At 41.3% G+C, this 223,838-nt stretch overlaps 11 protein-coding genes, 1 non-coding gene and 1 pseudogene across 20 annotated transcripts; 9 read left to right on the top strand and 4 right to left on the bottom strand.

The window, feature by feature from the left end:
- Positions 1-10,478: 10,478 nt before the first annotated feature.
- hpda (4-hydroxyphenylpyruvate dioxygenase a) lies at positions 10,479-16,193 on the bottom strand. The gene is made up of 14 exons (XM_086309740.1): positions 16,104-16,193; positions 15,854-15,880; positions 15,574-15,636; positions 15,157-15,261; positions 15,025-15,067; positions 14,842-14,924; positions 13,562-13,651; positions 13,360-13,466; positions 13,007-13,084; positions 12,573-12,735; positions 12,400-12,471; positions 12,167-12,289; positions 11,959-12,075; positions 10,479-10,808 (listed from the first exon to the last, which is right to left on the bottom strand). Exons 1-14 carry the CDS (start codon positions 16,104-16,106, stop codon positions 10,695-10,697), a joined length of 1,188 nt encoding a protein of 395 aa, XP_086165866.1. The 5' UTR covers positions 16,107-16,193; the 3' UTR covers positions 10,479-10,694.
- Positions 16,194-17,747: 1,554 nt separating this feature from the next.
- On the top strand, positions 17,748-60,777 carry mtmr4 (myotubularin related protein 4). Of its 6 annotated transcripts, none has more exons than XM_086309738.1 (20): positions 17,748-17,858; positions 25,166-25,266; positions 42,669-42,758; positions 46,574-46,690; positions 47,682-47,711; positions 48,266-48,348; positions 48,955-49,121; positions 49,218-49,314; positions 50,706-50,819; positions 50,916-51,106; positions 52,298-52,426; positions 53,172-53,283; positions 53,709-53,904; positions 54,046-54,231; positions 54,475-54,645; positions 55,701-55,855; positions 56,008-57,421; positions 57,561-57,671; positions 57,793-57,881; positions 59,067-60,777. In XM_086309738.1, the coding sequence occupies exons 2-20, from the start codon at positions 25,264-25,266 to the stop codon at positions 59,242-59,244; spliced, it is 3,633 nt and encodes a 1,210-aa protein (XP_086165864.1). In that variant the 5' UTR covers positions 17,748-17,858; positions 25,166-25,263; the 3' UTR covers positions 59,245-60,777. The 6 variants fall into 6 exon arrangements, with proteins under 6 accessions (XP_086165864.1, XP_086165865.1, XP_086165862.1 ...); XM_086309739.1 differs by lacking the exon at positions 17,748-17,858 and adding an exon at positions 23,483-23,630; XM_086309736.1 differs by lacking the exons at positions 17,748-17,858; positions 25,166-25,266 and adding an exon at positions 33,303-33,475.
- A 5,164-nt stretch (positions 60,778-65,941) lies between these two features.
- Positions 65,942-72,782, top strand: ca4a (carbonic anhydrase 4a). The gene is made up of 8 exons (XM_086309733.1): positions 65,942-66,224; positions 69,082-69,126; positions 69,729-69,893; positions 69,982-70,127; positions 70,244-70,336; positions 70,433-70,499; positions 70,600-70,763; positions 71,099-72,782. The coding sequence occupies exons 1-8, from the start codon at positions 66,161-66,163 to the stop codon at positions 71,276-71,278; spliced, it is 924 nt and encodes a 307-aa protein (XP_086165859.1). The 5' UTR covers positions 65,942-66,160; the 3' UTR covers positions 71,279-72,782.
- A 34,584-nt stretch (positions 72,783-107,366) lies between these two features.
- trnan-guu (transfer RNA asparagine (anticodon GUU)) lies at positions 107,367-107,440 on the top strand. Its single transcript has one exon. It is a non-coding gene; the product is annotated as a tRNA-Asn (tRNA).
- An 847-nt stretch (positions 107,441-108,287) lies between these two features.
- On the top strand, positions 108,288-135,342 carry gusb (glucuronidase, beta). Of its 2 annotated transcripts, XM_086309732.1 has the most exons (14): positions 108,288-108,720; positions 109,502-109,687; positions 110,145-110,326; positions 110,711-110,853; positions 114,593-114,780; positions 114,909-115,061; positions 115,157-115,335; positions 119,585-119,731; positions 120,764-120,848; positions 122,525-122,701; positions 122,787-122,922; positions 123,095-123,179; positions 123,896-123,990; positions 135,030-135,342. In XM_086309732.1, exons 1-13 carry the CDS (start codon positions 108,505-108,507, stop codon positions 123,897-123,899), a joined length of 1,881 nt encoding a protein of 626 aa, XP_086165858.1. In that variant the 5' UTR covers positions 108,288-108,504; the 3' UTR covers positions 123,900-123,990; positions 135,030-135,342. The 2 variants fall into 2 exon arrangements, with proteins under 2 accessions (XP_086165858.1, XP_086165857.1); XM_086309731.1 differs by having other exon boundaries at positions 123,095-123,990.
- A 14,313-nt stretch (positions 135,343-149,655) lies between these two features.
- Positions 149,656-161,331, bottom strand: vkorc1l1 (vitamin K epoxide reductase complex, subunit 1L1). Its single transcript, XM_086309759.1, has 3 exons — positions 161,006-161,331; positions 157,622-157,731; positions 149,656-154,188 (listed from the first exon to the last, which is right to left on the bottom strand). The coding sequence occupies exons 1-3, from the start codon at positions 161,194-161,196 to the stop codon at positions 153,962-153,964; spliced, it is 528 nt and encodes a 175-aa protein (XP_086165885.1). The 5' UTR covers positions 161,197-161,331; the 3' UTR covers positions 149,656-153,961.
- Positions 161,332-162,554: 1,223 nt separating this feature from the next.
- LOC147321326 (nuclear protein 1 pseudogene) lies at positions 162,555-163,780 on the top strand (annotated as a pseudogene). The gene is made up of 2 exons (XR_015131345.1): positions 162,555-162,906; positions 163,477-163,780. The product of XR_015131345.1 is annotated as a nuclear protein 1 pseudogene (transcript).
- A 469-nt stretch (positions 163,781-164,249) lies between these two features.
- Positions 164,250-167,916, top strand: znhit3 (zinc finger, HIT-type containing 3). Its single transcript, XM_086309760.1, has 5 exons — positions 164,250-164,896; positions 165,555-165,586; positions 165,703-165,768; positions 166,224-166,301; positions 166,420-167,916. The coding sequence occupies exons 1-5, from the start codon at positions 164,829-164,831 to the stop codon at positions 166,611-166,613; spliced, it is 438 nt and encodes a 145-aa protein (XP_086165886.1). The 5' UTR covers positions 164,250-164,828; the 3' UTR covers positions 166,614-167,916.
- Positions 167,917-169,043: 1,127 nt separating this feature from the next.
- myo19 (myosin XIX) lies at positions 169,044-182,213 on the bottom strand. Of its 2 annotated transcripts, none has more exons than XM_086309745.1 (24): positions 181,957-182,213; positions 180,629-180,740; positions 179,987-180,135; positions 179,608-179,721; positions 176,876-177,005; positions 176,720-176,789; positions 176,524-176,626; positions 176,321-176,417; positions 176,100-176,176; positions 175,407-175,497; positions 175,092-175,257; positions 174,793-174,866; positions 174,586-174,707; positions 173,945-174,058; positions 173,026-173,202; positions 172,784-172,921; positions 172,564-172,671; positions 172,380-172,450; positions 172,223-172,296; positions 170,869-171,011; positions 170,550-170,679; positions 170,174-170,259; positions 169,737-170,060; positions 169,044-169,659 (listed from the first exon to the last, which is right to left on the bottom strand). In XM_086309745.1, exons 1-24 carry the CDS (start codon positions 182,014-182,016, stop codon positions 169,546-169,548), a joined length of 2,844 nt encoding a protein of 947 aa, XP_086165871.1. In that variant the 5' UTR covers positions 182,017-182,213; the 3' UTR covers positions 169,044-169,545. The 2 variants fall into 2 exon arrangements, with proteins under 2 accessions (XP_086165871.1, XP_086165872.1); XM_086309746.1 differs by lacking the exon at positions 181,957-182,213 and adding an exon at positions 181,330-181,927.
- A 417-nt stretch (positions 182,214-182,630) lies between these two features.
- pigw (phosphatidylinositol glycan anchor biosynthesis, class W) lies at positions 182,631-184,817 on the top strand. Its single transcript, XM_086309729.1, has 2 exons — positions 182,631-182,775; positions 183,158-184,817. The coding sequence occupies exon 2, from the start codon at positions 183,161-183,163 to the stop codon at positions 184,625-184,627; it is 1,467 nt and encodes a 488-aa protein (XP_086165855.1). The 5' UTR covers positions 182,631-182,775; positions 183,158-183,160; the 3' UTR covers positions 184,628-184,817.
- A 1,452-nt stretch (positions 184,818-186,269) lies between these two features.
- Positions 186,270-195,595, top strand: ggnbp2 (gametogenetin binding protein 2). The gene is made up of 14 exons (XM_086309727.1): positions 186,270-186,419; positions 187,239-187,346; positions 187,555-187,635; positions 187,764-188,017; positions 188,250-188,348; positions 191,664-191,777; positions 191,905-192,114; positions 192,209-192,383; positions 192,470-192,658; positions 192,743-192,875; positions 192,988-193,113; positions 193,191-193,336; positions 193,438-193,650; positions 194,827-195,595. Exons 2-14 carry the CDS (start codon positions 187,254-187,256, stop codon positions 195,028-195,030), a joined length of 2,037 nt encoding a protein of 678 aa, XP_086165853.1. The 5' UTR covers positions 186,270-186,419; positions 187,239-187,253; the 3' UTR covers positions 195,031-195,595.
- A 228-nt stretch (positions 195,596-195,823) lies between these two features.
- On the top strand, positions 195,824-212,552 carry dhrs11a (dehydrogenase/reductase 11a). The gene is made up of 7 exons (XM_086309730.1): positions 195,824-196,230; positions 208,667-208,876; positions 209,644-209,738; positions 210,237-210,366; positions 211,260-211,352; positions 211,441-211,506; positions 211,588-212,552. Exons 1-7 carry the CDS (start codon positions 196,099-196,101, stop codon positions 211,627-211,629), a joined length of 768 nt encoding a protein of 255 aa, XP_086165856.1. The 5' UTR covers positions 195,824-196,098; the 3' UTR covers positions 211,630-212,552.
- On the bottom strand, positions 212,139-220,359 carry LOC147321320 (sodium- and chloride-dependent GABA transporter ine). Its single transcript, XM_086309728.1, has 13 exons — positions 220,125-220,359; positions 219,604-219,738; positions 219,316-219,520; positions 216,978-217,110; positions 216,740-216,874; positions 216,510-216,613; positions 216,306-216,430; positions 215,258-215,370; positions 215,031-215,171; positions 214,828-214,927; positions 214,515-214,615; positions 214,242-214,409; positions 212,139-213,252 (listed from the first exon to the last, which is right to left on the bottom strand). The coding sequence occupies exons 1-13, from the start codon at positions 220,357-220,359 to the stop codon at positions 213,100-213,102; spliced, it is 1,848 nt and encodes a 615-aa protein (XP_086165854.1). The 3' UTR covers positions 212,139-213,099.
- Between the last annotated feature and the right edge of the window lie 3,479 nt (positions 220,360-223,838).

Here is a 223,838-nt window from a genome sequence, read left to right as displayed (position 1 = left end):
TAAAATAAGCCCCCAAAACTAACATTAACAAACCTATACATTTCATCCAGCTAGGGTTACAGAAACGCAGTTAGCATAAAAGCTAACTTATTTTGAAATGGCTCAGCAGTGATCGCACAGTGTTTCTGCTAGCTACAGTCTCACTCAGAAAAGTTGTAATGGAAGAAATGCATGGAAATATTTTGCAGCAGCAAAGTTGGTGGTAGTGATGTAACTTCCAGGAGAAAAGGCATTTAAAACTTTATTTGTGAGTAACTTTTAAATAATCTTTTTATCAGATTTGACCAGACACTCAGTTTAGGCAGTTTTTTTTTGTGTTAAGTTACAAGATAATGCTCCATAGTGTCCAGATGTGTTTCAGTTTGGTTTCAAATTGGAGTTGCTTGGGGAGTTGAACAGGAGGGGATTAAAAAAATGTTCACACTGAATTTAAATTAATTTAAATATGATGCACACAGCAATGCATTAAGCCAGTACTCTGGCTTTTTTGGACCCTGGCTGCTTTTAAATGCATTTTCAGTCCATCCATTGGACATGACTATTTTCACTGACTCACAGTATGAATCATTTAATTATTAAAAAGGCGCTTTATCCAAAAAATTAACCAGTGTTTTATCCACACATTTCAAACTGTAATTTTAGTAGCTTTATTAGGAGCCTGTTGCAAAAACACATCATTTGTTCTTATGTCTTTAGTTGAGTTTATGAAAACTGCCAAAGGTAACACAGTTTGGCAAACATAAAATAGTACTTTTGCACCAACATGGTGATTCCCAAAGAGATATTAGCTGAAAACTTGTTGTGTAGATTTACCTTATAAAAACTGAGGAAACTGAGCAAGTGGAGGATGAAATAAGAATTAGCAATCTACAGCAGATGGAAGAGGTATCTGAAAGTCATGTCCTTAAGAAATCGGGGGAGAACCCAATAAAAGACCTGACACAGAACATGATACACCTGGGCCTTTAGTTGATCCATCTGCTATTCACTGCTTCATCATTAAAAATCTCCATGGAAGCGTGGCTGTTGAGAAGCCATTTATGACAAAGAGAAACAGGCTGAGGTAAACTGCTAAATTAAAAAAGAACTGTACTGAAAATCAGTGGCAACAGGTCTGATGGAGTGATGAAATTTGAAATGTTTTAGTTCAAATCAGAGTCCTTCAAGATGCATGAATGACATTCCAACTATTCCTGAAGACTATGCCAAGAAATGACAAGAAAGCTTCCCTAGGAGAGTTCAGGTTGTGCTGAAGAACAAAGTTGCTTATTGACTTTCAAGCGTTTTAGACTTGTACAAACTCTGTTTTTGCCTTATTAACTGTGTTTCCTTTTATGTTTGCAAGTTTCAACAAATCACTACAATAGTTTCCCATTTTTCCTATCAAAATATTCAATTTTATTTATATAGTGCCAAATCACAACAACAGTCGCCTCAAGGCGCTTTATATTGCACTGTAGATCGTACAATAATAGATACAGAGAAAAACCCAACAATCATATGACCCCCTATGAGCAAGCACTTTGGCGACAGTGGGAAGGAAAAACTCCCTTTTAACAGGAAGAAACCTCCGGCAGAACCAGGCTCAGGGAGGGGTGGCCATCTGCTGCGACCGGTTGGGGTGAGAGAAGGAAGACAGGATAAAGACATGCTGTGGAAGAGAGACAGAGATTAATAACAGGTATGATTCAATGCAGAGAGGTCTATTAACACATAGTGAGTGAGAAAGGTGACCGGAAAGGAAAAACTCAATGCATCATGGGAATCCCCCGGCAGCCTACGTTTATTGCAGCACAACTAAGGGAGGATTCAGGGTCACCTGGTCCAGCCCTAACTATATGCTTTAGCAAAAATGAAAGTTTTAAGCCTAATCTTAAAAGTAGAGATAGTGTCTGTCTCCCGAATCCAAACTGGAAGCTGGTTCCACAGAAGAGGGGCCTGAAAACTGAAGGCTCTCCCTCCCATTCTACTTTTAAATACTCTAGGAACAACAAGTAGACCTGCAGAGCGAGAGCGAAGTGCTCTAATAGGGTGATATGGTACTACAAGGTCATTAAGATAAGATGGGGCCTGATTATTTAAGACCTTGTATGTGAGGAGCAGGATTTTGAATTCAATTCTGGATTTAACAGGAAGCCAATAAAGAGAAGCCAGTACAGGAGAAATATGCTCTCTCTTTCTAGTCCCTGTCAGTACTCTTGCTGCAGCATTTTGGATTAGCTGAAGGCTTTTCAGCGAGTTTTTAGGACATCCTGATAATAATGAATTACAGTAGTCCAGCCTGGAAGTAATAAATGCATGAACTAGTTTTTCAGCATCACTCTGAGACAGGATATTTCTAATTTTAGAGATGTTGCGCAAATGGGAGAAAGCAGTCTTACATATTTGTTTAATATGAGCATTAAAGTACATGTCTTGGTCAAAAATGACTCCAAGGTTCTTCACAGCGTTACTGGAGGCCAAGGTAATGCCATCCAGAGTAAGAATCTGGTTAAATACCATATTTCTAAGCTTTTCAGGGCCGAGTACAATAACCTCAGTTTTATCTGAATTAAGAAGCAGAAAGTTAGCGGCCATCCAGGTCTTTATGTCTTTAAGACATTCCTGCAGTTTAACTAATTGGTGTGTGTTATCTGGCTTCATGGACAGATAGAGGTGGGTGTCATCAGCATAGCAGTGAAAATGTAAAAATACTATGTCTTCTAATGATGCTGCCTAAGGGAAGCATGTATAATGTAAACAGAATTGGTCCTAGCACTGATCCCTGTGGAACACCATATTTGACCTTAGTGGGTGAAGAGGACTCTCCATTTACATGCACAAATTGGAGTCTATTAGATAGATATGATACAAACCACTGCAGCACAGTACCTACAATACCTACAGCATGTTCTAATCGCTCTAATAGGATATTATGGTCAACAGTATCGAACACTGCACTAAGGTCTAGCAGGACAAGCACAGAGAGGAGTCCACTGTCAGAGGCCATAAGAAGATCATTTGTAACCTTCACTAAAGCTGTTTCTGTGCTGTGATGAGCTCTGTATTTTTATCTGTATTTACTGTACAGCACTTTGGTCAGCCTTGGTTGTTTTTAAATGTGCTCTATAAATAAACTTGACTTGACTTGACTTGAAACCTGACTGAAACTCTTCAAATAAACCATTCCTCTGCAGATGACCTGTTAGCTGTTTGACAACTACTCTTTCAGGGATTTTTGATATGAAAGGAAGGTTGGAGATTGGCCTATAATTAGCTAAGACTGCTGGGTCTAGAGATGGCTTTTTGAGTAAAGGTTTAACTACTGCCAGCTTGAAGGCCTGTGGTACATAGCCGATTATTAGAGATAGGTTGATCATATTTAAGATTGAAGCATTAATTAATGGCAGGACTTCTTTGAGCAGTTTTGTAGGAATGGGGTCTAAAAGACATGTTGATTGTTTGGAGGAAGTAATTATTGAAGTTAACTCAGAAAGATCAATTGGAGAAAAGAGTCTAAATGAATATCAATGGTACTGAAAGTAGCTGTAGATAATATTACATCTGTGGGATGATTATTAGTAATTTTTTCTCTAATGATTAAAATTTTATTTGTGAAGAAGTTCATGAAGTCATTACTAGTTAACGCTAAAGGGATAGTTGGCTCAACGGTACTCTGACTTTTTGTCAGCCTGGCTACTGTGTTGAAGAGAAACCTAGGGTTTGTCATGGTCCTGAGTCTGACTCAGTGGTTTTGGTTTTGATTATTATCTTATGTTTTAGGTTCATTCTTGTTGGGAATTTCTCATTCTCAGGTTTTGTTTCTGTTTTGTATTTCAAGCTCCTTTTGTTCTGTGTCTCTGTGCCTGCTCTGGGGTCCGTTCTTCGTACCTCGCTAAGTAAGTTAGCTGGATTTGATTGTTGACGATTTCGCGTGATCCTGGATCGTTCGGTTCTCCGAAGCTCATCCGGGACTTGCTGTCATAGCAACAGATCCGTAAGCGTAAACCTGCTCGGGAGCAGGCTTACTTTATGTAAACAGGATTAGATCGCGGCCACTCAGGTATGTCTGCTTCATTTATACGAAAGCAACAGCGATATTTTACCACTGTTTTTCCATAAATAAATATTATCAATGTAACTAAAGATAATGCAGTATTTGATCCTTTTATTGATTCCATACAGATACATACAGGTCATTTCCCAAAAAAAGGGAAATGTACTATTAATCATTCTATTTCATGTATTTGATTATTTCAGATGTAATTCATATTTTAGAGTAGTAATAGTAAATTACTTCGTGTAATCAAGATGAGAGACCACGGCTATAAAAGCGAAGGTGGATTTGGGAAGTCTGTCGCAGCCATGTCCTGTCCGTATACGCGAGCAGCCCATTGCAGAAGGTGCAAGATTGATAAGGAGAGTTTTCAGAATTCAGCGTATATTGCGGGATAGACAGGATCCTTTAGCTCAGCGCGACAGTGTGCTCATAGAGAGATATCGATTTTCCCGTGAGTATTATTTACTTAACCAACTTGTTGACGAGGGGGTGCAGGACCACCACCTGTCTTTTTTTGCTCTGCCCTTTTCTTGGTTGCTGTTATAAACAAACAAACAGATTATTTCAGGCTCTCTTTTCAAGAGACTAAAAGCAATATAAGTGATAAATATTACCATTCTGTAGAATATTCTTATATTTCACTTTTACTTGTTCCCATGTTCTAGTGGGTCCTGTTGTGGCTCTAATGTGAAAGAGGATATAATGTAATATAATATAATATAATATAATACAGTTACCCTACCGCCTACTGGTGATGGCCAGAGGGGCCGATGGCGCGATATGGCAGCCTCGCTTCTGTCAGTCTGCCCCAGGGCAGCTGTGGCTACAACCATAGCTGCCTCCACCAGTGTGTGAATGTGAGAGTGAATGAATAGTGGCATTGTAAAGCGCTTTGGGTGCCTTGAAAAGCGCTATATAAATCCAATCCATTATTATTATTATTATTATTTATTATTATTATTATTATTATTATTATTATTATTAAATTACTTACGAGTTTAATTTGTCAGCAACTTTCTGCCAGCCCTCTCTCCTTGCTTTTGCAGCCTTTGCAGTGTTCCCTTGCGTTTTAATTAAACTCTGAAACTCCTGAAATCCCTCAATCAAGAGTTCTTGCTCTGCTGCCGAATAATACCAAGCGCGCTCCTTCGACATTTTCGCCGACCAATCAAAGGGTTGCCGATCAATGTTTCTACTATCGATGCGTAGCCCCTGTTAAGCCACCCAGTGATCTCACATTACTTCATTCAGCTATACTAATCGTCAACAACAGGTGTGTTCGGAGAACCGGAATAGCGAGCTCAAAGTTAGCGCGATGATTTGATCTTGGATGTAGTAAGCGAGGTACGAAGAACGGACCACTGGGCCCTATTTCAGGAAGCCAGTTTAGAAAACTCAGAGTGAAAAACGATACACGGGGTTGAGTAACCCCGAACTGTCCAACTCGGAATATTCGGTTTCAGAAAGGCTGATAACAATTAGTTCAGTCAACGCGGAGTTGCTTTAACCCCAAGTTAAGCGCGCGCACGAGGATACATAAACAATTAGTGGAGCACAGATTAAGCGAGTCACCATGGAGACGGAGGGAAAGAAGGCGCGGTCAATGTATCTTACAGCGCTTGAGGCCGAAATTCTGATGGCAGCATATGCCGATAACATGCAAATTTTGCGGAAAAAACGTAACACAGCCTCAGCTACAAAAGAAAGGGAGCATGCATGGCAAAACATAGCCGACAGAGTCAATGCGTGAGTGTTAATTTAAACATTGATCTAGGGATTTCCACCCATATAACACGTTATTTTATTATATATTATTTTATTTTGTATTTTATACATTTTATTTTGTGATGTGATTTGAGCGCAGGTGCAACCCAACAGGCCCCAAACGTTCCTGGCAGCAAGTAAAAATGAAATATAAAAATATAGTCCAAACAGGTAAGGTGTAATTGTATTATGAGCCATAGTGCTTGGTCTGTTTGTCCTATGTAAATCGATTGCAGTTCGAGGCTACATTAATTTCCCCTCTGTAAGCACTTATTGAAATTATCTGAGCACATTACAAGTACATATTTGCTTACTCTGTATGCTCAAATGTGACCCGTTATAGCCAACAGAAAAAAAAGCGGAGGCCCGAAAAACAGGTGGGGGTCCTCCACCACCACCACTCACAGAGGCTGAGCAGGTGGCTTCCACATTTGTGATAATGTTGGCAGCATCACATATGATCTTCACAGTGCAGAGAACACAAATTAGCATCCATTACTATAATGAAATAATTTGTTAGTTTGAAATGCTACAGGGAACTATGTACCTGTACATTAATGCTGTGGAAAGACTTCCTGTTCACATAGTCTCCTTCATTTACTGAAGGAGCAATGATTGGAATGTGAGTGCCATCTATACAGCCAATCACGCCTGGGAACCGTGAGAATAAATGTAAAATTTAAGTAGTAGTTAAAATATCACCACATCATGAATTAAGTTTCGTTCATCCTGATACCTGCAATTTTGTGGAATCCCTCTTTGATAAATCTTGTGGGTCTATGACCGGGGAACACCACAAACGAGTACAGGAGACGTTTCAGTGCAACTGTAACATTCCTGACTGCCCGACAGACGGTAGCCTTGGAAACGTGCTCAGCGTCACCAATATTATACAGAAAGCTCCCGTTTGCAAAAAACCGAAGTGCAATACAAATAATATGTACAGAACTGAGAGAATGTCCACGATGTGTCACATGAGCAATATTAGGCCTGAGGATGTTATTCAAATGAATTATAGATTGTGCTGAAAAATGGTAACGTTCACACAGGAAATCATCAGGAAATGATAAAATGTCCAAACGCGCTCTAATCACTCTCTCCTGGCGGAGAGCTCTGCGGAGAATTTGGGCTTCAACATCTACTGGCTCTTCAAGGAAGGGACACGCCATGTCTGACACTTCCTACAGTCAGGTTTCCGACACAGAGGCGGAGAAGGTCAGGGTTAGTTGAAGTAAACCTGCTAGGGAGCAGGTTAGCTTCACGGTAGAGCTGGGCGATAGAACGATAACGATATGTATCGCGATATAACTTTTACTCGATAGAGAAATTAAGCTATCGCGATAGACCTCACCGCTCTTGTCCTCTTAAAATAAAATAAAAAAAATAATACAATTAAAAAAAGGTCAGCCAATCCAAATTAAGTAGCGCAGAGCCGAACCAATCACAGCCACAGCGTCACGTCGCGTGACTTGTTATGTACAGCACAAGTGCCAAGCCGCAAGTGTGTTTGTTTGGGAAGCAGCCAGCAGGTAATGGAGGAAATGAGTGTGCCGACTAGAAAAATCAACCGAGCGTGACCGAAGAGAAAACAGATGATGGTTCCAATGCCGGAGAGATTGTCGAACGGAAGAGCCATAGAAGTTCTGTAGTGTGAAGGTATTTCGGCTATTTCAAGTCTGACAAAAAACAGAGTAGCGTGCACTGTAAATTGTGCCGAAAGCAAGTCTGGAAATACAATAAACTGGTGCATGCGTCACACTGTGCGCCACGTTATTGTTTCGGTGAAATGAATTTCTACAATACTGTTACTGTTAATTCTACTCTCTGCAGTGTTTAAATGCTTACATATACACACAGTTACTGTCCGTCCACACATACGACTCGGTTCTGCTTCTATGCCGCAGCTTTGTTTACTTTTTCCCACCGAGGCTTCTAGACTTCTGATTGGCCAACATTTCTGCACGGTTAGGAATCTAGCGCCACCTGCTGCTTTGGCATGTTCATAGCAGCGTTTTCCTTCATTTCTGCCTTTATGTGTGGACGGGATTATTTTTTAAAACGAAAACGGAAAATCTCCGTTTTCAAAAATACCCGTGTACGTGTGGACGTAGCCTCAGTCTCTGACTGGAAGCGCTAATTCGTCATTTGGCTTTTGTCAGACTAAAGTAACTGTTAAAACTGTTTGAAAAGCTAAGCTATACAACAAGGAGAGATCGAGAATTTCCTTTTAGTTCTCAGTTTATTTGATATTGACAAAAGTTAGTCAGTTTTGTCTGTTCTTCTGTAAAACAAACTAAGATTTATTTTTAGAATTAATATTTTGTTTCTAAGTGGAATTGACAATTTAGTCTGTTTTGTTTGTTCTATTTTGAAACTTAAACGCTTTAGCGGCTGCCTTTTGTGTAGTTTGCAATATTTGCCTTTATTTATCTGAAAAAGTCTCATGTTCCTTAAGTACATCTACCCTGTTGAACTTATTATGGGAAATAAATATTTAAATAAAAACAAGCTGCTGATTATTTCACATTTTACTTGTGAGCAACGGCACATTTAAATCTTACAAATATAGTTATTTGGCTTATATCGTGATAGATATCGTTATCGCCTGAAATGAAAAAAAAAAACATATCGTGATATGAAAAAAATCTCATATCGCCCAGCTCTACTTCACGGAGTGTGTCGTCATAGTAACTCACTCAGAATTAATCTAAACTCGCTTTGTGAAACCGAAAACCCAGAGTTTTCGTTAACTCAGGGTATACTTACTCAGAGTTTGCACTAAACCGGCTTCCTGAAATAGGGCCCCGGTCCCACATCTTTGTGTTCCCTTCCCTGTTGCCATGTCTTGTGTTAAGTTCGTGTCTGTGCATACCTGTTGTACTTCCTGTTTTTATTCTGAAGGTTTCTGTCTCATGAGAGTGTTCTCAGCTTTACGTCTGTGTCTCGTCAGCCCTGATTTCTCCCAGGTTTGTTCCCCTCCTGTCTCCCATCCTACGATTAGACCTGTGAATATTTAAGCCCTGTGTGTTCTCCTGCTTGTTGCTGGTTCATCTATCCAGAGTCGTACGTAGTGAGGAGGTAAAATTATTAACAAGCTGATCGACCTCTGTTGGAGTAGCGTTCAGGTAGCTGCTCTGCTCTGTGTTGGTACAGGGCATTGAAGATGATAACAGTGGCTGGATTATATTCTTAAATTTAGTTACAGCGCTTTCAGAAAGACATCTACTGTGATGAAGTCTACTCCCCACTGCTGTGTAATCATTATCGTAAATGTAAATGTTATCAGGAAATGATCTGACAGGAGAGGGTTTTCAGGAAACACTGTTAAATGTTCAGTTTCTATGCCATATTTTAAAAAAAGATCTAGAGTGTGGTTAAAGTGGTGGGTGGGTTATTTTACATTTTAAGAGAAGCCAATTGAGTCTAATAACAGATTAAATGCCATGTTGAGGCTGTCACTTTTTTGCATCTACATGAGTGTTAAAATCATGACAATAATTATTTTATCTGAGCTGAGCACTAAATCAGATAAAAAGTCTGAGAAATCAGACAGAAACTCTGTGTAAGGCCCAGGTGAACGATAGATGTTAACAAGTAAGACTGGTTTCTGAGTTTTACAGCTGGGGTGGACAAGGCTAAGCATCAGGCTTTCAAATGAACTAAAAGTATTGGTCTTTCGTTGATTAATAGGCTGGTGTGAAAAATTGCTGCCACACCGTCCCCTCTGCCTATGCCTCGAGATTTCTGGTAGTTAGAATGAGTCGGGGGTGTTGATTCATTTAAACTAACATAATCATCCAGCTGCAACCAGTTTTCTGTAAGGCAAAGTAAATTGATTTGTTGATCAATTATTAAGTCATGTACTAACAGAGACTTGGAGGAGAGAGACCTAATATTTAATAATCCACATTTCACTGTTTTACTCTTTGGTTCAGATGTGGATACTGTATTGTTCTTTCTTTGTGATCTTTTTTTTTATGTTTAAGTTGTTTGTTGCTGGTTTTTAGTTTGTTTTTTTGTCTGTTTGGGAACTGACACAGTCTCTATGGACATGGGGTTTGGGGGGGGGGGGGGTGTAACAGGAGGAGAGAAGCTGCAGAGAGGCGTGTAAGACTGCAGCTAGTAGTACTGTTGTGTCACCTTGAAAAGCAATCTGCATAAAGCCTAAAGTGTAAGAAGGACATATGATCAATCCTGGATAATGCTTTTAGTTTTTAGAGGGATTGCATGCTACTACACGCTCAGCTGGCTCTTTGGCCTCTTTTCCACTCTTTGTGCAAAGAAGATATGAAATGAAAAATTCATATCCCACATATTATAGTATAAATAATGTGTGCAATTGTTCCTTTGGTACTGTTGTCTGGTTATTTCTCTCTGCCTCACTATACTAAATCACACTTTTAGTTTATTTGGAGCAAAACAGAGAATTTTTTTTTTTAATTTATGTACATATCACGGTGATGTTTGATTATATTTCTTTTGAATTTCTGTAGTAATAGTGGTGTGTCATACAACCATAGTACCTACACACATAACTGTCTCCTGGCTGTGGTTCAGCATGAAGATGTGAGCATGTCAGTCTTCACAGCTAACCCTCCACAATAAAGCATAGCAGTGTCAGACTATTCCTTTAATATTTGAACCTCTATTTACAAACCACATATGCCAGCCCACATGAACATTTGTTTCTTTATTTAGCCAAACACCGTGCAATCTCCTGACAGCTAAAAGCATATCTGATAACACTCTCAGCTTGTCACACTCAGATATTCAACACTGCGTAAGTGTTTGCCGTGCTGCAGTCGTGGTGGGTGTTGTCGACCGCCTCTGAAACGTACAGCCGAGTAGATAAGAGTCCCAGTGTGGCTTGGCAGCATCAGACGTCAGCGGATCAGTAGAAGGCTTCAGCCTGCCCTTTGGGTGTCAGCACAGTGAGGTTGCCCCTGGCGTCTTGGTCCTTCTCAATAGCCTCAAAGAGAGACTTGAAGTTTCCTGCCCCAAAGCCCTGGTGAAAGAACAGACACACACAGATGGCTAATTACCCAAAGATCTACCTTCTTCTGTGTCATTTGTTATGGCTCTAGGGATCTTCTCTCAGACAACGTTCAGGGTGTTTAACGCTTTGATGTTGGATCACTAATGGTACATAAATATCCTCCCAAGGTTCAAACATCTCCTCTGTGACAGCAAGCTGCGCTCACCGGGCGCTCGCAAATTAATCATGTAAATATTTTCACAGGTAACCCAAAAAACAAAGATCAAGTGTTGGTGGTTCCTCTGAGAAATTCTTTGCTGTGGTTCAGATGCAGTTTCTCACTTTCATGCATTGTATCCACATCTGTAGACACCGGAGAGTGACAAGATGAGCGTGTTCTGACAAGCAGAACGGGCGCCGAGTGTTATGAATTGAGTGCCACAGGGTGCAACCCAATCCAGAGATCCCCCTCGCTGTGAAGCAGTGAGCCTTTTAATCTGCATCTGTGACAGATTTACTGAGCTTTTACAAGTACACTGCTCTTGTAGCATTCATGCTGGGTGGGAGCTGTAAACAGGTGTTCTTCCTCAGGTTCTTGAAGGTGGCAGAGGCGTGAAACAGAGCCCTAGGCCTGTAAATCCCACCAGTAAAGGCTAGATTACCTACGCATACTGGGCACAGTGGGCAACTGTCCCAAAGGTCTGGTCCCTTCAAAAGCCATATTTCTATTCAGTAAAAACTTTATCAGAAGTTTGCAGCATTCAAAAACTGCATCACCTGAGAGAGAATTGTCAACATGTGGTTTCAGTGGTTTTAAATGTGTTTTATGTGTTATAATCACATCACTTCCATCTTTTGATATAATTACCACGCAATAACTCTTTGAAAATAGATTATTTACATCATAAAATGTCCCAAAAATAGTCTAAAGGACTATTTTTTAAATATTCAAAAAGTCAATAACCAAAAAGTGCCATAATGAAGCAAAACTTTTTGAAGTAAACCGTGAATTCGGTCCAAAAATACGTATTAGTCAGGGTTAAGTTGTGCCCAACTAAAATATTTGCCCTCCATACTGATGGGGTTAATACAGGTGTGATATGAGAGGCCTTAGATATAGCAAAGCCCTACTCTCTGTTTATACAAGTTATACCAGTAGACTGCCTAACTGGTCACTTACAAAGTGGTTATGTCTCTGAATGACCTCCAGGAAAAGTGTTGGTCTGTCCTGCACAGGCTTGGTAAAGATTTGAAGGAGGTAGCCCTTGTCATCAAAATCCACTAAGATTTTTAATTCCTTAAAAAGAAAAACAAAAGATCTTTTAGATTTAAAGACACAAAGAAAAAAGAACAAAAAAAAAATCAGCCATGCCAAAAGCAGTCCTCACCTGTAAACGGTCGAGGTCTTCAATTACTTTGATTTTGGCAGTTTTGAGATTCTTCCTCAGGGTGTCGTAATATGTGTCAGGTGCTGAGAGGAACTCCATCCCTCGGGCGCGCAGGTTCACTATCTATTTAGTGACAAGAACAGAGGGAGAAAAAAAGACGAATCTAAAACAGGCCCTGCAAGCATGAAGCTTCAAAATAGCCTGGAGTTTTCCTGCTAATTACACAGACTCACAGATTCAATAATGTTCGATGTGTTGAGGGCGATGTGCTGAACACCTGGCCCCCCGTTGTAGTCCACGTATTCCTGTGAGGACACAACACAGGACATCACACACACACATTTTTGTATCAGACCCCTCGGGCTGCTGGGATCCATGTCACAGAGCAAACCTCTGAAAGCCTCACCTGGATCTGCGACTTCTTTTTCCCCGTGGCAGGTTCGTTGATTGGCATCTTAATGGTCTCTTCGTAGTTTGTGACAACTATAGACCTCAGCGCGCTGTACTGTGTGTGGATCTGCTTGTCATCGATTGACCAGAACCGGTGAAACATCAGACATTTCTGGTACCTAGAAATTCAGGAATACGAGCTAAGCAATACTAATCATTGGAGTTAAAAAGGAACTACATTTCCTCTTGTTCCTTCTTTCTTGGAGCAATCTTTGAATTTTGTGAAGAAGTCATTTTGTATGAGGGCTTGCTGTTTTGAATAAATGCACCAACATTTTCCAGCAACAGCGGTGGAGCGACTGCTTGTGGTGTTTGTTTACTTTGTCCTTTTGCCCTGTGTGTCTGCTGCACCCGCAGCGAGTGTACGTGCACTGGAGACAGGAGACCTACCAGTCTGAAATTGGCACCATTTGGTCATCTGGCTGGTTTCCCACAATGTGATCGATGAAGTTCAGACCTGTTGGTGGACTTTGAAAGAAAAGAAGAATAAGCAGTCAGGCTGCTTAATGATATACAGATGTGATCAAAATACACATAATCATGTTTTGTTGTGATTTTATGATAATCTTTTAGTCTATAATTCCACAGAAAAGGGAAAATATGTACTAAAATGTTATCAGGGACTGACAGTGGTGAAATCTAGATTCATCTTACTTCTTCCATGTGTATGCACAAAAAACACCAGAGGGAAAAAAAGGCACACAGGTTGTAGCAGATGAGGTGGTGTTGTGGGAGAGACTCACAGATTAGCTAACAGGGGATCTCTAAACAGAGGCTCTTTGTAGCTCGGCAGGAAAAGGCCCTTGTAGGGACTTAGGTACTCGATGAGTGTGTGTGTGGTATCTCCATACTGAGGACAAAACATTTGCACAGCATTATTATTGGCTTTCAGTTTCTTCAATGTATTTACACAGGGCTTTCTAATGTGAGTCACCCTTTATGTACCGTCTGAATCACTGCAAACTTGACCCTCCCATGGCTGTCCTGCTCCACCCAGGGCTCCTTGACGACCACAGCTCCTCGCTCCTTGGCCGTCTGTCATTGGAGAGATGTCAGGATGGGTGTAAGATAACGGGAGTTTGCAACAACTGTGTGTCTGTGGCTCCTGGAAGCCCTCCAGTGGCCAAAGGGAAAATATCTTCCTAAGAAGCTACAAAATGGTGGTTCAGAGAGCAAAGGCTGTTGATCCCTGCAGTAAGTAAATGGCCTGCATTTGTATAGCGCTTTTCTAGTCCCTAAGGACCCCAAAGCTTCACACTACATTCAGTCATTCACCCATTCACACACTGGCGATGGCAAGCTACATTGTAGCCACAGCTGCCCTGGGGCGCACTGACAGAGGCGAGGCTGCCGGACACTGGCGCCACCGGGCCCTCTGACCACCACCAGCAGGCAAACACGGGGTTAGTATCTTGCCCAAGGATACTTGGCGTGCAGCCAGGAGGCAGCCTGGGATCGAACCACAGACCTTCTGATTAGTGGCTGACCTGCTCTGCCACCTAAGCTACAGCCACCCTAAGTGCGCATTGATTCGGTATCTTTGCAGCCACCTGATAGTCCACACGGCAGTTTATGGCTTGCCTGACCTTGTCTGAGGTAAAGAGAGTTCACAGGAGCAGCTAAACCTCAAGGCTGCAGTAGGAGTTGTCACAACACTGGCCTGTTTACCCCAATTTCAACACACTCCTCACCCCATGTCAGTATATATAGTATGAGGTAAGAGGATTAAATCTCAGTCACAGAAGTGAGCTAATGTGAGCACAGTGGAGCTCTAATTATTTACTATCTCCTAGTATTATTAATATGAACCTCAGACAAACAGTGGATCAGTGCAGCTACTCTATATTACCCAACTTTTGTCAGGAATTTCCCAACTTTTGGCACAAGCATGTAAGTTTTTATCTTATCTTAGTCTGGATAAGCAGAGACTGAAACTAACAGATAAAAAAATGAAACAAATCACTGTCTCTTTATGGCTAATGTTGGTTTACCGTGTAGAATTATCCACAATCGTGCACCACAACCAGTTGCACAGTTCAAGGGACACAGAAAAACACGGAAATTTAGAGTGTTGTGCGAAATTTCTGTGTTCTTCAGTTAAGCCAACTGGGACAGGGACTTTTTTAACCCCACAGTATCAAGAAGTTGTTTTTTTTTTTTAAATTTTATTTTATTCTCACGCTAGAAAGATTTAAAGTTTACCTGAAAACAATCTGTCATCTTACCTTGAATAAGAAGTCACAGTCCTCCACTTGGAAGGCAATGTCTTTAACTCCGTCTCCATGTTTAACTAAGTGTTCTCCCATCTCTGGGGGGGCCAGAATATAAATGATTTATAAAGCAGAATATAAATCATACCGTCATGTCACCTTTTTTATAATCTTAAGTGATCTGATGAGAAAACCTGCCTTCATTTCCAGGATTCAGAGCAGATTCAAATGCAAATATAATCTGTGAGGAGAGCAGAGGAGTAGTTATGTTTTTGCACTGAGGGTGAGATCTTCTGCCAGGTTGAACACTGTGAACGTTACTGTTCGTACCTTATTCTGTCTGATGACATGTGACACCACCTCTCTGCTGCCAGTCTCCAAACCCTTGTAGGCCAGGGGCTCGAAGCCCAACTTATCACAGTAGAATGAGGCTGCCTGTGAAGTAACCACACTGTTACTCTGATGAAATCTAACGATGCGAGACGTACTGAAGCTAGGACATGCCACAGTGTGATGTGTAGTCTCACCTGTATGCTGAACAATAATCCACAATAAAACTGTTTTTACTGATTATTCTGTTTATTTATTTAATTAATTTGACATTTTATTTTTTTCGGTGCAACCAGCTCTCTGACCTGTATATGAGTCTGTACAGGCTCAAAGTCAGCTCACAGATGGATGATACGGTAAAGATTTGAATAACTAACAGTGAGCTTCTGGTCATGTGTAGAGGGTTTGGATACTGACCTGTTTGGCGTTGCCGACCCAGAAGGTGATATGATGGAACCTGATAAACCTTCCCCTTGCAGGCTAGCAAGTAAAAGCAGAACTCAAGATTGACATTGGAATGTGTGCAAATTCTTCAGGTGACAAGTAACACAGTAACCAGTTATAATGGGTAGTTGAAAAATAATTCTGGGATGGTTTATTTTTTCCTGCACCAATTAACCATCTGTGACTATTACGCAAAAACACAGTAGCACACATAACAAAACATCAGACACCACAGAGAAAATATTAATCTCACCTTCTCTCCTTTGTCTGTGTAGCTTGTCTAAGAAGAAGGAAAAGAGGAAAATCATAATAGCTTCATTAACACGCGGTCAGCAAAAACCTGCAGTCAACTGATCTCGTATTTCTAATGTGACTTAATTGGTTCTTATCTGCTGAAGAGGCCATTATCTCCACAATTACTCAGCTGTGGGAAGGCCCAGAGTCCCACAACTGACAGCATCTGCTCATTATAATTGGCTTTGATTATAGTCGAGTCTCCTTACCATACTGCGATTTCAGATGGGGCTTGGCTCGAGAAGAGAAAGATTGGAAATCAGGGCCAAGCCAAAAATGAGCAGATAAGTACTGACCTGATGACCAACTGTGATTGGTCCTTTGGGGTCTACACCCACCTGTCCACCTCCTCGCTTCCTGAAACTTCGGCAGCAGTGACCCAGGTTTTGGTGCCTCTCCTGTCATTTTTGTGTCTAATCAGTGTCCAGTCCTTAGTCGTGCAGTCGTCATAGAAACATAGACATAATAAACAAAGCCAGGGAAAACATTACAGACACAGATCTTTTTCTTGAAACTAAACTTACCACTTGCCACTGAAATAAACAAACAAACTTTTAAAAATGTATTATTTAACTGAGGCTGATGAAAAGCTAAAAAACAATCATAATGCATCCACAGTGTGCAGAACTGAACTGGGAGTTCTGCACTAAGCAAAGATGCGGTGTTGTTAAAGGTGAGGATAAAAAATATTCTGAATTTCTGAAAGCCCTCTGTGGTTTCTGACTTCCACCGCCAGAGGGAGCAATATTGCCGGACAAAATAAGCACTTACTGTAAGATTAGTGTGTGCCAGCTTGGATGTGATGTGATTTGAATTACTGTCTCCATACATTGTGCTAAGAGTCATACATTTACATGTTATACATTTACTGAAAACAGATTTTCACTCAGTTTTTTTATTTTTGCATTAAGGTATGTGGCAAATAAACCATCCCTTTAAACAAGCATATACTGTAGTGTTTATTTATCGATCTATTTATGTATTTATATATTTAGGGTGCTTGTAGTGTCTTGGGTGCTTCAGGATAACTGTGCAACTAACTAGTTGCATTGGTCGCATGATTAAAGGTTTTAAGTGTAAATTTAAAGGGTTGGTTGTTCACGCTACAAATTAATCAATACTTTCTAATTATTCTATTTATTGAATTAACCATATTTAATATCTGATATCAAATATATTCCAATATAACTCACATCTTACAGCTATTTATTAGATTTATAGTGTACATGCTTGCACTATAAGCAAGAGAGTAATGCATTGCGCAATCTCAGTCTTACTGTTCACTCTACTTTAACGTAATTGCATTTTTATTCTCTGTGTTTTGTTTTTTTTTTTTTAATTATTCTCACCCTATTAGGCCTTGACTATGCGCCTGTGGCACGTATGTTTGACTATTTTGTTTATTTATTGTAGACTATACTGTTTTTATTCTTTATCCTGCTGCTGTAATACAACAAGTTCCCTCGTGTAATCAAAAGTTCCCTCGTGTAATCAATAAAGTATCAGTCTATTTATTTAAATAGCTATATTACAAATAAATTATTTCGTTTGATTTCTTATTTTAAAGATAAATCATCGATAGTTCAGTTAAACAATCAGCTCAAGCGTACATCTCGCGTGTTCCGCTAATGTGAAAACCCTGCTATGTTCCAGCTGGTGTGTGTCTGTGTGCCGAGCTCACGTACTGCACGTTGTTTGTGTGCCTCCAGTTGGTGCCGCGCTGTGATTTTCTATTGGTGCGCTTCAGGAGTGTAGTGGCACCTGATTGGCTCCGCTGTGGGCGTGTTTGACCCGCTGGCTTGTCTGCTCTCAATTCTCATTGGTTGGTGAGAATTCTGCAGCGTCGTTGGTCTCCTAGTGCTCGGTTACCTACTCGATTATTGGTTGCGGCTTTTGTCATCGGGCGAGAATGCGGAAGTCGTGCAGTCTACTGAGTCACCGTTGTGACAGCTGATTGTTTCTGAGTGAGTAACTCGATTTAATTTTTTAAAATGAAGTAACTTCTAAATGATATATTGTATGTGACATGTTCTCAGGCCGTCAGACTTGTCTCGAACTTGTGGACCTTGAGCGGTTTTGTCGTTTTTGTGGGCAAATGAGCGAATTTTAGTCACTAGCCTGTATCAGTGTTGCTATCCGGTAGCTAGCACAGTGCTAACATTTACGCGCACACACGCACACTTTCGGTTCACCAACTAATCGGCTCCTAGTATAGTGCCAGGCTGTGCTGGGGCTGTGGTCCACTTTCACTTTCACCATACGTTTTTTTTTTTTTGTTTGTTTTTTTTTTTTAACTTCAGCCTCCTCGTCATCGGTTCACACCTGTTGTGTTGTCACCAGTCAAACCGGTCACCTGACATTTAAATGGAGCTCACAGTCAAGAAAGCTGGAAATTTCTAGACCGTTTATGATCAGAGGAAAAACACCCCGGAATCCCCTACTGTACTTGGAAATTATTTTTATACGGAAAGTAAAACCGGCTCCCCAAAACAAATGGCTCTTATTGTTGTCACTTCCTGATTTTTATTTTTATTTTTAAATTTCCCCTCAGTTTACATCAGGGCACTTTTTTTTTAAAATTAGCAGCCTATGGAGAAGTGAAGAAACTAGTACCTAGCTTTTCTTCAAAATGTACTTCTGTAGCTCGCACTGCTGCATCACAGTGCTGCTTTTGTTTCGCTAGCAGTCCACAACCTAAAGGTATTAATTTTGCTGTCACACGAGTCAAAGACAAGATGCTCACAATGCTGTTTTTGGTTACTAGATGTTTGTCCTTTTTGCTTGATGTAAAGTGGACATACAAAAGCTCCATATTTTTATTCTTGGCCTGCAGTAGAGTAGCTTTACGGGATTCCATTTAAAATGATTCTTATTTATAATACTGGCCCTTGGAATAAACTGAGGGACTGCCCCGTCTTGAACAAGCTGCTTTAGCTCCCCTGCCTTTAAGCTAACTCTATTCTCATTGGTGGATCATGCAAAGAAAGAGTTCAGTGTTTGAGTTAACCATATTATGGTTATCTCATTGCTATGACATAATACGGGGCCAAGAGCAAAAAAAAAACCCCTGAAACAGAGTGTTTAGAGGGAGAGTGTTAAACATGAGGTCCAGGGACCAGAATTGGCCAACAAAAACTCCAATCTGGCCTACTGGACAGCTTTGGGTAAAATGAAGGACGGCATAAACTTTGGCCTTTCAGCTGTAACTTGGACAGGTTTTCCTGTTGATAAATACCTCCCACATGACCATTCATACTACACTAAAGTAATTAAGTAATAAGAAGTTAGTAGTAGAGCTGGGCGATAGAACGATAACGATATGTATCGCGATATAACTTTTACTCGATAGAGAAATTAAGCTATCGCGATAGACCTCGCCGCTCTTGTCCTCTTAAAATAAAAAAAATAATAAAAAATAAAAAAGGTCAGCCAATCCAAACTAAGTAGCGCAGAGCCGAACCAATCACAGCCGCAGCGTCACGTCGCGTGACTTGTTACGTACAGCACAAGTGCCAAGCCGCACGTGTGTTTGTTTTGGAAGCAGCCAGCGGGTAATGGAGGCAGCGCGTAATGGAGGAAATGAGTGTGCCGACTAGAAAAATCAACCGAGCGTGACCGAAGAGAAAACAGATGACGGTTCCAATGCCGGAGAGATTGTCGAACGGAAGAGCCATAGAAGTTCCGTAGTGTGAAGGTATTTCGGCTATTTCAAGTCTGACAAAAAACAGAGTAGCGTGCACTGTAAATTGTGCCGAAAGCAAGTCTGGAAATACAATAAACTGGTGCATGCGTCACACTGTGCGCCACGTTATTGTTTCGGTGAAATGAATTTCTACAATACTGTTACTGTTAATTCTACTCTCTGCAGTGTTTAAATGCTTACATATACACACAGTTACTGTCCGTCCACACATACGACTCGGTTCTGCTTCTATGCCCCAGCTTTGTTTACTTTTTCCCACCGAGGCTTCTAGACTTCTGATTGGCCAACATTTCTGCACGGTTAGGAATCTAGCTCCACCTGCTGCTTTGGCATGTTCATAGCAGCGTTTTCCTTCATTTCTGCCTTTATGTGTGGACGGGATTATTTTTTAAAACGAAAACGGAAAATCTCCGTTTTCAAAAATATCCGTGTACGTGTGGACGTAGCCTCAGTGTCTGACTGGAAGCGCTAATTCGTCATTCGGCTTTTGTCAGACTAAAGTAACTGTTAAAACTGTTTGAAAAGCTCAGCTATACAACAAGGAGAGATTGAGAATTTCCTTTTAGTTCTCAGTTTATTTGATATTGACAAAAGTTAGTCAGTTTTGTCTGTTCTTCTGTAAAACAAACTAAGATTTATTTTTAGAATTAATATTTTGTTTCTAAGTGGAATTGACAATTTAGTCTGTTTTGTTTGTTCTATTTTGAAACTTAAACGCTTTAGTGGCTGCCTTTTGTGTAGTTTGCAATATTTGCCTTTATTTATCTGAAAAAGTCTCATGTTCCTTAAGTACATCTACCCTGTTGAACTTATTATGGGAAATAAATATTTAAATAAAAACAAGCTGCTGATTATTTCACATTTTACTTGTGAGCAACGGCACATTTAAATCTTACAAATATAATTATTTGGCTTATATCGTGATAGATATCGTTATCGCCTGAAATGAAAAAAACATATCGTGATATGAAAAAATCTCATATCGCCCAGCTCTAGTTAGTAGTATGTGAGTAAGGTTAACAGTGAAATAATCTACTGTTTTCGTTTTGTTTTTTATTGGGTTTTTTTAAAACAAACAAATAAACAAAACAATGGTTCCACAGTTAAAATAAATAAATAAAATGGGACATTCTCTGTGACGAGAAGCCTACTTAGAATTAAAGTGGGCTGCGTTTGGCCCATCATGTGAAATGAGTTTGGCCTTTCCGAATCAGAGGAATGTGAAGCCTAAGCTTCTGGCTCATAGGGATTATCTATGTAAAACTTTGCTCATGTTTAATCCACATCTTTAACGGTAAATATTGACAGAAAATAAGGGAGAGCGTTACTTAAATTTGTTTTGTCAAAATTATTATCAGGTTGTCTCTTCTTGAGTAGCTTGTAGACATATTTGTGATTCTTGCATGGAGGTTTTTTTGTTGTTTGGTCAGTTTAGTTTTGATTTGGTCTTTAGTTTGGAAATGGGTTTTGGCTTGATTTTGAGTAATTCCAACTGTAATGATCAATTGTGAAATAGGGCTGCAAAACTGGACTATTTTCATCACTGGCTGAGCTGCAGATTAGTATAAATTTTGTTGCGTTGTGGAACATGGCAACATAAAAATTTCATAATTTTGAAATTCCAATCCTTTAAATTATCTTGTTCATTTGACAAACAGTCAGTAATCCAGAAGATAATTTGTTTTCAACACCCAATAATCTTCTCAGTTTTGAGAAGAAAACAATTGTGTCAAAAGGACTGACTCGTTTTTGTTTGACCACCTTATTGATTAATGAATGCATTTCTGCTTGGTTGCTGTCATTGCTTGTTCCAAATATGAAGGACAAGAATTAATCAGACTTATGTGTTCAACAGTATACTGCAGTATACTTCAGTGCTTCCTTAAATGTGTCCATAGCGCAGAGGACTCAAAGTAACAAATGATGGCCTTGAATGATACATACTTCTGTTTCCCCATTTCACAACACAGTTCCTGATTTCATCCTTTATTGAGATCTTGTTACATAATCTGTTTTTGTTAACCAGAAAAATTCAAACCATACCACCCCTTTAACTAATATCAACTACATACTATATAGTTCTTTGACTGTTTTTAACTGAGTAGTGTCTCAAAACGGCATTCGACATGCATAATCATGCACATTTCTGACAATAGGTGTGGTTTGTACCTGGAATTAATTGTGACATCACCTCCTTATCTTTAATATCAAAATAAACACTACCGTTTGTGGAATTTCAGTTTTGATTTCCGGATCAGTCATGTCAAACGTCTCTCACCGTCAGCACTACATTACCTGAGCTCAGATGCTACCTTCAGGGTAGGGCTGGGCGATATATCGAGTTTTAAAAAAAATATCGATATACTCCTTCACTGAATACAACTCCCCCTCCCCCATAGCTTCACCTACAGGCAGCGACCAGATGGACACGGCAAATCTCCGTTAGCGAGTTGTGGGGCTGGACGGCGTCAACGAGCTAACCACGCTAACGACATGCAGCCCACAGGGGCTGCACGGCCTAAAATCCTTTCATTTTCTCAAAAGTTGACAGCGCGCCTTATGTATGAATTTTGGTTGTGCTTACTGACCGCGAACCGATTTTAGGTGGTACACGGCGCTCAGCAATCTGTCAAAAAATGTTTTACGACTTTGGTAAGCTATGGAACTGCAGCGCTTGATGGATTGTCGGAGCATTACGGCTACCGTAGTCTGGAGCCTCGCGGAGTGATACGTACTGTGCTTCGACGTAATATTACCATATTGTGTGTGTATAAGGACCATAAATGGCACCTGTTAAGAGACATGGTTACGAAGCGGATTTCAAACTCAAGGCTGTCAGTCACGCTGTAGAAGTTGGGAACAGAGCAGCTGTGAAATCTGTCTTTGTTATTATGCTCAGCGTCTGTTAGTTTACATTTTGACTGCACAATTATGAGCTTTTTGTTATGCACAAAAACAACATTGTTTTCTTTTATTTATGGAGCATGATTATTTAATAAATGCTGATAATTTATTTTTGAGTAATTTCTTCATGCAAATCTATGCTGTATGTAAATAAAAATGCCTGTGTGAAATCTGGGACACAGTGTGACTAAGAACTCTCTTTTTGTTCTTAACTTATGGCTTTAAAAAAATATATCGCCACCCAGCTAAAAAATATCGAGATATGAATTTTGGGTCATATCGCCCAGCCCTACTTCAGGGTAATATTTGTTGTCACAAGCATTTCCCATACACTGGTGTCAGTGTGAGTGAGAAGGTATTTCATCACAAATGTAGTCGGTGTTTAGATTTACAGCCTGCTTGCTTTCAGTTTCACAACCGGGATGGTACATGCTAACATTGCTGCTCTCAGATTAACTGTAACTGACATTTATATTTAACCCTCAATCTGCTTTGAACTACTTCTGTCATATCGTGGCTCAAATATAAGTTTATTTAATATATAGTTTTATTTTTTTAAAATTAATAGCTTTATTTAATAGTTTTTCTTCTAAATGTGTCTTTTGTTTTTTGTTTGCTTGTTTTGTTTTGGGTTTTTTTGTTTCTTTCTTTTTTCTTTTTTTTTAAAGCTTCAACCAATTCAAATCAGATTTCAGTTTTTGTTTAATTAAATCTCATGGGGCTATTTATGCTGAGTCAATAGATGACTCACATTACCTGAAGAGCAATATTGGACCCTTTTCCTCTCCTGAAAATGGTTGCCTGCATGTGATTTCTGTATTTATTACTGATTAGCAACAAAAGCAGTCCCTTCTGATCATGAGTCACGAGTTTGTTGTAGGTGGGTGAATTGTTAAGAGTGTTTGCCCTGTAGTATGGCTTCTTTCACTTTGAGCAGAGTGGGAGGGAGAAAGAGTAAGCAATAGAGACAGAGCGTGAAAGGGAGGGAGGCATGCCATGCACTGGACTACAACCAGTTTGTATTTGGGAGACGGAGACTGCTGCTACTCTGCAAAACTCTTGAGCTTTAATCAACCCCAAAAGCTAGACAGAAGCTTAAAGCAAAAGTTTGATTCGATACTTTGAACAGGTAAGAGAAGTCTGCTTTGAGACAATTTTGAGAGTTGAGTAGTTTTTTGGTGTTTGGTTTTTGTTCTTTGAGCTTTGAGCTGTGTGCAAAAGGGGGTGTGTCGGGTTAAAAAAAAAAAGCAGTGTAGGGAAGTGAGATGAAGGCACTGCACAGTGAGAATCTAGTTCAAAGCTGGGTCCTTGCATGCAATCAATGTGTTGTTAAAGTCTGATTGTTTACCCAAGGAAGTGAAGGCTCTATGTTTTGTCTCACTGCCTGTGTGCCACTCTTTTCATAGTAAACTTCCACTGAACATAGTCGCTCCCTCCTGACTTGGCTCGTATATACACAGGAAGTAAGAGTGCAGTATCAGTGTCACTTTTCATGCAGTCATTAAGTGTTTGTTTTCAGGGTAGTGCTTTTTTTATTGTGTACAGCTGCTGGATCATTGCCTGTCGCTGTTCCAATATGGCACACTGTCCAATCCAGGAGCAGCAGATTCAGCCCGCTTATGTTTCTGCAGTGTTGAGATGTAAATGAGTTGTAGGTCACCTGTGTTTCTGTGACAAATGCACATCAATACACAGTCACTGTAGAACATACAAACCTACAAAGTGCAGATTTGTGCTTACAGACGGTGTTTACAGTGTCCTGTCTGTGAGGTGGTTTAGAAGCTATTAGAGGATACGGACATTCACCTCAGCACCTTTTTTTGTTTTTAATGATTTTGGTGGAAAGAAAAGTCGCAGAGTTTGTTCACATCTTCTGTCTAGCTCCCGTGTTGTTATCTGTTCTGCTGCTGATAATCTGCAGAGGAATGTTGAGTTTGCATTTCCTGTAAATCAGAGTTTCTCCCCTCTGGCCACGTCAGATCTGCACCAAAGTCTCTTTCACGTTGTCAGATCGCACACATGTGCCTGCGTGCTTGTGTGCCGTGTTGTTACACTGACTTGACCACAACTGGAGAGGGAACTTCTTGGCCCAGGCAACCAGTTAAACTTGCATACCTGACATTTTGTGAAGAACTCTTGGGCCACGAGGTTTTGTGTTGAGTCATTTCTGTAAAATAAAAGTATATCCATACTCAACTTCCTCAACAGGTTTATTGTTTTAGTGCCAGCTCCTTATTCTGTACTTTGGTCCAAGACTGTTTGAAATCCAGCCCTTCACACCATGGCACACATTCCCTAACCCATCAGGGCGACTGTGGCTCGGGGGGTTGGGAAGCGCATCTGTAACCGGAAGGTCGCCAGTTCGTTCCCTGGGCTCTCTGTCCTGGTCATTGTGTCCTTAGGCAAGACACCCTACCGCCCTACCCCACCTACTGGTGTTGGCCAGAGGGGCCGATGGCACGATATGGCAGCCTTGCCCCAGGGCAGCTGTGGCTACAACTGTAGCTTGCCTCCACCAGTGTATGAATGTGAGAGTGAATGAATAGTGGAATTGTAAAGCGCTTTGGGTGCCTTGAAAAACGCTATATAAATGCAATCCATTATTATTATAACCACCCACACACAAGTCTGAAGGTTGTTGTTGTTGTTTTTTTATGTTGGCAGGAGGCATCGCTGTCCCGACAGAGCCCAGTAGGCAAGAGGAGAGGGAGGGATCTGAATAGGAACACCCAGACTCACTGTCTACAGCACTGGCTGACAGCATGGTGAGCCAATCACACTCCTGACTCCTCACTATTGTATATGTTTATATGTACTCTGCTGTAGATGCCTGACTGCTTTTAAAACAGGTGCCAAACTCCCTACATGATTTTCTTCATGGTAAACTGGCAAGCTGGGACTTTACACTCACACAGGAAATGGCAGAATGCGGTTGCAAGCCGAAAACAAAGCACAGACTGTTGCAACACATATAACAATACACAACGCTAAAGCAGTTTTGTAAATGCCAGTTTCTTAAAAAAAAAAAGTCTTGACATTTCCCTTTATACTGTATCAGTTTGCATTTCTGACCACTTTCAATCAGAAATACAAAATTGTTAGGATTTACTTGCAAACTAAAATATAGCAATGAAGCAGTAAAACTGAAATGATTTTGCTGCAAACAACAGATTTCTAAGCTCAGCATGTTTTACGTGCAGGAAGCCAGTGCATTAGTGACTCCAGCTGGTTCTTAAAGGTGCCCGTGGAGAGATATGGCGTCAAATCCCTTCCCAGTCTTAAACAGGGACTTGTGGAACACTATTTAGAGTAGGTAGGTGAAAGTAGATCGTCTTCTTACAGAGTCTCCTCGCCCAGACACTAGTTTTCTCATCAGGGATCCAGCTTCATTGGCCTGTTGTTTAGTCCTACGTGTTTCTGCTTTCATGAAAGTGCTATGTAGCACCTAACAGATGTTACAAGTCTTTGATGTAGCTTGTTGCCACGTGGCCCTCGTACAACTGTGTTTTGGAGTACACTAAAACCTGTTGGCGTCCTATTTACATGAAGGAGCTCAGCGCATTACATGTGGCATTTCAGAATATGAGAAGCACAAGTCCTGAACAAGGCAATGAGCATTTAGTTCTCTAAGAGCTGAATGCTCACTCTCAATGTAGATTAAAATGCTCTTAGTGTAGCCAAGTGGTGAAGGTGTCTACTTCAGTAAATGCTGATTATCTTCTGTGTGCCCTCTAGTGGATACTATTGGCTACTCATTTCTGTGGTTTAACTGAGACTAAATGGTTTCTTTGTGTTATGTAAGGTCACAACAGTAATTGGTATAAAAAAGATGGAGGTGGAATTGTGCTGCTTCAAGTTTCTACATGCATTTTTGTTTTGAATTTGTTTTTGCTGATTCTCACATTTTGCGGTTCTTTGTCTAATCGCACTGCAGATGTTGGCCTGAGGGTTTTAATTCTATTGGAGTACAGAAAATTTAACACAGATCTGAGACTATTTGTGGATAACAGGTCTACATGTATTTGAAATGAGCCATGCGACTGTGTATTTTAGTCCTAATTTAACCTGATTAGTGAGTACAGCATATTATTTTCAGATGTTAAGACATGCAGAGCTTTTCAATTTAAGGAGATCCATAACTTTTAGGAGTTTAAGTATCCAGTATACAAAATGCATTTGTAATTTTCTTTTTTTTTCTTAATTTTAATTAATTGCTCCATCATAGAGAGTAATTTAGGACACCCTTAGTCACCTGATGGGCCGTCTGCTTGTACCTTGTCGGGCAGTGAATGGGCTTCAGAGTAAATGGTGCTTTAAAAGAGCGGAAGCAGCAACCAAATGAGTGACAAATTCCTCTTGAAACTAATGGGAACCACTTTTATGGGACAGACATAGGAAGTGTAACAGGAGGATACATATCCCAAGGTTCTGGTCAAATGGGTCCACAGAATGTCACTGTGGCTGGATGCCCAACTCCCAGCCTTTTTATGGGAGCCCTGGGCTTAATTGATGGCATAGCTGATGAACAAACAATGTGCCCACAGGAGCATAAAATGAGGATGCAGAGCTTCGCTGTCTAGGGTTGAAGAGTGTTTATGCATTTATAGGAAAGCTAACCTCTTCTTGGTTTGGGTGTGGTCAGAGGTATGCGCTGCATGAGTAATCAAAGGCTCAAACTTATCAGGTGGCATGATCACACCCTAGAATGTTTCAGATCAGCCTAAGCAGTATTTGAAGTACAACTGTGATTTAGAGATGTGTACATGATGGTAGTGTTCGATCAAATATGAAATTGTAATCGTTACTGTGCATGTTACATTAATAGGACCTTTTTAAGTTGCCCAGTGGCCACAGTTAGGATGACAGATGGGAGTATCATTACCTTTTTGAGCTAAGGGTTATATTCTCAGGTGGGATTGTGAGACGGTTGTTCCTCAGGTAATATGATCGTTTTTAATCCTCTATGTGAAGCAGTGCTTAATTGCTTCCCAGCCTTGAGCTTGCTTTTTTTCCATCCACTGAAACAAAATGGGAAATATTGAGCTCATGTTGTTGTCCACTCATGCTATTGCATTGTTAGCAAGATAATGGGAGCACGGAAACGGGTATAGCAGGATTGTTTTTACTCTGCCTACACTGCGTGCATCGTAGTGCTACTATATAAGGTTTGTGCACAATTGGAAGGCAAAGTTAATGTGGCAGCACTATGGAAAGCCACATGATGCTCTCACTTAGGGTTGTAGTTAAAGCGAGGGCTGTTAATGATTTGAGTGCAGCCCTACTTAAAGGCACCTTTGCCTCAAACCTAATCTTGGTTGGGTTAAATCATTCTGGCTGGCTGTCTCCGGTTCCTCATTCCTACTTTTCATTCCATTCAGATAATTGTTAACTTTATTTTTTGTTCAAAGCTTTGCGTGTGTGTGTGTGTCCGCAACACTTCCCGTCAGAGCCTGCTTAGCTCAATCTTATTTAAGATGTTGCCTGGCAGCCAGTCAGACGTTACTCTAGTGACAAATGTCAGTGAAATGTATGGCCTACATTTATATGCCTGATGAATTATTTTAATGTTTGTAATGGATCATATTAAGCTAAATACTTGTCCAGACTGAAGTCACACTTCCAAACACTAACTGTACACCAAACCCCCATACCTTCTTGTTACTGCTTCACTACTTAAAAATTACTTGTTACTTAAATTTCAAGTACTTTGGTTACATCTATGAAAGGCATCCAAACACATACATGTATTTACAGAAATACTCAATTTCTGAAAATTTAGCTTCATTTGGCCCTCCTTCCCAATGCTTCGTGTCTTTTTCATATCCTGCTTCTATACCTGTGTGTCAACATGTAGGCTGACACCCTGCATTGGTTACTGGCTGACCTCCTTTCCTAAAATACAACCTGAAACAGAGGAGCCCAAATCTTGTGCTCACTTCTACGGCTGGTTCAGCCAGTACTGGACAAGCAGAGGGAGAGAATTTATAGCTCAGTATTTGGACTCTGGACCAGTTAATGATACATTTGTCAGTAGTGATCCTAAATACATTTATTTTTTTAATGGCCATAAATGAACTAAAAAGAGCTTCACAACCTGCTCAGTGAACTGATGATTCAAAACTCTTGGTTGTATATGCTTTTTTTTTTTTTCCATTTAGATATTGCCAGTCAAAAAATAACCAGGTTTTAAATAAATACATTTTCAAAGATGTACATGCTACAGTTCTAATATAAGATTTAATGATGAGTCAGAGTAGCTGGAGATCTTTAAAGTTCAGCTAAGCTCATAAAGGAAAAGCCCCCTACACTCTCTCAGGGGTAATGAGGTATCAAACTTATTTGGGACTTGAGTAGGGATGGGTATCGAAACCGGGTTCTTGTTGAGAACCGGTTCCCGCTGTTTCAATTCTTTGGAATTGTTTGCCATTTTTGCAAACGATTCCCCTATCGACTCCAGTCGCCCGAATGACGTCACCACGTTACGGAGCGTCATTTACCTGGCAAGAAAGATGGTACCTAAGCGGCTTGTAGGCAGGGACATTACTGGATATTCTTGTGTAATTGCTACAGAATAATTTATGTTATACTTTGTTATTGCTACAGAAGAATATTTATTTTATTATTTTACATTTACATTTTTTTTTTCCCGGGGACCCTGTGACACCCCATTGAAGAGCCGTAGCCTGTGGATCTCACTGTTGGGTTTGTAAGGCCATGTTACTCCTAAATTTCTATCTTGTTCAAGTGTCAAGTGTTCTCCTTTTTTAAAAAAAAAAAAAGAAAAAAGAATCGATAAGAGAATCGATAAAGAATCGAATTGTTAAACAGAATCGAAAACTGAATCGGAATCGTGAAAATCTTATCAATACCCATCCCTAGACTTGAGAAGTCTTAATTATTGGGATTTTGCCAAAGGAAAGAAATCGCTTTAGACTGAGTTGCTAAGCAGACATCAGAAAACTTGGTGTAGCTCCTAGAGTGTACCACCTTCTTCTCCAAAGCCATGAATGTGTGATAAAGCTACAGTGAGAGGTGCACCTGTTTGGGCTTAGCTGTAATGTTGTATTTCACTTCTTCATTCCACTGGTGGAAAATAAATGTAATGGGCCACAGTTTCAAACCGTGACATGCAAATAGTTCTCGGTAAGGTTTTGTTTAATTTATGGAGGTGGATCTTATAGCAGCAGATGCATGCTCCCATTAACGTGATGAAATGGAAACCATTCTGCACACAAGTAGATTGCATCCCTTCTTCTCTGCTTCCTTTCTCATGGTCTCTACAGACTGTATACATTACATTAGATAAATCTTATAGACCTATATAGAACAGAATAACCTAGAATAATCTACTGCATTGATCGATTTAATATGTAACCTTGGGCAGCTTGTCTATTGTTGCATAAACAGTGTCGTGGACATTGAGATCTTCTTCCTATAAAAGACTTGCAGAAGAAGCCAAACTGTTTGATGTGCAGGGGGAAATATGATTGAAATCCAAGTGGGAATGTCTTGTTTCTACATTGTCAAAGTCTGTGAAATCACCTTAGGCATTAATTCCAATATCATGTTGGACCTCTCCCCCTTGGCTCTTGACGGAAGCGGTCGCACTTTCTCCTTCTCCCTTATCTTTCCTGCTTGGCTTCTCATGTCTTTTGTATAGTCTCACTTATTCTCTAACCCTAAGAGAGTCTCCCAGACTTGTTCTCTAGAAACATAAAGAAGAATTATGGATTTGATCAACTGGTCCCTTAACGGAATTGACACCCTCCTGGGCTTGGGAGAGCCCGATTGTCCTACGGAGACATTTGCTGCCAGATACTCGATGGTCGGTTGCGTCGTGCGTCTGGCAACACTCTTGATGGAGGACTTTGAACGACATCTACCAATTCTGAACTACGGTAACAGAGTTCTGGCTGATTGGAGCTGGCTCAGACCTGGCTTATCAAAGAATAAGAAGTGGCTACAGCTGTTCAAAATCCCACAAGGCTGCCTGACATGATAGACGATGGGCAGGGCTGTGAGTGCTCAGACTGTTGTTGGTTTTTTTTTTTGTTGTTTTTTTTTTTTTTAACGCAATATGGATAACATCTTGAAGAAGAACAACGGGAATTGAGAGACCTGGTGACCAGTGACGGACATTAGACCAAATTGGAAGCAGTTTGTTCGCACTAACCAAAACAACTACCATCTTCATCTCATGTCACCCCCCTGGATGCTCAAGGCAAAAGCTGATGGGAATAAAAATTCTCCCTAGATAATAAGACTGTTTGTTATGACTCTCTCCCTCCTCATTCAAGGTCACCCGCGTCTACCGAAGATTGTTGACTTTTGCTTAACCGGGTGAAGGGACACTTTCTCTCGGTTGAACACGGAACACACACACGCACATATACGCATGTACACTGACACAGACCTACACTCACTCCCTGTTGGAATGCAGTCTGGGGGGAGTTCTTCTTTTCTCCTCGACTTTCCTCATGTTGTGCATTTTCCATTGTTGTTAGGTTCCAGGCCGCTGCTCGTGCGGCTGACCGGCCAGTTACCTAGCCTGACCTGTCTCCCCAATGTGATGTTTGTGTATTGTATGCACGATCGGGAAGGTCAGTCTCTTAATTGCCCCTTGGGGATAAATAAAGTCTTCTGAATCCTGAATGAATCCTGAATGTTCATCAGCTTAAGTCCATGTCAGTCATTATATTCCTGAAATATGTATTCATGCCTCATAAACAGCTGAGTTCTGTCTGCTGGAAGGAGACGCAAGCATCCTTAGGAGAAGCTTCTCCTCAGTGTTCACATTTGGATAAAAGGATTCCAAATGGTAACGCTTAGAACAATTCAAAACTTAGCAGGTGTCAGCATGGCAGTTGTAAGCCCTACTTCTGCCTCTGAGGTTCAAGTTCTCGCCACTAACCGTTGCAGACAGCATACTTTACTCTCTGCTTTCAAAAGCCTAGAACTATGTTGTTCTCTTGGTAGAGAGATAATCAAAATCTAACATTAAGTGGTGCTTAAGCACGAGAAATGTTGACCATGCAATGACCCAGAGCCAAGGACATTAACACCAATTACTGGGCTTCACATGTATTTGCTGCAGATGCATTTCAGGCTGCATTCTCTCACTGATATTAGGACGCAATCCACTGTTATCAAAATTATGTTCTCAAGGCAGAAAGTAAACAAATTTAAAGTACATATTCTATATATGTACACACAGTGTATACAGGATTGCATCTATATTTTTATGAAGCTGCCTGTGAAAATGGCCTTCTGTGTTTATAAATGGGTTAGAACTGCATGGGTGCAAATGTAACAATATTAGGGATACCTCCCTGTTAAAATACAGACTTCCTGATCATATTGTAGCTACTAGCACACTGCATTACAACCGGCTTCCTAGTTTCAGTTATATCCATCCAATATCCAGGCATATGTAAATGTGTGGACCCCATGATCCACGGTTTCAGCATTGATTTAACTTCCTTTGTAAAGCCAGTGAATAAGACTTATGTCTCTGCACCAGCTGTACACTGTCAGCTGAAGCAGTTCACTTAATACACTTGTGTTGATGGTTTCTTTACACAAATTGCACTTAAGGGCAATAAACATTTACCCGCATGTGGAAATTCATCCTGTTAAAATGAGGCAACACCTTTTGCTGGTGAAATTAATCCTATTTAATAGTGCTGTGTTTAGCTTATGCTGCATGTACTGCGTTACGTAATGTGGGGTCATACAGCTGTAGGTGAGTGGCTGTCACGACTCTAACAGGAAGGAGGTTGGGGTAAGAGGGAGGAAGAGCTATGTCTCGCCTAGAAGTATATGTGCAATCAGTGTCCTTCCTTGATATGATACAGTGACGTGCAGGATTTATAGTATCTAAAATTGTTTCAGGATAATGTGACAATGACACTCGGAAGTGGGGAAGAATGTCTGTAAAATGCTGTGTCACCAGCAATCTCTGCATCCACCGTCTCTTCTTGTTGCCCTCCCTCCCTCTGTTCTCTGCCACGTATTTGCCTTCTGCGCTACATCAGTAGCTGCTAGTGTGACCGTTTTGTGGTGGGATACTGTCCCAACAGTGGGATGCGTTCTGTCTCTCTGTTGGCTTCAGGTTGTGCATTCCTTTTTTGGGGGCATTTTTTGCGCATACAGCTATCAGTAAACTGTGTGTGTTTGAGCCACAGCGTACTGCAGTCAGTGGCAATCGGAGCATCTTCTGGTGGTCAGCGATGCACTCGAGGCTTTACCACCTTGTTGCTGAGGGAGAAGCATATTTCTGAAGGGATGTCGGTGAAGGGTGAACAAGGAGGAGGTGGGGGGAGGAGGAAGAGATGAGAAGGAGATGGGGAGAAATGCAAGCATGCGAATGTGAGAGAGGGAGGGAGGGAGGTAGATGCGCATGCAGAGGGTGGAGCTTAGCATCAGGCAGTTCCCTCCGTCTTCCTTTCTCTCCTGTTTTCTCTTCTCACAGTTTCCCCTCATCCACATCGCTGGGCACATCTGCAGTCATTTCCACTCTTCTGCTTTTGTCTCACTTGTAACTCAGCTGATCCACTGGACTGCTGCGCCTCTCTGTACAGTTTTTCCAATTTTTTTTATGGACTATCATCCTTTTTGCCAGCAGTGCAACAGGGGCTGTCTTCAGACACGAGCGTGCACCCCTTTCTGGGAGTGGTGGGGGGGTGGGGTGGGGTGGGATCCTGACTTAGAGCCAGGGCTGCTGTGTTGTCCCACAAAACCTCGAGATAAGGGGCAAACCTGCAAAAGCTGCGGGGGGGTGGGAAGCGGGGTGGCAGGCAGAGGGGGTCGACGCAAACGAAGGGTGGAGAGGCTCAGGAGAAGAATGGTTATGCCGGCTCCTCGTGCTCTGGTCGTGCTGCTCCTCCGTAGGCTGCGTGTCATTCAGGCACAGTCCTGCCTTTCCTCGACATGAGCCTCGCAGTAAGGGTGTCCTGCTCCATGCTCAACTGCTTTGTAAGTGTTTCATTTGTTTCCGATGGGTGTGTTTTAGGGCCCTCCTCTCTCTATCTCATCCGCCTGTGTGTTTCTGCCTCCTTTCCAGGTAGTGGAGGGTGGGGGTGCTGCTCGACACACGAGCGCTGCAGTTATTAAGTAACAGCAGTAACTTGATATAAATAATTGAATTATCTCAGAATGTTCTAGAGTACGAGGCGATGAAAAGGTGCTTCTGTTGCTGTCATCATTCACCTCTGTCGGATGGACAGCTTTGAGCTACTGGTATGTTGACTGACGGGGAGGAGAGGGGGGTGGGGAGCTGCCGGGACTAGGATGGGTAAGATGTTTTCATGCATTCACTGTTGCAGTCCCGGAGCACCAAAGTGTTCACTGCAGTGAAGGTCCTGCTTCTGAGTTAGGATGTACATGGGCTATGAGGAAGAGGCATGTAGAACAGGTGTTTGTTTTTGTTTATGCCTTGAGATGGTAAAGAAAAGGTTGACAACCAAGGATGTTGACCTCTGACCCCTTCAAGGTTAGCAGGTAATGAGCACAGGCAGTACAATGTGGCCATTAACTACTAACCTTCAGGAGGTCAGCTTTTCAACTACGCATTAAATCAAATCACACTTTCCTGCCAAGAGTCCCATGTTAGTAGCCACCTAAAGTTCATTTTTTGAGGCTGATATAAACAATGTCTGGTAAGATACCTAGTAAATTTAAAAAAAAAACAACATCTTCATACACAAATGCCAGTAATTTGAGATATACATTGTTTAAAAAATGACACTTACCTTTGAAGCCAGCAGACTTTCCATAGCCAGACTTTCTTTGTGTTAGCTATTTTGTCACTAGTATGAGGACAGTAGTTATCAACTTTCTTTGTTAACTCAGACTTTCTGTTTCATGCTCACATAAAAGGGGGTGTTTGGATTTTACTTTCTTCCCATACAAAATTGGCAGATCAAGAGCCAGCTGCTTTGGCCAGAGACATTATCAGAGGAACAGGTGATGAAACTTTTTTAAAGGATATTTAAAAGAAAACAGCAAAGGAAATACAGGTGGTGAAAATAATCATTAATCTTGTGAATTCATAGGTGAACGTGTTTATTTTCACCACTCGGTGAAACTTAATTACTCGCAAATTATAAAGCTAGCATTCTTTCAGCTATCACGCTTTGAGTATGTGGTCGATAAAAGAATCAGTGAAATTTTAGCCCTTCCACGTTTTATAATATAATATAAAAAAATGTTACTTAGCACCAAGAAAGCATCAGTAGTTTTGCAGGTATATAACACATCTAGAGGGAAAGATGTATTTCAAAAACTTTCATGGAAATGACAAGTTGAACAAAATATTTTTCTTCAAAAACTACAAATGTGAACCTTTTGAAAGTTTTGGGAACTATGAAATATGAAAATGAGACATTTCTAGCCTCTGGGACACATGCCAAGTCTGTACTAGTATTTCATAGTGATCCATAGTGTTTCAGATGGTTCAGCCACAGTAGAGGACTGGCATGCTGAGATCCTTTCAGGATTATCACATATATTTCACCTAGAGATTTATCAAGCTATTCCTCGGTTTCTTTATACAATACAGATTCCAAAAAAGATTTTAATAATACTGGCGAAAATTATATTGTCACAGTTTTTCTTAAAGAAAGCTTTGTTTGAAAAGCTGTCAGGTAGGATGAGTGCAGCTGCTCCTTCTCCCTCTCCTTTCTCTGTGAACAGATGTAGCCAGGCGTTCCGCAATTTATGATCTCTCTCCAATATGTCTGTGACGCAGCTGAGTCGGCACTTCTCCTGCGTCAGTGTCTGTATAATTTAGTATCCCCATCCTTTGTTGCTTAAGTGGATCAGAGCAGTCTTCTCCTGTGGAAGGAGGCTCCATCATTTTCATCATGGCCACCATTGTTGTGATCCCACAGTTGCGGGGGCATCTTCAGTTACTATTCTAATGTGCAATGTTGTCTGCAGTAAATGGAACTATAAACATATATAATTGAATTGGATAAGATTTTTCCATGACTCAGATTCTATTATTCCCACTAGTTAAATAAATCAGCAGTGTAAGTATAGCCAAAAGCTTATTGGGGGATGTGCCTTTAGGCTGTATCAGGCTGAATGCTAACTCTCTGCCTAATACCAATGTGGAAATAAACGGTAAACAGACTTTGTGTTATGACCCCCGAGGAAGACAACACAACAGAGATGAGGGACTGGGGAAAAAAAGCAAAGTGTGTAGCAAGTTATTGAAAGGAAAGGTACTTAATTTGTATTTGTTGTCTCAGTATAGCCATACCAAACCAAAGTCTGTACTAACCTATGTGAACGTTTATGCAAACCTTTTTTGGGATAATGCCAGCCAGTTTATTATATTGCTTCGTGTTTCACCAATATAGACAACCACCTCTGTACCCTAAATAATGAGTTTTGACACTCCAGTATGTATGAATAAAGACGTGGTTTGATGATCGTTAGAATATTTTCCAGGCGTTTCCTAGGGTAGCTGCATAGGCGGAAAACAACTCATTTCTGATGCCAGAAATAAAACAGAATGACACCCAGTCATTCTGTTTTAAAGACAGGCCTGAAATATGGCAGAAACCACTCAGTTCAAAACAGACCTTCAAGGGTTACTCCTGGAAGACTTTCAAGGGGTAAAGAGTTAAAGGGAAAACTAACACAAAGGTGTCTCAGTAAGGGCTTTTGCCACCATAACCCTTTTCCTCATTTGGTGTTTTGAAAGTCAAACCATTCAGTGATGCCTCATGTCCTGTGGATATGGGCATTGTCTTCCTGGAAGAGGATAGAAATGTTTAAGGGGCGTCCATACAGATAGTGACAAGAGACTGTGGAATGTCGATCAACTGCACCATCTTCAAGAGGCAACAGGCAAAGTGACAGTTAAATGTGAAAGTTAAATTTTCAACTTGAAGGCAGTCAGTCGACTTGTCTACCAGTTTGAGTGACAGATACCACTGGTTGATAAGTAGGGCAAATACCACAAAGTAAAGTGCAACAAACAAATCACTTAATATGTTAATGGTCCACACAGGAGGACTTTTTATAGATTAGCAGTGACTTGTCCTGTAAGTGTGTCTAAACCAGAACACCAACATGTCCCTCGCAAGACATCAGAGCCATCAGACGCCTAGACTGTCAGGGCCATCGGTTCATGCTTTTGCTTTAACTCGCTGTTCGCTTGATCGATTTGTTCTTACTTTGCTACAAAGTGTTACTCCAACTTTGTGCATTTTGGATGAATTCTATTCACGTAAAGAAAACCCTGCCCAGTTTATTTTTTTCAGTACTTGGAGTACTGCCCAGTTATAACACAAAAATGGGATTGATTGTTTAGAACACAGTGATCGATTGAACATTAATGTAGGCGGCAACAGGACAAGGAGAAAGAAATGTATTTAGAGAGATTTGTCATAGTCTGTCATCTTTGATCTGGACTTTTTTACTTAGAATCTGCTCCCTAGCTCTACTCAGAAAAATATCTTTGGCCTGGTTATTTTTAATGTTTATATAAAATGTTTTTCATTCTGCCCTGTCTATGCACCCTCTGCCTGCAGTCATTTTCGTCCTTTTTCCCCTCGCTTTTTTATTTAGAATCATCGTTTAATATATTTATCATGTCCAACACGGCAAATGACCGAACAGTTAAAAGCAGAGATGTAAGTGCGTGTTGTCCACATATTCAGTAGGTCACCTCGGCATCCTGTAGTGCTTCTCTAATCTGAAAAACTCTGGGACAAAGCACCAGTCAGATTAAGTAAATAATCTGGTGAGTAAGGACAGCAAATTGTTAGAAAAAGCTTTTGGGTGAAAGGGCCTCTAAAAAGAGGCTGTCGTATCCATGGAAACCAGACATTTATTCATGAACACTGTGCCAATGTCTCTTTCACTTTGTCTACCTATTCTGTCCTGTTTCCATTTGCATACATGCAGGACCATTTTCACACATGCTTTCCCCAGAGAAGTAAAACTTGGAAAAAGCAACTGTGCATTATTCCCTCCACATGCACGCTGCTAATCTGCCTTGCCACGGCTGTCTCGTTGGCTGCTACAGTAGCTGATATCATAGCTGATACTGTTTTGGTTATTATTGTTATCTTGATGTTTCATGTGCTATCAACTCTGACATTTATATTTGGTAAATGCACGGAGGCGTATGCGCGCATGCCTGTCAGCTCCAGCTTTTTGAGCTGGTTGGACAAAGGTGGGGGAGGGTGCGCAGGCTCGCAGCAGTGACGAAGCAAAAACGTGTCGGGCACAGGACAAGCTGTGCTCCATCTTTGAGAGCTGTTTAGAAGTGAGAGCATCCCTGTTTTCCTTTAATCTTCTGTAAGCTGATTGTCTGCTTGTGGAAACAAAAATCACAATATGGACAAAATAAACTCCCTCCAAAAAAAGTGTCCAAATGTAATGACGGTTTTTAAAGCTAGGTCTTTAAGCATCATCTTTGTGCAAAGAATCTATGAAGCTGAAATGTGCATATATCCATGTTTCCATGTAGTTCAATGAGTCTGTTCCTGTGGTATTTTTTTAAAATCTATTGCTGTTAATATAACAGCAATAGATTTTAGCTCATCGGGTAGTGTCTTGTGCTTCTAGGGCAACACAAAGTACATCGTGTACTTGTGGGAATCAGAGAAATGCTGTGTCAGAGCTCTGCAAGAGAAAAGTATAAATGTGGCCAAGAGTCTACCAGGTAATGCTGCCTGGGGTATTTGGAAACCAAACCAGATTAGATGGATTGTTGATGGGAGATGAAAGTGTGTGGCTGTGGTCCAAGTGTGTTTGCTTTTTTTTTTTTTGTAAGATATTATGATGTAAATTGACACATTTTTACAGGAAAAACTGATTTGGAGGTTGGTTTTGGTTAACTTTAGAGTAATTGATTGTAATTGAATTTCTCAGAGGGACTATAATACTAGTGGCTGAAGTAATTTGATGTGGTGGTCGATCAGCCTGTGATAGGACCCCTCTAGAATGTGTTTCTTCTTAGAGAGGCACCACAAGTTGGTGTTTTTAAACTGAGGATTTTAACATTTGATTTGGTGGAAAACGCCATTCGTGTGATACTATATAATCTTAATTACATGCAGTCAACTGGAGTGAAAACATTTATGCTAACTCTCCAAAAAGTTGATTCTGTTCATCTGGACGTAGCGTTTTGTGGGAGAAACGTTTCGTCACTCATCCAAGTGACTTCTTCAGTCTCAGCTGACTGCAGGTTTCCCCAATCTTATAAACAGTACATTTGCATAATGACTGAAACCAGCCCACTGAATGAACAATGGGCTGGGAGGTCAGTTCCTTAATCTGCACCTTAAACCTACACATACGGATCAGTATTTAAGGTTTGACTCTCATCATCCACTGGAGCACAAACTGGGTGTCATTAGGACGCTACAACACAGAGCAAACACCATCCCCACTGACACAGCGGCCAGGGAGGCAGAAGAACGGCACATCAAGAAGGCCCTGAGTAAATGTGGTTATCCCAGCTGGACTTTTGTCAAAGCTGGAAAGACGCTTAAAGAAAGCTCCAGCCGATCCAAGAGGGAAGGACAACTGCTGCCCAAGCGAAAACCTGTAGTGATCCCATATGTGTCAGGAGTATCGGAGCAGTTGAGACGCATTTTTTCTAAACACCGGGTCTCTGTGGCTTTTAAACCCCAAAACACGCTGCGCCAAAAACTGGTCCACCCCAAGGATCGGGTCCCCCGACACAAACAGAGTAACATAGTGTACGCTGTTAAGTGCCAGGAGGATTGCCAGGATTTATACATCGGGGAAACCAAACAACCTCTGGCGAAGCGGATGGCACAACACAGAAGAGCTACCTCGTCAGGCCAGGACTCTGCAGTCTATTCACACCTACAGGCCAGTGGACACTCTTTCAAGGATGAGGATGTACACATCTTGGACAGGGAGGAACGCTGGTTTGAGCGCGGAGTCAAGGAGGCCATTTACGTGAAAAGGGAAAGACCATCTCTGAATCGAGGAGGGGGCCTAAGGGTACATCTTTCGCCATCTTACACTGCTGTGATTGCAGCCATTCCCCACCTCTCTGTGAATGGTACTCATGGTCATTGATCAGTGGGTTTTGGTCAGTGGTTGTTGATCAATGGTCATGAGAATTTGCATAATTAAGATTAAGAAACTGACCTCCCAGCCCATTGTTCCTTCAGTGGGCTGGTTTCAGTCATTATGCAAATGTACTGTTTATAAGATTGGGGAAACCTGCAGTCAGCTGAGACTGAAGAAGTCACTCGGATGAGTGACGAAACGTTTCTCCCACAAAACGCTACGTCCAGATGAACAGAATCAACTATTTGGAGATTTACTTTCCTGGATGATTGAGAATGCATCAAGACATTCATGCTAACATTCAAGTTGTGATACCGATTCAGAGCTACTGAGAACAACAAATGAGTGTCATCATGGTGGCTTTGCTAGAATTTACATGAAAACTAAAAGGAGTTTCAACCCATTTTCTATCAGATTTCTGTTTGTTAACAAACAACAACGCACTCATTAAAGCATATTTATCTGGTCTAAATATAGATGATAATCACTGAACAGGAGTTTTTTCCTCTTCCTCACACACAGCACACTTTACTTGATCGTTGCATTACAAAACCACCACTCTCCCCTCATTCTGAGTGTGCATTTATATGAAGATGGAAACGCAGCATTACCGTGAACGTAAAGGCAACATTTGGAGGAAACGGAGCCTGCAGTAATAGATAGCACTTACCACTGGAGCAACTCATTAGGGGGTTTAAATGCCTCACATGGACACATTCACCATGACACCCACCTCTGTGCCAATCATCACCACCACTGTTTATTGCAAATTATACTATAATAAAGTAACAGATGACTTTCAGTTGGGATTTATCACTTTTCTCTCCCATTGTCAGACTTCTACCCCCGTGCCTACCTCAAAAGGCCCTTTTTGAGAGAGGGAACGCCCTGGTAGCTGGATATTCTCCCTTCCAAGGGTTGCCAAGAATTTGACACCTGTGCTGTTTTGTCCATGCAATACCTAAATCTAGAGCTGCATCCAGCCATCCTCTCCTGCACTGCTTAGCCACCTTGGGGTGCCAACTGTTTTCATCATCCATGACAGCACCTGTGCTATCACAGATGTATGTTTTTAGCTCACTGTAATTATTACCTACTGATGGAGCTATGTCACATAAGCTGAAAAATACTGCCTTTTCATTTGTCATTATTACTTGTGATGTGATGCTTTTAGGAAAATGTTGGTGATTGGTGACTTGTAGGTGAGGGGTTGTCACTGTAGGGACACTATGTCCATCTGTTACCAGCCCAATGGGTGGTATGCTTATCGTGTGGTTTAATTACCAGTTTGAGCCTCCGGATTACAGATGTAACCACTGTAAACACAGCAGGAGTTCTCTGTGGTCAGACATCAGTTGGTTTCTGATATAATTCCTGAAATTTCAGCATGTCCTCCTCTTGGGATGCAGTGTTAAAGGTTTTTCATTTTCAGGTTAATTTCACTTTGTTCTTACTGTCTTGTATTCGAATCCGTATTTTAAAATTAAACAACATTTTCAAACGCAATACTGTAATTGATCTCGACGCCTCCTCATGCCATTTTTTTTGGGGGGGGGTTAATATGCATGGGATCTTTTTTCATTTTGCTTTTTAAAATTGAATAATTTCACCTAACTGATACTTTGCTGTTGTGTGGTTTATTTGTTTTTTTGTTTTTTTAAATATACTATAGCTATCTTGGTGGGATGCTAGAAGACTCAGTGGATATGATTCACAGAAATAAACCACCCAGTTAGGCCTCTATTTCTGATTTTATTATAAAACCAAAATGACACAGGGTCGTACTCAAATGGAAAAGTGAAAATCCAGCAGAGCAGTAAAGTGGCAGAAATGACACAGCACCTGAACGAGAAGGATTGGAACTTATTCGTGTTATAGCACAAAGCTAGAAAATTGTTGGACATGTACCGCACTAATGTACCATACTATATACACTATAGAGTATAGAATGGTATATTGGGGAAGATGTTAATTTGCTTAATGTGCTTACTTTTGAATTATGAAGTTTAAAAAAAAAAAGATTATAATAAATTATTTGCAAAACATTGGTGTTTTTAGAATAGGGATTAAAGAGAATAAAAGCCAAGGGCATGTCCTTCAGTTTCATCATGTGATTGCTTTTCACCTCTTTAAGTCCAGTGATTGAAGTATGACCTGATGAACATATTTGCTCAGCCCGAGTTGGACACAGGGCCCTAAGCTTCAAGGACAGACTCGACTGCCATCATTGTTCCTCTCGTTCTCATCTCCGCCACTCCTTAAAGTGTTGCAGTCTAATTTTAGCCGACCATCTATTAGAAGAGAAGTGAACTTGAAAAGACTGCAGCTGTTTTTTGTTTTTTGTTTGTTTGTAATTTCTAAGAAACTGAGAAATATTTGCTATCATATTTGCAATCAAAATAGTTACATTTATTATCTGTATGTATTTTTTTATGCCCCAAGGAACTTTTTAAACTATAGTGAAGCATGACTCATGAAAAACCTTTTTTTTAAAAAGGTAAAATCCTCAAGTTAATCACAGTATCTTTGTTTGCACTACACCCAGTCACATAGTGCACTGGTTTGTGATAGGCAGCACTGGGTATCTTTTACACTTGCAGTAACCACCTGCACTGCAGTGCCAAAGCAAACACACTGCAAACATCAAAAGTTGCATTTCTTTTTCAGCATTAGTATTCATCAGGCAGGAAAACTGTCAGTCATAAGCAAGTAATAAACATTTTAAATGGTTTGGCACATTGACCTAACACAAGCTTGTGTACTACTTCTTTTCCTTCTTCAAATGTATAATTTTAGGGCCCTCGCAGTAAATTTTTAATCTCCTATGTGATGTCTGACCTGGCTGCAGGAGATTGCAAAACTCTACCTGGCACGTATGAACCATGAACTACCAGAGCCAAAGGACCTGATAAAAGCAGTGAGAATATTAACTCTGGGTTTGGTTGTATTGATTGTTTCATGTCTCTTCACATGCTTCAGTATTGCTATCAACAAACTATATGGACTTTGTGTGTTGCTTCAGTTTCTCATATGTAGTCTCACATGAATCACGACAGAAGTATTTATCTTTCTATCGCTGGATTGTGTTTGTGTCTGACAGGGTGAAGAGGGGCCTCCCAGTCTGGAGTACATCAAGGCCAAGGATTTGTTCCCCCAGAAGGAGCTGGTGAAGGAGGATGAAAGCCTTCAGGTGAGGTGACAACCACTTCTACAGCACGGTCCCATCTGCTCTCACGCCCAGCAACATGACTTAATATTAGAAAACCGGGAACAAGTGTGGCACTTCTAGGTTGTGATGTTAAATCTTGGTGGCTAATAAAATCAATGTTCCTCTGAAACACCCTCACCTTGACGCCTGGTCATCTCATGATTTCCGAGATATTACTGCACAAGTCTCAACTCGACAGGCTTGAGGTCAAACATGGAAGAAGTGATGGTGATGGGGACCCAGAGGAATGCTTTTGTTTTTTTCACTGTCATGTAGCTCAACTTTTTCCTGTGCTAAACACTGACGAAATTAATTAGCTATTAGAATAACAAGTATTTCCATTTGAATGCAGCAATTGCCCACACTCTCTACAGATAAAGTATCATAGAGTTCTAATAAGAAAACAAATTCTCTTCAGTAAACTTTTTTTTAAAACTGGTTCTGAATTAAGCCAGCATGTAAAGAAAAGGGATATTTTTATGCAAAGCTTTAATAAGGAGAGCAGGAAGTTGTTTTGCACGTACATATGAAAGGACTGAATTGTGGCTGAGGCCTTTCTTTAAGTGCATTGGTTGTAAAGGAGCACTTGTGCTTGACCTACTTTAAAGCATTTATTTTATGAATATAAATGTAAATGTTCATATTATTAACATAAAAAGGCTAAATACATATATGTAGTTGGCCTGTTGAAGATCAACTTCTAAATACAGTAGAAATTTTACTTGAGAGGTTTGTATATGTGAGCCATACTGCAGAATAGACTACCCCAAGCTGTTCCAAAAATGTTTTACATAAATATATTAGAAGCCGCTGCAGAGGATAAAAAGGTTCAGAAACATTTAGGTCAGTTTAAGTGAGAAGGATTTCAAAGTCTGTTCCAAGTGAGGATACAAGTAGCAGAACTGTGATGGCTAACTTGCGCTTGACCCTCTGGTGTTAAGCTGGCGCTCTGTGGCTGTCTGCTGGTTAATGGAGCTTAGCATCATGTGTCTGGAGCACTGGACAAAGGAAAAATGGAGGGAGGAGGGGCCTGGGGTCACTATCTGTTGTTTCTTTTTTGTGGCTTTCAATTGAAGCCACTTGAACTGCAGGGAGTATCAACCTGTTCAAATGTTTTATTATTAAAGTGCTATGCTTTAAAGGGCTCTGTGTCAAAGGTATTTTGTATATTTTTTCCAACTGAGCAGTGTGCAAAGGAAGCATGGCTGTATCGTAGTCTGCTAGCAAAGTTTATGAGAGCGTCTTTTAATCTGCTGAATTCTTATGGCAGAATCTTTCTGTTTCTGCACTCTTACGCTTGCTTCCCTTCCCCTTGCATTCACACATGGAGTCACACATTGTATCTGTGCTTTTGTGTGACTTTTTGTGCATGTGTAGGCTCTCCCATGATGGTTTCACTGACAGCTGATGTCTCTTACTGCGGACAAATTGCAGGCATTTCCCCACCCCACTGTATTTATTACCCTACTGCCTTCCCTCCTGCGTGCGTGCAAGTCATGGAGCATGCTTTCAGTTGCGCGTACATTTGCTCACGTGCATGTCCTAACAGGCAGGCTGCTTAAACCGGAAGTCACGACTCACAAGTCAGTGTTTTCTTTTTTTTCCTCTTTAAATGGGGCTTTCTACTCACCCTCCCTCCCCCTCTCTCTCGTCATATTTATGCTGCTGAAGGCTTCGTAGAGGAAACGTGACACAGTATCTTATGCTGCACTTGCTTGCTGCCAGTGACTCATGCACCTACTTTTGGAGCACAGCTTGTTTAATGCAGCTTGCAGTCTGTACAGCATGTTAACTATGGCACTTCTAGCAACACACTTCAAGTCTTTTCCACAGCAGATAAATGTGTACACTCTCTACCTGAATTTGTTTATTTCTACTGCCACTGAGCCAGTATTTAATGAAATCATATACCTTTCCTTTGCTTTTGTGGCGTTTTCCTTTTATATATTGTAAAACAGTATCCTCGGTCCTTTTCCTCAGTCAGTAGCTACATGGTTTTTAAGCTTAACCTAGGTGTCAGCGCCATTTGTCCTCCTGTCACTTTCAAGGACAGGAGGACAGTTGAAAAACTGAAATATTTTAATCCCAAAGATATTTCAAAGTCCCGCTCTATTGTGCCGAGAAGGAGGGGGCTGCTGCTGCCTATATTTGGCTCTGCTGATGTCTGAGCGCAGAGTACTATGTGCTCCATTTCCCAGTTTAAGCTACACTTTTTTTTCCCCCTCGTCATGCTTCCTGTCTCGATTCATGTGGAAGTTTTCAGTTATTGATGAGCAGCAGGTGCAGTGATAAATAGCAGGGCTTTTTTTAAAAAAAACAACAACAAACAAACATTTTTATGGATCAGCCATCATCAACATCTTTTGACCTCTTACCACTCGATGGGATTTCTACATAATAGTCCTGCTTTATTTTAGAGTTTTATGCAATTTGGCATGAGAGTAAATAGTCTGTTGGACTGGATGGAGTGATGGGAATATCGGTCACATTTAGCTTTTTGTGCTGTGGAGCTCTTCTTTCAGCAGTGTTAGCTGTTTCAAGTGGGCCTGCTATAGCCTTGCATTTGCTCTGCTGCATGTTGTCTTTTTTTAACATGCACTAGTGGGTCCTCTTCAGCATGACTCAGCAGTGCATGCTAATACAGAATGAGGTAATGTTGTCTCTAAGCAACACTTTCCTCACTACTTAGCAACTCAACAACAAGACCGGTGTCGCACTTTTCATTAGTTTGAAGCAGCCATAGCACAATAACTGTGCTCGTGCCAATCGCATCCAAGTGACAACTAAGGAAAAAAAGTGTGTTTTAGTCAAGACGGAATGGGCCTAACACAGTCCCCCAGTTCATCACAAAGCCGAGAGTGTTTCACAAAGTTATTTTATAATCTAACACTTGTGCTCCTGGTCAACACCATTTATTCAAGATCTTTTGTTTCAGTGCATCTTTTTTTAATTATATTGAAAAAGCCGTAAAGTAAACAGAATAACAACAAGAGCAGCTGGTCTGAAACTGATTAAAAGCTTCCGGTTTTAGATAAATGAAAAGATGTTTTGGGAGTTGGCACGTGCAACCATGTGTCTCTTCCACTCTGTCGACTTTTAAGATAATACCCTGCCTCAGAATGAAATGAAAAATGTTCTGTTAACCTCTGTTGGGAAGCAATTACCTTAATGTAGGGGTCTCGTTGCGGCTGAAGCCAGGGCTTGGCTGCGACTAATCAAATGGCCATGGAATGTTAATGGACAGTTTGGGATCCCTCTCCCTCTACACCGGAGCAGACAGTCTCCCTCCTACCAACAAGCCCCTCTGTGCTAACAAAGGCTCTTCTGTAAAACTCATATGCCCTAATTGGACAGCTACACATGCACGCTTTTTCTCATGTCCCTCTTTTTCTTTTATCTTCAATATTACTCTGACAGGATGATCACAAGCTGTCAGCTATGCTGGGTATTGCTTATAAAAATGAAATGCCGTGCCAATATGATATTTGAGTTTAAGTACCTCTAAAAGTATGACAAGGAGCTTAACAGATCATGTCACATATCTTGCTGTTTTGCTCTGAGATTACTTTTTTTCTTTTTTTGACCAAGTTAAATTTAATTTGTCATTGTCCAAAAATGACATTCCCACAATCAATATTTAGAATGAGTTGCACCAAAACTGAGGACGCAGCATTAACATAATATGTTCTGTCAGGATTAGACTTCCAGTAGATTGAATAAAGCTGTTAAATGCGTGCTGGTGTAATGTTTCATGCACATGAGACTTAAACAGTTCCATTGTTTTTGGGTCTTTGCAGGTGCCGTTCCCAGTTCTTCAGGGGGAAGGTGTGGAATATCTTGGCCGTGCTGATGAAGCCATCATTGCCATTTCTAACTACAGACTTCACATCAAGTTCAAGGACTCAGTCATCAATGTGAGTGCATGTCTCTGACAACAAACCTAACAAAGAATCACAGAACTGTCACTTCTGCCAGAGCCCTATGCCACCAGCAGAGGAGAGGGAAGGATGTTTAGTTTGGATGCAATTAGACTTTTTCCCTTCCCCCATATAAGTTTTCATTAAGAAATAACTGTGGCAACAAGGCAAATAAACTTTCAATGGGGTACCCATTGAGCACTTTTAGCTTACTTGGCATGTAGTTGTTTGTACCAAGGTGAAATCACAGGAGCACTAGACCCTCTAATCCTGAAACCACAAAGGTTTAATGTGACATCCAGGCTGGCAGTGCTCTCCACCAGCTCGCTCCTGCTGACGTCAGGCCTTGCTCAAATACAAATAGGCTGGTTGTTTGCATTCACTGGCAATGAAAATCCTTCTTCCCAAATCCATGTCATCTTTTCCAGAAGGATTCAGCTTCTGGAAAAGATGACAGTTTTAAAAACGAAGGAGGTGGCGAGGGCCAATCACCGAGGCACGTCCTCACCTTAACTTTAAGCAGAGGAGAGTGAGATTACCACACAAAGTTCAAATGTCACAGACTAACAGTCCTTATCAAACTGATTTCCTACTTAGACAGACTCCTGCCTTGACCCCAGAAGCACACATGAACTGTATGAATGCCAGCAAACAACCTTTCACCCACACCTCCCCTTCACAACTCTTTACAGCCCCTTACTTTTAAGCTGTTTTCTTGCCCTTTACTCCCGCCTGTGTTTGTCTTTCTCGTCATGATTTCCATTTGACTTGGCCATGTGCTACAAATAGTGCACAGCGTGATGTGCTCGGTTGTCTTTTCATCTCGCAGCCTCTTTGGTGTTTACTTTCCTTTTAACTCTTCATTTCCCAATGCCTCCTTTTTGGGTTTAATAGTTTGTTGTTTTGTTTTTTTCCATTTCCTCCTGTCTTATTTCTTCCCTCCCTCCTTCTCTCCTTGTCTGTGCTCCATGGTGTCACTGTGTTTTAGACCTACCCAGGTGTGGACATTGACATATCTGTGAGTACTATATGATAAAACATCACCCTCTGCCATAGTCTAGACAGCTGTCATTAAGCTCCTCTTCACTTTACATGATTGGGATGCACTGAGGCCAAACTGTAATTTACATTCAGCAGAGTGGTAGATGGATTAATCATTTTGTGAAATGACTGTGTCGCCAGCACTCTTTCTCTTGAATTAAACTGGCCATTATTTGTAAAAAAGTGCGCATACATAGTCCTTATGCTCAAAGGTTTGTCCATAAGGGATTTTTTAAACCTCGTCGGGGGTTCATTAACATCGTACTCTAAAGTACCACTTACCTGCTTGAAAAGCATAAGGGACGGCAGGTTTGTAGCTGTCACATGGTATCATAACAGTTCTAGAGGCAAAGTTGGAACACCAGTGTGGCCTTTTGTTCCTCTGCAGTCAGGTTAAAGGTTTACTTAGTGTGTCTAACCTGGATACAGTCTGTACTAGACCAGAGGGTGGTAATTTCTCTGCCAGTGTGCTGTCTGCTCACACAGTGGACCATCAGGCTAAATGCACGTGCTCTCTGTCTCCCTCTGCAGGTGCCTCTCAGGCTGATAGAAAGTGTAGAGAGCAGAGATATGTTCCAGTTGCACATCATTTGCAAAGACTCTAAAGTTGTCAGGTAAGAAGAGCCCTCACTCTTACACTCTCTTACAGCACAGTACTCTGATACACATTTGAATTAGTAATACTATGGGTTCATTTAGGAAACTGTACACATTACCAATTGTAAATTGTACACATAACAACAGACTGACCGAATTTGGAGTTCAGTTTGACTTACTTGAGATCAAATTAAGCAATAATGTAAAAGGACTTGACATGGAGAAAAAGTCAAATTATGTGTTTTTGCAGAACTGTACTTGTGACTAAAATCATCAATGACTACAACTTGTGACGCACTGTCATTCACCCACCTTAGATAGGAAATGTAAAATAATATGTAGGTAATACTTTTTTGAAACTAAGGTTTCAAAGGTAATAAAGGGTGTTGGTAAATTCTCATCTTTGTGTTCATGAACAGTTTAAAACCAGTGGAACTGTCGCATACTCGGTAGCAGATGTGCCCAGCAGCATTTTGGTTCCACATTATTAAGCAACCACATTACTACTCTGGTTTAAAGGCTGGAAAATCACAGAACAGCTGATTTGTTTTGTTTTGTTTTTCTCCTAGTCCCCAGTGCATGAAGGGTTTGTTGGATCTCACTAATCTTTCTAATCTCCACAGATGCCACTTTGCAACGTTCAAGCAGTGCCAGGAGTGGGTCAAACGTCTGAACCGGGCCATAGCACACCCATCACGGCTGGAGGACCTGTTCGCCCTGGCCTATCACGCGTGGTGTCTAGGAGGCAGCGCTGACGATGAAGATCAGCACCTTCATCTTTGTCGCCCAGGTTCACACACATTCGTTCACAGTTTTAGAACAAGTAAATGTTTGAGAGGGCATTTTTCATTTATACCCTCGCACCATGTTCTATGTGTGTTTGTAGGTGATCATGTACGTCAGAGAATGGAAATGGAGGTCAAGAGGATGGGCTTCGATACTCAAAACATCTGGAGAGTGTCTGATATCAACTGCAACTACAAGTATGTCACTGATGCTTAACCATGAGAAGCACAGCAGGTATATCCTGATGACTGCATCTAGTTTTAGTAGTATAGAATGGTGTCATGATAAAGAGTAATGATTGGATAGTTGACGGTGAATGGCAGAATTTTAGAGTTAGTTACTTTTTGATGAGATCCAAGGTTTTTCAGAATGAGAGTGTCACCAGGGATGGGAGGGAAGAAAAGGGTACCTCAAAGTGAAAGGCAACACCTAGAAGCAAATTCCACATCTTTTAGATATATGACTTTGATGTTTTCATCATCATCCACTGTGACTAGAAGTCTTAATTGATTAATGGATGTCCAATAGGTACACTTTAAACAAGACAAGCTAATGGCTAATCTAGGATGTCTTTAAAGCTGCAATTTTCCCTGTCATTGAAACAAACAGCGCGCTGAGGCTACCAGGTTGGGTAGTTCAGCCTAAGATAAACTGTATTAAGGCAGTCACCTAAGTAGAAACAATAGACTGAATGGGTGTATGAGTGTGTGCACCTGTACATCGGGGTCTCCTTTGCAGTCTGGGTAAATAAATGCTACAAAAAAAAAGGTCAGTCTGTTTGGAGGGCCCAGGAGAACACACCCCACTGAGACAGACACACACACACACACATAGGACAACTGGCTAATTAAACAAGTCACAGCCTGCTGAGGCCCATGACTCAGCACTGTATTTTATACACACACACACACACACACACACACACACACACACACACACACACACACACACACACACACACACACACACACACACACACAGTCTCTCTCCCTCCTGCTATTAGACTCTGAGCAAGTGAATATAATTTGAAGAAAGTATCCTGGGAGAGAAAGAGGAGAAAGCAGAGACAGATGGAGGTTTCTGATTTGTTTTCTGGTCTAGCTGAGATATTGATGCTGCAGTGACCCTGAAAACCAGAACATTTTAGGGAATGTCCTTTTGCAGCCAGTTTCATCTTGGTTTTCCTCATCAAAAGATAATGCAGCATTATAAACTGTTTTAAAACTTCCTTTAGAACAGGGGTGTCAAACTCAAATACACAGTGGGCCAAAATTCAAAACTGGAACAAAGTCGCGGGCTAACATTAATATTTATTGAAAAAAAAATCTTCCTCCAGATATAAGAATGAATCTTTTCTTATGGACTCAAACAAGTTTTGCTGAAAAACTGAATATGGAACAAGCAAAGCTTAATACTAAACAATATATACCGGTATATATTAGCTGTATAATACCAGTAAGCCAGCTCTAATAGTAATTTGGTATGGCTTCGTGGGCCAAATGTAATTTGGCTGCGGGCCAAATGTGGCCCGCGGGCCAGAGTTTGACACCTATGCTTTAGAACCTCTAACTACCTGTTCATCCTGTAGGCTGTGCTCCAGCTACCCACAGAAGCTTCTGATTCCAATCTGGATCACTGACAAGGAGCTGGAGAGTGTGGCTTCTTTTAGATCCTGGAAGAGGATCCCAGTGGTGGTCTACAGGTAACTTTGTGTGCATGTTTTCTCCAGCTTATATGGGTGCAAGCTGAAGAAAATCCATCATTTTAGGTTAATTAACTCTGTAACCTTCGTTTCCAGGCACCAGAAGAATGGGGCAGTGATCGCCCGCTGTAGCCAGCCTGAGATTAGCTGGTGGGGCTGGAGGAACACAGATGATGAGTATCTAGTTACGTCCATCGCTAAGGCCTGTCAGATGGACAGCGGAACCAAGGGTGCACAAACAAATCGACAACGCGGGGAAGCTACTGACTCTTCCGATGGTGATTTTGGTAATCTTGCTGTTTGATTTTCTTTGCACGTCCATACTTGCACTCCTCATCCATTTGCACATCTCTGCATTACACGATGACCCTGTTTGTCAAATTAAACCATCCAGGGTCTAAATTCACTCGTTTTCTTAAAGTCACAGCTAGTGATCGCATCATATTGCAGTCTACTCAGGCAGCCCACACACCTATACCAAACAGAGTGCTTCCAGTAGTGAGAGTCTGAAACAGACTCTCTCTCTCTGCAGTCATCCAGACACATAACAGCAGATCACGCTGTGCAAACCTGGCCAAACACTCTCTAACTCTAGACTTCTTTCACAAACTTTGACCAGAGAGAAAGAGATGCATTTATCTGTTGTTTAATTATCAACTTTTACTTCCAAGAGAACCAACACATAATAAATTGTAATGTAACTGCATTTTCAATGATACCTGCAAATACATAAATACATCATCACCAATTTAAAGTATAAAGGTAGCTGATTAACATGAATCGCTTTTATTGTGCACACCATAAATTTAATTAGCTTCTTTTTAATCAGCACTTTGAACTTTGAGAGGAGATCACTAAATTTCCAGGTTGTAAACAGCCTCTAATAGCTGGGACTCTGGTGTTTTCAGAGCTTTGCAAGCATTCACAGGGCTGGGAATGTGTTTTGTTTTTGTTTTTTTCCATTGCTGATGTTCTCCTTTTTAACAGAAAGTACATGCATCAGTGTTGCTGCATTGTAATTATTGTGAGTTACAGAAAGTAGGACAGCTGTCAGCACAGCTTTCACAGTTCAGAAAAACAACTCTTTGTATCTTTTTCAGTGGTTTTGCTTTCCTTTTCCCCCCTCCATATTAACTTATAAGGAACACACAGATATGTCAAATTACAGAAAGTGATAAAAGAGCTTTTAACACAATTAGAGAAGGGTGCAGAGAGAAGTATTTCAGTTCCAGTCGTCTTTCTCTGCAGAAGCTGTGGGAAGGAGGCTTCTTGACTTACCAGGTAACACAGTGGTGTTCATCATGAGGAGATATTGATTTTCAGTAGGTTACAAATAGAGTCAGTTTCTCTTAATCATGTTCCCTTCCCTTCTTGACACCGTCCTCCTCCTTTCACACTTTCTCTTTCTTCCTTTCCCTGGCAGGTCGATTCGCATTACACTGTCTGCTCATAATGATCAGAATCTTCTCTTTCCCCAGACTCATCTCTGACGGGCGGCTCCAGCTGCAATGACAACACTGTGACACAGAAGCTGCTGATTCTGGATGCTCGCTCATACACTGCTGCAGTGGCTAACCGAGCTAAGGGCGGAGGCTGCGAATGTGAAGGTTGGCATAATCCCAAAACATTTTGCACCATCTTCAAAAAGTCAAATTAAACTAGAAACATTGTCATCTGTGAACCTTATCTGGAGTGTGTGTGTATCATTTGGCGTCTGATTCTACTGAGTCAAGCAGACAGGAAACTCGGTGAGAAGTAAAACAGTGTTTTTACTCAGTACTCTAAAATTGCCTGCTTGTGGTGACTTAACATAATTTTAATATCCAACTTTATAATTCCTCTCAGCTCTATGGAGCTTAATTATTTTTTAATTACTTATGTAACAATCAGAAACAATTTGAATAATACTAAAGCCAGCTGGACAAGTATATGGGTAATTATATCATAATTCAACTTTTTCCTTGATCAGCTTGAATATTTAAAACTAATGGCTTTCAGATAGGCTCTGCTATGATGGCAGTTTAGAGGATATTGGTTGTGATTTGTAGCTTTTGCACACACTTTAATTCTTGTCAGTGCTCATGTTGTTAGACCTGTCTTATAGAAATCATCCTTTACAGAGCAAGTTTAAAATGTTCTTCGTGTAGTTTTTGATCACACATCTGTTTAACAAAGTGCTGTTTTTCCATTCTGGAAACAATTCCCCTCTCTCTACAGTGACTTGCTAACACATTTAGTGCAGTCCAGTTTGACTAAATGGACAATGTTATTGCTACCAGTGACTACACACAGTCACTGTTAGATGACTATGAATGTTGCACTGAAAGCAAATTGTTGTTTGTTTGTATTCAGAGTACTACCCCAGCTGTGAGGTCATGTTCATGGGAATGGCCAACATCCATGCTATCCGGAACAGTTTCCAGGCTCTCAGGGCTGTCTGCAGTCAGATCCCCGATCCAGGAAAGTAAGTTGATCTATGTGACCTTTCTCTCTGAGCGGCTCTGGCCTCATTTGCACCTCCCTCCACCTTCTCTGTTTTAGTGGGTTCACCACACAGTAAGGCAACACCACACAGGCACAGGAACACAGTCCTGTTCCTGCTGGGCTTGCCAGCTGTCTGTCTGTACACGTCAACCAACAGCACATGTGTGTTATGGCTGTCCATTTGTTCCCATGTTTACATGCGTTTTCAATACGTCAGCTGTGTGTATTTTACATCGAATGTGTGAAGTGAAGCAGAAAGGCCTCCAGAGAGGTGCCTCCCTGCTCTGTCATAGCTAACCCAAATAACCCAATCTATGCTGTATCCTGCTGTATCAGATTACCTCAGTTATGACATATTCCATATAGGTTAGTTGTTGCCTAATCAACCCCCTCTCGTGTTTCCAGCTGGCTTTCAGCACTGGAGAGCACCCGTTGGCTGCAGCACCTGTCGGTCATGCTGAAGGCTGCCACTCTGGTATGTTCAGCAGTCGAGCGGGACGGTCGTCCTGTCCTGGTACACTGCTCAGACGGGTGGGACCGCACGCCTCAGATTGTAGCCCTCGCCAAGGTCCTGCTGGACCCCTACTACAGGACATTAGAGGTGAGCATCTGCACAGTTCAGTATTAATCTAATGTATTTGATTTTTAAATGACATGCAGGCATATTCTCATAGATATGGTAAGCACTTATTTTGCTGGATTCTCTTGTTGCTTTTGGTACTGACTTCTGTGCTATCCACAGGGTTTCCAGGTGCTCGTAGAGACGGAATGGCTGGACTTTGGTCATAAGTTTGGGGACCGCTGTGGCCACCAGGAGAACTCAGACGATGTGAGCGAGCAGTGTCCCGTCTTCCTGCAGTGGCTGGATTGTGTTCACCAGCTGCTCAAACAGTTCCCCTGCCTGTTTGAGTTCAACGAGGCCTTCCTGGTGGGTGGTTGGACAGCACTCTATACTAGTCTGTCTTACGCATTAATCTCTACATGTTCTTTAAACTTCAAAAAGTGGCCAGGATTACATGAAACCATACATTTGGCCTAATGAATAAAGTCTTGGGTCACATGGTCATGTTTCACATCAGTCAGCTGTCTCACACACACCGACAATGAGAGTTAAAGTTAATCAGTGCTGTAATTAAAGGCCTGACTTGATGCATCTTCTTCACATGTCCAGGTCAAGTTGGTGCAGCACACATACTCGTGTCTTTACGGCACGTTTCTGTGCAACAACGCTCGTGAAAGGGAGGCAAAGAATATCTACAAACGCACCTGCTCTGTGTGGTCTCTGCTTCGCACAGCAAACAAGAACTTCCAGAACTTCCTCTACATCCCTTCTCATGACATGGTACCTGCCGGTTTTCACAGCTTTTGTACAGGGTGGGCCATTTATATGGATACACCGTAATAAAATGGGAATGGTTGGTGATATTAAAGTCCTATTTGTGGCACATTAGTATATGTGAGGGGGCAAACTCCTCAAGATGGGTGGTGACCATGGTGGCCATTTAGATGAACAGTTTCCTGGAAAGTGGATTGGTTGTCGTGGGCCAGTTGAATGGCCCCCAAGGTCTCCCGATCTGACCCCCTTAGACTTTTATCTTTGGGGTCATCTGAAGGCAATTGTCCATGGTGTGAAGATACGAGATGTGCAGCACCTGAAACTACGGATACTGGATTCCTGTGCTGGCATTTCTCCTGCGGTGTTGCTATCAGTGTGTGAAGAGTGGGAGAAGAGGGTTGCATTGACAATCCAACACAATGGGCAGCGCATTGAACACATTTTATAAGTGGTCAGAAACTTGTAAATAACTCATGAAAGAATAAAGTTACGTTGAAACCAAGCACACCATTGTTTTTCTTGTGACATTACCAATAAGTTTGATGTGTCACATGGCCCTCTTCCTATTGAAAAAACAAAAGTTGTATCCAAGATGGCTGACTTCTAAATGGCCACCATGGTCACCACCCATCTTGAGGAGTTTGCCCCCTCACATATACTAATGTGCCACAAACAGGACTTTAATATCACCAACCATTCCCATTTTATTACGGTGTATCCATATAAATGGCCCACCCTGTAGTTTAGTATAGTTGCAGCTGGAAGTTGCTTCCTGAGTGTTTCCTTTTAAAGCCACTGTGCTTTTCAGAAAGTGTTCAGTGAGGGGACTTGCTGAAGGAAACAGTTGATCATAGTAATGATCATAATCTTCAGTCACGATCTCAGTGAGCACAATAAGTGTTTTGATTAATGGATAATGTGACTCCAATTTTGAACTTCAGTATGATTAAAGATTAAATCTATCCTACTTTCCCTGCCATCCTTTCTGATGCACGTTCAAAGAGTTTGGATCTTAGACGCCATTACTATGTACTTATCCTCCCGGTGCATTTGTCTGCCAGGTGCTGCAGCCAGTCTGCCATACTCGGGCACTACAGTTGTGGACAGCCGTCTACCTGCCCACCTCCTCCCCCTGCACTGCTGTGGATGATTCTGTGGATCTCTACCTCCCGCCCTCCATCACAGGAGATGAGCTTACCTCCCGTTCCCTGGACAGGTCTGTTTGTCTGAACAATACTATTGCCGCAGTCTGACTAGTAATGTTATGGCAAACAGTCAGACTGCCCTCTAGAGTTCAAAATGGAGAACTGTATTACTGCATTTTATACACATTAAAAAATAAGATCTGTATGTACTGGTGATTTACAGACTTCCTAAGACCCGCTCCATGGATGACCTTCTGTCAGCTTTTGAGAATGGGATGCCCCTGACACGAACGTCGAGCGACCCCAATCTCAACAAGCACTGCCAGGAGGGTCGCTCTGCACTGGAGCCCTCACCTGCTGTGGAAGAACCCGCTGTAGAAGGCTCCAACGAGCTCATACCTGACACTGCGGTGGACAGTGGAGAGGGGCAATCTGTGCATCCGACTCCAGAAGCTGTCCCAGGTGTAGTGGGTGCTGAAGAGGCTGTGGATGGACCCTGTTTCACTACGCAGCCCCTGCCTTCCCTGCCCCTCTCACCTGTCCCCCTCAGTGAGGATGTCACACTTGCTCACACTGCCTTTTCCACTCCTGCCCTCATGCAAGCTTTGCATCAGATCACAGATACTCCACTCCAACAAGCTCCAATGGAGGCTGAGAGCCCTTGTAGGACTGCTGAGAGTATACCATCTCCCACTCATAAATCAGAGCCCTGCTTACCTCTGCCCTGCAAAAGCACTCAACCTGCAGCCAACACACCAACCTCTGTATTTCAAGGACAAATTGATAGTCAGTCAAAGAGCCTGCTGGCTGTAAAGCAGCTAACACCACTCCTTCCCATGGGGGACTCCACTGAGACTCTTACAGGTGAGAATGATCATCCCCCCAACTCGCCCTCCGCAGTGACCCAGGAATTTACGCAGAATACTTTGAATGATGAGGAGCAGCCTGAGTTTCAGCCACAAGCTCAACCCCAGAAGGAGGAGGAGGACACGAGGACAAATGGGGCGAGTGGAAGAGAGCGCGTGTTAGCGGCAGCTCCTGTAGACTGCATCCAGGTCACTGCTCGCCCTCTGATCTCCCAGAGCCAGCTCTCGGACCTGTGCTTGCTCAGCTCCCACTGGGAGAGTGTCCAGGGTCTGGTCCAGTCTGCCTCTGGTGCCAGCCGGGGCCAGCACCCCAACATCCACCAGAGCCGCCGGCTTGCCAGTAAATTCCTCCGCGCCCAGGGCTTTGCCATTGCCAATGGCTCGCAGTGCTGCCGCAGGGAGGCGCTCTGTTGTCCGAGCAGTGCGCTGCAGATTGGATGGCCTACCAGGAGTGCAGGCTACACTGGACTGTGTGGGCCTGCTGCCCTCACCAGCTACTCACTGGCAGCCCATCAGCTCCTGCCAGCCTCTTATTCCTCACCCTCAGCTTCCAGCTCGCCACCACCTCCCCAGGCCCTGGCTTACCTGGATGACGATGGGCTGCCTGTGCCGATGGATGCCGTGCAGCAGAGATTGCGTCAGATCGAGGCGGGTTACAAGCAGGAGGTTGAGGTGCTGCGACAGCAGGTGCGACAGCTGCAGATGAGGCTTGAGAGTCAACAGTATGGCACCCCTCCCTCAGAGCCATACGTCGAGTACGAGGATGACATTGTGAGTGACTTTTTAAGCACAGACTTTACTGAAAGAGCTAAAAGCATTTCTCTTTGTCTTCAGAGTATTTACTCTCAATTATTTTCAGAAGAGTTCTTATTTGTATCCATCCTCTGATCTCATTCTGTTCTCTCCTTAGACATGTCTGCGTGAGTCAGACAACAGCAATGAGGAAGATTCTCTGTCTACCCACAGCGAGGACCGTCTGTCCGAGGGCAGCTGGGATCGAGTGGAGCCCAGGGACACTGAGGTGAGTGTCCTACAGAGCTTCTGTCTTCACGCTTCCTTTCTTGTTCCCACTCACTTCTCACTTGCATGTCCAGGAGCAGAGCTATGTCTCACACTTTTCTGATACCTATCTCTGTGTGTAGGTTACGAGGTGGGTGCCCGACCACATGGCCTCCCATTGTTTCAACTGTGACTGTGAGTTCTGGATAGCCAAGAGACGTCACCACTGCAGGTAGAGACTTCATTGTGTTTCTTTTTTGTTGTTAATTTTTCCAACAAGTGCTCAAACTTGGAGGAAAAAATAGATAAATGCCAAGATTAGACTAGATTAATATTAGTGTGGAAATATTTGTGTTTACGTATTTGCTCAGATTAAGAAAGTAAATGTGAAGCTTCAGCCATAAGCCTGTTAGCTCAGGTTAACTAATGCTAGCTTTGCTAGCTGTCAGCAGTGTGAAAGCATCTTGTTGCTGTGTTACTGGGCAATTATGTGCTCAGCTATTCCTTTTATTCTGGCGCAGTTTTGAAGGCAAATTTGGTTGCTGTTTGAATAAAACCAGACAAACTGTTCAGCCGGTTTTCAGTCTTTGTGCTAAGCTAATCTGACCAGCTGCTGGTTAACATCAAGTACAAGATTAGTCTCATCGTCTCACTCTGAACAAGAAAGAATAAGTACATTTTCCAAATGCTGTGCAAATTCTTTTTAACATTTAAGCCTTAATATTTTTTTGCATTTGAAGTGAAGCTGATTCACGATTAGCACTTGCCTAAGAGATCTGAGTGTTTCCTTTTAAAAGCTGGCTGTGTTTGTATATTTTGTATGCCTGTTTCTCTCTGCACTCTTTAGTTGCACAGTGACTCTGCCAAAGCAGTAGCATGCCTTTAAAAGACAATTTGCTGTGCATTTTCCAAGCTTTGGTTTCAGCATCAAAGGCTCTTGACTCACTGGGGAATTAATTATATGCTCCACTGAGACATTTTAGGCAGGGGGGAAAATTCATATTCACAGGCAGAGCAGCACTCTGAGCAGGGCATGTGTTCAACTGTTAGATCCATTTTTTATGTAACTTAAACACAGCAAGTTTTCCAACATGTAATAAATAGAATCAGCTGATTTATAATGTATGTAAACAATGACTTGTGTTTCCGTTCCCAAATGCAATAGAGACGGATGGAATGCAGTAAAGTTGCCATGTGTGAAAAGACCTTTAAATGTGCTTCAGGAAGAAGCGGAAAGCTGTTTGTGCTGCTCATCAATCCATAATCTGCATTTAGCCTTTTCATTTTTGCCCTCTCTGGGTCCTGAGGATCTTTTATTTTGAAATCTTATACGTTTGGTATCTAAAATGTCTTAGAAACCTTCACATCAAATATTATTTGTCCTATTAATAACGTTACATGTGTTCTCCATTTTCAGGAACTGTGGTAATGTGTTCTGTAAAGACTGTTGTCACCTGAAGCTTCCCATCCCAGACCAGCAGCTTTACGACCCCGTGTTGGTGTGCAACACCTGCCACGACCTGCTCCTCGAGTCCCGCACCCGCGAGATCCGTAGCCAGCAGCTTAAGAAGGCCATCGCTACAGCCTCCAGCTGAGAGAAACCTCTGAAGCATTGTCGCCTCGGCTTTGTCCTGCTCGTATGGGACTGATGAGCTGTGCGCTGTTTTTACCGCCAATCAGCTGTAGTTTGGCTGCAGGGGCGGGAATGAGGAGCAGTTGTTACTCTTTGGGACGCTGGGCTTTAAAAACGGAGATGTACGTATAGACTGTAATAGAAGGGATTGCTAAGGCATGCTAGCAGGTGGAGGAGGGGGTTGGTCAAAGACATTTTTAGGCCTAAGCGCCGCAGCGTCCTGCTGCCTCCACACGGCTCAGTCCTCTAGTGGTGCCCCCGCCTGAGACACATCTCCAACCTGTCCACACACCTTTTAGTACCAAACACCTGCACCCTCCTGACGGACACCGTCTCGCAGTTCAGAGGACAATCGCTCACCCTTCCACGTGTCGGGGGACTCCAAAGCCTGTACCTGTACTACTGGAGGCTTTCAACTTTAAAAGAAAAGAAATGCTGCTACAGTATTTAAAAGTCTAATTTTGTATTCTTATTTTGTGCACTACTAGCTGTCATGTAATGGAGGGCACTTGTGACCAAACTTGAGCAAAAGGGAGAAATCTGCTGTTTACTTTGCCATTGCATCTTTTTTGCTGTTGTTGTTTTTTTTTGTCCTCTCGGAGCCTGAATGTAACATGTGATGGATAACTGGACTGGGTTTATGTTAACGTGCATTTGGTAGGTCGTGTACATGTTCTTTGCTGCAGTGTGTTCTGTATGTGCACAGTCGATGTGGTTGTGTGTTTTATCTATGCTTTTCTCTGGTATAGTCGCGGTGCAACGCTCTGAGGGATGTGTGGCGCACACTGATGTGGTTTTGCGGGGACAGAATGAGGGTGGGAGGCAGCAGGTTTCTGTGAAGTCTTCTTCAGATGAGTCATTTGAAGGTGCTTGGAAGATGTGACTGAAGGGTTGTGCTGATGTTCCTCTAGTCGAATGGCTTGGTGTCCACATAAAGCTCTATGTCCATCTGACTGACTCCTCCACATGCTGAGGACTGAACAGAGCTCTTAGTTTTTTGTTTTTAAGGGTAGTTTGGCAACAGTCCCCTTAAAAATGTTTGTCTACTGGTTGTTGAGACAATGGTGCCATATTTTGTTTTGTCTCTCTCTCTCTTTTTTTCTTTTCTTTTCAAAGGATATTTCTTTGTTATGGATGGCAGCAGGTTTCTAATCGGCCACCTCTCTGTATGTTTAATGGTACAGATAGCTAGCTGCTTAATAACACTGAAACGACTAAAGATTAACTGAGAGTTTGATAACAAGAGGCTAACAATGTCAGTGGATAATCAGATATCGCTGGATTCGTTACCTTTGTAGTTATCATCGTCTAATATTTGGAATCTTTTGCACGGTGTTTATGAAGCTGAAATCTTTGAGGAGCTCAGAAATGTAACATACATAGTTATCTGATCCGTAGTGGTGGCTAAAACCTGTCACTTAATGATTTATTGTTGTAAAGAAATGCACTGTAAAAATGAAATCCCATGGGTTAAAATAAAGGATTATATCATGGATCTGGTTTCCTGTATTTTGTTTTTTCTTTTACAGTATGCATCTCATTTTCTTTTGTCTATAAGTATTTAAATCACCTCTATAGTGTTGTGAAAAATTATTTGCCCCCTTCTTGATTTCTTTTCTTTTCTTTTTTGCTTTTTTTTTTTTTTTTTGGTTTGGGTTTTTTTTTTTGGTTTGGGTTTTTTTTTTTGTTTTTTTTTTTTTTTGCAATTTTAATATTAAATAAAGATGACCTGAGTAAATACAAAATGCAGTTTGTTTGCTTTTGTTGTTGTTGTTTTTTTTAATGGGACCTGTCTGACAAAGTGAAGAGCTCAAAAAGCAGCACATCATGGTATGATCTAAAGACTACTGCCACAGAAACAAAGTCACTGACATCTGTCGCTCTGGAAAGAGTTATACTTTTTAAGCCTTTGAGACTCCAGTGAGCCATTATTCACAAGTGGAGAAAACTTGGAACAGTGGTGAACCTACCAAGGAGTAGGCGGCCTACCAAAATTACTCCAAGAACACATCAACGACTCATCCAGGAGGTCACAAAAGAACCTCTAAACATCTAAAGATACTGCAGTCCTCACTTTCCTCAGTTAAGCTCAGAGGTCATGATTTAACAATAAGGAGGAGGCTGGGAACTCCGTGGCCTGTCTCTGATGTCCTCATTGCACGGAATTTGACCTTGAATTCGAGATGGTAGTAGGGCTAGTAGTTATACTATGAAATGAGTCCTATCAAGATCAGTCAAAAAGGCATGTGCTCCCAGGGGGCCTATCACAGAGTGTCTGTTTTGGTGAGCAGAGTGTACTTTTTTGTGATCTGCTTGGGGAGTGTCACTGGAGTTGGTGACACCAGACTGATCAGGAAGGCTTGCTCTGTGATTGGCTGAAAAATGGACACATCCATACATATGCAATAATACTAAGTGCAATAATCCTTTCTGTCATCGTTGTATTTTTACTCAGTTGTATATAGTATTTGTATTTGTATTCTATTTTTATCTTATTGTATATTTATTTTATTTTATTCTACTGTATATAGTATTTTATTCTATTCTGTACAGTTGTGTACTGTATTTATTCTTATTGTATTCTAATTTTTGCCTCATAACTTTTGCACTGTCCACTTCCTGCTGTGACAAAACAAATTTCCCACGTGTGGGACTAATAAAGGTTATCTTATCTTATCTTATCTTATCTTATCTTTTGAAGCTGTGGCGAAAAGGTTACCAAACAATGGTTATGTATCACTGATGTATCTCTGCTGCCACAAGGACACCACACAAAGTTTTGATCCACCACTCTTTTCTTTACATTTTGTTTCTTTATATTAGCAGCCAGACTTTTTTATAATGTTTAAACTGCTGTTGTTGAATAGTTCTTCAGTCTTTCTGAAGGTCTTCCAGAGGTTTTCTCTGGACATGGGCTGTTTTGTCACTTATTTTTAGTCCAGTCCTGATCATCGGTACCTGAACATTTCCAGAGAAATGTTTGTTTGTTTAAGCCAATTAGCACTAACCCAGGAATCATTCACACACTAAAAAGGCCTTAAAGGATGAATCAGTGTTCTGTCAACACAAAATACCCAACTTGGCAAAGAACTTATTTCATATAGCACCGTTGAGTGCTTTGATACTGATGGCCTGTTGCAAAAACACATTCCTGTTAGTTCCCATTTCTTTAGCTGAATCTACAGGAAAAAAGCCAGTTTCAGGTTGCAATACATTTTTTTTTTTTTTTTTTTTTGAAAAACTGAATAAGTGAATTAATAAAAGTAGTGGTGGCCTTAAAAAATCTAAAGGAGTATACTACTAATAATGATAACAAGAAATATAATGCACACTTTGCAGGGTGTCATTCAGCAAAAGCTTTCGAAGTAAAGAAGATTAATGGATTTGAATGGATCTTCTTTCAGTGCTGAAAGCGCTTTTTTGCATTTGTCCACTAGATGGCGTTTTTTCTCCGCGAAAAACAGAGTTGTGTCTGTTTTCAGCAGCAACTTTGACCCAATTAAGAGAGAGGCTCATTGCACAATTTCACTGTTAAAGATTTACTCACTTTCCCCACTTTCAAGAGTTACTAAAATTCATCTTTATCACATGAAACAGTCATTTCTTTTGTAGAAGCAGGCTTCATTGTTTGCTACTTATTATGTTTTGTGTCTTCACACCACAAAGATGTGTATGAAGCAGGTCCTTCATACACCATACCAAAGCACTGTTTTCAGATGAGCTGCTGGTGTCAACGTTTCTAAGAAACATCAATTCAGGTTCTTTGACGCTTTTTAGCAGGGACTCTTGGCAATGTCCTTCAGTGTACCTGCTCAGCATGATGAATAATGCAGGCTCAGGTTATTCTAGGGTCCAACTTAGTGAATGTAAATTAAGTTGACAGCTCAATCTATTCTGTGAGAAAGCAGAAAAGAAATTTGGGCTTTTTTCCTCACAAAACTTTGAACTAACTGTTGTGAACTGCACCAAGAACAAATGTATTGAAGTTTCCACTTTAACATGTTCAAGCTTTTATTCATACCAATAATCACACAGTTTTGAATAATATAGTCAAACATGTCATGCTGAACCTACTTTACAGAGAAAATGTGGTGGTAGAAAGTACAATAGCCTGCTGTAATTGATGGAACCATGAATTCTGCACTATATCAGAAAATCCTAAAGGAGAATGTCCGGCCATCAGCTCATGCCCTGAAGCTCAAGTGCCTTTAAGTTATCCAGCAAGAAATGAAACACAGCAGCAAGTCCACATCCAAACAAACAAGCAAAGAGTCCAGACTTAACTCAGATTTTGATGCTTTGGCATTCAACAGGCTGTTAGAGAAGAAAGAAAAAGAAATCAAAAAAGGCACATTAAAGGTCAATTTTAACTGTCTATTTGTCTCAACTAGATCTTCCATAGATTTTGCGGGCGATTCCCTTCTATACATTGTACTTGTTGTGTCATATTTCTCCGTTTCATTACCTTTAGGTGTTATTTGTTATTTGTGTTATTTGCTTTAAAGCTGTTATTCTTAAAATTCTGAATAAATAAATAAATGTCAGTATGTCCCTCCTTTAAATACAGATTTTTAAAACACCTCTTCTGTAAAATTTATGTAGGCACTTTGGTCTGTTTTTCCTATAGTTTCTCCATCATTGAGAATTTAAGCTCTTACCATTATTAGAAATAGTTTTTAGTGTACATTTATTTTCCAAGCAAAATCCCTCCAAAGGAAGAACCCGGCAAGCGTCATGAAATTTCATAGAAAATGCATTTTAAACCCTCATCAGTTATTTTGTTCCCAACTTTTTATCTTTGTTCTGCCTGATGTTGTTTCTTCTTCCCCCTGTAAAAATCCATTCTGCCTTGTTTGTGTTAACAAATTTTAAGAGGATGAATGTTCTCCATACCTCTCTTCTGTTTGCTGTTTAACATTGTTGCAAGTTTTCGTAAAACATTTTTTAATTTCATATGTTTAGAAATACTCTGAGAGGAATCCATTTCAATTTTAGTGACCAGCGCCCATGAATGAAGCACATATTCTTGGTATCTCTGAGAGTAGAAATGACAGCAGCTGGGTTTCTTAGAGACGTTTCACCTTTCATCCAACAAACCTGTTGAGGTTTGATGGCTGCTGGGCACGCCCAAGTTTCGAAGCTTTTGTGAGCTTATTAACTTCTCAGTCTATAAAGTTACAAGTGAGTTACTTACCCTCCCAGCCATGAAGTGAATGGTTAGGGTCACGTGCACCAAGTTGAGTAGATACTAATCTGTACTGGTAAATGTGTCAGGGCTGCATTGTAATGGGCTGATAGTGGTTTCATAAACCACGTCTTTTTTTCCCCTCCGCCTCTTTCAAACATTTACTCTTCTCCATCCCTGTGTTTCCTTCAGAAGAGCATCCCTTCAGCTGTTATGCGCATTGAACTGCATGCAAGACATTGCTCTGCTTTTAAGCCTGGGTAGGGTCCATGAGCTTCTGCCCCAGCAGTGCACAGAGAAATGTATTTACTGAAGATCCTTCCAAGCTTTCAACAACTATTGCAGTGTAATGATTAAAATGTGTTTCCATTCTGCTTCTTTTCTGCTTTCTGTTGGTGTGTGGTTTTGCTGGGTTCCCACCATCTTACATGTCCACTGCATGGTCCAAGAAGGTCGCACTTCTCCACTCACGACCTCCTGACTGACCCCAGTGTTGCTCTTCACATGATTTGTGTGTTCAGTGTGTTTTTATTTTGATCCAGCTTTCATCCGTGTACCAGGTAGCAGCTCCTGCAAAGTAGATCAGGGCTCCACACTATTTATAGAGTTTACACAGACTGGCCACTGTTGGAGACAGCAGTGAGCTCACACCTCAGCTGTGCCTCTGTGTATAGGAGCTCCTTTTATTGGCAATGAGTGGAGGTCAGGCAGAGGTTGAACGGGGCACGTGCAGTCTTTGGTCTGGGGTGAGATTAATTCTGTAGGATAAAGTGTCCTGTTGTGTTATTCCTCACACACATTTTCAAAGTAAATTAGCCTGGGAGATATGATATTTTATAACCCATGCATGGGTGTGCATGCACATCATATTTCTTGCATACATTGCTGTGTAATCCTTAATGAATGCGAAACAATGATCTGAGCAGAAAACAGCCCGCATGTGTGAGAAAAATAGCTTTAAAAGCTGATTTTTGATACTGAAACCCAAACAGGACACATAATTTTAAGCTGTAATTACTGAGGGATCAAAAAGTTTCAGTGGGATCAGCCTAATGCGCTGAAAAATTTGAATATAAATATAATAAATACAGACTTATTATAGCTCAGGTTGAAACCTCAAACTGTGTAAAATACACAGCCCTTTCTAAGTTTTCTGCCACATGCATTCACTCAGGCAAAGGGTTTAAATACTGCACTGTCATGAGTGTAAGTGTCCTACAGCTTCTGTCAGGAGCTGCATTAACCTGATACACAATGTGTGTAACTGCATGGGGATTTGTCTAACCTTATATGTAAAAGGGACAAGGAGAAATGAGAGTTCAGTGTACTTTTAAGAACCTCCCACCATTATTTAATCACCCGAAGGCCACCTTGAGCTACCTGTGGAGCAGTCAGTAAAAAACAATGTTGATTAACTCTAGCTGATTTCCCCTATTTCCACAGAAACCTCAGTCCAGGAGCGTGATATTAATGTAAACAACAACGTGTTGCAGTGATACTGGCCCTTTCTCATCATACCTTCTTTCGGTGCTTTATCAGAGGCGATGCCCGAAGGGGGAGGGGCCACACTTTCTTCCCTGTCGTGGTTTGGTGATAGATAAGTACAAAACCCCCTCAAGAATGCCATCACATTGGGGGGGAAAAAAACCAAGTCGCTGCGTTGCCTTCTGTGTCGAGTCGGAGACGCTCCAAAATGCAGCAGCTCATCCTGCCGGTTCTCCTGGCATCCTTTTGGACAGTCTGCACAGGATCAGGAGGTAAGTCTGCTTCCATTCACAGCTCGAGATCATTTGAAGCAACTGCCTGTCTTTATTTTTAGTTCTTACACTAAAAAAAAATCCTGCCACTCTTCCAGTCCTTAAAAAATTATACATATATATATATATATATATATATATATATATATATATATATATATATATATATATAAAGATTGGCGATTTATTTATTTTTCCGTTATTGTATGGCCGTTTTTGTCTTTCAGTCGTTCTAATTACAAATGAACTCTCCTTTTTAATTTGTCATGCCAGACACGATGTTCAGTTAAATAAGTTTATATATACTGGCTAAAAATGTAAATAAATAAATAAATAAATAAATAAATAAAAATAAATAAATAAAAAGCGAACATTTCCGCAGTACCAAATGCCCCTCTACGTGAAGCGCTCCACCTGTCCTGTCCATCACGCCTCGGTAGCAGCGGCAGTGTTGGTGTGTGTGTGTCAGGCTCATCCAATCCGCACCTTGATATTTACACCGCTGAACTGAATGTTGAAGGGCAGGGAAGGATACAGAGATCCTGCATCAGCTGAGTCTGAGTCAAAAACAGGCAGAGCCCACATTCCCTCTGGGGCTCTGTGTTTCGGACACCTCTCTCTTGCGCTCTCTCTCTCGTGCACCTGCTCGGAACCAGGCCGAGCCAGTGATAGACGTTTGCGTCCCAGTTGCCGCAGAGAAGCGCGCCACGAGCAGCACCAGTGTCTCCAAATTCACAGCAGTGGATAACGAGGCGCGGATTACCGCTGAGAGCCGGCTCACACGTGTTTAAAACCCAAACATTTTTATGTTTATTTAAAAAAAGAAAAGAAAAAAGGATGAAATGTGTCTTCAGATCCAGTGTTTGGATACTAAAGGGACATCTGCGATTCTTAAAATAAGCAGCAGACAGACGCATGTGAACTGATATGAATGATCGCTTATAAATGCGCCTCTATAATCAGAACCTGTCGGTGAGAAATCTCTTTGTGTCCGTGCATTTATTCCATGTTGCATGGAGCAGCTCTGAAAGCTGCAGGGTCTTATTTGTGATAGCTGTCCACGTCAGTGTCCCATAGACCGGCGCGCTGGAAGCCTGGACCACATTTCTTTTCTGTATCCAATAATAAGAGACAAAAAAAACCCCCTTCTAAATCTTGAGCCGTTTTGGCACGAGTGGGTAAAATCTGAAATGCGTTATAAGTGTATTTGTCTGTTTGTCTCTATGACACGCTTACATATAGCACAGTGTCATAAAAGCTCGTCTCCGTCTGCCTGTGTTCACATGTCACTGTGAGACGACTAATTAGTTTATCATTTCACTGCCTTTTGTTTTCTATTTGACGGTTTCCTCAGTTTTCCCTCTTGGCACAGCTTTCGGGCTTTTAGAAAATCATTCATATTGTTTACTCTCTCTGTCTCCGCGTCACACGAAGATCAAAGCCGAACGCCGATTGGTGGAGAATTGTGCGGACCGAAATCTGATTGGCCAAAATATGAAGGAGCGAGAGCCGGCCATAAAATTAGATATTCCGTTAATGGAGGAAGTTTCTTGGTTTCGCCAGTAGGCCTATTTGGTCAAGCAAAACGACAAATAGCGATCTGTAAAATTACAACTTGAAAATATTACGTAAAAGTGACATTTAAAAAAGTAATACAAATGTACTTGGAGTGGTTTAAATAACATTACCCTTTAATGGTCCATTCAATCTATATATATAATGGTGATGGGGGGGAGGGATTTGAAATTCAATTCTGGATTTAACAGAATTCAGTGAAAAGAAACTAGTACGTTCTCTGCATCTCACAGCTACAGGAAGCAGTTGGTTCAGCTTGTCTCTGTGGGACTCATACAGCTGCAGCATCCGCATTCAGGCCAGCAACACTCAGTCAAGGCTTACAATTAATCATAATCTTTTATTATGTTCAGCATCAAAGACACTAAGCTTAATTAGAAATTTCTGCACTATTATATGTCTCCCCCCCCCCCCCCCCCCCCCCCCCACACACACACACACACACACACACACACACTCACATGCAAATTCTGCTACAAGAGAAAATAATAATTACAATTTTTACAAAAAAATCAAACAAACAAGACTTGGACATGTATGTATGTACTAGAGGCAGTGTAGTGGTTGATTGTACCCCCTCAAATGCTTTCCCCCTGCCTTGTCTATTTCCAGTAGCCATTATCACGATGGAGCAGAAGGAAAAGGCTTGCCAACATAGCAAAGTTGCCAAGCTTTGACTTCCTTCACACACACACTGAGAAGAACCGATACAGTTCAAATATAGATCAGGAGACCCTTCCCATAATTTTCAATGGCATATGTGTTTTTCATATTTTTTCTTTTATATTTTTATAAATGTTTGATATTTTGGGTAGCTGCAGATATTTGTTTTAGAGTAAGCGGTGGAAACATACAAACCGATTGTGAAATTTTAATAAATATTCAGACAAACAAGTCAGAATGGGAGCTTGTTGATACAAGAAATTGGCTCCAAGTTTATTCCAATAGCACAGAAAGATAAAGCACGAACACTGACTGTTTTTTTTTCTTTTGGTAAATAAGAAGACAATTCCAGACTATTAGGGGGTTTTGTGTGGCCATGGATAAAAGCTATCTTAATCCAATAGGAGAACAATCCACTATTTGCTTTTAGAGAAAAATTAACTATTGATAAATCAATGAGGCTTTCTACAATACATGGCAAGAGGAAACATCCTAGTCTGCTCTCGCAACAGAATGTGTCAACTAGGGTTAATGCTTCTGTCACACTGTCACAAGCATCAAACCTGTGCCTTTTAGCATGCAAATGCATTTTATCAGTAAAGCTTTTACTTTTTTTCAGACTGGTGCTATCAGTCCCAGTTTACCTGTGGTCATCAGTGCAATGGTAAGCATTTCTGATGGTAAGAATTTCTGATGGAATCATTGACGCAGTCATCCCTAGATGGGGTAGCTAGTGAGGAATGCAGTGCAGTGCAGTGCTATATATGGCCTACTAAAATATTAAAATGTACACAAGCCAATGAGAATGCTACAGTTGTTGTTATATGTAGTGCTGTTGTAGTTTTATGGATAGATTGACAAGTTAGCTTTCTAATAACCTATTGAAATGCTGCAATTAGTGAAAAGCAGTTTTTAAGACCTGCACGAGGAAACATGCTGTTACAACACACTGCTGAAACTAAAAGAGAAATAGCAAAACACAACCTGATATCATGCTGCTGAAATATTTAGTCTGAAGGCAGCATGTAGATGGAAAACTCTAAAGGACCAAGCATTGAGCCTTGTGGTACTCCATGCATGTGTTTAATTTAATCAATGACTCCTTTTAGTAAACTAGATATTTGGCCACTTTCTACTTTCTTCTTGAACAGGAAGATTATTAAGTATATTAGTGACTAGAAAAAAGTGGAGTTTCAAGTGCTACAAACTCCTCCAGACTGAAAATAATCATTCAAAAATGGTTGTTTGGTGTTTTTTGTGATTTAGTACCAGAGAAGTGGACCCATGTAAACTCAGCATGTGGAGGACAAAAACAGTCGCCCATTAACATTGTCACCAGAAAGACTTTCAAAGATGATCGCCTGACTCCTCTTAAGTTTCAGAATTACCAGGAGATCTTCACAAGCACAATCATAAACAATGGCCACTCCGGTGAGCTTATTTTCCATTAAAATTTAACTCGGCAACGTTTTGAAGCTGTTGTGTACGCTCTTCATGCTTGTTGTGTTGTCTGTTCCAGCTCAGGTCCAGATTCCTACTGTATCTACTATATCACATGGAGACCTGCCTGATGAGTATATGGCTGTGCAGTTCCACCTGCACTGGGGAGCCAATGGAGGGCCTGGCTCCGAACACACTATTGACGGGGAACAGTATCCCATGGAGGTATTTAAACTTGGTCCAACAGCCTGAACTGTTACTGTTCTGAACTACAGAAGTACTCAGAAGTACTCATGGTGACTTATCATTATTGAATGACAGCACAAATATTTTGTCTACAGCTGCACATTGTTCACATGAAGAAAGCTTACTCTGATTTGACAACAGCACTGAGTGATACAGAGGGAGTTGCAGTTCTTGGATTTTTCTATGAGGTCCCCTTTTTAAATTTTTCACCTCAGATGCAAAAACTATTCCAGACCTAAGTATGAAAAGTAAATGTACTAAAATGCGGCTATTTCAATTTTCAGCTGTCTAGTAGCAGTAACCGGAAGTATGAACGCATCATCAGTACTCTGCAAAACATCCAAGCAACAAGTAGGTACTAGTTTATGTTCAAACAATCAGACTCATGGCTGTGTAGCTTTGGCTATCTGTTTCCACTGTGGAGTTTTGCTTTGTTTTGTTTTGTTTTCAGATAGCAATACGTCTCTGTCTTCAATCTCCCTGGCACAGCTGATCCCGTCTGAGAAAAATCTAACGGCTTACTACCGTTATAAAGGCTCTCTGACCACCCCGGGGTGTACAGAGTCTGTGATTTGGACTCTGTTTGAGAACCCCATTCCTTTGAGCATAGAACAGGTCAAGAATGCACCTCAATTTAAATATATATTTCAGCCTTAAGCCTTAATTTTTAATGTTACATGGTTAAACTTTAGTGTTTTCATATAGTAGTTTTCAATATAACTTCTGAATCTGCAAACTTGCTGGTAATGATAAGTGTGAGCTACACAGGTACACACACAGGTACACATCTCTCAGAACTGCAGGAGTAAACATAAAAAGGCTCTGCTAGAGTACAAATACTTTCCAACCTTTTTTTTGCATGTTCAGAAACATTACTGTAATTGCACTCCTTTATGATCTTTTTCCACAACCTGGAGCCTAACACTCATGTTAATATTCTGCTCCCCCAGCTCCAAGCTTTCTCTAAACTCCAGTTTAAGGATGGCAAGCAGATGACTGGGAATTTCAGACCTGTTCAGCCCCTCAATGGCCGGAAGGTGTACCGCTCAGGAAGTGCAGTGATCCTCGCCAACTCTGCCATCCTCCTCGCCACCATTGCCATAGCCTTGGGACTGTCCGAACCCAATTAGAGGTATCCCATGCTGCACTGCAACATCCATAAACACAAAAAGTTCCACACCAATCAATCAGTCAAACCCGAATTTGTAACCTCTTCATCACATGTTTGCAAAGATGACGGATCATATCGTAGTGCAGGCATGACTCACCTGGTGTTCCCCCCCTTATGACACAAATGACAAAGGCGTTTTAGTAATGCCTTATGAAAGGTGCTGTAAGGGTTTATTAAAGCACTCATGCATGTGTAGTGAAGCAGTAGGTGTTATTTCAGCATTATGAATGTGTCATAAGAACTGGTTTCAGAGCACACGTTTAGGCATTCACTAAGATTCCAAATCATCCTCCTAAACATACACTTTATAATTCATTACACTTTGTCAAGTGTCAGGCAAATTTTGTTTTTCCTAATGTCAGAGTGAGTCCCAGAGAGTTTACACTCTGAGTGCCATTGTCAGCCTGTAAACTGGCACGTGGTGTGCTATTCTTAGTGGAGCATAAAGTTATAAATAGCAGAACTGAGTCATTAAACTAAGCTGCATTTCCAAGGCGATGGTCAAAGGAGTCAGCAGCTTGGTCATTCTTTCATGGTCCAGGCGCACACCGCAGGGCTGTCAGGTGACTCACTCGCAGCCACTCAGCTAGCAGGTGGTATGGTAAAGGGTGGGAGGGTTTAAGGTCAAGCCTTTTTCCCGCCAGAATCCAGCGTTGAAAACATTTACGAGGGACAACTACAGCCTGACCTTAGAGCAGCTGCAAACCTTCTCCTCCCACCCCATGGCAACTTACACCAGAGGGAAAGATGAAGGTGCAGCGATACTAATTGCAGGTCACAAAATGGCTGAGAGTGTCTGTAGCTCAAGGACACAGTTATACTTTGGAGAACAGACCAGCATATCTTGTCAAACCAGCATTATTAATTTTTTGCATTTCAAACACGATTAGCATGAATCTGCATGTTTATTACGAGATACATGCACAAAACAGAGCTTGCCAAATTTACATGCAAACACCTCAGTCAATCTGTTTGTTTTTGTTTGTTGGTTTTTTTTTTCCAGTTTTTGACACATAAAGTTCAGTAAGCTACGTAATCATGACAACATAGAACTGTGTTCATGGCTTGTAGTACGGGCTCTGGAAGGCACTGAATGTTATCGACTGTGAATTACACCCCACTGATTTGTTTGGGAGGGCTTATTATGTATTCTGTGCAATTTTCCAGGAAGATTTATTGTGATGACCTAGGAAAAGGAATCTGTATATTTTCCATTGTTTCACAAGGCTTCACGTTATATTTCTATGCTGTACACTGATGTATTTATATATGTAATGAATGTGTATAATGATATGAGACTGCAATTGATATTTATGTATTCCAAGAATAGTGCTGAATGCAAAGCATCAACCTGTTCATGACTTATAGAGTTTACTTGTGATGTTCAAGTGTATGAGACTGTCAGGTTGTAGTTCTTCAAATGATATGGAGAATGTGTTCCAGCTGAACAATAAAATACCTAAATGCCTTTTTAATGACTGTGTCTTCTGCTTGCATGGGCACAATTCAAGCTATTTGACCCACTGATCAAAATTAGTGTCTGTTCTGGGTCTGGCTGCGCTGTGAAAGCTGATATGAGAATACACTTTTTTGGCTTTGTTGTTTGTCTGCTGGCTCAGACACACAGACGGGCTTCTCGGTTTGCTGACTGATAACCCTTCGGTCTGTCCAGAGAGTCTCAGACTCTCTGGAAGAGAAGAGTTTCTCATCTCTTAATCCTTTTCTAATTGACTCGTTCTTGTTCTTCAAGAAGTTCGAATAAGAGGTTGTTTTATCTTACACAGCTCACTATCAAAGGTATAGCAGAGGTACACAAACACATTAAAATCTACTAAAAATTTTTTTTAAATTGATCTCTGAGACAGTTTGCAGACACTAGTTGCAAGTTATTTAACACCCCACCCACCTCCTCCAATCCCTTGTCATTAAAGAATCAAAAGACTTCTTGTTAAAGACCTTGGAAGACCTCTCACTGAGGCATGCACAGAGGCTGTGCGAGAGTATACACAAAAGCTTGAATGAAAGAGGTGCCTTCATTCTCCTCCACAGGCATCCAATAGGTTTTTCAGTTGAGGAGGAGGAGGAGGAGTTGGAGAGCTTGTGGATCAAGGGAACAAGGGGTGGATGCTTAATATCTGGGACCTTGCTGTTTTCTAGTCAACAGGACAGCACCGATATAACCACACCATCTCCTTAATCTCACCTTAAATCCCCCAAGTCTCTGGGGTTTCAGTGACAAAGGGCACTGTTTTCTCAGGAAGAAACCAGAGGCATCCTCATTTTGAATCTTACCAGATAGCCAGCTGCAATTAAAGGTCACTGGGCTGGTCTTTGTGCATGAGGTCAGGAAAACAACACACTGCTTGACCTATACTGCCACTCCTCTTCCTTCCTCCTGGATCTCACTGTTGAAAATCAATCCCACAAATCAGTACTTCACATACTTCTATGTGAAGTAACACCCAATTAACTTTATTCTAATTCCGCCTGATAAATTTGTTATTGTGTTGTCAATGATATAGCTCAGAGGTGATATCTAATAGGCTATCACTAAGCAATCACTTGGTGTTGGCTTTCTCTGTGGTAGAGTATCGCTTCCTGTTCCTGTTACAGTGCACAGTGGTGTTTATGTGTAGCTTATCTCAGTAGCCAATTTGATTTAAAAACTTATAAAAATCGTCTTATTTCACACTGTAATCTTAACGTACTTTATCCAAAGCACACTCTCTCTTGATTTACCCTTTAATTATATTCACAATATTCACTTACTGTGTCTTTAGGGATTCACTAGCTTAGCTTAGCTTGTAGCCAATTCGCTAGCAGCATGGCCTCTTCACCTGTCCTTCCTGCACTTTCCTGCTCATTGTGTCAGATGTTTACTCCTCGGCCTCCAATTTGTTTCTGTAACACACATTAAGGTAAATTATGGAGTACCACAGGGTTCCGTGTTAGGACCAGTTGTGTTTACATAATACATACTTCCCAAAGTCAGTATCATTAGAAGGCATAACATACATTTTCACTACTATGCAGATGACACCCAAATTAATCTATCCATGAAGCCATATAACACACCCTTAATATTACTGGGATAGAAATTTGGAATAAGCAATGAAAGAGAAGCAAACATTCAATTCTTTTTAAATTAAAATAAGAGTAGAAGGGCCGAATGAAGTTTTGTACCCAGAGTATGCAAAATGGCTTTCATTCTTGTGAAAGGACAAAAACACAGCAAGGGAAGATTAACAGCTAATTTCTTTTAGGAGCCTCCTTTTCACTGTGCAGATATTGATACCACCATTAGCATAAAATCTCCATCAATGGGGACAATATGCTGCCATTTAAATGCAGGGGTTAACACCAGTTTACATGCATTCCTGTCACTGGTGATAAGACTGAATGTGAAGAATTTAAAAGCCTTTTGATCTCAGTGTAATGCAATCATTCTCTGTTTCAGTGAGGCTTGCTCTTCAGTGGGTCAGAGGTCGTTGTGGTCTAACTTTACACAATACAAGGAGTTTGAATGTCTTAATCGTATGCCTTGTGTGCACATGTGGCTGAGCTCTGAGGTGCTTGAATGTGCCATCTTGTTAGGAGGCAGTGAAATCAGCTGCTACAGTCAGTCTGAGTCGGTAAAGCAGACAGACCTGAGGCTGCTCGTCAGTAGACTTGCGCTAAAGCAGTAAGTGAACCACTGTAATCCTTTTTAGAAGCAGCAGCTTTAGGCAAGTGATCTGGGCTAGTTTGGCCAACAATGCACAACACTTCATTGAGCGATAAGAGAGGGGAGCACACTAGTATTAGAACCTCGATCCAAAAAATATTCCTCTTCGTTGGACCTCATTTGAATTTGAATAGTGTTAAGATGTCTGCATGTAAACTGAAAGAGTTACTATGACTAAAATTCAGCTGAGTTGGGCTGTGAGTAATATATTGTTGCAGTTGCATGATTGTCATCAGTGTTTTCCAGGAACAGCCCAAAAATCTCAGCATCCCACAAATGGCATCAGTTTTAAAGGTCAGATGACTGCAAGAACTGATGGTCATCACTTGATGCATTCCCCTCTAAACGTAGTTATTATTTGCCTAAGTGGTTTTGCTGATTGATTTGGCTCATTATTATGCATGCAGGAATGTAAGTATAAGCCTTGAAAAAACGATGTGAATGTACCCTTTAATATAATATGAACTTGAATGTGCTTTCAACAAAACTGCCTGAAGGAAAACATTTAAAGGTGCAGTATTAATATGAATCTTGTTTCTTTGAAAAAGCTTCCATCACATATTTGCTACAGATTAAGTAACAATAAGTGACAATAGTGGCATGGCAGTACAGATTCCCCTGCAGTTTCTAGTTCCAGGATATCTGTGTATACTGATTAAATATTATTACACAATATGAACCAGATGTAATTCATTCTTGGTGCCTAAAAGTCTCAGAGTGTACAGGATTGAAAGAAAGAATTTTACCCTGCTTTTCCTTCTTTTTGTATTGCAAACCATTTACTAAGAAGGTAACATGCTGTCCACAGGCCTATGACATAAGGGTAGACTTTGCCTGGAAGAAAAAGTTATGTTAAGTTTAGTCAAACAAACATTATCAGTGTAAATTTACTCACAAAACCAACACTAGACTGTCCACGTGAGAAACGGAAGGGACAGAAATCAAATTATATGCACTAGGTTATCGTCAGAAAGACACTTTTGTTGGCACTTTTGTCGTAAAAAGGCACTTCATGGTGACCTGAAAGTACACTTTGACTAAGTTGATGTCAATCAACAGGAAGATATCTCAGGCAGGGAGAATACACCCCACTATCAGAAACAAAGGTACCTTGAGTACCAGCATTCACAAAGAGCCGGAGGCAAACATGGAGAAGTTGTTCTGTTTCTGCCAACAATGCTATTTGACTGCATTGTTCTCAGAGCACAGACCAGTCACAGGGTGAGGGGGCTTTTGGAAGTACATGAGAAGATTCAAGATGACCCCGCATTCCTTGAACAACTTGATTTTTAAAAGGATGGGAAAAAATTGAATAATGTATATATTTTGACCATATAGTATCATAATATTTTGACCATGTAGTATCATATAGTATATGTATTGTTTTAAGGTTTTCTCTCTCTCTGTGGCTTGGAGAGTAATTTGAGGGAAATAATGTGCAAAAATGTGCCAAAGGACACAGAATTCCTTCCAAAGGTGGGACTGCAGGACACAGTGCACACTCACACATCCTGAACAAAGACTACTCTTACTAATATTCACCAATTCCATATCCTCAGTTGAGGATGTGATAACACCCATGGTCTGTTATGTATTGTACCTATATTTGAGTAAACGCAATCCATCCTCCTATCTTCTGGTGGTGTAGTGGTGCCACATTTATTTATTTATTTATTTATTGTCTGGCTGGTGGCACTCCCTGTTCATGTGAGTATTAGATGTGAGTAAATTACATGAGTCATTCTGACCAGTCACAATGAAAGTTAAAAGGGTGATGCCTGCTGCTATATCAGAATTAGCCAGAAACGCCCTTGGCTTTTTGTTGTGAAGAGCTCTGTTTAGTTGTCACTATAATGTAACGTGAATATGCATGACTTTAGGTGTTACATAATAACCAATGGTATGCATGTGTATATGTGATGATGTCACACAGGGAGACAGAGCCAGCTGATAATATATGTGTTGCTGCTTTTTTATTGTTGCCTTGCTGTATAATGAAAATTGATGCATGCTAAAGAGTGTGATTTCTCTGATTTATTCCTACCTTTCCACTACGCGGCACACGTGAAATGTAACACTGAGGTCAAGGAGAGAAGTGAATTAGTTATTAATTGGACAGCACTTGCTCATGAAGTTAGAGTTAGCTCTATTAGAGTTACAGTGGGGCAAAAAAGTATTTAGTCAGCCACCGATTGTGCAAGTTCCCCCACTTAAAATGATGACAGAGGTCAGTAATTTGCACCAGAGGTACACTTCAACTATGAGAGACAGAATGTGAAAAAAAAATCCATGAATCCACATGGTAGGATTTGTAAAGAATTTATTCGTAAATTAGGGTGGAAAATAAGTATTTGGTCACCTCAAACAAGGAAAATCTCTGGCTCTCACAGACCTGTAACGTCTCCTGTAAGAAGCTTTTCTGTCCCCCACTCGTTACCTGTATGAATGGCACCTGTTTGAACTCATCATCTGTATAAAAGACACCTGTCCACAGCCTCAAACAGTCAGACTCCAAACTCTGCCATGGCCAAGACCATAGAGCTTTCGGAGGACACCAGGAAAAGTATTGTAGACCTGCACCAGACTGGGAAGAGTGAATCTACAATAGGCAAGCAGCTTGGTGTGAAAAAATCAACTGTGGGAGCAATCATCAGAAAATGGAAGACATACAAGACCACTGATAATCTCCCACAATCTGGGGCTCCACGCAAGATCTCATCCCGTGGGGTCAAAATGATCATGAGAACGGTGAGCAAAGATCCCAGAACCACACGGGGGGACCTGGTGAATGACCTGCAGAGAGCTGGGACCAAAGTAACAAAGGTCACCATCAGTAACACACTACAACGGCAGGGAATCAAATCCCGCAGTGCCAGACGTGTTCCGCTGCTGAAGCCAGTGCATGTCCAGGCCCGTCTGAAGTTTGCCAGAGAGCACATGGATGATACAGCAGAGGATTGGGAGAATGTCATGTGGTCAGATGAAACCAAAGTAGAACTTTTTGGTATAAACTCAACTCGTCGTGTTTGGAGGAAGAAGAATACTGAGTTGCATCCCAAGAACACCATACCTACTATGAAGCATGGGGGTGGAAACATCATGCTATGGGGCTGTTTTTCTGCCAAGGGGACAGGACGACTGATCCGTGTTAAGGACAGAATGAATGGGGCCATGTATCGTGAGATTTTGAGCCAAAACCTCCTTCCATCAGTGAGAACTTTGAAGATGAAACGAGGCTGGGTCTTCCAACATGACAATGATCCAAAACACACCGCCCGGGCAACAAAGGAGTGGCTCCGTAAGAAGCATTTGAAAGTACTGGAGTGGCCTAGCCAGTCTCCAGACCTCAACCCCATAGAAAATCTGTGGCGGGAGTTGAAAGTCCGTGTTGCTCGGCGACAGCCCCAAAACATCACTGCTCTCGAGAAGATCTGCATGGAGGAATGGGCCAAAATACCAGCTACTGTGTGTGCAAACCTGGTAAAGACCTATAGTAAACGTTTGACCTCTGTTATTGCCAACAAAGGTTATGTTACAAAGTATTGACTTGTATTTTTGTTATTGACCAAATACTTATTTTCCACCCTGATTTACGAATAAATTCTTTACAAATCCTACCATGTGGATTCATGGATTTTTTTTTCACATTCTGTCTCTCACAGTTGAAGTGTACCTCTGGTGCAAATTACTGACCTCTGTCATCATTTTAGGTGGGGGAACTTGCACAATCGGTGGCTGACTAAATACTTTTTTGCCCCACTGTATGTGACAAAGAAAGTTTTTCGCAGTACACTGCACTTCTGTGAAATACTAATTTCACCATGATTCAAGAACTTGTAGAACTGCCTTTAGCAGCAATAACTTGAAGTAATCATTTTCTGTAGGACTTGTTTTTGGCTCACTCGTTCTTTACAGCGTTGCTTTAGTTCATTGAGGTTTGCGTTCATGTGTTTATGCACAGCTCTCTTAAAGTCCCACCACAGCATTTCATTTGGGTTGAGGTCTTGGGACATTGACTTCTTCTTTTTTTCAGTCTTTCTGATTTAAAATTTTCTTTAGATTTTTTTTGCTGTTCTTTAGATCATTGTTCTGTTTCATGAGCCAATTTGGGCCAAGCATTAGCTGCCGGACAGATGTCCTGACATCTGAATCCTGAATACTTTGGTATACAGCGTTCCTGATCAACTCAATGACTGCAAGATACCCAAGTGCTGTGTGTGTAAAACAAAGATAAATCATCCTCCTTCTACCACCATCATGGTTTAGTGTAGGTGTTTGTGCTGACACACTGTGTTTGGTTTGCTCCAAACCTGGCACTGTGCATTATAGCCTAACAATCTCAACTTTGGACTCATCTGTCCACAGGGCATGAATCCAGAAGTCTTGTGGTTTGTTTATATACAACTTTGCAAAGCTAAGCTGTGTACTGTCCTTAATTTTAACATTTAGCATGCTAACAGAGGCCTTTAGTGTCTGCTTTTCTTGGAGCATTACACAATCTGACTTTCGCATTAATTTGCTGGGATGTCCATTTATTGGAAGATTGTGGCATATTGTTAACTCCCCTAAATGCTTCAGACCATCAAACTGTCAAAGCTTCTGCTTTTATAGAAGTGCTCACACTTACTGATAAGCAGTTAAAGAAGTTCCTCAGATTTTGACAGATAGGCCTAATTCAGATTGACTGGCACAGGAAGACCATGTAAGAGTCGTTTTTTTAAAGGATGTCAGTATCATTGAAATTGCAAGTGACATGTTGCCTCACTTCCCTTTTGTTTTTGTCACTGCATTGTGACATCACATTGCTAAAGTGTGTCTCATGTAGCAATGTGGTGTGCTACACTATGTTACAACTAGAAAAAAAAACACAGTTTTTTAATTTGCTGTGCCAGGTATTGTAATGCCACCTGGAACAGCCAACATTGTATATCCAGATCATTTCCAAATCATTTCGTAAATACATTTATTATTTGTGTCCTCATGTGCTTGGCACAAAATGGGACATACTGTGAATGTAGGGAATAGCCTGCAAAACTGTGCTACTGGCTCTAAAAGGCTACTCCTTTAGAGCCACCAGTGGTGATGGTCCTCAGTTGAAAGGTCAGGAGATCAAGTTGTTATGTTTCATCTTCTAAGGACCACGGATGTGTGCAGCAGTTGTACAGATTAAAAACATCAGCCCATGGATATCTGAAGCAATTAACAGCTTTAATTAATAAGTGGTTACAGGTCAAATGAAGCAATTCTGTCCAAGTGCTTCATTTGACCTGTCCAGAAGCTGATGAAATAGCTTTCATATATTGTTACAACCACTTCACCCGCTTTCGTTAGCTGTAGTGTTTGCCAAAACAGCACATTAGGCAGACTGTGCAAACCCTCACCTCCAACAACTTTAAAACAGAGGAAAGATCAAAGATTTCCCTCTCTTTTCTTTCCTGTTCAGTTACTTCAGAAGATCATCATTAGTGCTGCTGTAAACTATTAAAATAAGAGACTGTTTCCTCATCAGGCATTAAATTCATAGCTGAATGAGGTTTGGGGGTGTCTGCAGCCCTTCAATTTTACGCTGAATTAGACAAGCGCTCTGGTTTCAAAGAGAATGCATTGGCAGGATTTAGAAAGCAGCATTAGTGAGAGGTTTCTGTGGCCAAGTCCACACACACATACGTACAAGGGCACACCATGGCTGTGCATACGAGAAGCCAGCCAGGATGGCCTTCGTGGGGTTTCAGACACAGTCAAGTGAATCATTGAAGGAATAAATATTAAAAGACTTTTTGAATATTTAAACAGTTTGCATAATATTGTTGTGTTGTAACATATCAAATGACTTGACATTGTATGTTAATCACACACACTTTTTCCTCCTGCCAGTCCAATAGCCTCTTGGCAGCTGATTCCTCAGCTGTGCAGTTTGGGACACTGCGAGCTTCTCAGATGTCTGCTTTAGTCCATTCAGCCTTTTCCCCGCTGGCCTGAAGGGGACTGGGGATTCTCTTTCCCTCGCTTCTGCTGACTTTGTGCTGATTTGGAAGGAGAAGTGAAGAACTTTTCAGGGGTGTCTGAGTGCGAATCCTGCAGGGGGACTGCCCCTCTGACACACCCCACATACACCCCAAGCCGCATTTGTTTATTTGTTTGCCTGTGTGATCAGCTGCAAAGTGGGTGTCCTCATTCTGCCCCAAATGATGTTGTGCAGATGACAACTTTCGTCAGCATCAGATAGCTGCGTGGCTGTTGATCGGGGGATTTCACCACTCACATAAACCCAATAAGACACCAAAGCCTCCAGCATCAGTTTCTGTTAAAACAAAACAACAACAACAACAACAAAAACACTGTATGATACATCTGTGCTGGTGGAAGAAAAACTGCTCTTTCTGGGAGACTTAAAAGCAATGATTTTACAGGAGACCTGCTCTCAAAAGAGAGAGCAGCTTTTCTTGGCTTGACAAGTGTTCCCTCCTGATGTACCAGGATCAATCTGCAGTTTCTATCTTTATTCTCAAACAGATTACACAGACAAAAAAAAAAAAGGAAAACAGGATACAGATGGGTTATTTTTATATTTTCCATGATTTATTCAGATGACAGACATTTCTATAAAAAAAAAAACCCCAGCAACAACAAAAAATAGATACTCTGTGCTATATTCCCTCGTAAGTGAAGCTTCTTGTTGCAATTCCTACAATTTACAATCACAGATGAGAACAGTGCACATACAAGACGTGTGTAATAAGGAATAACAGTACTGAAAAACAAGTGCAAGTATATTTGAATGTTACATGTATGGCGCAGTTATTAAAAACTGTCTATGCTCATGTTAAGACCGTTTCGTGACCAACTGAAGTCAGAAATGATGTTTACACATACAAAGTTTTCCTGAATCTGTCATATCCAGCCTTTTCCCACAGTCGTGCCGACAACCACTGCAGCGTGTTTGGGTTTTTCTGGTCTTGAGTTTTTGCCCAGATGAGCGGCTCTCAAAACACCGGCCCCCTGGATTATTAATATTTATCATTCACACATCCTGCACTGAATTATTGTCAAGAATGGGATGAGATTTTGTCACTAGCTGGAAAAATGAGATTTTGTTTATTTATAAAAACGGGTGCGCCTCTGTGGGGGACATTATTTGTGTCTCACACGCCCTCGCCATGACCCTCAATCCCAAAGATGATGTCATGGATCCTATAGTAAGCAAACGGGAATCGTTGTCACTTTGGTGGGGCTGGGAGTTGTGCAACTGATGAAATGGAGAAATAACTTTGCTAACAGCGATGCAAAGCAGGTCACGTAGACAGACCTGAGGCATCTTAAGCATCTCATTAAAATTTTATTTTCACTAAAGATGAAAGTCTTAATTAGGTGAGCTGTGAGACAACGAACATTTATACTTACCCGCTTTCCTCCTCTAGCCTGGATCTATTCCCACTGCAGCAAGTGTGTCAACCTGCCCTGCAGTTTCTGGTACCCCGTTTAATTTTATCAGGAGCCACATTGGAGCAAGGTTGAAGAATTCAATCACATGATCATTCGGTGTTCAGGAATAGTCTGCGACAAACAGTAACCGAGAGCATCTGGGTGTACTTTCAGACACAATTTAGTGAACCATTGAAAAAAGCAGTTTTCTATAATAATTTACAGCATTTCACATTTCTTTAATGTTACACCCAGGTACTGTAAATGGTAAATGGCCTGTATTTATATAGCGCTTTACTAGTCCCTAAGGACCCCAAAGCGCTTTACATATCCAGTCATCCACCCATTCACACACACATTCACACAGTCATGTAGCAATAATTTATGCAAGCCAGCTTTAGTCATGGTTAATGTCAGTGAGGCTACCGTGGAAATATTTCTCAACAGCTCTTTTGTGCAGATCTTGAATTCCTTTGAAATTGTTGCACATTCAGTTCAGATAAACTGAGGATAGAAATGATTTTGAAAACCTGACATTTCCGACAGTCATAGGTTGACACTTCATGACCTCATCAAAATCATTTGCTATTATTAAAATTCTTAATTAATTAATTGATTTAATTAATTATAAAAATTCTAAATTATCAAATAATTTCATGTCATGATGTTCTCATAACTTTTTGTCGAGTGCTTTGTAAGCTAACTTGTATGCTAAAATTGACTTGCTCCTGCATGTTAGTTTAGATCAAAGCCCAGCTAAGGAGAGGCCTCAGATTGGTTGCTGTACATTCAGGTCCATTCTGCAGCATTTGTGAGAAACTGACATCTGACAGGCAGTCTTATACAATTTGTGTCACTGTATGTCTGTTTTTGTGTTTTTTGGACTGATTTTTTTTTCTGATGAGATTCAGGGTCAACCAATAATCAACTAAACGTATAGTCTAAAATGTCTCTGATGTTACAGACATTGTTTATTGTGGGTGGGTTCCTGCATAGGTTTGAACTTTTTTCCCTCTTCCCACCAGTTTCACTACATATTTAGTCATAAGTCATAAGTGTTATGTGTGGCTGTGTGCAGACAGGAATAGGACCCAAGGTGCAGACTCCGGAGACAGTCGTGAACTCAAAACAGCTTTAATGTAAAACTCAAAATATAACATAACTGGGGAAAAAAATCAAAATAAACTTAAACCAGAGGACTGCCAGAACACACAGCTAGGTAAACAGTAGATCGCAACACAGACACAGAGAAACACAGGGCTTAAATACACAGAGGGAGCAATCAGGGAATGGGTAACAGGAGGGAAACACAGATGGGGCAAATCAGGCCTAACGAGACAAGGGGAAGCGAAACCAGATACATTAACATCAGACATGGACTTTCAAAGTAAAACAGGAAACACATAACACAGACTGAACCAAAGACACACACTCACATGCAGGCACTACAACAGAGGGAACAGAGACGTGGGACCAGGGCAGACACAGACACTGACTGGACACGGGGATATAGCGGACAGGGGAGACAGCAACTAAGGATTACACAGAGACAACCCATAAGACATAACTCTAACAAAGAAACCAAAGCATAGAAATGATAAATAATATAAAAACTCCAAACCCTGGGTCAACGACCCAGGTATCCTAACAATAAGTACAGATATAGAATATGAAACCCAAGACTGGGTTTGTGCTCAGGTTTAAAGTGGCTGTTTTACAGTATTAAATGGTAGTTTTAGATAGGATAACTGAACACAGGGTACTATTCATACTGGATTTTTATGTGTGTATGTCAGAGGTATGCCAAATGGCACTAAGGACTATGGTTTCACTGGTGATGTGAATGAATTTGATTGACTAGTTTGGACTTCTGCTGGTTTTTCTCTTGATGGTGTCTGAGTTGACTGGAATGAAGAAATTATTATACTCTAAGTAATTTCAAGCCGTGTGTAACTTCTGGGTAATTTAGCAGAAAACAAACAAACTTGCCTCCATTTCACACTCTAAATTTGCTGTACTGTTAGAAGTGTACTTGCTTAACCTTGCCTTTTTACATGTTTATTATGCATTATATTAGTGTGTATCATAAATGTTTCAGTTGTCCTTTTATATTACACTGCCCTCCCTTTGCTGCTTCTGAGAAGCAGTAAACATCCAACACACATTGCATGCCATAGGTTCATGTGCTCTTACAATGATCAAACCAAGTCAAACACCAATAAAATAAAAATGTAAAAGGGTAAGGTTAAGCTACTACACAATATAAGTCATACCACTAAAAGTGTAACATATTTACAGAGTAAGACGGGGAACTTTTGTTTGTTTTTCTACTAAATTACCCAGAAGCCATGCACTACTCAAAATTACTTGCATACTACGTAAAGTTACTATGTGTATAATTATTTCTTCTTTCCTATAAAGTATCTAAAGTCACAAACTGGCTGAAATGACTAAAAGTTGGTGTAGCAGTATAGCAGCATTATAGCGCTATAGTTTTAGATAAGATGCATTGAAATTTTATTTTATTCTAGGGGAAATAAGTCATGACCCATAATATAAAGCGCTAACCATGATGATAAAATGACATGTATAAAAAAGAATAAAACAAAATCAAACGCAGACAGCAGACAAGCTTATCACAACATCAAGCTTAACACCACATTACTTTTTCTCTTTTATTTGGCTTTTATTTATTTATTTTATTAGTTCCAATGTACAAAACTTTGCATCAGCTGTGGTTGTTTTAAAGTGCTTTATAAGTAAAGATTACAATGATGATGATATCCAAGACAGATTTTAAGAGCAGGAGCCATTACCTGGGGAAAAAAGTACAATAATTAATTAGTTAGTTAATAACTAATTTAATTACAAGAGAAATCATGTCTCACTGCCAAAAGCCAAGGATAAAAATGGGTTTTAAGACCTGTTTTAAAAGTGGACAGTGAAGGGGATCTCTCTAACATGCAAGGGCAAGTTATTCCATAATTTAGGAGCCACAATAGAAAAGGCCCTGTCCCCTCTGAGCTTCCTCTTGGATCCCTGTACTTTCAGGAGCAGCTGGTCAGCTGACCTAGAGATCAACAGGGTGTGTAGTGATGAAGAAGCTCAGAGATGTAAGGCGGGGCAAGATTGTGAAAGCATTTAAAAACAAAGATAAGAATTTTAAATTGTTATACATAAAGTGACACTCCTAACAATCTTGATTTGATTAGATTTTCATAGACTCAGTATTTTATCACATACAGTGATCACAAGTCATCACCTTTAATGGTGATTTCGATCATTGTCACTGAATACACAATGTATTGTTTAAAACGAATTATGGCTGAATGTCAGTAGCTTATTACACATGTAAATTGAAATATAATATATATTTTTTATCCAAATTCGCCTTACACAAGCATGTTTCGTGCAACTCCCCGCAGGACTGCATGGGACTTCTGCCAACTTTGTCCAAACTTTTTTAATGGAGCTGACTTTACTGAGGTGCTGAGTTGGCACAGAGACATTTTTTCTGAAAACATCACTTTAGCTTCTCTTCTAATATCCATCAAGAGGTGCCAAAGAGTTGGAAACCTGGACACATCATCACACATTCCCCTGGTGCAAACCTAAGCACAATGGGAAACTCTCCTTGTCACTTCACTTTCCTAGAGTGATTTTAGATGGCACGTGCGTTGAATTGGCAGCTACGTGCTCCACATTCTATGTTGAGACCTGATCTGAGGGCTGTGGGTTGCCTACTCGAAAAACACAGGACACAGCCTTAGAAAGTTCCCAGAGGGAAAAAGGTAGAGACACCTTGTCCACCCTGGGACAATAGACAACAAAACTGTGTCACGTCATGGCACATAACAGGCATGAAGTCAGTGGGTTTGTCTGTGACACGTTGCCCTGCTGTACATGACTTTTGCAACTCAGCTTAAACTAACTGGTGTCCCTGCAGTGTACTGGCCCTAACATCTAAAGACCAACCCCTCTGTGTTGACGCGATTAAAGCTGTTGTTGTGAGCACAAGAAAAGAGCAGGAAAATAGTTTTTGCTATTGATAGAACAGAAACAAACCCGTGGGCTGTGGTACATGAAGACAGAAAATGATACCACTGTGAGACTGGGTTACTAAGTGACATGTATGGGAACCCAGTGTCACATGTTTTGTTTTGTTTTAAAAATGTATAGAATAAAAAGAAGCGAAAGTGTTTATTAAAATTATCAATAAAAACTTGAAAGTGTAAAAGGACATATATATATATATATATATATATATATATATACACCCAGCACGCCCCTGCGGGCGGTTTATCCTTCAAGCCTGGGAGCTTGAGGGTCCTGCGCAGTATCTTAGCTGTTCCCAGGACTGCGCTGTTCTGGACAGAGATCTCCGATGTTGTTCCCGGGATCTGCTGGAGCCACTCGCCTAGCTTGGGAGTCACCGCACCTAGTGCTCCGATTACCACGGGGACCACCGTTACCTTCACCCTCCACATCCTCTCGAGCTCTTCTCTGAGCCCTTGGTATTTCTCCAGCTTCTCGTGTTCCTTCTTCCTGATATTGCTGTCATTCGGAACCGCTACATCGATCACTACGGCCGTCTTCTTCTGTTTATCTACCACCACTATGTCCGGTTGGTTAGCCACCACCATTTTGTCTGTCTGTATCTGGAAGTCCCACAGGATCTTAGCTCGGTCATTCTCCATCACCCTTGGGGGCATCTGCCATTTTGACCTTGGGACTTCCAGGTTATACTCGGCACAGATGTTTCTGTACACTATGCCGGCCACTTGGTTATGGCGTTCCATGTATGCCTTGCCTGCTAGCATCTTGCACCCTGCTGTTATGTGCTGGATTGTCTCTGGGGCATCTTTACACAGCCTGCACCTGGGGTCTTGCCTGGTGTGATAGACCCCAGCCTCTATGGATCTTGTACTCAGAGTTTGTTCTTGTGCTGCCATGATTAGTGCCTCTGTGCTGTCTTTCAGTCCAGCTTTGTCCAGCCACTGGTAGGATTTCTGGATATCAGCCACCCCCTCTATCTGCCGGTGGTACATACCGTGCAGGGGCCTGTCCTTCCATGATGGTTCCTCGTCTCCCTCCTCTTTCTTGGGTTTCTGCTGCCTGAGGTATTCACTGAGCACTCAGTCAGTTGGGGCCATCTTCCCAATGTATTCTTGGATGTTCGTTGTCTCATCCTGGACTGTGGTGCTGACACTCACCAGTCCCCGGCCCCCTTCCTTCCACTTAGCGTACAGCCTCAGGGTGCTGGACTTGGGGTGAAACCCTCCATGCATGGTAAGGAGCTTTCTTGTCTTTATGTCAGTGGCTTCTATCTCCTCCTTTGGCCAGCCTATTACCCCAGCAGGGTACCTGATCACGGGCAGGGCGTAGGTGTTGATGGCCCGGATCTTGTTCTTACCGTTCAGCTGACTCCTCAGGACTTGCCTGACCCTCTGCAGGTACTTGGTGGTTGCAGCCTTTCTAGCGGCCTCTTCATGGTTCCCATTCGCCTGCGGGATCCCCAGGTACTTGTAACTGTCCTCTATGTCTGCAATGTTGCCTTCTGGTAATTCAATCCCCTCAGTTCTGACTACCTTCCCTCTCTTTGTTACCATTCGACTACACTTCTCCAGTCCGAACGACATTCCAATGTCATTGCTGTATAGCCTGGTAGTGTGGATCAGTGAATCGATGTCTCGTTCACTCTTGGCATACAGCTTGATGTCATCCATGTACAGGAGGTGGCTGACAACTGCTCCGTTCCGTAGTCAGTATCCGTAACCAGTCTTGTTAATGATCTCACTGAGGGGGTTCAGGCCTATGCAGAACAGCAGTGGGGACAGAGCATCCCCTTGGTAGATCCCGCACTTGATGGTGACTTGTGCTATGGGCTTGGAGTTGGCCTCTAGTGTTGTACGCCACATCCCCATTGAGTTCCCGATGAAGGCTCTTAGGGTCCCATTGATCTTGTACAATTCTAGGCATTCCAGTATCCAGCTGTGGGGCATTGAGTCATAGGCCTCCTTGTAATCAATCCAGGCAGTGCACAGGTTGGTCAGTCTGGTCTTGCAGTCTCGGCTGACTGTTCTGTCTACCAGTAGCTGGTGTTTTGCGCCTCTGGTATTCTTGCCAATCCCTTTCTGTGCCCCACTCATGTATTGACCCATGTGCCTGTTCATCTTAGCCGATACAATGCCTGACAGGAGCTTCCATGTAGTACTGAGGCAGGTTATTGGTCGGTAGGTTGGATGGGACCGGTCCCTTCTTGGGGTCCTTGGGGATCAGGACCGTCCGACCTTTGGTTAGCCATTCCAGGTGTCTCTCGTTAACTAGCAGCTGGTTCATTTGTGCTGCCAGACGCTCGTGGAGTGCAGTCAGCTTCTTCAGCCAGTAGGCGTGAACCATGTCGGGCCCTGGTGCTGTCCAACTCTTCATACTGGAGACCCTTTCTTGGATATCTGCCACTGTGATGGTTACTGGACCCTGTTCAGGGAGGTCGCTATGGTCTGCCCTCAGATCCACTAGCCACTGAGCATTGCCGTTATGGGTTGCGTCCTTCTCCCATATGCTCTTCCAGTATTGCTCCGTCTCCAGCCTTGGTGGTGCTGTTCTCTTATTGTTCCCTTGCCACTGAGAGTACACCTTTGCTGGTTCTGTGGAGAACAGCTGGTTTATTCTCCTGCCTTCTGCTTGCTCTCTAGCCTCCTTCTCCATGGAGGGTACTGCCCCTTGTGGCTGTTCAACTTGTAGCCAAGCATCTCACTGATCACTGCTGCCGTATTGTAGATCAGTTTGTTAGTGTCGGTAATCATGGTTGTAGGTATCGTCCGCATTAACATCATCTAGCAGACCTTCTGAGGGTACTTCACGTAATCTTGGTAACCGGCTACGGGGGATCCAGGTTTCAAACTTGGCCTATTTTTCAGGTCAGTTCCTCTCGCACTCAACGATCCTTCTCCTATTGCACTTGGGGCTATGTACCCAATCTCGGGTACAACAGCGGGGAGCACGAGCACGAGCACAGATGTCGGAGGGAAGCACGCACACGGGGTTCGAGGGAGCAACGGGGAGTTATTGTGTTTACAGCTTTTCACTGTAAATAAAGAGCACTGTTTGCATCGCAGAGTCTGCGTTTTGGGTCCTCCTTTCCCCACATCCCCACGGTCTGCCAGCCAGACCGTGACATGTAATTTTTTTTTCATCAACTTAATGTAATAATACCATATCCCCTTCTATTTTTTCTGTCTTTCTACCATGTATAGTTGTTGACTTTCCTTCCCTTAATATTGCTGCTGTAATAATACTAATTTCCCAGCACAACTGTTCTGCTATCTTATCTCAGATTTACCAAGACTGAAACTCTGTTGAGACAAGCTCTTTGATACAAGGTCTGCTTCCCTCAAAAGCCTTTTTTCCAGGCTCCCACAAGCCTGTATGTGTTTCTCACCCCATCATATCTCAAATAGTGGCATTCTTTGCTCTCCATGATTGAAATTCATTGGTCTTTTGAAGTATCCTGTTGTCTGTAGAATTATACAGTGTGTAATCACCGTATGAGCCTGCGGCCAGGCTAGCAGCTCAGAGAGGCTGAAATTATGTTACGTTAGAGAGAGAAAAATTCTAATGTTGTCATACTAACATGCTGGAGTTACCATCTTATGTTACAATAAAACATTATTAATTCATAAACAAAGCCAGGAAGGTGCCAGGAAGATCATTTCATTTGTATAGTAATAGGGAAAGTAAAATTTGGATTTCAGTGGAGATGCCAAGTCGACAGTCAGACAAGCTTATAGCAATTAATTGTAAATCAATTAAGATGTATCCTTTGGGAACAATATACACCTGCACCAAAAGTAGTTCTTATCATATTTATAACTGTTGAAATATTTCAGTCTTGACCAAAACAATGGACCATCCATTTCATATGATCCCCTCAATACAGAGAGCTCCAGTTTATGACACATATTTTTTCCATGCAGTGGAGCGTGTGTTTGTGTATGTGTGCTTTTACAAGACATACTTCCACTCCTCCACCCCAGACATCCTCTGTGTCTGTCTCTCTGTGTACGGTCTCCAACAGAGTATGCCTCTTATTCAGTCTCCTCTGAAGCAGGAAAAGGAAGTTGATTGTTTGATTGTGTGTTGGGACCAAACAGTGATCAGACCTCTCCCCAGATTACCACTCCCCTAATAACAAATTAAGTCACGAGCATAGAAATATGTGACAAATGGCACAACAGTGCTATTCACCTAGGAGCTGTACTTTTCCATCAGGTCATTTTAAAGACTGTCACCAGAGCTATGCTGGACAGCTTTGAAGCCAGGCAGAGAGAGATCATTGATTTATTTTCTCAGCTGAAGACCCCAGGGTGCTAGTCCACACCAAGCAACACTGGCCCACGCCGGGAATAAGGTTGTCTACTCTGTATAGAGAGAGCAAATATAAACAGCCTGCACTCTTAATGGAAAATAACCCCAACTGGGGCTTTTAGCTATGACCTTAAAGCTGCACTTATCAATATTTTCACATGAATACTTCATCAGCTGACCACCTGCACTGATGAATCCACAAAGAATTGAGACTTCCCAGGTCTCCACACTAACATGTTATTCATTTCAAGATTATGTCCACGGAGACATGCATTTTAGCAGAGTTTCAGTAGTAGCGCACCTATTCTCACATATCAAATGACAGTTCATGTACTGTGGGGATGTGTGTCCAGACGTAAACAGAAAGGAAAGAAGAATAAAAGTGCATTACAGCTTGGAGAAAATCCTCTGGATGAGGAGGTAAAGCAATGGCAAAAATACAAACTCAGCATGTACTGAAGAAAAACTACTAACGTCCACATTTTTGACACATACTCTAAATGTAAAGAGGTAGTTGAAAATACCACTTCATTACTGGGTTAGAATAAAATATCGTTTAATGCTTCCAGTGCAATAGCTCATAGTTTAGAGTTCGTTGTGGCTCTTTGTGGCCACTTTCAATCACAAGGTCAACTGGCGGGAGGCAGCCTGTCTCTGAACAATTGCAGTCCAACTCAGACTGATTGGAGAAGGTTTGCAAATAATGGCTGATTGATGACCACTGACAGATTGCCAGAACATTGCAATCATCATCAGCCTGACCTGTGAGTGCATGTGTTTGCAATCACCAATGTAAGAGTTGCCTGGTGGTTGTAATCTGATTATGTTTATATGTAAAAGTAAAGCTGCCTCCTGCCTATGACATTCTGCTGTTAAATCGCCATCGTGCAACAACCATGTCACTATTTCAATAAGAAGAGATCACTTGGAATTGAACATGAATTACTGATATATAAAAATTCATGTATTTAGACTCTGATGAGCCATCATGGCAGAAAGGAATCATAGCGATGATAGGATTTAGGGCAGGACCCCCCAAAGTCCAGAGGCTGGTGGTGGTGAGGATGAAGGCTGAGGCTTGGACGGAGCTCTGACTGAGGTGTCTGTGAGGTGGAGATGGGCTACATGAATAAAAGTCTGAAAAGGAGAATGATGGAGAGCACAGACTTAAACCATGCAAAGCGGAGGGTGATTGGTGTAAAGAAGGTGGCCAAGAAGATGATTGGACAAGAGTACTGATGTCAGTATTGACATTGACAGCGTGGGAAAGTGGTATTGATGTAAAGAACAGGAAGCAGCCTAACACTCAGGAAAGCAGGCAGATGAGTGATTACAGATCTTCTTTATTGAACTTCCACATAAGATTGATTTGTTTACAAATTTCTGAATTATCTTTCAGAACTATGAGGTTATAACTGGAACTGAACGTAAAAAGTTAATGTGAATTTCTGTGTATGCAGACGGAAGAAGATTTGTCATGTTACCACAAACAGATCGCACCAATTCAACCCCATTCAACTGCAAACTGATAGCAGACTGTCTTTTTGGTATCCTCACAAATGAAAGCCCTTTGGAAATGGCAACTGACCTACACGTGTTCGAAACAACCAATTCAAAGTCACTGCAAGCTTACACATGCACATGTTGCAATGATATTGGCCCAACCACTGTTTTGTCCAGTCTAACCACAGCATGTGGAAACTTTTTAAGATTTTGCTTCTAAATTGTCGGACTTTCTTTTTACTTCTCTTTTAACTATTTAAAGCAGGCTTCAGCAACAGTTCTCCAGGTTTGCTGAAGCTATTTCAAAGGCTTTCTTTGGACATTGGCTGTTTTTTCACTCATTCCTTGGACCTGAGCCTTTTCAGAGGGATGTTTTCTATGTTTGTTAAGCCCCTAAACACTGACCTCATGTGAGAGAAAGCACCAAACAAAAAAATTAACCAGTGCTGTGTCTACAATTTATTTTTGTTGTATCTTTAGGCAATATTAGCAGCCAGCTTAAATTAACCTTTAAAGCACACCAAGTACTTAAATGCACTCTAGAAATATGGATTGTTCCATTATTTAATGCAGGGATGTTTTTGTCATTACACCCCCCCCCCCCCCCCCCCCCCCCGCCCCGTAATTTGTTATTATCCGATGGATGTACACCTGTGGAAAAGTACTTTTGAGCAAATTAAACTCTCTTCTGACAAAGCCCTTCAATCTTCTGAGCCCAGTGATTGGCTAACCTTACTAAGAAAAAGATCCAATCCTTGTGTAAATCAAACAGCTGTTTCCTAGTGCGGCAAGGATATCTTGAAGTTCCATTTTTATATACTGCAGTTATTTTTGTTCCACTTCTATTCATCCTGAGACGTGGTAGATTAACTGCTCAGCCTTTTTTGCAGGGCTGACAGCCTTTATACCAACATCGTTTCCATTATGTTTGTTGTCAGTATAAATTATTCCTGAAGCACCTGCTCAATGGACACCCAGCTGCTTTTTGTCATTTAGAAGGGGAAATCCTGAGTGCTGCATTGAAATAAGCACAGATATTTCACCTCGCTGCTCAACATTCGCCTTCCTTTTTGTCATAATACATGCTTCTGTAACGATCACTTACAAGCGAATTGCACATATCACACACCAGCCTCCACCTCCTCAACCAGCCTTTCAGGTTTTAACCTTCAGCGCACATGTACGTCCCTCCTACATCTCTTTATTAAGTAAAAGTGCAGCGTGTATTGATTGTTTTGCCAGCAGCTGTCTTTTTTCTTCTCATACATACAAAGTTAGAATGCATGTGTGTAACATTGGGTCTTTTGGGGTGGATGAGAGGAGCTCATCATCACTGTAACCAATAACGCATGTTCCGCATAAGCAGCCACACATGCATCACTTTTCAGATGGTGTCATTGCAGAGGCTCAGCCTTACAAAGACTCATTTACATCCTCATACATACAAAAGAGAGCATGTGGGAGAAAAACCCCACATCCATCCCCTCCCTTCTAAGGAAACCCCAGCATTCTGGCATGTCTGCGTGATGCTGCAGTGATGTTTTATTAATCTTCCTAAAACATGGATTCTCCTTTTCACTCCGTTTACACAGTTTTATTCAATCAGAGGGAAAAAATGCATCAAGCAGAGAATGTGGGTAGCTGGTATTTTATGTTGTGCAATGCAGGCTGTATCTGCAATTTTCAGGAACATTTTTTTTTTGTTCTTTGTGTATCGGTGAAGCAGGTGAAAGATCACTCAGCGGGGGAAGCCCTTAACTCTCGCTCTCTCTAGCTTATCAGCATGCATCCTTTAATTACTCACACATATTCATTATTTGCCTCCCACAGGCTATGAATTATGCAACACTTATTTCCACATGAGAACAGTGAGAAGACACAAGGATTGCCTGTTTCCTGTCCTTTGTCTGTCTGTCTCTCTCTCCTCTTCCTCCTCTCCCCCTGCCTCTTTAGCTCAGTACCCCTCTCCCATGCGGTGCTGTCATTCTGGCACATTAGGGACAATGAGAAGAAAGATGAAGGTATTCATCGCAGACTACCACATTTGTGAAAAAAGCTATTTTACTCATGATCTGATATGGTTCTTAAGGTTATTTTCAGTGACATGTCTGATAATTTCATTCATTTCTAAATAGGGCACAAAACGGTGTGCACAGTCTCTGCAGTCAGTTGAAAATACAAGAAATACGAGGAGCTGAGACTCTCACATCTCACACTTTATGGTGTTTATTTTTTATTTTATTTTTTTTTACTGCTTCCATTGGGAACAGGTTTCACCAACCAGCCTCTATGCCATGTGTATATTTATTCTTATTATTCTTATTCACAATAGAGGACATAAATCTTGGGTTCCATTAAAACTACCACACCTGACATATTTCAGTATTTCAACCCTGTGTACAAGCTGAAAGTCTGTTGTAGACAGCTGCAGCAGAAATAACCAGAATGTTACCTCAAACTCAGGAAAAACAGCAGTAACGAAGCGTGGGAGATAGAGCGGATCTCTGCTGAGGTGGTGGTGGATCTGTAGGCTCCCAGTCACAGCTAGGGCTTTGGCAAAATAAAGCCGTGGCACAGAGGGAGTAGGATTTAAGAGATGACTTCCTACTCTGTCATCCGTGCGCCCACACAGCCAATCTGCTACTACTGCTATCTGAGTGAGCCTCCCTGGACCCTCAGGACAGCTACACCCTTATTTGAGCTTCCTCTATCTGCCCAACATTTGTACCTCAAGGGAAAACGGTGCTGCATGGGATCATTTAAAAAAATCAATTAATAGAATAACTGAAAGGTAACTGAACTGTATGTATGTACAGTACTGTGTAAAAGTCTTCTGTCAACACTAATTTCTTTATGTTTTACCAAGAAAATGTTAAAAATTTACAGTGATTTAATGAAATACATGGAAATACAAGGTTTGTACATTTCTAATGAGCTTGGAAGTCAGCGTTTGGCAAGACCAACCTTAAGCCTTCAACACAGCCTGAACTCTCATAGAAAAGCTTTCTTGTAAATAGTATTTTAACTGCTTACAGCTTTGGCAGTGCATTTTGGATCATTGAAAAAGGAAATTGTTGCCAATCAGCCACTTTCCAGATGGCATTGCATGGTGCATCAAAATATGCAGGACTTTTCTGCATTCATAAATCCATTAATTATGACACAATCCTCAACACCAACAACTGACAAGCAGCACAAACCATGACAGAGCCTCCAATGTGGTTTGAATCACAAGTTTCAAATTTGGATTCATCACTCCCTGAGACCTGCTCCCACTGATTTTCAGTCCAGTTCTTGTGCAACTTGGCATACCTCAGCCTTTTGTCCTGATTTTCCTTCCTTAAGCATGGCTTTTTGACAGCCACTGAGACTATTTCCAATGAGGCTTTGGTAAACACTGGATTAACTGAAGGGCCAGATGCAACTCTTAGGTCCTGTGTCAGGTCTTTGCTGGATTTCCCCCCCTCTTTCTCACTGACGTCATGTCTGTAGAGATACTGTTCAACTGCTGTAGTTTTTGGGCCTGCCACTTTTTTTGTCCTCCACGTGTCCAGTCTACAATTTTAAAGGACACATTCACATACCTATTTATGTTTAACTCACTTCATAATCCATTAGTAACTGACATTAGACACACTGTGTCATTAGGCTGCCAGCCAATCAGTTCTTTGAATATTGTTATCAGTACTCTGCTACCTGGAAACTTTATTCTTTCATTGAGTTTTATTGTCCTGGAGCTGGTGCTCAGGTAATGGATCAGGTGGAAGAGCATTGTGCCTACCAACTGGTAGGTCAGTGATTCTCCAGTTCCTCCAGTCCATGTATCAAAATGTTCTCAGGCAAGCTACTGAACCCCAAGATGTATCTGTCAGTGTGTGAGTGTCAATGTTAGATAAAGCATTTAGGCATGGAAAAAAGAGCTCTATGTATGTGTGTGATCAAGTGAATGAGACTTGTACTACAAAGTGCTTTAAGTGCTCAAGTTGAGTAGAATAGCGTTATATCACATTCAAAAAATTCTGCACACTAACGAGGAGTTGATGAAACTATTTCAGGTGCTGGAAACACTACATGCCTGTACTGCCCAGGACAGATGATAGGAAGTGAGGAGGAAAGCACAAACCCCTGTTTCACCCTGTAACACATGCACACTTGGCACAAGTTGTAGAAGAAGCAGAAAGCCAAAGACAACTCTCATACATGTGTTCTTAGTGACATTATTAAGTGAAATTTCTAAAGAAAAGGTTAAAACAACATTTTTAAATCTTCTTATTAATTTTCATTTTATTTATTGTAATGTCGCTCTAAAAATATTAACCAAAGCAACATCTTCCCATCCGTGGTGTTTGGGATTTCTGCCTGAATGATGCCTAACATTTCAGGATGTTTATCAGATGCGTCACCAAGCAGCAAATGTTTTATCCAAGAAGTGCAGAACAATATAGACTATGAAAAGGAACAGGATGCTGACGGCCCTATAGGAAACACACAATTTCATCCACAATGCACTGGAGCCAGTTAATTAGCAGTCTGTTTCTGGTAATGACTGGATTACTATTATTAGACGTTTTAAATAAATGGGACAAACAAATGACTGCAGTACAAGTCCTTCACCACCACAGTAGATCATGCCTTTCTTTTTTTTAAAATGACATCAGGCTCTATTCAGAATATTGTAAATCTTCTAGCAGATAAAAAGATATTAAGATTTATAATCATGTTCTAAAGTTAGTCCATTCCCATCTGAATGAAATGACTGAATGCAAGCAATCACTGAAGAAATTCAGCTGATGTTTAATTTTCTCGCTATCAGAGAATTTCATTTCTGATCATTGACTGTGTCTGCAGAGAAAACAGATGGGTTTTAAACTATCGTAATATCTTTGGGAAGCAGTGGCTGCATTTTAGACACGCTTTGGTGGATGACAGCTGGTTTATGTGGGCACGTCAGAACCAAGGCTGTTACTATTCTCCCCAACATGTCAGTGTTTTCTTGCGCCACTGATTTAGTGTAACATGGGCCCAGTGAGACTGAGGAAAGTATATCAGCAAAAACTCTGGCTTTGGGGATTCTTGCCCTCCTTTATTCTCTGCTTCTTGCCCTGTATATTTTACATAATGCTTAGTTATCAATAATGCATGAATGAACACTCTTTCAAAAGTGTTTTTACTGCAAACTGCTTTATGTTTTTGTAGACCAACGCATTTATTTATAATATATATATATATATATATACGTAAGAACAAGTTTAACAGCAGGTGAACTATAAAAATGCTATAAATAAATAAGTACATTTACACATCGATAAACATGACGAGCTACAACAGTATTTTAATAGCTTGATTGTCAGGTATGAAAAAGGTAAAGCCTCAAGATGTGTAGCGTCTCTAAATTTCTATTTATGATCACAGCAATAACAGAGAAATCATTAACGACTCAGTTACGTGTGACATGCAAGTGATAATAAAAAATAAATAAAATAAAAAATACTGGAAAGGACGGAGAGGATTTTTGACAACAAACTGGTCATGTGGATTGACATGTTTGCCAGAAGCAAAGCCCTCCATGGTTCATTGCAGTCTGATGTACCCTTGATCCCAGCCGATTTCTTCTTTTAATGGGTCAAGGTTATGATTTATTTTGTAATCCAAAGCATGCGGGTATTTTAAGTTACATGGTTCTGTGTCATAAAGGCTGCAAGACTATAAAAAAGGAACACACGCCCAGATTTTTTTTGGGTTTTTTTACATCATGTTTGAATGAAACAAATACATGATACAGCAAATCAAGGCAGGTCTTTTCTTTTCCTTTTTTTCTTGAGTTCTGTGGGGCTTTATTTAAGCGAGGTTTTCACTCGTACAGCAAAAAAGAGTTGTAACAGAGCCGGTTGATACCCTAAATCAGACTCTGGAGTCTACTCAATTGTGACATTTTTAAAATATGTACTAGTTTCAAAGTGGCAGTCTGAAACAAGAAGTGGGACATGAACTGATTGTCAAATTGCTGCTGAAACTCCAGCCTTTCATTCTAAAACCATCAGGGCCGAAGGAAATGTGCAAGAGTTTCTTTAAGATACTTGGCGGTTTAGTTTCACCTTAATGAATAGGGATTTTGAAAAATGAAATGTTTAGTGTTTGGCAAAACAAAATTTAAGTCGCCACGGTTGCAGTTGTTTCTCTCATATCTTATTGTGATGATAAGCTTTTTCTGCTGCTTCACAAAAATCTTTAATCAAAGGACAGATACGGTGAAGAAGACTTGGGAACCAAAAGACTGATAGCTCCAAAAATAGATCAAAAGTCCTTTTAGTTTTGAAACATCCCAAATGAATCAGTGGGAAAATGGAACAGGGTGGATTTCACACAGAAAATCAACACTGAACTAAACATTAACCTCACATTCATTTTAGGCAGATGGCAGAGTTATGGACTGTTTGGATGAGCTGGTCTCTCTGAGCAGCCCTTTATTATAAATCTGTCTTGTTTATTTCAATGCACAGTAAATTTGACTTTTTTGATGCTGGATAGCAAAACTTTCCAAATCACATAAATCACTGGGTCAAAAGTGGCATAAATCAACAATATAATATTATGAACAGCATAATATAAATTCTGTTAAATATTAATGTAAGACAATGTATTTTCCATCTGCATGAGTCTGTTGAAGTAGTTTATCTGGAAACAAGAAACAATTTGGGGAAAGAAAACAAATCAAATTTTCAACAACCATGACTTGAAACTTTAATAGAAATTTCATTTTGTTCATTAAAATCAATTTTCCACTTATCCAAAACCAGGTCACAGTGGCAGCAGACTAAACACAGTATTCCAGAAATCCTTCTCCCTAGCAACACTTTTCATTTCCTCATGTTGGAACCCAATGCCTTCCCTGGCCACATTATATACAATATATATAATCTTTCCAGTGAGTTCTGGGTCTTTCCTGGGGTGTTCTCCTAGTTGGGCGTGTGGAAAACCTCCAACATAAGATGAGAAAAGTGCAGCCAAGCCAGATGCCACTACAACCACCTCCTGGTTACTTTTAACATTGCCTAACAGAAATATCCTCCTAGCTTCCTCGGGATGTACCAGATCCTCACACTGTCTCTAAGGCTAAGCCCAGCCACCCTATAGAGCAAAATAATTTCAGTCACTTCTTTTTAAGACCTTACTCTTTTAGTCGTTGATATGCAGATAAGTGAGGGTAGGAACACAAAATGCACTGGTAAAACAAAATAAAGCATGAAAAGCACAGCCAGTGGGTGCAATGTCATCTTTTATTGTTTTACACATCCGGTTTCATTTCAGCTCCTTGTATGTTAGAACTTCGCTCTCCTTTGCGGCTGGTTCATGTACCAAAAACAACATGAGTAAGAGTGGCCCAGAGACCGGTTGGAAAACATACTGTACATTAGCTCCATCTGACAACAGAGCTCACTGCAGGCAGATGGACAGGCCCTGGTGTGGAGCGAATGCGCTCGCTCGCTCTGTTCGATTATAAATTCAACTTGAGTTTTCTGGCAGAGAACGAAGGCCTCAGACTTGGAGGTGTCATTTCAAACTCTTCTCCCAACTGCTGCAGTACATGCTGAAGGTCATGCTTCAGTGAAGCCAACATAACCACATAATTCAGAAGCAAGAGAGATGTTATTCTGAGCTTTCCCATGAATATCACAAATAGCATTGAAGACAAGGGTAAGCCCTGATGTAGTCAAATCTCATCCAAACCTGGCACCTTGTCACTGTCACCTTATCACTACCCCAGCAACATCTGCCAGTGTAGCTGATAAGTCCTCCTCTGTGGCCTCCCCTTTTCCCCAAACCAGGCTTTTTTCCCCTTTAGCCCAACAATGCACACCTGCTGGTTCAGAAGCTAAAACCTGTAATCTTCTTTCTTCAGCAGCACGGCTTCTTCAAAGACCATCTGTAGGTCAGGCTCTGATGAAGTCCATCGATTGACACCATGACAGGTACTGATGACCTTATTAGCACAGCTCCCACCAATGGAGGTTTAAAACATGTCCCATTCAGACTCCATGTCTCCAAACTTGGGACTCAAGAGAAAGTCTTCTGGACATAAGAGTTAAGGAACCCATGACACATTCCCAGTTAAACCCAAAGACCCCAAGAAATATTCTAAACTGCTCTTTGGTGCATAAGCAAAAACAATAGACAGTAATACTGCAACTCCCAATCACATAGTATCATAGTATCAGCTCTTTTTCAGGCATTTGGTTCTAGAACCCTTGCTGTGGAGGCAAGCTGAATCATCTAGTCAGTACGGTTTTACCTCCTGCTCTAGCTCAGGTTATATTATGTGTTGGCTACTTCAGCACGTACCCGGTGATGGAGGGCTTTATGATTCATTTCTACTTAAAGCTGATTTGGAACATCATTTAATGTGGTGAAGCCTCTTGAAAGTATACAGAGACATTACTCAGAGACCAGATTGAAACTGCGCTTCAGAAAGTAACTGAAGTGATGATCTTACTTTGATGCAAAAGTGTCTGGCGCCATCTTGTGTCACTGACTTTGTGATGAAGCTGTGTGATCACTGAAAACCAACAAAAAGGAAAAATGTACTAGTTTTCCTTTATTGTTGTACTTTATCTAAGTATATCTATTTTATACTGCTTTTTTTTTTTTTTTTTTACCTCTACTCAACTACAACCTGGATGCAAAAGTTGTACTTTGTACTCCATCCAATTTATGTTAAAGCTTTAGTTACTTAATATTTTGCAGATCTGACTTGTCTAGTGCCAATTCATATGCTGTAGTGTATTTGGAGTAGATTTTAAGCGCTTGAAACAATGTGGTCATGTTTTTTATTCAGCACTGCCCCCTACTGTTCAAAACAATGAACTATGAGGTTGAACGTTCACAAATTATGCTTTATACTGTATTTTCTGCAATCACTCATCATGTCTGCATCGTCAGTGTAGCTTTTGCTCACATTCAAACATTCCTAGCATCCTTCTACATGTTTTCTTTCTGTGATTTTTCAGATAGGTAGTTTGCCAAACTCAGTACCAAGTAAATGCTTCTGCTTACCCAAGTCTGTCATCATAAAGCGCTTTGAGTGCTCAGAAGAGTAGAAAAGCGCTATATAAGAACCAGTCCATTTACCATTTACCATCTCAAAATATTCTGTAAAAAGACACTGCCATGTGACCTATCACAGATGATTTAAGGTGGTGCCACCTTATGTTTCATTGTCTGATGAAAAGCAATTGCAATTACTAAGGAAAATGGGAGTTCTTCCAGTGTGTGAACCTGTAATTCTTCTCTACAACAATTAATGCATTTTCACTGTCAGCAATTTTATCTACCCTTATAATTAAGATTTTCAAGGGATTCATCAGGATTTTGCACAAAGTGGTTTTCATTCAGATGTGACATTTCTTCAGATTTCTGCTTTCTTTCATATAGAGACTTTTCAAGCTTATACAACAACTTTTGTTTGTGATTTATGTTAGCTTCCACATCACAGCTGCCTGGCTGTTCCCTTCAACCCCATTGGAAGTGGAGGTGCTGCAGCAAATCCACATTCACTTCCGATTATCCTTATCAGGGTTGTGGGGGCTGGAGCCTATCCCTGCTACCATGGGCTGCCACGAGGCAGGGTGCACCCACCAAAGCAAACACGGGAAGAATATCCAAACTCCACACTAGCCAGATGGTAGGGTCAAACTCAGGACCATATTGCTGTGAGGAAACAGTGCTAACCACCGTTCCACTGCGCTGCCCATATGTGACAATAATAATACAACTAATAATTATTATTATTATCATTATTACAGTTTATGCCTTAGAATAAATATACTCCCTGCCACCACGCACACACTTCAGCACCCCTAACCCTAAGGTCCTTCCTCTGGTTCAGCCTATACAGTATCTCATAATCTACTAGTGCATGTGCGTAGGCAGTATTGACGATCACTAGAAAATCAGTTTTTCTTGAGCTGTGTTTTGCAGCAGCTGTCATGTCTGGCTATCTGGCACGCAGATGAAGGACCCAAATGTAGGACTCAGAAACAAAGGGAGTGAACTAAAGAAGGCAGCTTTATTTGCTGTAAACTGGTACTCGGAAATGTTAAAAATCTCTAATAAAATCAAACAGAAATAAACTAGAAACTTGCAACTGGGAATTTACGACTAGGAATAAACGAGGGAACATGGAACACAAGGAAATACACAGCAAATGGGGACAACTCGACAACAAATAGAGGAAGACTACATTTAAATACACACACAAGATACTGAGGATGATGGGCAACAGGTGGGAACACAGACAAGACCAAGACAACCAGGACACGAAAGGGAACAGACCAAAGGAACAAGTAACTAAGTGTCATGAACGGTCCTATCCTGCCTGCTTTACACGGCCAGACTCACAGAGGCGAAAATGAACTCAAAAACACAACTTTATTGCTGGACAGCAGAAATACAAAACTAACCAAACTTGGAATAGACATGAAACTAAACAGGCAGGGAGGGAGGCAGAACACACGGTGGGGAATGAGGAAGAATGCAACACTGAACAGAGGGAAACAGAGGGCTTAAATACACAAGGAATGATGAGGAAACTAGAATAACATGGGGAACAGATGAGACAAATTAGACATGACAAGACAGAGAAAGCAAAAACTAAAGACACTGAACAGGATACGCAAGACTTTCATAATAAAACAGGAAACGATGAAATGAGCTTGACACAGGAGTAGAGGAAAAGCAGACAAGAGAGGGAGTGAGAGAACAAGAGGGAGCACAAGCGGGAAAGACAAGACAGGCTGCGGAACAAGGATAAACATGATAGGCAGGGAGACATGGAACAAAACACAAGGGAGGGAAACCAGACACAAAGACACACACACAACCCACAAAACACAAACACACAGAGAGAGACACAGAAGGACAGAAACACAAGGGGAAATCTAATAATCAAGGAACTAAACACTGAATATAAGAAACTCAAAAAACCATAACTAAGACTACTAATGAACCTGAATATATACCATAATACAAAATATCACAACAACACTAAAACACAAGAAACTCAAAAACGCCCAGTGTTGACCTAAAATGACCCTAACCCTAACCACAGAACCATAACACTAAGAACCAGAAACATAAATGATTAAATTAGGAAGCACACACCAAGGCAAAGAAACAAAGATCGCCCCCATAATAAATAAGTTACAAAAGTCCTGTCCCGTATTCATTAAGTCTGTCCCGTATTCATTAAGTGAAAAAAAAACAAAAAAAAACAAAAGTCCAAAAACACAAAAACACTGAGTCATGGCAATCCACCTGGCAGTTAACACCTTACACTATATTACTCTGTTTGTGTGGGGAGACCCAATCCTTGGGCTGGACCTGTCATGTTCCTGGGTCGGTGACCCAGTGTTTTTGAGTTTTGGACACTTAGGTTTTGGTTTCTCTCTCACTGTGTCTAGCCCCTTATCACTTTAGTGTTTGAGTTCTAGCTTTAGGTTTTGTTATGTGGCTTCCCTGTGTTTCCTGTTTTACTTTGAAGGTCCTGTCTCATGCTAGTGTATTCTGTTTTCCTTCCTTGTCTTGTCTAATTAGGTTCAGCTGTGTTCTCCTCTGGTGTGTCATTCCCTCATTACTTTGTGTGTATTTATAGTGTGTGCCTACCTGTGTTCCTTGTTGCGTTGTCTGTGTAACCTGGTGTAATTTCTGCGTCTCTCTGCCCAACATTCTCCGTGGCATTTCTGCTCTTCATCCCATGTTTGTATAGTTTCAGGTTTGTTCTTTAGTTGTTCCCAGTTTAGGGTATGTTTTAGTTTTGCACTCACTTTTGTTGTGTTCACCTTCTGCAACAAAGCTCACTCGCAACACAGCCAGTGCCAGCAGTTTGGGCCTTTCCTTCACTATACCACACGACTGTTGCCGCAGCTGTGACAGGACCGATTGTTGGCGCAGCGTGTTTAGGGGTTAAAAGCCACAGTGACACGCAGCGCCAAAAATTGGTGTTCAAAATTAATGATCAAAAAACGTACCTCACAGCCCAATGTTCGCCAGTGGTGCTATCAGGATGGTGGGTCTTTGACTCAGCACTTTGAGTTTATTTTATATTCATGATTCTTTCTGTTGCTTTATGAGTTTGGTTCTGCTTATTGTTCTGAGTTTATTTGTATTTGTATCATTCCTTGTCTTTGTCCACTTCCCGTGTTTCCTATATGAGAGTCTGTCTTGTCTGTGTATATTTCCCAAAGTCAAGTCTCTGTTTATTTCCTTTCGGTCTCTTTTTTGTTTTCCTATTTGTCTCTCTGTGTATCTCGCTCCCTCACCCTTTGTGTCTTAGTCATCTCCCTTGCCATGTTCCTCTCCTTGTGTTTCATCCTTTGTCTCCCCAAGTCTGTCTTCCATGTATGCTTCCATGTTTGCTTATCCTCATTTCAGCATCAAGCTCATGTGTTCTTGTCGCTTTTCAAAACTTTTGAATCCTGCAAAGGTTTGGCCTTCCTCCCGTCAGGATTAAGTAAAGTGCCTGTTTTGTGTTTTGTTCCTAAATCCTAACTACAGCTGCTGTCTGCACTACATAACTCCATAACTTCGTAGGTAACTTGTTCTCTATTAGCATACACCTTGGCATGTCAAACTGTGTGGTCTCATGTCTGACCACACTGTGGCTGGAGTGCTTACATTGGTTCCCACAAGCTTACACTCCATCACACTTATCTTTCATAACATACACAAACACTATAATGGAATAGTAATCAGTGAACTATAATCTAAGCCCGAATCTGTCAAGTCTATGATTTAACTTATTCTGCTAAGATCTGCGGGTACTGTTCTAAAGGGAGCATGTTTGGTTTTTGTATCAGGCTTCCTGTTCCCAGTCGGAACAAATGTTTCCTCTGTGCAAGCATGTACGCTGTAGTAGCAGATAAAAGTGGGACTGATTACCCAGTCAAAAGAAAGGCTACTACCTTTCAAAAGAAAGCTGAGAAGAGCACAACTAACAGGTCTATAATGGTGTAGCTATCAGCAGCTGTTACAGACAATGAGTCATGGTCAGATCCAAAACTTTATCAATGAACGACGTGTTCTAACGTCTCTCTCACTCTCCATCTCTCTCTCTCTCCCTGTCATTTATTTTGGACACAAATAATAATAAATTGCGCAGTGATAAACAAGTACTCAGATCACATGTGCAATTGTTATTTACTTATATTATTTTATAATTTGACTTTACATACTGCTGGGTGGTTTGTAAAGTCCACAGTAACTTGTATTATCATTATGCTATATTTATGTGTCGATAGATAGATAGATAGATAGATAGATAGATAGATAGATAGATATGAGAGGTATCTGAATCTGTCTAATATCCCCCGAATGGATTGTTAATTTATAAATTCATCATATTCATAAACGTCTTAATGTGGTAACAGAATATAGAATTTATTATTATTTGTGATCAGTGGGTTTGCAGGGTGGGTGCTGGGGGTCTTTAGGCTTTGGCCCCACCCCTGCCACCAGAATATTTTTAAGCAAGTGTTTCTAACTTTAATTTGAATATTCAGTATCCCACCATCTGCCCCCACCCCCCGCACGCGCGCACAAACAAAACACAGTATAATTCACACCCTCATTAAAGTGAATATTACTTATGCCATTTTACACCAACGAACTCAGATAGCTAAGGATGAAGAACCTTTTGTTCTTTAAAGAACCATTTGTAATAGCTAAAGAACCATCTTCAAAATAAAAAGGTTCTTTGATGTATGATGGTTCTTTAAAGAACCATAGAGACATCTGAAGAACCATTTAAGAACCCTAATTTTTCTGAGTGTAGGGTCAAAAAAATCGGATTTGATGCGCTTTCGCCTAAGGGTTTTCATTTAAGCAGCATTTGTCCTTCTCTCCTGGATCACAGGAGCTTTCTTTAGGTGTCTTCCCAGCCTTGACAAATGTCCAGCTGGGCTGACCACATTTACTCAAGCTTTTCTTGACGTGACATTCTTTTACTTCAAAATCGCTGATGAATAGGGGCTGATTGGGACCTGATGAATGTAAAAACAAAGAATTACCATATTTATTTGTATTTTTTTTTACCTGATTTTTGTTTCTGGGAGAAATGAGGATATTTGTTTTGAATTTCGATGTAACAGTGGGAGTATAATGTCCTCGTAAGTAGATATCAGGCCCTTGTAGAGCAAAATTTTGTATTTTGGTCTAGACTACCCAAACTGTGATGTCCACATATGTGGACGCCAGGTCCTAGGAGAAAACTTTAACATATTTAAATGATGCCTTCTCTGTGTGGTTAATGAATGGTGAAATTAAAAGTGTCACATAGGCTCTTACAAGTCTACAAGTGCAAAAAAAAGAGGACGGTTGGTCACCCTAGATAAGTAAGATTTGGCATGTCAGGGGACTCATTGTGCAGTTTTCTGTGGCAGACGCAACACAAGGTATTATCTTGCCCTCCTTTGCAAGCTCAGAGCAATAAAATCACATGCTAAATGTCAAATACTGCTACAAAGCTTTGAGATTACAGTTATTTACGGTAACTGACTGTTAATGTTTAAACCCTAAATGTCCCAGGTTTTGCTCAGTTCACCTTAGAACAGCACAAACTACTGGGTCAAAATATCTGTCATTGTAATTTTCCACAATTCCTGGAAAGATGTTCAGTCTACTAGAATGAATCATTTACTTTCTGCTGTTTACTTTCTTCCCTTGTCACAGAGGGTCACCGATTGAACAGTTATCCAAATAGCATATTTTATAGCTCAGAAAATGTAATGAAAGCCTCGAACTTCCAGTGAATGTTATTTGTCGTACTTGCTGAGTAAATCCAAAAATCGTAGATTTCTTTTAACTCATTTTACCTTAATTTTTCACATTTTGGTGAAGCTCACTCATATTTGTTATAAATTAAATAAAGTAATTTTCCTCGTTTTGGTTCGGTTAAAAAAGACAAAGACAATAAACTTGTTTCACCGTTGTCATAGTTCTGTATTTCTATATTTCCTGAAGTGTCGCCCAAATTCATCGAGTCTCTGTGGCGCAATCGGTTAGCGCGTTCGGCTGTTAACCGAAAGGTTGGTGGTTCGAGCCCACCCAGGGACGTGCTTTTCCATAATTTACTTGTACGGCAAAGGTTCTTTATGTTATATTTAAATTCATTTTCACATTCATATTCCCAGAAAAAGAAAGAATGTGTTTAACACCATATTTCTCTGTGGTGAAAACAAAATGGCCTTAAAATGGTAATGGTAAATAGCCTGCATTTGTATAGCGCTTTACTTAGTCCCTAAGGACCCCAAAGCGCTTTACACTACATTCAGTCATTCACCCAATCACACACACATTCACACACTGGTGATGGCAAGCTACATTGTAGCCACAGCTGCCCTGGGGCGCACTGACAGAGGCGAGGCTGCCGGACACTGGCGGGCGCCACCGGGCCCTCTGACCACCAGTGATGCATAATTTTGGTATTTCGAAGGCGTCTGTTATTCTTCCTGCAACTACAGCCTACGCTTTGCGACTGTAGTAGTGGCTGTTCAGTGTCTCTTTTTTAGTTTTAGTGTTTAAATGACAATCTCCTTATTTAAAAAAAATTCTCTATATGATGATGACAGTGCAGGAAACCATGTTTTGTCTCCTTTCTAGTCACTAAATATAATTTAAATTTAAGAAACGACTGCATTTTTAAAACGATATGACTTTGGCTCCCAACAGATTTTAGTATTGGTTTTACAGTTCTAAACACTTTTTTGATTAGAAGTTCTGTTGAGAATTGTTATTTAAATATTTATTTTTGTGGTACTTAATGTTCTTATTTGCTCTTCTTGTGTGCAGGGCTCTGTGACTGTTTCTGAAAAGCCCTAAATAAATTTACTTAGTTTCAAACAGTTCAAACAGTTCTCAGTGCCTTTAGCTTTGGTTACTGTTGTTCGTCCTGCTTCATGCAAGTTGAGATTACTTTTTTTTTAGAACTTTCTGTTAGTTTGCGGTGTCCCCGTTTTGTCCAGACTTCACCTGTTTTGAAACATCTGCCCTCTGTAATCTCGGAGCAGAGTCGGAAAATCTCGTCACCGATGTAAAATAACGGCTGCTGTCATGTGACCCCAGAACAGGTGATAAAAACTGTGTTCCTCTCTGAGAGGGCAGTAGAAGAGGGCTTCAGGATGTCTGTACCTGGAAGCTTCTCGGTGCTCCGTGTGTTGTGGCTGCTATCAGTGTTTGGCACGGTGCTCCCGCTGGACGGCGGCATGCTCTTTCCCCAGGAGTCCTCCTTCAGAGAGGTGAAGGAGCTGAACGGGCTGTGGGATTTCAGGGCTGACGGGTCCCCCAACAGGAACGAGGGCTTCGAGAAGGCTTGGTACAAACGTCGGCTGACAGAGGTGAGCGGGATCGGAGGTGATAGGTCAGATGAAACAAATCAGTCTACGTTGTTTTACTTGTTTTACTGTTGACATGGATACAACGGTCGCATACAGTACTCTCGGTAAACAAGAACTTTTAAACATTTTGCAATTATGTAGATTTATACCAAAAAAGAAAATCTAAAAGAAAATTTGAATGCTTTGAATTGAATATTTGAGGAAGTATCCTTGGTTTTGGTGTTTTCAATTTTTTTTAAAATTTTGAAACTGAAACTAAACTGAATTAAAAACAAAAATTCAGATCCCCCCCCCCCCCCCCCCCCCAAAAAAAAGAAAAAAACAAACAAAAACAAAATAACTATGTAAACAACACAGCAGTAAGGCATGCATAAACTTATCAGTTTGGCTCACAGTCGTAACTAAATATTTTTGGCTTATCAGCCCTTTAAATGCCACACAATAGGATATATTCCTGTCAGACTGTGCCTCCTTTTGAGTTCTGTAGGGACATTTAGAGCTGAAGATGTTCACAATTTTAGAAAAAGAAAAAAATAGAAAGAAACATTTTTAAAATGAGAACAAAGGTTGAAATTTTATATTAATAAGTCTCATCTTGTTAGGGCCAGACTCCCAGGAAGGGAGCTTACCATGACCTCAGAGAATCAAAATGACCTCAATTAGATGAATATGTATATTGTCTACTTTGAAATTAATAATAAATAATATAATATAATAAACATGGCTACCATGGGTATCCCTGTAAAGTCCTGTCTTCTTATTGTTGTTTTGTATTCTTTAGACGGGCCCAGTGATTGAAATGCCAGTTCCTGCCAGCTACAATGACATCACACAGGACCCCACACTGAGAGATTTCATTGGCTGGGTGTGGTATGAGCGAGAGGTGTTCGTGCCGGCCCGCTGGATCTCCGATGAGGGAACAAGAGTGGTTCTTAGAGTGGGAAGTGCTCACTATTACTCAATAGTGGTGAGTATCACCTGCATCTTTTATGAGCCATTCACTCAAAGTTTGAATAAATTCAAATATAAAAAGTTATCATCCGCCACAAAAATCATTTTAAAAATCATGTTGTTTATTTGAAAATATTACAGAAAAACACATCATGTAACGAAACACATGTTTTCTTGAAAAAATATGATTACTTTACAAAAAATCTGGTACAGCAGCAGATGAATTTCTTGATATAAGATCTCACCGACTTAAGAGTTTGCTTAATATTTTGTGTTTTCAGTGGGTAAAAAAGTCTGGACTGTTTAGAACCTAAACTCATTAAACCTGTGGATTAATGCTGTTGTAATACATGCATTTTGCTAAAATAAGGAAGAAATGTATTGTTTCAAAATACATCCTTGCTTCATTTTAAATTAGATTGTGTATCATTAAATTTCAGCTCATGTAAAACGGTGATCATTCTCTGTTGCAGTGGGTGAATGGAGAGAAAGTGACAGAGCATGAAGGTGGCCACCTTCCTTTTGAGGCAGAGATTAGTAGTTTAATCCGCAAGGAACCAACAAAGCCATGCAGAATCACCATCGCGGTAAACAACACCCTAACTTTGGAGACTCTTCCTCCAGGCACCATCCAGTACATGAATGACAGCAGCAGGTAGGCTCTTTCTTTGGTTCATGTGTTTGTCCAACCTAATATTATGGCAAAGCAAGTAATAGGCACGCTGGTCCATTTCACACTTTGCCTCTACAAAACATGAAATGTACACGCAAACAGAAGTTGCAGTAAGTTGCAGTAAAGGACCTGGAATGTACGTCATATTTTTTTTGCTTGCCTTTACATATATTATCTTCCCCTGCTAGTAATGCAACTTCTGCACGTGTGTCCTGCAAAGCGTGAAATGGACACAGTGGACCAGAGTGTCTATTACACATTTTGTGTGATACTGGGTTCTTTTTGACTTCCTTGCCACACTTCAAAACTTTAAGCTGATGCATCAGTGAGAATGTAAATGACGAGAAGACTGTGTTTGGTCTGCAGGTATCCTGATGGGTTTTTTGTGCAAAACATTGACTTTGATTTCTTCAACTATGCTGGGATTCATCGTTCTGTACTGTTGTATACTACTCCTAAAGTGCATGTGGATGACATCTCAGTGGAGACCAACTTCATGGATAACACTGGTAAATTAAATTAATTAATACAGTGATGCACAGTGATTTAAAATCCTTACTAGCACAAAAGAATTTGTAAGCAGGTAAACTGATGTACAAAAGCGGGAGGTGAAACGCTGCCTGAGGGAAGCAAAGGACACCTACAGGAGGAAGGTGGAGCAGAAGTTGGAGAGGAACAATATGAGGGAGGTCTGGAATGGTGTGAAAACCATCACAGGCCACAACACCAAGAAAAGCACAGTGGGGGGGACTGTGGAGAAGGCAAACGAACTCAACAACTTCTTCAACAGGTTTGACCAGCCCACAACCCCCCCACCCTCACCTTCACTACAGAGTCCTCTCCCCACTCTCCTGCCTCCCTCGCTTCCCCCCCTTCCTGACACCATGACACCCCCCTCCTCCAATCCCTCTCTCAGCAGCAAGACATCTCCCCCCCTCCCCTCCTCCCAAACATCTCCCAGTGTCACAGTGGATCAGGTCAGGAGGCAACTGAGGAAGCTTCGCCCCAGAAAGGCAGCAGGCCCAGACAAGGTGTGTCCTAGGATGCTTAAGGCGTGTGCTGCTGAACTTGGGGAGCCGCTACAACGAGTCTTCAACCTCAGTCTGCGACTGGGGAGAGTGCCCGCCCTATGGAAGACATCCTGCATCGTCCCGGTCCCCAAAAAGAACCGGCCCAATGAGCTGAATGACTTCCGACCGGTGGCACTGACGTCACATCTTATGAAGACTCTAGAGCGGCTCTTCCTCAACTTCCTCCGACCACAGGTACAACATGCCCAGGACCCACTACAGTTTGCATACAAGGCGGGTGTCGGAGTGGAGGATGCCATCCTGTACCTCCTACACAGAGCCCACTCACACCTGGATGGGGGAAAAGGCACGGTCAGGATACTGTTTCTTGACTTTTCCAGTGCCTTTAATACCATCCGGCCCTGTATGCTTCAGGAAAAACTGAACAGGATGGAGGTGGACCCCTGCCTGGTGGCTTGGATCTCCGACTACCTCACCGACAGACCACAGTACGTCAGGCTGAAGGACATCACGTCTGACACTGTGGTCAGCAGCACAGGAGCACCACAGGGAACTGTGCTGTCCCCTCTTCTCTTCACCCTGTACACCTCTGACTTCTGCTACAACTCTGAATTATGCCATATTCAGAAGTTTGCAGATGACACGGCCATCATGGGGTGTATCTGGGATGATCAGGAAGAGGAGTACAGAAGTCTGGTGAGGAACTTTGTCGCATGGAGTCACACAAACCACCTGCAACTCAACACCTCAAAGACTAAGGAACTGGTTGTGGACTTCGGGAGGTCCAGAGAAGGTCCACTGCCGGTTCAGATAGAGGGGGAGGAGGTGGAGGTGGTCAACAAGTACAAGTACCTCGGGCTGTGGGTGGACAATAAACTGGACTGGTCATGCAACACAGAGCACCTGTATAAAAAAGCCCAAAGCCGACTGTACTTCCTCAGGAGGCTGAGGTCTTTTAACATCTGCAGGAAGCTCCTGAGGATGTTTTACCAGTCGGTGGTTGCTGGAGTACTTTTCTATGCTGTGGTGTGCTGGGGGAGCAGCACAGCAAAGAAGGACTCATCCAGGCTGGAGAAACTGATCAGGAAGGCTGGCTCTGTGGTCGGCATGAAGCTGGACACTCTGGTGACAGTGGCAGAGAAAAGGACATTAAAGAAACTGCTGGACATTATGAACAATGCTGGGCATCCTCTGCACACGGCCATAAACAATCAGAAGAGTCTGTTCAGTGACAGGTTGCTTCTCCCCAAGACAAGAACTAACAGACTTAAAAACTCCTTTGTCCCACACGCCATCAGACTGTTTAACTCCTCTCTGGAGGGGAGAGGGAGGGGAAACAGGAAACAGGAGGACAAAGGAGGGGGGAACAACTAAGCTGTAGTGCCTCCTCACCTCACTGTACAATACCTTGTGCAATACTTTTGTAAATAGTCAACAGTGCAATAGACTCAATACTTGAAATGTGCAATTCACTTGTATTTTTATTTTTTATTCCTATTTATTCTATTTATCCCCTTTGTATATTTTATTTATATTTGTCTCTGTATTTATATATGTGTGTGTGTGTGTGTGTGTGTGTGTGTGTGTGTGTGTGTGTGTGTGTGTGTGTATATATATATATATATATATATATACACTCAACAAAAATATAAACGCAACACCTTTGTTACTGCTCCCATTCCCCATGGGATGGACGTAGAGACCTAAAATTCATTCCAGATACACAATATAACCATCCCTCCCAAACAGTGGTCACAAATCAGTCCAAATGTGTGGTAGTGGGCACATCTGCCATATTGAGATAATCCATCCCACCTCACAGGTGTGCCACATCAGGATGCTGATCTGACATCATGAGTAGTGCACAGGTGTACCTCAGACTGCCCACAACAAAAGGCCACCCTGGAATGTGCAGTTTTGTCTCACAGCAAAATGCCACAGATGCCACAAGCAATGAGGGAGCGTGCAACTGGCATGCTGACAGCAGGAATGTCAACCAGATCTGTCACCCGTGCATTGAATGTTCATTTCTCAACCATAAGCCGTCTCCACAGGCGTTTCAGAGAATATGGCAGCACATCCAACCGGCCTCACAACCGCAGACCTCGTGTAACCACACCAGCCCAGGACCTCCACATCCAGCAGGTTCACCTCCAAGTTCGTCTGAGACCAGCCACCCAGACAGCTGCTGGAACAATTGGTTTGCACAACCAAACAATTTCTGCACAAACTGTCAGAAACCGTCTCAGGGACGCTCAACTGCATGCCCGTCGTCCTCATCGGGGTCTTGACCTGACTCCAGCTCGTCGCCGTAACAGACTTGTGTGGGCAAATGCTCACATTCGATGGCGTCTGGCACGTTGGAGAGGTGTGCGCTTCACGGATGAATCATGGCTCACATTGTTCAGGGCAGATGGCAGCTGAGAATGTCCCAGTTCTTGCATGGCCAGCATACTCACCGGACATGTCACCCATTGAGCATGTTCGGGATGTGCTTGACCGGCGTATACGACAGCGTGTACCAGTTCCCACGAATATCCAACAACCTCGCACAGCCATTGAAGTGGAGTGGACCAACATTCCACAGGCCACAATTGACAATCTGATAGACTCCATGCGACGATGTGTTGCACTGCATGAGGCAAATGGTGGTCACACCAGATACTGACCGGTTCTGGGTCCCCAGACCCCCAATAGAGCAAAAAACTGCACATTCCAGGGTGGCCTTTTGTTGTGGGCAGTCTGAGGTACACCTGTGCACTACTCATGATGTCAGATCAGCATCCTGATGTGGCACACCTGTGAGGTGGGATGGATTATTTCAATATGGCAGATGTGCCCACTACCACACATTTGGACTGATTTGTGACCACTGTTTGGGAGGGATGGTTATATTGTGTATCTGGAATGAATTTTAGGTCTCTACGTCCATCCCATGGGGAATGGGAGCAGTAACAAAGGTGTTGCGTTTATATTTTTGTTGAGTGTATATATATATATATATAACAATTCTGTAACTGTAACTTCGGTCGTTGCTGTGCTTTTTTTTGGAAGTCGAATTTCCCAGAGGAACCCACCCGAGGGATTAATAAAGTTCTATCTTATCTTATCTTATCTTAAAAGCTTAGAGAGATTAGCATCCGCATCATATACATCAGACTTTAAATGTGTAGTTTCTGTCTATTCATTAGATGTTGCTGTTTCCTCTGCATTGTAGGTCTTGTCAGATACAAAGTATCTGTTCAAGGTGGCTTCAACAACACTCTGAACATTACTCTAATGGACAAAGATGGCCACTTTGTGGCCTCCTCCAATGGGTCATCTGGAGGGCTTAAAGTGGTAGATGTGAAGCTGTGGTGGCCGTACTTGATGCACGAGAATCCAGGTTACCTTTATTCTATGAAGGTAAGGCAACATGCTCACAGGCATGTAGGTGTGTTTCTGCAGTGTGATGTGGTTTGACTGAGCATTGCCACTCGATTTGTCAGGTTGTGTTGTTTCGATTATTCTAACATTTTCTCTTCAACATTGAGGTCCACCTAATTGCAGTCAGTGAGACATCAACATATGAGGATGAGTATACTCTGCCAGTTGGTATCCGCACAATAAACGTTACCAACACCCAGTTCCTCATTAACAACAAGCCATTTTATTTCCATGGGGTCAATAAGCATGAGGACTCTGACGTAAGTACCCCTAGAAGGATGAAACTCCTTTAAATTTTGCAGAAAATAGGCTCCAATGACCATATGTTTACTTTTCTGGTTTTAATGTGTTGTAGATTCGTGGTAGAGGCTTTGACTGGCCCCTAATTGTAAAGGACTTTAATTTAATGAAGTGGTTAGGGGTCAACTCATTCCGTACCAGCCACTATCCCTATGCTGAGGAGATCCTGCAGATGTGTGACCGTCATGGGATTGTGGTGATAGATGAGTGCCCAGGTGTTGGCATCAAAGACATGTAAGTGTTACCACACATATCTGTGTGACCTTTGGATATGTTTGAGGGTTCAGTAAGGTCAAAAGTGAAAGATTCTGTTTGCCACAGCATATGAAGACATAGAGAAAACTGCACATGCTGTCCAATACCACCCCTGCTGAAACTCTTTATGAACTTCATGCTGCCCAAGTTAGAATTGCCAAAAAATGTTACACACTATTGTGACCAATAGGAATACTGCATGAAATGACATGTGATTGTCATAGGCTATAAGCATTCAGTCTGCATATCAAACTTGACTTCATTCCTAAGTTAATTACAGCTATGTCACACAGTGTATCTGTCACGGTCTGGCTGGCAGACCGTGGGGATATGGGGAATGAGGACCCAGGCGCGGTGCTCTGTGTATAGACAGTGCGTTTATTTACAGTGATGGAAAAACATGACAATAAATCCCGTGCTCTCCCGACTCCCGTGACGTGTCCTCTTCCCAGTGTTAGTGCTCCTGTCTCCGCTTCTCCATGATGAGCACCCCGTGCTCGCTGCCCTCTCGTCTCCCGCTACTCCTGGGGACATAAGAGAGAGGCAGCTGTCAGACACACAATAATGCAGGAGACTCAAACTAAGAACTGGTCGAGAGAAACGTGAAGCCACGCAATGATCCAGCATCGGAGAGAGCTCCACCACACTCTCAAGTAGCTCCTCCGACAGGCCTGATCAACTGCAGGTGTGTCAAGGTCTTCAGGTGTGGCCAATCACCTGCCAGGGCCACACACACACACCTACATGCACATATGTCTACAAGCAGGGAGAATGAGGGACAGCAATACAAAATACATACATTATAATATTAGTCCATAATTGCTCAGAGGACCCTGACAGTATTAGACAAGATGACTGTCTGCCATACACATGTTTACAGTTTTTTCTGATTGCTTAAGCACATTTTTTGTAACTATTGGCTAATTTTGCAAAACTCTTCACACAAATAAGAAAACCTGTCACCCAATAATCAAAACATTGTAGTTCTCTTGCAAAAGCAAACACAGCTAGATTACAGTTTTTTCTGATTGCTTAAGCACATTTTTTGTAACTATTGGCTAATTTTGCAAAACTCTTCACACAAATAAGAAAACCTGTCACCCAATAATCAAAACATCGTAGTTCTCTTGCAAAAGCAAACACAGCTAGATTAACTCTTCACACCTTCGTAAAAATAGTGTTTCCGTATCAAACAGTACACACAAGCCATCATCTACTAAGCACACAATGCGCCAACTGCACACTGATGGTATGAATACAAAACACATCTGGCTTTTGCTTTCTCTGTGCACAAGGTAGGCTATGTCAGTTTGAGCTCATACTTCTGTCATAGATCCATAAGCATAGAGGGATCCAAACTTCAAGTACTGGTGTTTATTCAAACACATCAAAACAAACACAAGTGTTTATTTCCAAGTATAGGATTATTTGCAATCGCCATAATGACTATATGGGTTACTTGGTCTGCAGTGAACATGCTTCCTCTGCCCCCAGCATCTGGTCATCTAGCAATCTGGTCATCTAGCAAAAAAATAATTTCCCCCAGGGATCAATAAAGTATTCTGATTCTGATTCTGATACTGTAAAGTAACAATATGAGGGAGGTCTGGAATGGTGTGAAAACCATCACAGGCCACAACACCAAGAAAAGCACAGTGGGGGGGACTGTGGAGAAGGCAAACGAACTCAACAACTTCTTCAACAGGTTTGACCAGCCCACAACCCCCCCACCCTCACCTTCACTACAGAGTCCTCTCCCCACTCTCCTGCCTCCCTCGCTTCCCCCCCTTCCTGACACCATGACACCCCCCTCCTCCAATCCCTCTCTCAGCAGCAAGACATCTCCCCCCCTCCCCTCCTCCCAAACATCTCCCAGTGTCACAGTGGATCAGGTCAGGAGGCAACTGAGGAAGCTTCGCCCCAGAAAGGCAGCAGGCCCAGACAAGGTGTGTCCTAGGATGCTTAAGGCGTGTGCTGCTGAACTTGGGGAGCCGCTACAACGAGTCTTCAACCTCAGTCTGCGACTGGGGAGAGTGCCCACCCTATGGAAGACATCCTGCATCGTCCCGGTCCCCAAAAAGAACCGGCCCAATGAGCTGAATGACTTCCGACCGGTGGCACTGACGTCACATCTTATGAAGACTCTAGAGCGGCTCTTCCTCAACTTCCTCCGACCACAGGTACAACGTGCCCAGGACCCACTACAGTTTGCATACAAGGCGGGTGTCGGAGTGGAGGATGCCATCCTGTACCTCCTACACAGAGCCCACTCACACCTGGATGGGGGAAAAGGCACGGTCAGGATACTGTTTCTTGACTTTTCCAGTGCCTTTAATACCATCCGGCCCTGTATGCTTCAGGAAAAACTGAACAGGATGGAGGTGGACCCCTGCCTGGTGGCTTGGATCTCCGACTACCTCACCGACAGACCACAGTACGTCAGGCTGAAGGACATCACGTCTGACACTGTGGTCAGCAGCACAGGAGCACCACAGGGAACTGTGCTGTCCCCTCTTCTCTTCACCCTGTACACCTCTGACTTCTGCTACAACTCTGAATTATGCCATATTCAGAAGTTTGCAGATGACACGGCCATCATGGGGTGTATCTGGGATGATCAGGAAGAGGAGTACAGAAGTCTGGTGAGGAACTTTGTCGCATGGAGTCACACAAACCACCTGCAACTCAACACCTCAAAGACTAAGGAACTGGTTGTGGACTTCGGGAGGTCCAGAGAAGGTCCACTGCCGGCTCAAAACAAACACAAGTGTTTATTTCCAAGTATAGGATTATTTGCAATCGCCATAATGACTATATGGGTTACTTGGTCTGCAGTGAACATGCTTCCTCTGCCCCCAGCATCTGGTCATCTAGCAATCTGGTCATCTAGCAAAAAAATAATTTCCCCCAGGGATCAATAAAGTATTCTGATTCTGATTCTGATACTGTAAAGTAACAATTTCAGTATTTTTACATCAATGGTATTGGTGTGTTTCTCATTGGCATATGGCAGTGCTACAAATCTTTGTGCGAAGTGACTGTACTAACCGATTCTCATTTCAAGATGTCCTTATGGTACTTGCTACAGTGTAGCGGCTCGAGTTAGGCTGGACCCGTTGGCCAGCTACCCTCAGGGTCATTCCACGGTTGATTACATGGTCCACTATTGTAGCTCTGATGTCATCAGCAATTCTATTTCTTACTCTTCCTACCCTTCCTCTCCCCCCTCCTCATCTTCCTCTCCCCCCTCCTCGTCTTCCTCTTGCTCCTCCTTGTCCTTGTCGTCCTCTTCATCCTACTTCTTCACCTCCACGTCCTCTTCCTCGGCCTCCTCTACTTCTCACTCTTTCTGCTCCCTCCATTGTACTCCGCACACACAGCTTACCTGTATTATAGTGCTTAGGCTGATTGCAAAGTGAACTAATTATCTAAAAAAGTTTTCACATGTGAAAGTGTGCCAGACAGTTGGCAAATTAGTGTTAATGATAGCCATACATGTGTATACTTTTGCTAGGAGTGTGTTGGAAATTTGGTAATTGAGTGTTGTGTAGTTAATTGTGCCTACAGTTTTGCAAAGTGTGTGTTACAAAATTGCAAACTGAGTGCAAAGCAGTTTTTGTGCTTTTAGTTTTGCAAACTCAGTGAGTGGTTTTGCTATAAGTCTGAATAGTTTTAGAGATTGTGCTACAGGAATCACAGTTAGGGTTTAAGCATTCAGAAAAAACTGTAAATTGGAGTGGGACTATCTGGGACTCTCCACATGCTTCCTCTGCCCCCAGCATCTGGTCATCTAGCAAAAAAATAATTTCCCCCAGGGATCAATAAAGTATTCTGATTCTGATTCTGATACTGTAAAGTAACAATTTCAGTATTTTTACATCTCCATCATTTGACCTTAGAACTGAAGAAGCTTCTCGGATGAGAGGTGAAACGTCTTCAAGCAACTTAAAGAAGTCCAGACGCTTTTCTTTGCAAGCTTCTTTGACAAATTGGAGGGGTTTTTTTTCATATTTTTTTAACTGACTTTTGTCCACATGTTTCTAAACCTGAATGTGTACAGTACTCATAATATTACATTTTATAATAAAAGACTAACTCACAATAGCTGAACTTTACTGGAAAGCAGAACAGTTATGAGTTAGGTCTTCACATCTTGCAGTGTGGATGGATCTGAGTCGTTAGTCTTTCAGCTCAGGCTGAGTTGTGTTCTTTTGTGCCTTGCTGATAGTCGCAGTTTTCGAAACGCCTCTCTGTCTCACCACTTGGTTGTCATGGACGAGCTTGTGCGCCGGGACAAGAACCATCCCTCTGTGGTCATGTGGTCGGTAGCCAATGAGCCCGCCTCAGAGATGCCTCCTGCTGAATTTTATTTCAAGTGAGTACAGGTTATTTTTCTTTTGAGGTGTAAAGCTCCAATTATTGCCACCCTTCAAATAGTCATCACTGCACAGATAAGCAACATGATGTTGGATTATTCCGTTTGTTTGAAAATGTGAATTCTGATGTTTATTCTACTTCTCAAATATGTGCTTTATCACACTGAAGGTGTAACAGTAATAACTCTTAAAATCCTGGTAGAAAAGATCAGTTTGTCTGTAGCATCTGATATCCATCTGATAGCTGGTATGAGGGACAAAGCTAGTTAGGCATGAGTAACATAATGTAGTTTTTTAAAAAGTGGATTTTGTTTTACAAAAAAAAGCAAAAAACCCAAAAGGTGATCATGGAGCCCTAAGAAATTAAGTGAACAGAACTAATTCGAGCTGAAGTGATGAATTAATTTTTTTAAAAAAGTAGAGTGTTGATTTTGCATAGTTCAGCCATTAGAAGGTGCAACTCTGCAACGTCCCTGTTGTTTGGAACCCCACAAACACAAAAACCAGCTGATCCAAGCAGAGTGTAGTATAAACAAGTCATGTTTGAGAGAGGAAAAAATGATCAAATAAATAAAAATTGGCTGATATTTTGGAATATCGGCTTTTTAATTTACTAAATATCATGTTGAGCTTAAATATTCTGTATCCTACTGGCCCTAATTGTAATGGCAACAAAATATAACAAACTAACATTTAAAACCAAACTAAATTGAGCATAAAACAACAAACAATTGAGCTAAAAAAAATTAAAAAAAAACAAGCAAAGAAGAACTTAGAGACAAACACTAATGTAATTATTAAGAAACAAACATTTATTTTAACCAAACAGAAATAAGACAACTAAATGTCCAACTAAGGAAGGAAATTTAACATTTAAAGTCAATAATTCCAGCCAATTCCCCATAATGTAGCAACACTTGGTATGTCCCAGACGGCATTTCCTGTATTTAGTACAACTGCATTTCAAGACACATCTTTTGCTGATTTGAGCCCAACATCAAATCACTTCCTTTTTTTCTACCCCCTTACAGGACTTTGATTGAGCACACCAAAGCTCTGGACCAAACCCGACCTGTCACTTACGTCACAATCGCTGCAGCTGACATGGACAAAGGGGTGAGTTTCTTCATCCATCACACTAATTAAAAGGGAACGGGGATATAATTTGAGGGGGGAATTCAATTTTAAAACATCCTCGTATCCGTACAACATTAAAAAGTTTTTGCATCTCTGTGTGTGGAGTGAAGCTGTGGAACAGACTAAGTAAAGATATGAAGCAATGTCCGAGCATGGCGCAGTTTAAAAAGCGGTTTAAGGATATGGTTTTTACAGGGTACAGGGAAAAGGTAGAGATTTGATAGGGTGTTGTCTAATATTTTCATGTGTGTGCGGGTGCACGGGTATGTTGGTATGGGTGTATATATATATATTTGTAGGTTGTGTATCCTAGAGGTGTTAATGGGGTTATTGAAAATGTGTATATGTGCGTATGTGTATATACGTATGTATGGATAGATAGAAACATATATGTATATATATTTAAAAAAATAAATACACATGACATATAATGTAATTGCAAGGAGGTATTTCTGTAGTCTATTGATACTAGATAGTGGAAAAGGGGTGGGATTAAATAAGCTTATGCTTCTTCCTGCTCCTTTTTGAACATGAAAGTTATTTGGAGTTGTGGTTGCTCGTTTTCCTTTTGTTTGCTTTGTTCATTTGTCTCTTTTAATTCTATTTTGTTGTACTTTTTCAACATGTTCAAAATAAAGATTCAATCAATCAATGTCAACATCACATATTAAACAAAGTCTGCACATCCCTTTCTTTTTTCAGTTTCCAGACTTTTTATTTGACACATCGTTGATGATAATAGTGTAACAGAATTTGCTAAGTAGCACCTCTGTTATAATCATGTTAAAAGGTGAAGTTTATACTAAGTGAAATGAATCACATTGAGTGCTTCAGGTCTGTGCCCTGCTCAAGATAGCAATTTAACTAAGTTAGTTAATTAACACCAGATGAGCAGCTCACAAAACCCATGTTGATTTTTCTTTTTAAGTCCTAATAAGTCATAGTAAGTAAATTTAGTCAACTGAGTATAGAATAATAATCCTTTATTTGTCCCACAAGGGGAAATGTGGGTGTAACAGCAGCAAGAAAGACACATATACAAACAAACAGTACACAAGACACAGAACAGAAACATACACAATTTTTATATATTTACATCAAGGACAAGGACATATGAACAAGGAGTATGTTTCACCCTCTTTGGAATATTATTGTTTACATCCATTTCCTCAGTTTTGTCTGTATTGATCTTATACGCTGGGTAAAGACGAAATTCAGAGATAAAATTCTTCAATGGAGATAATGACGAGTGTGGTTCTGTTAGTATAGTAAAACATCATCTGCATACAATAAGATTATATGTGCTCCGTCTTGACTCCTATGATGCGGTTGTTATCCTAAACTGAGAGTGGAGTTCTGATACCACGATTCACCTAGGCAATGAAGAGATGAAGAGCAGAGCCTCCAGTTTAATGCAGTGGACCGAGGAACATTAATGCATGTCAGTGTGGGGCATGGTGTTTATTTTAAAACAGAAGCGCCATGCACTCATTTACCCAACTTGAAACTGGTTGATAAAAAGCACCTTACAGATTTTATTATTTAAAGGGTGACTGCAAGAAAATTGTGTCATAAATATTTAATAAATAATTGTAAATCATAACCATGTTGAAGAATACTTCTGAATCCTTTTCTGGGTTATTTTTTTTCTCTAGGGTCCCTATGTAGATGTAGTGTGTGCAAACAGTTACTTTGCCTGGTATTTTGATCAAGGCCGGTTGGATATCATTCCTCTTCAGCTGAGCACTCATTTTGAAAACTGGTACAGAAAGTACCAGAGACCCATCATCCAGAGTGAATATGGAGCAGATGCAGTTCCAGGGCTTCACATGGTAAGTATACACTCACTCACTAACTCACTCCACTCACTCACAAGTCATCTCTGCACCTTTAACAAGTCTTACTGTCACTCTTTAGGATCCACCCATGATGTTCACTGAGGAGTACCAGAATGCTCTCCTGCAGAGCTACCATGATGTGTTCGACCAGAAGAGGAATCAGTATTTCGTTGGTGAACTCATCTGGAACTTTGCTGACTTCATGACATCACAAGGTACTGCAGCTTCAAAATAAAGCAACCTGTAGAGCCAGAACTGCAGTTAAATACAACAATAGCTGAAGCTCTAGGGAAGCAGCCACTAGGTTAAAAACCAGAGCTTTATTTATTCAGCTTATTATATTCTGCACTGTGACAGTGTTCTTGTCAAACTGTGTTGTGTCTTCAGGAATCTATCGTGTGGTGGGGAACAAGAAGGGTATTTTCACCCGGCAAAGGCAGCCCAAGGCAGCAGCGTTCCTCTTGAGGAAGAGGTACTGGAGGCTGGCTAATGAGACGGGCAGACTGCTTCCTGACTGACTAAATAACTCTGATCACTCTGAAACTCTGATGGTAGCCAGTCTGGGAAATAGTCAATGTTAGGTATTTTAGTACCATGGGAGCATTTACTGGATATTGTTTTATAGTGACATTATGCAGGAAAACTCTGTCATTCAATAAGGCCCCTTTGTTTTAGTTATTGTTCTCTTTGACCCAAGAATTGATGTGTGAGAATCACAGGCTGGTACAAGGTTGAAATACCACAGAGATCACTCCCTCAGCTACATTAGTTTCTTAATCTTTTAGACGCCTGTTGAAGGCCAAATGGTTTGTTTCAGATTTCACTAATGAAAGAACTCTTCGTTTTGTGCCTTGAAAATATGTCGCTGAGATAATCACAATTGTAGCTGAACTAATAAACTACACAAAGGATGCTTCTTCACCCATGGGCAGGAAGACGCTGCCTTATCTTGGTCTGTACTGGTTTAAACTGATAATCTGCTGTCTCATGAATTTTACCCTCTATATAAACTGTTGTACTTGTGAATAAAGTTGAGTCACTTTGGGAAGACAATCTAAAGCAGTCTCTGTTTTCTTGTTCTCCCAAGCTGCTCCCGAGCTCGTACTAACACGCTGAATGGCATGCTTGAATATTACTTGAGAATATATTTGACTGTGTTACAGACTAAGGTACATTCTCTGCTGATAGGTGAAGGTACATTCTCTGCTGATAGACGTCCACGCCTCGAAGGAAGTCGATCCACGGATTAGGCCCTGGAAACCGTTTCCTTCAGTCAACACTGTGTAAGCAGTATGCTGAACCAATACTGTGATATTGTGTCTGAACAACATCTGTGTGTGTGTTTGTGTGTGTGTATACATATTGATCTTAACTAATGAACTTTATAATACTTTATTCCAGCTGTAGGGAACATTTTATAGGTCTACAGTGATTGAAAATAGACTCTTGTGCCTTATCTATTGTGAAGTACACCTTTTCTAATTAAAGCCTCAATTTAAAAAAGTCTGACGCAAATTATAAAATATAATATCATAAAACAGATTTTTTTAAACTGCAATAATTTGCAAATCTCATAAGCCTGCATTTTATTCATAATAGAACAAAGAAAACATATTTACTGTTTAAAGTGAAACATACAGAATTGAATGGCAGTAGCACATCTTGTAAAGAACCAATTGAATGCACCAACAAACAAACTACCTGAACAACCAGTGACTTAGCTCTCTCTCCCCCAAAGATACCAATGAATCTCTCTAAATAAATTACACTGTCAGATACGTCCCCTTCGAGCCCCCTACCAGGAAAGTTCAAACGAAATTAATGCCACTGGAAAGCAGGCTAAAACCCACTAAACCAGTCTGTTTTTAAAGAGGACAAGACCTCATTTTGTCATGAGCCAACCCAGAATTCAGACAAAAGGAGAGACCAAAAAGACCACAGAGTTTATAGGACCAAAATATATTTAATTAAACTGACTGAAAATTTTAGAACAAGTGTAGTGTAGTGGGTGCATGGATGCTTGTAAATTATAGCATATATGCAAGAAAATTGCTCAACCGAATGGGAAGAAGAGAGAGCAAAACTCTTTTACTTAGCAGGCTTCAGTTCTTTGTCAGTGTCCTGGGGAAAGACATGGGATGATTATCACCTATTGCCAATAGGAGGTGCCATAAGGGTGACCTGATACTGGCACATAGATGTCTCCAGACATGGACTCTAATCAATCATGTGAAGTGTGGGTAAGATGGGACAAAAGTTACTTAACACTTACATCACCACGGACTGCCATTTGGCTTTTTCTACCTTTAAAACCCGGAGAGCAGCCAAATGGGTTTTAGCTAAGCTTTAGCTTCAGCCAAGTGGAAGCTAAATTGGCTAGTCATTCATATGTATATTAGGTTGTTAGCTGGGAATTCTGGAGGGAGGGGAGTGGGGGTGTGTGGATGAGGGGGTGGGGGAGCTGCTAAAAGCTGTGAACTTCCTTTTGTGTTTCATCTTGATGCATTCTCAATCATCCAGGGAAATAAATCTCCAAAAGTCACCAACTTGGAGTGTTTCAGTTTGCCGTCTTAGGGAGAAATCAACACACATGGGTGTAGGTCCTTTGTTGCTGAGATTTATTGATAAAAACAGTACAAAAAACCAACCATTTGTACACATATTTACAAATAATAATAAAAAGTGAGTGAGTACATTTCAACATTATACCAGTGGTCTGATTGATGCCACAATGGAGCAAATCGAGCAAAGACTGATAAGTTCGCTGCAATTTCCAGTGTGTGGGGATCATTGGTCACCAACTGCATCACGTGCTACAACCCTGGTCTACATATCACCGTTGATGAACAGCTTTTCCCATCAAAGACTCGGTGCTGTTTCCTGCAGTATATTGCAAGTAAACCTGACAAGTTTGGGATCAAGTTTTGGGTGGCTTGCGACCTAAAATCCAAGTACATTTGCAATGTCTTCCCATATCTTGGCAAGGACCCCAATCGTCCCACTGGGGAGAGACTTTCTGAAAATGTAGTAATGAGGCTGATGGAACCATTCCTAGTCATTCATATGTAAATGTGGTGGAGCTTGCAAGAGAGTTGGCTCACTCTCATGTAGCTGAGAAGAAGGCAAGAAAAGAACAGTTGCTTCGGACACAACCCTCCACACCTAGTCCTGGAAAAAGAGCCATGTGTCAGGTCAAACACAAATGCAAGAACAATCATGCCACTGTGCGATGTGTTCACTGTGCCAGGATTGTGAGTGATTGCTGAAAATGTTGAAATGTACTGTACCGGTCTGTTGCCATGGGTTACCTGACCGTTGCCATGGGTTAACTGTCCGTTGCCATGGGTTAACTGTCCGTTGCCATGCGTTTACATGTGTTGTTATGGGTTAACTGTCCGTTGCCATGCGTTTACATGCGTTGTTATGGGTTAACTGTCCGTTGCCATGGGTTAACTGTCCGTTGCCATGCGTTAACTGTCCGTTGCCATGCGTTTACATGCGTTGTTATGGGTTAACTGTCCGTTGCCATGGGTTAACTGTCCGTTGCCATGCGTTTACATGCGTTGTTATGTTTTAACTGTCCGTTGCCATGGGTTACCGGTCCGTTGCCATGGTAACCGGTCCGTTGCCATGGTAACCGGTCCGTTGCCATGGGTTACCTGACCGTTGCCATGGGTTAACTGTCCGTTGCCATGCGTTTACATGCGTTGTTATGGGTTAACTGTCCGTTGCCATGGGTTAACTGTCCGTTGCCATGCGTTTACATGCGTTGTTATGTTTTAACTGTCCGTTGCCATGGTAACCGGTCCGTTGCCATGGTAACGGACCGGTTACCATGGCAACGGACCGGTAACCCATGGCAACGGACCGGTAACCCATAACAACGCATGTAAACGCATGGCAACGGACAGTTAACCCATAACAACATATGTAAACGCATGGCAACGGACAGTTAACCCATGGCAACGGACAGTTAACCCATGGCAACGGTCAGGTAACCCATGGCAACGGACCGGTTACCATGGCAACGGACCGGTTACCATGGCAACGGACCGGTAACCCATGGCAACGGACAGTTAAAACATAACAACGCATGTAAACGCATGGCAACGGACAGTTAACCCATGGCAACGGACAGTTAACCCATGGCAACGGTCAGGTAACCCATGGCAACGGACCGGTTACCATGGCAACGGACCGGTTACCATGGCAACGGACCGGTAACCCATGGCAACGGACAGTTAAAACATAACAACGCATGTAAACGCATGGCAACGGACAGTTAACCCATGGCAACGGACAGTTAACCCATAACAACGCATGTAAACGCATGGCAACGGACAGTTAACGCATGGCAACGGACAGTTAACCCATGGCAACGGACAGTTAACCCATAACAACGCATGTAAACGCATGGCAACGGACAGTTAACCCATAACAACGCATGTAAACGCATGGCAACGGACAGTTAACCCATGGCAACGGACAGTTAACCCATGGCAACGGTCAGGTAACCCATGGCAACGGACCGGTTACCATGGCAACGGACCGGTTACCATGGCAACGGACCGGTAACCCATGGCAACGGACAGTTAAAACATAACAACGCATGTAAACGCATGGCAACGGACAGTTAACGCATGGCAACGGACAGTTAACCCATAACAACGCATGTAAACGCATGGCAACGGACAGTTAACCCATAACAACACATGTAAACGCATGGCAACGGACAGTTAACCCATGGCAACGGACAGTTAACCCATGGCAACGGTCAGGTAACCCATGGCAACGGACCGGTTACCATGGCAACGGACCGGTTACCATGGCAACGGACAGTTAACCCATAACAACGCATGTAAACGCATGGCAACGGACAGTTAACCCATAACAACGCATGTAAACGCATGGCAACGGACAGTTAACCCATGGCAACGGACAGTTAACCCATGGCAACGGTCAGGTAACCCATGGCAACGGACCGGTTACCATGGCAACGGACCGGTTACCATGGCAACGGACCGGTAACCCATGGCAACGGACAGTTAAAACATAACAACGCATGTAAACGCATGGCAACGGACAGTTAACCCATGGCAACGGACAGTTAACCCATGGCAACGGTCAGGTAACCCATGGCAACGGACCGGTTACCATGGCAACGGACCGGTTACCATGGCAACGGACCGGTAACCCATGGCAACGGACAGTTAAAACATAACAACGCATGTAAACGCATGGCAACGGACAGTTAACCCATGGCAACGGACAGTTAACCCATAACAACGCATGTAAACGCATGGCAACGGACAGTTAACGCATGGCAACGGACAGTTAACCCATGGCAACGGACAGTTAACCCATAACAACGCATGTAAACGCATGGCAACGGACAGTTAACCCATAACAACGCATGTAAACGCATGGCAACGGACAGTTAACCCATGGCAACGGACAGTTAACCCATGGCAACGGTCAGGTAACCCATGGCAACGGACCGGTTACCATGGCAACGGACCGGTTACCATGGCAACGGACCGGTAACCCATGGCAACGGACAGTTAAAACATAACAACGCATGTAAACGCATGGCAACGGACAGTTAACGCATGGCAACGGACAGTTAACCCATAACAACGCATGTAAACGCATGGCAACGGACAGTTAACCCATAACAACACATGTAAACGCATGGCAACGGACAGTTAACCCATGGCAACGGACAGTTAACCCATGGCAACGGTCAGGTAACCCATGGCAACGGACCGGTTACCATGGCAACGGACCGGTTACCATGGCAACGGACAGTTAACCCATAACAACGCATGTAAACGCATGGCAACGGACAGTTAACCCATAACAACGCATGTAAACGCATGGCAACGGACAGTTAACCCATGGCAACGGACAGTTAACCCATGGCAACGGTCAGGTAACCCATGGCAACGGACCGGTTACCATGGCAACGGACCGGTTACCATGGCAACGGACCGGTAACCCATGGCAACGGACAGTTAAAACATAACAACGCATGTAAACGCATGGCAACGGACAGTTAACGCATGGCAACGGACAGTTAACCCATAACAACGCATGTAAACGCATGGCAACGGACAGTTAACCCATAACAACACATGTAAACGCATGGCAACGGACAGTTAACCCATGGCAACGGACAGTTAACCCATGGCAACGGTCAGGTAACCCATGGCAACGCATGTAAACGCATGGCAACGGACAGTTAACCCATGGCAACGGACAGTTAACCCATGGCAACGGTCAGGTAACCCATGGCAACGGACCGGTTACCATGGCAACGGACCGGTTACCATGGCAACGGACCGGTAACCCATGGCAACGGACAGTTAAAACATAACAACGCATGTAAACGCATGGCAACGGACAGTTAACCCATGGCAACGGACAGTTAACCCATGGCAACGGTCAGGTAACCCATGGCAACGGACCGGTTACCATGGCAACGGACCGGTTACCATGGCAACGGACCGGTAACCCATGGCAACGGACAGTTAAAACATAACAACGCATGTAAACGCATGGCAACGGACAGTTAACCCATGGCAACGGACAGTTAACCCATAACAACGCATGTAAACGCATGGCAACGGACAGTTAACGCATGGCAACGGACAGTTAACCCATGGCAACGGACAGTTAACCCATAACAACGCATGTAAACGCATGGCAACGGACAGTTAACCCATAACAACGCATGTAAACGCATGGCAACGGACAGTTAACCCATGGCAACGGACAGTTAACCCATGGCAACGGTCAGGTAACCCATGGCAACGGACCGGTTACCATGGCAACGGACCGGTTACCATGGCAACGGACCGGTAACCCATGGCAACGGACAGTTAAAACATAACAACGCATGTAAACGCATGGCAACGGACAGTTAACGCATGGCAACGGACAGTTAACCCATAACAACGCATGTAAACGCATGGCAACGGACAGTTAACCCATAACAACACATGTAAACGCATGGCAACGGACAGTTAACCCATGGCAACGGACAGTTAACCCATGGCAACGGTCAGGTAACCCATGGCAACGGACCGGTTACCATGGCAACGGACCGGTTACCATGGCAACGGACAGTTAACCCATAACAACGCATGTAAACGCATGGCAACGGACAGTTAACCCATAACAACGCATGTAAACGCATGGCAACGGACAGTTAACCCATGGCAACGGACAGTTAACCCATGGCAACGGTCAGGTAACCCATGGCAACGGACCGGTTACCATGGCAACGGACCGGTTACCATGGCAACGGACCGGTAACCCATGGCAACGGACAGTTAAAACATAACAACGCATGTAAACGCATGGCAACGGACAGTTAACGCATGGCAACGGACAGTTAACCCATAACAACGCATGTAAACGCATGGCAACGGACAGTTAACCCATAACAACACATGTAAACGCATGGCAACGGACAGTTAACCCATGGCAACGGACAGTTAACCCATGGCAACGGTCAGGTAACCCATGGCAACGGACCGGTTACCATGGCAACGGACCGGTTACCATGGCAACGGACCGGTAACCCATGGCAACGGACAGTTAAAACATAACAACGCATGTAAACGCATGGCAACGGACAGTTAACGCATGGCAACGGACAGTTAACCCATAACAACGCATGTAAACGCATGGCAACGGACAGTTAACCCATAACAACACATGTAAACGCATGGCAACGGACAGTTAACCCATGGCAACGGACAGTTAACCCATGGCAACGGTCAGGTAACCCATGGCAACGGACCGGTTACCATGGCAACGGACCGGTTACCATGGCAACGGACCGGTTACCATGGCAACGGACCGGTAACCCATGGCAACGGACAGTTAAAACATAACAACGCATGTAAACGCATGGCAACGGACAGTTAACGCATGGCAACGGACAGTTAACCCATAACAACGCATGTAAACGCATGGCAACGGACAGTTAACCCATAACAACACATGTAAACGCATGGCAACGGACAGTTAACCCATGGCAACGGACAGTTAACCCATGGCAACGGACCAGTTACCATGGCAACGGACCGGTTACCATGGCAACGGACCGGTTACCATGGCAACGGACCGGTAACCCATGGCAACGGACAGTTAAAACATAACAACGCATGTAAACGCATGGCAACGGACAGTTAACACATGGCAACGGACAGTTAACCCATAACAACGCATGTAAACGCATGGCAACGGACAGTTAACCCATAACAACACATGTAAACGCATGGCAACGGACAGTTAACCCATGGCAACGGACAGTTAACCCATGGCAACGGTCAGGTAACCCATGGCAACGGACCGGTTACCATGGCAACGGACCGGTTACCATGGCAACGGACAGTTAACCCATAACAACGCATGTAAACGCATGGCAACGGACAGTTAACCCATAACAACGCATGTAAACGCATGGCAACGGACAGTTAACCCATGGCAACGGACAGTTAACCCATGGCAACGGTCAGGTAACCCATGGCAACGGACCGGTTACCATGGCAACGGACCGGTTACCATGGCAACGGACCGGTAACCCATGGCAACGGACAGTTAAAACATAACAACGCATGTAAACGCATGGCAATGGACAGTTAACCCATGGCAACGGACAGTTAACCCATGGCAACGGTCAGGTAACCCATGGCAACGGACCGGTTACCATGGCAACGGACCGGTTACCATGGCAACGGACCGGTAACCCATGGCAACGGACAGTTAAAACATAACAACGCATGTAAACGCATGGCAACGGACAGTTAACCCATGGCAACGGACAGTTAACCCATAACAACGCATGTAAACGCATGGCAACGGACAGTTAACGCATGGCAACGGACAGTTAACCCATGGCAACGGACAGTTAACCCATAACAACGCATGTAAACGCATGGCAACGGACAGTTAACCCATAACAACGCATGTAAACGCATGGCAACGGACAGTTAACCCATGGCAACGGACAGTTAACCCATGGCAACGGTCAGGTAACCCATGGCAACGGACCGGTTACCATGGCAACGGACCGGTTACCATGGCAACGGACCGGTAACCCATGGCAACGGACAGTTAAAACATAACAACGCATGTAAACGCATGGCAACGGACAGTTAACGCATGGCAACGGACAGTTAACCCATAACAACGCATGTAAACGCATGGCAACGGACAGTTAACCCATAACAACACATGTAAACGCATGGCAACGGACAGTTAACCCATGGCAACGGACAGTTAACCCATGGCAACGGTCAGGTAACCCATGGCAACGGACCGGTTACCATGGCAACGGACCGGTTACCATGGCAACGGACAGTTAACCCATAACAACGCATGTAAACGCATGGCAACGGACAGTTAACCCATAACAACGCATGTAAACGCATGGCAACGGACAGTTAACCCATGGCAACGGACAGTTAACCCATGGCAACGGTCAGGTAACCCATGGCAACGGACCGGTTACCATGGCAACGGACCGGTTACCATGGCAACGGACCGGTAACCCATGGCAACGGACAGTTAAAACATAACAACGCATGTAAACGCATGGCAACGGACAGTTAACGCATGGCAACAGACAGTTAACCCATAACAACGCATGTAAACGCATGGCAACGGACAGTTAACCCATAACAACACATGTAAACGCATGGCAACGGACAGTTAACCCATGGCAACGGACAGTTAACCCATGGCAACGGTCAGGTAACCCATGGCAACGGACCGGTTACCATGGCAACGGACCGGTTACCATGGCAACGGACCGGTAACCCATGGCAACGGACAGTTAAAACATAACAACGCATGTAAACGCATGGCAATGGACAGTTAACGCATGGCAACGGACAGTTAACCCATAACAACGCATGTAAACGCATGGCAACGGACAGTTAACCCATAACAACACATGTAAACGCATGGCAACGGACAGTTAACCCATGGCAACGGACAGTTAACCCATGGCAACGGTCAGGTAACCCATGGCAACGGACCGGTTACCATGGCAACGGACCGGTTACCATGGCAACGGACCGGTAACCCATGGCAACGGACAGTTAAAACATAACAACGCATGTAAACGCATGGCAACGGACAGTTAACGCATGGCAACGGACAGTTAACCCATAACAACGCATGTAAACGCATGGCAACGGACAGTTAACCCATAACAACACATGTAAACGCATGGCAACGGACAGTTAACCCATGGCAACGGACAGTTAACCCATGGCAACGGACCAGTTACCATGGCAACGGACCGGTTACCATGGCAACGGACCGGTAACCCATGGCAACGGACAGTTAAAACATAACAACGCATGTAAACGCATGGCAACGGACAGTTAACGCATGGCAACGGACAGTTAACCCATAACAACGCATGTAAACGCATGGCAACGGACAGTTAACCCATAACAACACATGTAAACGCATGGCAACGGACAGTTAACCCATGGCAACGGACAGTTAACCCATGGCAACGGACCAGTTACCATGGCAACGGACCGGTTACCATGGCAACGGACCGGTTACCATGGCAACGGACCGGTAACCCATGGCAACGGACAGTTAAAACATAACAACGCATGTAAACGCATGGCAACGGACAGTTAACGCATGGCAACGGACAGTTAACCCATAACAATGCATGTAAACGCATGGCAACGGACAGTTAACCCATAACAACACATGTAAACGCATGGCAACGGACAGTTAACGCATGGCAACGGACAGTTAACCCATGGCAACGGTCAGGTAACCCATGGCAACGGACCGGTTACCATGGCAACGGACCGGTAACCCATGGCAACGGACCGGTTACCATGGCAACGGACCGGTAACCCATGGCAACGGACAGTTAACCCATAACAACGCATGTAAACGCATGGCAACGGACAGTTAACGCATGGCAACGGACAGTTAACCCATGGCAACGGTCATATAACCCATGGCAACGGACAGTTAACCCATAACAACGCATGTAAACGCATGGCAACGGACAGTTAACCCATAACAACACATGTAAACGCATGGCAACGGACAGTTAACGCATGGCAACGGACAGTTAACCCATGGCAACGGTCAGGTAACCCATGGCAACGGACCGGTTACCATGGCAACGGACCGGTTACCATGGCAACGGACCGGTAACCCATGGCAACGGACCGGTAACCCATGGCAACGGACAGTTAACCCATAACAACACATGTAAACGCATGGCAACGGACAGTTAACCCATAACAACGCATGTAAACGCATGGCAACGGACAGTTAACCCATAACAACGCATGTAAACGCATGGCAACGGACAGGTAACCCATGGCAATGGACCGGTTACCATGGCAACGGACCGGTAACCCATGGCATCCTCACCCCTTCCTGTTACGTGTTGCATGTTGTCCATTGTTTATTTACCTCTCACCAGTCGGCAGCGTCCGCCATGTTTGTCTGTGCTAAATGTCACCTGCGGTGTGCTCAACAGCTATTTGGTCAACAGGCTCTAGAAGAAACCAGAATCAAACTTACGTGAACACAGTCTGTATCCACACTTTTGTTTCCTCTGTGACAGCCATCCTGTTTGGTAATCTGCAAACTCAAGAGCTTGTTGACCACTGTATCGTAACCAGAGTGGTTACTTTGTAACGTCCTCATTGTTTAGTGTTACTGATTTGCCAAAATCACCGTCTCAAAGCCTTGAATTTCTCCGTTTTGAAGCACAACTTCTAGCAGTTGAAATACAAGGCTATGGGAATGTGGCATTCCTGCCACATTTGCTAATTTTGTAGCTCTTATGGACAATTTCAGCTTTAACCCAAAGTTTTAACTGCACAAGTGTTTCCAGATTTTCTGGATTTGAAAATTATAACAATAAACACTCAGTTGTCAGTTTATTAGGGAGCTCAAACTAATGCAGACTAACAACAGTCCTGCAATAAAGGCAACTTTTCATAGTTTCATCTTCATTGTAAAAAAGAGGAAGTGTTTGTGGTGCTGTTTTCATGTACTGCATTATACAGTAAGGTGTTCCTATTTGCTTTTCTTTTTTTAGCTTAACCTCATTTACAGAAATGAGGGAACAACTGATATAAATTAGGTGTACCTAATAAAGTGAGAACTGAGTGTACATCCTCTGCTCTTCTTGCTTAAAAACACTCTTAAGAAATTGAGATGTAAACAGAAGCAAATGTCCAGATTGACCTCTTGGTCGTCTAACATGTGTGTCCCCCTGTCTCTCACCCCCCCTCTCCATGCCTACTCACAGATCTCCGAAACCAGCCTTTCCTGCGAGCGGACGCGTTGATCCGGAGCGGTTGGAAGAGACCCTAAACCACTTATTCGTCACTTATAGTCCCCTCCCTATTGTAACCCTTCCCTTTGTCCCAGTGGCGCATCTCAACCCTGAGGCTGCAGATCACAAAGACTGAAAAGCGAGGACAGGACAAAGCCCTTGTTTTAGCCAACATTTAAATATTAAATTAGCAATAGCTATGTGCAGTACATCAATATCATGTTTTATATTTGGACTATATTAAACTGCACTGTCCCTTTTAAATAAAGAATTATTATTATATTAAGATCTGATTTGTTTCTTAATAACATGTCTGGATAAATGATAACACACACTGTTACATGTAACAAGTGTAGAACACAGGACTGACTAGATCATCAAGGCCACACTTGCTGTTTGCAGTTTGATTTGTGAAGTGATCACAATGATGTAAAGCGTTGTCCACAATTATAATGACATTCACCTCCTCAAATGCTTCCAAAGATGAGTCAGTCCCAAAGACTTCCATGTAAAATACATCATTTTACAGCAAAAATAATTATTACACATTACTAACCGTTAAGGTTGAATGTTATTTATGGTCACCTTTGAGTGACAACTAGGAGCTTTTTTCTCGTGTTCAGCATTAAATAATAAAACACTCCAAGGTTAAGTGTTTTTATCTTTTATATATGTGACACAGTCATGCTGTATTATTATTTATCACGTCAATACTTATAAGTTGTCATTATACGATTATGCAGTTATATGCATTATGTATTATACAACCATCATTATACGACATGGTTTGCAGAAAGCAGAGGTGTCAAACATGAGGCTCTAAGGCTTTACAGCAGTCTAAACAACCTAAGTGGTGACGTATTGTGCATCTTTCTAAATAAATTGTGGTGATCAAGTTCATAAGGAAAAGCATCTGTGGTTGAAATTTGAAAATTTCAAAGTTGCAAAGCTTCCTGGGGCTCTTCTGCACTGAATGTTCTCCCAGTGTTTGAGCGTGTTCTCCAGGAGCGTTGGTTTTTCCTGCCATTGAAAAACCTTGCTGCCTGTTGATGCCAAGTTCATTCTCACAAAAGAGTCTTAATCTTAGGCATTTCACTTCCTGGTTAAAATAAGATTTTAAAAAAATATAAACACTGCTCTGCATGTTAATGAAGCATTTAAACTACAGGAGAAACCACTTTAGAAAAGAAGAGTACATTAGCTTTAGCTAAATTAATCTCAGTTCATCTTTTTAGGCTTTATGGAAGAGGTAGATGTGTAAAAGTCAAATTGTGGCATTAACTTGATTAAAATATGTGGTTACAAGATTAGTTCATGCATTACTGCAGTCATTATCCAAATAATCTACAGATCATAACGTAGACACAACACAGACACTACCTTTTCCCAGAACAACAACCTTGTTTGTCCTTGTTTCCTTACTTTCCTTACTTATTCTTTTTTTTCCTTACTGTAATCTGGAGCACTGTAACCAAAATAATTTCCCCTACGGATCAATAAAGTATTCTGATTCTGATGATTCTGATTACAATTACCTTTTATTCACATTTTAAACTCATTGGCCCTTTAGTAGCTGTGCTAGAAAGTGCTTGTGAACTATGTGTTAGTTTACCAACATTTACTAACCTTTATACAGGACAGAACTGGGAGCGTGAACTTGTGTTTAAAGTTGTAAGAGGTAAAAGTGAGGACTTGTTGGGTCATATTAGATGTAAATGGGGTATTTACACTGATATATTTTGCTTTCAGTGTCTTACCTGACTAAAGTCTTGTTCAGCAGTTGGGTTAGGTTGTGACTTCTCTAGATCTCAAGAACTTCTCTGGGGGGGAGGGGGGTATAATGGGCTTGCTAGGCCAGCCTTAATCTGCCCTAATGCCCTGATTCAGGTGCCAACATGGCTATCAGCATAGCCACGTGTCCTCACAGTCAGGCTAATCAGCAGAGCCACACCCTTTAAGCCCTAAGTTAAGATTTAGTTGAGATTTCATGTCCAGTGGGGAATGATCAAAATTCTGGCACACAGCTAGCTACAAAAAAGCCCTTTCACAAAAACTCAAAAGCTTCAGAGTTTAACATCGCCAAGGCTTAGATTCAACTCACCAAAGGTAGTGTTGATCCAATCCAGGAGGAATTAAAGTACAAAGCCTGAAAACTGTGAAAATGCCAGAATTACACCTGACATTTAAAGTGGCTGACTTCCTGTTGGGTTTACAGTTTTTTCTGAATGCTTAAACCCTAACTGTGATTCCTGTAGCACAATCTCTAAAACTATTCAGACTTATAGCAAAACCACTCACTGAGTTTGCAAAACTAAAAGCACAAAAACTGCTTTGCACTCAGTTTGCAATTTTGTAACACACACTTTGCACAACTGTAGGCACAATTCACTGCACAACACTCAATTACCAAATTTCCAACACACTCCTAGCAAAAGTATACACATGTATGGCTATCATTAACACTAATTTGCCAACTGTCTGGCACACTTTCACATGTGAAAACTTTTTTAGATAATTAGTTCACTTTGCAATCAGCCTAAGCACTATAATACAGGTACGCTGTGTGTGCGGAGTACAATGGAGGGAGCAGAAAGAGTGAGAAGTAGAGGAGGCCGAGGAAGATGACGTGGAGGTGAAGAAGTAGGATGAAGAGGACGACAAGGACAAGGAGGAGCAAGAGGAAGACGAGGAGGGGGGAGAGGAAGATGAGGAGGGGGGAGAGGAAGGGTAGGAAGAGTAAGAAATAGAATTGCTGATGACATCAGAGCTACAATAGTGGACCATGTAATCAACCGTGGAATGACCCTGAGGGTAGCTGGCCAACGGGTCCAGCCTAACTCGAGCCGCTACACTGTAGCAAGTACCATAAGGACATCTTGAAATGAGAATCGGTTAGTACAGTCACTTCGCACAAAGATTTGTAGCACTGCCATATGCCAATGAGAAACACACCAATACCATTGATGTAAAAATACTGAAATTGTTACTTTACAGAATTGCTAGATGACCAGATGCTGGGGCAGAGGAAGCATGTTCACTGCAGACCAAGTAACCCATATAGTCATTATGGCGATTGCAAATAATCCTATACTTGGAAATAAACACTTGTGTTTGTTTTGATGTGTTTGAATAAACACCAGTACTTGAAGTTTGGATCCCTCTATGCTTATGGATCTATGACAGAAGTATGAGCCCAAACTGACATAGCCTACCTTGTGCACAGAGAAAGCAAAAGCCAGATGTGTTTTGTATTCATACCATCAGTGTGCAGTTGGCGCATTGTGTGCTTAGTAGATGATGGCTTGTGTGTACTGTTTGATACGGAAACACAATTTTTACGAAGGTGTGAAGAGTTAATCTAGCTGTGTTTGCTTTTGCAAGAGAACTACAATGTTTTGATTATTGGGTGATAGGTTTTCTTATTTGTGTGAAGAGTTTTGCAAAATTAGCCAATAGTTACAAAAAATGTGCTTAAGCAATCAGAAAAAACTGTAAGATATGGCTCCAAGAGGCTTTTTTGAAGTTGTCAGGACATTCCACAAGGCTGCTAAATTTCAGACACATGGATGAAATGTTACAGTATAAACACTTGTAACATTTAACTACACATAACACTACATTTTAAAAATAATAATAATCATTTTGTAGGTGGAACTATGACCCATAAAACATGAAAGCCTTTATCAGTTTGGAGGCGTGTACCAGTTTTCATGACTTCTTAGGTTTTTCAAGCCCCTCAACAGCATCTTGTTTCTTTATGCTGAATTCCCACTGTTGAATGAGAAATCACACTGTTCATGATAAAGCACCATGAAGGTCTGAAGTTTATTCAGACTGCTTTTGAATTGGATGTGGTCAGCCTGAGTGTAGCAGTACATCAGAGTATAAAACATCATTTTGTGTTGCCACTAGGTGGTGCTCTCACTATTGCTTGCTATTGATGTGTTCAGGTCAGGACTGGACAATCTGTCTGAGTTAAAGCAAGGTTGTGTTTCATTCGAAATATCAAAATTTGCACCAGGGTCACACCCTTTGTTAGAAACTGACTGTTTTCAAAATAAAGCAATACCAACTCCTTGAGGCTTTTCTGACCAAATTTTAGATAGCTCAGGTCAACCACCCAGTCCTCCGAAGTGTAAAACATGACAGTTTCTGTTGCCACTAGGTGGCGCTATGATTGTGATTTAATGTTTACATATGGATCTGTTATTAATTTTAATATGCATAACTCAATCTCTGTGTTACAAAATGTTAAGAATTTGAGCATGTTTAGGTGCTCAAAAGGGTGATTTATTTGATGAAATAGTGTGTGTAAATGAAAATAAACACTTGACACTTTTGTAATGAATTTATTAAAGACAATCTACTCAACATGCAAACAGTATCTGATTTAATTATTTGCATCATATGCAGTGCAGTTCAGGAGTGGACGGTGCCGCCGTCATTTTTTCAAAAAAGACCACAGACACCTAAAAGGTTAAATGACGTATCGATCATGGATGGTGGCGTGACAGCAATCAGACAGTTCACTATCAGTGACTCAGGCTGTACCATCATCACGTGGTTGACCTTTGAGTTCCAGCAGGACATTAAACATTTAAACTCGTTACACTAGCCTACCTGTCAGAGTTATTGCTGCAGACATTTTCCATTAAAATGTACTTTTCATAAAACAGAACTGTTTTGATTGCTTTTCACTTATTTCAGGCCCGTTTTTCCAAACATTTAAGGCTTTTTTTTCAATTGGTCCAACTATGAGAGATGTTTACTTATCAGGTTAGATACATGTCATTAAACACTAATCTGCATCCGCGATTACACTGCTATTAAATTAATGAAATTCAGCTGGCGTGACTGAGACACATTGGAGATACTCTATGCTCACACACTGTTACTAATGCTGTTATGTTCTGTGCTGGTTTATTTCATCTGCATTAATGATTCACTATTCACTAACCACACAAGAAAAAAATAGTAGTGGTCAGGCACGTAGTAATTTACAAAGAAATATCTGTGTTTTATAAGCTGTCACTTTTAGATCATGTACATCCTAGCCTTACATGTTACTGCATCTTGCTACAGTGTATTTTTACTCCTCTAACTCCCTTATTACCATTTGCATATCCTGGAGCTAACGGCAGCGTTTGTCCTAGATGTCGTTCTAGAGGCAGAACTAGTTCATCATCCAGGAGCTGTTGTGTGACCCTTTGTGTTCTATAAAGGCTACTGAAGACACAAAGTTTAAAGTTTACTCATAAACTTTCCTCTGTGGTTCTCTACATAAAATCTCAGTATTGGAAATCTTGTTTATCTAAAGTAATCAGTCATTTTCCATAAACCTGCTATTTTTTCAGTCATGGTGATCATCAAAAGGATATTCTAAATTAAAAATATATTAAAAGTTGAATGTGTCTCTTGTGTTTAATTCTGAAGGGTAAGTTTAGAATAAGGAATTCCTGACTGTGACATTAGACTAATGTCCAGTCTCCACCAACCACCCTCCTTTGCCACTTACAGATATTGAACAACCTCAACCAAACATGAAAATTCTGAGCTAGAGACTGTATAAATCTCTCAATACAACTTTGACAAAACATGAACAAAATGTTGCTTAAATCCATTGATAATATCAGATCCACAATGTATCACAATAACACTTATTTCACAAAGATAAACAAAACACAATACTTCTGTACTTCATTTTTAACTACATTTACAAACATCATAAAATTAACTCATTTTTAAACATTTTAATTCTTGTTCAGCACTAAATTATTTATGTGAAATGTATTTCCACTGTACTGACAATGTAACTTCTGTTTTTTTAAATATAGCTGTAATGTCCTCTGCCTCTAACGCCTTGCTAGAGTCGACATTCAGACTAAACTCCTCTTCAAAATGACCACGCAGACAAGAGGGTTTGACTTCACTCCCTTTACTTAGGCCAGTTGAAGTAGGGTAAAACTGAGAAACAACATGAAATGCTCTTAGAAATCATAGATGAGGACAAATACACAATAACAGTACAAATTACTTGTTTAGCCAAAAGGGTTAGCGAATCCTCTCTTTACAAAGCTAGACCACAAAGAAAGACTTATACAGCCCTAATTGAAGGTCACCCCTCCCTGCAGTTCAGCCAAGACATCCTTGTCGCCAGAGTTCTTGCTGATGTAAAGAAAGGATGTGCCCTGGTAAGAGTGATGAACCTCTCCCAGCATGCTATCACTATCAAGCCTCACACGCATCTGGCCAAGGCATCTCTGGTGGAAAGTATTGTGGACTTTTCAGACAGGGTGTGGGGCAGTCATCACATTAATGGAGGCAGAGAAGTATGCCTGGGTATGGACCACGTTGTGGCAAGCCAGGAAGTGGATTTAAGTGGAGCAGACGTCAAAAATGAGCACCAGCGTTCCCTTCTTAAAGAGCTTGTGGAAAGGAACATAGGTGTGTTCTCACAGCACCCCATGGATTATGGCCATACAAAGACTGTGCAACATGAAATCCCTCTGGTCGACTCTAAGCCATTTCGACTGCCTTACCGTAAGATCCCCCCATCACAGTGGCAGGATGTGAGAAGGTTGCTGACAGAAATGGAGGCAGCGGGAGTTATCAGGCCCAGCAAAAGTCCATATGCTTCACCTGTCGTGATCGTAACCAAGAAAGATGGATCACTAAGGCTGTGTATTGACTACAGGAAACTGAACTCCTGTAGCACGAGAGATGCTTTTCCTCTCCCCAGAATAGAGGAAGCCCTGGAGGCTCTAGGGCAGGCAAGATACTTCTCCACCCTTGACCTCACTTCTGGTTATTGGCAGGTAGAGGTGGCGGAGCATGACAAACACAAGACGGCATTCAGCACCCCTATGGGGCTGTTTGAAGCAAATCGTATGCCCTTTGGACTGCAGAATGCTCCCTCCACCTTTCAGAGACTCATGGCCTGCTGCTTTGGCGATCTGAACTTCACCCACCTCCTAATCTATCTTGATGACCTATCATATTCTCCAAAACCTTTGATGAGCATCTAGAAAGACTGCAGCATGGCTTGAAGTTAAAGCCCTCTAAATGCCAGCTTGTGAGAAAGGAGGTTCAGTATTTGGGTCACTTGGTGTCTGCTGAGGGGATCTGGACAGACCCAGAGAAGATCAGCAGGGTGAAAAACTGGGTGAGGCCCACAAACCCCAAAGAAGTGTTGCAATTCCTGGGATTTGCTGGATACTACAGGCGGTATGTAAGTGGGTACTCTACCCTAGCTGCTCCCCTGTACCGCCTAACTGCTGGTGACTCCAGAAAGAAAAAGCGAGGGGGAAAGAAAAGTCTGGCCACCGATCCACCTTTTGTGTGGACAGATGAATGCGAGAAGGCCTTTGAGACCCTAAAAGAAAGGCTGACAAGCGCTCCAGTGCTGGGATATCCTGATTATAGCTTGCCTTTCGTTCTGCAAACGGATGCCTCAGGGGAAGGTCTGGGCGCCGTTCTAGCTCAGGTCCAAGGGGGAGCTGAGAGGGTCATAGCCTTCGCCAGCAGAGGTTTGAGCCCAGCAGAGACAAGGTATCCTGCACACAAACTCGAGTTCCTTGCTCTCAAATGGGCAGTCACAGACAAATTCTACGACCACCTCTATGGGCGTAGGTTCTCTGTCCAGACAGACAATAACCCTCTCAAATATGTTATGTCCTCAGCAAAGCTGGATGCTACAGGCCAGCGGTGGGTGTCTAGGCTGGCTGCTTTGGATTTTGATGTCCAGTATCGGAGGGCACAGAGCAACACAAACGCTGATGCCCTCTCTTGCATGTCTAACCAGGAGGTCACGCACATCCTACAGACATGCCCTCAGTGGGTGGGTGTCAACGAACAGGGGTATGGTGTGAGACAGGCTACCCAGGATACTCAAAGCCTCACTGGCCATGGCACGTCTGCAGGGGAGGAAGTTGAACTTGGCCCCCCTATATCCACTGAGCCTTGCAGGGATGTGGGGATGGAATCCTTGCCCACCATGACCAAACAGGAGATCCGTGCAGGGCAGAAAAAAGACCTTGTTATTGGCCCTGTCTTGCACTATGAACCAGAAACCAAGCCGCAGTGGTGGAGGGCACGTGCGTCTTCTCTTAAAGGAGTGGAGAAGGTTAGTGGTAAGTGATGGCGTCCTGTACCGCTGCATCCAAGACAGCCAAAGGGGAGTAGTTGAGCAATTGGTGCTACCAGAGGATTTGTGTATATCAGTCAAGACTGCTCTCCACGATGACTCAGGCCACCTTGGTTTTGAGAGCACCATGATAAGGGAGAGATTTTATTGGCCACGGATGTTTCAGGAAATCAAGGCTTGGTGCGAGCAATGTCAGAGGTGCTGCCTAAGAAAAACTCAGGGCCCCCCTGGTCAGTATCCACAGCAGTGCCCCCTTGGAGCTAGTTTGTGTGGAGTTTTTGACTCTTGAGAAATCAAAAGGTGGTATCGAAAATGTCCTCGTTGTCACTGACCATTTCTCACGCTATGCGCAAGCATACCCCACTAAAGACCAAACAGCCAGCACAGTCTCTAAGGTGCTGTATAGAAACTTTTTCTGTCGGTTTGGCTTCCCAGCGAAATTGCATGCAGACCAAGGGCGCAATTTTGAAAGTGCTGTGGTGAAGGAGCTTTGTAAATACACCGGCATCACTAAGACCCACAACACGCCCTATCCCACAGGGCAACGGGACAACTGAACGGTTTAACCGCACCCTCATGAACATGCTGGGGACGCTAGAACCTCACCTGAAGCCCCGGTGACACGAATGACCAATATGAATTGGGCGTCCGTGGCTCAGGGGGTTGGGAATCGCATCTGTAACCGGAAGGTCGCCGGTTCAATCCCTGGGCTCTCTGTCCTGGTCGTTGTGTCCTTGGGCAAGACACTTTACCCTACTTGCCTACTGGTGTTGGCCAGAAGGGCCAATGGCGCGATATGGCAGCCTCGGTTCTGTCAGTCAGCCCCAGGGCAGCTGTGGCTACAACTGTAGCTTGCCTCCACCAGTGTGTGAATGTGAGAGTGAAGGAATAGTGGTGTTTCTGAGTAGCTTATTTGCTCAACAATTTAATTAACAACTTTTAAATACATTCTTTTTCATAGTATAATCTTCACTTGCTTCATCCGAAGCACACTTTCTGTGTACTCACTACCTAATTTATAGCCAAAGTATTCACTCACTGTCTCTGTACTGTTTCGCTAGCTCAGCTTAGCTTAGCTCGTAGCCGACTCGTTAGCACCATGGCTACTTCACCTGTCCCTCCTGCACTTTCTTGCTCATTGTGTCAGATGTTTAGTTACTCCTCGGCCTCCTTTAGCAGTAATGATATCTGTAACAAATGTAGCATATTTGCAGCTCTGGAGGCCAGGATTACTGAATTGGAGACTCGGCTTCGCACCCTTCATTCACTCATAGCTAGCCAGGCCCCTGTAGCTGGTGCAGCCGAAGATAGCGTAGGCCCCGCTAGCTGTTCCCAGCAGACCCCAAGCAGCTGGGGAAAGAGGGCGGCTGGGTCACGGTGAGGAGGAAGCATAGTCCTAAACAGAAGCCCCAGGTACACCACCAACCCGTTCATGTGTCTAACCGTTTTTCCCCACTCGGCGACACACCCGCCGGGGGTCAAACTCTGGTAATTGGTGATTCTGTTCTCAGACATGTGAAGCTAGAGACACCGGCAACCATAGTCAATTGTCTTCCAGGGGCCAGAGCAGGCGACATTGAAGGAAATTTAAAACTGTTGGCTAAGGGTAAACGTAAATTCAGTAAGATCATAATTCACGTCGGCAGTAATGACACCCGGTTACGCCAATCGGAGGTCACTAAAATCAATATTGAATCGGTGTGCAACTTTGCCAAAACAATGTCAGACTGAGTAGTTTTCTCTGGTCCCCTCCCCAATCAGACCAGGAGTGACATGTTTAGCCGCATGTTCTCCTTAAATTGCTGGCTGTCTGAGTGGTGTCCCAGAAACGATGTGGGCTTCATAGATAATTGGCAAACCTTCTGGAGGAAACCTGGTCTTGTTAGGAGAGACGGCATCCATCCCACTTTGGATGGAGCAGCTCTCATTTCTAGAAATATGGACAAATTTATTAAACCCCCCAAAATATGACTATCCAGAGTTGGGACCAGGAAGCAGAGTTGCAGTCTTACACACCTCTCTGCAGCTTCTCTCCTCCTGCTACCCCCCCAAAAACCCATCTCCATAGAGACTGTGTCAGCTCCCGAACAGACAAAAAACAAACTAAAAACCAGCAACAAACAACTTAAACATAAACAATTACAAAGAAAGAACAATAAAGTATCCACATCTGAACCAAAGAGTAAAACAGTGAAATGTGGATTATTAAATATTAGGTCTCTCTTCTCCAAGTCTCTGTTAGTACATGACTTAATAATTGATCAACAAATTGATTTACTCTGCCTTACAGAAACCTGGTTGCAGCAGGATTATTATGTTAGTTTAAATGAATCAACACCCCCGAGTCATTCTAACTACCAGAAACCTCGAAGCACAGGCCGAGGGGGAGGTGTGGCAGCAATTTTTCACACCAGCCTATTAATTAATGAAAGACCAAGACAGACTTTTAATTCATTTGAAAGCCTGATGCTTAACCTCGTCCACCCCAGCTGTAAAACTCAGAAACCAGTCTTACTTGTTATCATCTATCATCCACCTGGGCCTTACACAGAGTTTCTGTCTGATTTCTCAGACTTTAATCTAATTTAGTTCTGAGCTCAGATAAAATAATTATTGTGGGTGATTTTAACATCCATGTAGATGCTAAAAATGACAGCCTCAACGTGGCATTTAGTCTGTTATTAGACTCAATTGGTTTCTCTCAAAATGTAAAAGAACCCACCCACCACTTTTATCACACTCTAGATCTTGTTTTAACATATGGCATAGAAACTGAACATTTAACAGTGTTTCCTGAAAACCCTCTCCTGTCTGATCATTTCCTGATAACATTTACATTTACAATAATTGATTACACAGCGGTGGAGAGTAGACTTTATCAAAGTAGATGTCTTTCTGAAAGCGCTGTAACTAAGTTTAAGAATATAATCCAACCACTGTTATCATCTTCAATGCCCTGTACCAACATAGAGCAGAGCAGCTATCTGAACGCTACTCCAACAGAGGTCGATCATCTTGTTAATAATTTCACCTCCTCACTACGTACGACTCTGGATACTGTAGCTCCATTGAAAACTAAGGTCTCTAATCAGAAGTACCTGACTCCGTGGTATAATTCTCAAACACGTAGCCTAAAGCAGATGACTCGTAATCTGGAGAGGAAATGGCGTGTCACAAATTTAGAGGATCATCATTTAGCCTGGAGAAATAGTTTGCTGCTTTATAAGAAAGCCCTCCGCAAAGCCAGAACATCTTACTATTCATCACTGATTGAAGAAAATAAGAACAACCCCAGGTTTCTCTTCAGCACTGTAGCCAGGCTGACAAAAAGTCAAAAAGTCAGAGCTCTTTTGAGCCAACCATCCCTTTAACGTTAACTAGTAATGACTTCATGAACTTCTTCACAAATAAAATTTTTATCATTAGAGAAAAAATTACCAATAATCATCCCACAGATGTAATATTATCTACAGCTACTCTTATTACCATTGATGTTAAGTTAGACTCTTTTTCTCCAATTGATCTTTCTGAGTTAACTTCAATAATTACTTCCTCCAAACCATCAACGTGTCTTTTAGACCCCATTCCTACAAAACTGCTCAAAGAAGTCCTGCCATTAATTAATTCTTCGATCTTAAATATGATCAACCTATCTCTAATAATCGGCTATGTACACAGGCCTTCAAGCTGGTTGTAGTTAAACCTTTACTCAAAAAGCCATCTCTAGACCCAGCAGTCTTAGCTAATTATAGGCCAATCTCCAACCTTCCTTTCATATCAAAAATCCTTGAAAGAGTAGTTGTCAAACAGCTAACAGATCATCTGCAGAGGAATGGTTTATTTGAAGAGTTTCAGTCAGGTTTCAGAGCTCATCACAGCACAGAAACAGCTTTAGTGAAGGTTACAAATGATCTTCTTATGGCCTCTGACATGGACTCATCTCTGTGCTTGTCCTGCTAGACCTTAGTGCAGCATTCGATACTGTTGACCATAATATCCTATTAGAGCGATTAGAACATGCTGTAGGTATTACAGGTACTGCACTGCAGTGGTTTGTATCATATCTATCTAATAGACTTCTGTAACCGGAAGGTCGCCGGTTCGATCCCCGGGCTCTCTGTCCTGGTTGTTGTGTCCTTGGGCAAGACACTTTATCCTACTGGTGTTGGCCAGAGGGGCCGATGGCGCGATATGGCCGCCTCGGTTCTGTCAGTCTGCCCCAGGGCAGCTGTAGCTACAACCGTAGCTTGCCTCCACCAGTATGTGAGAGTGAATGAATAATGGCATTGTAAAGCGCTTTGGGTGCCTTGAAAAGCGCTATATAAATCCAATCCATTATTGTTATTACTCCAATTTATACATGTAAATGGAGAGTCCTCTTCACACACTGAGGTTAATTATGGAGTTCCACAGGGTTCAGTGCTAGGACCAATTCTGTTTACATTATACATGCTTCCCTTAGGCAGTATCATTAGAAGACATAGCATACATTTTCACTGCTATGCATATGACACCCAGCTCTATCTGTCCATGAAGCCAGATAACACACACCAATTAGTTAAACTGCAGGAATGCCTTAAAGACATAAAGACCTGGATGGCCGCTAACTTTCTGCTTCTTAATTCAGATAAAACTGAGGTTATTGTACTTGGCCCTGAAAAGCTTAGAAATATGGTATCTAACCAGATTCTTACTCTGGATGGCATTACCTTGGCCTCCAGTAACGCTGTGAGGAACCTTGGAGTCATTTTTGACCAAGACATGTCCTTCAACGCACATATTAAACAAATATGTAAGACTGCTTTCTCCCATTTGCGCAACATCTCTAAAATTAGAAATATCCTGTCTCAGAGTGACGCTGAAAAACTAGTTCATGCATTTATTACTTCCAGGCTGGACTACTGTAATTCATTATTATCAGGATGTCCAAAAAACTCACTGAAAAGCCTTCAGCTAATCCAAAATGCTGCAGCAAGAGTACTGACAGGGACTAGGAAGAGAGCGCATATTTCTCCTGTTTTGGTTTCCCTTCATTGGCTTCCTGTTAAATCCAGAATTGAATTCAAAATCCTGCTCCTCACATACAAGGTCTTAAATAATCAGGCCCCATCTTATCTTAATGACCTTGTAGTACCATATCACCCTATTAGAGCACTTCGCTCTCGCTCTGCAGGTCTACTTGTAGTTCCTAAAGTATTTAAAAGTAGAATGGGAGGGAGAGCCTTCTGTTTTCAGGCCCCTCTTCTGTGGAACCAGTTTCCAGTTTGGATTCGGGAGACAGACACTATCTCTACTTTTAAGATTAGGCTTAAAACTTTCCTTTTTGCTAAAGCATATAGTTAGGGCTGGACTAGGTGACCCTGAATCCTCCCTTAGTTATGATGCAATAGACGTAGGCTGCCGGGGGATTCCCATGATGCATTGAGTTTTTCCTTTCCAGTCACCTTTCTCACTCACTATGTATTAACAGACCTCTCTGCATTGAATCATATCTGTTATTAACCTCTGTCTCTCTTCCACAGCATGTCTTTTATCCTGTCTTCCTTCTCTCACCCCAACCAGTCGCAGCAGACGGCCGCCCCTCCCTGAGCCTGGTTCTGCCGGAGGTTTCTTCCTGTTAAAAGGGAGTTTTTCCTTCCCACTGTCGTCAAAGTGCTTGCTCATAGGGGGTCATATGATTGTTGGGTTTTTCTCTGTATCTATGAAGCGCCTTGAGGCGACTTTTGTTGTGATTTGGCGCTATATAAATAAAATTGAATTGAACTATAAATCCAGCTTGAGGTGTTTATGTAAACACTGAAACAGGTTTGCTTGCTGCAAACATTCACACTGGATCCTACATTAAAGAACTCTGGTACTCCGGCTTCCTCCCACAGTCCAAAGACATGCAGTAAGTGGGGTTGGGTTAATTGGTGACTCCAAATTGCCCATAGGTGTGAATGTGAGTGCGAATAGTTGTCTGTCTCTATGTGTTAGCTCTGCAATAGACTGGCAACCTGTCCAGGGTGTACCCTGCCTCTACCCTGGTAGCTGGGATAGGCTCCAGCCCCCCTGCGACCCTGACAAGGAGAGAATGGATGGATGAGTGGAAGAAAGAAATGATGGGTGACAAAAATCTTTTTTTTTTTTTTTTTAGATCCAGGAAGATACAGAACGGATAATATTTTATAAAGTACGTCAGTTATCTTTAAAAGGGAACACAATGATGCTTTTGGTAACTTACCACCATCTGCTGAGCTGTGATACAACTTCATATGCTCTCATTTATCTTTCAGATAAAATCCCCTGAATATTGTTGAAAGACTCAAAAATGTTGTCAAAGTAACAAGATTGCGTTTTAGGTTTTATTAGTCCAAATATTCTAAAGATTTAAGCTAATAAAACCTAAAAGACTTAAAAGCAAGTCTTTTTGTGTATTAAACACATTATTTCATTCAAATAACTTAAACTAACAGCTTCAGAGGGAATGTTTTAATGGTAGATCATTTCCACATGACAATGACACAATTAAAAATGTTCTCACGTCAACCTTTTTCCACAGTTTTCCCTTAAGGTAAGCTGGATTTAAACAGGTTATTTTTTGCACCTTCCTACCATTCATGTAACACTTTTCCATGTAAGAAAATACAGCATTTTAAAACATATTTGGCAATACAGAAGCAAACCCAGTAAGATTTCCTCCACAAAGAAATTTAATAAACCTTTTATGCTGACACGTGGATATCCTAGCCCTCCAACCCCCCAACATTTTTTTTTTACTAAAACAACCCAGAATGTTAACAGTCTATACAGCTAAAGGGCATAATTAATTCTGAAAAAACATTACAATCTTATCATTGGAACAGTGTGTTTTCTGCTAACAAACATCTCCTAACTAAGCAAGATAAAGATAATTACATAGTGGAGTAAGGAAAAAAGGAACGGCCATTTCTGAATAGAGTTTCGTACTGATACCAGGTATCAAATCTTTAGGAATTACCAATTAAGCAAATTTCATCCTAAGGAAGGCAAGCACAAGTGCCTGTTGCAGTTCTTCGTTTTACAAGGCTATTTACTGTTGCTTGTCTTTGGCTCAAGGCCTAGTGATCAAACAGAAGGCACTTTCGTTGGCATTGGTGATGCAACTAACATGGCAGTTTTACCTCAGGGCCTAAATGAAGATTTGTGAGAATGTAGCAAAGATTATGCCTTGACCTTGATTTTAGAGTTACATCATCAAGGAAATGGTGATCCTTTTACCTGGCAAAGATTTCCCAAACTTTTGAATAAACATCCATCAAATTTCTTTCTTGTAGTTTTAGAGTAACTTTACACAAATGGTGTAATGGGCTTTCATGACTGGAATCTTAGATATTGTACGCTTCTCAGTTCTATATCAGTATTCACAGGAACCATACTTTTTAACTAGCAATCTGTCAGTTATTTAAATTTAAAAAAAAAAAAAAAAAAGACTTCTATGGATTCACTTGCACAAAACTTGTGAGTGTGCAGAAAAAGGATAAAAGAGTGTGGTTGGTAACCTCGTCCAGTGCTGAGATGAAAAACAACCTGGCATAAGCCAGGAAATACTGTAGATAGGGAAGTTCTTACCGAAGATGTACTATGAGACACTAACATTTAAAGGACTTGAATGGTATTCGCTTCTTTTTTTTGCTACTTTACCACCAATCACATTTACAGAACTGGCAACCATTTTTCAAAGCAAACCAATATTTGAATGAGGTCTCCTATTCCAGGCAGCCACTCATCTCCATTCTGTTTTATGCAGCATGGAAATTCAATTTTCACCAGTTTTCATACTGGCATAAGGGAAACCTAAAATTCCATTATTAGCATGACCCAAGTGGCTAGAGGTGATTGGGTTCTGGGTAATTGATCCATTTTGAATCTTGCTTTAAAAACTTTAAGAGCATCATCAGATACCATCAAAATCAAAGTGAAGTCTATATTAAAGTGGCCCCATATGCTCTTCTCTTGGACTCCATTAGAGTAGCTTTGTGTGACTTATAGTTCAAAATGATCCTCATTTATCTTAGCCCCTTAGTTCATCCATATGTTCAGGATCCCTCTGCCCTCATGAACAGAAGGGTTGAACCAAGTGTGTGGATCTTCTGCGCTCATCGTCCGGACCATCAGACTGAGACGGCCACATTAGAGAATGCCACTCTCATTCATACCATAAAGAGTCAAGAGTGGGAAAATGACCCGACACCGGCTCTTTAGAGCAGTCTGAAACCTGAGCTTTTGTCTCACAGAGATTACTTGTACATTGACCTCATTATTTAAAACTTTGGCCACGTTTAATACAAGCATCCACCACTGTAACAGTGTTAGCATCACAGGTCCATTTTAAGCTAGTAGGCCCACACTGGACATGCCCAAAAAACAAATCTCAACATGACTGTAAAGGATTAAATAATCATCATTTCACAAAGAAACAAATGTCTGCCTGGAATGCAGGAAAAACTATAAGAAATTATTATAAAGTGTACCTTGGAAAACAGAGGCGTAGTAAATGAGTCCCAACATACAAGAACAGAAATTATTTCACCAAAAAAAAGAAAAAGGGATCACCTGAATTTCCATTTTCATACACAACCAATGACTTTGTGATTTATCACATCACCAGTAGTAAATCACTAAAATGACTTGTGACTATGACAGTTGCTATCAACACTTGAAAACCCTCAGAACGATGGAACAGCTTTGTACGAGACCCTGAATTATACTACAGAGGAATGGAGAGGATCAGGGATGAAACTATCAACAGGCTGCTTTAAGACCACAGATGAATCACATTATTACACTTTTTATGACTCTTACTGATCTTTGACAGTGGGTGCAAGATTGTCCGATGGCCAACATATGCTAAAAGCCAGGAGATGGTGTACCGTGCACGTGACAAACAGGATACTTAACAGTGGACAGCAGTCTGGATGGAAGGGAGATGATGGTTCTACTCCCTCGTTTCACTACATGCTGCGCTCGCCTTCTCCATGTCTGCTTAGACCTTCCAATGGTGGATTAGAACAAACAACAGTGATCAGGTTATCTTTTTCTACTGGAACAAAACCCAAGTAACCACCCGTGTGGTTAACACGCTGCTTGGCTTTCTTACAGATCTCCCACCAATCACAAAGTAGTGCATTTTCCAAGTTTTGTTCACATCCTGCAAATGAACTGTAACTCAGCTTGGCAAGATCACTGTTACTGTTCAAGTGATAATCACATGTATACAAAAGCCCAATGAACATTAATGAAGTGGGAACAGAAAAATAAAGAGTTGCTTCTGCCACTAGGCCGCTCCTGCCCTTGAACAATCACAGTGTAGCAGGCTTTGCTACCTTTATGAGCCTATTAGGGAGAGAGAAACACTTTACTGGTATCTTAATTTACAAAATTGTGATCATAAAAATAAAGCCTTGGACCTGTGACAATAAAACAATGAGGAAAAAAACATCTGATGCAATAATATGACATCCCCCCCCCCCAAAAAAAAAGGAAAGGTAATTTACCGTAACACTCCTTTAGGCACATAATTCTTTATGGGTTTCCACTCGTGTGGTGGTCAGGAATGCTTTATCCACAAGAACAACAACAACACAAAAAAAAGTGAGGGTGCCTTTACTCAAACCTGGCAAAAAGAACCCACAGTTCCATTTTGAAAGACTTGTTTCTGTGGCTTCAGATGAAACAACCACGTACAACAAAGAAATTCACACACGGCTGAACTGCACACCTGACCAGGACGACAGGACAGAAGACATCCCGAACACATCTGAAGTCTGACCCACCAAACTAAGACCCTGATCACTTATTTGTAATTTTTTAAAATCCAGATTTTCTGTTGCTTTGTTGGTAGTTTTTTCCTTTTTCCTTAAAGGTTTGTGTCGACACTAAATCACAATCTAGTCTGGAATATTGCTCAGCAGCTATGTACAGAATTGCAAAACAAACGTTCTGACTGATCTACACACACACACACACACACACACACAATACATCTCACACTGTGCCGTGTTTTATTTTAGTGGTCCTCTTCAAAAAGAAATATACTAAAAAGTGTAAACATAAAAAAATAATAACACAAACTGTTGCCCCCTTCTCATAGAACCTGATTTGCAACTAAACGATAACCTAGTGAGTGTTTCTTCTAATTTTGGAACCCAATATTCGGCTCCGAGTTTTAGTGCAGATGAGCTGTGCAGCAATAGGAGCTTTCCAACCATTTCAAATCAAGCACCCTAAAAAAGGTCCTGTGTTTTTCTTCCACTTTCCAATTGTTGTTCAAATGAGAGCTGTCCTCTGCCTCTGGTTGTTTGCGTTGTTGTTGTTGTGTTCTCACCTCCCCCAAATCCGAGCATGCACGCATACACATGTACACACATGTACACACACACACGTACACACACGTACACACACGCGCACGCGCACACACACACACACACGCGCACACACACACACACTTCCTTAAGCGAGTTTAAAATGTTAAAACAAGGAAAAAGAAATTAAAGGAGAAAAAAGAAAAGAAAAATCATCTTTCACTTACAAATCCTTCCGTGTTTGCAATCAACAATGAGTTGTCAGGCCCAACATTTAAGTTAAATTTCTTCATTTTTTTTTTCTTTTTTTTGAACACACAGCAGAATAAACATTGTTTGGAAGCAAGGTCTCCTGGTGGCAAGTCAAATGTTCAGAGGTCACATTTCTTTTTTTTCTCTGTTTGTTTGTTTCTCGGGTTTTTCTTGCCGTTCTTGGCAGCTCAGTCCTGCTTGGCCTGTAGCTGCTGCTTCCAGGCCTCATTCAAGTAAACCAATCGCTTGTAGTTGAGAATAAAGAGAATGAAGTTCAGCGCGTATGTGGTGATGCAGATGATGCAGAAGTCCTTTAGGACAAAGTAGAGGATGTAACCCAGGTAGAGGGACCCAACCACCGACAAGATGGATGTCGTCATGAGAATGAGGGCGGCCATTGCACTGACAGTCATTCCTAAGGCAAGAAACACAAATTGAGGCTTAAACAGGTAACCATTAAAAAAATTAATAAAAAAATACACCTTCACACAATCTCCTGAGAGAGCTCTTGTCACAGAGCTTTCAGCCTCAGGCACTTCTGCATTTATATTGTGAGTCCTCGTGACGACATTCAGCCCGCACACTGAGCCAGCCGGCTGCTTATGTCATCGTGCTGTCACATGATGACACGTCCTTATTTTGTCAGTGTCTGCACTTCTTTTACACCAGGTTTGTACTCATAGGAGTCACTACTAAACACACAGGTATTCTCTTTTGCTACCGTTATTGTTTTAGACATTTATCATCATGATTTAGATCAAACGATGGGATGCAGCTTTGGTTCAACAATCACTAACAACTGGGAACAACATGTTAAAAAAAGCTGTATTCGATTCCACCAGCCTGCGGTGATTGTTTTTTGGAAAATACGGCACATTTTTCTGAAAATCGACAATAGTTGGGTTGCGGTCACGTGGTTCTGATGACGTGCGGAGGCAGCGCGATTTTTGAGTGGAGGGCGGAAGTAAACATGGACACTGTGGAGAGTCAGGAGAGCAGCTATTGTGCAACTTTAGACCCCGTTTCTCGGGAGAGATATAAACAGATAGTTAAAAAATATATCGGACGTGATCCGTATTCTTTGAAAATGTCCGAATACACCACAGAAGTAAAGGATTTGCCTACTATCGAGGCTGTGGATATCACCAACTACTTGGTCCTCCAGACTTCTTACTACACTAGGCAGCAAATGAAAGCTTTCAAGAGTCTGGAGGCGTACAATTTTTTTGTCAGCGGGTGGGTCCACAACCTTGGAACAAAACGTCTCCGTGATGGATACAGTTTGGTGTTTGCAAGGGTGAGTGTTTGTTCTTATATTGCTTTATCTTAAACACGCTAACAGTTAGCGGTAGCGGCTTTAACGTCAACAAACATGCCACATCCTTAGGACTTCGTTAGAGTGACAGTTGTTTGTTTCAAGGTAAACCATTCTCAGCGGTCTAACGAGACACCTCTGAAGACTTGGGTAATTGCAAAGGAGGATGGAGAAGTGATTGCAGCTCATTGCAATTGTATGGCAGGGTTAGTAGCCTGTTCTCCACTGTCACTAGGCTCAAATCCGGGCTCTCAGCCATCTGTTGCATATCCAAAATCGCCTCTGCACATCGATGCTGTTCTGCCTTAAGCTTCATTCTTTTCTCTCGTTTGAGAACTGATTCCGATCTGGGTTTTCGTTCGTAGCCGAGATTGACCGTCGGAGCCCAGTCCTCCGACTCTTCGTCATCCAAAGCACTTGGGCAGCCTATAGTCCCAATTAAGTCAATATTAGACTACTAACTTAAAAGCACTAAGTAAACGAGAATTTAACGACAACCTAATGCTAATAAGTTCGTTTGCAAACATAACATTACCTCTGACGAAGTGGTCGCTGCAGACACGGGCATTGGCAGACTCTGCTCCTCCCGACTGTAAACGTAAATTTAAAATCCATTTTTTCCTACGTTTTTCGGTTAGAATTTTCCATTTTTCTCCTCTTCGTTGGGCTATTTTTGGTACCCTAAAATACCGTTTATCAGTTTCTCTGGTCGACCTACTGGAGCATCCGTAAACACAACAGGACATAGGCATTTTGCGTACTGTCTGTCTGTGATTTTGCGCTTATCTTTTTCACTTCCGACCGCCAGTCAAATTTCGCGCTTTACGTCGACGTCACGTCTACGTCAAATGAAACCTAGCTATTCCCCTTATGTATGAATTCTGGTTGTGTTTACTGACCTCGAAACGATTTTATGTGGTACACGGCGCTCGGAAATCTGTCAAATTTTTCAGTACGACTTTGCACCGCTTGATGGATTGTCGGAGCATTACGCCTATCGTAGACAGGAGCCTCGCGGAGTGATACGTACTGTGGTTCAACATAATATTACCGTATTGTGTGTATAACCTATTAGGTTTTGTGGATATTATACATGGTTATGCTCAGGATATGTCGGCCAATTTCCACTGGAAATGCCTTTTGGTTAAACTGTCAGCAAGGAATTTGCATTTGCACTGTAAAAGTTTTATATAACTTTAATGATTAAGTGTTTAAGTGAAAATACATTGATGGGGTTTTTTTTTGCACTAATAAAGTTGTGGAGTTGTAAAGTATTTTGTCTAGTGTCAATTATATCATCAGTTTTATTGTTATCGCAAATTTTCAAATGTATATCGTGATAAATATTTTTGGTCATATCGCCCTGCTCTAATGTGAACTTCATGCTTCAAAGACACTAAACCCTCACTGACTGAGTGAAAACAGATGAACCAGTGAAAGTTAACTGTGATACATCTGCACACATATAGGTGCCTCCATGTGTGAATAGCCTGCATCTGAGGACTGTGATGATCAGCACGCAGTAAGAATCTCAGATGGGTGTTAACAGATGTGCTTGATTTAGTAAGTGTTCACTTATAGAGCTGAAATGGATAAAAGTTCATCAGAATCTCAAACTTTGCTTGATTACCTCGACACAAATATTACTGTATATTTACTTCGTCCTCGCAACACGTAACTAATCTCTAGTTTCTTCATTACAGTTAAGGAATAAAGAAGCTAAAGATCCTCTGCAGGGACATCGCCAAATGTCACAACTATAGCAATAATTCAGTGTTTTGCAACGGCTGTTCTAACCTGCTCACTGGCATTGACCAGAGATTATGGCCCTGGTTATGCTGATTTTGGAGCAATGCTTACGTGCAAATATTTTCCAATCCAAGGCCATGCAACCAGTCTTTAATATGGAAATCTTTACCCACTGCAGCAGTTTGGATAAACTGGGATACTATTGTCCTAGTCAAATGAGTGTTAAATGCAGCAGCTAAAAGGACCTCTTGTTCAGTGCTAGGGCCAGGTGGCCGGGCAAGCCTACAGGCCTCCGGCAGGCTAACATGTCGAACCAGCATGACTGAGTCACATACGCCAGAGGGAGGAAAAACAATGTTCAAGTTAAAACAAGTCACACACAGAGAGAGAAATATTCACAATCACAGTTATCTGTCGGTGTCAAGATTAGAGTGTGGCAAACAAAACGATATCAGGCATCAAACCAAACAGAAGAAGGATAAGAAGTTTTCTAAAAACTCATCTCTGCAGTCCTATGGGAGGTCCAAAAACATTTCAATACAGGTCAGCAGGAAATGCTTCCTACAACACAAACTTCGCATTTAACTGCATTATTATCATTTATAAACTCCGTGTGATGTCAGTGTCATGTGAGTCAGGTTGAGGCAAAAATAGCTGTGTTACAGGAAAGCAACAAGTTGAGTCAGCACTTGCCTCTAGAGCAAAGGCAAAGAGAGATTTGTCATATATAATCCAAAACGTAATGACAAAGTAACCCACAACTGGGAACAGAGTATAGGCTTACCTAGAAGCAGCTGAAAGGCATAAAAGACAATCCCATAGACACTGTTGGGTTGGTTCAGTGCACTGTCATTTCCAAAAATTGAGCCCAGGAGTCCGAATCCTCGACCCCACCTAAACCACAATAGAATAAAATAGAGTTTATTCATGGAAATCAACATGCACAACATGCAACGAGGCAGACTGAAGTCAAAAGATATTACAAAAAAACAAAAACAAAAACAAAAAAAAAAAACACTTCCTAGTGTTTGCTTCCTAAAATGCTGCAGTGAGGTGTTCATTTGAGTAAAATAACAGCAAATTATTACTCTCAGAAGAGCATTTTACTATTTAATAAACTGAACCTTTAAAAAAAAAAAAAAGGGGGGGGGGGGGAATCTGTTTCAGTAACAAAAAACATTTATTGTTGGCCTGAAATTCAATAAACCAATTCCAAAATATGTAGAAAGGCAGCATGTCACAAAGACAAATCACTACATCTTGACTTATGTGTTGCCTGACATGAAGCAGTTCAAACAGGAGGAATTTCTTTCTTCCTTGAGTTTCTGATATGCCATCTTTTCTTTGTATATGAAATCATTGTTTGTATTTTCTGGATGCCAAAGTATGCAGGATGAGAGAGAGAGAGAGAGAGAGAGAGAGAGAGAGAGAGAGAGAGAGAGAGAGAGAGAGAGAGAGAGAGAGAGATATGATGGGTAAGATCTAGGGCTGGGTATCGTCACTGATTTCTAGAATCGATTCAACTCCGATTCACAAGGTCCCGAATCGATTCGATCCACGATTCGATTTAAATCTGGGATATTTTGACAGTCAGAAATATTATAATTCAGATCAGTACATTTACATATTTTTGTATCAATAAAAAGGAAGCTGACACACGCAAGACTTTATCAAAGGTGTGAGCATCACAGCAGATACCTTTGTGTCAAAGTAGCTGAAGATAAAACACAGAAAAACATGAAGGTGATTTTCCTGGCCTGGGATTTTATAAAAATATTCTGCAGTACATCAAAAACGAAAGAAAACCATTAATCAACATATGAACATTACCTCTGAAGTTACAGCGGTTTTATTAGAGACATGGTTAAGCGTTTTGCATTTTGAATAATTTTAAAAAGTTTAAATTTGTTCAGTATTGAACAGCAGAAATGAGGTTTTCTTTTCGGAAGAATGTAAAAGGGAAAAAAACAGCGGCTGACAGCGCTGTAAACAACAGTAGACTTGTGCGTAACAAGCAAGCGAATAATGAAGAAAGGGAAACTGTTCTTGAAGTACAGAGATAGAGAGAGAGAGAGAGAGAGAGAGAGAGGGAGGGAGAGAGAGAGAGAGAGAGCTGTGCATCGCGGTGGAAGCAAAACAGTAAAAGTCAGAGTGAATACATGACGATGTTTATGTGAATCTTCTTTTGCTGCTGGTTCGGTCAATATTGTTTGGAGAGAGATCAAACTAACAGCTTTAGAATCGGCGCATAAAGGGCGTGAACACAAAGCTTGGACCCGCCGACACATCAGAATCAGCAAGCTGTCGGCTTTCAGCCCCGACCGTGTCCTTGCCGTCGGGTGAGAAAGGCGACATCTCACTGATTCTGATCCGCGGGTCGCGCTGTGTGTTTAAGTCTATGTGCAGAATCCGTGTTCCTGCTCTCATTTACTGTCTTAACTGTTTGGTGGTTCTTGAAATTTTGTGAGATGTCACCAGAGATTCTGGCATTTCAGGCAAAATAAATTTATATTAAAAAAAATCGATTCAGGATTTTAATGAACCGATTCAGGATTTTAATGAATCGATTTTACGTTATCCAAGCCGGAATCGATTTTAATCGATGAATCGATTATAAAAACCCACCCCTAGTAAGATCCAGTCCTGAAGAACTTCATTTTTTAAAGCCCCAATCCACATTGATCTATGCACTTGCTTATTTATCATTGTAAAACATAATTTGATAGAAGCATGTGTAAATGTCATTTCAATAACTCTGATCCATGTTTGACATTGTCCAACGTAACAACGCAATCCACCATGTCTCACAGTAAGAGTACTAGGAACACACAAAGGTTATGTCCTAGTGTGGACTTGCTTTTTGCAAACGCATTTCACTTTGTGAAAGCTTATTCTCCTTTTGTATAATGTATATTGTGTGTGCACCCTGTATATAATAAATTGTATTTTCCACATTACTAAATGTCCTTCTTTCCATTCATTTCACTAGAGCACCATTGTGCCTAGTTCTTTAACTGATAAGCTGAGAAAAACAGACCCTTCAGCTCACAAAAATACAGGATGACATAAAGATTACACTGCTGGAAACCATAACTGATCAGACCAATGTAAGCAGCTCGATTTCTTCTTTAAAAGAAATGTTACACTTGGGCAGGCTTACATCAGTTGAGACAGACTCTCAAACGGAAAAGTCACCGACTCATTCAACAAATATGCAGTAAGTCCTAGACAGGTTGCATTCCAGGTGTAATCAGGGCCAGCAGTGCCTCTCATTCAAACAGGCCCAGTAGATGGTGTTATTGTACTTTATTAGAACTGAATGGCCACCAAAAGCTGTTAAGCACCTTAACAGTATGCATACAAAAAGTGTATAATAATCATGAGAAAAAAATCTAAGTAATAATCTCTGGAGATGCACCTGTCTGGCAAGGATGCGTGATGCTACAGTCCCCTCCACTGACCTCTGGACTAGCTCTGTGTTCCTTTAGGTAACCAGGCTGTAGGGTTTTAGCTCTTTGGACTTATAATTGGTGACGTTAGCACAAGAGCTAACGACAGCTGTGTGACAGCCAAAGTAGGAGGTTAGTCATTTAAGTTATTTGACTAAATTCACCAACATCAACCCAGCAAACAAATGTCCCAGTTCTGGTCATCGGAGTAACTGACTTCACGTAGCAGCATCACTCATACATTCACAATAGCCTCGCTGCGCACAAGCTATTGGGAACTTTAATGCTATATAGTTGGTTTTAACATATGTTTTAGCTTTAAGACGTGCAAAGGACAGTCGGTCTGAACAGGATCCCATTAAAACTGACAGCGTTTATGACTCTGCTGTCAGTTGGTTCAGAAGTGAAACTGGCTTAAATGTTAACCAACGGGTTTCGTTAGCTAATGGTTAGCAAAATTAGCTTCTTGGTGCTACAAAGCTAATGTGGCGCTTTAGAACCAACACCTACAATGGTAAAGTTACTTTTTCTAACTAATGCATGCATAACAGAGAGCTACCAGCCATGGCTTGTGATTAGCTTTTACGGTTGGGGTTAGCAGTCAAATGTTAGCAGAGTGCATTTGACAGTTTAAACCGCGCAGCCCTTCCCAGATTGTCACAATAGCAGGCAGCTTCATTGAGCGCCACTGTCGGCGCTCTTTGCTGAATTCAAATTACCTTGAGCTGAACACTTTTGAACAGCTGATGGAGCTGCTGACGTCGCACAGAGCTTTATAACTCGCATCCCGCGCCTTTTCCCTCTCGACGTGAAAAGCATATAAAGACAACAGTATGCCTAGCAGGCAAACAAGAAGCCTGGCTATTCTTTCCCACCGAGGGGTGGACACTCTCAGGACGGGCGCCGCCATCACTCTCTGGCCTAGCTGGAGACACGCATACACACGCAGCCAGCTCGCCTGTGAGACTCTACTGCGACGTGGAAAAGCGTCACTACGTGTGCCACACCGTCAGGGCGGGACGCTGGGCCGAGGAGGAAAACATCCCAGAAAATGCTGAGCGCAGATTTCTGGGAGAGAAGAAGCAGGCAAATAAACGATATTCAGGCCACGTGCCGCGTTTTATTTTAACATGAATGCATGTAAGAGTACTGGGGAGACCGGTATTTGTTGTATTTTGTGCAGATTTGTTTTAGAAATACATACAGCGCATTGCCCGTAAAACAGGAATCCACATGCTCTACTTAGGCTCCCTTATTTCAAAATGGTGCCCTATTTAGGGTACCTTATTGTATAAGAATGTCCCGCTTAAGCTGCCTTTTAATGTCGGCGCGTTAATAAAAATACATACTTTTCTTTTTATCGTAAAATCAAGTTGATTTGAAAGTTTTCATATATAGTCCTCGGACAGTCACGTGAGAGCGGAACATACAAATTGAAACAGAAACAAAAAATCATAATACAAGGCAGACACGAGTCGTTCGTACGCAGAGCTCATCTTTAGACAGAGCCATTCCACTTCCTATCAATGAAATTGTCCACTTGTTTCTTGAACCCAGGAGCGCAGCAGAGGGCGCTAGCGAGAGAGTATTTGGTGAAATTGTCAGGTCAGGTGAGCTAAACTGATAAAATAATTGTTTACACATGCTTTTAGCCAAAAGATACAGCGTTCCTCTTTATTTTAGCGAAGGTAGTTTTAACCATAAAACGACATTTATGTACTTATAGTTTTCCCACAGAGAAACAGTTTTGCTAGCGCCTGTTGACTGGTCCGTCGAGGAGTTACGACAGCGCATACTCCTTTTGAGGCATCTGTGTACAAACGATAACTAGATGTTTGAAGCGTGGTTAACAGAAACTTTATCCGCGTATAAGAAGCAGCTGGTTATGGTGGTTGAAGATGATGCCATCAGGAGACTGGTGCTACAATGCTCTCTGTTGCTGCTGGCTTCATGCCTGAAATCAAAATGGCATGTGCCGTAAAATGGCTCATGGTGCTGCGATGTCGCTAAATTTCACAGAAATGTGTTTAATACAATTGAACTCCGGAAATATCTATATAAAGCGTATTTAAATTATCGCAAAGGTGTCTAGCAAAAATGTTTGCGGAATGTAAATGTCGCGGGCTAAACGTTGATCATCCTGAACTAGCTCGCGAGCGCCCCCTTTGAAAACAAAAGTCCAGAAAGGGGGTGTTTACTCTAAATTTACAAACTCTCTGGTATGTCCGTGTGCTCGCCTCAAAAACAAAAGGAAGTGGAACAGCCGTGATCACATGACTGCATGTATTAAAACACGGCGTGACATCATATGTTTACTCGCTGCAAGAAACTGTCTGCGAACAAGTGCTGCTCTCCGTGTCCAAATGGCGACAGATATTGAAAGACTGGTCTCTTTCGAGGAGGCCTACTACGATCAGTACGACTACTACAATCTGCTAGAGTACTCGGGCCACGCTGGCGGTAAAGGAAGATCCAAGAGGGAAATCGAGCTGAACACAAACCGCCATTGCCCTGCAGGGCACGAGAGGAAGATTGCAGAAAAATATCACAATAGCCAAATGAAACGCAGGAGAACCAAGAGCTCGTCATCCTGATGGCTTTTTTTCTGCGATGTTTACAGGTAGCTATGGATTGGTGTCGTCTGAACGTTGTGTTTATGTTGAACGGTTGTGATAGAAAAACAATCCTGCCTGGAATTTGTACAGCCCAGCCAACGACGCCATGCCAAAACAGTTCACACCCATAGAGGAGCAACAACACCTGCCTTTGTAACAGCAGTCAGGAGATCGCGATCCGTCCTTGACGGAGTAAGTGATATTGTGCATTGTGGCCTTCAGAATGGACCGAGCGTCCCCACAGCTCAGGCTAGCATTGGAGGAAAATAAACAGGTTATCATTTGTCAGTAACTGGATCAGTTAATTTCTCTTTAGCGTTATTTTTGGCTGCTTTGAGCTTTCGGGCTGTTTGTCTGTCAAAACAAAAATTAAAATATGCGGGGCTTTTTGATATGTCAAAGAACAAACTGCTCATGTATAAATAAAAAATACCTGTAGCGCCAGCCTGCCTTCTTTAAAAAAAAACAAAAAAAAACGTATATGTCAGCAAACCTAAATTTAAAAGGGAAACATTGAGTTTGTTTTACTAAACAATGTATTTATGTTTCTTTTTTTTATATGATTCTCCACACAGATTTCGGATTTCTGATGTTGACCATGGCCAAGTGTCTCTGCCTTCTTGACCCAGTGAGTGGAGTGCTGTGACACCAGGAACGTGCCCATTAGTCATAAGGCAGCCCTCCATTCCATAGGTTTCCCTGTAACAAGACACCCCCCCCCCCCTCCCTTCCTTCAAGTTACAGCTGTGCAAGAATAGTTAGTGTTAAGCTATGTAAGTCAGTGGATTGTGTGCTTGAAAGCTAAATGTATAGATATATACATCCACTGTGGGTGCAGGAGATATGCTGATTTTAAATCAAATAAAAAGTTGATGGTAATTGAACCAGTGTCATGTTTTCATTTGAAATGGGGTTCGATTCCATGCGGCAGTGCTTATTTGTATCTCAGAACCCCTAAAGGACATGGTATATGGGCATATCATATCATAGAGGGGGGAGTATAATTTGCAGAGCAAAGACATTTGGCTGGTGCTTCTCTATTTATGGTTTTTCTTAAATGTTTTTTTGCTTTATAACATAATAACAATGGATCCATAAAAGCAAATAATAATTTAACAGATTAGGGATTAAGGAAAATACACAACACTCTGCTGTTTTTCGGATAAAATCTCTTATTAATAGAAGTAAAACTTTTAATCTAAATAAATGTATCAATATAAATAAATAAAAATATCTGTATACAATTCACATGCCACATTCGAAGTTCTTTCTCAAATAAGGATGTTGAAACAGGTGGTTGGTTACTATGGAGACATCTTACCCCAAAATATACCCAAAATTAGTTTACATACGTTGGTTTCCTGTGGCGGCATGTCATCCTTTTATATCGCAACTGTGTGTAGCCCAGAGTGTATATTACATGTATATCATTAATGTTTTTAATGCATTTTTATGATTTGGGGATTTTACTCAGCAGACACACATCTGGCCCCATCTTTGCCTGGCTTATAAAGCACTATCTACCTGGGCCCATCAATAGCCATTACTGTAATTCAGTTCGTAGACACCAATTGCTGTTCGGATTGCGGATAAACATTTTAGTATAATGATCCAATAGTATTTGCGTGCGTGTGTGCGCGCGCAATCAAATCAGGATGTGTATCCGCAGCGGAATTTTGTTTGAGTTGGGTCTAAATATGAAACGAAGACAGATTTAAAATGGACATGAAGACGCCCGATATTTCCCGGTGTTTGGATTTTATTTTGTACTTTGTTTCTACCGGAAAGTCAAATTAATCTGTGATGCCTTTATTTTGAAGGAACAGCTAAACAACCGGAAAGCGTCATTTTTTGGTGCCTACGACTCATATACCGCACGCTAACAGACTGTTTTCCCTCATAAGTAATTCCTCTCCCTCAAAAGAAAATGCAGTTATGCAGTGTGTGCAGCGAACGGACTCCAAAATACCGATGTCCAGCCTGCAAAATAAGATAGTAAGTAAACTTTAACTGAATGTTTGTTTGCGGGCTAACCTATAGTTAGCATTTGTTTTGCTTAGCTACGAATACCACAGATAAACCTTTGGGAACAAATACTACAGTAGTCAGTTCTTTAATCTGATTTTTTGTAAATTAGAAAGAAAAAAAAGTTAATATAAGCAGCTTGTCTACCGAGAGAATGAAGAGGTACATTACTTTTGTGACGTTGGACTTCACTGAATATACTCGATACTTGTTACTCCGCTTAATAAAAATCAAAGATTTTGTATTCACAGATTGTCATTTAACAAAATGTGTGTGCAGTTAGCTTAGCAGTAAGAAAAACATTGTTTTTATTACTGTGTACACCACATGGGACGGTAACCCACATAGGTCAAATCGTGCTAGTGCAGTTTTTCTTCTTTGTGCTGTACCGCCAGTAGACAAGCTGACGACAGTGCTGCCACCTGCTGGCATGATGTTTGTCACAATCTGTGATTGGCATCGACATTACCCGCTCAGAGTTGTCATGTTCCCGTTGATGGACTCTAGAGTGTGTTTTAAGTTTGTAATAAATGAAGATGCCTGTTTAGAATAATCACATGTGAAATGTGTTAAACACTGTTGAGTACTTTGATGTGCTTGATCCTTATGAGTGTTTTGGCTCTTACAGTTGTTCACTTGGCTGTTACAAAAAGCATAAAGGTAAATTAGCTTGTTCTAAAATTTTCATTCACATTTTTACATGAGCTGTGGCTTTACTCCAAAGAGATGTTTCTTATCATATCAATAAGTGGTTTTGTTTTTTTTCCTGTTCGCAGATACCTGCCTTCCTGTTGACAAGCCTGCCCCTTCAAATCCTGAAACAAAGACTGCTGTGAGCACAGGTACAGTTACATTCCTCTCATCAGCACTGGGATTATATGGTCTATTTACTAAATAAGTAATATTACAGCTGCATTTAAAAGAAACATATTTAGAATATTACATGATTATGCCCTCATCTAAAGGCTGATATGCTTTTTCTTGAGCACCGTTTTAGATTTCAGTCTTGTTCATTTAGTCAGAGTTGTGAACTAATACTGTATTTAGAGGTGATGATCTGAATTTTAAAAATATTTACATTACAGTGACCACAGCACAGACACAGGTATATAATCATTTGGGGAAGATGAATTTTATACATTTGTCATAAATATTTGGCCTAAAGTTTCCAAATAGTTTCGTTTAAGCATAGCTTCAGTAAATGAAATCATGCTACGGTCTGTGACAGTACTCCTGTCTGGCATTACGAGTAAACCTAACACCTAAAAAGAATTTCCCTTCTTTGATGTCTTTGCAGAGTCTTGGAGTGTTGATGATCTTCTGCATGAAGATGACATCACTGACAAAGTTCCTCTGCAGAGGCTCCAGATGTTAGGTATTTCTCCAGCACCCCTTCTTCATTTTTTGCACTTGAAATTAAAAGCTTCGTGCAACAGCAATGGCACGTTAACACAAAGTAGTGTGAGAGTAACTGCTGTTTTCTTTATCTCCAGGCCAGTCAAAAGAGCTAAAGGACCTGCTCTGTAATCCTCATCTGAGGCAGTTATTGTGCTCTATAGATGGTGCAGAGCATAAAGAGGATGCAATGAAATCCGCCATGCAGGAGCCGCTGTTTATGGAATTTTCTGATCAGTGCTTGAAAATTGTAGAAAATGATGCAAAATCAAGTGAAGATGCCAACTTGTAAAATCCAGCTTTCATTTTTTTAAATATATTTTTGTAGTGTTGTTGCTGCAGTTTGTGTTGGGACTTCAAACTACATTATGTATATAATGTTCAAATAAAAGCCCCAACTTTTTCAAACTGTAAAAATTCCCAGAGTTACCATTAACAAGACTTCACATGTAAAGACTTCAAGGGGAAAGTGATGATTGGAAATCCAAACATTTTAAAACTGACATTTCAACAAAAACATTTAAACATACAAGTCAATGGATACCGTGGTACTACTGACAGAAACGGAAGAAAATAAGAACAAAACAGTTAAAATACACAAATTCCATATTATAACTTCTGATAATAACCTGGACACGTTTGCATATCTAAGTCATTAAATTTGTGTGGATAAAATGAAAAAAGGAAATCTCTTGAAATTAAAAGTGTGGAGTGAGAGGCTCCAATGATTTCTATGATTGTTGCTAATGTGTTTGTTCAAAGTTTAAATATCAAAGCTGATCGTGATAAGAAAAATCAAGTTTGTCATACACAAATACTGTAGTGTAAAAAGACTTTGGTATATGTTACAGTACTGCATTGCTTTGGATGAAATTCACACAGTGGTTCAGACATATTTTGTTGACGTGCATAAGACAAAGAGCAGCGATGTAAATAAACCTGGGTTCATCCTTTTTCACATCAGTGAAGTTTCTGTTATGCAGGGTGTCTACGGCTCCTTGAAAGTTCTTCAATACTCATCAATATAAACCCTTAACGTATTAGTGTGGATGTGTCTGATGTGCTTTTACTCAAGTTATTGAGAATTTCTGGCACACTATTCCACTGTTTTTGCTTCCTCAACACATTTAGATCATATGACTTTAGTATTTGTACAATAATACCCTTGTTTGCCTGTTTTCATTAAAATACTGTCGACCACCAATGGTTCCTCTCAGTTCTATGGTAGACACACCTACAGTGTCGATTTCAAAATCCTGTGTCATGTTTGTCGCGTTGACGAGGTTTTCAGACAACTTGCTCCGACCTTGAGGTCGAGGTCACTGACATACAAACTTGTCCAACATTTTTAGTAAACACACCTATGGTATCACCTTGTTCTCCAGTTATTGCATTCACAAACTTAAATGTCCGCGCTGCCTGCCTGGTGGGGTGATGACAGTACACAATCAGCCTTTTGCTGCTCAGGGGTAATAAGAAAAAGGCTAATGATTAACTAATTTTAATGGTGCTTAAAAACAACTGCCTCAAAAATATAAAAATCCCCGAAGCCTCAGGCCAGCAAAGTGTAAATATGCACGACCAAGCTGTCGATTACACTGGTGGACACCCTGAAAATATCAGAGCCTGCTCATCAGTCAAGATAAAGATTCTGGGCTATTAAAATGGTGTAAGAATGAAAATTAATAAAATACATTTTACCTGCTCATGCCTGTAGACACCCTGTCGTGTAATCTTGTTGATTACATAAGAATGTGCATGCTTTTGAAGTGCAATATTCGCTTAACGTGCAATATTTGCTCGATTACCATTTTCCTCCTAGCAGCAACCACAAAACTACACAAGAATCAGAAACAGAAGACTGGAAAAATTAAGTCACAGATAAATAATCAGCCCAATAAATACATGTACAGCTCATATGTGGTTTGATCGTGGATTCTAAGAAAGGCACTTGTCTCGAGGCCTAATACTCTGATCATCTATCAGGAGACAAAAGCCTGCAGCCCTGGTATTTTTTTTTCTTTTAAAAAAGTGCCAAGATTATGCCTTAAATTTTGAGCTTTACAAAGATTTCTTTTAAAAAGAGTTAGTGTTTATCCTGCATCACCATAATCCCATCTACACCATGTGCTGTTTTCTACATGTGACAAACATGGCAAGTTCTGTAAAAGAATCCTCTAAAGTTGATTCTGTTCATCTGGACGTAGCGTTTTCAGTGGGAGAAACATTTCATCACTCATCCAAGTGACTTCTTCAGTCTCAGCTGACTGCAGGTTTCCCCAATCTTATAAACAGTACATTTGCATAATGACTGAAACCAGCCCACTGAAGGAACAATGGGGTTGGGAGGTCAGTTCCTTCATCATAATTATGCACATTTTCATGACCATTGATCAACAACCACTGATCAAAGCCCACTGATCAATGGCCATGAGTACCATTCACAGAGAAATGTGAATGGTACTTCATTTCTTTCTGTAAAAGAAATGAAAAGAAGGGGTTACGTTATCTTAAATGCAGCTGAGGATTGTATCCACTCTCCTCACTCAGATTTGGAATTTTAGGTGATATATTTATATATATTTTGTCATCTCTGGGGCCGTAAGGCAACTGGAGGTGATTTTTAGCACTGCACCAGCTTACATAAACGCTTCTGATAAATAATAATTATGCAATATCATATCTTTATTCTCTTCCCCCTCCTGCCCCCCCCCCCCCCCTTTCTTAAATAGATAACTATCATATCTGATATCATATCTCACAGTACAATAATATTGAATGGGTTGCATTGTTGTATTTTGTCATGTTTCTCAGGTCTTTGTCTGAATTTCTACGAACATTATTGCTAAGGATTGTCTTATTGCATTGGAGTCACACTGGGTTAAATATGTACACTTGGGTTTTAAGGGGTATTTATTATTTTCTTCTTTTTTTTTGGGTTGTATGGAAGCCCCAAACGCAATTTCATTGTTCTTGACAATGACAATAAATAAATAAATACTAAATACAAGGATGCAGGTTTTATAATTCCCTTCATCCCTGTAAGACAGGGTAAGATCAGTTTCGACCTTCGTTTAAAAAAAGAAAACAAAAAACAAACAAACGTGGCAATTAGTGTTTTAACCTACATACACAGTGGCAGCATGAAATAATACCATGTTTCATGTCAGATTATGGAGAAGCAGCTGCTTCACTGCAAGAAGCGTTTTGCACTGAGGCAGGGGTTACAGAGTTTTCTCTAGCAGGATCTCATTGAACCCCGTCACGTCGGTCTTCAGGTCCGGCTGCCTGTCAGCGTAGAGAAGCGGAGATCGCTGACAGTGCAGCTTTACGGATCCCTGTGCAGGAAACGAGAAAGAGAAGACCATCAGATGAACAAAATGAAAACGTTTCTGGAAGGTGTTTGTGTCCTCACCTTGGGCTGAGCCCTTATGGAGGCGAGTTCCTCCGTGTACTGGTTGGTCTTCACCTGGTACTCTCCCCTCCTGGATGGCAAGTTGAGGGAGGCGATGACAGACATCATCTTCTGGAAGCCTGTGGCTGTCAAAGACACAGTCATGGACGGTGCAGAGGCTAGAGCCAGGCCCATGGGCCACCCTTGCACCGTGACGGGCTCCGGGATGGTGGAGAGCTGTACTGAGCCCCGTTCCCTGATGACAGGAGTCAGTGCGGGTGTATCCTCCTCCACCAGGTCCTTTGCGTCATCAAGTTCTGCTTCAGCCAAGGATTTCAAGAGTAACTGCAAGAAGATGTAAAAAATAATAATAAAAGCAAAGTTATTTACAGATTAACACAATGAAAAAAAGCAGTAAAACTTAACACATGAGGATAAGCGTTCAAATATAATCTCACCCTCCACTTCCTCCAGGTGCTCTGGATGACTCCAGCTGCTCTGTTCCATCTCCGGACACGATTCCTGACTAGCCAAGACCGCACCGCTGCAGGCAGTTTAAAACAAGTTACTTATTCTAAAGGTTTGTTTCTCTTGCAGAACAAGAACCATAAATAAATAAATAAAGCACCAGTAATAATAGAACATGTGTATTGAACAGCTGAAGTAGTTATTTGTGATAGGCTCTGTCGTTAAAGGGATAAACAGCCTGAATACAGAGTGTGCAGACACCGGCAGCTGGTCACCGTGGGCCCGGCCGTCAGGTCAAAGCCTGCAGAGAACCTGCGGGAACAGGGCCACACTTTGCATTACTTCACAGGCGCATTATGAGTTCACCTGCTTGGATCAAAGTAGCAGACTGGCGGTGGGTGTGTCGTCTGCCCCGCTGGTACCGTAGCCAACAGCACTGAATGGTAAAGGCGCAGTGAGACAGGATCTTCTTCCTCTGATCTTCCAGTAAATCTAACTGTGAGACGAGTCAGACAGGTCAGTGTGCTCAAAAAGAAAAAGAAAACTGGAACATTTATACCACTAACTAGACTGCATAGCAAACAAACAAAATGCAACAAAAAAAAAAAAGAAGAAGCTGAAGGAATTCTAAAAATAAATAAGCTTGTTTGTTTGTAATGAAACACACAGATTTTAAATGACTGACCATCACTTGTGTGAGAAAAACTTTAGTCCTCCCACAATGCACCAATGTACTGTGCTCTTCACTCGGACAGCGGTGTTTCAACGCCACACTGAGGATCTTCTCCACATGTCGCTGAGGACAAGTGTCAGCTTCCAAATCTAACACTGAAGGCAAGCACAAGTTAGATTAAGTGATCCACTAAAGATATAGTAATGTTCACAGTTGTGCAGCACTCAGACTGTGAGACTGAGGTTTATCACACAGTAACAGCGTGTGAGGTTAAAAAGTGTAACGGGTGAAGAACAGCAAGGGAGCAAACACATCTGAATCAACAGCACAGCTTCCATAGCCGCTGTGCTGTGAATTCAACACCAATTTTTTAATCTTTTAACATGCACATGGAGAGGAACACAGAGGAGATATGAACTTTTATAATAATACACAGCATGTTGCAGCATTCAGGTTGTGCATGCACGTGCTAAGAAGTTACAGACTTGACAGCAGCTCTGTAAGTCTGTTTAGGCATTTGTCCAACTGATGAATCACTAAGGCGAGCCTGCTTGCTTACTGGAAGCACATTGCTCAGCGGTTAGTACTGCTGCCTCACAGCAGGAGGCTCCTGGGTTCGAAAGCATTTCTTTAAACACTCTGATCCACCTTCGGATCAGTCTGTCAAAATCCAGCTATTAACGCGACCCAGTAAGATCTAAGGAACATTAATGTCTAGATCAGGTGTTATGTCATCCACAGGTGGTTCTTTTGACCTTAATAAATCCTTGCAGTCTCACACAGCATGCAGAAATAAAAAGAAAGCACTGTGCACATTTACATAATTACACACTTTACATTTTATCACAATATTTATGATGTGGGCTGTAAAAGAATGTCACTAAAACAAGTACAATTAATATTCAAGATCACTAAAATCCATCTAACGTCAACTCCATGTTCACACTGGACAAAAAGTTGGGAGATTTCCCAAACCATTTTTGACCATCATCCTTATACTTTACTAACTACAAAAAAAAAACAAAAAAAAAAAGACAGCTGAACACAGCAGTGAAGCTAAGTGTCAGTTGATACATAATAACTGAGAAAAAAAATGCAGGAACATGCAAGGCAAGCTCCAACAGTCATGCATGCATTTACCTGGAAAGGTTGCAAATTTTGTTTGTTATTTTGTTTTTAATGCACCAAGTTAAAAAAGTTCCCAAGGAGAGTAGAGTACTGAGGATCATGAGAGGGTAAGAGGGCTACTGAAGGAAAAGCAGAATAAACCAGCAGACCTAAAGAGAGGAGATAAAATCACTATTTTCCCCAAACACGAAACATGCGAAACTGACCAGAAATGGATTCAACCACAAGCTGTACTCACCAACACTGTGACCCCCCAACTTTATGTGTTTAGCGATCAGTGCGTAACGTTGCAGGAAGCTTTGGAAAGGAATCCTGTGCACCAAAAGTCAAGACGTCAACCAAAATCCAGCAGAAATTAAATGGTACATTAGGCTGATATTCCAATAAAGTTTCACCTTATTGGAAATCCAGCAGCACTAATATGGATGGTCTCCACAATCCCGCAGGCCTCTAGCTGAATGATAACCTGAAAACAAACAGCAAGGATCAAGTGAAACCTTTGCCTTTTGTTCAAACATGTCAGTGTTGTCTTTGTGGTGTTAAAACACAGATTATTAAACATGGGAGTAGACTGTCTACCTCCTCCTTTTTGAAAGTCAGTGGCTTGCACTCAGGGTTTGGCTTGATGCAGCGAGTGTAGTGAGGAGTTGTGAAGTGGAGGATTTTCATCAGGGTCTCCAGTGAGTTCTACAATGAGATATTAGCAATTACCAGTGCCAGCACTAAAGCCTCCAAACTATAAAAGAGGTTGTGACTAGCTTATATTGCCCTGATTATGAAGGCTAGAGCTGGATCCTACCTTGAACTTGGAGACCACAGTGGTTTTACCAGGCCCCTTTTTAATCTGACTCTCAGTTTCATTGTCTTTGAAGATCTGGTGAAGAAGCTGGTTGTTGGACTTTTGAAGCAGGCTAATTAGCTCTGGTGGCACTGGGTCCTTAAAATAAATACATAAATAAATGAAAATCAGTATCTAAGCAGAAGTGCAGTAAAGGAATACATATTCAGCTTATTTCTGACACAGCTGAAAGCTTTTCTCACCTTGTTTTTCTCCGCCATGCCTTCTATCTGATAGCCAACTTTGCCGGCGTAGTGGGCCACAGTGAAGTGCGGCACCTTGCTGAACTTGTCCCAGCTGATGTTAGCATTGTCACACAGCTCCTTCTCCAGACGAACTCGGAACGTTTTTGCATCCGAGGCTCGATTTAGACGACTCTCCTACAATATGTAAAAACACAAAACAAAACATGGTAAGATAAATTTGCACATGTTAACACTTCCTTACACAACTATGCAGACTGATTTCTTGTGTTTTTAGGATTCAGAAAAACTGTTTTCAGGAGTTTAGGTGATTATCAAAACGAGTCGCACTTCTTTTGATTTTACCCCCATACTGCCTTTCAGTGAAGACCAACCGAAAGGTTATTTAGAATGCAAAATCAAGCTAATGATTGAAGGTCTGATTTTGGTGGCTTTTTACATTCTCCTTTTTTAAATACAAATTTTTTTAAATTTATTTGTTTATTTATTTTGGAAATTCCATTTGTGTTTTGTGGTGTCTGTCAGAGAAATAAAACCACAACAAAGGCCTCACATTTAGAGACATCAAAGACATTAACAAGAAAGTGCCCCAGTAACATCGCCAAAAATCAGACAGCTATGTGCAAGTGACACATCTATCATACATATCACCTGGAATTATTCAGGTAAGCTACAAGGTATAAAAGACCTCTGGTCATGAAATGTCCACAAAGGTGGTATTCTGATGGTAGTAAATTGTATTCACTTTGCTTATCTGGCACATTTACTACTAGGACATTTAAGAATAAAAGTAGACAAGAGAAGAAATGGTGTAAAATTAAACCCAGCTTGGTAAAATGTTGGAATTTTGTTTTTTTCTGCTTTTTTTTTTGAGTCTGCACGATATTTCCTTCTGTTTGTTTCTTAATGGCCAGCATACCTCATTAAGAAGAGAGAACACACTGATGGGGCTTCCCTCTAAAAGATCGAGGCAACTTTGATTGTCTTGGTATTTGACAAAGGACCACTGCAAACCCTCTGACACATACTCCTCCTGGAAAAAGTAGTGATTAAAAAAAAGAAAGAAAATTCACATACAAGACATTTTAATCTTTTTTCAATCGCTAGAGCTTTTGTGAAAAGTGAAGAACCCCCTGAAAGCCCAAGGTCAGAGGAGTACACTGCAAAAGAAGTTCAACATAGCCAGGCTTTCTTTGCATTAGCTGGTTTGACCCTTAGCAAATGCTCCCTATGAGTGCCACCTACTGTAGTGAAAGGCATTATCAGATGATGGTGATAAAAATCTATGTAGAACATACAAATTTAATAGTAAAATGAAATACTGACATTAATGCTGCAGGAAAAACAATCTGATGATCTAGCTGCTGTTCATGTCTAATATAGCAGTTCTGAAACTTTTCTCGAGATGCATTTAAACATCTTATTATCCCATAGCCTAATAAAGGAGATGTTGAAATCGCTTTAGTTTGTTGACAGATTAAATCTGAAATCTGCTTGAGCACTCAAAATAGCAGCCCACTGAGAAATCTGAACAGATTACCTTCAGAGAAACAAAACTACCTGCTGAGCTCTGAGATAATGAGCCACAAAGTGCTGCTGGAGTTTCTCATTGGCGTAGTTGATGCACAGCTGCTCCAGGTTATTGGTCTGAAAACATTCAAAGCCGTACACATCTAGGACTCCTGAAGATTACAGAGGAGTTCTGTGAGCTTGGCTATAGAGCTGGAAATTCATGTTCAGCACTATCTGAGAAAGTAATGCTTTTACCTATGAAGTTGCACCACGTTGATTTATCAGCACATATGCTGTTGTTGATGAATGTAACCAGCCATTCAAATAACCTGGTGGGAAAAGTCACACACTTATTTTCAAGCATGGAGATGCTATAATGATTGTAAACAGACAATATTCATGTTTACTGTAAACAGAAAACGGCATGACGGTTTAACATTTAAGTCTTTGACGACAGCAGAGTTTCCACAAACATGTTCCCACATCATCATCCATTCTAGCAACAGTTTTTTTGCACTCTGAGAAGTTGTTGATGGTCAAATGGAGATTCTTACTGGGCGTAAATGACTTTGGCTAGACAGTCTCTCCTCACACTGCACTCTGCCTGAGAGCACGGCTTGAGCACGCTTTGCTTCCCCGCCTTCAGAGTTCTTACTCTTAAACATGTTTGAAGCTCCTCAGCAGGAACACACAGCAGCTCAGCAGCCCTCTGCAAGAAGTCTAAAGGCAGGAGACAGGTGTGGTGATGTCATAGAACTTATTACTCAATCCAACAAAAAACATGGAAATGTAACTACCATATATACCTAATCATTCATTATCTGGAAATGTTTTATAACAAATGTCAAAAGCAAAACAATATCCAGTACCTTTAGATTTTGCATCAAGGTGACAAGGTTGTGATTCATCTGCTGAAGAGGAGAAGCTGACATTTCCCAACTGGAGAATTCCTGCTAATATCTGTAACGTGTTACAACAACAGAGAGAGGGAAGAAAAGAAAAAACACTGCACATAAACCACTGAAAGTTAAAGAGCTGAGATAACATGCTATCCCCACTCACCACCCACGAGACCCCACGCCCAATGTCCTACAGCAGATTTAGCCAGACTGACTCAGTGGACTGGCTTAAAAACTTTCTAATGGTCCAAAGGTTAACCTGATAGGAAGTATCAGAAACTCAGATTTTGCTTTAGAATCTCCATCTGTAGACAAGCACTTCTTAATTATAGTACAGCAAGATTATATGACTGACGTGGCTAAGGGGTGCAAACCCCTGACCACCCTCTGAGAAGCACTTATACTTACATTATAGTGGGCTCTAAGTAAGGAAGTGTTTATTAAAAATGCATCACATAATACTTGTCAACAACTTTTACTCTGAGGTAGAAGATCTAACAGCACTTGTTACTTGAATAATGCATTTTGGTCTGTGGCCTTCATTGAGAGCTACATTACAAACTGCACTTTAAATAACATTTTAAAATGTCCAGTACATCTACCCACCAATCCAATCAACAGTGTGAATGCAAAGAATGCAGAGTAGAGGATATCCTTTCTTACCCTAAATATTTCTCCTTGCCTTTCTGCATTGATGCCCAGATGAACCATTGCTTCCACTGTCTCATGGAAACAATCCTCTATAAAAATTTAAAAAAAATTTTTTTTTATATTATATAGCTGTTACCAAAAAAAAACAAAAATGACCTGGGTCTAAAAATGAAATTAAATGTAAAAATGAGTGTAGACATGTTGCTTAATACACATAAAAAAAGGACACCAACCTTCAATTGTTTTCTCGGAATTTGGCAGCCAAACAAAACTTTGGTCATGTGACATCTTCCACTCTTTCCGCTGCTCATCTGTGGCCCCTTTCATCATCTGAAACATTAAATCGCTCGCTGTTCATGTATGTTAATACTGAAAAGAATTACTACATATCTGGAGTAAAACATCTCTGAGCTGTAGCGCAGCTCTGTTCGCTCGCCTGGTAGAAGATGTGGAAGTTTCTTTCATTAGCTGTTTGGCAGGCCACCCTGGTCTTCTCCAGTAAATATGTCTGTACAGACGCCCCAACTAAAAGTTGACACCTTTAAATAAAAACGACACATTGACCGCAAATCTGGGAAAGTAAGAGAGAACATTATTCAGACGATGCCACCTCAAGTAATGTTTGTAAATACCTGTCCAGCTGTAGCTGAATGTATTTTCCAAAACGACTGCTGTTGTTGTTCCGGAGCGTGCAGGCATTGCCTAAACGAAACATATGCTAATGATGATGAGCGACCGTTTATGGGATTCAGTTTTCACATTAACAGAAACACCTCTGTTTCTCTTACCAAAAGCTTCCATTACAGGGTTGGAGTCCAGCACTCTCCTCTCGATCCTCTCCACTGTGTCCTGACTCTTCACCACCGAGACGGACGCCACTGTGGCATAGTACTTCATCAAGCAGCGAGATGTCCACGTCTACAAAGAAACAAATCATTAAGAGACAAGCAGAGTTTTTTTAAGCATATATTAAAATGTGACAAAAAAGCAACTTTGGGCATGGTGGAAAGAGAATCTAAAAATAATTTTAAAACAATAGTAATAAAAATCTGTGATAGGAAAGAATGCATGAGATGTTTATGCCAGTCAAACTACTGCAGATACCGGCATACAACTTTCTGTGGGATGGTGAATTTGGGTTGTCTAGACTATAGCATGTATGATGAACTGCAGTAAACAAGGAGCAATATTTTGGGGGCATTAATAAAAACAGACAGATGTCAGATTACTAAGAGCCAGATCTAATAAACAGGGTAAAAACTGTGTCATGTTGCAGTAACAAAAAATGTGCTGATGGGAGTGAAAAGTTCTGTGGGTGACCTAACAATATGCTAAGCTGCCACTCGGTTATTGATGATGTTACTTTGACACAATTTTTCTATTCTCCAGGCTGTGTGAGGCTGTGGGTGGGGAATTCCAGGCCTAAAGGGCTGGTGTCCTTCAGGTTTTAGATATCACCCTGGGTCAACAAACTTGAATCAAATGATTAGTTGCCAGGCCTCTGGAAAACTTCCAAGACATGTTGAGGAGGTAATTTAGCCATTTAAATCAGCTATGTTGGATCAAGGACACATCTAAAACCTGCAGGACACCGGCCCCTGAGACCTGGAGTTCCCCCACCCCTGCTCTAAAGTAAGTTCAGTTCACTAAAACTCCACTCTGCCACATTAAAATATCTGGATTACTCTATAGCAGAAATATGTGTTACACAGTTATAGGACAGACTTCTACCAGTCTGTGGTAGCAAGTGCCATTGTCTGCTAGCAGGATAGGATCAGTCACAGAGAGGCCAACAGGATCAACAAACTGATTCACAAGGCTGGAAGCATTGTTGGGCAGAATCTGAAGGTGTTTGAGTCAGTGAGGGATAAGAGAACAAACTAATCTGCATCACGGACAATTAATCACACACTACTGAGGCAGCAGAGTTCCTTTTCCCTCAGACCAATTCAGCCTCGCTGCCATACAGAATGCTTCAGCATGTCATTTCTGCCGTTTCCTGTGAAACTGTGCCATAACTCTTCTTTCTTTTCCTTCCATGACAGGTGAACACATCGGTCAGGCATGAGACTACACACACATATTTCTGCATCACACATTGTTGCAGCAGTTTCTTAGATTTAAAGTGTACATATTTATGAATGCTATTTGCACTACTCTATTGAACAATTTCAGTCTCACTTTTTATTCTTCTCCAACTTAAACACATTTTTATTTTGTTTTTGTTGTTGTGTATATAAAAATGATTTGCCCTCCCACAGTATGCGCCTGTGGCTCTTTCACCTTTACTATGTTGTTTATTTATTGTAGACTGTACCGTTTTTCTTCTTTATCCTGCCACTGTAACACAATGATTTCCCTTGTGGGATCTATAAAGGATTTTTTTATTTTGTCTTAATGACAAACTCTTTCCAATAATCTTTGTCCCCTCATTCCAAAAACCACATATATGTGATTCATTGAAATATTCTCCTCCCAGAATTTTGTGCTCTGAAAACGAAACTCTTACACTCATTTGGAATAAGGCCAGCTGCAAAGGTTCTTGTGTCTACATCTTTCAGTCTCAAAACTAACACTGCACCTCTTTAGTAAATCCCGACAGCAGCTTTTAAAACATCAAAAGAGGGTTTTGCCACTAAATCTGGCTCTTAGTGTCTAATCAGGTTAGTCCATATACAGTAAACTGGCTCATACTCCCACTTGAGCAGCCAACTTTTTATGATACTGTTTAACCCAGTTTTCAAAAAACTTGCTAAGCTAAGTAAAATATAAATAAAAACAAATGTCTCTTTCCAGTAAGATTTGACTGGACAGTTTTCCATTTCACCTCAGTCCTTCTTAAACAAGCTGGTGTCATTGCTCAATATTATTTACATAACATTACAGGTTTTTTCACTGTACAATCTTAATTGGTATTTGTGGAAGCAACAATGAACAGTGCTCACTTTTAGAAGTGTATGCAGTGATTTTCACCACACAACCGTGTCTGTTTTTAATTCAGGTTTTAATACCCGAGGGCCTGAATAGGATGGCTTTGACACTGATTTTTATAGTTGCCCCTTGCATTGTGATTTCACTCAATTTTATGATGAGAAACATCATTCTGAACTCAAAGTTTTCTTCAGAAAGACTTAGCCTCTTTGGGGTGCTTTCAATATTTTAAAATACCAGTTATGTTAATAATCGGTTACCAGCTGATCTAATTTAACATTCAATATTTTTTGGCATCACACCACATTTACAGATGGTCATTGCCCTTGTCCCAACATGCTGCAGATATCAAATTCAAATGAGCATATCATTTGCACAAAACAATAACATTTGCCATTTTTAACATATGACAGCTTGTCATCGTACTATTTTCAGTTAACTATCGTCTATTAATGATTTGCAATTCAAATCATGCAAAGTGCTTCTGTTTTGGACAAACCGTTGCAAAAAGTAACAAGTAAGCTGACATTCTGGTTCATTATTCAGTTAGCTTGCACTTTAAGCTTAATGCTGCATGTGTCTGGTTTACCTTTCCAGCACCACTCTCACCACTGACCACCAAGGACTGGTTCACCGGCTCCAGCTGGCCCCGAACATTCCTGTAGGCTTCTTCTGCCACAATAAAGATATGCGGCTTGAACTCCTGCAGGCAAAAATGTCCAGATTTATTAAATGGATGGTCATACTTACTGCATGCAGAGCACCCAATAGCTTAAAGACCTCCCAGATGTTAATAAAAGCAGTACTTTTGAGTTTCACTGAGTAGGTCTGCATCATTGGATGGTTTGAAACACTCACTGATGGCACCACTATTCATCTTCTCCCATTATAGCACAAATCTACAGAAATATACATCTACATATGATAGCCAAATAAAATAAAAAACAAATGGGAGCTGCTTGAAATACCTGGGGCTGATGAGCATAATGATACTCCTTCATCACATCCAGAGAGTAGAGGTCTGGAATGGGCTGGAAGGGGTTAAGAGCCACCAAGGTGCAGCCAGCATGGGTGTAAAACACCTTCATGCTGTACCTGACCTGCAGGCATTTCAGCACTGTCAGGGAAAGAACAAATATTATCAGACATTAAGTGGGAAAATTTGCATTGTTACAAATGTTTACAGATGCACCTACACAATGTTTTAAAAATAATAATCTGTACTGTAATGTAGTTTCCTCAAGGTTTTTTTGACATATGATCTACAAAATAGATCAGTATGACTACACTTATATATCAAAACTTAGATAAAAAGAATGAAAACGTAAGTAAAGGTGTAATGAAAAGGCTAAAGGTATAACACTGCATCAGCAGTCATTCACACATTAACATTTTATCAACCATGCAGATTTTATCTTGATGTGGACAAATAATACACTGCCAGCACTGCAGATCAAGATTAAGTTGCCATACAGTGGAAAACACTGCCTAAACTCAAGCTTAGTTAAATCATTTAAATAGGTCAACCAGCAGGCACAAGCATGCCCTATTACGTCATTGTATTTACATTATCAAGTGATTTAAAAGATAGAGACATTAGAGATGGATACCTGTCGCTGGGGTCACTGGGTTGACTTTGGTGAGGTCATCGTAAGTGTAAAGTTGGTCTTCATCAATGAGGAAGGCCTGAATTTCTCCCTCCAGTGAATCATTAAGGGACCGCTGAGGAGGATGGACTTTCTGAATTAATGCCTTCACCTATTACTTAACATCTCAAGTTAAGTAAATGCCAAAGGTATGTAAAATGGTTAGTCATTACCACATACGGAGTAAAGTGAAAGATAATAAACAAAATAAGGGAAAACACTTATTTTATCAATGAATATGGTTCAATTTTAAAGAACTAAAGGAAGCTAGTGATATTAAATATATTATTATTCAATTAAATCATACAATCACATCCCCTAGACAACTAGGTCTCCACTTTATCTTGCCATTAACTCAAGGCATGGGCCTGCAGGCTGTCTGACTGCTGTCAACAGTCTGAGGTGTGTACAGACAGCTTTAATCCAACAGCAGGTAGCCTACATACCATCATTCTGCAAGGCTACTTTTAAACCACGTAAATAATTGCATTAATTTAATGCCCATTACTAGACGACTAATTCCCTGGACACATTGACTCATAGCAGGTAGCCTACATGAAATCGCTGTTAGAGCAATGTTTGTCTTATTAAGCTAGTTAACCTATAAATATAATTACAAACATAACATATAGGAAGACAAAGTGATTTTTCTAGTTTTCCAGTACCTGTGAGAACCTCCAGACCTTGGCTGTCGCGCTCATGCCAAACGCCATTCAATAATTTGCCAATTTAGCGAATGATGTTTATATACATTACATACTTGCAACCTAGCAACTACCTCCATGTAAAGCATAGTGTACAAACAACGAGCCACTGACCGGCCCAGGGCATCGCACTCTGAAATATACTTAAACACGTTCAAAAATGGCCCAAAACACGTCTATTTGACCATCTCGAGTCACGTTCCCTGGTGCTACCATACTTTTGCGTTATTAATGTCAACAACAAAAATGCGCAGCTATTCTTCTATAAGTGTAGCTTCGTTTATTTCTTACACTGCATGCACTATTTTCATCTTCATCATCATCATCATCATAAACGCTGCATAACGGAAATGTTATTGAGTCTCAGGTATTTGTGTGTTAATAAAATACTCCAAAGAGAGTCCAAATTAGATCCAACCAATCAAAAATTGAGGACAGGTACAGCCTCGTTAATGTTCTCCCAGTCAAGTTACCTTTAATCATATTATTTATTTATTTATTTATTTATTTTATTTCATTTACAAACCAAAAAGGCAAATGTCGTAAACAGAAAAACTGTGGACAGGTCATACTCATGCTCCAACTCACCGTTGCTCCTCCATTTCTATATCCTTCTCTAACGTCCCGTCGGTCGTCCACAGAGCTCATTGATTGACCGCTGCCCTCGTGTCTCTCTTAAAAGTAAGCCGAAACTCTACTTTGACAAAAAGCGTTGCTTTGTACTGATTAAGTTGGTCTTTTATTCTAATTCTCAGACCTAAAACTTATTTCCATTACTGTAAAAAAAAATTCCTTAAGGACAACCTTCGGCGAGCCTGCTGTCCCGCTTGTCTGTCTGACCGCCTTGCCCCCGAACTCCCAAACCACGCATTTATTCCCGCCCTCTTCCTGTTGATTCACGGACCCAGATGTACCTGTGATCCAGCACCGGCTGGGATTTCTATGAGGGACATGTTTCCCTAAAACTGGGACATTTATGACCTAGCAAGATTAACTTTTTAATGACCAGCTAATTCGATGTTATAATTGTTATAATAGTTTTCTTGTTACGTCCTCCAATATGCTTCCACATTAAGGGCCCAATAAATTACTTATTTGATTTCGATGATGCTAAGCCTCTTTGGTGGTGAAATCTAAAATCTTACAAATAGTAAGTAAATACCTTTTTTCAGTCGTTTAATTCAACATGCACAAAAAATATTTGCGCCGTTATCATTGGAAGTTGACAGAAATCCGAGTTCCCCTGAATGCGTCAAGAGAACCAATACGGAAATGAGCGAAGGCATTCTCTGTAGGTGCAGACATCATGGTTGGGTTAGTCTCCTGGCTTTCAGCAGTTGTAATTAGAAATGCTGTAAAACCGGTATATCTGTAAGCTATTTCCAGTCCGCAACAGACAAACCTTGGGTAAGTTCTTATAAACTGTAAATAATCTTTGTAGCGTGTAAAGGACGTAGAGCAGGCGAGAGAAATGAATTCCTATCCTGCACTGAGTAAGCACTGGTGAAATTATGTTTGCAAGTTCAAATTGAAATTCATATCCAGCTGATGATCTAGGTACGTTGTTTTTCCCAGTACTTCGTTAAAAGTCAGTGTCTACTAATAAAGGCTGCTTCGCCTGTATGTCGCCTGTATTTTCGCCTGTAAAGCTTTTATTCAGAAAGTCTATCCTTGTCCCAGCAAAATCAACACATGATGGTTTAATCTTCCACTGTCTGTGTTGCGTATTCAATGATTTTACCAGTAATTTTCTTTCAGCGTCTAAAATAATGAATTTAAATGTGTGCAGGCCATGGCTCAGAGGGAACTGAAGGAGGCATTTGTCAGCAATCTCAATGGGACCAGCCTGGAGGAGGTGGCCCTGGGCTCGTTCCTCTCCCCAGTGTGTGTTGTCAACAGAGGGCTCTTTTTGATACTTTACTATCAAGCCAAAGGGAACCTGCCACTACCACACCCTCTGTTTTCTCACCTGCTTCTAGACTTCTGTGCTCTCATTGTACCCCTCGTCCTGTCGTGCACTGTTCTGAGCAGCGTTCTCCACCAGGTCGCCGTGAGCCTGACCTTTTTTTCTGCTTGTGTGTTCTGCTACATCTGCTGTGGGTGCCCGAAGAACACTGTCAGCGCCTTTCTGCAGAGTCACGTTGAATTCAATCAGGTTCCCTTTGTGACTCTCTTCAGGGTGTTTGTAAATGTGAAAACAGCCATCAGCATTCTGGCCGTAGACTTCAGTGTCTTCCCAAGACGATATGCTAAAACGGAGACCTATGGCACAGGGGTTATGGACTTTGGAGTTGGAGCGTTTATCTTCGCAAATGCCCTGGTGTGCCCTGAAGCACGGAGGAGGAACATCTCAGGGTCCAAAATGAGTCATGTTGCAAAGCAGCTCCTGTCTGTCTGGCCCCTGGTTGCTCTTGGCATGGGGAGGCTAGTGAGTGTCAAAATGACCAGCTACCACGAGCACGTGACAGAATACGGCGTCCACTGGAATTTCTTCTTCACACTAGCCATCGTCAGAGTTATGGCCTCTGTGCTTTTAGTTGTTTTACCAACCAGTCTGCTGTGGATCTTTGCCCTTCTGATCAGCGGATTTTATCAGTTCACTCTGGAGACTTCAGGGCTCAAAGCTTTTATCATCCACAATACTGACAGAGAAAAGGACTTTCTGCACGCTAACAAAGAGGGCCTGTTCTCTATATTTGGCTATGTGGCCATCTACCTTTCAGGAGTTCAAATTGGACTTTATGTGATGCAGCCACGAGCCAATGTTAGAGAGTGGCTCAGAACATTTGTTAGCCTCTTGTTGGGAAGTTTCGCCCTGTATGCTGCTTTGCACACATGTCAGACGCTTGTGGAACCAGTCTCTCGCCGCTTGGCCAATTTCCCTTTCTACCTCTGGAGTGTCGCACAGTCCTTGTTTTTCCTGTCCTGCCTCGGTTTAGTTGATATCATTCTGTTGTTCTCTAAAAGAGCATCCGGCTGTCACTTTGTACCTTCGTCATGGAATTTGTACAAAAAGCACTACGATGGTGACAAAAAGAGCGGTGAAATAGGGAGACTGTGCCTCATTCAAGCTGTCAGCAGGAATCAGCTTCTGTTTTTCTTGCTTGCCAATGTCATGACAGGATTGACCAACTCAGTTGTGGACACGATTAATTGTAGCACTTTTTTTTCACTGTGTATTTTGCTGCTGTACATGTTCATAAATTGTTTTGTGATATATGTATTACATTTCTATGGAATTACAGTCAAATTCTGGTAATTCTGTGCACTGAAAAGGATTTGTGTTATTTTAAAGGTTGTTTAAATGTCTGTTACTGCTCGAGTGACAGACGTTGAAAGTCCAGACAACTGACATTTAAAAGATTACATGCTGAAAATAATCTTGTACAGAATATTTTATGCAAATATCTTTTTATATGTATATGGGTGAATAAATGAGGACATGAACTACGATATTCAATGAGGCTCAGTTATTTTGCATTTGTATGCATTTTTCTAAAATGTAATCTGTTGCTGCTAGTTTCTGCATTCCACTCACAGTGAGTGACATTAAACTGAAGATGAAGAAGGACTTTGTTACAGTTATGCGCATACATATTATGCATTCAGGTTAAAAAAATTATTTTAGTTGAATACCACAGTAAAATAATGATTTAAACACTCGCTTAACAAGTAAAAAATTTCCAGTTCAGTCCTGGGATTGGACAAAAAAAATCCTTTGAGGGTTGTTTCAGGAAGGGCCTCTGGCATAAAAATATGTCAACCCAAATATGCGGAGCTACCTGCTGTTATCACCCCTACATCTTGGAAATACAGGAGCAGCTAAAAGTAGTACCACAGCATGACTTCAGGTGCAGACTTTCTTCTTTAAGTTCAAGGAACAGGATATCAGCAGCAGACAAAATGGTGAATGATCGCAGTATCATTTCCATGAAAAAGATGAAACCCTGTACAACATGAAACCACTCATCATCATTATCCAAGTCTATCATAAAGAAAATACTTAATGAGAGAAAATGGACTTCAACACAAGATGCAAACTATTGATCAGGCACAAAATAGAAGGGTTAAATAGAAAATAATGGACAATTAAATGAAGAAATTGCATTGTTTAGACACATAAAACTAAGATCAAAATGTAGTAGAATGATGGGAAGAAAAAAAGTGTCATGAAGGCTTGGAATATGACATTGATCACAATCTGTAAAATAAAGATGCACATGCAGACAGTAAGGCCATGGCAAACATCTTTGAATTATGTCCATAATTTGCAACTTCCAAAGGACTCCTGATAAATTATTAAACTAATAATTTGTCACTATATTGATTTGACCAGTTATTTTCTCAGACCCTACAAGAAGGGGATTGTGAAGAAAAAATGCTTGCATTTCCCAATTGTTTCATTAAATATTTTTATTTGGCCCCTTGAATAAAGCTCAACTCCATCACAATTGTTTCACTGTCAAATCTGACTGTTAAAATGAGCTAAAATTATAGCCTAACCCTCAATGTAACATGCAGCTATTAAGCACCTGTTTCTTTTTCTCACAGTAATGTTCTACTCAAATCTCAGTGGTTATTCTAGTTTATACAACGAAATATGACAATAAAATCTACGCTTTGTTTAATCATTTTAAAATTATGCACTTTGTGCATTATCACCAGTCTATTCCCACCACCATCCTCACAAACGTATGAGCATTATCATCGGCTCTAGAAACATGAAACAGTTTATTCTAAAGAATCCAGTAAATTACAATGAATGAATTTATTTAAGTTTAGTTTTATGTCTGAATTGCCACGAACTATAATATGATATACTATACTCTATGATACACTAAGATTATGATTTGTTTCAATCTACACTTACAATGTGAACGTGAATCGGCTTTTTCCTGCCAACATAGCGCCCTCTGTAGGCCGCACGCTTTAAGACGTCAGCGCCTACGTGAGCAGGGCAAAGGTGAAATCAGTAATGAAGATTCCGCCACCGTAGCAGCTTCTCTCACTGTCGCAGTTGTTTATTTCTTTAAGGAGTCTTTCAGGAGAGGGTAAGTAAAATCAATAGTTAGTTGTAGTCGTGCGCCTTTATCTGCCAAGATAATAAAAATCAATCGTGTAAGTGTTGGTAAAAAAAAACAACGGACGAAAGTGTCGGACGCTAAGTAGCCAGTCACCCAGCTGAACTTTATATTAGCCGTATTCAAGCTTGCTAATGTTAGCTTTGTAGAATTCGCGACGCTGACGATCAGCAAACGGATAAGTTAACCAAGTTTACTCGCATCGACAGGGCGTAGGGAAACTAAAGCAACACTGTAACATATAAAGTATGTGTTAAGCTGTCATACACTCCGTTATGAGGAGAACATCGCGTCCTGAATACGCCGACTGGCTTCCTCACTTTCTAAAAGCGCTTTGGGAAATGAAATTAGCCAACATGCTAATGATAACTTGCTACTCGCCGGTTACTGGTTTATCCTGCTCAGCGATAAAAATGCCAGCGCTAATAAACACGTCTTAATGACTGGAATTATTTTGGTCCAAACTTGTGCAAATGAATATAACGACATTAAACGCAATTCAGCTCTCGTCATCTGTTGAAGCTCTCGTTTACCAGGTTGTTTTGCTAACTTAGCAGGATAAATCTAGGGTCGGTACAAATCTGTATCCAAGTTTCTATATCTGCATTTGCACCATTACACATGTAGTTAAATTCAGCAAATGGCTGACAATTAGCACCCTTTGCACCTGGTGATTTGTCAGATCGCTTGATCGTGTTGTTGGCCGGTAGTAACCTGCACCAGATTAGCATTAGCTCGTTGTAGCCTGTGTTCAAATTGATCAGTGGGTTTGCTGTGTGTAATCTGCAGGTAGAACTGGAAGTCATGGCACGCCTAGTAGCAATCTGCAGGGAGGGGGAAGAGGAATACCCATTTCTGGCAAGACAGATCCCCCTGTATATCGATGAAACACTCACGGTGAGAAAGCTGTTTGTTTTGTCTTTTGGTATAGCCACAGTAAAAAAAAAAAAAAAGAAATGTTAATGAAGCTAGCATGTGACTGCTGTACCGTTAAAGTGTCAAAGCAAAGAGACAGTTTTGCCTGTGATTATGCTCATTTGATATACATTAAAATGTAACACAGGAATACAGTTAAGCCTTACAGTTACCTTGTGTCTCTCATCAGATGGTAATGGAGTTTTCTGACAGTGTAATGGATGTTGATAGTCACGAAATAAACACTTCACACTTGAAACAGTTTTCTGAGGTGAGTTTTGTTCTACTCCTTTCTTCTAAAATTACAAAAAAAAAATCCTATTACCTACACAAGCTTAGCTTAAAAGAGGTAGCTTGCCCTCTGTTATTTGCTAACAGTGGTGATTCTTTGGCTCACAGTATCACTCCAAGTTGAACCAGCAGGACTTGAATATTGCTCTGATGGTGGCATCAAGAGAGGTGTACAGTGCACTAGCTCAGCTGGTTCCATGCGTGGGCTGCAGACGAAGTGTGGAGCGTCTCTTCTCACATCTAGTGGAATCGGGGAACCCAGCCCTGGAGCCCCTCACTGTGAAACCCACAGGCATGCTCTCTGTCACCAAGACATGTTTGGCAGATGTGAAGAAACTCTACACGCTCTTCTATGTCCATGGGTAAGCTGGAGAGAAAAATACAGTGCTTTATTACAGGTCAGAGTGCTAATCAATATAAATTTTTAACTCTTATATGTACACGCAAGGCTTTCAGGTTTCTAACAAGCAGTGACAGTAGCTACTGCCACTCTACCAGTTTAGTGTCAGAGATGATAGTAGTGTACTTACACTGTTTTATTTAAAGTCGTTATAATTTTTACATTTTTTATTTTATTCAAATTTTTTTTAACAGGGCAAAATTGAATGACGTGATTGACGCTATTCCGAAAAGTAAAAAGAACAAACGCTGCCAGTTACACTCCTTAGACACACACAAGCCGAAACCTCTGGGGTGAGTAATGCTCCTACTTTTATCTTGTGCTCATTAACATGTTCTTTCAGATGTTGTTTTTCACAAAATGAAAGAATTAAGAGAATTGTGACAGAAGACAAAACACGGTTTTCATCTGTGTTTACATGATCAGGTATTCAGGTAAACTTGTTGAAAATGGCCTGTGTACACATTAGGAATGGGATTTGATAAGAATTTAGCAATTCCAATTCAATTATCGATATCCGTTATTGATTTCTTTCTTATCAATTCTCCTATTGATTCTCATTGGGTTCTCTTTGGCTCCGTTTTGAGAGTAACCACCAAGCAGCAACACTCATGCGAATTAATTGAATGCTGTGGGTCAAATGTTTGTACATGTTTGTTGAGGTCTTCACGCTGTTTATTGTGATCAGTGTTGGAGTTGCACAGTGCAAGAGGTAAAATGAGAGGGTTCTGTAGCAATGAGATGAGGCACGAAAGTACACAATTTTGTTTTGCTTTTTATATGCTGTATGAAAAATCTTCAGCACTGTTTACCCACTAGCATGATGCACATTTTCACATGTTTGCCTCTGCAGGCCTCTGCAGACTCAAGCCACCATTCCACATATTACACACAACACTTTTCTTGAAAATAATGCAGTTACTAGCTTAGCTTTAGCATGCAGTCTGTGCAGATGCTTGCAAAAGAACCGAAGTTTTGTTAGCAGCATAATGTGGTTGTTTCTGTCCTGGATGCAGTTTTCCACTTTACCATTTATCTCGTTCTTTTGTGCAAATGAAAAAAATGTCCATATTCACACTCTAAACTACGTTGCTGTTTTCCTCCTCTGACACACTAACTGAAATCGGCTGATTGTAGTGCTTCAGGTTTCATTAGTAACCCTAAACCTTTGCGTGACAGTAAGGCTGCTCAATTAATCGAATTTTAATCACGATTACGATCTGGGCTTTCAACGATCATTAAAAATGACTGAGCCGATTATTAGCCCCCCCCCCCCCCCCCCCTCGTGCTTTACTCTCGCGCTGCTCCGTGTGGCAAATCGAGCGCACCTCTCTGCATTTCGAACAGCATCACAACAATTAAGAGGACCCGAGGAAAGCTCGGAAAGCTAAGCCGAAGTTATTTGGAGAGGAGAGTGACTGCCGTTGGTTGAAAAGAGAGGTAAAAAAAAAAAAAACCTTCAGTGGTGTGGAAACATTATGGGTTCGCGGAGTCAGACGTGGATCAAGTAGACATAGTGTGTAAACTTTGCTACGGTGTCGTAGCTGCACCACAGAGCAACACTGCAAAGTTCACTAAACATAATGTTTACATTTTTCATTAATTTTTTATATTGCAAACATTTGCACTGTTATCAGTATTTGCACACTATTTTATATTATTTTTTTAAAGTCATTATTCAATACATTGTTATTGTTAACCCTTTAAATCCCTGTAGAACCGGAACCGCGTAAGCTAGCGCAATAATTTGTTTTGCATATGAAACCGGAGGAGTTGTACTTACATCTTATGCCATCAGCTTGTCCTCGGCCACGGTTTCCTTCCACATATAGCTTTGCAAATATTGCATAAAAAGCGTTTGCAGGAACAAAAACATAATATTCCAGAAACACACTTTGCCGATCCGATCAGCTGTTCATAACACTTCCCACATTGAAAAAGATGTCAACACGAACTATCAAATGTCCGCCATTTCCTGACAGACACCGGAAGTGACGTCATTTTCGCGGAAAATGTAGTTTTTTACTTGTAGGCCTTAAAAGCCTATACTGGTGTTTTTTATAAGTCATGTTTGACTTTTCTGAATAGTTTCTGGGATGCTTAGAACTCGAATTGCACAGCTGGAAATAGTTTATTTTGATGCACATGCTGTTTTCTTTGCAAATTTGCATCATAGGATTGTTTTTTGTTTTTCCTGCAGTATATAAAAATTGCTGTATCTCCAAAATAAAACTATGAAGACACTCAAAATAAATTTCCTGTTGTTGTAAACTATTTTTTGCAACTTTTTTGTATTTAAAGTTTTGAGGAATAAGCCTCTTAAATTTCCCCAAGTAGAAATATATGTAAAAAAAAAAAAAACGATTTTCAATTTTTTTGTAGTTTATTGCACTTTTTTGCAATTAATGTAATTACTAATGTAATTAATTACTAATTACTGACTTAATGCATACATATTATTAAAATATGGGCTATAACAGTTGTATTGATGTATAGCAACTTGAAATGCTCCCAAAAATGGCACTACAGCATGTAAAAATATAATATAAGCTCTGGCGGACTTGGTTCTATGGTAGGTCTTAAAGGATTAAATAAATATCGTCAAATAATCGAGATCTCAATTTCAGTGAAAATAATCGTGATTATCATTTTTGCCATAATCGAGCAGCCCTACGTGACAGTATAAGTGTATATACATTGCATATACCATTGCATATGTTGTGGCTCTGCTGAAAAAGGAAACTGATGAGTTCAGTGTTCTTTACCAGCAAACTAGTTAGCAACACTTCATGTTACTGTGCTACTTGTGCTGCAAGTAGTGAAACAGAGTCAGAGCTGCTATTCTGGACATGCTGCATGACGCTTTTTCTAAATAAAACTAACATGTTCTTTCGAAGAAGAAAAAGTATATAAACAAACGAGTGGCATTATTGATATATTTGCGGTAGACAAATATTCAGTGTTGTGTCAGTTGTGCTCTGCTAGGAAAAAAATATGCCTGTAAGCCATGCTCTACCACAGTCATGCATTTAAGACATTTACACCCAGTCTTGTTGATCAAAGTGTTTGAAACTCCTGGTTACACCCATATCTTTCATTCAGTTGTGTTGTGTTGGCATTGAAGAGCTTGAAGGTGGTCGTTGCGTTTGGTCAGTAAGTTGTTGAAAGCAAAACAGGCTAACTTATGCCAATCCCTCTAAAGCTGATAATAATGCTGTTGTGTGAATCAAGGTATTAGCATGTCAGTCTGTAAGCCCCTCTGCTTGATATTCACAGCAGTATAGCATTTTTCATAATATGTATACTGGCAATAGAAATCAACATAGAAGAGCATTTAGAAGCTAAAGAGCTAGAGATTTCCCTTTTACAAAGCTCACTAAAGAGAGGTAAAATAACTGGCCTCAGATGACTCCTAATGATGATAATGATAACACGTCTGTGTCTGCTGTCTGTGTAAATATCCAAAGTGTTATAACGTGTTATTTAAAATGACATGTCAGTATTGGATAGACTTTATCTCCACTGTTTCCAAAAAATCAGTTTCTGCAGGTTTAGAAGCTGATAACTGTTCACTGGAATGACATTGGTGTAATAATTGTATGTTACAGGGGAAGCTGGATGGATGTGTGGGAGCTGATGTCTCAGGAGTGCAGAGATGAGGTGGTACTGATTGACAGTGCCTGTCTTCTTGAGACGCTGGAGACATACTTGCATAAACACAGGTAATCTTTACCTATCTTAACTTTTATTTGTAAAATGTTCTTTTTTTTAGTTGTTAAAAGGAAACTAATGGTGTGTTCCTTTTTTTTTTTTTTTTTTTTTTTTTTTTTTTTTTTTGTCTGTCCTCAGGTTTTGCACAGACTGTAAAAATAAAGTGCTGAGGGCATATAACATCTTGGTTGGGGAGGTGGACTGCAATAAAGAGAAGGGGTACTGTGCTGCGCTGTATGAGGGACTGTGCTGTTGCCCCCATGAACGGCACATCCACGTCTGCTGTGAAACCGACTTTATCGCTCATCTCCTTGGCAGGGCAGAGCCCGAGTTCTCAGGAGGATACGAGTAAGTCGGGCTCAAATTTTCATTTTGAGTAATTTTCTACCTTTTGATAATTTCTGATTTCAGTTGATTGTTATTTATTAACTTTTTCCTTAAGACGCAGAGAGAGACATGCAAAAACCATTGACATTGCACAAGAGGAAGTCCTGACCTGTCTGGGTATTCATCTCTATGAGCGGCTCCACAGGATCTGGCAGAAACTCCGAGCCGAGGAGCAGACCTGGCAGATATTGTTCCATTTGGGAATTGATGCACTACGTAAAGGTTTTGAGGTACATATGGCTACGTGTTTATCAGATGATAAATGCACTGTGGCTGTTGCAACTCCAAGGTAATGTCCCTTTCACTACATGCATAGATGGCAGTGGAGAAGATGCAGGGCATCAGCCGTTTGGAGCAGTTTGTCGAGGAGCTGTCTGAGGAGGAGAGAGCCAAAGAGCTGAAGCAGGAGAAAAAGAGGCAAAAGCGAAAAAATCGACGCAAAAACAAGTGCGGATTTGATACATCTGAACAGGAGGGAGAGGACAAGGAGAAGAATCTTGATGAGGTAATCATGATCTAATAATCTGGCTTTCCTTTTTTATTTATCTTTGTTGTTCTGCAACTACATCTCTCTTTGCCTCACTCCCAGGGTTCTCTTGAGTCTGTGGAGAGCAGTTGCAAGGTCTGTGGTAGCCACGATGAGGAGGATGAAGCCGGCTGTGATGAGACCGTCGCCACCAATAGGAGCACTTCCTGTCGTTGCCCAGACAACACCAAACAAGGTAAAACAAATGTACACAGACATTAGTCCTGTATTTTTAAGGAGGGTTTTGGATAAGTAACACGGGTCTTAGCTTAAAGCTGGAAAACAAATGTTCTCATCCATTTTTCCAGATTTGTCAGCACACAGCAATGGAAGTGACTGCGGCTACTCCTCAAGTATGGAAGGCAGCGAAACGGGATCGCGAGAAGGCTCTGACATCGCCTGCTCCGAGGGAATCTGCAACCACGATGAAGCAGGTCTGTTTTGAGAAGAACAAAGATTCAATTTAGGATATTGTTCATATTTTTGCCTCACGGTTCTTTATCTTCTGAAGGAGATGACCCAAACCTTCATCACTGTGCTGAAGACAAGGAGGATGGAATGGACAGCTGTGTTGATTGCTGGCCACACTCTGAGGAAAATGCACAGTGCAAGAGTAAAAAGAAAAAAAGGAAGGGCAAGGGGTTCTGTAGCAATGAGGTAAGGCGAGAAAGTACACAGTTTTGTTTTTATTGTTTTTATATGCTGTATGCAAAATCTTTAGCACTGTTTACCCACTAACATGATGCACATTTTCACAGGCTCATAAGGGTGAAGGTTTCATGCCAGATGGGAACACAACAGGCCACAGTCCGCCTTCAACGCACACATGTCGAACCAAAGAAATCTTTTCCACCTTATGTGGCGATACATTTGCCAGTATTGCTCTACGGTTACCGTGGACTGTACATCAGAAAAACCTCAGCCTTCACATGAGGCCTGCAATGGCAAATATAAGTCTTGTAGAACTTCTGGTAAGTGAGAAATATGTTAACTGTAGAGATGTAGTAACTACTACCCAGGAATGTCCCCAATACCTTTTTGAGCTTTGGAGACTGGATGGTAAAAACGTACAGTCAGATAGTATGGTATGAATAAATTATACACAACTGCTATGCTACAGTTGCTCAGAGCAGCACAATCTCTCTCACCCAGTTCACAAACTCTGACTGCTGCTGCTCTACTCACTCCAATCTACATAGAGCCTCTGATGAATGATCTCCTAGGTGCAGATGCAAAGTTTGCAACACTAACATGAACTGCAGCTTTATTATGAGTGTTGTGAGTGAGGAGACTGTCAAGAAGATGAGCCTAGACACTTTATATTCCTACAAAGATTATAGGCAGCCTGTATTTCAGATGAGCTTCAGCCAGCAAGCTTGTATCTGGATTTATTGCTGCCTGACAAAATCGTCACACATGATTGATGTGATTTCACACTGATTTCAGGTATATTTGCATAAGTTTAAAACGGAATACTGGCACAATAAATGATTATCAGTATGAATATAAAGGATTCAAGCATGGCCCAGTTAAACCTCAGCACACCTACCTTAAAAACTGGCTGGGAAGCTGGCTTGTTTTCTGCATTAAGCTACATATCAGGTTTTTAAAATTAGAATTAATACAATATTTCTGGACACAGTCCTTCTTGAAGCACATCTTACCACTTGGCCACTATGTCTGCAGCAGCCCCACATAGTTATTCAGGCATTTATTTTTAAGCTCCTGCAAGAGATGCATAACTTTAATTTCCACAAGTCACCAGGATGTAAAAGTTGCATCTACAGAACATACTTTTTCCTCAAAATAGTGGCTTATACTTGTATATCAAACACTTGCAGTACCACTCATGTAATTATAGCATTCACAGCATTACAGCTTTGTATGTGGCTCACTATCAATGTCTTGCAAATTTATCTGACGGATATGATTAACTAAGAAAAATAAGTTCACTTACTTACATCTTAAATGACGGTGAGATGCATCTTCAAGCACCCAGTTAAAATGCTTTGTACGTTTCTCAGCTCTTGATTAGCTCTTTTGGTTACAAAAAACATCTTTACTTGTAGTCTGCCTACAGAAATTCAGAAGGTTATGTCTCTGTTCTGGCTCTCACGTTCTCTATTCTGCTCGTGTTCTTAAAACAGGAGGACTCAGAAGTGACTTCCGACGAAGAGAATTGTCTCACGCAGGATGAAATTCAGGCGTTTCTAGAAAGAAACCAGTCTTTCTACAACAACCGCCACCAGTACCGACAGCTCCTGAAAGAGAAATTCACAAACTACTGCCGTGCCACTGAGCGGAGTAAGCCGGTCTGTGGAAAGTGGTTTGCCACAACTAGTGTCAACTAACTGCACTAATAAATCTCCCTACTGGGGGAGGGGAAAAAAACACTCACGACCACTGCTGCAACATTGTTAGAAAGATTTCTTGGAGTACCTTTTGTGTCTTGTTCAGTCACTTCTCCTTTATAGTAAATGTGATTCTTATCTTCTCTTTGTCATCTCTTTTTCTCTCTTTTGCACACCAACACACGTCTCATTTCTTGGACACTTCTTACCTGTAGCTCTCTTTGACCAAGCCTAGCTATTTGTTGGTCTTCTCTGGGGGAAATCGGGGTAAGCACAGTGGAATCAATAATCAAGCTTTGCAAGCTGTGATGGTAGGGATAAAGTTTAGGAATCTTGTTTTATGTTTGGGTTTTGTTGGGGGTTATTCTTTCTTTTTTTTCTACTTTGTTTCTCTTTGGTGACACTTTAGTGTAGTGATAAAAGTTGTACCTTTAAATGTGTACAGAAATTCTAAATATGAAATTTTACAGAGAATAAACATCCATTTTTAAAAATGATTTGGGTGTGACATCAAAGCGCAATGTGCAGACTTTACTAAATAAAGATTATTTATTAATATGCAGTATACATTTTGTATGGTGTGATTTTTATTTTTTTTTTATTTTTTTTTATTTAGTTTTTTCTCGCATGGTTACCCAAACCGCGTGAGAGTTAAAAAATTAAAGTAAAAACTTTGATTTGCAGGAAATACATGAAAGCAACATACCTTTGTTGTTGTTCTCGTAATGCCCGGCGGAGGGCGGCATTTAACCACAAGGGGGGGGGAAAAAAAAAAAGTAAAGGCCCCAGGGCTGAAAAAGAAAGTGGGAGGTGATGTGAACCAAACATTTACTCACGCCTGGACTTTTCATATTTCGGCCAGAGGAGCGCGTGGATTCGGGTTTACGCGCAGTGGTTACTGCTGTCCTGGATGCTTCAGACTGATACAAGAGCCCGAACCTACTACAGCCTTAATTTTGAACCTATCGCACATAATAGCTGCAGTCCCAGCTGTAGGAGCTTGAACTAAGCAGGTAGAGGTGCAGCATAGGGGCGGCTGTTTTGTGTAGCTACAGTGCCGGTGGAGAGATGGAGCGGTGGAAAGGCAGAGTGGCCCTGGTGACCGGCGCCTCGGTGGGAATCGGAGCCGCTGTAGCCCGGGCACTGGTCCAGCAAGGCATGAGGGTTGTTGGTTGTGCCAGGAATGTCGACAAAATAGAGGTGGGTGATTTTAATGAAAAATATCAATTAATGTTGTGAAACAAGTCTGTTCGACTCAAAGGAGAAGCTAGCTCTGTTTAAAGCAACAACAAAGTAGCTACAGCTAGCTAACATCAATTTCAGCTAAAAACCTTTAGCCCCAGTATCACAGCCAGTTAAATCGATATTATTTATTTGGTCAATTTAAACACACGGTTTTATAACAGATTGTGCCGAAATTCAAATTAAAAAGGTCAAACGGTCGTAAGAGGTGTAAATAATAGCTAAATTCCGACTAGCTAATGTTGCCAATTTTCCATATTACTGCTGGGACATTGTTGTACTTTGGACTTCCACTCAGAGAAAGTACCACCCATTAAATCAGAAGGCAGTGATGCTCCTGTACCTGCACCCCCACCCACCACATAGCCAGCCACACCCCTAATTCATTACGTTTTCTATTATTCGTTTCCCTTTCTCTTGGTTAATCTTCCCCAGCGACGTCAGTCAGAAGCTTTATTGCATTTAAGTAAGATATACTAGTTAACTGACTATTGTGTGGGACAGAGCCCACAGCAAGAAAAGCACGGATTCAAAAACAAACAAACAAATGACCCATATTTTCTTCTTACATAGCCAGAAATAGATTTTTACAATCTTATTAACCGCCTGATACATTCAAAGTCCCAAATGTTATTAAACGTTAATTTTACATAGATTACATAGATAACAGTGTAATAAGCCTAATGTAATAAGCATTTTTCAGTCAAACATGAATAACAAGTAAATCAAAACATATAAACCACCAGCTTTACACCCCTCAAGTTGTTGTAAAATGTGTGTGCAAGTATTATCTATACTTGTTTAGTTCATTTTAATTTAGCTCATTAGATTATGTTAAACAATATAATAATCAAAACGCATGGAAAATGACAATGTTATTAAAAAATAAATTCTGGAGAAGTTCCACTGAAACTTTTGTTTTGGTCCGTCTGGATGCACACACATTTTGCTTAATTACTGGTATCACAGAGGGCTTACATAAACCCCACTATGATAGTAAAAGACTCATCCAGTTACTATTTAAGTCCCCCTCTCATAACTGAATGTAATTAGTGTTGTGAGTGATTATGTTTGAACTGACATTAACTCTTTGAACTGTGGATTTGATTCAAAAAATATTTCAGTGGTTGACAGAGGAACAGGCAGAAACTCTTTATAGTACTGGAGTAACACCCACGCTTCCCCAGAGGTAGGTGTTATAGGCCCTGTCCCACTAACTCTTGCTTAACTGTAAGGCGGTGCACCCTGCTTAACCTGTTGGCCAATTATTAAGCTTCACATCTTGTCAGCCCAGAGATTCCAGTGCTGTGTTGCAGAACGCCTACTGCATTCACACATCGCCACCTTTGAGACAGCCAATGTGTTGTATTTGTTAACTCTGTCATATGTGTATATAAAAGGTGTTGTACTGTATGTATCCTTTAAGTATGTCAGTATTTGGATTCTTAACATTTTCTTTCCTTCTCATGCTTTAACATCAGTCAATTCCATTAAATTAAATATTCCTATGCAACATTCCTTTCATCCATTGATGAAAATGAATTAAACTGAATGACTTTTAATGCAACTTTCAAAGATGAGAACATTTCTGGCCTTCTCGGTAGCTTCTAACAGCACATTGTGAAGAACTTGGTTTAAAGTTTCAGTGAAAACTTAAAGATGTGACAGTTGCGCTCACTCATCAGTAACTCAGTGCTTGTCTTCTGCTCCCAGCGTCAAAATGTTATTAATCACTGATGTTAACCATCAATTTAACTGATGCTTCCAGCACAACCAAGGTTCAAACATGTAAGAACAACTTAAACCGGTACCGATGCGGGCTTAGGTAGTATTTTTTGCAAGTTTAGGTTAGCCAGCTAGCTGCTACGTTGAATATCAAGTAATTTCTCCACTTTAGTACATAAACAACCAAGTGGCATTTTAGCCATCAGGGTGAAAGCTACAGTCAGCATCACTGGAACTTGTTTGTTTTTTGCAATCACATCCAAGGTTGAGCTCTCAATGTGCTGGCTAATGCTAGCTTGCCCGGTGTAGATCTTAGCTATCCAACATGAATCAGGTTGTCATAATTATACTTAATTGCTGGTCTCTTTATACAGCATACAGTACATGAAATCATGTGTTATAGTGATATATGACAGTGTTATGTGTTTCTCATTGCTGTTTTATGCTAATGCTAGCTCACACATGGTGTGAGCACGAGCTGCATGCAAACACGAGCAACTGAATAATGATTGGATGTCATTTAAGAGCTGGTGCTGGGATTGATAACAATGATTGAGTTCCTTTAAACAAAGAGATAAGAGATAAGAATGTGCCTTTTTTTAAATAACCAGCAGTTTCTGCATCTCCACAGTTTGCATTAACAGTTTGCATTTCACTAACCTTTACAGGATTATTGTCGCAACATGGGTATTAGGAACTCCAAATGCCGTGTTGTTGTGAAAGCGTGAATTACAAGGAGACAAGTTGGTGTTTTCGGTCTTTTTTCATTGTTTGTGTTTGTGACTCCAAATTGCCCATAGGTGTGATTGTGAATGGTTGTCTTTCTCTTTGTGTTAACCCTGTGACAGCCCAGAGACCTGTCCAGGGTGTACACTGCCTCTCGCCCTATGGTGGCTGGGATAGGCCAACCCCCCCCCAAAATTGATTTGCATTGCTTTTAAGTTACTTTTTTTTAAACTGCAGTTATTGCACAAAAATATCAGCTGATTCTGAGGGGGTCAGGTAGTAGGCACTCATTGGTTTGTCCACTAAGTGACCAAGCATTGAAGCACTTTTTTGTGATTTTATAGTACATAGATACAAGCTTCAGCTAATAGTTGTGTTTATGAGGGTGTGAAGAATGAAAGGTTTCTGTCAGATTAAGGCAGAACCATCACTCGTACAAGACTTTAGAGTGTGTGTGTGAGTTGCAGGACAAAGACAGTATTGTACTCTCCCTGCTGTGTAAACTGGGCTCTTGCTGTAGAGCTGGTATGCTGCTAGTGGGAAATGCAATGTATCACAAAGCAATTGTTCTTGAAGTCACTTCAGTTTTTTATTCCTTTTACTCTGGGAAATAATGTTGCTGTAGTTAGTGTTTTTAACAGCTGCGTTATCCCTCGTGTTAGATGAGCTAAAACAATGAGTAAAGTGAGAAGATTTTTTTGTTTTCTGGGTAAAGAAAACTCTGAGAAAGTGGAGTGGAGAGTAGTGGCAGCACTATTGGTTTGTTGTCTGTGAAACTATAGTGTAGGCAGTAGGGGAGCTGCAAGCTGGAGGGAGACATGTGGTCACCATGGGCTTTGTGCAGGAATGGAGACAGCATCCAAGTAGAGGAAACACGGCTTCTCATTTATTCCTTTGAAATCTTGTAAGACCAGTGGGAGAAGCTTTTATTTTGTTGGAAGAAGGCTCTTGTAAAACGTGTCCATGTGTTTTTTGAAGATGCTAAACATTTAGAAATGGCGTTCTTGCAATCTTAACGTATGCCAAGAAAAGCACGATGCACACATCATGCAGGCACTGCATCATAGTAGCGTAAAAGAAGGGGGTAAGGAGGGGCACAACCAAGCAGAATTGTTTTAGAATGGTTTAGTTTGGCCTAAGATCTGACACCAAAGAAGAAGAGCACACTTGCTGATTTGTTCATCTTAAGACCTCTGAGTCACTCAGGCCTGCACAGCTCGTATATGCATGTTGTTTCTGCTTACACGGTATATTAGGAGGCAGTAATAAACACACATTCATAAGAGAATGAACGTGGTTGCTATTCATCACAACGTGAAGAAACAGTCATGGAAAATCTGAATATGATAGTGTGCCGATCACAGAAAGTTGATTCTGTCCATGTGGATGTTGTGTTTTCAATAATGTTTCTCCCACTGAAAACAACATCCAGAAGTACAGAATCAAATTTGTCGGATTTCTTTACCTAGACAAATTGAGTATGCATCAAGATACTCTACTATACAGAGTTTTATTTTATTAGGTGACTTTATATTTATTAGTTAAACTTAGTTTTGTAAGTTAAATGTTTTGGTAACTTTTGGAGCATGCTAGCTGCAAGTATATGAAAGTGATGTGACTTGCTGTGTGGTAATTGTAGTAAAGTCAGTCTCAGAAGTCTCTGTTTTAATCTCAGTGGGTAAAATGTTTGTGATAGATTTGTCTGTTAATTAACACTAATTACCAGGTAACCGTGTCTGTGTCTGTTTCCCCATACACTGTTAACGTGACTTCTTAACCAAAAACTTTTCACTTGGCATCCAATTTTCTCATAAATCAGTCTACTTACGGACCCATAGTGTGCCCAGAATGCAATCCTAGAAACCAGTAAATGACTTCATGATAGTAATGTCTGCCTCTTACATAGTCATTGGTCTTAATCCACACTAATTCCAGAAAGAACATTTGTCTGGTCTCTCAGACTGCTAGCTTACTTGTGTTTCCTGTCCTATTAAAAAAGTGGAATGGGAGACAGAGCCTTCAGATTTAAGCCCCTCTTCTGTGGAACCAGCTCCCAGTTTGGATTCAGGAGACAGACACCCTCTCTAAAAAAAAATCCTGTCCTGTCTACCCTTAAAGTTTTCCTTTTTGACAAAGCATATATTTAGCACTGAATCAGGTGACCCTGAATCTTCCCTTAGTTATGCGACAGTAGGCCTTCCCATGAGGCAAGTGTTTTTTCTTCACTTACCTAATTTGCATTTAATCATTAGTTGTCATTAAAATACTGACTCTTGTAACTTGTGGCCCATCTCCCTCCCCTCACTCCCAAGCAGTCATGGCAGATGGCTGCCCCTTCCTGGGCCTGGTTCTGTCTGAGGTTTTTTCCTGTTAAAAGGGAGCTTTTCCTTGCCACTGTCACCAAATGCTTGCTTATAAGGGGTTCTTTGATTATAGGTTTCCTCTGTATTATATTAGTCTTTAACTTGCAATATAAACTGCCTTGTAGCGACTGTTGCTGTGATTTTGCACTATATAAATGAATTGAGTTGAATTGAATTCTTTATTTATATATAGAAATATATATTTGTCTGTACACAGGTCCATTTGAAGCAGATGAAATCAAACCCAGACATCCAGCCTGCTTTTGAAGCGTTGGACAAGTGAAGCGCATGTCAAAAATCAAAGCTTTGGCAGCTGCAGTTTTAGATCAGATAAATTTAGCAAACATCATTTGCGGCTTCTAGTGCTGAACAGACTGATGGAGGGTTTTGTTTGCAATAGATGCCACAGGGATTCTGCCTAAAGTATGCCCAAAGGAGATAATCTAAGATGAAAAAAAAAAATCAGCTCAGCAAAAGAAAACATTCTGGGATTAGAATACTGAGAATATGAAATACGAAAGGCAGATTATGTGTATTTCCTCATCGAGACTGTCAGTGGAGATAATAGCCCTTGAATAAAGTGCTTTTTATTCATTTTTTAAGACTTCGTCCCTGTGATCCAGCTCACTTTATTCAATGGGCTAATAACAAACAGACGTCTGACTCACCGCTTGTTGCACACAGTAGCCTCTGGCACGGGCATCTTTTACGTGCGTGAGTAAATCCTAATTTAAAACTCAAAGCTCTTGGCGGGTGAGCCTGAAGTTTAATTTCAGGCACTGGCTGACCTGCTTCAGCATCATGCTTATTCTGAAGGAGGTAAAAGGTGCTCAGTCATGCTTCTAAAGCTGAGGTGGCACAGTAATAAAGCAATCTACGTCTCTGTCTGCAAATCTGAAGCTGTCTTGACCACCTCCTCTAGGTCGTGTCTGAGCAAACTGTGCTGTTGTTTCACAGTGAATAGATTTTACTGCAGAAAGGATTTGAAGTGGGTCAGGTCAAACAGCTTTACCTATTTGTCTAAAATCTTCTGCCTCACTTTGCATTTTGGCCCTGTTTTAGTACAAATTCTTTCTTTCTTTTAGAACAAACCACATAGTTAAATAGCTGTTTAAACATTTTCTCCAAAGCTCCCATTTGTAGCAGTATAGTACTAATATATTTGCTGCTATCTCTCCTTCCACATATCCTTTTTTCCCCCCTCATATCAAATTTCTCTTGAGCTCATCAGGTTACCTCACAGCTCCTTCGGCTTGCTTTTGTCTTACCCATGCAGAAAGCCTTTCCACTGACTGCACGCTTTCCACTTGAGCTGTGAGCTGACAGAGACGTATACCTAATTAATAAACTGTGTTTCCATGGATTCAGTCCCCAGCCCCTATCCCTCCTGAGAGGAGCAACATTGACATAGGCACAAAAAATAAGAGCATTTTCTCAAATAGGAAAGCAGCAGTCCAAACTGCATGTAGATGCAGATTTCTGACACTGATACAAATTCAATTTCTACTCTCTTACTGTAGTCAGAAGTAATCATTTGTTTGAAACTTAATTTTCACTTATTGCATACTGGCAGGCTCTGTGAGAGGAAAGCAAGATACATTTATAACTCTAATACATTATTAAAGCATTACTGAAACACAAGCAGTATTCCTGCATTTTTTAATTAAAAGCAACCTTCTTTTCACTGCTCTGTATAGATTTTTGAAAGCTCTAAATGGTCTTAATTGCTTCACCATTAGTTGGATATGAAGAAGTTAGAAGTCTGATAGATTGAGGCAGCTCAGTGACCCCTACGGGCCTTTCTCCCTGCACCACCGCTGTGCTGTCCTGTCTGTGCTTATCATCCTTCCAGGTGTGAAGTTTAATGGCACTGACATTCTCTCCCCGGGTTTCCTGCTGTGATAGGTGGAGCTCTTCCTGTCCTATCCTGTTCTGTACTGTCAAAGACTTGCTGGAATCCAGTTTTCTTCCTTTTTGCATGTATGATATGTGAAATTGTGTGCGGCAAAACGTGAAGTGCAGAAGGACTGAAATGTCTTGAACACTGTAGCAGCAGGTCAGGATCTTTGAATAGAGGAGTTTTATGGTGCTATGTACTCCAAATCAGCGACGAGTTCACCAAGTTCCAGCCTTTTTTTGAGGCTGTGGGGTGGGGGTGGGGTGAAGGAATGCAAATTGGATTGTTCTCACTTCATCAGCAGCCAAACTGGATTTGTAATTGGGTGTTTGTCTGATATTGGAGACGTTTTATGGCTACTCTAGACTCACATGTTAAATAGGCCAGGCTGGCCCACTTTGAAAGTTTTCGTGTTGGATCAACTCTCCAGTGTGTGTGTGGGGGGGGGGTGTTTTGTTTTTTTGTTGTCTCCTCCGGACTCAGGTCATCAACAAACTTTGCATGCGTAGTGATGTGGTTCATAGCCAGCATCAGGGTGCATGCGTAGTGATGTGGTTCATAGCCAGCATCAGGGTGGCAGTGAGCGCAAAGTTGCCGTAACGACAGCCACAATCAGGTGCACAAACAACCCATCACATGAGCTGTTAAACCAATGTGATGCATGGAAGCTTCACCCCCTCAGCATGTTTCAACTACAAACAGAACTGGAGAGCCATTTTTTAAAAATCATATGATGACCTTGTGAACGTAAGAATAAAGGCTGGATTTTGTAGTTATTTGTTATTGACACATAGTTGAAAAGTTTCCCCATCAAACTGTTTTCAGAGGCTAAAAGACATGCGTCTACCTTCACTTGGGCATTATCACTTGGTTTTTCCAAAGTAAAATGTAACCACACTGGTTGCACCAGTTTGTTACACAACACCTGGCTGCCTGCAGCACCTTTAGCATGTCAGAGTTCTAAAAGCATTTCTTTGGAGCCAGTTACATATACCTGGTCATGCACACGTAATCATTGATTTTAGATTTGCATGCTAGTGTGTTTGAAATCAAAGTCAGTGTGCACACTGTGTGCCCACTGTGACATTTTTGTCAAAGCGCTGGGAGGCATTTTCGCCTTCTTCTTGATCCCTCGTTGCTGGGAACTCCCCAGCGTGTTGGTGACTTACTAAGAAAGGCTGTAATTATTTTCCGTATCTCCTTGTCTTGATTAGAGTGTTCCATGAGAAAAGCACTATAAAACCACTCTGTTCAACCTTTAGACCTTTTAGTGGCAGCATGAACACAAGATAATTGCACAACCGTCCTTCCTACCCTACTGCAATCCTATTATACAGCTTACTTTCACCCTTGACCCCGCAGTCAAACTGTGAATGACACTTGAGTGCATTTTCATGTCACAGAATGATAGTTGAGCTGTAGAGTGAATGACACAGCTTAGCAAACTCAAGTGTCTTAGCCCGATCTGTGGCTACAAGTTTTTTTAAATTATTTTTTAACATATCCAAATGTTATTTTGGTTCTCTGTTTTGTGATTGCCCTGACTTTTCATTGAAGCTTGCACTTGCCATCTTGTGCTTGTATTCTTCTGCCTTCCTGTAAAGCATACTGAAAACTGAGTGTGTTTTGATAAGCTTTATGCAGCCTGCTTCAGGATGCATTTTCTCTTTCTCCCTCCTTCTGTTTCACTTTCTGCCTGCCAACACGCTCTCCCTCCCTCCTCCTGAACACTTTTTGTAATCACTGGACAACAGCCCCTGTAATGAGGATGAAAATGCATCGTGACAGGCTAAATTGTTTTGTGTGTCACCCAGGTACTTAAAAGACTGGACAGGAAGGATGAAGAGGGGAGGGATCACTGACTGAATTATGGCTGCATTACATCTTTTGATTTAGTTTTTTTTTTAGCCACCTACCAGATGAGCCATAGTGCCCTATAACACAGTCCCTCCCTTTTTTTCCTTTTTTTTTTTTTTTACAAGAGAACTGAGTCAGCCTGAGACTAATCTAATTTTTCAGCTCTCTCAGCTCATGGCTGCTGCCTTGTGCTATTGATCTGGCTCACCACTTATAGCTTCTCTGCCTTCAGCACATTGGCATCTTTATTTTTATCTCTTCTAAGCTGCTTTGCTGGTGTGTTTTACACCAGTTCCACATGAGTGAGTGAGTGATTGATAAACGTGGTGTGGAACAATGATGGCCCTTCCTTGCTTTGACGACCAGCCTCCTGCAGGGCGTACAGGCCACGAATGTGACTATTACATGTACATGAGACTGCTGCAGGGCACTTTGTAAATACATTACTCTAATAGTCTGTTATATCATATTTTGTTGTTTGAATTTCATTCACCTCCTGTGTTATCAGTTACTTTACTACTATTTGATAGGCTTTTACAAGACAGTCTAGTCTCAACAGCAATTTTCTTGGCTGACTTAGATTTCCCCAAAGCATGACAGGCTGGTAAAGATTCTTTTTTTTTATGTCCAGTTTACTTTTCTACTTTTCTTCTCTGCAAATTGATATTTTCATATAAACCCAATTACAAAAAAAGTCTCATACCGAGACTTCTTTCCTCATACCAAGGCTGCTGGCTTGTGGCTGGCTCTGATGTCCATGTTCAGCTCGGTGAAGATGATTTAGGTATCGGATTAGATTTGTTATTACAAACGTTTTTGTGGTGGTCCCCCCACGGTTTACTTTCCCAAACCTGGTGTCTTCACTCAAGTGAAGAGCTTCCACACTAACAACAAGTTGGTGCATGGCTGTGACCGTGCAAGTGATTATTTGCCTGTGCTGCTGTGTGTGTATATGTTGTGCATGCCTGAAACATACACTCATAATTAAACATCTATGAGATTGACCAGCTAAGTCAGTCCCTGACCAGTTGGTTGGTAGATCTCTTGTAAAAGCGTTTACATTTTGTCAATCTTGTCCAAAGAAACATACCATCCATCCAAGGTGTCCCCCAGGACACCTTGGGGGCAAGGTGTCCTGGGGGACACTGTGTTTTGCTATTTAACATCACTGCTAGTTGTCATTGTCTTAGGGCTTTTCTAGCCTGTATCGTTAACCTCCTAAGACCTGAACTCTTCCACAACATGCATTTTTAATTTCTCTTTATATTTGGGCATATTGGGGCCCAATGAATGTAAAAACAAAGAATTACCAGATTTTTTCTTTTTTACCTTATTTTTGTTTTTAAGAAAAATAAGAGCCACATATGAGGATATTCGTTTCAAATTCTGATAGAACAGTGGCAGTATAATGTCCTCGTAAGTGGATATCAGGCCCATGTAGAGCAAAATTGAGTATTTTAGTCTAAATAACCCAAAATGTGATGTCCACATATGTGGACGCCAGGTCCTAGGAGGTTAAAGTTCTGTTTCACAATACGCCAAAACATATTTCATTGGTTTAGTTTGGATGGTGATGAATGAATCTTGGATTTTCCAACTATGCTGCTGTTGTGTTTTCAGACCTGGCTGCTTATCTGCAGGACAGCATGCTCTATTGCTGTGGCCTTTATGAGGTCTGGTACTAACTACAGTGGTGCATCTGGTGCCAGAACACACCTACATACACAAACACACAGAGATTCACAGCCTGAGACTTCCTGTCGTTGGACCGAGATCACACCCGGTTTGTTCTGCTGCTCCCGCTTCAGCCACAGTAACACAACTAATTCCCCCTCTCTAACAAAAGACTGGCCCTGCTTCCCCTTTACGTTAAACTCCACAGAGCCTCTCCAGCAGGCTCTCTGCCTGCTCATTCGTGCCTGAGGGCCAGTCTCTAAACGGACTCAGGCAAGTGTGAAGTAAAGAGGGCTGGTCTAAAGGCAGCTCAGATAATTGACTTATTGTAGTGAAACAGACCGCACTTCACAGCTTACCACAGGTAATGTGCATAAAGGGAGCGGTTCACCTGTCTACAGCACGAGCAAAAGAGTTGCTTGTAGTGTTTTCAGCGGTTTAGCATTTTAACAGCTTTGTTTGGGTAATGCCTTCTTTCTGGATAATCCAAGTTAAACGGCTTAAAGGACGAGCAGGGAAATCTGCACGCTGCGACATGTAAGATGGGGGGCATTCTCTCTATTATACATTTTAGAGAAAAACATCAAAATGATTCCTCAATCCAATATCGTCCTGATTATAAAAACAGGCTTTAACAAGTTCTCTAAAGGGGTGGCTGCAGAGGAATCATGTTCAGACTGTACTGTAGATCAGGTGCCACAATATAGTCATATAGACATTGTAGATAAAACAGTATGTGCTACGTTTGGTGAGTGACAGCCAGCTCTGTTCTGCTGTTTTTAATCATTTATATTCTTACTACATCCTGCTGTGCCCTGATGTAGGTGCCTAACGTAACAACAGCTCATCACGTGTCATTTCTGTGACACGTTTGATCACATAAGGTTTTGTGAACTTTGAACTATGAGAAGATGTGTGTTTTATCTTTACAACATGCTCTGCTTGTAAAATGGGGTTCATTTGCAGGGGAAGGGAGGGACACGGAAGTGTGATTAGGTCTTTATTGGCTAATGATGTGTTTTGGGCAGGTAAACTCTCTTCTGAGTGTCGGGAGCGTTTGAATAAATCATCACTCTCTCAACATGTTGTGTGGCCGCTTGGCATTTTGGGTCTCTTATCTTTTCTCTGGTGCACAAGTTGGCATCTCTGCCAAGGCTATGATGGATTGCTTCTTGTATGCCTGGCCAGCAGTACAAAGGGACTTACCTGTAAATAATCCCTTTTTGTTTTCTTATGTGGGATTGAGACCAAAACCAACATTTACTGTTGATTGTTCACATCAGTGAGTTCCTGTCATGGATACTACAATTGCTAACCAAGCTAGCTAGGATGGTTAGAGAAAGAGTACACCCTGGACAGGTTTCCAGTCTGTATTATAGTGTATGTCATTTAGCACTTATTAGTAGATACCTACTATACCTGTATGATAAACCTGTAACAGTTTATCAAGGTATCTTTCTAACCAAGCCAGCTAGCGTTGGTTAATAACTTGGCACTCCACCCTCTTGTTCAAATATGGTAATTCCTGGCTTCTGTGAGGTGACTCGCAGTGTTTGTCGTTTATATGCAGTCTATGACAAATTCTAACACCAGTGCAGTTTGAAACATTTTATCCTTGACATTATAGTGCTGTGCATCATTTTGGTGTTCCACCTGCCCCCCACACCCCTGCTGCCTCTGTCTTACTGGCACCCAGAGCAAGGCATCAGGTGACTGGCACAGCTGTGCCTAGCAGGGGGATCTGTGTCAGTTTGTATCGTACGCCGATAGTGGTGGACGGCCAGCTGACCTGGTTAGAGTGCAGCCTGCTCGACCTGTAGCGAGCTCAGCCTGTCCGTATCAGTGCAAAGCTGGCGTCTTCTTATGAGGGGTCATGGTTATGATTTTGGTCAAATGCGGAATTTCGGTTAATATGCTTTTTATAATTGAGTGGGGGAATCATTGGGTGGTTTGACTGACAGACTATCTAGTTTTTTGGTGCTGTGCTGTGTGTTCTCCACGCTCTCCTGAGTGGGTGGGTTGTTTGATGTAATCTTAATCGTGGTCTTGAAAGTTAATCAGTTGGTCATTAACAGCACTTGACATTTTGTAGTGATTATTCTTTAACAAATATATCAGTGCAGTCAAACTGGGTGTGATTTATCTTTTTCAGAAGCTGGCAGCAGAATGTCAGAGTGCGGGCTACAGCGGCACGCTGATCCCTTACAAATGTGACCTGTCCAATGAAGAGGAGATCTTGTCCATGTTCTCAGCAATCAAGACACTGCACAAGGGCGTTGACGTATGCATCAACAATGCTGGACTGGCCCACAATGAGCCTTTGCTCAGTGGCAGGACAGAGGGCTGGAGGAACATGATCGATGTGAGTTGGATCGCTGACAATAATATTAACGCAAAAAAGGGAAGGTTAGAGCTTCCTCTTATGTGATATTGATTACTACTATTAAACAGTGAAGCAGAAGGAGGAGGTTGCTCACTATGAGTCCAAGTCTTGTTTTTGTGTTGTTCAGTGAGTAAAAGCACACATACACACTGCTCCCTCCCCTCACAAAGGCCGCTTCATTGGCTCTGGGGAGAGACTCTGGCACAGCAGAGGCCTGCTAATGAAAGCCAGCACTATGTCTCTTGTTGAGACTTTTGATTCATTGAGCTCTTGACCACTGGAGACCCCCCTGCACCCAAATCTCTGTCTCCAGAGTCCAGCATTTCTGGCTCTTGCTCATCTGTTGTCATGGCAGCCCACTTGAACGTGTACAGCAGTGTATTTTTAGCCTGTATTTAATCTGCACACTGACCTTGTTTGGTCACCTCCCCCTATCTTGCTTGCACACTCGTGGTAACCTGCTCTCTCTCAATGTCACTACGGAAGCAGTTTGGAGGCTACAAGCTGGACAGGAGCAGCAGGTTCAGATGGTTTAACACACTGACCCAGTGAACAGCTTTCATCATTGGAAATTCTTTACAATAAAGTACAAGCAAATCTCACAAATGATTCTCATTTTCTGTCTTTTTTTTTTCTTTTCTTTTTTTAAGTTGTAGCTGAATGGTTCATACACCGATGTGTGAATACATGCATACTGTAGGTTATTTTAAAGTTAAAGAAATGTGCTGTGTTCACCTCTGCTGCAGGTGAATGTCTTAGCCTTGTCCATCTGCACCCGTGAGGCGTACAAATCAATGAAGGAGAGGAATGTGGATGATGGCCACATTATCAATATTAATAGGTAAGCTATACAAGGAACATACAATTCTAGGAACAAAGCTATAGATTAATGTGAAAATACCTCAGCCAGTTTGTTCTGGGTGATTTTAATCCTGCAGGCATTAAGTAAAGCCAATTTTAAGCCCCATCTGGCACATTTTGGATGTAGAGCAATGCAAAGAACACCCACATGTTGAACTGAAAACTGTTTATAGATTTGTTATATTAGCATTTATTTTTATCAATATAGGTTTTCTTAGAATTGCCTTAATTAAAAATGGGAATTTAAACTTTGACACAAATGTTGTTTAGAGCTATAGCTCTGTGAGTGTTTTAAGGCTATAGAGATATCCGATATTAAGTGATACAGAGTTTGAAATCTAATAATGCACTGGTTAAGTCATTTAAAAGAACACCACAGGAAATTCAGAGGATTGGCTACTTGGTGTTGAATCAGCGTTGAGCTACAAAAAGCAATTACCGGCTCATATATCTTTCTCGTCTTTCTCATTTTCTACAGTATGGGTGGGCACCGAGTGGTGCCAAGTGCCGATGAGCACTTCTACTGTGCCACTAAATATGCTGTGACTGCTCTGACTGAGGGAATACGGCAAGAGCTTCGAGAGGCAAACACCCACATCAGAGCCACAGTGAGTTAGTCGTTGCATTATAGTGCAAAGGTTTGTCTTTAGCTTAGTGAAACATGGGATCACATAAAATCCAACAGTGTGAAGAGGACTCCGAGCAGACAACACAGACGTAGTCCAGCATAAAGTGGGAGTGTTAAGCCTAAAAAGCCTTTAAAAAAATCTGATACTGTGTTGAATTCAGTTTGGATGAGTCTGTAATGTTTGTTAATAATAATGGATTGCATTTATATAGCGCTTTTCGAGACCCTCTTCCCCTATTCATTCACACACTGGTGGAGGCAAGCTACAGTTGTAGCCACAGCGGCCTTGGGGCAGACTGACAGAAGCGAGGCTGCCATATCACACCATCGGCCCCTCTGGCCATCACCAGTTGGCGGTAGGTGAAGTGTCTTGCCCAAGGACACAATGACCGAGACTGGCTAAGCCGGGGCTCAAACCGGCAACCTTCCGATTACAAGACAAACTGCCAACTCCTGAGCTACGATCGCTCGCTGTTAAATGTACTCCCATGGAAACACTGAGGATGACGATGATGATGGGCTCGCTAGCCCACTTTCTCGTTAGTCTGCAAAATCGGGACGATTCCAGTCACAAATGCCTGGAAATGCTTGTAAAAATAAACTGCACAGTATGTTGAAGGTGTAACAATCATAATTTTGTTTTGTCTTCACTTCTATAAAATGCGTTTGAAAGCATGTTTTGAAGTTCAATCAGATACTTGATTTGACCCTGCTGTTCATTTTTAACTCACACACGTGTGTTTAATTATAAAGAGTCGTATTTATTGTATATGTGGTATCTTTAAAAGTTTTCATTTTGACGTCTTCATATTTGTAGACACCATGACCCTGTATGTAAAGAGCACATTTGTCATTCATTTTCCTGCCCTGCAGTGTATATCTCCTGGAATAGTGGAGACGGAGTTCGCCTTCCGACACCACAACAGCGATCCAGAAAAGGCAGCTTCAGTGTACGAGAGTATGAAAGTAAGGCTGTGCACATCACTGAAGTCAACAAATGTGAAATTATCGATCTGCTGTTGTGCTAATAAAACCTTTTCCCTCTGCTTTGCAGTGTTTGAAAGCAGAAGACATAGCCAGTGCAGTCACATTTGTCCTCAGTGCCCCTCCTCACGTCCAGGTATTTCTGTCTGTCTGGGACTGTTACAGTACTGACTTGTAGTTGAGTGGTAGCTGATTCCTGAGTGTTTTCTATCTTCAGATCGGAGATGTGCAGATGAGGCCAGTGGAGCAGGTGTCATAGCAGCAGAAGAGTGAGCTGCAGGAGGAGCAGACAGACAGCACCACGGTGACTCCTTAGCAGCCTCTGCTGTGCAAAGATTGTGGGGGGTGGGATGGTATTAAAAAATCAACTACAGCTGTGTCAGGTCTGCAGGGGCGGTGGTCAACAAAGGCAGAAGGCTTATGGAAGCTGTGCAACAAAATGAAGGGCATGGACTTTGGAAAACACTACAAAAATACTACTGAGTGCAGCAAAGTGGCATGTGTGAATTGTTGGGCTCAGGGCTGAACTGAGCCAAATCCAGACTACAATAGGAACAAATAGAGAGAGTTGCTGCTGTGTTGTGTGGTCATCTGCTTGGCCATCACTTCAGAGGGAAGCGTATGCCATTGATTGCACGATTTTATTTCTTTTTCCATTTGTTTGTTTTTTTTGTAGTTTATATGACATATCTTTTTGAAATGAAATTGAAAATTGGTAATTGCTGTTTATAAGAGACAAGTTTTTTTCCATTTCATTTTTCTAATAAATATTTTAACTTTTGATTAGAGATAGATGTGGGCTCACATTAACTAAAAGCTAGACAAGGCTAAGTAAGTCATACCGACAGTAACCATAAGCAGTCTGTGCATCCTGCCACCCTTACTACCTTTATGTTTTCACAAACATATTTAACACATTCATTCCAAACACATTCATATTCAGCATATTCCATTCATAAGGAGAGAAACCCTTTGTATGTGAAGCATAGGGGCATCTCCCTTTTTTGCCTGTTTAACTTCAGATGTTCTGCACTTTGTATTCATTTCTGAGGAGTTACAAGAAGGACACACTGGAAAATTCTGTAGTGGAGGAAACTAACTCTGTGCACGTGTATTACTAGAACCATGTACCCTTCTGTTGGAACTTTCTCATTAAATGAATAAATAAAAAGTCGCCCATAAGTAGTTATGTTTCTGTTTTCTGTAGACGTTGAAACTGCTTTTATTACACCTGACATATTGAATCATTTTTTGGTGTCCATTCACATATGAGTCTGCAATAATAAGCTGACAGTGGTTTAAGTTGATCACTAGAAAAATGTTACTATAAATACTGTAAATTTAAAATGACAGTACATTACAATGTAAGTATGGCTCATGTTTGAATTCATGTGGCCAAAAGATGGCACTGTTAGCAAAGTTTCCATAAACGAGGGCAGTGAAATGTGCGAAGTCTACTCCTTTGCCCTTTGGAGCTCTTTCACAAAGAAGTACACTGAAGATACACACAGTGACAGCTAATTCTAAACAACGTCTTTCCAGAAAAAAAAAAATCCTGTTGCATTAAATGCTCTGCATAGTAGATATGGATCACAATCATGTACATTCTTGTAACACGTGTTGGTTAAATTTGACCAGAAAATTGACAAAGATTGAAGACATAAATCTGTGATTAGTTAAAGCTTAACAGTAATCTGCCACTGTAGGTGGCCTGCAAAACACTGAGGCATCAGAAGTACGTCTCAGCAGGATGCTTTTCAGGTAGATCGAAGCTGGGGCTGATGACAGCGATGGGTGGATTTCCACCTGGTCCTCCCCTCTCATAGTACGGCATGTTTGACTTTTCATTCAGCGCATACGGTGTGAGGGACAGCTTTAATTTCTGCACGAGAAATGAAGTAAAATTATTTCCACACAGCTTGATTATATATGAACATGTGCGTGAGTACTACACTATATTGCTAAAAATATTTACTCGTCTGACTTCAGACATATTTGAACCGAGTGACATCCCATTCTTAATCCATAGGGTTTAATGTAAAGATATAACAGCTTCAACTCTTCTGGAAAGGCTTTCCACAAGGAATGTTTATGGGAATTTTTTGGCCATTTTTCCAGAAGCACATTTGTGAGGTCAGATGCTGATGATGGACGAGCAGGCCCAGCTGACAATCTCCGCTCTAGTTTTCAATTTCAATGCTGTTCTATTAGGGTCAGGACTCTGTGCAGGCCAGTCAAGTTCTCCCACACCAAACTCACTCATCCATGTCTTTATGGACCTTACTTTGTATATGCAGGCATGTTGGAACAGGAAGGGGCCATCCCTAAAATTGTGAGCATGAAATTGTCCAAAATGTCTTGGTATGCTGAAGCATTAAGAGTTCCTATCGCTGGAACTCAAGGGCCAAGCCCAACTCTTGAAAAGTACCCCACACAATTATCCACCAAACTGTATGCTTGGTGCAATGCAGTCAGACAAGTGGTGTTCTCCTGACTCTACTGAAAGTTGGTGACCTCTGTGAACTATGTGCTTCAGCGCATCCACTGACACCACTCTGTGAGTTTACACTGCCTACTACTTGTTGCTGTCGTTCCCAATTGCTTCCATTTTGTTGTAAGACCACTAACAGCTTTAAGACCGGACTCACTGCATGGGTGGCATCCTGTCACAGTACCACACTGGAATTCATGGTGCTCCTGAGAGTGATCCATTCTTTCACAAATGTTCGCAGAAGCAGCCTGCACACCTAGGTGTGTGATTGTATACACTTGTGGCCATGAAAGTGATTGGAAGACCTTAATTGAATGATTTGGATGGGTGAGTGAATACTTCTGGCAACATAGTGTCTATGCATATGATATGTACATCACCTCCATGATGGAGCCAGGCAGCACCCACAAAGTGTGAATGGCACCCAGAGGAATCCAGATGATGGAGGCCAAAGCAATGATCCAGCCGACCCCCTGACCCCAGGGAGGGAAGACGTACTCCCCATAGCGGGCAGGTTTGAATTGAATGATGGAGAAAATCAGGATGACCTGTATCAAGGAGCAAACAATTTAAGTTTGGATTTAAGTTTTAATTATTTCAGATGAAAATCTACATTATATTCATGTGAATAAAACAAATGCCTGTTAACATACAGTGATGAGCACAGGAGCAACTATAAGCCAACACAGTCTGAAGAAGATGTTTGCTTTGTGTCCATTCATCTCCTCCAGGTTGGCTGAAAGTCTTTTTACACCTGCAGATGGAGAAGTACTTTGGACCAACCTTTACTTGTCAATAAACATGTGTGCACATTTTATTTGCATGCTGGCAGATTAGAGACTCTAATCGCTGTTTAATTAGAGTGAAACTCGGATACTACACATGGCCATAAAATGTGTTAAGATACTGCCAAAAAAAGTGCTACATCATTCTAAGTGTGCAATGAATGAAACACATGTCTCTCACCATAAATCCAACAGGTGGCCATGACCTCAAAGAATGCCAGAAACATGATGGATACTATGGCAGTGTAATGATCCATCAGCTGGAAAACATAGATTCCCACCTGGACAAAGGCATACTCTTTAGGACAGCAAGGAAGGGAAAATGAGCACCCTTCAATATCTTTTTTATTTGGTTCAAATTCAAGCAGGAAATACAGTTTGTACCTGCATGACACAAGGAATTCCAAAGAGGCAGGCTACGAAACAAACCGCAAGAACAAACAGTTCCTTTTTCTTGAAAATGTGAATCACGTCTTTGTAGAATTGATCCATGAGGCTGGTGACCATCACTTCAACCATTGCAAACTGCAGTGTGGGAGTGGGACATAAGAATTTCGTTATGAAACACTATGCAAACATGAATTCCCATCCTGAGGTTACCAGTAAAGTACCTCACTGTCCAGTCCGAGGCAAAGCAGCATAAAGAAGAACAACACTGCCCAGAGCTGAGCCACTGGCATGTTGGCAAAGGCTTGCGGGTAAACAACAAAAACTAGTCCTGGACCTGTACAATAAGACACGTAAGATGTCAGAGCAGCATTTATAACTGAACAAGCAATTCTTCTTAATAACAGATGACTGTGACTTTATAAAAATATTTCAATCAAATTTGTGTTACTGTAACATTATTGCAATATTATTGTAACATATTGTCCAGATCAATAATCTGTAAAGACAAGACAATCCTTCTTCAGCTCCAACCTTACTTTATGTCCCCATTCACCTACACTGCTCAAAAAAAATAAATAATAAAAAATAAAAAAATCAATGAACACTTTTTAATCAGAGTACAGAATCATAAAATGTGGTTAATTAAACTTCTGAGAGATTATATAAGAGTCAGAAGGGGTGTTAATCAGCTTCAGCTGCTTCGGTATAACTGAAATTAACAACAGATGCACTAGATGGGCAACAATGAGAAAAACCCCCAAAACAGGTTGGTGTTACAGTTGGAGGCCACTGAGGTTTTTCTACCTCCTTATATTTTCTCACTGATTTTTTTTTCCCCCATTTTCTATTTGGCTTGGGTCAGTGTCACTGCAGGTCGCATGAGGCAATGCCTGCACCCTACTGAGGTGTCTGCTGGTTGACGGCACATCAATGCGTACCATTTCCAGCAGGTTTGCTGTGTTGTGTTAAATTCTGCCCTCTGTGGGTTGATAACTTTCCCTTCAACTGAACAATGTGGAATCTTTTCATTCCTAACACATTACCCAGTCCATATCAGTATCGATATCTAGCATAATTTCTTTTTTTTTCCCATTGAGGTTGGATGTGTTTTCATAGTGTTCCTTTCATTTTTTTTGAGCAGTGTATTTTCTTATCACTTATTCCCATCTGACATTAGGCAAAGTGGAGGCTAGATCCTTTGAGAATAGACTCACTCACTAATTTAAAAAAAGAAATCACTCACAAACAGTCATCCCTTTTTTTTCTTACCATCCACAGCCAGATCACTGACAGGAATGCCCTGCAGGTATGACATATACCCAAAGGCAGAGAAAATGACAAACCCTGCCAGGATGCTGGTTATGGAGTTGATAATGGATATGCTCAGTGTGTCCCTGTGGGGAGACAAGACATCTTTTAAATCACTAACAAGAAATCACAGCTATTTTCAAGAACTGGCGGTCAAACATTTACTTCAAAATGTTGTTGTTGAAGTCATTGTAGCTGGACATTGCCATGAGCGAGCCAAAACCAATTCCAATGGAGTTAAAGATTTGAGCCGCAGCATTCACCCACACCTGAAACACAGACCACTGCTAATCAGTACCAACACAGATTATCAGTAATAACACGACTCTCCCCGCTGCTAGAACAGTTAGGGTACTCCTCCAAAGCTACTACTCATTTCTTCTCTTGTTTCTTACCTCTACTGAGAGCAGCTCATCCCACACAGGCACAATGAAGAACTTTATCCCCTCTAATGCTCCAGGAAGCTGTGCATTATTGATCAGCAGGGCAATCAGAATAACATACGGGAACAGGGCAGTAAAGTACACCACCTGCACACAGAAAACGTATATATGGTATTAACTGTGGTCCAGTGCTCCACTTTCTTTCTTTTTTTTTTTTCTTTTTTTGCTCAGGTCTCAGTTTCTCTCTCACCTTGCCTGTTGATTTCACCCCCTTAAAGATGCAAAAGTAAATGAGGATCCAGGCCAGAATGAGAATGAGGAAAAGATCCCACCGGAGCACTCCTGTATCCTCTACTCCACTAGTCTGCTCTAGCATCTTATATCTGAAAGGTGCCACAGTAAAAGAAATTAGAAAAACATTAATATTCTGAGTGCCCAAAGGCATGCCTTAAAGCTAAACACATGGGCCAGATTCAAAAACACTGTCTGTCCTGTTGTGAAAAAACATTCAATCCAATCAGATGTCAGGAAGTCATTAAAATAGACCTTTTGACATATCTGATTCAGTGTTTGCAGTTTCTTGCTTTTTAACCATACAAGTTAATTTGATATCCACTATAAGTATGTATCTTCAGAACAGTTTTTTATTTCTCTACAAAAGGTAAAGATGTGCATTCATGTGGAAAATTCTACATTCAGAGGTTAAACAATATGGGTTTGATTTTCATGCATGTGAATATTTTTCCTACTTGTACACTTTTATACTTTTATCTCACAAGTTACTTTCCTGTAGAATGAGCAATACTGCATAGTACAATTGAAACACACATTCACTTCAGTTCCATTCACTTAACATGGACTCATCAGATGTGAGGAGGCACTTGGCAACAGTGGGGGAAAAAAACTCCCGAACAAGGCTCAGGGAGGAGTGGCCATCTGCAACGACCGGTTGGGTTTGAGGGAAGGGAGACAGAACAGAAGAATCAGTGTAGAAGAGAGTCACAGTTTAACAATAAGTAATCATTAAATGAAGGATGGTGTATAAACACACAATGAGTGAGTGAAGAAGAAACATTTAGTGCACCATGGAAAGCCAATAGCAACCTAGGCGTATTGCAGCATAGGTAAGGGAGGGTGCAGGGTCACCTGATCCAGCCATAAGTATAAATTTTATCAATATGGAAAATTTTAAGCTTAATCTTAAAAGTAGAGCGGGTGTCTGTCTCCCAAATCCAAACTGGGAGCTGGTTCCACAGAAGAGGGGCCTGAAAGCTGAAGGCTCTGCTTCACATTCTACTTTTGAATACTCCAATGCACATATGCAAATACTTTTAAATAAATAGGAACCACAAGTAAATTAGCCGTCTGAGAGCAAAGCGCACTTTTGCCTGATTATTCAAGACCTTGTATATTAGGAGATAGTTTTGAATTAAATTGCAGATTAAACTGTCATGACTGTGTGCTGTCAGGCAGGCTGGATTGGACCCAAACGCAGGACTCACGGAGGCAGAGGAGAACTTAAGATACTCGGTTTTGCACAGAAAACGAACTACACTGGGAAAACAAATAAACTAACAGGCAGGCAAACGAGAAAACGGAACACACAGTGAAAATGAGGGTGAGCAGCCGTTAACGACACAACAGAGAGCAAAGGAAAACACAGGGCTTATATACAAAGGGAGTAATCAGGGAATGGGAAACAGGAGGGAGACACAGCTGGGAGAGATTTGGGCTAAAGAAACAGGGGGCAAGTAAAACTGAACACACTGACATCAGACATGAACCTTCAAAGTAAAACAGGAAACAAGAAATAATTTACAAAGATGCAGACTTGACACTGAACTAAATCTAGAATAATAATCAAAATAGAACCAGAACATGAATCATAATACAGAAATATACCAAAATATAAGAAACTGAAAAAGCTGTGTCAAAATGATCCAGATCCGTGACATAAACAAGGAGCCAGTGAAGAGAAGCCAACACAGGAGAAATGTGTTCTCTGTTTCTAGCTCCTGTCAGCTGCAGGATTTTGGATCATAAATTTAATAAGTGGTTGACAAACACATGGAAATTAAAGGATTCAAGTAACTTGAACCCACATTCCTTTCCTACGCTTATCCATTAACTGGAGTGAAATGAGTTAATGAGTTTATAAGTAAATCTGAAAATGTGAGGTCTTAATCTGCTGTTTACTGCAAGATTTTCACTGTGAGTAAGTTCTTTCTGAGAATCTTTCCCTTGCTAAAACTAGAAAGTGAAACAGATCAAAGCCAATAAAGGTGACATGTGTCCTAAGATTTATCACACTTCAGTAAAATATTCTATCAGTTTGCTCATTTCTTATCTGTGACCTTCACTTCGATAGCTCTCACGTGACTCTGATAGGTTGTACATCCAGTTACAGTTGTTGTTGTATCAAGTTTTTTTTTTGTTTCACCTCTGACATAATCCCCAGAAGTTACCTTGTGTAACCAGTTCAGTCTTTTTAAAAATTACTTTAATTTTATAATGCTGCTCAAACTCAGTCATTATTTAGTTGGATTTAATAATCTGCAGAAATAGTGATCACATCCAATGAAACATACTTGAAGAACTCTTGGCTAGCTGTGGAGGAGTAGCTGCTGTTGGTAGCGTGATTGGTGCAGTTAGGTGTGTTCCAAGTATTGTTGCAGTTTTGCCATGGTAGTGGTGCCCGGAAGGAGCTGAAGAGGTAATAGAGAGCCCAGGTGATGACGACATTGTAGTAGGTACACATAATGAAGGAGATGGCCACCGATGCAATTCCCACTCCTGAGGTCAGATAAAACATGCATCAAAATAAATTTCTCCGCTATACATTTTTAACACTGGACACCAAAATTTAGTCAAAGCACCTTTTAACAGTGGGCAGACAGTAGCCAGAGCAAGTACAGGACCTCTCCTTGTGTACTGCCCCACAGTCAGCTCCATGTAAAGCAGAGGGATGCCCAACACCACCAGCATGAGCAGGTATGGCACCAGAAAGGCACCTGCCAAGAAGTAATAGTGAGTTAAGCACATTTTCAGAAAGAAGGCCAAGACTGTGGTAGTTTTATGACATCATTTAAACTTTAACTTTGGCACACATGAATTACTGTCAGGCAAAGTTTGACCCCATACAAATATTAACGATTCTGCAAAATTTGCAAGTATAAAGCCAGATTATAGTATGGGTTTATGAAGCGCCATGCCTCATTAAAAACAACAACAACAACAACAAAACAAAAGTCAAATTTAAAAAATAGTTTGAAATCGCACTCACTAACAACACAACACATACAGTCAACCATTTTTAGTCCTGTGTGTGCAGGGATTACAGAGGGCGGCACATTACCACAGTTCTGTTCGAAGATGTAACAAATGTTTGATTTCTCACCTCCTCCACTCCGGTAGCAAAGATAGGGGAACCTCCAGACATTACCCAGACCTACAGCACAGCCGATGCCGGCCAAAGTGAACTCTATCTGTCTGCTCCACGTTGGCCTGGTGGGCTCTTGATCTGTGTCTGCTCCTTGTGTCAACATTGTTGCTCGCCTGGGCCTAAACTCCATGGACAGCTGAGCAGGATTTAATTGTCTCTGGGTGATATAACCTCCCTTTTTTATGATCATTAATGATTAGCTTAGCAGAAACACATTAGTGTATAAAAGCTCAGAGGGCTCAGAAAGAGAGGAAAGTTTAACATTTGTTAATAGGTGCGTGCTTTGATTGACTGTAAAATAGAAACAGAGGTAAAAAAAAATGCAGAATTTTATTTTCAAAAACTGAACTACCTGAAAACACCTAGCCAGCCAATGTAAACAAATAAATCTAACTCTTATTTATGGATGTGGACTCACTTTATATTTTATTTAATATCTACATGAGCTCTTATCTTATCTCTTATCTTACTAAATAAAATATAAATAAAGTAAATAAATAAAATGTGAACAAAAAAAAGTCTTCTGTGAAGTTTTTTACATGTGTAAATTATGCAGCACACAAAACAAATATTTAGGAATTTACATAATTTATTCTCAACAGTATGTGCTCTGACACAGATTTCAAATGGAGTCATGAAGGCCAAACAAATCATGTTCCTGTACACTAACCTTAACCCAGCATAGTCAGCACACAAAGCAGTGGTGACCTGAAACATGTAATCATTCGCAAAAACAGCAAGAAAAATCACACAGCTTTTCAAAAAAGAACCTTCTTTCTTAAACCCGTGTGCCAGTTAAATGTTGATTGAATTCCTGCATTTTCCCATGTTACTCATGGAAAAATATATTTCTAATGTTGACATTTTAAAGAAAACATGTTCTCTACTTGTGTAAAGTGGAAACAAGCACCAAAATAGCATAGAATATACAAACATGAGTCTCCTAACAAAAGCATTTCAAGTGCTTGAACATTAAACACATGCTCTGCCGATCACAGTATAAACACTACTATGCAAGCAAGATTTATTGCATCATGACATCAGACAGTTGGGGAAAGAGCTAGCGTGAAGCATCCTCCAGGGATGTGGGTTAAAAAGAAAACACATCCTACCTGCAGAGAAGGGGTGCAGCAGTAGACATAACTGGTCCACAAACCCTCAACCTGTGTGGTACAGCCAATCTGGAGGCAGGAAGATGGTGCAGTGTTAAGCAGTATCACTGCAGAGGACGGAGAACACATACACAGAAGCACAAACAGATTCTGTAAATTATTTCCTGTTGTGATGACATACAGAGAGTTTGCAAAAGCACAAATTTAAAACTAATGAAAAGTAATTCCAGGATGTCAGGCATCAAGCAGCTGCAGGCCATGCTAGTCACGTTTGGTTTTCTTTTTATTTTCTTGTAATTTATTTTCTTATAATTTTTGGTTTTCAATTTTCATTCATATTCAAGAGTAGCTTTAGTTTATTTTCACTTCTGTTCTGTTAAAAAAAACGTTATTTTTCATTGGTTCAAATATTTGTTTGTTTTTTAGTGTTTAATTGTACTGGTGTCTGTGTAATTTCAATTTATCAGGTTATGTGCAGGCTATATACCACGCCAATGCCTAGACAGGAAAAGAAGTCAGGGTTTCAACAGTAAAAAGGCAACCCGCAGGGCAAGTTTTGGTACCATTGTACTTCAGTAATGCTCTGAGGTATTGCAACAATCTTCTGCAAGGGTGTGGCATACATGGTATCTCTATGGTAGGTCAGCACTGCCTGTGGCCTGTTTCTACCCCCAGAGAGTTAGTACCCTGTGAGTCTGCCTTGTTCTTTTGTATTGTAGCATAGTCTCTAACATGTATGAGAGCTATATGGAAAACATACCAATGTGAGAAACTTAAAAGTTATTCTAATTAAATGTATCAATAGCAGTTACAAATGAAACCTTAGTGACACTAAGATCAAGCAGGATTATTCTTTTACATTAAACCAAAGGTAAACTAGGCCTTTTGAGGAAGCCAGTTCATTTCAGACTGATGAAATAGTATCTTACAATAATACAGTGGAATGGCTTCTTTATTACAAAAAATAAAAAATAAAAAAATAACCTTGACAAAGTATTACAGCAGGACTCCAATTTTAAACAGGCAAGCAGGAGGTGTAACTGTTAGCTGACGGCACCTACAGGGGGGGTTAAAATACTCATGAACTCTTGTACTATGAGCATTTGGTCAATTAAGTGATTTCTCAGAGATGATAATCTCAAAGTGCCATGCTGAACCTGCAACTGTTCAACTTGCCTGTTTTGTTAAACTGTAGTTGAGGTCTCCTCATCATCTTCAAGGTTTTCCTTGCTAACATGCTGAAGAAGTTAGTGAAAACTTTTTCACACTGCATTCCATCTTTTCTATATCACACATTATTCAAGGTGGTCAAGTAAAGTAAAACTTATATTTTACCAATAATGAATCACAGAGACTCATCTAATTGTGATTCCTATCTCTGTTTCCACACAAAGCGGGGCTCAGAGCAGTAGAAGTAGAGCCAGCGGCACATTGCAACAATGCACAAACAACCATAAACTGCTGCTGGCCATCATTAATGCGAGATAGACACGCCTGTGAAATGAAGCCACTACAGTGTCCAGTGGAATCCAAAACAAGCGGCTTCCATCGACAACAACCAACTACAGTCACAAGATGGCAGTGATGTAAAAGATAGATGAAAACAGGCACAGGTTTTATGACAGAGCATGAAAGGAGAGGATTTTTTTTAACTTTAGTAGGTTTTTGATGTTTATTTTTAGATTTGACAAGGCAAGCACTGCCTGCTTGTCCTGTTTTTAGTCTTGGTGGTCCTTCAGTATTTCCTTCTCAGTTCTGGTTATTTCCTCTTTTACTTTGTATTTAATTTTCTGTGGTGTCCTGTATTAGCTTTACTTCCTGGTTGCCATTTCCTGATTGTTTCCATTTTGTGTGAGAAGACATGTAATCAGGTCTACAAAGGCCTGATTACACGAGAACAGAACTAAAAATCAGACACAAGTTTGAAACTTATTGGTTGAAATCATCCTCAGAGGTATGACTGTCAATGCCTAACTGTAATACACAGTGGAGGCTCTTTCATGGTTTGAGGCAGCATTTCAGCCAGTGATACTGAGGATCCTGTCAAAACTGATGGAATTATGAATAAAGAAAAGTACTTTTAGATTCTAATGCACTGTGCAATACCAGCCGAAAAGCATCTGCATGACACTGGCTTCACTTTTCATAATGATGCCAAACACACTGCTATTGCAGTAAAAGAGTAAAAGGATACGTGCACAACAAAAAAACACAGTGGAGCTCTATCAGTCATGGCCTGAGCCTTCCCAGAGCCCAGACCTCAACATAACTCAAGCAGTATGGGATCATCTTGGCAGAATGGACTAAAAAGCTCCCAACATTCAACAGAGATGTAATATAAGGTAAAAATCATTTAACCTTATATACTACAGTATACATTTGCAGATGTTTCAATGACTCACTGCTCTTATCTCTCATTTTCCAAGAGCTTTTTGCACAATACTGCAAGGTTGCAGGGATATATAGAAAGTGCACATATTTTAGAAGGAGAAATGACCAACATAATTTCTTGGTTGGCTTCTGCTCACGTGCCTGGATGTGATATCATGTGACATGG

The sequence above is a fragment of the Aulonocara sp. 'chitande type north' Nkhata Bay genome, linkage group LG10, assembly GCF_057382095.1.
Source record: "Aulonocara sp. 'chitande type north' Nkhata Bay isolate Kocher_YH1m ecotype deep benthic linkage group LG10, A_spYH_male_GT1.1, whole genome shotgun sequence".
NCBI classification, from domain to species: domain Eukaryota; kingdom Metazoa; phylum Chordata; class Actinopteri; order Cichliformes; family Cichlidae; genus Aulonocara; species Aulonocara sp. 'chitande type north' Nkhata Bay.
Note: the sequence above shows the minus strand (reverse complement) of the source record. Positions and strands in the feature narration are given on the sequence as shown.

Excerpts from the sequence above, each read along its gene's own strand:
- hpda (XM_086309740.1), bottom strand. Across the intron at positions 15,262-15,573 it reads GGGTCGGCAACGCCAAACAG|GCAGCCTCATTCTACTGTGA; the intron begins GTCAGTATCCAA and ends GTTACTTCACAG. Across the intron at positions 12,736-13,006 it reads ATGGTGCCAATTTCAGACTG|GTACCAGAAATGTCTGATGT; the intron begins GTAGGTCTCCTG and ends CTGAATTTCTAG.
- mtmr4 (XM_086309734.1), top strand. The coding sequence starts at position 33,431 with ATGAGCCTCGCAGTAAGGGTGTCCTGCTCCATGCTCAACTGCTTT. Across the intron at positions 46,691-47,681 it reads TCAAGGACTCAGTCATCAAT|ACCTACCCAGGTGTGGACAT; the intron begins GTGAGTGCATGT and ends ACTGTGTTTTAG. Across the intron at positions 54,232-54,474 it reads AGTTCAACGAGGCCTTCCTG|GTCAAGTTGGTGCAGCACAC; the intron begins GTGGGTGGTTGG and ends TCACATGTCCAG.
- ca4a (XM_086309733.1), top strand. The coding sequence starts at position 66,161 with ATGCAGCAGCTCATCCTGCCGGTTCTCCTGGCATCCTTTTGGACAGTC. Across the intron at positions 69,894-69,981 it reads CATAAACAATGGCCACTCCG|CTCAGGTCCAGATTCCTACT; the intron begins GTGAGCTTATTT and ends TGTCTGTTCCAG. Across the intron at positions 70,500-70,599 it reads GCAAAACATCCAAGCAACAA|ATAGCAATACGTCTCTGTCT; the intron begins GTAGGTACTAGT and ends TTTTGTTTTCAG.
- gusb (XM_086309731.1), top strand. The coding sequence starts at position 108,505 with ATGTCTGTACCTGGAAGCTTCTCGGTGCTCCGTGTGTTGTGGCTGCTA. Across the intron at positions 110,854-114,592 it reads CAACTTCATGGATAACACTG|GTCTTGTCAGATACAAAGTA; the intron begins GTAAATTAAATT and ends TCTGCATTGTAG. Across the intron at positions 115,062-115,156 it reads ATAAGCATGAGGACTCTGAC|ATTCGTGGTAGAGGCTTTGA; the intron begins GTAAGTACCCCT and ends AATGTGTTGTAG.
- vkorc1l1 (XM_086309759.1), bottom strand. The coding sequence starts at position 161,196 with ATGGCGGCGCCCGTCCTGAGAGTGTCCACCCCTCGGTGGGAAAGAATA. Across the intron at positions 157,732-161,005 it reads TCAAAAGTGTTCAGCTCAAG|GTGGGGTCGAGGATTCGGAC; the intron begins GTAATTTGAATT and ends ATTGTGGTTTAG. Across the intron at positions 154,189-157,621 it reads TGCCTTTCAGCTGCTTCTAG|GAATGACTGTCAGTGCAATG; the intron begins GTAAGCCTATAC and ends TTCTTGCCTTAG.
- znhit3 (XM_086309760.1), top strand. The coding sequence starts at position 164,829 with ATGCAGTTATGCAGTGTGTGCAGCGAACGGACTCCAAAATACCGATGT. Across the intron at positions 165,769-166,223 it reads AAAGACTGCTGTGAGCACAG|AGTCTTGGAGTGTTGATGAT; the intron begins GTACAGTTACAT and ends ATGTCTTTGCAG. Across the intron at positions 166,302-166,419 it reads GCAGAGGCTCCAGATGTTAG|GCCAGTCAAAAGAGCTAAAG; the intron begins GTATTTCTCCAG and ends CTTTATCTCCAG.
- myo19 (XM_086309745.1), bottom strand. The coding sequence starts at position 182,016 with ATGAGCTCTGTGGACGACCGACGGGACGTTAGAGAAGGATATAGAAAT. Across the intron at positions 176,418-176,523 it reads ACTTCCACATCTTCTACCAG|ATGATGAAAGGGGCCACAGA; the intron begins GCGAGCGAACAG and ends TTAATGTTTCAG. Across the intron at positions 169,660-169,736 it reads CCATAAGGGCTCAGCCCAAG|GGATCCGTAAAGCTGCACTG; the intron begins GTGAGGACACAA and ends TTTCCTGCACAG.
- pigw (XM_086309729.1), top strand. The coding sequence starts at position 183,161 with ATGGCTCAGAGGGAACTGAAGGAGGCATTTGTCAGCAATCTCAATGGG.
- ggnbp2 (XM_086309727.1), top strand. The coding sequence starts at position 187,254 with ATGGCACGCCTAGTAGCAATCTGCAGGGAGGGGGAAGAGGAATACCCA. Across the intron at positions 188,018-188,249 it reads ACGCTCTTCTATGTCCATGG|GGCAAAATTGAATGACGTGA; the intron begins GTAAGCTGGAGA and ends TTTTTTTAACAG. Across the intron at positions 193,114-193,190 it reads CTGCAACCACGATGAAGCAG|GAGATGACCCAAACCTTCAT; the intron begins GTCTGTTTTGAG and ends TATCTTCTGAAG.
- dhrs11a (XM_086309730.1), top strand. The coding sequence starts at position 196,099 with ATGGAGCGGTGGAAAGGCAGAGTGGCCCTGGTGACCGGCGCCTCGGTG. Across the intron at positions 196,231-208,666 it reads GGAATGTCGACAAAATAGAG|AAGCTGGCAGCAGAATGTCA; the intron begins GTGGGTGATTTT and ends TATCTTTTTCAG. Across the intron at positions 211,507-211,587 it reads GTGCCCCTCCTCACGTCCAG|ATCGGAGATGTGCAGATGAG; the intron begins GTATTTCTGTCT and ends TTCTATCTTCAG.
- LOC147321320 (XM_086309728.1), bottom strand. The coding sequence starts at position 220,359 with ATGATCATAAAAAAGGGAGGTTATATCACCCAGAGACAATTAAATCCT. Across the intron at positions 216,614-216,739 it reads ATGAGCTGCTCTCAGTAGAG|GTGTGGGTGAATGCTGCGGC; the intron begins GTAAGAAACAAG and ends TCTGTGTTTCAG. Across the intron at positions 214,928-215,030 it reads GAATTCCTTGTGTCATGCAG|GTGGGAATCTATGTTTTCCA; the intron begins GTACAAACTGTA and ends GCCTTTGTCCAG.